The sequence below is a fragment of the Urocampus carinirostris genome, chromosome 1 (genome assembly GCF_059441175.1).
Source record: "Urocampus carinirostris isolate Australia breed hairy pipefish chromosome 1, RoL_Ucar_1.0, whole genome shotgun sequence".
In the NCBI taxonomy this organism is placed as follows: Eukaryota; Metazoa; Chordata; class Actinopteri; order Syngnathiformes; family Syngnathidae; genus Urocampus; species Urocampus carinirostris.
The window spans coordinates 58,818,068-59,061,860 of NC_142349.1; the positions used below are offsets into that span (position 1 = coordinate 58,818,068).

Genomic DNA, 243,793 nt, shown 5'->3' on the forward strand with positions numbered 1-243,793 from the left:
GAACTTTTACCAAAACGGAAATCTAATGTGATCCTTGGGGCACAAAGACTTTCTTGCTTCAAAATAAAGCAGTCGAGGACAAAAATACAAGTCTCAAGTCAGGATTTTTTACTTTCTTTAAATTTAAGGAAAGCATGGGCACCCCTCTAGAAACATGTGTTTTCTCACCCATGTACACCCCATTGGCTGCTGCTTTCAGCCGACTGAGAGGGAGGGAAAGAACCATGGATCATCCAAGCCCTGTGGTGGGAGTGCGCCAGGCTTCCTTGCCGAGGGGCCAAGGCCCTAGACTTTGGCCTTCTGTGTCCCCATTGTCCAAGGGGGCAAAAGCCAGGCAGGGTCCTCTTCCGTTGACCTGAAAGCAAGAACAAAGAAAGGCGTACTTGCCTGCTCTTTTAAATGCCGATGAGGTCACTGCCCGAAGAAAGCTGGGATGGGCTCCAGCACCCCCGCAACCCTACTGAGGATAAGCGGTGCAGATAATGGATCATGGATGCTTGAGTTCATGTTTTCCTCAATTAAATGCAACTCCCCCACTCCAATTGCACTCATGCAGCCCCAAACCATGACATTCCCAACACCATGCTTGACTTTAGGCAAGACACGAACATGGTTGTACTCCTCACCTGGTTGCATCCACACATGCTTCAAACCATTGAGCCAAATCAATTAATATTTGTCTCATCAGACCAATGGATATGTGTAATACACTACAGGATAAAGGAAGTGTTGCATATCTTACACCTTACACGTTTTGCTGTATTTTATGTTATTTGATCATTTCAAATAGTGTAAGGGAAGAAAATATATACTGCCACATATAATAAGCAACACTGATTTTACCTCTAAATGTGGAAACACCTAAGAAAGATTCTGAAGGATTTGTTGTGTTGTTTACTAGGTAAACAAAACAATGTGTTTGCACAAATGGTTTTTGTTTTTATTCGACATAGTCCTTTTTGCTGTGAGTCAATAGGTACTGTTTTGTGATTGAAAGGTTTATTTTCGCTTTTGTCATGTATAGCCAGATTTCCCTAAATACAGTGATTGCCAAATCCAACCTTTAAGCATCAGGTGAACAAATTGAAGCACTTTGTTTACCAACTCTGTGGATGAATGCATGCATGTAACTCGGCTTTGCGTCTAACTGCAGCAGTTATGGAATGTTTGTTTGAGTGAAACAGTAGTGAGCAATGACTGCACTTGAATGCCGTGGTAGCTGCTTGTACCCTGGTCAAGTACAGAAGAGCTTCTATTTTCATACCACCCACTTGTCTAAAACAAACTGGTTGCACTCATTTCACTTTCCAATGGTTGATTTTCACAACATATGCAATACACAACTATGCAGACCATATGTTGTACTTATAATCAGTGGCGTACGCTTGGGCCTTCACTCCAGTCTGAATTAGTTATCTGTTGTTCGCAAACACAATTTTTCAGGGAATCTGCGTTGTTGAATTAAAATGTGTTGAGTAAAAAATGCCATTACACGTGCAAAGCCAATGGTGCGCTCTCCTTGACTTTAGCATTCATCCCATTCAATCAACACATGACAGCTGCACCGTCATAACACTGTGCCACAACTGTCCCTAGGAGGATAAGACCTGCGATGTCATGGGATTACTTCTTATTGGTCACATTTTCAAATCCGATGAAGCACTCCTTGACTGACACCTGTGTCTGTGACGTAGCGCACAACTAATGCGAATTGCACGGCATTATTTGCGTCTGTCGTCTTATACACTATATTATAGTGATTATAACAAAGAAGAACGGCGCTTTGTTACCTTCCGTTCTGATCTCTTCCTCCATAACTTCAGCAGTAGCAATGAGCACGTTGTTTTGTATTTTGCCCGACGTCCCACTAAACTGATGGTCACGTTACTCCGTGTCTCAACAATGAGAAGAAAAAGTACTACATAATTCCTTTTGAATGACACAGTCCATAAGTCTTTTTAATATTTCACTTCTTTTTTTTAACCTTTTTGTTGTGGAGCTCCGTTTCCCTGTATACTTGCTCATACAACTGTAAATCCGGGATAACGCTAGTAGTTCGTTGGGTGGAAGTGGTGGACAAAACCTTTTCCTCGTTGCGATTTCTTAGCGATGTCAAGGTTTCCTTGAAAGGTCTGTATTGAAATAAGCTTTTACAGTATACCTGCGACCAAATCTATTTTTTTCTTCCAGCCATTGCGGGCTGACAATAAAGCTATTATAGCGACACAATATATAGTGTTTGCTTGTTAATGGCAGGTGTTTCTGGTAAATTACAGCCCTGTAGTTTGTGAAAGCGGTAACATGTCTCCAGGCCTTCCAAAAGGACCATTTGAACCCATTTGACATTTGATTTTCTAAACCAACGGCGATATTAGAGCTATGTTATTCTGCAGGATGCGTTCACAGAAAACATGTAATGGATCTGGGCGGATTTCTAAGCCTGGCAACAAGTAACGGCTGAAATGTTAATGGTTAGATGCTTGAATATGAAAGCACACGTCTGGAAGCGGCACAAACAGGGGAGAAGCAATGAAGAGAAGGCACAGGAATAAAAACAAAAAAAACAATATCAATCATTGATTAAGAAATATTGATTGACAAATTTTTTTTAACATCACATGATTCAGATCATTCTTAGGTCTGGAGAGAAGGCCTTGCAGGCCCTCACGACTCACCGCTGCTTATATATATATATATATATATATATATATATATATATATATATATATATATATATATATATATATATATATATATATATATATATATATATATATATATATATATATATATTTATACATATGTTTTGTAATTTAGTATTTTTTCAAAATAAAGTTTTGGAAATGAAATGTGGGGCATGGAACTGTTATGTGACACAGAGAACGCACACTTGGCACACACAGACTCCCAATTTTCTATTATCTGATTCAATTCCACTAATAAGCCTCCTCCCTTCCCTTCTTTACAGATTTTCCTCACAGTAATTAAATTAAAACATGAACAAGTGCCCCTCCCTATTCTTTGCGCTTGTCATTTTTAATCTACTACAACCCCAAGGTGGCATTTTGACAGTTTTCATTTGCAACACGATTAACATTCCTTCAAAACTAAGAAACCAACTCAAAGTCAAGTCATGAGTTGTATAGCCATTAATCACAGGTCTCAAACGGCTGTACGGACTGCTATTACACCATCTCCTGATGTAAAACCTACATGAGGGCAAGGAAAAACTTAAAAACTTCAGCATGAAGAAACCTTGACAAGGGTTTTTTACCGGCTTCAGATTTTTGATATACTCTGGGAGAGCAGAGAGTACTACATTACAGTAATCAAGACAAGAGGTAACAAACACATGAATAATAATCTCAGCATCGACTGGGACAGCATGGGGAACATTTCTGTAATGTTAAGAAGATGCAAAAAATGCTATTAATCGACAACATCACATTAATACTTATACGGAATAGTCGTGAGCAAACTATAGACATTTTGACAAAGATTTGCTATAAGGTCAGGGAAACATAGACAAAATTGTTGGTAATTATGCTAAGAAAAGGAAACTTTCAATTATGCTCCAACTACAGAACCAACAGTCTCATCAGCCATGCAACTAAAGTTATGCTAAAGGTCCTACTGAAAGGACTGAAACCACATGCTAAAAACATCCTAGCCGGTTATAAGGCAGGTTTCAGGGAGGGAAGGAGTACCACAGAACACAGTTTTAGTCCGCGCTTTGTATGTGAGAAGTTTCAACAACACCAGAGAAACCTCTACCACGTTTTTGTTAATTTCAAGAAGGCGTTTGACAGAGTATGGCAAGCCGCTTTATGGGCCACCATGCAGAAGAACATAGGCCAGAAACTAGGTCAGAACATTGAACAACTGTATGCCATTGCCAACAGGGCAGTACTGATCAATGGTACTATTGGAGTATGGTTTCGAATCACAGTCGGCGTGAGTCAAGGCTACATCCTCTTTACAACTTTATTCAACATCTTCCTTTAGAGCATCATGTCTAAAGCAACATAAAGGTACAGTCAGTTTTGGGGGACACAACATCACTAACTTCCGTTTTGCTGATTATATTGCCAGAATAGTAGGAGATGAACAGGAACTTAGAGATCTGGTCAATTGCCTGGACAAAGTATCAGTATGGGATGGAAATCAGCACAGAAAAAAACAAAAGTAATGACCAACAATCCACAAGGCAGCAGCACAAACATACCCATCAACCACAGAGAGCTAAAACCTGTCACCAAAGTAAAAATCTTGTAACTGTCATATCAGAAGAGGGGTCAGTACCAGAAATTATGACCAGGATAGCTCAAAGCACAGGCACACTTGCCAGACTTAAACCCTTCTGGAGGGACAGCGCTGGTTACTTCCATCTTCCTTTACTCTTACGAGACATGAACTCTCACACCAAAACTATAAAAGAAAATCCAACCAATGGAGATGTGATGCTACAGGAAACTTCTAGGCATCAGCTACTTAGCCCATGTGACAAACAAAACGCTGCGCAACACCATCAGAGGGCACATCGGACCCTACGAAGAACTGTTGTCAACTGTGCGCAGACAGATTTTTACTAAATATCTGGGCAAGAAGTAAAAAAACTAAATAGGTCGTATCGTATAAAGACCAAATTCTTTGAAATTGCATAATCCAACAACAGTTACTTATTTCAGCGATGTTAGTGGCCGTACAGACAAGCTACACATAGTCCAATGTGAGTATTTTTTTCATACAGTTTCAATGGCTGTATTTAAAAGGCTTTGCTTTTTTGTTACATACAATAGAAAAATACTACTTCCCTTCTGGTGTGTTATGTATGTTGATGTGTTGAATCGTAGTCCCGAGGACAAATAACCTTCTATCATGCTACAGAAAAAAATAAACAAGTAAAAGTGAAGAATGACAGATAAAGAAAAAAACAGGTCAGACGTTTTCCAATTTGTTTTTCTAAATTGTGACCATCATCCATAATGATGCAATCTGAAGTCCAATAGTAACAGCATTGACAGCATGAATGTGGAAGTGATTGTCCCTGTTGTGTATTTTTGACAGAATGGCTGTTTGCTTTCTTAACTGAAAATCTCTAAATACATTTGGCAGAACCTGGCAGTAGGTGACCTCTTGTCGTTGTTTCCATTGCTGTAGGGTTGGGTAAACTGTCTTATTCCTTCTGACCTAGACATACGGTGTTTATAACATATATTTTTGGAATTGACAATAATTCAGGTTTGATGGACAAGATATGCTCTAAAAACCCATTCTACGTTTTAGGCTGTTTTGTTTGACACACTTCTTTCAAGGTGTGGTGTGTCCTTTGAGGTGTATATGTATTGGTAACTAAGCGCATTATGACGTTGAGGGATGGGTATTACGAAGATTAGTGTATAAAATATGTGATTATTGTAATTATTATAATTGTTGATATCTGACCTATGTAATGAGTATATCCATGAGATTTTGTTTTATTAGACACAAGAGGAAAGGGGAATTTGTAAAATGTATTTAATAGGGATGATAAAGGGGTAGGGAAAATAAGCATCTGCTTCTGATTACCCCTTTTCGAACATGTTATGTGACATTATTTTTGTCCTGTTTTTATTTTAATGTTCGAAATAAAAGTTTTCATTCATTCATTCATTCATTCCTTAAAAAGTTGAAATTTGAATGATTTTTCTATTAAGTATGCCAAACTGTGTTCAAAACCCCAAATGCTCATGCTATTTTCCTCTGAGCTTCTTTTTATCTTACTTTTATCTGAGCTGTTCGGGGCTCAACACATTAGGTTGGAGGAATTGGGGCTGGGGTAAATGCTAGAGAGTGACGTAATGCTCATCCCAGCGTGTTTTTATTTTGTTTATATTTATTGAAAACAAAAATGGTGAAAATAAGAAAAAGGCCTGCTTCTAAAGATGAAAAACGAAGAGTTTTTTGGAGTGCATTATTGTAATGCACGCACTTGCACAACTGAGAGAGACGGCAATGATGACACAAGACAGGAGGTGGTGGCAGAGAGGAACACATTTTCAAATTCTGTACAGCTCCTTAAACTTGTGCTTTAAAATTGAGGGTGGTAAGGAATGGGGCTGGAGAGAAATCTGTAACCTCGGATCCAGGAGTTGGTGCCAGTGCATGAGGTAGGCAATGATAGCAGGATATCTCAATCATTTTCCTGTTAGGTTTTGCCTTTGTCACCAATTGTGTTGATTAATCTCCATCCCTCCATCTCTTTAACTGTTCTAGGGTCTGGTCAGAGTGGCGGCAGCCTCAGGAGGAAAGCCCAGACTTCCCGAATAGCCGGTTATTTCTTCCAGCTCATCTGATGGTATCCTGAGGTGTACCCGAACCAGCCAAGAGGCAAATTCTCACTTGCATGTCCAGGGTCATCCCGGTGCCTTCTTCCGGTGGTTGCGGCTGTAACACCTCACCAAGGATGCATCCAGGAGACAAACTGACCAGATGCCCGAGCCACCTCATCGCGCTCCACTCAACATAGTGGAGCAGGGGCTTAACTGTGAGTCTTTCCTGAATCAGTGAGCTTTTTAGAACTATCTTTAAGAGAAAGCTGGTCACCTTGTGGAGTAAACTTATTTCAGCCGTTGTGTTATCAAACCCAACAGTCATAAAATTAAGCTTTTGAACTCTTCCTGATCTGGTTTTGTTTGTCATCGAACCGAAACATCGAGTTATCCATGGGCCGCTTCAAAAGTAAAAATAAGCTCACAGGATCCCTCCTGTACGACTCCCTTTTAGCTGGTTGTCTCAGGATAGCCCGAGGCACACCGAAGACGTTATGCCCCTCTTCGGGCAGGATTTATCCTTGAGGGATGGACAAAGAGACTGGGGGGAGCAAAAACCGGGCTTTTCTGGTAAGGCTTCTGCCCCTGCACCCTGACGCCAGAAAAATACCCCAAGAGTTTATCATTATATGGATCAGAACGTACTCTGCGACATTTTCTTTTTGTGGCACACACCACACGCAACCAGATCAACAACAAAGCACAAAACAAGCCAAAATGGCTGCACCCTTATATTGATGAAAATGGATGGAATAATTTAATTTATTCTTCCGGGAACACAATATGAATCAGATTATGTCATTTAGAATTTAGGTGGGTAAAAAGAATGTAATATAGCAAGGCAATTTTTGCCCTGAGTTTCCCTTTAACAATGCTGATAGAGAATAATTCATTTAGATTGTCTTGATTTAATGAGACGTAGTAATGAATCTTGTGAGAGAAAATCGTAGCCACCTCCTTAAAAGTTCATCTGAAGATACTTGCAGAATTAAAAGGAAGTGGTTTGTGGGTAAATCCGCCTCTAGTAGTTTATAATTATATACATCCCAGCTCCTTTATTAAATTTATTAGGAATTCATATAAATCATACCAAATTTATAGGAAATTAAGAAATCATATCAACATAGTTCAGATTCATTAGCGTCCATCACTCTTTAGGAAGCAAATGTGAAAAGAAAGCAAAGTAACTGTTAATTACTGTTATTTACAACAATGAGATGGATGACAAAATTTAGATAGGTGAGAATATGACCAACAAAATTAATGTGAGGAAACCTCACACCTTTCATCCTTGACATTTGAAATGATGGAATGAGCTCACATTTTTCTCTTGTGGATCGGAAATGGGTTGGAAAGACAAGAAAAAAGAACGGTGCTTTCTTCCCCATTCACACAAAAAAGAAACTGTAAAGAGCACTTCATTTTGACCGAGTATATGTCCTAGTCCTCTATGACTTTTTGTCCAGAGGCAGTGTGAGTCCTGACTGTTGCTGGCGTCACACTGACACGGGTGTGTGAGTAATGCATGACAGAATAGCAATACTTAATGTCCTCCACCTGCTTGGCTTGGAGGGACATTGAAAGCCTGCATGCATGTTTAAAGGTAACTCTTTGGGGGTGTTTATATACTCATCTTATATCTAAATCTAAATTGCTTTTTGAATCCCGATTTGTGTGTGTGTGTATGTGGATGTTTTTGTATGTGACATATAGGTTCTCAAACACCTAAACTGATTTTTAAGAAAATCTACACAGTTGTACTTTAGACCTCTGCGATTGCATTAAGCAAGGATCATATCAAGGCACCCCCAATAGATATCAATGAAATCGATAAGCATCTTCTTTTATGTGGTTTGCCTCCGTGGGGTCTCTAACGCCCTCTAGCACCCACCACTGACCACCCCAAGCATTTTGCTAGGGGGTGATATAAACTTTTGTAAGACAAAAGGAAAAAAATTTAGTTTGAGAAGTAGTTTTTACTAGAAAAGTCAGCCAAATAGCAACCAAATAGCCTTTCCCATTACAGACATTTTCTAACAATCTGGCAATACTTGGCTCATACAAACCAATTTTTAAGTTCTGTTGTTTCAAACTTCAACCTGTCGTGTCAAGACTTGAGGCAAGGCTGTGGGGATATTGAAGAAATAGCCACATTATCTTGCCAATGAGAGGTCCTAGCACACCAACTGCAGCCAGAGGTTGCCATGGAATTGCTGGCCTAATTGGGCGCAGCTAGTACTGTAGTATTTGAGGGCAACAGTGACAGACACTCATTGTCGGAACGTTAAATGTCAAGCCTACCTGCACTGCGTTCAATCAAGCCCTCAACGCCTCACTACTTATTAATAAGATTTTAATTATCCCAACCTTGCTGTTTTATGGACTGTGTTTTTGTTAAAAGTTTTTCGATTTTCATTCCCTCCAGAGTGTCATTTGGATCCTCTCCATGCAACATAGCAGTCGTATTAAGACATTAAAGGCATATACATATATATATATATATATATATATATATATATATATATATATATATATATATATATATATATATACTGGACTGTCTCAGAAAATTAGAATATTGTGATAAAGTTCTTTATTTTCTGTAATGCAATTAAAAAATCAAAAATGTCATACATTCTGGATTCATTACACATGAACTGAACTATTTCAAGCCTTTTATTATTTGAATATTGCTGATTTTGGCTTACAGCTGAAAAAAACTCAAAAATCCTATCTCAAAATATTAGAATACTTACTCAGACCAAGTAAAAAAAATAATTTTACAACAGCAAAACTAAATCAAACATTTAAAAATGTCCATTGATGCACTCAGTACTTGGTTGGGAATCCTTTTGCACGGATTACTGCATCAATCCGGCGTGGCATGGAGGCAATCAGCCTGTGGCATTGCTGAGGTGTTATTGATGCCCAGGATGCTTCGATAGCGGCCTTTAGCTCATTTGCATTTGAAGGTCTGGTGTCTTTCATCTTCTTCTTAACTATACCCCACAAATTCTCGATGGGGTTCAGGTCAGGGGAATTAGTAGGCCAATCAAGGACAGTGATGCCATGGTCAGTGCACCAGTTACTGGTGGTTTTGGCACTGTGGGCAGGTGCCAGATCATGCTGGAAAATGAAATACTCATCTCCATAGAGCTTTTCAGCAGATGGAAGCATGTAGTGCTCTAAAATCTCTTGGTACACAGTTGCATTTACTCTGGACTTTATGAAACACAGTGGACCAACACCAGCAGCTGACATGGCTCCCCAAACCATTGCTGACTGTGGGAACTTCACACTGGATTTCAAGCAACTTGGAATTTGCTCTTCTCCAGCCTTTCTCCAGACTCTGGCGCCTTGACTTCCAAATGAAATGCAAAACTTGCTTTCGTATGAAAAGAGGACTTTGGACCACTCTGCAACTGTCCAGTGCTTCTTCTCCATAGCCCAAGTCAGACGCTTCTTCCGTTGTCTTGAGTTCAGAAGTGGCTTGACCATGGGAATACGGCTATTGTAGCCCATTTCCCGGACACGTCTGTGCACTGTGGCTTTTGATACCTGGACTCCAGCTTCAGCCCACTGTCTTTGAAGCTCCCTCAAATTCTGGAAGCGGCTCTTCTTCACAATTTTGTTAAGGCTGCGGTCATCTCTCTTGGTTGTGCAGCGTTTCCGGCCACATTTTTCCCTTCCAACAGACTTTTTGTGGATATGCTTTGAAACTGCACTCTGTGAACAGCCCGCTCTTTGAGAAATTTCTTTTTGTGTCTTACCCTCCTGATGGAGGGTATCAATGATGGTCCTCTGGACAGCAGTCAGATCAGCAGTGATTTAGTTTACTGAACCAAGCTGAGTGTTTTTAAGGCTCAGGAAACCCTCGCAAGGTGTTTCGAGTTAATTAGATGATTCAGGTGATTAGTTGAATAGCCTACTTGTATACTTTTTCATGATATTCTAATATTTTGAGATATGATTTTTGAGTTTTCTTAAGCTGTAAGCCAAATTCAGCAATATTAAAATAATAAAAGGCTTGAAATAGTTCAGTTGATGTGTAATGAATCCAGAATGTATGACATTTTTGTTTTTTTAATTGCATTACAGAAAATAAAGAACTTTATCACAATATTCTAATTTTCTGAGACAGTCCAGTATATATATATATATACATCCATCCATTATCTTCCGCTTATCCGAGGTCGGGTCGCGGGGGCAGCAGCCTTAAAAGGGAAGCCCAGACGTACCTATCCCCAGCCACCTCCCCCAGCTCATCCGACGGGATCCCGAATCGTTCCCAAGCCAGCCGAGAGACATAGTCTCTCCAGCATGTCCTGGGTCGCCCCCGGGGCCTCCTGCCGGTGGGACATGTCCGGAAAACCGCCCGAGGGAGGCGTCCAGGAGGCATCTTTATCAGATGCCCGAGCCACCTCAACTGGCTCCTCTCAATGTGGAGGAGCAGTGGCTCTACACAGAGGCCCTCCCGGATGACTGAGCTGCTCACCTTATCTCTAAGGGATATATATATATATATATATATATATATATATATATATATATATACTTTTACAAAGGCAGTTTACATTTTCTTTGTGCAGTTCTAACACCCACCCTCTGATGGCTTTTTTATTAGGGTAATTTAGTTTTGAATAGGAATCTTTGGCCACCATAGTGGTTATGACTCCCATAACTCAGTCATACCAGCAAATATTTTTTCTATATATCGATCACAAACACATTATGTTTTTGCCTACTTCAGCATAACACACCACCGGGAACCATTGAGTGTGGTACTTACTTAATGCCCAAAGGAGCACATGACAATGATAAATGACAAGAAATAACACAGCCAAGTCTAAGTATTTTTTGCTGTTGTTGTGTACGAAACAAAATATTTTGCTTATTTTTTTCTCCATTTGAGCTTTATATATATATATTTCTATTCAGGCTAAAATCAGCTCTGGCCTATTACCATGACAACCGGAGACAGAGGCTTAGCTTTAAGGCCAGAGGGGCACCCTCATCCTGCCTTTTGTCCTGTTGTTGCAATGTAAGGTAGGATGCAGGCTCGTTCAGGTGAGCAATTTGAGCGGGTGAGTTTGGATTTTATTGGCTACTTGATTACACAGTCAGACAATGTTTCTTTAAAAGCCTAGAGAACACAGTAATACAAGAAAATTCACTTGTCCATTGATTGAATGACACACCAAAATTCAATTAGTGTGACATTCATATGGACTTTTTTCACATTTTGTCCTGAAAAAAAATCGTTGGTTTCCTTTATCTTAGAACATTGATTATTTGTGATTCTATTGCTAGGATTTCAAGCATTCTAAAAATAGCATATCGTATTTTCACGACATAAGTCTGACTTTTTTCAAACTGTAGGGCGCCTCCTATCGTGCAGAGCACCCTGTGTCTCATGTAAAGCGGCGGACGTAAGGTCGGGCACCCGCCCCGAGTCTGGGAGGTCACAGGTTTGAGCCTGGGCCTAGTCATACCTAAGACTTACAATGTTTTGGGTGAAATCTGATGTTTACGTTAACATCTTCAACTAAAGGCGACTTGCATGTGATCTCCTGAGACTCTTCTTTGGACGATATAAGCTTCCTGCTTGTGCAGAGGAAGACAGGTGACGTCACATGCAATGCATTGTTGGTGCTAACGGCATTGTGCTAGCGGAGGCTGAACAGAGTTGTCTTCCCAAATAAGACTTAAATCCAAAACTTCACTTGAACACTATTCTGTGGTTTCGGTGTTTTCATCTGAGTGTTGATTTCTACGTTACGCGGAACATCATGGAAACCAAGCAGCCATGAGAGATTTTGTGCCTTAATTTGACCAACCTGCAAAAGCTTGTTCCCCTTCACGTTAACGCACACTATGCTTCAGACAAAACGTGTGTCGCGATCACAGACCAGTACCAGAGAAGCAGAAACAGAGGCAGGGGGTGCTCAAAAATGGATGGTATTTAATAACAAATTCAGGAACAGAGTAACAAACAAGTGGTCACAAAAAATAAATGGAAAAGGAACACAATTCGGAAATGTCAATTGAAGTGAAAGACAATAACTCAGCCTCTGCTGTCAGCACAGTCCTTAATACCCATTTCTTGATTACAGTCAAGTGCGTGGGCTGGTCTGTATGCTTGCCTGGGTGTGTAATTTGAAGGACAGTGTTGAGCCACATCTTGACAGGTCATTTGGTACACAGAATGAAACATAAGTTCCATTATTTTTTTACTATTTTTTGTTGAATTGACAAGACTACTGTCACACCAAACATGAAGTGGTGTTTGAGGCAGTGCATTTACATTAAAGTCAGTGTGGTTCACATTGTTGGACCCAGTTGCTTGTCCGGCAGTCCGACTGTAACGTTGGAAATGAAGTTCCCCGACCGCGGAAGACGAATTGGGCAATGAAACAAACCAAAGTTCTGCACTTCAGCGTCAGCCATGGCCAATCATTTTATAAACAAACTAGTGGTCATGGTAAAACTTTTGACCATTGAGAAAAATCATGATGCAGTCAAACTTTAGGAAACAAAGCACAGCAAATATTCCACATCTTTTTTCACCCCACTCAAATTGGGTTTGCGAACAGTCTTAAAGTAAGGCTATTGTGGAAAAACGTCCAAAAGACCACTTATAGAAGACACCTGAATCAGTCTGAAACATAATTTGGTATAATAAGCTTCCAATCAATCGTCTTTAATATCAGCTCATCTTACACATCCTGAAAAAGTGATCGGAGAATGCCATTGTGTGTAATTACTTACAATTGATCCTGATACACAAAAGATCTCACACCCAAAACCAGACATTCAAATAATTGCCTTGAAATACATAACTCACAGAGAATTTCATTTTACTTTATGTTTCTTGATGATTTTGGCAGTGGATTTATTTTCCTTTTCCTCCCGCTGCAAGCAAAACAGGTGAATTCATTCATTTATGATGTTATCGTATGTACCCATACCCAACCCCTTGAAACTATGAGTAATGTTTGGAAAAATAGTAAATTGTGTTTCAGGATGGAGGTAAACTAATTGCTACTCAATAATTCTCTCTTAATTATCAGGGAACTGTCTAAAATATAAATGCTTAGTCCGATTTTTTTCGTCACAGTCCAGCCTGTATCGAAATGGTATTGTTAAAGCAAACAAAGTAATCCATTCTGATATTGATAAGTATTCACCCCCTACTGCGTGTGTTTCATTTGCATTTATTGTAATGCAACCATATGCATTAGAGTGAAAGCAGAATGTTCCTTCAGGGATTCAGATTAGCATGATAAATGTAATGATTGTTTGAATAGGTGGTTAATAAATGGAGTTCCAGTTCTATTGTGCCTACATAACTCAAATGGTTTATGTAAGTCAAAATGTGTTATAACTTCCCTAGCAAAATAGCCTGGCTTTGTTGGGCAAATAGAGGATTGGATTCAGCTGTTTGGAATGGTCTTTGGTATGGAGCAGCAGTACCCAATTTCACCACAACAGGGGTTTAAAGACCCCGCGAAATCAGGCTGCATGAAAGAGAATGTTTGACAAATTTGTCGGCATTTGACACTAAACCTTGCTAACTACATTCGCAAAGGCCTAAGGAACAACTGCATAAATTCTAAAAAGATCGGTTCAGAGCCTAAAAGTCACGAACAAATCCACACGCAAATCGTGATTTATTGAGTTTGGAGGATGAATAATACTGCATTGCGTCCAAAGAACACCACACCCACTGTAAAGCATAGGGTTGGAAACATCATGCTCTTGGGCTTTTTTTTTTTTTTTGCAAAGGGACACAAGACAACCGACCTGTGTAAATGAAAGAATGAATGAAGATGATGTATCAAGAGGTTCTGAGTGAAAAACTTCTATCAATGTCAAAGTCGAGTCCCGTGGGCCACATCCTGCTCCCAAGGTATCTTTTCGGCCCATGAGATTACCCTAGTAAATTTTTGTATCATAAACCAGTAGCCCGGCAGCTGAGTGCTTAGAGTGTCTGCGGCACAGTTCTGAGGTCATGGGTTCAAATCCAGCTACCATCCTTCCTGTGCAGAGTTTGCATGTTCTCCCTGTGTTTGCATGGGTTTACTCCAGGGACTCAGGTTTCTCCCCAAATTTCAAAAACATGCATGACAGGTTAATTGGCTGGTCTTTTGGATGAGACGTCTTCGTCGAAGTTATGCCACTTTTCTTTTTTTTTTTTTGCGAATAATGCCTCCGATAGTGTTTTGCTGGAGCTCTACAGTCTTGGAAATGGCTTTGTGTCTGGGCTCTCTGTGATTAAAGAAGGGGGGAAAATTACTTTTTTACATATGGCCAGATAGGCCTAGACTTTTGTGCGTCAATAAATAGAATCAACATTTAAAAATTGCATTTTGTATTTCCTTGGGTTGTCTCTGCGTGATATTAAAATTGGTTTGATGTATATGTATATATCATGTGAGTGATAAATATATGAAAAAACAAATACTTTTTCACGCCACTGTATGTTTACAACTCAGACTGCGACATCATGATGCACAGCTAGACACAGGCAGAAAAGGGGCGGGGGGAATTTGTCATGGTTCCCATGGCGCCAAATTGGTCCCTGCCGTGTGGCGCCAGGCTCTGTGATGGTTGCCACGGCGTCCAATTGGCCCCGCCCATGGGCACCAGCTGAAACGCGTTGACAGATTGCTCCATGGGAGTACTTAAACGCTGTCCTTTGAGTCGCCTGGGGTCGAAGCGTCTGCGAAACTCCTGCTAGACTCTGTTGTGATACGTTAAGCCCTGTGAATCTCCATTTTGCCTGTGTTTTGCTCCTGTTTTGTTCTTGCCCCGAGCTGTTTGATTTTGACCACTCGTACCAAGCAATCTTCTTCCATGACCATCGATCCCCGGATCGAGTGTGCGCTCATTACTCTTCTCCCCAACAAACTGTGAGTAACGTTACGCGATTGGGTTCTGCTTCCTGTTTCCTGTTCTGGACAGAATTTAGCCAACCAGAATGCAGAATACAGAGCACAATGAAGACTTGAAGAAGCAAAGAAAGATACGGCAAGACATTACATTTTACAGTATTGTTCAGAAAAATGACTTGACTACCAGGTTTAAAATATCTTCAGACCTTATAGATAACCTGGGCTTTGCATTAATTCCAATATCCACAATACTTGTACATGCCCCTAACAAACTGGAAAACGACTCCCTTCAACATTTCAGATTTCTGCGATTAGGTTGGTTGCCTCATTCTGAGAACTTTCAAAAAGGTTGAAATTTATCAATACTTCTCCAAACAAAAATATGGAAATTATGATTGCTGGGTCAGAGTAATCAAACCCATTAGTGCTCTGTCATGCTTTGTTTTGATCCTTTTTAGGAAGTTTTCCTTTCATTTAAATGATGGCACCATTTTGGAGCCCATTAGTTTTTTTTTCATGGCAATTTAGTGAATATGAACATTCATAACATAAATGATTATTTGTGGGACTGACAATTACAGCTACGTAAGTGACATACAATGGCTATCATTTTCAGATAATTGGTGCTATTTAGAAGGATTAAAGATGTGTGTGTTTGTGTTGTAGTAAGTAGGTGCAATAAATGGAGCGAAAATAATAAAAGGTGTTGCAGATATTGCTCATTTAAAAGCACATCAGTCAAAGAAAAGTAAAGTATACACGATTAAAAATCTATTTGGATTTGATCTTGGAGGGCCATTTTTGTGTTGTTCTTGCAAGAGAGAGAGAAAAATTAAAACAAGTGGCTTAAAGATTTAGTGGACGCATTTTTGTTTTTATGTAGAGCAATCCAGGTCTGCAAATCCAATCTTAACTAATCTTTTTATTTCCCTTTATCTCCCGGTGCTTCTTGTGTGAAAGACAATCAAAACTCATTTGAGAAAATGTCTCCTCTCTTCCAGCTGGGTTGTAATAGGACACTCGAGAATGAATCCGACAAAAACTATTACTGCCTGCCTCTTGAATTTCTCAATCCCTTTTTAATAAAGAGTGGGCGTACATAATTTCAAATCTAATATATATTTATATATGTCTACATCCATTTCCGAGGGCAGCATGGCGGCGCAGTGGTTAGCGCGTGTGCGGCACAGTTCTAAGGTCTTGGGAACCTCTTGTGTGGGTTCAAATCCAGCTACCGGACTTCCTGTGCGGAGTTTTTATGTTCTCCCCGTGCTCGTGTGGGTTTCCTTCGAGCACTCCACATTCCGAAGACATGCATTTCAGGTGCATTGGCTGGTCCAAATTGTCCCTAGGTGTGAATGAGCGAGCGAGTTGTCTGTCCCTGTGTGACCTGTGATTGGCTGGCAACCAGTTCAGGGTGTCCCCTGCCCACTGCCCGATGATTGCTGGGATGGGGTCCAGCACCCCTGCGACCCTACTGACGATAAGCGGTGCAGCTAATGAGATGAGATGAGACATCCATTTCCGTGCCGCTTATCCTTACAAGGGTCGCGTGGGTGCTGGACCCCATCCCAACGAACTTCGGGCAGTGGGCAGGGGACACCCTGAACTGGTTGCCAGCAAGTCGCAGGGCACAGAGACAGACATTTGAACTTAAAAGGGCATCTTTTGCTAGAAAACCCTCCAATACAGCAGGTTCGAAAAAATTGGCAAAGAAGAGTGGGCAAAAATTCCTCCACATCATTAAGAAATAGTAAATGTCAATTATCGTGAACGTTTGATATCTGTTATTGCTGTCAAAGGTGGTCCAACTATTAGGTTTGAGGGGTGATGCCTCATTCACATAGGGCCAGATAAGTTTTGAATTTTTTTGAGCCTTAATAAATGGAATCAACATTTAAAAACAGCATATTATATTTCCTTGGGTTGTCTCGGTGTGATATTAAAACTGGTTTGATGATCTGCAACCTTTGTGAGTAATGAATATGTAAAAAAACACTGGAATCAAGAAAGAGGCGATACTTTTTCTCGGCATTCTGTTTTGGTTTTGATTTGCCAGGGAAAAACAACACAGGCGAACCACACTCAATTTGTTTCAATCTGTGACATTTGAAGTTTGTTTAACCTCCTACTGTTCTATTATTTTTTGGGCTAGTCCGAACATATTCGAAGATAATTGGGAAAACACAAAAATGGTTGTGAACATGAAGTCAGATTCTTTTTAAGGGTTTTCTTGCAGATGCTGTCATGAGTACTGATGTGACTCACCTGTGCCCGCACATTCGGCGCCAACCGATTGACCGTTCTGATTGGCTCCCTGTCACTATTTGAACCCGGTCCTGTCAGTCCCCTGTGGTCAGTCCGTCTGCGAACCTCAGTGTATACTAAGCAAGCCTTTTTCGACCCTGACACCCACCTGTCCCGTTTTTGCTTCCGTCTGTCTCCAGCTACGACCAATTTTAATCCTGACCAAGTATGCTCTCCCGTCCCGGCTTACGACCTCTTTTTGTCCCCGACTACGTCTACTCTCCCGTTCTGGCTTGAGACTCGTTTCTGACCCAGACCATGCTTTGCTTTTCCAGTCCTGGCTACCAACCAGTTTTTCCGTCCCTGACACAGCCATCGCTCGCTACGGAAGATCCACTTCCGTGTTCAGATCACGGTCCGAATCCGAGAGCGACTTGCTTCCCGCGTCCAGCGAACACCAAATTGTAGGCGCAGCCCTTCCTCTTTCTTTCAATAAAACTTGTGGTAAACGTCACGCAATTGGGTCCTGTTTCCGTTCTGGTCCTGACAGACGCATGCACGGTCATATTTTTTCCTCGTTTTTTTTTTTTGTTAAATGTACTTTTTGTTTGTACTTAGGCCGGGTTAGCCAAACCACGCGATCACAACACATCAAATGTTCATAAAGCCCAGCGTAGGTTATCTCAAGAAAGCAGCTTTCATTTGAAATATGTACATTACATGCAATGTTCACCGAAAAGGGCACCCCTCATAGAATTTACTTTTAAACCTCAGACTGGTATTGGAGACCTAGTAATTTCTTTTGTACTATATCTGCCTAATTTTGATTGATCACTAATCAGTCCCTCCAACTGTCCCCTTTTACACATTATATATTTTAATTCAAGCCTTCCCAAACATTTATTTTCAAATTGCGCGTTTATATAAGTCAGTCGTTACTGTCATCTGGCGTTCGAGTTATCCAACTGCACTATTTTCAACCAGGATCTTAGTGACGCTCGTGTGAACTGTAAAATAGCTCAATACTGCCATCGTGTGTTATAGCTAGTCACGTCAAGTCAACTCATGTTTATTTGTACTGCATAGCCAGCCAGCCCTCTATCACAAGAAGTCTCAAAGGGCTGCACAGACCACAGATGAATGCAAACTACAGACTATGATCACACCATCCCCTGATCTAAAACCTACATGAGGACAAGGAAAAACTGAAAACCTCAACATGAAGTAAATAAATAATAATTATTCTTCCACAAGTTGCAACGCACAATTATGCATTATTAAATCTAAGAATAATAAATGAATTACAATTTAGACAAGTCACACAAGATCAGATTTCCTTTCTTGTGTTTGCATTAAGTAAATACATGGTGAACAACGCTCGGCTTCATTTAATTCTTTTGTTAGTGTTGCATATATATAGATAGACAGATAGACAGACAGACGGACGGACGGACGGACGGACGGACGGACGGACAGTGCAAACACAATAAAGGAAATCTGATCTCGTGTGACTTCATTTATTATTGTTCGATTTAATAATACATAATTGTGAGTTGCAACTTGTGGAAGAGTAATTATTATTTATTTACTTCATGTTGAGGTTTTGACAGACAGACAGACAGACATAAAATAAAATAGAATAAAAAAAAAACATAAATACCCGATATAATGTGTTGATATAGAGTATTTAAATAGTGCTACATAAAATACACACTGTAATAAAAATAGGGTAAAATGTCAATGTGGGGTTGGGGTTTAATGTGGCCTTTTACACAAAAGTCTCCGGCTTACGACCCGTTTCTGATCCCGACCACGTCTGCTCTCATGTCCCGGCTATCGACCTGTTTTTCTGTCCTTGACACTGCTATTTCTCACTAAGGAAGATCCTCTTCCGTATTCGGATCACGATACGATTGCGTGAGCGGCTTGCTGCCTGTCATGTCCAGCATGGTCACCGTGGCGACCGGCTGGCCCCGCCCCCTGGGCACCGGCTGGAGAAGATCGTCTAATTTGCGTGTGGGCTTCTTAAGGGTGGGTTGTGGGTATTGCAGGTTGCTGGTTCATTGCATTTTCTGTTCTGTTTTGCTCTGTCCTGTTTTGTTTGATTCGGAGGAAACCTGTGTTTGCACGTTTTGAGTAAAAGCCTGTTTTGTGAGTATCCCGAGGCTTAGTTCCTGTTTGCCTGTAAGCCTGTTTTTGTTTTGTTTTGTCCCTGAGTGTTGGACGACTTTTATTTTGCTAAATAAAAGTACTGATCGTTAACGCGAATGAGTTCATCCTTCCTGCCTCCTGCCTCCGATCTGGTCCGGTCTTGTGACAGAATGAACCAGCCAAGATTTGAACTCAGCGAACGATCCCAACACGATTTGGGGAGAGATGGAGGACGCCGTTTGGCAAGCGCCCAGTGAGGTAACCTTCCCTGCCCATTCGAACCACGGCCCTGCCCGTCGTGGCCATTGCTGTGCCTCGAATGAAGATTTGACGCCGACCTGTCCGACTCTCCTGCCTGCCTGTTCGACTCTCCTGCCTGCCAGTCCGACTCTCCTGCCTGCCAGTCACTCTCCCCTGCCTGCCAGTCCGTCTCCCTTGCTTGCCAGTCCGACTCCCCTGCTGTTCGCCTGTCTGATTTCTCCTGCTGTTCGCCTGTCTGATTTCTCCTGCTGTTCGCCTGTCTGATTTCTCCTGCTGTTCACCTGTCTGATTTCCCCTGCTTTTCGCCTGTCTGATTTCTCCTGCAGTTCGCCTGTCTGATTTCTCCTACTGTTCGCCTGTCTGATTTCCCCTGCTGTTCGCCTGTCTGATTTCTCCTGCTGTTCGCCTGTCTGATTTCCCCTGCTGTTCACCTGTCTGATTTCCCCTGCTGTTCGCCTGTCTAATACTCCTGCTTACCTGTCTGATTCTCCTGCTGTTCGCCTGTCTGATTTCCCCTGCTGCTTGCCTGTTTGACTATCCTGCTTGTCGGTCTGATTCCCTTGCTTCCTGTCTGACTTTCCTGCTTCCTGCCTGACTCTCCTGCTTGCTGTCTGACTCTCCTGCTTTCCTGTCCGACTCCTGCTTACCTATCTGACTCCTGCTTACCTGTCTGACTCCCCTGCTGATTGCCCGCCGGACTCCCCTGATGATCGCCCGTCGGACCCCCCTGATGATCTCCTGTCTGACTCCCCTGATGATCACCTGTCCGACTCCCCTGATGATCGCCTGTCCGACTCCGCTGCCGATCGCGTGTGGGCTTCTTATGGGTGGGTTGTGGGTATTGCGGGTTGCTGGTTCATTGCATTTTCTGTTCTGTTTTGCTCTGTCCTGTTTTGTTTGATTCGGAGGAAACCTGTGTGTGCACGTTTTGAGTAAAAGCCTGTTTTGTGAGTATCCCTAGGCTTAGTTCCTGTTTGCCTGTAAGCCTGTTTTTGTTTTGTTTAGTCCCTGAGTGTTGGACGACCTTTATTTTGCTAATTAAAAGTACTGATCGTTAACGCGAATGAGTTCATCCTTCCTGCCTCCTGCCTCCGATCTGGTCCGGTCTTGTGACACTGCCTGCGTCCAGCGAGCACCGGATTGCGGGCGCTGCCCTTCCTCTTTCTATTCAATAAACTTGTGGTTAACGCTACGCATTTGGGTCCTGATTAAGTTCTGACCGTGACAAAAAATCTTGACTCGGAATTAGTATTTTAGACAATGGCTGCTCTATTTTGAAGCAAGACAAACGATCGCATTCAATTTCAGTTTTGGTGACAATTTGCCACTTTTGCTTTTCAACAAGCACGATTTTTCTATTCAAATATCAATTGTATCCATACTGAGCTAGTACATGGATTGCATTAAAAATATCTGGGATTGACACGGTTCCCATTACAACTCTCAACTTTGATAATGTTGTTAGTCGGAAGCAAACATTTTAACTTTCAGATTTGATTTTATTTCATTTACACTTTGTTTGCACTGCTTTATTTTCTAAATATTGTGCATTAGGAGGTATTCCAATTGTTTTGTTAACTTTTTTTATGTAGTATTTGAATTTTTGTCGCATTACTGACTGTTTTTTCTGTTTGTCTCTCTTGATTTTTGTTCTGAAACAGTTGCAGAAGAAGTATTATTGACACTATTTGCACTTCGATTTCATTTTTTAAATGTTGTGCAGTTGAAGATACAATAGCTGTCATGTTGATTTTGTCATTTTTGTATTTTTGTTACAGTGCTGCTTTATTTTGGTTTCTCTTGACGTTTGTTTTGAAACTGTTGCAATAAAAGTGTGTGTATGTATATTTATATACTGTTAAAGTTTTTAATGATGTTATTTAATTAAAAAAAAACTGAATATTTGAGTTTTTAACATTTTTATTGTAATTCTAAACCACAGATGTCAAACTCACGGCCCGCGGGCCACATCCGGCCCGGCGTACAATTATATCTGGCCCGTGAAATCCTTTTATCAAACCCTGATAACTTTCAAATTATACTCGGATACTAAAAACCACAATGGCCGAGAAAATTATGTTAACTGACATTGCCGGTAAACCTGTGTGTCTTATTTGTGGAGCTTTTGTGGCCGTAATTAAGGAATTTCATGTAAAACGGCACTACAAGACAAAACTTCAGAGTAAGCTGAAAAACCTTGAATCCAGAGAAAAGATACAGAAAGTTGAAGGGTTAAAGAAAAATATGAAGATGTTTGTCACTAAAGCAAATTCCCAAAGTGAAAAGCACGAACTTTATTTATATTTTCCGTTTTTTCATATTTTCATTTTTATAGTTTTGACAGGAGATATTTCTAAGAAGAGCAACGATTTTTATTTCATTTAATGTTTAAGTTTGTTTATTCTGGAATAATATTCGTGACTGTTTTGGATTCATATTTATTTATGTATTTATTTTTAAAAGGAAAGTGTATTCAATACATATTTATCATGTTCGGCCCGCGACCAAAAGTGTGGTTTGAGTTCTGGCCCTCTGTATAATTGAGTTTGACACCCCTGTTCTAAACTAATTCAAGAAGAGAAGGTTTCAGTAATTTAACGATCGTAACATTTTCGAGCAAAATTATTGGTATTGATCAATACTACCCTCTATCTACTTGGATTGGATATACAAGAAAAAATTATAAATACCCTCAAAAAGTATTATTACTATTAAACTGTATAGTTACTTTTTAAAATATTTGCAATGTTTTTTATTGTGATTATGAACTAATTCAAGAAGGGAAGGTTTTAGTTATTTCATGATCGTAACATTTTTGTCATGATTGCTGATTCAGGGCACCTGCGAATGCCCCTTTGGCGCCAACAGCCCTGAGCGCTGATTGGCTCATTGACTCTTTTTAAATCCCCGGCTTTCAAGAGGAAGCCGTCAGACCATCCTGCGAACCTACGCTTTTGCTAGGCAAGCACCGTATCCTCCGACAATTTCCTGCTCTGTTTTCTCCTGCCTGTTACCTGTTGCCGACCTGTTTCTGGACCCGTTTCTGCCCTGCTCTTCCGTCCCGTCCTGTTTTGCCCTGTTTCCTGCCTCATATTTGGACTCGAATACCACCTTTTCTCCCCTGTCCTGGCTATCAACCAGCTTTCCTGCCACCCTCGACTAACCCCGCTCGACACGGAAGTGTCCCTTCCGCGTTCCTGCCATCAGCTACCCGTGTCTGACTATCATCGGATCGTGGAAGCAAGCACTGCTCTCTTTTTCAATAAAACTGAGTTAAATGAACGCTATTGGGTCCTGTCTCCATTTCTGGCTTGTGACAATTTTCGAGCAAAACTATTAGTATCGATCAATATTACCTTGTATTTATTTGGATAAGATATATAAGAAACAATTAAATACCCTCGAAAATTATCATTACATATACTAAACATTTGAGTTTACTAAATAATTGCGCTGTTTTTATTGTAATTATAAATAAATTCGAGAGGAGAAGTTTTCAGTAATTTAATGATCATAACATTTTCAAGCAAATGTGTTGGTATCGATTATTACAAACCAAGATTTACTTGGATCGGATATGTAAGAAAAATAAATGAATGCCCTCGAAAATTATTAGTACTATTAAACTCAATATTTTTTGAAATATTTGCTCACTTTCAACCTAACTCTAAATACCCTCGAGAATTATTATTGATATCAAATTGAATATTTTACTTTTTAAAATGTTTGAGCTTGTTTTAACGTAACTCTTGAGTAATTCAAGAGGGTCATGGTTCAGTTATTTAATGATCATAACATTTTCGAGCAAAAGTATTGGCATCGATTAATACTACCCTGTATTTACTTGGATAGGATGTATAAGCAAAAATCAGGGTTGGGCAGGGTTACTTTAACTGGATTACTTTCAATTACTTATGGATTACTCCACTACCAAATATGCTAATAAAAGACAAAAGAAACTAAATATGAATACAATTATGACTCACAACACGTGGTAAGCTTTCTCTCCTGGCTTTGATCTCTTTGATCTCCGGCAAAACTAACATAAAATGAGACAGAAACAAAATAAAAATAAATCCAAACAGCTTGCCAAAATCATTTTTGCCGTTCCATGTATTCCGTTACTCCCCAAGCCTGCACAAAATTTAGTAACTTTATTCATATTTAGTTACTTTTGTCTTTTATTAGTATATTTGGTATTGTAGTAATCCAAAAGTATTTGAAAGTAATCCAGTTAAAGTAACTCTACCCATCCCTGAGCAAAATATATAAATACCCTCGAGAATTATTATTATTTTTCAAAAGTATTTTGTTGTAAAAGATCACTAGCCTCCAAAGCTTTACTTGTTAATGACCTTATTAATGAACACAATCTTAACCTTATTGGCCTTTGTGAGACCTGGTTGAAACCAAATGAGTTTGTAGTGTTAAATGAGGCTTCTCCCCCTAACTTTGTGAGTGCGCACTTGGCACGACCATGCAAAAAAGGTGGAGGTGTTGCTCTTATATCGGAAAATAGGTTGAAATTTACTTCTAATACCCCTACTAGTTTTAAAACGTTTGAAGCACTTGTTATGAGGTCCTTAATGTCAACACCAATTTATGTAGTTGTTGTGTATCGCCCACCTGGACCATACTCAAATTTTTTGGAAGAATTTTCTGATTTGTTAACAGACTTAGTTACGTATGCAGATAATGTTGTAATTATTGGTGATTTTAATGTTCACATAAACTCCCCATCAAATTCACTTGCAATTGCATTTAAGTCACTGATGGATACATTTGGTTTCAATCAAATAGTTGATGTGCCAACTCATAAAGATGGGAACACTCTAGATCTTGTCCTGACCCGTGGCGTAGTAGCCTCAAATGTTACAGTGTTACCGTATCCTAATGTCATCTCTGATCACTATTTTGTTAAATGTGAGGTGTTGTTTAATGTTTACTGTGATAAGGAAAATATAGGCTTTAGCAGTCGCAATATCCGCCCTAAAACGGTGTTAGCCTTAAAAGAATTATTACCTACGGTAACTGCAGCCTTCCCTTCGTACACTGGGTCTGTTGACTCACTTACAAACAACTTCAATACTGCTTTGGTAAATGTTCTTGATTCTGTGGCGCCCCTAAAGTATAAATTCCGACCCAAGAAGAATACACCTTGGTTTACTGAAGAAACTAGGTTACTCAAACAAAGTTGCAGAAAAATTGAACGAAAATGGCGCACTACTAAGCTGGAGGTTTTTCGACTGGCCTGGTGTGACAGTTTGCTGAAATATAAAGTAGCTCTTGCCTCAGCTAAAGCTTCGTATTTCTCTAAGATTATTGTTGAACATAAGAATAATCCAAAATTTTTATTTGACACAGTGGCGAAACTTACCAGACAACAACTTAACCCAAATGGTTGCACTCATTCTGCTAATGACATTATGGAATTTTTTAATAAAAAGATTCAACTAATCAGGAATGAAATTTTAAAAGAACGCTCTGTTTCCTCCTCCTATATCAAAGATGTGGAGGTGCTAGGTATGGACTGTGTCAGCGGTTGTTTAGAAACATTCTCCAGTTTCAATGAATTGTCCCTTGATAATCTAACACAGATGGTCAGTAGGGCCAAACAAACTACGTGCCTGCTTGATCCGTTTCCAGCTTCACTGGTGAAGGATCTGTTTGAGATCTTAGGACCATCAGTTTTAAATATTATTAATATATCGCTATCCTCGGGTATTGTTCCTGTAGCCTTCAAGTCTGCCGTCATTAAACCCACGCTTAAGCGACCTAACCTTGACCCAGAAAGCCTAGGTAATTATAGGCCAGTGTCAAATCTGCCATTTCTTGCGAAATTACTTGAAAAGGTCGTTGCACAGCAGCTAAATGACTTCATGTCAGAAAATAACCTTTTTGAACCTGTCCAGTCAGCATTTAGAGCAAATCATTCTACTGAGACAGCCCTTGCAAAAGTAACCAATGATCTCCTTTTAACAATAGATTCTGGTGCCTCATCAATGTTACTGCTGCTGGATCTCAGCGCTGCTTTTGATACGGTCGACCACAACATATTATTGATTCGTCTAGAACGCATTGGTATCTCAGGAACTGTACTCTCGTGGTTTAGGTCCTACCTGTCAGACAGGATGCAATGTGTTAACTATGGCAATATGACCTCTAAACAATCTAATGTCCCTTGTGGTGTTCCTCAAGGCTCTGTACTTGGCCCCCTTCTTTTTAGTATTTATATGATCCCGCTTGGTGACATTATCCGCAAGTATAATATTAGTTTCCATTGCTATGCAGATGACACTCAACTGTATGTGCCACTGGAAAAAACTGGACATTTAAGTTTTAGAAATCTGGAGGATTGCCTTACTGAGATTCAAAGATGGATGTCAAATAATTTTTTACGCCTTAACCCAGAAAAAACTGAAATGTTGATTATTGGTCCAGCTCACTGTCGTTATTTGTTTTCAAACATTACCCTGAACCTAGACAAATGTAATATCACCCATAGTGACTCGGTCAAAAATCTAGGTGTTATATTTGATCCTAATCTGTCGTTTCAGTTACATGTGAAAAATATTACTAGAATAGCTTTCTACCACCTCCGTAATATTGCGAAGATTCGTTCAATGCTGTCCCAATCAGATGCAGAGATTTTAATTCATGCGTTTATTACTTCTCGGCTTGATTACTGTAATGTATTGCTTTCTGGTCTCCCGATGTCTAGCATTAAAAGTTTGCAGCTGGTTCAGAATGCGGCAGCTAGACTTTTGACTAAGACTAAAAAGTTTGAGCATATTACACTTGTATTGGCCAACTTGCACTGGCTCCCAGTCCACTTAAGATGTGACTTTAAGGTTCTCTTATTAACATATAAATGTTTGCATGGGCTTGCACCCTCTTATCTCTCTGATTTGATTTCCCCCTATGTTCCTGCACGGAGTCTGCGCTCGGAAAATGCCGGTCTACTTGTGATTCCGAGAGCCAAGAAGTCTGCGGGCTAGAGAGCGTTCTCCATCCGGGCCCCGGTGTTGTGGAATGCCCTGCCTCTGGAGATAAGATCTGCAACCTCAACGGAAGTTTTTAAATTGAGGCTTAAGACACACTTCTATTCCAAAGCATATGATTGATGCCCACCTCGTATTCTGTTTTGTCCTGTCTTTTTCTGAGGCCTGCCTGGCTGATACGAAGGAGAAGGATGATTTGGGATGGGTCAGCGGACCGGGGTCTGACCTGCAGCATGTCAACCCCTGCATTTACCAGCTGGCGTCGTCGTTGATGTCATGCTCTTTCTGGACATTTTCAACATCTTACCTAGTGTTTACTATTCTGTGTACAGTAATGCTAATTGTAATTCACCCTGTTCAATCCTGGAAGGGGGATTACCACATGTGAGGTCCTTTCTCAAGGTTTCTCTTTTCTCCTCACACTGAGGTTTTTGAGTTTTTCCTTGCCCGCATGCTGGTTTGCTGGTTTGCTAGTTTAAGATCAGGTAATTGTGTAATTTTGTAACTGTAATCCTGTGCAGTCCTTTGAGACATTTTTGTGATTAAGGGCTATATAAATAAATTTGACTTGACTTGACTTGACTGGGGAAAAACAAGTAACCGTACATCCGGGTGGTGTGATTTTATTTTGAAAATCTCTAAAGGAAGCAACACGTCGCAATATTGCGCTTGGTCACTGGGGTACGCTCCAAGTGGCGGCTTCACAGCCGTGGAGTGACTGTGCCGCCTGTCGTCCTCCACGTCCCGTCACTGCCGATGCTCCCAGCCGCCCCCCCGGACCCGTACCCCCTGTCCCCGCTGAGACTTCACATTCTCGCCGGGTCTCACCAGTCTTCAGTACCGCGCTTCTTAAAGTCCCCCCCCCCCCCCCAGTCTCTCGTGGAAGTCCCACAGACTAACTTCTTTCCGCTTTCCTGAATGACGGGCGGTCGTTTCGACTTTGACGATGGTGGCACCTACTGCGGAGGCTGGGGGGACGGCAAAGCTCACGGCCACGGCGTGTGCACCGGCCCCAAAGGCCAGGGCGAATATTCGGGCTCCTGGTCCAACGGCTTCGAGGTGGTCGGAGTGTACACCTGGCCCAGCGGGAACGTGTACCAAGGCTACTGGGCGCAGGGGAAACGCCACGGACTGGGCGTAGAAAACAAGGGCAAGTGGATCTATCGGGGGGAGTGGACCCACGGCTTCAAGGGGCGCTACGGAGTACGGCAGAGCCTCAACACGCCGGCCAGGTATGAGGGCACCTGGAGTAACGGGCTGCAGGACGGCTATGGCGTCGAGACGTACTCGGATGGGGGTAAGTTCTCTCGAAGGGAGGTTCATCCAACAGGTGACTTTCTTTCGCAATCGCAGAAAGTATCACTCAAGGGACAGTGTGTAAATTTAGTCCTAATGGTACAAAAAAACTTTCATTTAGTTAAAAAACATTGTGTAATCATAAGTGGAGGAATTAGCATACCTGTCATCCTGTACGGTTTTGCCGTACAAAGTACGTTTATTATGCATTTTAAGACGTGTACGAAGTACAAGAAAATCTGAACGGAAAAAACGCAAATATGGGTACCATCCGGTATACACCGACTATCACGAAACGGCAAATCAATCAAGTCAAACGAGTTCTCCGCGGAAGCCTCTATCTCGGTATTGTTTTCCTAGTTGCAAACAAAGCAAGGGGTTTGATGTAGTGAAAGGAAGTCCGTCTCTTTTCAGAGAACCGGCATTTCGGCTCAATTCATTAAAGAGAGCCGGCTCTCAAACAGCTCACTTGCTTGATGCATTATATTACGAATTATTGTATAAAGAAGTTAAGAAACAAAGGAAGTAGAAAATAAAAAAAGACTGGTTTATCCCTTTAATCAGTATATTACCAAAAATAATTTAATGCAGAAAGTGAATTCATAATTTGAATAAGAAAATGTATTATTCTACTTAATCATATTTGCATGTATTTTTTTTCCTTCTACAGTGAACGTCCAAACTACTTAATTTTTGAACTTTCTTTATAATAAACCTCATTCATGTCAAGCAACTCAGGATCCCACAACAAAATGTTAATTAACAATATATATGATATAACGAAACACATGTACAATATAACATGTTAAACTACATAAATAAACATGTTTGGAAAAAAAAATATGGTGTAAGATTATTTTGTATTTTGTAAGGGAAAATATGACAATTTGTAAGTGCATGGAGCCGTGGAGGTTGACCGGTATGGCATTAGTATTTCTTTTACATAGTGGAATCACTACCTAGAAGTTGCCGACTTCTTTGTCAGGCATCTTGCTGCTACGCTGTGCACTATGGCACTGGTTTTCCATCGCTTTTGACCAGGGGTCGGGAACCTATGCTCTTTTATGTGTACATCTGACACTGAAATACAATTAGACCTTTTATATTTTTCGCAATCTTTCTAAATGTGAACTGAGGAATGATGACTGTAAACCATGCAAAGTCTTATCAATATATCCTAAAGGGTCCGGTCCAGTATCTATAGGGCACAGTCTCACGGGGTTCCCACGGATCCTTGAATAGTCCAAAAAGGCATATAATTCATTATTCTAAAAAGAACCCCTAATTGGCATTAAAATGTCTTAAATCTAATTTTTGAATAGTCTTAGAAATTTAAAAATATTTATATTTTTTGACCTCAAAAGATTGAGTGACATTTATCAATTGTATTTTTGAATAATTAAAATATTTACTTTTGTGGCAACATCATGTCATTACAATAATGGAACTGTGATGTGGTTTCCGACAAGCTTTTCAGAGCAGACGCATGTCCTAGATCTACCCACAATACAAAAAAAACTTTGTAAATAGATGTTTACCTCGAACCATAGGAAAGTGTAAACATAAAAGCCATGTCAGGTAATGTGTACGAGGCACAATGTATTGTGTGAAAGAAATATTTGTGTGTTTTTTTGTGTGTGTTGTACGTTTTCTTTTCGTTGTTGACTTGGTCTTACATTTAAAAAGTCTTAAAAAGTCTCAAATTTAACATACCTTAAGCCGTAGGAAACCTGGTTTCAAGTACAGTTTACAATCATAGTCTCACACCAACTTACCCTGTTTTGGCTGTACATCTCTAATTAATATTATATATGTAAGCTAATTAAACAATATATATATATATATATATATATATATATATATATTGCTTGGTGAGACACTTTATGATTAAAACCCACAGAACAAACTGTAAACACCCATAAACGACAGCAAAGCCCCCATTGCGATTTGATTGGGTGAGAGGTAGAGATGGGCGGAGCTATGTACACATAGCACAAACACTTGCTTAACTAAATATGTTGGTATTCTTAGTGTTTGCAGTATTTTGTGACATTTTTAGAAAATAACTTGATTTGTAACCATTATTTAGGACAAGACAAAAAACACTTTTAAGCAACTGCGATACCAATTTTCAGGGTATATTTAAATTGATATGGGACAAATGTTCTGACATTATTGTAGTTTCATAAATGTTATCAAATCATTAAACCTCACACAGTGAAATAAAATGTGCTGAAGAATTTGCTTTTGTCTGGAGACCAGGCATCGCCATTTTTAAAAAAATTGTCATAAAATTATGATGTGGCTCTCTCGCGAAGAAGTAAAAAACGGGTCAAAAAGGTTCCCGGCCCCTGTATTAGATGATTCAGTGCCATCAAATTGTCAATTATTACACACTGGATTCCTAAAATGATTTAAAAGCATCCTTAAAATCTATTTTGTTCAATTTAATCATTATTTTTATTATTTTTCTAGAAAAAAAATAAACCGGATCAAAATGTAGTAACATTTGAAAACAAGGTTGAAATTATAATAAAACCCAAATTGCACCAAAGCTTTACCTTTAAAGATAAAAAAAACTTTATTGTCAATTAAGGCAACATGAAATTTAAGCTCAAAGCCCCAGTGTGTAATATTTGCCCACCAGGTGGCACTGTATTGTCTTATGCGAACGAAAACCAGTGCCAAGAGCTGAGCATTGCAGCAAGATGCCAGACGTAAATGGCTGCGACATCTAGATAGGGATTTCACTATGCAAAACTGATTCAAAACTTTTTAACTTATGATTTTTTTAAAGAAATTAACATTGGTATGATAGTTTATGTATTTTTGCTAAGTATTCAAAACAATATCCCAATCAATAACTTTTTACTTCTTTTTTCTCTTTTCTTTTAAATTTTCTTCTTGAGTTTATTTTTTTCTTTATTTCCAACCGATTTCAAGTAATTTTATAAATAATGTGACATCGCAATTGGTAATATATGGATTAAAGCAAGAATAACAACTTCAAGAGATGTTTAGGATGTTTAGTGAGCCGAGTCGAAAGAACCGCTTCTCCAAAAAGAGCCTGAATTTCCATTACTATTCAGAATCAACCCATCACTAAATATCAACACAATATACTGTATTTACTTGTGCAGAGGGTTAATGGCGGGCAACTGTGAAAGTCGTAACGTTTATCCAGGCCTTCATGCAGGGCCAAAGAACCAATTCACAATTTGGTTTACTGACCCGAGACCGATATCACAGCTATGCTTTCTTGTAGACACAAAGTCCTATAGGCAGATTTATGACTAACAAGGAATCCTGAAATGCGATTGGTGAAATAAATGGATATGAACGCAAACGTCTAGAAGCAGCGCGAGAGAAACACAATGAAAGGAATCTGAAAGACATTTTGGAATGAATGTATTCATCATTTGTGGCTTTATTTAGGAACAGCACAAAAAACAGTGTAAATCATTGATTAACAAGTATTGATGGGCACATGATCTACAATTTTTTAGGCCAGAGGAGAAGGTCTTGCAGGCCCTCACACTCCACCACCGTTTCCCTGTGCTTTATCTAATTGAGTTTAGTGAATGATAGAAACTTACTACTATTTTTTTCTCTGAAGTGAAGAAGCAAGTCAGTGAAAAGTAAACTGTGTTATAGTCTTGTAACTCTCTCCTTTCACTAGATGTAACACAAATGTTCCTTGCTCCTCAAGGCCTCTCTACATTCCTGGCTATTCTACACCCTCCATTAAAACTGCTCTTTAGATGAACAGGATTGTTATGAGATGCTGGATGCTGGGGGGAGAAGACGCTGATGGCGGATTAGAAGTTAAACTGATTTTAAAACTTACTTGAAAGTATTGTCATGCCCTTAGAAACGACAGTCCCGATCGTCGACTGGTAAATGCCATGCAACATAGCAAAGCTAGAGATTAGTGTGCCTTCTACGTATTTCCTGACGATCGGTAGCTTCTTTTTTAAGGTTGGCATGTTTTAAATTCTCCCTTTAGCATCACTGCCAACATTAAAACCCATAGCGAATTAATACAGTACATTAAATACATGATTGTATCGAAATCTCAAATAATCTTTGTGAAGCTCATAATATTGTCAACCGAATGATTAGAAAGAAAAAAGGAGTTCTGGGAGAAGTTTCAGCAGATAAAATATCAGCATTTTTATGATGCCATGGCTCAACCAATTATTCGATCCGACAAACATGGCATGCGAGCGGCTTCACGATCAAATCAACGTGCATAGGATCGATGGTAACCGAAACAAAGTTATTTGTTATATGGTATGGTTTATTTTCATTACGCTGCTGTTGGGACGGTTGGTTGTCAGTGAGAGAAGTTAGTAAGTTACTGCTGCCGCTTTACTTGCACTTTCTTTGAATGCTGTCAGTGCGACCTTGTTAGCATATAAAGAAAACATGCAAGCAAAGGTGGCGTTTCGTAATTAAAGTAAAACTTATAAATTATTATATTCTGTATATCATTATCCCTCACAAATCTGAATCTATTTGTATGTGTAGTCGGTACGGGGCTTCTGACTTCCCTATAGATGTCATGTCCTGCACGGTTGTCATGGCGCCCAGCTGGCCCCGCCCCTTGACACCGGCTGACCTGCATTTTCCCGATTACTCCTATGGGTACTTAAACCCGCCTTTTGGAACTGCCCGCTGCCAGATCATTGTTTAACCTTGTTGAAAACCTGTTCATGCCTGTTTGATCTGAGTAATGCCTAGATTGTAATTTTGCCTGCCTTTGAGCCTGCTTTTATTTGTTTTTGGTCCATTTGTGTGTTGTACAACTTTTCTTTCTCAATTAAAGTGACAGATCGTCTATGCAAATGAGTTCCAACTTCCTGCTTCCCGGTCCGTTTCGTGACAATAGATGGCCCACATTTTGCATCTCTTACAAGGTTATTAGCATCTTTGGACACCTTGATGTCATGAACATAACTGTGTAAATAATAATTGATACATTTTTCTACTGTGTTTTGAGATTTGAGGTTTGCATAATAAGGAAGAAATGATACAGCTATGCTATCAAGAAGAGCGACTAAAGAGTCGCTTGCTTTTGTTTCGGCCGCCCTATTTGCTCCGTGTGTGATACATGGTTACGTAACTATGGTGGGCGTGGCTTACAACTCTGTTGGATCTATTAATTGCAGAGCACCATCTTTTATGACATCAACCAATAGCAAACAAGTGTACTGTATGAGGCATGTGAAAATAGTCGGGAAAATGTTAAATAAAGACAGGCAAAAAAAAACCATCTTTTTCCACATCGCAAAGTGAAAACATCTTAAGGCGGGGATGTCGTATCCCGGCTGTGTTGGCTACCGGCACGAGTACCAACACCTTATAAAAAGGTATCAGTACGTGGTATCGGTATTGACCCATGCCTACTGATGACCTTAAGTTGTGTTGGAGCAAGGAAACATGCAAGACAGGATCGGGGTCAGCTATCAATGTTAAACAAAACAATTCGCACTGAAATCTCATTAGAATGAGGGCTAGACAAATGGCTATAGAATAAAATCTTAATTTTTATCAGTCAGTCGAGGTGATTTCATTTGTAATTGTTTTTAGCAATACTGTAGACTTCACTCCACTCCTTTTTCAAAAAGTTTAATCGATTGAAAAAAAAGCACATCGTTTGCGCAGTATTCAGACAAGAGTATATCATTCTATGTATTATTATTGGTCTGTTACCTGTGGTAACACAGTTATGAACGTTTTCTTCTGTTACAAAAACTATTGTTTGCTCTATATGAGTTGCCTGTGAGCTGTAAAAACTTGTTTTGCATCTGCTTGGAATAACAGTTCAACAAAAGTGGCTGAAAATTTAATTTAAATTGCTTTCAGTTTTGTATATGAGAGAAAAGGGCTGGAATTTAATACGTTTTCCTTGTCCCACTCCCACTTTTTTGTCCCACTTTTTTCAGGCAATCTTTTATGATTTTGGTGATATTTAGATGTGTACTCAAAGAATATAACTCCATGCAATAAAGGAATAAATTAAATGAAATGAAGAGTACCTGATTCAAAATATGTTTTAACACAAAGTTAACAATCATACTGTAGGTTGTGACTTACTGCCTTGAATGCCCTAGTTCGTAACTATCATTTGATAATCAAAACCATATTTCAATATTTGAAATTTTACTATTAAAATCCTGCCAATAATTTCACAATCAAGCTTTTTTTCTCTTTATTGACAAAAGTCACCATGTAAACACTGAATTCTTTAGACAACAATTGTAGGGATGTCAAATTTGGCTGAAATATTTTGCCAAGAAGTCAAGTCACACTGTACTGCTGCCATTGTCGGACCATTTTGTTTTATATTGTATTAGGATTTACGTTACCTTGCTGTTATCTACATAAAGTTGATCTCTAAGGTATTTAAAAATCAAGGCTCTTAATGAAGTTCCCTTGTTAATTATTTAAAACATTGTTAGATTTGGGAACTAAGCCTGTTTTTGTGGGCCACATATGTGCCAGATATGGCTCCTGGGGGTGAGTTTCACACCTTCTGTTGACAATATAAGCAACGTGCTTAAAAGGAGAACTGTTATAGATTATGAAATACAACACAAGACCTTTTGCTTTTCAGGGTTTTTTTCCTGCCTATACCTAAGTCCAAGACGCCATTTTTCAGGAATTTCTCAACATTCTCATGTTGATGAGGTAGAATGACAGACCTTGCTCAAAGTAGAGGTACGATTAAGCCGAACAAATCCAGCCTGACCTGATCCGGCCCATGGGTATAAAAGCCTGAACCAGCCTGAGCCCGACCAATTTACCTGATTTGAGGGACCGAGCCCGAAGCAAACCCAAATTTTCAAATTATACCTGTGAGGACTCAGGAGGAAACAAATTTTGAAGGTGATTTTGGCCGTCCGCCAATTCCCTCTCTGCACGCCCGACAAACGCACGCACCTAGGTGCCTGTAAGCTGCACTGTGTGGATCTTCCACAAAGAAAAAGAAACAGGAAAAATGACTAATCATTTTTTTCATAAAGTCAGCGAGAGAGAAGCCTGGCCCGGTCCGGCCTGAAACCGAACATTACAATTGACAGTTTAGGCCCAACACGAATTTTGGTCCCGCTTCAGGCCTAAAATCTGACTTCTAGCTCAAACACAGCCTTGCAGAGTCAAGTCATGTTTATTTGTATAGCCCTTAATTACAAGGAGTCTCAAAGGCCTGCACAAACCCCAGATTATTGCGAATCACAGACTAGTATCACACCATCCCCTGATCTAAAACCTACATGAGGGCAAGGAAAAACTCAAAAACTTCAACATGAGGAAAATAATGAAACTTTGAGAAGGGACCACACATGAGGTAATCCCACTTTTAGGATGACCAGGCTGCAATGGATGTTGCATTAATAAATAATACAGATATTGTGAAATATAGGTCATTAAAAAGCTATAGAATATAAGTGTGTTTTACAGGCTGAGCTTTGAATCTACAAGCTTTACCCATGGCTTTTTTTTTCTTTCAAAAAGCTCGCAGTGAAAGTAATTGTACTGTTAGGAAGCCCATGGAAAGTGTGTCTGTCCTGTGGAGTGAGCTGATGTTGGCAGCAATTGCCGTGAGCTGCCCTTCTGCCAAAGCTGCGGTGTAGCGGCTCATGCCACAACACACAGCCTGCGCATGATGACTTGTGCTCAGGTGCCCCTTTGTCTGTGCTGGACACGCTAGAGGTGCCATGTTTCTGTTTCTATTTCTGTTTCTACTTCTTTTGTTTAAATGGAAAAGTCGCTGTGATTTGTAAACTGATTCTTAGAATAACCTTCAAAAAGCTCATCCAATGATAATTGTTTTGACATTCTTGCCATTTAAACTTTTAAAAGATGAACTTTTTAAAATACTTTCTTGACTAAAAGGCGCACCTTTAAACGCAGAATTAGACAGGAATGTGAAGACTTATAGTCCGGTGCGCCTTTATATTCTGGAAAATACGGTGGATACGACTAGAAATGCTTACAGTATTTCTATATGTGCAATGACTGATCAATCAGAAAACATTGCTGATCAATATTTTTTTTATGCAACAGGAATCAAACTCGGGTCGCAGCGGTTGGAGCAACACGTAACCACTAATCCACCTTGATACAGAAGACATACTAAAAAGCATTCGATTTTATCTCATTATCACACTATTTTACTCATGGTACCAGAAAGTAATGCAAGAGATTGAAGGAAAAGGAAAGTCACCCTGAAAGATTTAAATGAACACAAAATCCGATTCATTATCAGATACAACAAAGAGTTGTTTCCCTCGTCGTGCTTTTGTTTGCGTATATTTACATCTTTCAGGATAACTTTTGTTTTTTTTCCATTCTCTAACATTCCTTTCTGCGACAGTAAAAATTGTGTGATAAGATATACCTAATGTAATTCCTTTTCACAGGCCATCTTTATCACTAGTGGCCTAGTGGTTAGGATAGGGCGCTCTCACAGCACCAATCCGAGTTTGATTTCTCTTGCAAACAATGTTTTTTTTCAAATTTAATAAGTGGCATTTTTGACTGATCAAATTCTGTAAGTGTAAACATGTGCAACGGTTCTACATGAATAAATACAGTAGTTTTAATTCCATGCGCCTCATAGTCCGATGTGCCTTATACATGAACAATATATCACTAAAAAATGTTTTTTCGGGGTGAGCCTTACAATCCGGTGCGCCTTATAGTGCGGAAAATTTAAAAAAAAAAAAAAATTAAAAAAAAATCCAAACACCCTGAAGCAAACTGAAGTTTATTTATGCGACTAGGAATACAGGGAGTTGAATTGGTCATCTCCATTTGTTTTTTTTTTTGTTTTTTTCTTCCCATAAATGCATCTTACGGTTCACGGGTCCCTTAACCACCAGGGTTGGGTAGGGTCACTTTAACTGGATTACTTTCAATTACTTTTGGATTACTCCAATACCAAATATGCTAATAAAAGACAAAAGAAACTGAATATGAATAAAATTATGACTCACAACACGTGGTAAGCTTTCTCTCTTGGCTTTGATCTCTTTGATCTCCGGCAAAACTAACATAAAATGCGACAGAAACAAAATGAAAATAAATCCAAACAGCTTGCCAACATCATTTTTGCCATTCCATGTATTCCGTTACTCCCCAAGCCTGCAGAAAATTCATTAATTTTATTCATATTTAGTATCTTTTGTCTTTTATCAGCATATTTGGTATTGGAGTAATCCAAAAGTAATTGAAAGTAATCCAGTTAAAGTAACCCTACCCAACCCTGTTAACCACATGGGTCGTCGGGGCATCAATGAGTAAGCAACTCTGGACAGTCTTCTCCACTCTTGACGGTCCCTGGCCTGTTCTTGTGTCGTGGCAAAGTTGGCACGAGTCCATTCCTTTTTCGGTCTTCCTCTCCTCCTGCCCCTTGGATTGTGTCCTGAGGAATGATCTTGGTCGGTCTTGATAATCATGTGCATCGCATCTTCTACAAATAATTGTAGAGACATAACAAGTGTTTGTATGCTTTTTCACAAACATGGCGGCCATTTGCCATGTAGCTAATTGAAAAACATTGGACACTTTTCTTAACGTGACGCAAATCTCAGAAACTAACACAGGATAGTTTTGTTTGCATACTTTGACAATGTTATTTTTCTCCTGCCAAAAAGGACTAAGGCTCAATCTTATTACTTCCCCTTTCACCTACCCACTTTGTCTTGTTTGTTTTTTTTCCTCCTCTTTCCTCTTTTTGGTGAGGACAAGGGAACAATTCCTCTAGGAATTAGCAACGTACTTCCTGCTTACCACGTCATCTCTTCAAGCTGCATTTGTTGTTAATTGCTTCTTTTTCTTTTTTTTCCTTAACTTTTTTTTAATTTCACTCAACTTTAAAATGATAACATTGGAACTGGTTACATAATAAACCTTCGTGTTTAATTTGCAAAAGAAAAATATATGCTGCCAGATCAGTGATGCGCTTCACTCTTATTTGTTTGTGCTTTTATTCATCTCAAACCTCTCTCCTGTGCTTTTCCTTGTTTTGCAGCTCCCTCTCGAGGAATTTACGTCTCATAACATAACACAACATAAAAACATATAATTAGTTCATTCTTTGCCAAGATTGCTTCCAGTTGGTTCGTAATGACGAGGGGGCATGGCAAGCTAGTGCACTCCCTAGATGACTAGGTAAAAAAGGGATAATGTCCTTCATTTTTCCACATTACTCTAAATTTTGCAGAAGATTCTGACTTTACCTTTATCATGAATGCGCTTTGCTTGAGTCAGGGGTGAAATTGAGGGGAAGGGTAAGTAACTGGATTGACCCTCACTGTACTTGTAAATAGTTTATTTTTACCCATATCTTAAACTAAATTAAAGGTGGTGTCCGCAATGTCAAATTTTGCTACTCCTGGCTTAAAGTCATGATCGCAGCCTTAGTCAGCTCATTCCTTTAGTACTAAAAAGCTTTTTTTTTTTTTTTATCTTTTTGGCGTTTGGACTAAATTTGAAACAGGCCTTTTCTTACTTTTACTTTTTTTTGGGTTACACTAACCAAAAAAAAAACAAAAGCCTGGGAATGAGCATGCAATCACTTTCCACTCCACCTTCCTCCTTTCCTATTTCCTGCTTCATAATATGTTGCGAGTCCCGGAACAATGGTAAAGGATAAAAAGCAGATAGGCGCAATGGAACAAATTATAAAGGCTCTTTAAACTCAGTTGGGCATTGTCAAACCATACTTAATATTAAAAATATTCTAAATTCAACTTTTAAGAACACCTTAAATGTTGCACCCCTCCTTAAAGGATCATATCAATATTGTAGTTCCATTGGCCAGAGTTCAAATGATAGTCGTGTGAATAGTTTGATATGATACAGTCATTTTAATATTATTGAGACGTTGTCAACATGAATAGTCTTGATAGATGACGTAAAATTTCAAATTTATATTGCTAATTGGGCTGTAGTGAGGCAAGACCCATTGCCAAACAAGCAAAGTTGTTGCCTAGCTATGTCTTTCATCACAGAAAACTTATGCATCAATAAAAAGTTGGTGAATACTATCCCAATTCGGATGAGGAGATAAAGACTGACACACTTACTTAACCTCAAAGTGCAAAATAAGTAAAATTAGATTTTTGAGAGACATCAGCTAGACTGTAATATTAATTTCCAAGTTGATATCATTCGTGTTGGACACGTAACTTGTCACTCTACTGTATTGTTGACTGAACATAGAGTGTGGAAAACAGCAGATAGTTGTCACCATATTATTTGAACTCCTTTTTTGGCTGCAGGAAATGAACATTCAGTATATGAGTTAAGTAAGGCCATATGTTGTGCTATGTTCCAAGCACACTCTTTTGGATGAAAAACACTGCAGCATTTTATTCTTGCTACGTTTTCCTGAGGTCTGTTACAAAGTTCGAGACAAGCGGTAGCATGCAGCGCTGCTGAAGACCCAAAGACACATTACATAGTATGCCAGTGCTTTTAGCAAAAGGGATTTAGGTGTGACACTCTGAAAAATTCTCCCACTCTGAATATATGGTATGTTACAACCCCCCTCCCAATCCATGTAAGCGAGAATTAAAATAATATTTAATGGAAAAATCCAAGATGCTATGCAACACCATTGGTAAGGATTAGTTTTGGTAAAAACACTGGCTAAACATTCTAGCCGAGTATTTTAGGCCATACTTGAGCTACAGAATAAAATCTATGTAGGCATGATCCACCCAAAGACCTAGCATTTTGTCAACAACAAAAAAATCCACTACATAGTTGGCCATTTCCATGGCTACGTAGGGAAGAACATTAAAGGCAACGAAATGGAGGGGCTGGACAGCTGAGACTTAGGAAAAAAACAACCTCAAATTACATGAAAACACAGATCTTTTTCATGTGCTACAGCAAATATAATTAAGGATGACAGAGTGGCTAAAGCTACCACAAGTGGGGCACTCCTGTAGTTTAAAGCCAACAGCTATTGTCCGTCTGCCTGTATATACGGAGAAAGCTCAATCATCTGAGCAGTCTCTCATAACTGAGTGACAACATGGGGATCAAAAGAATTGATGGTAGCTAAAGGGCTGAACAGATTAAAGTTTTATCCCAGGTTTTGTCAAACATAAACAAGTGCATTGTTCTAAAGTAGTAGGGTTTTGGGGTGTTTGAGTCTATTCAAAAGACTAAAAAACTATTAGATTCCTTTATTTCTTTATACGGAGTGGGAGACATCTGAGTTGGGCAAATATGACTGGATAATGCGTGCAGTGTTCAGTAATTGAGCTAAGGTTATGGCCAAAGGGGAGACTTCTCTAAGTGTCTCATCATCAGCTGTGACTGTATATCAAGAATGACTGAAAAGAGGGAAAGAAAGTGTTGAGAACCAGCGATTTAACCTGAGATTCTTACTAGGTAAGCCACTTTGAAGTGTGCCATTCACAGCTGCTTACACTATGAGGAAACATCTAGTATTCCCTCACCATTTTAAGTTTGACTTTCGAGTTCTCTGTGCTTTGCAGATTTCCTTCAATGAATTGGTTCTTTGCAGAATTATGGCGTCACTTAACAAGTGCCTATACAAGCAAACCAATCGGAGAACTGCCTTACGTTTCCTTGCCTCTGTTCGAAGCGATACAAATCAGTTGTTAACATGTCCAGTGACAAATTAATATGCATGCTGTTTTCAAGCAATTTGATCAGGAGGGGCAAGCATGAGTCACAACATTAAGTAAAGAAACGTCGCTTCTACATTTTATTGTCAACATTAAATAATAAGAATCTTCAAAAATCCTGCAGGACATGCGACCCTTCACATACCTGTCAACCTCCACGGCTCCAGCCCGTACAAACTGTTGTATTTTCCCATACTAAATAATTGTACACCATATTTTTTTTTTTTTCAGAATGATGCATGATGGGAAATCCCCAGGCGGCAGACGCATGCCCACAGTACCATCAAATCGCTCGCTTCGTTTGCAACGAAAAAAACGATACCGAGATAGAGACTTCCGCGGCGAACTCCTTTGACTTGATTGATTTGCCGTTCCGTGATAATCGGTGTATACCGGATGGTACCCATAATTGACAAATTTGCGTTTTTACGTACAGATTTCCTTGTACGCCGTACTCGTCTTAAAATGCATAAAAACGTACTTTGTACGGTAAAACCGTACAGGTTGACAGGTATGCCTTCAGGACTGGAGTGTCCAGAGCTGTTCAAATGAGTACAACTGTGAGAGCAAATATTAAATTGGAAAGGTTCTGGAGAAATTTAACCAAGACACAAGAGGCAGGAGTTTGAGTGTATCATTTTTCTCTGTAGTACAAGTTCAAATTGCTTTGTGGAATAACAATATCCCACTGTATAAGGTAAAGAGGAAGGCATCAAAACACAAGGTCTTTTTTTGTAAGACCGTAACCTACTTTTGATATTTCTGGTCATTCAAAAGTTTAATAGAATAAAAGTTTAGTTCCGTTACCAAACCATAAATTAATGTAGCGTATAAAATCAATTTGAGTCTTGGTTACATTTGCCGTTTGTCTCATTCAATTAAAAAGTTTACATTTCCTGTTTGTAAGTTGCTCTGAGCCCGATAAAGAAATTGAGCATCTACATCCTCACTGCTCTTTGTGCTGTTCCAGAACTCAAATGGGAATGCTGGGTGGCAGGCTGTCTTGAATTTACTCCAAGTAGTTACTAACATTGCCTTGTTTTGCAATACCTTTAAGTACTGAACAGTATTCACCATTGACTCCAACTGTGACATTGAATGGTTTATTGAAATTTCATCATTTCCCTTTTTTTTTTTTCTTGGGATGAAATGTGTTTTTGCATTTCTTCGGTCAAGTCAGTCGGCGAGGCTTCTTCCATACAGCAAGATAGCTGCTCCGAGATATCTTTGGCAAGCCAACAGACTTCCAAGTGTCTCAAGTTACTTCCATCTTTTAAAATAGCTCGTTCGCACATTCTCCAGCTAACGCATCGGGGCCAGAGCCCAAGCTGGAGGCCAAGGCTCTCATAACCAGAGCATGGAGCTAAATATTTTACCACCATATTGTTGAGATGGTTAAAATCTCATGTTTGTCAGTTCAACTCCTCTTCTCCTCAAACCATTGCCTGGGAGAAAGTTTATTTCTTTTTTGGCATAACCTGATCTTGTGTCTTGGGGGGTAAAAGTTATTTGAGTGTTTTTAAGTTTAGCTATTTACGGTACTTTTAATAAAAAGTTGCACTTTATATTTCATTCCGTCTTCGACTGTTTTACTGAGAAGCAATTGGAAGCCGCCATGTTATGGGTGACAAATCCAGTTCTTGTGTCAGCATCTTTGTCAACGAAGCTTAGTGGTGTATTTAGTCGTAGCAGGAAACCGGAGCACTTTGAGAAAACTCTACACCTGTTCTATTCTGTGAGCCAGTAGTGCTAAGCACACTAACTGTGGCTGCCCAATTGGAAAACAAAATCGAACTATCAGAATTGTATTTGATTAAATAGATTTCTTTTTAAATAACATCATAATTTACTAATAAGTAAAATGGCCAGAATAAAAAAATACAAATTTTTCTGTTTCTGCACATTTTCCTTGTTAGTCTGAAGATATTGTTGGAATTGACTTTCTATTTGTAAACTTATTTAGGTGTTTCACATTGTTTGGTTTTGGGAAACACAACCCACCTTTCATTACTTCCTCATCAAATCTGGCCCTGACCTGCTTTTGTCATCGTGGTGCATCGTGAGTGTTGTGTGTAAAACAATTGTACTGTCCATATATACAACACACAAAAAATTATTACATTAGCACATGTCCCTGAGTCACAGTTTTAAGGTGCTGGATTCAAATCCTGCCACCTGGTTTCCAGTGGGAAGTTGATGTAGGACTTCATGCTTGAATGATCTCCTCCTTTAAAAACCCCAGATTTAGCCAAAAACACCACTTCTTCTAACTTCTCCTGACGAATAAAATATGAAAATTGGGGTTTGCTTCTGGGTCGCCTTCAAATCAAGTTAATTTGTCAGGCTCGGGCTGCACCGGGCTTTAATACTGCAGGCCGGGTCGGGCTGGATGTTTTTAGGCCCAATTTGACCTCTAATTCTCTTGGCTCGTAGCTTAATTTTTTTATATGCCCCTTCCATTGGTTTGATTTTGACACCCATAATTTAGATGCATTTTACTTTTTTTGACAGTAGTGAAATCTTCCACAAGGATTTTGTGTTTTCACGAATAACATTCTGTCTTATTGTCTCTCTTGTTTCTACAGGGACATACCAGGGCCAGTGGACTGGGGGGATGCGTCACGGGTATGGTGTTCGTCAGAGTGTCCCGTACGGGATGGCATCAGTCATCCGCTCACCGCTTCGAACCTCACTGGCTTCTCTTCGTAGCGAGCAAAGTAACGGCACGGTTTTAAGAGACAGTCTTTCTGATAGCCCAGCTGGCACGCGTGGCGGCTTTGTGCTTAACTTTCACTGTGATGGGGAAGGTAACGATAAAAAGAAGGGTCTCTTTCGCCGCGGGTCTCTTTTTGGCAGCCTGCAGCGATTGCGCAAGTCAGATTCGCGCTCATCCATCTCCAGTAAACGCAGCTCGGCGCGTAGTGAAACCAATATGAGTCGTATAAGCTCAAGTGATGCCAATTCTACCATCAGTTTTGGAGATGGAGACCCAGGTGACGATTTCTTGACTCTCGAGGACAATGTAGATGCCACCACCACGGAGTCCTACATGGGAGAGTGGAAGAATGACAAACGCAACGGATTTGGTGTCTCTGAGAGGTCCAATGGCATGAAGTATGAAGGAGAATGGTTAAATAACAAGCGTCATGGCTATGGCTGTACTGTCTTTCCCAATGGTACCAAAGAGGAAGGAAAGTATAAAAACAACGTATTGGCCCGAGGTATCAAAAAGCAGTTAATCCCTCTAAAGAACACCAAGACCAAACAGAAGGTGGACCGTGCCATTGAAGGAGCAATCAGAGCCGCTGCCATTGCCAGAACCAAAGTAGAGATTGCTACTTCCAGGTAATATCACAACCTCTTTTCCTATACACCACAAATAGTGCCATTTAAAAAGTACCCATATAAAGGAGTTGCAGCCAAATCCCGGATCCACATGTTGGATGCTCAATTCTTGAGCTCTGACCACAAAGAAGCTTTTCTTCATTGAAACTCCTAGTTGCAAGAAAAAATATTATTTTATTTCTTTCCTCTTCCTACAATAAAGTTAATGCCAGGTCTGATACATACTTTTATTTAAGTACTGCAGTCTTTAAGAATAATACCAAGTTACCAAATTCTTCATTATTATGCTGTTATGACAATCAGTTGCTGATCACAATCCATTACCAATACGCACAACCCTCTAAGTATATATAATTCACATTCCTGCTCCTCACATCCATTATTCAGTCCACTCATTGTCACTTTTTTTAAATCACTTAATTTTATTGATATTCATCCCCTTTGAGATGCAGAACACTGGTGGATCTTTTTTTAACATACTCTAAAGCTGAAACATGAATGGAATTTTGAAACATGATGATTCAATATTTTCAATTTCCTGCACTTCTGAGACTGCTTCAAGTTCACACATTTGATGAAATACAGGTTATATGTGATGACGCTGTCAATAACTGCCATTTTTACAATTGAAGAATATATGAGTACAATACTATGAGTACAGTTGCAGTAGGTTACTCATGAAATAAAAAAAGACAAACTAAGAACCAGGGCAGCATGGCGGCGCAGTGGTTAGCGCGTGTGCGGTACAGTTTAAGGTCTTGGGAACCTCCTGTGTGGGTTCAAATCCAGCTACCGGACTTACTGTGCGGAGTTTGTATGTTCTCCCCGTGCTTGCGTGGTTTTCCTCCTCCCACATTCCAAAGACATGCATTTCAGGTGGATTGGCCGGTCCAAATTGTCCCTAGGTGTGAATGAGTGAGCGAGTTGTCTGTCCCTGTGTGCCCTGCGATTGGCTGGCAACCAGTTCAGGGTGTCCACTGCCCGATGATTTCCGGGATGGGCTCCAGCACCCCTGCGACCCTACTGAGGATAAGCGGTGCAGCTGATGAGATGAGAAACTAAGAACCAGAAAAAAAAGGTTATCAATCTACATTTTTGAAGGACCGCAGAAATATAATTATTGCGGAAAGGCCATTCACATCTGTGAACTTAAACATAGATATTTAAATTAATCAATCATCAAAATATAGAATTGTTTTTGTTTATGTTCTTTGTATGCCATGATGTTTATTGTTGTAAATCATATCATCATATCAGTTCCTTTTAGCACCAGTTTGAAGAAAGATTCCTCTTTCCAGTAGACAATTCCACTCACTTAGTTTTGTTTTCCGTAGGTTCCAGTCGCTGGGACTGCCCTCCCAGTATAAAAGTAATTGTCAGCCATTCTGACTGTGTGAATCTTCCCAGCCATTGTCCTTATAGCTCATTTGTGCCCAAAATACTCTGTAAAAACAAAACCTTTTGAATAAACTGCTCAATTCGTCTACAGCGCCTGTTTTACCCGTCTCACAACACGGAAGTAAAGTAACACGGGGAAGAAAAAGGGTTACCCATTTCAATTGCTAGCAAGCAGAAAATCTATTAAGTCCAGTTTACTTGAGTCTTTCATCAGTTTCTTAACAATACTTTAACAAAACATTGCCATTACCAAACCATTGATTTTTGTAGGACATCTCACACTCGGGCTAAAGCAGAGGCAGCAGATCAGGCAGCGCATTCGGCTAGCCAGGATTCGGATATCGCAAGAGCCGTGGCCCGAGAACTGTCGCCAAGTTTCCATCAGCCAGGTAACCATGACGTTGTCACAACAATTTTAACAGTAGGTTATAAACACCTAGAGCAATGCGTTTATGCAATACTAACACAACAACTGTTGCGGTTTGTGTGTTTAACCTACGCATAACAGAAGACATGTTTTTTTTTTTGTATCATTCTATTTCTGTTTGGACATCTCATCAATAAGAAATGTAAAAGTGAAAGGTATTACCAAAATAGTACATGTTTTTTGCATAACATATACATATATGAATTTTATCAGTATCTGACAATTTTTCTCCTAGATAATGCATTTGAAGACAGCATATCTTTGTCATTCTTAGCTGTTATATCATCAGGGGAACACCAGCACCCTAGCAAGCAATCACCATCTAGTCTTTTTTGTTAATTAGTAGAAGAGGTTCCAAGTGTTTTAAGCAAACTTTTGGTAGTTTTTGTGGAGAATTCCTAGGTGTTGTGTCGCAGGTGGATGACGTAATGGTACAACTAAGGACAAGCGGCCAAAATGGGGCTAGCTAGCAAAAAAAAACAAAGAGTGGCCAACAGGGGCTAACCGGGACTGAGCGGCAAAGGGTGGCTGCATCCTCGGCGGAAAAACGCGAGGCTGGCCCACCAAAACACGTGAGTGAGCAGCCAGTTTAACCGGGAACCAAGAACAAAAAGCGGCAACACTATGGCCACAACCAAATCGCCGGCCGAGAATAAACAAACAATGGAACTAGGCAAAACCGGCGCTAACGCCAAGCTAGTCTGATAAAAAAAAAAAACAGGCAGTGAGCAGTCAGCCTAACCAAGAACCAACAATGAAAAGTGGCAACAGCTAAGGCCACAAACACAGTGGGAAGCCACCGAGCGCCAACCAAGAGCAAACGAAACAGGAAAGCCCTCAGCATCTCCAACGCTAAGGGTGAGCTAGTCGGACAAAAATTATACCAACAGCAGCACACAAGGCCAAGAAACACGAAAAAATTTACACAGTCACCTACCTCTAAGCCGAAATGAGCTGTATGCAATCAGTGTTCACTTTAATCGCTGTCTGTTTTGGAGCAGGCCTCACATCTTGTGTTAACGGTCTTCGCTGTTTTGAAAGAGTTGTGTTCCTTCAATGTTGTCACAGCTCTAGAGTAAACATGCAAGATGGGTCCCTTGGCGCGTGGAAATTTTTGCAACATATTTGGCAATTGTGAGGAGGAACACTACACGTTCTGTGCCTTATTAAATTAAAAAATCTGTTTAGGAATACCTTTAAATGATTTGAATATTTTAAAATGGGTAAGCTAGTTAAACCCAATAACTCGCAACGGTACCATAAGCCATCATAGTGTCTCAATATGAATAATAGTCTTTTAACCCCTACATAACAACAAAATTGAATCATGTTGAATACCGTCCATGTGTATAATTTGTTTTGGTAACTGTATCACAGGCCCAGACTATGTGCGGCAAAAATACAATGAACCAGTGGAGGTAAAGGAAGTCCCGGAGGAAAGTAAAATGGAGAAAACACCATCAAGTAGCCCTCATTTCTACCGGAAAGGCACCACACCAACACAGTCTCCATCCCAGAGCCCAGGCCACAGCCCCACTCCCTCACCAACTCCCATGAAGAAGACTTTCTTCAATGAGAAGCCATCTGCCACTGTCAGTCCCCCAAAGCCTCCTGGGAAAGTAAACAAAACCCCAACAGCTGAAACTTTATCTCAAGGTAAGTTTTTTACATTTTCTTTTTTCTAATAGATGCTATTTGTCTACAGTCTGTCACAAGGTGTTGCAAGACCCTTGGGGAAGTCAATATAAAAGTATAATTTCTTATTTATATTTTAAAATATGTTTTTGTCTGGATGTTGTAGCAGGTTGGCAAAACTCTTTTTACTATCTAACGTGACACAATTCGGACTTATGCCATTTTGGCTAGGGAAAATGTCTGTATACAGTAGACCTCGGGATATGAAATTAATCTGTTCTGGAGCGGAGGTCTTAAAGTGAAATTGCCGTATGGCGGGTAATGGAAGCCTGCAGTCATAAGCCAATGCGTTCCAAACCCCTATGTTAACCCAGTTAAAAACATTCAAAAAACAAAATGCACCATAACTGGGGTCAAGAACCTATAGCTCATGAGCTAGATATGGCTCTTTATGACTTTCTCATTTTAGTGTATGCAAAGTTAAAGCAACTTAGAAAGAAATCAGTTTGGTCCATATTGTACAGAATAAAGTTTAAACTACTGTTTCCACTCACAGTGTTACACCAGCTGACCCCGTTTTGGCAATACGTCTTAAAGAAATCCTTTGAACAGAAGCTCATTAAACAATCAATGTTTACTGTTGAGACACTAAATAATGAAAAGCCACCGAACTATCTGTAAACTTCTTAAAATCCCAGCCAAGCACCCAGAGCAATTTGATTGGGTTAGTGGTAGAGGGGGATCTCTGCACACATAGCGCACTTCCCTAAAAACATCTGTTTCCTTCTTGTTTGCAGTGTTTTGGAACGTTTTTACAAAATAATTCTGCTCGCACCTTCTTTTGAAACCATTATGTACGACAAAAGCAATGGTCAAAATGAGCCTCAACTATCTTAAGTTACTGCGAGAGGGAGACACACTTTAGATTGTTCACATGGGGCAGGTTGTGGCTTTACTATTATTTCACAGAGGTTCTAAAATCATCAAATGTCACACAGTGTTGTGCTGAAGAACTAACTTTTTCAGGAGAGCGGGTTTAATGCTTTGTGGAATTTGGTCTTGAAATATATAATGTGGCTCTCAAAAACACCCCCAAAAAAATCAACATATTTTGCTTTCATAGAATTTGAGTCAAAAAGGTTCCTGACCCCTGCTATATAGTACGAAATAGTTATTTTTTTATATATGTGTATATGACTAAATAACAATTTAACTAAAAATACTTGCAAAGGAAAAATGAAAAGGTTTCTTTCCTTTGGGGTGTCGTGACTTGAGCTGGTAACAGTGGAGTTAGTGGGTGGATACAGAAGGGGGGGCAGCGAATTAAAATTAGAACTGACCTTAACTTTTTTCTGGATTTTTATGCACAAAGACGTCTTTTTTTTGCCTTATTGACATCCTCATTCCTAAAAATAATTTCCCTGATTGTCGACTGGTTAGGGCCATATTCCTTAGAGAGGGTAAGGTTGCCTACTTCATATTTCTTTATTATCTTAAGCTTAATTTCCATTGTTATCATATTATTGCTTTATCATTTGACATCACTGGATAGCTAAACAAACTGAAGTGTGTTATGTGAGATTCTAAACAAAAAGAAAAAGGAAGGCACCATTGTGAATCCAGCTAATAGCATATTAACATATTCATTAAGCTGTTACCCAAACCAATAGCAAACCAGCATCTTATTCAACGTCGACCAATTGAATACAGACAACTTGGAGACATATGAAGCACTTGACTTGTTGTCATACACACAAACACCCCAAAGTTTGTAATGTGTACGTTTTTGTGCCCGCAAAATAATTTGTTGTTGGTGTTGTAGGGTGGAAATAATGCTGTATTAAGGGGGTCAGAAAAAAACATTTTGTTCCACATCATAAAGTAAAAACATCATAAGGTGGGGGCCCCATATCCTGGGGTCTACTGTAACGCTAACGTCCAAAATACAAATGCTCCGACAGCATAATTATTCCCAATGGAATTGTCCCCCAATAGTATAGTGTTATGATATTGTTATAGGTGTTATTATGTCCATGATCTGTACATTCAACTCAACAAACAACTAACCATGTGGCCCTTTCTTTAAATAATAGTGACTGCTAAAAAATTGCCTCAGTCACATAGTTTTAAATTTTCAAGAAGTATGTTTATTGTTTGACGTATTCTTTTTGAACCAGGTATTACAAAAGCAGCATCCAAAGTCTCTCTAAGACAGGAAGTAAGGCAACAAGCAGAATCCTCATCAGTGAAACCGACCTTGCCAAATAGTGGTTACCCTAACAATGGACAAATCCACTCCCAATATCACGGCTACTATGTCAAGGATGTCAAGATGCCGCCACCCGAAGAACCACTTGAATTTGATTTTCACCCATCAAGCCTCGCGCGTTTGCCGCCCCCCACAAAGCAAATTATGGCACCAGCACCGAGGGCCTCGCCCCCACCGAGGGCCTCACCCGCACCAAATCCTTCCCCGGCCCCACCAAAGGAGAGCACCAAAGCTGTAGAGTCTTTCAAGACAAAGGCAAAGGAATTAAACAAACCAAAAAGTTTTGCAGAAACCAAAAAAGCAAGCATGGAAAGTACCCCAGAAATTGTTGAGGAGGAGTCTGTAAGTATGTTATATGTCAGAAGCTGTATCTTGTAATTAGTCATACAAAAATACCATATAGTTTTGGCATAAAGTTTGATGAAATTATATCTAAGGTGTTCCAAAAGTATTGCGTACATTTTGACATTGAATATCTTGGAAACTATTAAACCAGCTCGGTGACCTTACTGGGCGCCCAACCCAAAAATGAGGGGGCATGGGTTCAAGCCTTGACGAAATCCTACCTAATAGTTACAACATTGGTACTTATTACCTTCCTGCTTGGTGCTCAGCATCGGGGGTTGTAAATGGGGGCTTTGGTCACCTAATGACTGGTAACATTGTGGGGAAATACCCCAGAAAACAGGGGGAAACAGTCTTGGAAACTATTAAGGATATAAAACTACATCTGGTAAAATCAGAATTTCAATTCTTTTTCACATGGAATGTTCGAAAATGTTCAATGTGATCACCAGTGGTCACATGACACACATAAAGCCGAAAATCAAATTCTTACCAAACACATCCCAGCATTTCATTGTCAATGAATGCAACAGCTTCTGTAATTCATGCCTTCAGCTCATCCATGTCTTTTGAAATAGGGGGCACGTAGACCAATCCTTTAACAAATCCCCACAAAAACAAATGGCATGGTGTGAGATTCAGGTGGCCAGGACATGAGATCATGATCATTCTGCCCAGACCAATAAACCGATATCCATATGTCTGGCAGTGTTGTGTTCAGAAACCATCAAACTCTTTTGGAAGATGAAGACACCAGACTTTTTCTCACTTATTGTATCCATTAACCACTATCTAACATGTCATGGTACACCTCACCATTGACTGTTGCTCTTTCAAAGAACATTAGTCTGTTGACAGCTTTCTTCAACGGACCTCAAGACACAGTCCCCTTTGGGAAATCTCGCTGATGTTCAAGAAGTTCATGTGGGTTGTCAGTACCCTTATGAGAGTGTGTGCTTGTTAACTTTGCACTTTACGTGGAAAGTCGCTTCATCGCTAAAAACAATAGACTTTTGGAACACCCTTTTTAGTACCAAAACAAATCGTTTGCTCTGATAACTTGGGAAAATCCAGCATACAGTATGCATAAATGTCGATGTTGGTTTGATTTCGCTGTCCAGAAGTACATGGGAACTGGATGTAAAATATCCACCCTTATCTTCTTTTAAACTTTAAAACAGTCGTTGTTGGACTTTTAGCTCTGTCCCTTTCAGTCAGAGGTCACGGTGCACAAGTGGGAAAAAATGCAGTGGGACAGTCTTGCACTGACTTTTGTGTAAGACAGAACAGAAATCTGAGACTAAAACTAAGTGGGGGGATCATTTTTGTCTAAAAAGACAAAATATCTGAAAATGAATTATTATGTTTATATATTAACTTTTGCATAAATAAGATATAATCACCAAAATACGCAATGGTATGAACATTGACTACAGATAAATTGGCGTTGAATAAAATGTCTTTTTTCTTCCCCACAGGGTCCCAACTCTATTTTGGTGGTTTTGGTGATGCTATTAAATGTGGGTCTAGCCATTATTTTTGTTCATTTCCTGACTTGACCAAATTGGACCTCTGGTAAGTTATAACACAATCTTTTTTTATTTATTTTCCCTTAATTTTCTGAAACTACATATCGGTAGGTATATTCAGGACTTGTAATACTATAACATTTCAATAGAACATTCAAAGTTAAAACCAATTTGAGATTCTGTTCAACCAGTGATTTTTTTTCTTTTAATTTAATTGTATCTTTTGTGTACACACATCATGTTGTATGGTTATAAACACCAGGTACGTTTACATGCAGGAAATACAGTAGGGCTAATAAGTATTTTGTCAACCACCAATTGAGAATGTTCTCCAAATCTAAAAGGATAAGAGAGGCTTGAAATTTTCAACTTTGATAAACCTCAACCATGAGAGATGGAATGTGAAAAAAAAAACAGAAAATAACATTGTTTCATTTTTGAAGAATTTATTTACAAATTAGCGGGGAAAATAAGTATTTGGTCACCTACAAACAAGCAATATTTCTGGCTGTCAAAGAGGTCTTCTGACTTCTAATGAGGTCTAATGAGGCTCCACTTGTTACCTATATTAATGGCACCCTGTTTTAACTCATTATCGATATAAAAGACACCTGTCAACAACCTCAGTCAGTCACACTCCAAACTCGACTAGGCCAAGACCCTAGAGTTCTCGAAGGACAGCAGAGACAAAATTGTAGACCTGCACCAGGCTGGGAAGACTGCAAGAGGTAAGACACTTGGTGTAAAGAAATCAGATTTGGGAGCAATTATTAGAAATGGAATACATACAAGATCACTGATACTCTCCCTTGATTTGGGGCTCCATGCAAGATCTCACCCCTGTGGTGTCAAACTGATAAAAAGAACGGTGAGGAAAAATCCCAGAACCACACGGAGGACCTAGTGAATGACCTACAGAAAGCTGGGACCACAATGCGCCGAGGGGGACTCAAATCTCACACTGCCAGACTTGCTGAAGCCAGTACATGGCCCCTGAAGGCAGTTCAGGCCCGTATGCTGTTGTTAAAGACCATTTGGATGATCCAAAAGAGGACTGGGAAGAATGTGTTATGCTCAGATGAAATAAAAATTGAACTTTTTGGTAGAAATACGGGTTCCGTGGAGGAGAAAGAATACTGGAATGCATGTGAAGCATGAGGGTGAAAACATCATACTTTAGGGCTGTGTTTCCGCAAAGTGACTAGAACGACTGATCTGATCTTTGTAAACTCACAGCCAAGGGCAACAAATGAGTGGTTTCGTACGAAGCATTTCAAGGTCCTGGAGTGGCCTAGCCAGTCTCCATATCTCAACCCCAAAGAAAATCTATAGAGGGAGTTGAAAGTCCGTGTTGCCCATCGACAGCCCCAAAACATCACAACTCTTCTGCATGGAATAATGGGCCAAATGTAACAGCAACAGTGTGTGAAAAGATTATAAAAAGTTACAGAAAACATTATTGCCAACAAAGGCTACATAACAAAGTATTGGGATGAACTTTTGGTGTTGACCAAATACTCATTTTCCACTATGATTTCCAAATAAATATTTCAAAATCAAACGATGTCCGACCACGAATATTGTGATTGCAATGGTTGGGAGAGTCTTTCCTTCTAATTACTCGTGCTTGTATACACAGTTGAGTAATGCGGTTGCTAGAGCAAACGTGAGTTTTCCCTTATCTGGAATAATGTTGTTACCTAAACACTGGGGTACTTGTAGCACAAAGACAAATGATACACGCTAATTCCAGCTTTCTTGCTAATAAAAGACTAATTTGTATTAATAAGACATTTCAATTTTATTTTCTGACCCTACGGTGAAAATAATATAGTCCAAAACAGTGGATTACACCGTTGTATCCATTCATATATAGTGTAAGTCTATGCTTTTGGCTTGCCACGTATGAGCTCATCTTGTAAAGACACAGGGTTTGTACACCTTATCATGGCCAATTTCAAGCACTTTCTAAGAACTTGGAAAATGAATTTCCCAATTTCTCCAGTACCATTAAATGAAGAATTATATATTTTGCCTATCCACAAATATATCTAAGATTCACATATGCATTTTTAACCTTGCTTGTGCATTTTTAAGACATATGATTTTTAGTTGTTTAATAAATTGTGAATATATCTGTTTTTAAGACAGATTTCTCCCCATAAAGGTGTTTGGTAAAAATGACCATAGTATACAGCCTACATTTTCAGTTGCAATACGTTTTTCCCATTACTACCTTAAATATTTGCATGGCCCATAATAAATCTGCATTATTGATAAGTAATCCTTGCAACCAGAACACATTTTATAGTTAACTGTTTAGGTGTAGCATGCACCTGTCAAATCAATTCAAAATGTATTCGTGAGCCTGACAGGTAGGGGGCGATGATGTTTCAAAGGACAATGCCATACAAACTAATGTGCGCTGCTGTTAAAACACGAGGCAAGAAGAAATGCTATCGCAAAGCGGAGACACCAGAGAGTAGTGTTGGCGTCCTTTTTAAGCAGACTTGTTGAGTAAAAGGGCAACATTTCAAGCATTTACAATCACTTCACCTAAAATATAAGCACATTCCAATCCTTAAAAACCATAAAAATGGAATTCAAGCACTTTCAAGGACTTATAGCATGTATAAGGGGTTACCTGTCTGTTTGTAGCCATGTAAATTATTGAATCTGAATGCTCCAGTAATTATTTTTTTAATCAGATTATTGCCTGCATATAAACATCGTCACAGTTATAGTCATTTTTTTTCATGATCCCGGCTTGCTTCATTTTGTCCATTTATTTGGTGGTTACACAGGAAGGTGTCTGTCAAAACCTTTCCTGAATGGAATGGTGTCGCTTGTAGTAGAACTCTATACTGATGTGATGACTATTTTAAAGTCTCACAAAATTTCATCACAGTTTTGATGCTAACGTTGATTCATGATGATGGCTTGTAGAACAATTTTCATGTATGACCTTTTGACTATAGGGAACACTTAAGGGTTTTCTTCTTTTGACACTAATATTTATACAGTGTTAAGATTGACTAGCCAGTGATAGTTAAATCAGGTAACTGATACCCCAAGCCAGATATACACTCACAGGCAGCCAGTCAGTCCGTGTTGAGGCTTTTTTCATGATGTGTAAACCAGCAACGGTCGTGTTTCAAGGACAAAGTTAGTCAGATGCTTAAGACGCCTACTCCTTGCTGAACATGCAGCGTCTTAAAAATGTTTGCGAGAAATACAGTACGGGTGTTGTGCAGCCTTTGTTGTAAAAACAGAAAAACAAGAGAATATGTTTGGAGTAGAAAATGTGTTTTGCTTCTGAATATGTGATGTTTTTAGCGTGAATGTCGACCAACTAATTACACATTTGATCATGGCATACCTTTGTTTCCACTTTGGAAAGATATTTTGAACTTTTAGTCATCCGTCTGAACCTGTACTTTCGCAGTTCTTATATCATATTACAACGTATCACAATGATATGCAAAACATGCTAGGAGCTTTGACCATAATTCCTCACAGGACATTAAGGTATCACCAACAGAGCTGCAAGTTAAACCTGCGCTGGGCAAAAAGCTAAAGTGTTACTTTACGGACTGTGGGTCAGAGATTGATGATCTTGGTTTGACTTTTACTGCCCTCTGCAAAAGATTTGCATATGAAATTAGTGGAAGTTTTAGTCTTGTCTAGTTTTAATTTAAAGTTTAGTTTAGTCCTAGTTTTAGTTAAGTTTAGTTTAAGATCTGGTTGAAGGTTTACTTTGAATTAAAAGTTCAGTTTTACCTTTTGTGTGGAAACAAGTTGAATAGGTGAAATTTATGGCGGCAAATGTTTTCTAACCATTTGTTTAACATGTATATTTACTATGTACTCACTATCATGCGGTTCACTTTTTACAGTCTTGCTACTTCACTGAATTGCATTTTTGTTCTGCATTCTGATTAGCTAAACAGTCTCTCTGTTTCTTCCTACTCTTCAATAACGTTGCAGTTTAATATGTACAAGCACGTACAGCAGCTTGCTAAATTTACCTTATGTTCATGCAATTTCAAGTTTCTCTAAAACCCATAATTTTGTAAAATGTTCTCCACTGACATAAGTATCTCGGTGATTAGTAAAAAAAAGGGTTTCCACTTCATGGTTTTGCCAAACACTGGTTCTTTTTGTCACGTAACTCACACGATAAGCGGGGTTCACTGTCCTGTAATGCCTCGTTTAAACGCAGTTAATAAGGACCAAAAACCCCTGTGAAGTAACCACATTTTTAACATGCGCTCTGCCGGCTCCTGCTTTCAGCAATAGCCAACTGAGATAATGGATAGCAGCCACACAGATACTGTTTATTTTAGGCGGAAAAAATGGGAAAAAAAGACCCGCCAAGCATGACATAAATTTCCTCTCTCTGCCCCAACTCTCAGCAGTAGTCAAATGAGGATAATGGATAACGCTCAAGACAGTGCAGTTCATTATAGGCAGGCAACATGCTTCTGTGGCCCGGAATGAAAAAAAGAGTGCTGTGTCAGCCCCTGCTCTTAACAATATTTGACATTAAGTAATGGACCGCGACAACAAACTTGCATTTCATTTTAGGCAGGCCAGAACGGCTCACCTCCTGACAAAAGTGTCTTCTGCTGGTCCCCGCTCGCAGCAGTATGGAATTAAGGACAACAAATCGCGGCCACACAAGTGCAGTTATGCAGAAATACTGTAACGGAAAAAAAGGAGCGGCCAAGTACGATCTGCTGGTCGTCGCTCGCAATTTGCGTTCGAAGATAACTGATCGCGGCCGCACAAGTGCAGTTCACTTTTGGTGAACAAAAAAGGGAAAAAAAGCCGCCGAGGATTGCAAAATATATTTCAACCTACGATTCACTGAAGCTCATAGTACAAAGCGTAAAGTAGTGAGGGATTGCTGTATATCAATTACATTTAACACAAGGGCTTAGGAATAGTCTTGGTATTGGTGGGGACATAGTACTTTTCATGATATTATGATCACATAATATTGTTAGGGGCAAAACAATGATAGCTTGATATTGGTTGGGACACGTCCCCTCCGTCAATGCCAAAACTACGCCATTGATTTAACACGTGTAATAAAGTACAAAATGTATTCATTATACCAGGGGTCGGGAACGTTTGGCTGGCTAGCCAGACATAGTTCTTTTAATGAGAACATCAAAAACAATGGCCTTAGTAATTTATGCGACTTTCCAAATTTAGTGAAAGTGAAGCCAAAGCAACTCAATCAATTATTAAGTCCAAAATATATACAGTATGTTATAGTTTACACTCAGACCCAGTTTGAGCCGTACGGCCCTAAGAAATCAATTTTATGTAAACTCATTAAACAATCCTATGTTTCCAATACCATTAAGTCTTTGGTGGGCGGTCAGGGTTGAATTGGTCACCGCCAGTCTCAAACGTGTTATTAAAAAAATATAATAATATTCTAAATATCTCTTAATGTTATGTTAATCAAAATAACCTTAAGAAATGTCATTATATGAAGGTTCACAAACGACATGCAAGCTTTTTTGTCCTCTCACTCGCTTTTGGGTTTATTGGTTGATTGGTTAATCAGGGTGTGTTTGTTCGCTATGTTGAAGAGGGAGGTGTTGGGGGTGGATGCCAAAGGAAAGAACATTTTGAAAAATGATCCAAAGCAGGAAACTGAACCTTATTTAAACTCATTTTAATTCTTTTGATTTCCCCAAAACATTGTGCATTATCTATCACAGACATAAAAATCTGAATCAGTCCCTAAAAGTTTAGGACTCTGTGTTCCTAAATGCCAATATTAAGTATAGACTAATGATATTTTTGTTTATGTTCTACATATTTCATTTTTATATTTGCGCATGTTTTTTAGAAGTCCTGTGTTTTTTCAGTCTACATTGGTTAGAAGTTAAATTGTAAATAGTTTTAATAAGTTTTATAGCACTGAAGATTTAGTATTTCTCATTTTTATTTTGTTGTTTATTTTTCAGGGATTCTATGGTGCTTAACTAAAAGTAAAACAATTTTTAAATTAGTTAAAAGTTTAATTTTATAGTGAAGAAAGAAAGGCTAGTACAATACAGTAGTATAATACGTTTTTTTTATTTGTTAATTTCATGCACAATGTTACATTATTATTGGTAGTACTGTACTGTATATCAGGTACAGCACTAAAAGAGCTGAAGAGCCGTTTGGCAGCTGTGCTGAAAGAGCCGGTTTTCCAAGAAGAAGCGAAATTCCCATCACTAATAGGTTTCGCGTCACAATGACATACCTGTCAACATATACTTTTTTTATCATTTTAAATTGTGTATGCCGTTAACAACATTTGATTGTGGATTTATTTTTAACAAAATTATTAAGTGCTGGATTGTCCAGACCTAGACTTTCCATTTACCGGGATCTCACAAAATCCTTTGGGAAACACCTAAATCTATGCTTACTGTTGAGACATTTTACGATGAAAAGCGACAGAACACCCAAAAATGCCAGCCAGGCACCCAGAGCAATTTGATTGGATGGGCAGATCTCGCACACACCTAAATACGTCCACGACCTTCTTATTTGCAGTGTTTTGTGACATTTTTACAAAGGAACTTTGCTAGCACCTTGTTTTGAAACCCTTAAGTGCAGCTAAAATGTCAGTCAAAAAGAGCTTCAACAACCTTAAGTGACTGCAAGAGAAAGTTTTAAGTGGTATATTTGTTATGAGACACTAGCTCTAGCTTTATTTTTTCATAGATTTGATCAGTGAAATAAGACACGCTCTGAAGAATGAGCTATTGTCTGGAGAGTGGGTATAGCGGTTTTGTTGAATTTTGTCTTAAAATGAATCAATAAAACCCTTAAAATATTTTGCTTCCATGGGTCCTTGAGTCTAAAAGGTTCCCGACCCCTGCATTATTAAAATACTAGATTGAGGAGTTCGTCCGTTGATCTGCAGCTTTTTCGATCTTACAGATTTATGCAAATTTGTCACCCAAGCCGATAAGACTCCAGCAGCCAGGAGCTTTTAAAATGGCCTTTCAATCAGAACGGCAGATATGGGCAAAAACGGAGGACCTAAAATAGACGCGCCATGAAGGAAGAAGAAAGTGGCGCAAGACGAAGGCCAGTGGCAGGGGAGAGAAAGATGAAACCGACTCCGCCACCACCACCACAACCGCCTTCTCCGGATGGACTGGACGTCCGCCTTCGGTGCGACCCGATTGGGCTCGGGTTTGATTTGCGATTCCACAGTGAAAGTTGAAGACACGGTCGGAAATAGGAAGGAAGAAAATAACAACACCTGAGACTCAACGTTGGCTTCTCGATCGGGTTTCAAAACTACAGCACACATGGACAAGTTGACCGTGAGCGTGAATGAGCGTGCAGACTTTGCGTTCTTTTTTTAAAAAATGGCTTGTGTCTGATCTCTGTTTTCACCGAGCAACTCATGAAATTTTGGAAGTGCTTCAACGCTGCAATAAAGTTTGTGCCTTGTCCATCTTATTCGAAGTGTGTCTTTCTTTTTGTTGTTTTGGTGTCACATTTCCAATGCAATAATTATTCCGATAGACTTTTGTTAGTGTTCTTCCTCCTTTTTGAGCCAAAGCATTAAAGGGACACACTTTTTTTTTTTAATACTCTTAGCTTGAGAAATTTGAATTTACTTTACACACATGAGCCTCACCTAAAGGGAGTGGACATAATATTGCCACTCCAGGTATCCCCCCCAAAATTTGTGAAAGCCTGGGGGGGAAAATGAGAAAACAAATGGTGCTTTTTGGTCACTTTGAGGCTCCGTAGTTTGTATTCTTCCTTTTGCTTTATATCACCTGCGAGCAAAGCGGGAGCGAAGGAGGTGACTATGTTTTTGTTTGGGATCTAAGTAACTCTCGTTCTCTCTCTCTGCATATATGCATATAAAATATATTTGAATTTGTTTGTGTCTTTGCACCCAGAAAGGGGGAAGGAATTTAAATATGTCTATCTTTTACAGGCAGGTAGGTTACCCTAGATGTGAAAAATGCCAAAAGAAAGCTGAATCAGCACTTGTGGTTTCGTAGACTTAGCATTTTTTTTCCCAGAAATGGATTTCACTCTCCTAGGCCAGAATGACATTGACTTACTGACTGAATGACTGACATTTTTATTTTTTTCCACTGGTTATCATATATAAGGTTAGAATATTTTTAAAATCAACAGCTTTGATAGACATAAAACATAACAGAAGGAAACAAAGGGCAGGCTCACATTTCACATTTATTTGTAAAGCCCTTAATAACAAAGGACTGCAAAGGTTAAGATTACAGCATCCCCTGATCATAAGCCAAGATGCGGGCAAGGAAAAACTCAAAACCTCAATACAGGAAAACAGGAAAAGGTCGGAGCTTATCTTGGTCCTGTCCCCTTGAAAACCAAAACGCTTGTCACATTATTCTAGTCATGTAATCAGATTTTTGTAAAAAGGCAATTTGAGTGACATAAATCACACAAGAGAATTAATCATATATATAAGATCTAGATCAGCATAATCTGTCGATTTGATGTTCGGCTTGACATCCCCCCTTCATTTTTTATTTTATTTGAATTTGGTATTTAATTTCTGCGAGAAGAGCCAAGACTCATTTTTAATCCAATGCAACCAGTCTAGCTGGTCTGTCAGTCAATAGTTCCCTTTTTGATGTTGAGGACCTCAAACTTGTCGCTGAGATCAACTTTCAGCATTTTCGAGCACGGTGGTCTTTTCGACAAAATTGTTGACCAGAATGGGATCAGGGCATTGAAGTAAGACCTCAGTTGCACCAGGTCTGATCTCCGATCAGTTGGCCAGACATTAACCTAAGCCGTGTCCACAAACTCTACATAAAAACGCCACCTCAAATTCCTCCAATGAGAATAAAGAATAACAGTTTCACGTTCTCAAAGTCTTCCATGTCCAGTTGTGTTCAACACAGTGATTTTCAATTATTCCAGGAATCTTAAATTTACCTGTTGGGTATATATCCTTTGGGCAAGGGATTTTATTACTTTCAGCTCCCCTAGTAGATCAATTCCACTAAATCCCCAACTATGTAACTTAAAGGCAGTCAAGTTAGCGCTTGTGCGGCACAGTTCATGTCATGGGAGCCGGTCGTGGGTTCAAATCCAGCTCCAGACTTCCTGTGCGGAGTTTGTATGTTCTCCCCGTGCTTGCGTGGGTTTCCTCCGGGCCCTCCGGTTTCCTCCCACGTTCCAAAAACATGCATTTCAGGTGAATTGGCCGGTCCAAATTGTCCCTAGGTGTGAATGAGCGAATGAGTTGTCTGTCCCTGTGTGCCCTGCGATTGGCCGGCAACCAGTTCAGGGTGTCCCCTGCCCACTGCCCGGAGATGGCTGGGATGGGCTCCAGCCCCCCGCGACCCTAATGAGGATAAGCGGTACGGCTGATGATGATGATGATGAAGTATGTTACCTCACATGTTAAAATTGCCCCTCAAAAGGTTGACTTGGCATTTTCGTTTAATGCAGCTTCCCGAAAAAGAAAAATGCCGCCCCAAAATGTTTGTGTTTCAATGCAGGTGATGCTCAAATGGTGCACAGATATTGTCGTGAGTACTTGATTTTGGTTGTTGAATATGATACAGCAACTCGTGTTCAAATAATACACACGGTCCCTTTGAAAAATCTCGAGGTTCACCGTCCATCAAAAATATGTAGAAACATTTTGTTTTGGTTTTAAACTTCAATATTCATTGTGCCTTAATTGACAATACATAGTTTGTTTTTTATAATTTGTGGTTAGCTTTACTCAGGAGGTTTGATATTCATTTTCTTTAATATTTTTGCTGTAATTTTGTATTTTACCATATTTTTAACCTGATTTTCAAGTTTTACTTTATTTTAGCTTGTTTTTCTAGAAAAAAAATAACATTTAAAACAAGCAGATATCCTCATCCGATGGAGTGATTCTTTTTTTTACAAGGTTCTAACAATAATTGTTTTTAGTCATGATGCCATAAATTGACAGTATAAAGTTTTTATTATTGTTTGTGTTTACCGTGGCAAGGGAGGTAAGCGCAGTTCATTTTGTTGAATAATTTTGCTGTAATTTTATATTTTACTGTATCTTAAATGTCTAGAAAATTAATAAAAAGATTTAAAATAAACCAAAATTATTGTCCAGTGAAGAACTTTTCACTAGGTGATAACTAGGGTGTTTCTTTTCATCATATTGCCTAAATTGACAGTATAAAGTTTTTATTATCATTTGTGGTCACTCTGGCTCTGAGAGTAACGTCGTTATTCATTTTGTTTGATAATGTAGCAGTCATTTTGGATTTTATTGTATTTTTAACCTGTATTACTATATTTCTTCTTCCCCCCCCAAAAAAAAACACAACATACTACTTAAGATAACCAAAGCCTATCCAGTGCAACAAATATGCTTTACTGCGTTTTTTTTTTTGCTTTTTGTGGGTGCCTAAAAGAAGAAAAATTTGCTGATTTTAGTGATTATTGTGTGCAAGATTGTACTGTATTTGATATTACTTTTTGCAGTGCAATAATTAACAGCTTTACACAAAATAAGTTATTAAATATATTGTCCAATCTCATAAGATTCTTAGTATATCCATCCATCCATCTTCTCCGTTTATCCTCAGTAGGGTCGCGGGGGTGCTTGAGCCCATCCCAGCTATCTTCAGGCAGTGGGCACGGGACACCCTGAACCGGTTTCCAGCCAATGGCAGGGCACACAGGGACAGACAATTCGCTCATTCACACCTAGGTACAATTTGGTTAGGCCAATTAACCTGACATGCATGTTTTTCGAATGTGGAAGAAAACCGGAGTGCCTGGAGGAAACCCACGCAAGCACGGGGAGAACATGCAAACTCCACACAGGATGTTCGATCTCATGACCTCAGAACTGAGCCTCACACTCGCTAACCACTGCGCCGCCGTGCTGCTGTCATTATTCATTTTGTTTGATAATGTAGCAGCCATTTTAGATATTATTCTATTTTTAACCTGTATTACTATATTTCTTATCTCTTTTTTCTCTAAAAAAACGACAAATATAGTAATTAAGATAACCAAGAACCTATCCAGTGTAACAAATATCCTTTGCTGGTTTTTTTTTTTATTTCATTTTTGTGGGTGCCTAAGATAACAAAATATTCACTAAAATCAGCAAAATTATATGATAAATTTTACTGTATTTGATATTACTTTTTGCAGTGCAATATTCAACAGCATCACACAAAATAAATTATTAAATATACTGTCCAATCTCATAAGATTATTAGTATATAAAAACAAAAATAGTCCTTTCGCCACCTACTGATTAGGGTGAATGTTAGTTACCTGCCTGATCACTGGAAATAAGCAATGGCATAGATACAATTGGGCACCATAGACGAGGCACACTGGTTATAAAACACTGTTGTAGATTAGAGGGATGTCCTCCCATTCATTACAAGCAATAGTGCACTTCACGATGGGATTACACCTTCATATGAAGCCACTCCGTGCATGTTGCTGTGAAACATAAGCATGGATGTAACTCTCCACAATTCCTATCCACGAAAAGTACGTTTTTTTTTTGTTTTGTTTTTTTCATTTTAGCAGCGATATGAGAAGAAACATACTCTGGAAGCAAGTTGGTGTCCGATTTGTGTCTGTGTGTGGGCGCGTTGTGCACTGGATATGTTCGTAGACGCACTTTGAGCTGACGGATGCGGACAGCTGCCCTACCGTTTTACAGAGTGACGTGTTGGTGGGTGAAAAGGGCCCGAGCAGGAATGCCAAGCGCTTGGCGGATTCTCTCCCCGCTGGGTCCTCGGAGAGCAGCTCTATTTCTATCAACCTGCCTTCTATTGATCTGCTCGGATCTGCTTCATCTGTATCTGGGTTAGTTGAAGCCTGCCACAAAGCTGCCACTTAGTAACGGACAACAGGCAAAGGAAACGGCAAGATAGAAAACCCTCGCTACAACGCGGTTCACTTCGCACGGTTTGGCTATTTCGACGATTTGCAATGCATTGACTTAAGTCAAGTCATGTTTATTTGTACAGCCCTTATTCACAAAGAGTCTCAAAGGGCTGCACAGATCAAAGACGATTGCAAACTACACACTATTATGACACCATTCCGTCATCTAAAACCTACATGAGGGCAAATAATAATAAATATTGTTATTCATATGCTATAGGGTAGAAGTGTGTTTTAGGCTTAGATTTAAACATTTCCACTGAGGTTGCAGATCTAATCCCAGGGGGAAGAGCATTCCACAGCACCGGGGCCCAAAGACTCTCGAACCTGCGGATCTCTTCCTGGCTCTTCGGATCACCAGTAGACCAGCGTTTTCAGAGAGAAGGCTCCGGACCGGAACATAGGGGGGAATTAAATCTGAAAGATATGAGGGAGCAAGTCCATGCATGATTTTGTATACTACCAACAGAACCTTAAAAGCACATCTTAAGCTAACGGGGAGCCAATGCAGGTTAGCTAAAATCGGGGTAATGTAATCAAACTTTCTTGTCTTAGTTAAAAGCCTCGCTGCAGCATTTTGTAGTAGCTGAAGGCTCTTGAATTTTGACTTCGGAGACCGGAGAGTAGTGCATTACAGTAATCGAGACGGGAGGTAACAAACGCGTGAATTATAATCTCGAATCAAATTCTAGCTATGTTGCGAAGGTGGAAGAAAGCTTTTCTAGTAATATTCTTCATGTGTGTTTGAAGGGCCAGATCGGGGTCAAATATGACGCCTATATTTTTGACTGATTTACTCTGGGTGATATTACATTTGTCAATGTTCAGAGCAGTTTTTGAGAGCAAGTCACGGCATTTAGATGGACCAATAACTAACATTTTTGTCTTTGCAGAGTGAGGCAGGCCTCCAAATTTCCACAGTTTAGTGTGGCAGATTCCTCCATCGGAAGATATAGTTGAGTGTCATCTGCGTAGCAATGGAAACTGATATTATACAGCGAGGTTCAGGTCTGGTGAAGCACAGTCAACCGACATTGTATTCAGCATTTGATTGGTAGAGCAAGAAAGCAATATATAAACTGAAACTTCAAGTCAAATGAAAAAGAACAGTGCTGAATACTTTTTAATATAGTTTTTATAATATTTCTATGACGTGTAAAGGAGGGGCAGGGATGGGCAATGCCCACCCACAGACAAGCTCTGCCCACCCAAAGAAAATTGGATATAGTGGTGAGCGCAGTCTGAGAAAAAATGTATCGGACAAACAAAATAAGAAAAAAAGGAAGAGAGAAAAATGATAATAAAGCCAAAAAAAAGAAAAAAAAGTAAAAGGCTGGGGAAAAAAAGAAAAAAACAATAAAAGGAAAAAGATGAGTAAAAGGCAAAGGAAGAAAAGGAAAGCTAGGGAAAGAAACAAAGGAAGAAAACAATAAAGCAAGAAGCTAGGAAAAAGTAATAAAATAATAAAAGAAAAGAGGATAAGGAGAGAAAAAGAAAAAAGCAAGCAGGAAAAAATTAAATAAAAATAGGAAACGGCAAGAAAATTGAAGTAAAAAGCTAGGGGAAAAAGGAAAATATGAAGAAATAATGTAATATTCAGCTGTAAATTAATACATTTTTGAAAAATCTTCTAAATTATATTTATTTTTTACTGTGCCTTGAACCTTTAACTCATATAAAGTTTTTTTAACCTACGGAACTGGAATCCCTGCATGAATCAACAAAATGTCTATTAAAAATATTGACTTTTCAGTGTAATAACAAACTACAAAATAAATAAAGAATAGACTGTACAAGGATAAATACTCTAATTGTGAAACACATCCCTAAAAAACACTGGAAACTGCTGTGCAAACAAATTTTGAGTATATTTATAGTTCAAAATTATTTAATGATGGAAAATATAAGCGTACCATTTGTAAACGTAATAAATGGCCTAGTACGCTAATACAGTTCTCTCTCTAATACCGTGTGCTTATGATTTTTGTACAGTGCTTTTTAGGTGACAATTGGCATAAAACATTTCAGAACCGCTTCTATAGACAGTCAAAATCATTAGATTATTAAAAACATGAGAGATGGAGAGAAAAAAATGGATCAGAGAATGATGAACTGTATTTGTTTTATCAAGGAAACGAATACATTTGATTTATTCGTATAGGCTGCCCCCTAGAGGTGAATTTTAGTGCAATGTAGAGCACAGGTGAGCTGTTTTTATTTACTTATCAGTAAAGTTAACTTGGTAGATAAGGTTTACAGTATGGACCTTAAAATCAACTTGGATTGGAAATTCAACACATCTAATGCAGAGTACGTTTTGGTTCTTTAGAATTACGTATTTCGAATTTGGATTATATTTACACTATTTTTTGTGTGTTTTCTTTCAATTAAATCAGATGGGGTTTTTTTTGTCCTAGTCGAGATCCCAAAGTTTGCCTTTGTCGTCCTGTGGCGCCATTTTAACATCAGAGTTTCTTTTTGTTTAGCAAGGAATTAAAAGTGAACGTCTCATCCACATTTCGACCCTGCGCTGGTTTCCCTCCAAGGCATTAGCACCCAGAAACACAAGTGTCACTAGGGGGCGCGCTTCGACTGTTTATTGTTTTAGTATTCTTTATTAATGGAAGCAGGTGATTTTACTTACGTCTTCCTGTGGCGCCATTTTTTCTGTCAGTGTTTCTTTTGGATTGATACGGTGAGGACGTCTTCACTTGTTGCACAGGTGGGTAGAGTAGCCAAAAAAATGTACTAAGGTAAAAGTACTGTTACTTCAGTATTAATATTACTCAAGTAAAAGTAAAGGTAGTCCAAATATTTGAGTAAAAGTAAAAAAGTACTTGGTGAAAAAACGACTCTGAGTTACTGAGTAACTGTAGCAACGTCGTATTTATTTATTTTTTAAAACAGCCAATCAACAAAAATACATTAATTTAAAAATAGGTTAAAATTTTAAAGTAAATTCAAGTGCTTTAATACACGGTAAAATAAAAATAGTATTAATTAAGCATATGTAGCAGCAAGAAGCACATTCTTATTTTACTTATTTTAACAGGCTCTGCAAGGAGAACAAGCTAGCCCATAAACTCAAAAAAGGAGACATTGCATATTGTAACTGGTGTTTTGCTCCCTTTTTAAGGGGAACATGCGTTTGATGTGAGGCCAGAGGTGCTCCTCCTCTTCTGTTTTTATAGTCTGTTTTGCTAAGCGACATTTTCCATCCGTTTCATCCGTAACCAACTTTCCCCCCGGCTGAAATTGAATATAGTCACGTGACGATGCTGCTATGTTGGATTGGTTAAACATGGTAGAACCTGGCAGAGTTCCGCACCAAAATAAATGTCCCTTAGCAGAGACAGACAGACACGTACTTACGTAGAGGGAATTCATTACGTAATGAGGTAATGACTTCAATGTTGCCTAATGTAGCGGAGAAAAAGTACAGTTATTTTCTTCACAAATTTATTCAAGTAAAAGTATAGGGATTTAAAAAAGTACAAAATTTCCCAAAACTTATTCAAGTAAATGTAACAGAGTAAACGTACTCGTCTGATTTGTTATCTATGTAAAATATTATTTCAACATGCTGTGTATGAGATTTATGTTCATAGTTCAGTGCTGTTAAGATCCTGTATAATCACAAGTTTTGTTGTGTAAGTTTAGTTTAGAACGTTAAGTGTTTTAATAATATTATTTGTGAAAACTGTAAGCATTGTTTCTTTTGAATTGATAAGGAATTAAAAGTCAACGTCTCAGCCGAATGTCGACTTCTGTGCTGGTTCCCTCCACATCGACATCGACAACCAAAAACACCACGCAGACTTTTCAAGTGTGCAGGTAGGTGGCAGGTGTAACGAAGAAGGGTTACAAATCTTAAAAAATGAGAGGGAAAGCCAGAAACACTTAATGATGTCACGACATGAAATGTATTTGACTCCGCAAATTTTATGTATTGAACCAGTGTTTTTCAACCAGTGTGCCGGGACACTAGTGTGCCGTGAGACATTGTCTAGTGTGCCGCTAAAATTTACCCAATTTTATCTTTCCAAAAAAATCAGGCCATTATTCAGTGTTTTTGCTATCTTCAGATGATGAACTGTAATAGTCATCTATATCTGTAGGTGGCAGTAGATTTTTATATACTTTTTATATGCTCATGAGGTAGCACAGTCCATTTAATAACTTAATCTGTTTAACAAAGCTGTTTAAAATTGTACTGAAAAAAATAAAAACAAAATAAGAACAATATTCTTTTTTTATTTTAAGTATTATTTTCTTCTTTTTAAACACTATTTGCTTATGAGGCAGTACAGTGAAATATTTGACATAACTTCATTTTCAAACATTTGACAGACGGTGTGCCTCTGAACTTTTTTACAAATAAAAGTGTACCTTGGTTCAAAAAGGGTTGAAAAACACTGTGTTAGACTGTGATTGCAGAAGTCATGCACTAAGAATGTTTTTTTTTTTATTGACTTACTTAAAGCACGAGTTAGCACATTCGCCTATTACGCGAAAGGTCCTCTGTTCAAAATATACGTTGGCCTAGAGAGGGATGGGAGCCACCAGGCTGTACTTGCCCAAGATACACCACAGGAAATCGTGCCCCTTTCAACCCTAGTGGTTTAAAGATCCAACCATTTCTTGAATCTTGATATAGTGCAAACTATATTACTTCATGGAAGAATTTAACCCCCCATATTAGACCATTGAGAAACCCTACAACATTCTTAAAGGGACGTTGTGTATTTTTTATTAAGCGCCTCCTTCTGGTAAAAAAAAAATTCACTCATTAAAAAAGACAGTTTTGATTTGAATAATAAAAATGCATGATAATATAAACATTTATTTTTACTTTTGGGTCAAAAGAATATATGGATTTTTTTTTAAGTATTTGTTATTGCAACATATGTTGCAGCCTGGTAATCCTCATTTTGAGGTTTTTGAGCTTTTCCTTGCTCTCATGTAGGTTTTAAATCAGGGGATGGTGTAATAATAATCTGTAGTTTGCAAGTCTGTGCAGCCCTTTGAGACTCCTTGTGATTAAGGGCTATACAAATAAACATGACTTGACAAAATAGAAGGCTCACCGATTTAAAAGGGAGGAATAAATAAATGTGTTTAATACACGAATATATTCATTCTATTATTTCATTAATTGCTTAAAAAGTAATTGTCAATAGTTGAATAGATTGTTTTGTCCATGAAGCCCATGAACTGGAATTTATATATTTGAATTTCTAAAATAACAACTTATCATGTTATTACTATGTTGCTACTGTGTTATTAGCAGGCCAATTGAGGGGATTGGGGTTAAATAGACTCAGTCAAAAAATAACAATAATATAATCAGAAAATCAGAATAACCCAGCACTGATGACAGGTCCGCAGGCATCCCAACTGTCCCTAGGGGGCACCACGTTGGAGACCACTGCACTAAACACTATAGGGGCGGCAGTAGCTCAGGAGGTAGAGCGCTCGTCTTGGGATCAAGGGATCCCAGTTCATATCCCGGCTCGTCCGTGTTACATGTCGAAGTGTCCTTGGGTAAGACCCTGAACCCCTAATAAGCAGGTTAGCGTCTTTCATGGCTGCAATACAAGGCCGCTATTGGGAAATGTGGAGCACATTGTAAAGCGCTTCGGGAAGTCATTGACTTGAAAAGCGCTATATAAATGCAGATCATTTCATTTCATATAGGGACATCTATCCATCCATCCATCCATTATCTGCACCGCTTATCCTCAACATCAGGGCCCGACAGCTTTCACTGGTTTACCCCTGCCGCATCATACGGGAGCCCCTCCCATCCCTTAAAACACGTCTAAACATCCCAATATCCTTTTACAACACCCCTCCACTCATTCCTGTGACCAACAAATTCCTAAAATTTCTTAAAATAATGTGCTCATTTAGAAAATAACGAAACACCTTGGAACTGATTTGCCAAAAACAAGTTTATTGTCCAGTCCTTTTGCTCACGGCTTCTCAATGTAATCGGTTTTAAAAGTAAACGGCTTGTCATATCCCATCAGATGGTTGTAATCCTGAGGAAGGGGGAACATTTCAGGGTTGACCAGCATCCCCGTATTGTTGGCATAAAAAGTAGTGAACATCTTGCTGACAGCTGGTACGCTGACCTGCTTCTGGTGAAAAACAGTCTTCTGATTGGTGAGGAAGAGGCTACAGGTTATCGCCGTGTAAGTGTCCTGTTCTGGATTGTGGTACAGACGGATCACGTAGCCTTTAGTGAGAAGGTGGAGGAGCACCGGAGTGAGGAAGGTGAAGAAGCCGATAATGCCGCAGAAAGCCACTTTCAGGGCAAAGCTCTCAACTCCTATACCGGTTTTCAAGAAGATCTGCGGTAAGAGGACGAGACTGGCTCCACTTGAGCTGTATGAAAACAACTTCACCCCTAAGACCAGACAAAAGAGAAAAATGGTGGTCAAAATGAGCATATAACACAATTTAAGGGCAGCACGGCGGGGCAGTGGTTAGCGCGTGTGCGGCACAGTTCTGAGGTCGTGAGATCAAACCTCCTGTGTGGAGTTTGCATGTTCTCCCTGTGCTTGCGTGGGTTTCCTCCGGGCATGCTGGTTTCCTCCCACTTTCCCAAAATATGCATGCTAGGTTAATTGGCTGGTCCGAATTGTCCATAGGTGTGAATGAGCGAGCAAATTGTCTGTCCCCTGTGTGCCTTGCAATTGGCTGTCAACCAGTTCAGGGTGTCCCCTGCCCACTGCCCGACGTTAGCTGGGATGGGCTTCAGCACCCCCGCGACCCTACTGAGGATAAGCGGTGCAGATAATGGATGGATAACACAATTTGGGGATATGCACAAAAAGTATCATTTTGAACTCAAAGCAATAACTGTTAATGGGGGTTTCCTAGTGCAATATTGACATGTGTTATTGTCAGTGATGGGAGTAACGCAGTTGCTCATGTGTTATTTTTTAAGTAACGGGGTAATCTGATTTACGACTTTTTCCGGTGTTACAACGCTGATATTGTTATTTACGGTCAAAAGCGGTGCGTTATTTTGTCTGCTGAGCACCTGACGATGTATTTTTACTTATTATTTCAATAAACATTGTTTTTAGGGAGTCAAGTCAAGTCATTTTTATTTGTATAGCCCTAAATCACGAAGAGTCTCAAAGGGCTTCACAGATTATTACACTATGAATCAAGTTTTTCCCCAGTAAGAGGCGCTAAATAATACACAATGTCATTTTAAATGAATAGCAAGCCAACTGACGTCTGTTCTTAGCAGGTTGACAAGAAAGTGAAAAATACTCACCACGAATTGCAGTTCCCAAACTTCCCTTATAAATAAGATTTCCATCTTGAGATTGAGCCCCAGTAGAGAGACGACAATACGAGGGTGTGCAAGATGGTGGCTGCAAAATAAAGTGGATACACATACAGTATAAAACGGGGAAAGCAATGCACAAGACGGGTTCACTAGAAATTACCGAGTGTACCCTCACATTTTATTAATAATGCAGTTTTTATAAACCACCTTCATATTTGCATAAAAAGTGATATAATAGTGGGGCAAAGCCCCATTAAACACTGTTAAATCATGCTCCTAATGAAATGACCGTCCACTTATCCCTCCAGACAGACATTTAATTCGTTTTTCTGTTATCTTGCATGTTATGTGAGAATCAGTACCTTAAAATTCAGATTAATAGATGACCTTCTGAGGGCATGGAGATAGTTTGCTATCGGTCGTCCGAAACCAGGCACGCTGCAACGCATCCCAAGTCTCGTCGCAGCATTGCATGTTGGAGCGATCGAATTCGAAAAAACACAAATTCGCGTTCTTAAAATGCTATTGAGAGAAAGCATACTTGCCAAGCGATTGATCCTTTAATACAATTTTAAAATCAAAAGCCGAGCACACTAAGCACTTCCGCTTAGTTTCTTCTTCGACGCTTGTGTTCCCGTCGTATGTTGTGACGTCATACCGACCCGCCTGAGTTAGATAGAAGCCCGGTGGCCTTAAGGGTGCGTGCCCGCCCCGGGACATGACGGTCATAGTTCGAGCCTTGGTCAAGTCATACCTTTTGGTACCCAGGACCGGTGTTATGCCGAGAAATGCATCCCTGCCGAGATTAGCATCCCCTGGCTACTATAACCACTTTTACCTCGTTTTATTTCACTTTTACATCACTTTTCGGGAATGTAATGGCGAACATATAACCAAAACCACTTCGTCTTGCATTTGTTGGGAATGTAATACAATTCAAACCATTCTGTCTTTGTATTTGTTGTGAATGTAATCGAATGGTAATGCACACCGTATATAAATAACTTTTGAGCAGGTAACATGTTTATTTTGCCCTTTTCTACTCAAATCGCTCGTATTAAAATTTATTTATGCTGAAATAAGCTTTATGGTAGAGTGCATAACAGTTCTCAAAAGTGATATATATACATACAGTGTGCATTACCGTTCGATTACATTCACAACAAATACAAAGACGTAATGGTTTAAGTTGTATTACATTCCCAACAAATGCAAGACGAAGTGCATTTGGTTATATGTTCGCGATTACATTCCCGAAAAGTGATATAAAAGTGAGATAAAACAAGGTAAAAGTGGTAATAGTAGTATGCATTTCTCGGCATAACACCAGCCCAAGCCTTCAAGCGAAATTAGATTTGGGGCCTCCTATTACTTTATAATTTCTATACCCTTAGAACTCATTCCATGTTCTACTCCAGCGGTGGGCAACTATTTGGAGTCAGGGGCCGCATGTGACATGTTGTACTTATTTTTAAATAGATTAGTTTAATTCGTTTTGAAACGACCATAATTAGAGCAAAATAGTATATTAGGTCCCAGTTTTAAGCACTTCATATGTTATTTAGTTTTGAAGTATTACTGTAGGTTTTTCTTAGTTTGTTTTCGTATTTCTGAAGTCGGATTTTTATTGAAGTTCTGTAGTTTTTTTGCAGTGTTACTGGAGTTTTATTTTTGCACAAATTTTTAGTATTTCGGAAGTAATTGTTGTGTAGTATTTCCATAGTAGTAGTATTTTTTAGCACTTCTGTAGTACTTTTGTTGTATTTTGAAAGTAAATTTTTGTTGTAGTTTTTTCCGTTGTATTTTTTTGTTATTACAGTAGGTTTCTAATTATAGAATTTTTGTAATATTACTGTAGTATTATTTTTTTGTATTTTGTACTATCTCTGTTGTATTTTGTAGTATTTCTATATTAGAATGTTTGTTGTATATCTGTAGTATTTCTGTAGTATTTTTGTAATACTGTGTTTGTTTTTGTAGTATTTTTGTGATTTTTCAATTGGAGAATTTTTGTAGTATCGCTAGGTGTAATTTGCAGTATTTTTGTTGTAATCATCTGGTAGTATTTTTGTAGTAATATTTTTGTAGTAGTTTTTCTTTCGTTATAGTATTATGTATTGGTATCTTTTTTAGTATTCGGTAGAAGTATAATTGATGTATTTCCTAAGCAGTATTTGAGAAGTATTTTTGTAAATTGTTTGTAGTATTTCCACAGTACTATTTTTTTCATATTTCTTTAGTAGTTTTGTAACAATAATGTAATGGTCTTTTTGTAGTGTTTTTGGAGTAAATCATTCTGCAGTAGCATTTTGTAATATAGTATTACTGTAATAGTATTTACGTAGTAATTCTATACTATATATATATATATATATATATATATTTTTTTTTTTTTTTTTTTTTTAAATTAAGGCAAAATAACATATGAGGTCCATGTTTTAAGCATTATATTTGAGATTGAATTGTTTTAGTTATTTTGTAGTATTTTTGTTGTATTTCTGTCGAAGTATTTTTGAGTGAACACAAAGTGACAATGGGGACCATTAAAGGTAACCACTCTTGGGGGCTCCCTAGCGGTTGCGGGGGCCTAAGCAGTCGCTTGGCTCGCTTATGCCTTGGGCGGGCTCTGTTAGGACCCGTTGCCTACCTACTTGGCCGTCGGCATTAGGGTTTGAAATTGGGAGGTTGATCACCAAATGGTTTGTAAAAAAACAATTGAGGGAGAAAGCGCAAATTCAATGTCGTGTGAGTGACTTACATATGTGACGTCTTTCATAGAATTGCCTGGAAAACAAGTGTGGTTGTTACCCAACTACTATTTGTTAACATATTATGTGTGAGAAATTCCCTTTAAAATAATGAACAGGAGCTACCCTTAGAGATTGGACATTTCAAAAAGGTTTAATAAAGATTTTGAAGTTGCATGTACATTTTGTTCTACTGGCCTTCAAACTGTAACTCACTATTTTGGCACTGGTATGAAATATAGTGACAAGATTGGATAGATTGAGAAATTAAATTGTGAGAGACAGAACTGGAGTAGTAGTGGAACTGAGCAAGCGTGTGGATAAGAGAGTACTCGGTTGGTTTGGACACATGGAGAGGATGGATGAGGAGCGAATGTTGAAGAGGATCTACAGAGCTGAAGTCAATGGAAGGAGACCAAGAGGAAGGCCGCGATTTACGTGGATGGATAGTGTTATGAGTGCATTGCAGGAAAGGGGTCTAAATATAATGGCAGCTAGAGCTCTTGTTGGTGATAGGAAGGAGTGGAGAGGTGTTGTGAAAGGATAGTGGGATTGCGCACGCGTTTTAAAGGATGGGCTGGGCACCCGTATGATGCGGCAGGGGTAAACCAGTGAAAGCTGTCGGGCCCTGCTGTTGAACAGAAGAGTGTGTTGTGTCACCCTGACCCGAGTGACACGGCCGCTTTCTTGTGTCCCGTTTCATCTGGAGGGTCGAAAGCATGACCGTCTTAGGTGCTGAGGTGCCTAACTTGTTTGAGTGTTTGGGCATTTGGGTTGGCCATGGTCCAAAAATGTTTGGGTGTGTTTTTTTTGCTATTTTTTTCCCCTTTATTTTCTTGGTTTTTATATGTTTGTCTTGCTGTCGGTCACCCCTCTTGAGGGATATTACCAAGCTAGATAAAAATAGATGAAATATTAAAATTATTGCAGATAAAAAAAATTGTACCACTAGGAGGCACTAAAAATGACACACTGTCCCTTTGATGTAAAGCAACTCAGAATATTTGAAAAATACAAACAAAAACAAAAATGTTAGTTAAAAATATTGACATTTCAGTACAACAATAATTTAACAATGAAATACAAGAATCCATTATACATATGTTATGTAAATCACATTATTTCTGAAAAAAAAGCAGGAGTCATAGATTAAAATGAATTACTGACGACAAAAAAAAAGATAATGTACAAAACAATTTGAATCCTTTCTATACCCAACATATTTCACATCTAAAAAAAAACATGCGTATTAATCAGTCACAATAGAAAAACGGCATCCTGAAGGTAACCTGCTTTTGATTGGTGGGGTACGGTGGCCGAGAGGTGCAAAACACTTTTACATTTTTGGAAACAATCTTAAAACTTTGGAAACACTTTTACACATCATAAAACGAAATTAAAAGTTTTGAAACAAATGTACATTTCAGAGAACAACTTGACAAGACACAAATTACTTTTACAAATCCCCAAAAGCCTTTACATCTCAATTGTTACCGAAAAGGGAATCTCCCAACTCTAGGACTCAACTTGAAGTGACGGCGAGAAGCGACTGAAACGAGGAGCTCATGTTGATGGTAAAACACGAGCAGCGAGGACATGGACAGCAGACGCGTTATGTTTTGCCCGTTTTTTGGCGAACACATGAGCCGCTTTACGCTGTTTGGCTTTTCGTGCAGTCGGTTCTTAGAGTTTTTAAAAACTGTGACTTCCAGTTGAGCCCTAGAGTTGGGACATTCCCTTTCAGGTAAAATTTGAGCTGTAAAGGTGTTTTGTGTCTTGTCAGGTTGTTCTCTGAAATGTACATTTGTTTCAAAACTTGTAATTTTGTTTTATGGTATGTAATAGTGTCTCCTAAAATATGAAATTGTCTTCTCAAAATGTAAAAGCGTTTTGTACCTCTCGGCCACCGTAGTGGGGAGCCGGCTCCCGCCTTCACTGCCAAGAGCCGGCTCATAGCGCCGGTTTGTTTGCGAATGTCACACCTTCATTGAAGGCCTAGCTGTGAAATATATGATCCATCACTGCTATTTGGTATCATTCAGAAAAATTGTTGTCATGGAAGTAATATAGACGTGATCAGGAATTAGTGAAAGGCACGACCGTAAAGCTTTTGTAGAAATTGATAAGCCAACCGCTAAAGTCGTGAGCAAACATTAGCTAAACTGATGTCAACATAGAATTGTGCACATGTGCTTTTGGGGGCATTTAAGTTCATCCAGTCATGTCCCGTGTTTAGCGAAGAGGTTACTACAGGCAAAAGCAGCTGTTTCAGATAAAAGATGTATGAATTTGCACACAAAAATAACAATACGGTTGGAAAAAAAAACAACAGTCCATTATTTCTCATGTTACAACTTCAAAACAAAAATATTTCATCAGGATGTCCTGTCATGAAAGTGGCACATTTATGTGACTCTCAAGAAAATGAGCTTTTATTTATTTTCTTTTTTCAAAATAAAATTCTGAAAACATGTTTTGACCGTGAATGCAACTATCACGTCTCAAGATATTAGGATATTTAAAATCCACAATATATCGTCACTACCGTGTTGAGATTTTAAAGACGGCACGATAGTTAAAATGATACATGTTTATTCTATTTGATGAGTTCTTGCATCCTCTAGTTTCGTGCAGTTCATTTGTAGTTTTGTTTATCTAAGCCAGGGGTGTCAAAGTCAAACAGACGGAAATTAATAATTCAAAGTTACAACCTGAGGGGCACATTCATAATAGATTGAATATTTTTAAAAATATTCCAGTCTGACTAGATAAATAAATCAATATTTTTTAGGCCTCTGTCATTAATCCCAAAAGACAAATGTTCTTGATATCAAAATCCCCACAAATTAAATACAGGATACAACTATCACACAGGCAGCATGGGTAGCCAACAGTTTGCTACTCAGTAGCTGAGGAGGTGTAGCGCTCGTCACGGGATCAAGAGGTTGCAGGATCGATTCCCGGCTCCTCTGTGTTATATGTCGAAGTGTCTTTGGGCAACACACTGAATCCCTCATGTCCCCAATAAGCATGTAGTTGCCTTGCATGGCTGGCGCTGCTATCAGTGTGTGAGTATGTGTGAATTGGTAAGTGTGAAGCACATTGTAAAGCGTATTAGGAAGTCTTCAGTGACTTGAAAAACGCTATATAAATGCAGACCATTTACTTACAGGATACTGCTATTATTCAGGCACCACGAGTAGCCAACAGTTTCTATATCAGTAAAATAGAATTGGGTTAAAATACAATAAAAAAAAAAGTGCAAACATCAAATTACCCCAAAACAATTTTCTCAATTTAGTCAAGTCATGTTTATTTGTATAGCCCTTAATCACAAAATCTCAAATGGCTGCACAGACCACAGATTATTGCAAACCACAGACTATTATGACACCATCCCCTGATCTAAAACCTACATGAGGGCAAATAATACACAGATATTGTGAACATAAAATATAGGTTATTCATATGCTATAGAATAGAAGTGTGTTTTAAGCTTAGATTTAAACATTTCCACTGAGGTTGCAGATCGAAGCTCAGGGGGAAGAGCATTCCACAGCACCGGGGCCTAAATGGAGAATCCAATCCATAGAATCCAACCGTGTAAAATATTTATTCCTAAACACCCGATAATGCTGACTGATAAATAGAAATCCACTGCAAACGTTTCTGCTACGTTGGATGTTGCTTCTTGTATTCTGTTTGTTTCGCCACATAATTTCCGTTTAATAAAGAGACTCGTAAAATGATTCCCAATATGTTAGCTAGCCCCCCCCCCCTTCTGAATGACATCTGTCATGATTACTGATGTGACTCACCTGTGCCCGCTCATTTGGCGCCAACCGCTACAGGTTCCGATTGGCTCCCTGTCACTATTTGAACCCTGTCCTGTCAGTCCCCTGTTGTCAGTCTGTCTGCGAACCTCAGTGTATACTCGGCAAGCCTTTTTCGACCCTGACTCCCACCCTGGCTCCTGTCTGTCTCCAGCTATGACCACGTGTGCTCTCCTGTCCCGATCTACGACCCGTTTTTGATCCCGACCACGTCTGCTCTCCCGTCCCAGCTTACGACCCGTTTCTGAGCCTGACCACGCTTTTGCTCTCCCGTCCCAGCTATTGACCTGTTTTTCCGTCCCTGACACCGCCATCGCTCGCTACGAAAGATCCACTTCTGTGTTCGGATCACAATCCGAGTACGAGAGCGACTTGCTTCCCGCGTCCAGCTAACACTGAAACGTGGGCGCAGCCCTTCCTCTTTCCTTCAATAAAACTTGTGAGAAACGTAACGCAATTGGGTCCTGTTTCCGTTCTGGTCCTGACAGACACATTTTCCATGATAATGGTCTGTTCATGCTAATTTTATTCATGCACAAAGTTACAATAAACTTGCGTCTTCCTCGACACATACATTCCACATGTTTCTCTCGCTTACTGCTCGGGCACCCCTGGCGGTCGTTTGAGAAAATGCATAAATTAGCTGCATATTTGCATAAGCTGCTGGGTTAAAATCTTAGGGAAAAAAATTCAGCTTATAGTCCAAATTTTACGGTATTCAAGCAAAGAATATGAAACTGGTAGCCTTTTGCGATAATCAGTAACAAAAAAGTAGCTCTCAGCTTCAAAAAGGTTGGTGACACCTGCTATAAACATGCGGAATTCTGCCCATTTGAGATCCAAGGTGACAAGCACAAGCCCGTGAACTTGTTTTTGTGGAACATTTTCAGATATTACACCGCCCAGCAACGTCCAAACAACTCAATCGGAAGTTAACCCTGATCTGACAGGGTGCTATTGAAGCGTGAGTCATCCAATTGACAGCAACATTTCTTACGCTTTTTTTATAAATTTGTTGTGCTTGCCTCACAACTGTTGGATGCTAACAGGTTTTGAAAGAAAATACAGAAGGCCCAAACAATTCAATCATGGAGCCAAGGTCGCATATTTTCAGTGCAAAAGTCAACCAGGAGATGTTGTGACACACTTAGCAACGTGTTTAGCATTGTTGGAATCATTAGCTAATCTTCGGTGCAATTATGTGTACACGTTTGTGTTAGTACTTTCCTAACCTGTTGGTTTTCATTGAGTTGCATTGTGGTTTTGTTGCACTGTAAGCAGAGATTGTAGTCGGCGTAATGACACCTTGCTTATTTTTAATCAGGATATGTTAAGTCTCGTGTTGTGTGTCATTAAGAAGCCAGTCACCTGAAGCAATAATAGAAGTCTTAAAAAACATTTATCATGTTTTTAAACCTATTCTATGAACAGCACTGGACAGCACTGGACTTGGCTGTTCCGCCAACAACAAAGCTGTGGTAGGTAAGACCTAGCAGCAGCTCCATATCCTGAGACCACTCAGAAAAACAGAGATTTGATGAGGTTCTCTTAGAACAGGGAAGTCAAATTCAGTTTGGCTCCGGGGCCAGATCCAGACTTGCTGTTCTCAGGTGGGCTGGTTCTGTAAAGCTGCAAATATTTAGCTTGTTTTTGAATATTATGCTTATCATTCAGCCTACAATAGTAACCTACCCTACATATTATACAGTAATCACAGATGACAATGGATCTTTTTCAAACGCAACATCTTAATCGCAAACACGGGAAAAAAGATATTCATGTTTGGCATTGAATTGTCTTAATTGGTTTACGTAGTTTGACAGTTGAGTGAATGCAGTTTTACACCTGAACCAACTCACCACCCTATACCTACTCAAAACAGCCCTCTATTGGCTGGAAAGAGCATGTGGTTTGCATTTGGATAACAAAAATCCTAACTTTTAAAAGAAAAAACCTAGAGACTCGCTTCTTTTTATTGACATACTCGAAATGTTATGGCGGGCTGGATTACATCTTCAAACAGGCTGGATCTGACCTGCGGGCCATGTTTGACATGCCTCTGAACAACAGTGTAGTGCATTTTGGCATACTGTATAGCATCTTGGTGTAGTATACTGAGTGAATGGCAGCAGACTGGAGAACCTTATATGGGATTATTAACACAGTCCAGAAAATCATCATGGGTTTTTTTAATAATAATAATATTTATACATGAAATGAGTAAAAATGATTTGCCAATGGAACCAAAAAATGTCAAATAACAAAATAATCAAAGCCAGCAAAACTATGTTCAATATTATTACTTTATTTTATTTTTGAAATGCTATCTTAAACCGCTTAATCAAATAAAACAGGGTATTTGATATATTTTCCTGTACAGATGATGAGTAAATAGGGAGAAAAAACATAGTTTGTTGCCACCTTTGTCATTGCACTATTTTCATTACACTACCGATGCTCCCCTACTTCCGACGTCTTGCACGGTTGCCATGGCGCCCAGCTGGCCCCTCCTGATGGCACCGGCTGACTCGCATTGACTGATTACTCCTGTGGGTACCCAAACGTTCTTTTTTGAAATGTGCTTTGCCAGATCGTTTGTTAAACCTTGTTATACTTGTGGAACTTTGTTGCACTTCGGTGTGGCATTCTGTGAGATTCCTGCAAGTTCTGTTTGATTCTGAGAAAGGCCTAGATTGTAATTTTGCCTGCATTTGAGCCTGCTTTGTTTTGTTTTTGATCTGATCCGTTTCAGACAACTTTTCTTTTGTTTGTGTTTTTCATTTTTAATCCACTCCGCGACCATCGATCCCCGGATCGAGTGTGCGCATCCCCCTCATCTTTCCCCAATAAATTGTGTGAGTAAGTCTACGCAAATGAGTTCTTTTTTCCCGTTCCCTGATCCGCTTCGTGACAAACTTCAACTTACGAACGATCGTCCAGAACCTTGTTCATAAGTAGGGCAGCATCTGTATTTTTATAATACACTTACAATCTAGACCAGTCTACAAGCACTACCTTGTATATATAGATTATCTATTCTAATACTATTTTTTTAAATAAAATGTTACTTTAAAGCCTTTTTTACATGATTATTCTGAACTGCCACGTCTGTAATCAATGACAATAAAGACAATTCTAACATAGGTTGTGTTGACTTTAGTTAATGGTGTTGTTAATTTGGTAATGTTGTGAACCGTAGGTCTTGTTTTCAAGTCAGTTTGTGTAGTTTACAGTTCCCCCACATACACAAGTACCATTAAAAATAATTGTTTGGGTTTTCATCTGAATGGGCGATATATTTTTGCATGTTACTTTTCGATGGTTTCGGTTTTTATCACTCAATACTGGAGTGACAATTAATCAGGGTACAATAAATATGAGGCAAGTTTTTCTGGAATGGGCTGTTGTAGTTAGTTGCCAACTTGTTACATAAGATATATTTTAATGAACGTATTGCACTAAGTATGAATATCCTGTCTCCCTCTCTCTCAATACAAATAAACTTGTTTATCAATTCCCATTTTTATCTGGTTTTGTGACGCTTTTGAATATGCCAAATTCTAAATTCTAATGTCATTATACCAAATGCAACAAAATCCAGACTGAATTTTTAGTGCAGAATGCCGTCTGCAACTACAACTGTTGTCTGGATGGCAGAAAATCGCTCTGCTTTCGCAGATGTGCAAACTACGACCATAGCGACAAATGAACACTTTTAATATACAGCAGTGAAAACAACTATTTACATATATAGCAAGACAATTACAATTGCATTTAAATAACTCTATGTACAATTTCACATAACATGCAATGACGTTAACATCTCAAAGAACAACAAACTTAAAAGCTGGATTTCAATTTGTATCTAAAATCGACGTCATATGTTGGTTGAAGGATTCCTAAACCAGCGCGTGATTGGTCCAGAGGTGGAACTTTGATGGCAGGGTCAAGAAGTTCCATTTCGAAGTAAGACAACACCAAAGACAAGAACTGCTTAATTTCGTATACTGCAAAAAATCTTCCTGGACATTTGGTGACCCCAGACCCAAAGGGCATGCAGAAGTATCGTAATTTTCTGCCGTTGCGGTAGAACGTGGTTTTCTCATGACCGTTTTCATCCAGGAATCGGTCAAATTTATATTCCTGCGAGTTCAAGAACAGAGAAAAGGATTGTCAACAAACAAGCTGTGCTTGACACTCTTGTGGTTTTATATATAGGTTTGAAAGCTCCTCACATAAGGGTCTTCGTAGATTTCTGGATCGTAGTGCAGCATAGGGGGGTACAATGCTATGACATCATCTTTTCTTATATGGTAGGCTTCCTGGTTGTCAAGATGAAGTAAAAAGTTTTCTTTGGCGACACGGACGTTCATAGAAGCGCTGGACAGACGCATGGCCTCATTGATAATGCTGTCTGAAATTGAAGAGATTACAATAGGATACAAACATGAAAACATGAAATTGACTCAAAACTGTTTTCTCTTGAATTAAAGTATGTCGTTTTAGGATCATCTATTGAAAAATCCTTTTGTATTGTAAAAAACTCACCTAAAACAGGCATATTGTCCAATTGGTCTCTTTTCAAGTTCAAGGTGGGGTCACCAGGGTTAACCGTCTGACCTGATGCCTGCAGCACTCTTCGTACCTCTTCATTGGCTGCTTTCATTGCATCTGGACTCCTGAGGAAATGGAAGAACTCAGGTCACTATTAAACCCCAAGCAGTGCTCCCTCTAAGCTGCATGCGTGCGCAATTGCGCACTGCTCGCACATTCTCAGAGCACAAGAAAATCTAGCCAGCGCACAAAAATGAGGGCTCAAAATGACTAATTAAGAAGCGACTTAAGTCAAAGTTACAGTGCATGAAGGTAAAAATACACAGGTTCCCCTGACGTTGTGTCCTAAATGCGATATTTTGAAGTCGAGTCGAAGTAGAACGAAGTTGAGTGAAGTTAGTAGAGTTTGTCGAGAACGGGCTTCTTCGGCTCGGCTCACTAAAAGGAACCGGCTCTTTCGGGTCCTAAACAGCTCTTCAGGTTGTTTTTGCTTCTTTATTCCCAAAATGACCAAATATTATGTAAAATTATGCACAAAATGAATTAAAGGAATGGGGGATAGAACAAAAAAGAAAAAAATACCAAAATGAAAAAAAGTGAAAAGCTGAGAAAAAAAGAAACAAAAGGAAGAGAAAAAAAGAAGGAAAAAATTAGAAAAAAGCCAGAAAAAAAGAAAATAAAGAAATGTAGGAAAAAAGTAAATAGAGAACAAAAAGAAAAAAGTAACAGCTCGGAAAAAATAATCACAGTGAGATGTTTTTAAATGAATTAAAAAAAAGAAGAAAAAGTTTGTGTTGCATTTAAATAATTTCCAATTATATCAAGTGAATCTTGTAGCCAACATTGTACTTCCACTGAAAAATGTGATTAAGTACAGTTCTGTATCTTACAACCGACTAAACAAACCCCCAAAAATGTTAATATTATGCGACAAAATATATCAGGAAATAAAAAGAAATGGATATCTTGTGAAAGAATTGTAAGAACAAATGACGTTTGTAGCCCGTACAATCTTTGCAATAGTACATGAGTCAATTCATTCAAAAGAGAAAAATAATTTTGCATTGCCGGAAACTCAGCAAAATGTAACTTGATGTCAAGTTTTGAACATGTTCGATAATTAATTATCTTGCCACACTTGGGATTGTGGTTGCTCACTGTTGTTTCAAGTGTTGCTCACCGACTTTGTGTGAACGCTCAGACCCGTGGAAAATTAGAGGGAACATTGACCCCAAGCATTGACAATACTTGAAAAATAGCGTGTTCAAAATCATCTTCACCAAGTTTACATACGGGCAATGTTCAGTTTGATTGCCAATATCCAGGTTTTGTAAGTCCTTGTAAATGGGCACAGAAAACCTACTCTGCTTTTTGTTCAGGGTGCCAACTAGACCAATTAAGAGAGTCCTTTCATACGCTCATTCTTGTGAACCCGTTCAGTTTATCTGACGCCTTAACGCCTGTTCAAATGATTCTTTGGCTAGTTTGAGCCTAAATCTTTTAATACAGAAACAGATTACACACACTAACTCTGGGTAATTTCTGTCAGTAGCACACAGTCACATATTTATAAAGATGTGTGTAAATCCGGGCTTCTAATGAGCACTGTACGAACCCAACTGGTAAACGCACGATACGCAGCAACACAACATCTTTTAGTGCAAAGGACAAATGACGAAGGTACTTCAATGATTGTGGGGAGTGACATAGTAATAATCATCCTCTATTCATGTGTAAAGTTGAATGTGGATCAACTTGTTTAATGATGGCACTCATCCATCGCTTCTTTGCCCAATGGAGTTCTTGGTCGTTTAAACTCTTGTCGTTATCGGCAATTTAATCTGATCAATTATGAAAATCCATATTTTAAACTAGATATTGTCTGCACGTAAACATAGGCCAGGTTCACACTGCAGGTAAATCGGATTTTTTTGCACGGACGTAACCTGTATCCGAACTGTTAAAGTTCGTCTAAACGAGGCGTATCCGTTTCTTTGACACCAGACCCAGTCTACTTCTTCCATATGTGGTCCCAAATCCGATATATATCCGATCTTTTGGAATGCGACTTGTTTGAAGGTTCAAGACGCATTAATGCGACCTGCACGTTGTCGATGGGCAGTAAACATCATTATTCTGCCTTCAACCAGGCGGTAATAAGCAGAGAAATCAACAACCACGGCGGACTAAAACACACTTGGGCGCTAAACTGTTGATTTAGGCACTGCACTTGCAAGTGTACACTTAATTTGCGGGACTAGACCACAAATAAACCCCAAACTGCGTAGTTCAGGCGAAACGCAAAGTTCTGCGCTGAAGTACGCGCAGCTGAAGTACGTGCAGCTGAAGTAAGGTTTCGTGTTTACTTTGGGTGCAACTTAAAGATTCGGGTTTATTTCGGGCTTGTTTATCTAATCAAATTATTCCATCGGGTTTGGGTCTATTTACCTGGTACTCGGGTAAGGTCGGGCTGAATTGTTCAGGGCTGATCTTCCGACTAAGTCACATTAAACGGGTAAGCGCACAATGCTTTCATAAGCACTTTTTTAATTAACTAAGTAGCTTTGTAGGTGATTTTTGATTTTTTTCAGTAAATATTTTTTTATGAAACTTGGGGATATTATTTATGTTTTGTTGCTTAAGCCCGAACATGGCTGCTTTCAGTATCAAAAGAGAAGGAGAAAGGATCCTGCTGTTGTGTTTTACCCATGCACTGACTTGTTTGACATTTGCGCAGAAATCAAACTGCATTAATGTGTTTTCATTTACTTTACCTTGTCAAAAGGATGCCGTTTTATTTTTATAATTAATGCTGCCCTTTTATTTTTATAAATACATGCTATTTTTATTGCACTCTTTTTGTTGCCCACATAAGGGACAAATTTATGCACCTGCAATTTTGTTGTTTTTTCGAATCCTCAAAATGAAAATAACATCAAAAACTGGATTTCTTTATAGCATTTCTTTAACGTTATTTAATGAAAATCATTAATATTGTAATGACAGTAAACTTGAGGAAGTATCCTTCAATAGTGTTGACATGTGATGCATCATTCTCCACAGTATATGCTACATTAAAATTAGTTATTTTGATAGCAGACTTCTATAGCTAATATAGATACACACAGCGTGTGTTGGATTCATTATAGGGCTTATATAAAGCTTTTCATTTTTTGTGGCTCCAGACAAATTTGTTGTCTGTTTTTTGGGGGTTGAAAATGGCTCTTTCAACATTTTGGATTGCCAACCCCTGTTCTGGGGGCTTCAGGTACATATACCTGAAAAGACACTACCCATTTTCCAAACATGGTAAATACACAGAAAATCTATACCTGTGATTTAAAGCCCAACCATGGGCCCAATGTGTTAATCACCAGGCGGTCTCACTGCCCCATTCACAATCAGTTATCTGAACTTGATAAACTTTAGATAATATGATGTAACTACAGCACACAAAGTGACTGGCAGATTAGACAAAGTTTACCAGTGCAGTACAATGTTTCTTTGATCTTTGTCAATCAATCAATTGCTGCCTAATAGATTACTAAGCTGGCAAAAGAACATTATAAACAGCAGCGACTTTATTACGATAATGGACAATTAAAACACAGAAAATAGTAATAAATGAAAGGAAAGATCATACCTTATCATGTAAAAAAGACTCCAAAAGGTTGCAGGCAATGTATTTGCCTGTGATGCCCAAAGCAGCGCAACATGAGTTCTGGCCTTGCTTACATCGTTAAAGGTGGACAGGGAATCGTTTAAGATTATTCTCATGGAGATCAGATCTGAGACATTCTCCCTCTTGGACAAGTTGTCAGCATGCATTGTTTTGGCTAGGTTCTACAATATAAAGAGAAAGTAGTTAGTCATCGAAACTTAAAATGAAATGTCATAACTTCCACCAACCTCTCTGGCACTGTAAGCACTCTTGAAGACGTGTATTGGGAGGCCGGCCACCAAAGCTGGGAAGATCTTGTCAAATTCTTTGAAATTTTCCAATGCGTTCAACACTAAAGCTTTCTGAGCTGCCTGGCGAGCCTGACACTTATCTTCACCAAGGTCTTTGCCGAATAACGTCAGATACCCTGATTCAAACATCACCTGAAGAACACAATAGGAATAAAGTCAGCCTTTATTACGTACAAACAAGATGTTGTTTGGTTACCTTGTAGCAAAAAGCAAAAATCCCGTCCACTTCCCAGCTATCTTTGCTTGGACTGAGCGTGTTGGACTTCAACATGACATCTTGGAGATGCTCCATCATGGTGTCAATCAAGGAGGGCAACGCCTCGCCTTGCAAGGTTTTCAGAAAAGTCTGGTGCAGATTTTCTGTGGTGTGCCCGTGACGAGGGTCGAAGCTGTCATGGCCGAATGCCTAACGAAACAAAAAATCAACAGTAAATACATTACAATGTGGCAAAAACTCAAATGACACGACCTGAAGGCATTAAATCCACAAAACGTACCTTAACCGATGTAGCGAAATGGAATTTCCTCCAGTCCAGGTGTCGACCTTGTCTGATAACCGAGTGGTAGGAGAAAGGGTCGCACAAGAAGTGGATGTACTTGCCAGCGATCTTACAGGTGAAAATGTGGCCGTACTTCTTCTGACGGCTACGTAGGAACTGAAGAGGATTGGCCCCAAATTGCAGGGCACAACCAAGGAAGGGGATCAACCCGTTTTCAACTGCAGGCTCCCCCGGCTGCCTGCGGGACATTTGAGGGAACGTGACATGAGCTACCTTCATCAACAGGATCTTTGACATCTTTAGCCGTAAATCTTAGAGTACAAGTTGCATGTTTCTGGGTTATATGGCATCACTGTGGTTAATATTACATACAAATATAGATTCAATCCTTTAATCAAGAGCAGAGATTTGAAATTGAGCTAACGCATAAACTCAAATTACAATAGCTTCAGACATCATTTATTGAGAAGACAGATATCATGTATTCTTACCTTCTTCGTATCCCTAAAGCCAGCCAAAGGATGCAACAGAACCCTACCAGCACTGCCCAAATCAAAGAGATGCTTATTATCATCTTGGCAAACAGAAGCGATGAAGGGAAGATCCAAGACAGGAAACAACAAATTGTGAAATCAATCAGTGCGCTTGTGTTAGTGTGGTTTTGTGTGTCAATGGACGGAATGAGCTCAAGTGAGAATGACGACACAATGCCATGTGGGAGGTTTTTATAACTGGTTTGTGTCTTGGGGTGGGTCGGAAGGCGGACCAAAAAAATCTTGCATTATGTCATCATCACTACACGCGAGCCTGGTGATGATTTGTCAGTCTTACTTTTTGCAACTTCCCACTAAAAAAAAGCATGTTTTCTCTCTTTTTATGAGACTACCCTGTGCCGAACTTCATTAGATTACCAGATTGATTCGAATCTTTTTATTCACTTTCCCTATTGGGTCAAAAATGACTGCTTGCTCTAGGAAGCACAGTTCCGAGCATGGGGTGAACAGAGTGTGCGTGTGTGTATGATGACCTTGACCAGAGTCCATGGACAGTGGTACCTGAAAGACATAAGAGTTGGCAAATAGATTCAAGGTCTCAGCTCTGTGGCCCGCAAACCCAACACCTCCCGCCCCAATGGAACTGAATGTGTATTGGGGAACATGAAGGACTAGCAGCATTTGAGAAACTTTTATATTGGTCCATTAGCGTCAAATTACCTTTGCCTGGTAACTATTTCTGTAAAGCTTGAGTTTCAATCTCATTTTAGCTCAGGGGCCAAATGAGCTAAAAACACTCTCATGGAGGCCAGACTAGTAATTTTGGCTTTTGGCGACATCCAGCAGACATATTTGAAACGGCAGTGTTTGACTTACTGCAGCTCATTTTTCTCTTCTACTTCTCCCTCCATTTTCTCACAGGCCAGAATTAATCCACTGATTTAAAATAACTCATTGGATGAGCCAGCCAGTCCGTAAGGCAAGTTAGATTAATGCTAAAGGGCTTGTAGACTCCTGTTGTTGCTCTATGAATTAATATTATGTTTTCATTGATTATTACTGGGGCAGCACGGCGGCGCGGTGGTTAGCGCGGTGGTTAGCGCGTGTGCGGGACAGTTCTGAGGTCATGGGTTCAAATCCAACTTTCCTGTGCAGAGTTTGCATGTTCTCCCCGTCTTGTGTGGGTTTCCTTCGGGCACTCCGGTTTCCTCCCACATTCCAAAAACGCGCATGTCAGGTTAATTGTCCCTAGGTGTGAATGAGCGAGTGAGCTGTTGGTCCCTGTGTGCCCTGCGACTGGCTGGCAACCAGTTCAGGATGTCCCCTGCCCACTGCCCGAAGATGGCTGGGGATATACTGAGGATAAGCGGTGCAGATAATGGATGGATGGATGATTATTACTGACAATGCATGTTACTGGGTTGCAAAGGAATGCATAGTAAATTGGAGTAAATTGAAATTAATACAAACAATTATGGGGAAAGGAGCAAAAAAATTGAAATCAGCATTTTGAGTGTGTGCCAAGTTGTTTTCAATGGCCCTGGCTACGAAGCCTTTGACTTTTCACAGTCTCGCTACTTTAAGGCTTTGCATAGTACATTGTATACTGCATTCTGATTGGCTGTTCACTTTCAGTTCACATCGATTATTGGAATTATTATTTGACAGTAATTTACAGTATTATTATCAGTAATTTATTTGTTAGGGAAATGTTTGAGTGTATAAAATGGGGCTGCTCTTTATTTTTAGCGTTTAACAGTGTATTGAAAATTAATTGTCAAAAATAAATAAATAAAGGATTCGCCTGTCACAATTTTTTTTTTTGTCAACGTAACTCACAGGATGAAAAAAGGTTCACTTAAATCTAAATTGATTACAATAGTTATTATTTCAGGTCAAGGTGTCGGGATGATATCCACGTTTTTTATTAGCATTGGGCTAAACATTGCATGATTAGTAGGCACCTGATGGAAAGTGGAAGCATATAGTTCTTGATCGGAAACACAAGTTGAATTTTTTCTCTTTTGCGAAAGTGTTCATGGAAGTGTACCCTCTAAACTCTTAGGTCAAAATAGGGACCAACCCAATTCGACCCAATTTAATGGTTTGTTTTACAAAAAAAACTAAATAATATGCCCCAGACTGCTAAGTCTAAAATTAACCAATTAGGGGGGCTACTATTTTAAAGAAAAAAAATCCACCTCTTTTTTTTTTGTACAAAAAAAACTCAAACTTTACACCAGACATTGGGTCAAATAGACCCATATAGTCCATTTCGACCCAAACTTCGGTTATTTTTAACCCAACTGTTTTACAGTGGAGCAAGAGACACCAAACATTTATCTGATTCATCAGACAAAAATCAATCAGTTTTGTTTTATTTTTGTTTTTAAGTATTATTTTTTTTACAAAAAAGCAAGCCAATGAAAAAAATAAAGGCATTAACACAACTAGAATGGCTGTGCTCCATGAGACCATCACCCGCAAAACCATTTTTACCTGACCTAACCTGACCCAAATTACCTGTCTGCCTGTAAACTACCGTCGATTTTCAATAATGTTCTTGCCTGAGAGGGTGGAATGTTATTTCTGAAAAAGAAATGCTGAGTTAGCAAAACCAAAAGTGTTGAGTTGAGTATTTTTCAACATACAGGAAAACCCTTCTAACTGTCTGTAAGACATTGTGTTGTGATTTAATGTTGTTCTGGCCTGGAAGAAGGGAATGTCTTTCTGGAAAAACTGCTGAGTCATCAAAACCAAAAATGCTAAGTCAGAATTTTCTGGCAGTTTTCACATCCGGGGTAACCGACCTTACTACCTGTAATCGATGGTGTTGATACATAATGTCGTTTTGGCCTGGGAGAGTGGAATGTCTTTCTGAGAAAAAATACCAGAAAACAAAAAGTGCCAGGTCTGCTTTTTTTGAAATTTTTCATGTGTGGGTAACTTACCTGTATGTCTGTGAAAGATGGTGGTCATATATAAACTCCTCCCTCTTGTGTTGGGTGGACAGACACACAAATAGACAAACAAACAAGCAAACAGATATTGAAATATATATGAACTAAGATCACATACAAACACATTACAACCCTCACTTTACCCGCGGGTGATACTAATAAAGCTAATATTGCCTCCCACAAACAATCTATACAGCTGAGTGAGCTGAGCAGAGAGCAAAGGAACATAGCAATACATTGTTGAACCCGTGTCAAAGTTTGAATTGTTGACCTTGGCATCCGCGGAGTTAATTTACTATTATCTCCGGGAAAACCTCTTGGCTTTTGTCCTTTGGGCTCAAGCCAAGTTCTTGCAACACCAACTTTTGAAAAAAGGCAGAGAAATAAAAAAGTTTAATCTGTGAAAAGATGTAGATAGAATTGAATTTTGTATTAAGTGACGTTATATTACATCAAATAAAGACTTCTGTTGAGTTTTATCATTGTACGGTCATTTAGTCTTGATGTGTTTCTAATGAAGAAACAAAATACTTGATATTAGAAATATTTCCAGAAATACCATGCATTCTTCTGAAAGCTCCTAGGAAATATAGGTCTTTTCTAAGTACTAAAGACCTGATTAGAGACGGCATTGCAGCGCTGTAAATGCTGATAAAGAGTGATATGCATTATCCTTAGCATTTCAGCTAGTTGATTCGTCAAGGTCAAGGCTGCGGGAGGGGAATTATGTTATTGTCTTTCGCTGCCGTGTGACCTTTGCACTCGCGTCATCAAAGTTGTTGCGGCATTGAGAGATCAATGGCTTTTCCCAGTGACGTGCTGTCAGGGGGGCAGTTGAGGCCGAGTCTCACCTGTCATCATGGGAATCTAAGATTCTTAATGTATTAAATTGTGATATTCATTCTGTATTATTTTTTTTTATCATTTTCCATATTTGTTCAGGAAAAAGTGCTTTTTTTAACTTAAAAAATAATTCAAAATTTGAGTGCGGATTAATTCATGGTTTTACGGTATTATTTTACTGTATTTGTGCAAGATTTGAAAAACATCACTGACCTCAATCGCAAATCGTTGGATGCAACGGGAATTGAACCTTCATAACCACTAGACCACCTGTGACATGTGAAAAGCATCATATTCCATTTGATTTACGGTAACAGAGATTAATGTTCGATCATGAAGAACACTGAAAGTGGTTCTGAAATAAATAAACGGGGGAAAGGAAACAACTCTTCGGTGTATCTGGTGAGGACTAGGACTTAAAGGACATTCGATAAATATATGCATAGTTTAGGTTGTCAATAAATGATTTTAATCATGGCCGCACTTATGATAATTTGTTACTTAAAATGTTTAATTTGAGCTGAGAAAAAGAAAGGAAGACAACATTTTGTACCGATTTTTAATCACAAAATCAAGGTTATATCCTAGAGCACCTCATAAATAAATAGACACGGTAACTTAACCGTTTTTTGGATTTTCTATTTGAGAATGTCTCAATTTCTTGTTTATATTATGTATATCATTAATACAGTTAGTTTGTAATTGATTACTGTGCCAAGGGTTTGAAGATGCAGAGTGAGGCTGGCAATTCTCTTGCCTCATGGCAGGGGGCGATAGTAAGACCGAGAATGCTGATTTGGCACTCATCTTAGGAAAATGTTTAAAAATAATAATAAGATAGTATTAGCAAGCTAACAACAAGTGAAGCCATCCAGTCCTTTTTTTTCTCATTGCATGGACAAACCACTATTTACTATATTCTAAAAGAGTAATCCATAGACTTCATGTATAAATTAAGGTGAGAAAATCAAATTTTCTTTTCTAAGCTACAATTTTTTATATTTCTCTACTGCGCTGACAATTAAATGATGACTAACATGTTTATTTATGTGTAAATCTGACTGGACATCACTGGATTTTCCATGATACATGCTGGAATTTGAAAAAAATGAATGCTGACTCCCTAGTTATTATCAATCCATCCATTATCTGCACCGCTTATCCTCAGTAGGGTCACGGGGGTGCTGGAGCCCATCCCAGCTATCTTCGGGCAGTAGGCCGGGGACACCCTGAACTGGTTGCCAGCCAGTTGCAGGGCACACAGGGATAGACAATTCGCCCGCTCGTTCACACCTAGGGACAATTTGGACCAGCCAATTAACCTTACATGCATGTTTTTGGAATGTGAGAGGAAACCCGAGTGTCCGGTGGAAAGCCACGCAAGCACGGGGAGAATATGCAAACTCCGCACAGGAGGTTCGATCTCATGACCTCAGAATTGTGCCGCACACGCGCTAACCACTGTCGTGCCGTTCCTTTAAACAAATAATGGAAATTTGAATCTGAATTGTAATTTTGATCCTCGATAACAACAACTGAAACATCGTATGCAATGAGATTAGACATGGCACTCCAAGGCAAACATAAAATAAAGACTTTACAGAGAAAAATAAGATAGAAGACTGTCTGGGGTCTCCAAGGTCGTGACCACAGGCACCATGGTGCCCCCTAAGGACAGCTGAAGTACTCACAGTCCTGTTCTGAAAATAACTCACCAGTGCTGGATCATTGTGTTTTTCTAGTGATAAGATATTTTTAGTGGTTGGCTGAGTCTGTTAAACCCTACTAAAAGTAATTAAACCGATGATTACATGTTAATAACAGTGCAGGGGGCTCCAACGTGGTAACCGCAGCACCAGGGTGCCCCTAAGGACAGCTGAAGAGCTGACAGTCCTCTTCTTAAAACAACTCACCAGTGCTGAGTCATTGTAATTTTTTAGTAATAGGATATTTTTAGTGGTTGACTGAGTCTGTTAAACTTAAGTTACAATAATTATACTGGTGATAACATAGTAATAACATAGTGCAGGGGACTCCAAGATGGTGCCAACTGGCACCAGTGTCCTCCATTAGGACCTAAGTTTCCCGTGCACCTGTTCTGTAAGTAGCTCACCAGTGCTGAGTCATTTTCTAGTATAATGGTAGTGGTTGACTAAAGCTATTAAACCATACTTTATCAATGAACCTAGTAGTAGCAGAGTAATAACACAGTCACAACATAGTATTAACATAATAGCTTGTTATTTCAGAAATGCATTGGTAATTAGGTCCCCTTTGCAATAATTTGTAACACAAAGTATCTCTTGCCTTGGAAAGGTTTGGAGACCCATGCTCCAAGGTTACTAGAAATGCTTCCATCTTTAATTTAGCCTGTCTGACCTCCCTCCAATCATCTCTTCTAGTTAAGAGTTGACACTCCAGTAACCTGAAGCACACCTCCTTTTTTAGGTCACTATCGGCTAAATGAAAATCTGGCTTTCATGGATCTCTGCCTTGTTGACACACCACACCTACACGCCTCTATCAAGTTGTTTGTGTGTATCTTTTTAAGGGAGTGGGTTATTGTAGTTCACGGCATCTGTGAGACATACCGATTGTGAAGCCAGTCGTTAATAATTTAAGCGTGTAGGATCGTGGTATTTGAATTCCTTAAGTAAGTTGTTTTCAGTTCAGCCTGTTTTACATCAAGGAAGGTGGTCACTAACTTAGGTCACAGAGCACAGGATACTTTTCAATAACATGTTATCACAGATGTCATTTTGCACCTCTGACAGGGTAAGGGGTTGGGTTTAATCAGTGTCACACTTTCTAAGTCTGAAATGTGTTTTTTTCCCCTGTTTTGATGCATGTGACCAATTTGGACCTCTGCTCTGTTTAATGGCATGTCTCTACTGAAATGCAATATGCAGACTTTGTACTGTTTTCATTTCCCCCTATGTTTTGATCCAGAGCCTTAGCTCTGAAAGTGCTGGTCTACTAGTGATCCCAAGAGCCAAGAAGAGATCGGCAGCCTCAGTGAAACTGTTTAAATCTGGGCTTAAAACACACTTCTATTCTATAGCTCAGTGATTTTCAACCACTGTGCCGCTACACACTGTGCCGTGAAAGATCATCAGGTGTGCCGTGAGAAATTGTCCAATGTCACTTTTTAAAATTGTAAATTTTATAAAACAATTAGGAATCATTTTCTGCAAATATTATGTAATTGTCAAGTGTCTGTGTCATAGAAACTGGGGGTATTAAAAATTATATTGTGGTTAAACATACTGTTCAATGTTTTTTATAACATTTCTGGATAGGTGGTGTGTCGCAAACATTTTCCAATGTAAAAAAATGCCCTAGTTATTTTTCATTGCAACATCTGTTGCAGCCTGGTCATCCTAGATGGGGGATTACCTCATGTGCAGTCCCTTCTCAAGGTATCTTTATTTTCCTCATGTTGAGGTTTTTGAGTTTTTCCTTGCCCTCATGTAGGTTTTGGATCAGGGGATGGTGTAATAATAGTCTATTGCAATAGTCTGTGGTTTGTGCAGCCCTTTGAGGCTCCTTTTGATTAAGGGCGTCATAAAAAACATGACTATAACTCGACTTGAACAGGAAAATCACTTGTCATTGTCTAGTACCTTTTATTAGACTTTTATTAGGTGGAAGGCTATTTTCGGGACATGCATATTGGTTGCGGTGTTCCAACAAAAGATTTAGATATTTTGGTGAATATTAGGTCAACGATGAGGTGATCAGTACGGTATTTATTGACAATAGTTGTAGTATTCTTAGATTGTCTGTAATTAGTCAGTTCCTACGTAGTTTTTTTTGTTTTACAATTTATCTACAAAATACTAGATACAGCTTGAAAGAACAATTTATTCCCAAAAATTTTCTAATAACAATTTTCACTTTACTTCCTTTACCTGATGCTGGAGTTTTGATAGACAAAATGAGATGTGGTCAGTGTTATGTAGTTTCCATAAACTATTCATATAATTTTAGAATTGAAGTGGAACAAAATGCAGCCATTATAAATAGCAGTATATAAAAACAGCACCAGCCAGATAATACAGTACCTCCCAATAATGTAGCCCATCTCTTATGGTCTTGCTGATTCACGGATTTTCATCATGCATCGTGTTCTGCATTCTGATTGGCTAAATACTTCCTGAGGCAGTAGGTATTGGTTACGGTATACCGTACTCTTTCAATTGTTGAACAAATGTTTGAGCCTGTAAAAATGGTTTGTTCATTGAGTTTAATGTATAATGGAGTAGTAATTGTATAATAATTGTAAAAAGTAAAGGTTATTACTTCTTGGATTTTGGCTATCACAGGTTAATCTTGGAACGTGACCCTTGCGATAAACGAGGGATTACGGTATGCCTACAAATGTTATTTTAACTAACCTTAAATTTTTTGACGGATAAACATTCATCCGTCAATATATTTGATTACCGCATTTAAAGGGGCATTGTGTAATATTTAGTGCTTCTTAGTGGTAAATAAATTTTCATTCAGAAAACAAAAACCTTTCATTTGAATACCAGGCAAAAATACATGAACTGTCTATCATACCAATGTTATTTTTCATAAAATTGATTATAGGTCGCGAAATTTGTGTTTCTTTTACACAGTGGAAACCCTACCTAGATGTCGTCGCTATGTTTGTCTGGTCTCTTCCTGATACACTACGGCACTAGTTTCCGTTCGCAGTAGACAATTTAGTGCCATGTATTAGTTTAATGTTAACACACATTTTTTGCTGTTCTACAAATATTTCAGATTTTTTCCCCTACTATTATTAAATTTGCATCTGAAAGGGAGTTGGAGGGTTACGAGCAAGTCACTGTGATTGGGTTATTGGCTAGGGGGGGCGGTAATCTACCAAAGTGAGGAATTGATACGATTGTGTTGATTTAATAGTGAAATGTCTGACAACTCAGAAGTGAGCATGCACTTTCAGCTTAGAAGTAAGATTTGATGCCAAATGTCAGGACCAGAACAGAGACAGGACCCACTTGCGTACGTTTCTCTCAGTTTTATTGGGAAGAAGGGAATGGATTGCCCACACGGTCCGGTGATCGCTGGTTGCGGGTAGCAGGTTGCTCTGAACGCGGAAGTGGTACTTCTGTGGCGAGCGATTGCGGTGTCAAGAGCGGGAAAAAACAGGTCAGTAGCCGGGACAGGAGAGCAAAAACGTGGTCGAGACCAGAAAATGGGTCGAAGCCAGGAAACAGACGGGAGCCAAAACAGGAGTGAGTCAGGGTCGTAAAAACGTGCCTAGCGTAAACTGAGGTTTGCAGACGGACTGACAAGAGGTGACAGAAAGACTGGGTTTACATAGTGACAGGGAGCCAATCAGAGTCTGAGGCAGTTGGCGCCAAAGGACCAGGCACAGATGCCTCGCATCAATAATCATGACACCAAAACCTATTCCCGACCCTATCCAAATTTCGGCCAGTCGCGACTAACATCTTAATCATGTTTAGGTCTGGCTGAGCAACTGTCCCCCTGCCTTTTATCCTCTTATTATAGCTCTTGCGTTTACAGTCTTTTTTAACCTTGATTTTGTTACAAAAGAAGGGGCCCTTAGATTAAAAAAAAAAACCCTCCCGCTCTCGCTCAGTCTGAGCTCCCCGAGGGGACCGCAATTGAGGCGCGGCTCATAAGAGCCGGTTCATTCACATCAATTATTCCGTATGGGGCTGAAGGCGTAGTTGTAAAATCTACGCCACGCCAGTGGGTTCAACGAAACAAAGATTTGAGTGTTCGCTTCGCTAACAATTTGTCTCAAAGAGAACCTAAACTCCATTCTTTGTGCTAATTAATCAAGATTTGTGGAAACAAAACAGTGATTCACCTGTAGTATCACATTGGGACTCATGCCATGACCTTCACATGAAATTAACTGCAGCGATGCACAGTGGGATAAATGATAGTCTCCAAGCGGCAATAAGCAAAAACAAATCATTACAATCAGCTATTCATATAGCGTGGCCTTGAAACACCTGATAAACTGTAATAACTGTTGTACAGACAACAAATGACACGCATATCAGTTCAGAGGTGATAATTGCAAAAATCTTCTGGAAGTGTGATACCGGGCCACCTATCTTCTATACTTAATTGAAGTAGAGTATCAATTATGTAAGGCTACGGTATTTACTAGTCATTAAAGAGACAGTGTATATTATTTACCACTCTGTAGTGGTCAAACCCTTCATTTAATAAAGGAAAAAAATATTGCTTTAAATAATAAGCAGAAATACATAAGAGAATGCAATTTTCAAAGACTCGTACTTTCCTGTATCTATCCCCGATCCAAGCTTCATTCTCCTGTCCCGGCTACCCGTATCCTGATTCTGTGTCCTGTATCGATCCCCGATCCAAGCTTCGTTCTCCTGCCCGGGCTACCCGTATCCTGATACTCTTTCCTGTATCGATCCCCGATCCAAGCTACGTTCTCCTATCCTGGCTACCTGTATCCGGATTCTCTTTCTTGTAACGATCCCCGATCCAAGCTACGTTCTCATATCCCGGCTACCCGTATCTGTCACAAACCAGGACAGGAAACAGGAATGGGAACCCAATAGCGTAACGTTACTCACAGTTTATTGGGGAGAAGAGGAATGAGTGCACAATCGATCCAAAGATCATGGGTCGCGGCAGTAGCTTGAGCGGAACGAGGAAGTGATCAAAATCAAACAGATCGGGCCGAAAATAAGTGTGAAGTACATCGTAAAGCGCTTCGGGAGGTCTTCATTGACTTGAAAAGCGCTATATAAATGCAGACCATTTACCAATTACATTTACATGTAACAGACCCAGGGAATTTTGCGTATGCAGGCTTCTACATATGTTTTCTTTGTAAAGTTGGAAAACTGCACTCTTTATCGAATTTCGCAACAGGAAACTACAGTAACTACATTATTCTGGGGAAAGTGAAACAACAAAGAGGAAACATTTTTCAGAAATGTGCTCATCAAGAAGAAAAAGAGGCCTAGGCAGTGTATAAAAAGGAGAAATGAAAAAATGTAGGAAAAGGGGTTAATTTAGGGAAAGTACCACATTTATTACAACATCACCCATTTGAGGGAATGAATAATCCAGTTCTGCATGACCACCTAGATCAAAGGTGTCAAAGAGGCAGCCTGCAGGCCAGATTAGTCCCGCCCCAGTGTTTGATTTCAGCCCGCAAGACAACACTGGGATAAGTGGAAGAGAAAAATGAGTTGCAGTTTTAAACATGTCCACTTGATGTCACCCAAGCCAGGCACCACTCGCAAAGACATTGTAGCTGTAGCTCTCTTTCTCTCTCTCTCTTTTTCTCTCTGGATCTATTTTTCTGTTTTTCTTGCTCTCTTTCTTTTTCGCTCTCTCTTTCTAACACTTTTTCTTCCTCTCTTTTCTTTCTTTCTCACTCTTTCTCTACATTTTTTCTCTTTCTTTCTCTCTCTTTCTGCTCTTTCCTTCCCTTTTCCCTCTCTGTGTTTTCCTCACTACCTTTCTTTCTCCTTCTCTTTCTAATACTCACTCTTTTACTCTCTCTTTCTTTCTCTGTCTTTTTCTCTTCATTTATTCGTTTGATTCCTCACGTCTCTTTCTTACTTTCTTTCCCTCTTAAATACGTTCTCTTTCTTTTTCCACATATTTTTTGTCCCTTTTTTTTCTCTTTATTTTTCTTTCTTTCACCTTTTTGTCTCTCTCTTTTTTACTCTCTATATGAAATGAAATGATCTATGAGCTATATTTCTCTCAGTCTTTATTTTTCTGGCTTTCTTAGCTTCTCTCTCTTACTCTGTGTCAATTGTTCTCTCTTACTTTGTATCTATCTCTCTATCTCTTACTAACTTTGTGTCCCTTGTTCTCTCTCTCTTTTGTTTCTTCTTTCTCTTTTTCCCCCTCTCTCTTTCTTCCTCTCTTTCTCTTAAACTTACTAGTCCAGCCGCCGTGAAATATATTTTCTAGCCTGTGGCCCCGAGCTAAAATGAGTTTAAAACACCTGACCTAGATTAATCTGTGTCCATCCAGGAAAGACAGAAAACAAAGCAGTGGTAAGCCTAATGTTGGCGCATTGTTCAAAAATTAATGTCAACAGATAAAGACAGATGCAGGAATCATCTTTAAATGTAAACTAAATAAAAAATGTAAAAGAAAAAGAAAGTATCGACACATTGAAAGGACCGGACTTAGGTTACGTCTATTTTAATTGGCAGGTGACAAAGATCTAAAACTTCTCATCTTGGTTGTTTGATGGAAAAAGGTTAGCCAAAACATTTAGACAAGCTAGCAAAAATTGGGTTGGAAAGCATTTTCGAAAGAGGGAACGTGCCAAATAATAAATCAAAATAAAAAAGCTGAATTGGCCATCATAAAGTCGAACTAGTTTTGCGCAGTCCAATTGAATACCCAGATGATCTCGTTCTGAACCAGGGGTGTCAAACTCATTTTCATCGAGGGCCACATTAGTCTTTTAGCTATCCTTAAAAGGCCTGATGTCTCTTATTACTCAATTTAATTGGTATGTAAAATAAATGTAACTACTTCTTCATGTAAAGTAACTCTAAATTTTATTGATGATTCAAGTCAAACACATTCCAGTTGCATTGAAAAAAATGTCACTACACAAGCAGTGTGATATAAATCAAACACAGTATAAAAAAATAACAACTGAGTGGTTAACGTGTCCATTGAACAGTTCTGAGGTTCTGGGTTCAAGCTACCAGCCTTCCTGTGCAGAGTTTGCATGTTATCCCCATGCTTGTGTGGGTTTCCTTCAGGCACTCCAATTACCCCCCACATTCCAAAAACATGTCAGGATGATTGGTCGGTCCAAATTGTCCCTGGGTGTGAATGAGTGAGTGAGTGGTCTGTCTCTGTGTACTGTGCAACCAGTTCAGGGGGTCCCCTACCCACTGCCTGAAGATAGCCGGGAATGGGCTCCAGCTCCCCCGCAAACCAACTGTGGATAAGCGGTGCAGATAATGGATGGAGGAATCACAAAAGAACAAAATAATTCTTAGACGTTCAGGATAATTTATTCCTCAATTTCACTGATCGGCATTGATATGGAAACAGCGACACGTAGTGGTGCTCCGTCGTCACTTTGCGGACATCGTAGTCTGCAAGCATTGTGAGAAATGTAGTTTTTGGTCGAAGCACTCTTCTGAATTGTTTGATTTTTAACACTCAGACATTTTAAGCACTCGCTTGCCATGAGTTTAACACATGTTCTAAACCATCCAACTCAGCTTTCCTCAGACACAGTCGGGGCTTGCCTTCCAAAGATGCCAACTAACGATTTGAAGGACTGTCCCCACTCTCCAAGGGAGCTCAGATCTCCTAAATCGTCCATCACCCAGGAATCTGCGATAGAACAGAGTGAGCCCGCCGCAGAGTGATGCTCTTCCGATGTAAACGTGGCGAGCGAACCGTATCCCGATGCAACGTAACTCTTCCGACTCTCCTCCACGCGCTCTTCAATGAACTCTTGGATTATTTCGGAGCTACTCTGAGTCACTCTGTAGTAAGGAACAAGCAAGCGGCTGTGAACGGGGGAGATAACGTCAGCCGTCTGCCGATGGATGTCTGGCGTCTTGAGTTCATTGCGAGTCTCCAGATGCAACAGAACTCCGTGACCGTACATGTTTTTGTCCTTCTTGGGGATGCTACGGTTACTGAACACGTTTTGGGAGTGTGTTTTGCACAGGGTGCCAAAGTCGAAGGCACGAGTGTCTTCCTCACCACCGCCTTCATCATCGTAATGGATGACAGTATCGCGGATATCGTCTTTGGATGAGGGGAGAGCTCGTTTGGCTTGATGGCGTCTTCGAACGATATAGAGTACAGGAATGACTGCAAAACAGAGGAAAACATAGAAAGGTCACAATAATCGTTTATTCTGCTTTAACAGAGGAATTTTGAACATGCTGTCCAAACATATAAAACCAGGACTATTTGCCCATTGTCTATTTTTTGAACAGCCACTGCATCCAATAAGAATTATATCTGATATCAACACTTTTTTTTTTTGCATAATGCGATTTTTCCCAACCACTTTCGATGGCACACCAGTGAGAATTTGTCTCGTATGCTTTAGTGAATTGCCCAATTAAATCTATTTGGTGACAACAAATTGATAATCACTCTCAAATTCCTTTCTATGGTCAAACAGCTGTGCCATCCTCCAGTGAACAGGAGAATAACTTTAGTATTCTTTCTTGCCAGAAGGTGGCAGCAAATTTCTATTTTAAATAACTATCCATCTATCTATTCATGTATCTGACTGACTGACTGACTGACTGACTGACTGACTGACTGACTGACTGACTGACAGATAGAATAGATTATAGTTCGTTTCTATAAAGATAAAATATATTGTAGTTAGAAAAAAACAGGCTAAGAATAGTAAAGTAATTCAAAATAATAACAAACAAAATTGCAGGAAATATGTGACCTAATTCATTTACAGTAATTTTTGGCCTGGAGAGGGATGGGCGCCACCAGACTGTACTTGCCCAAGACACACCACAGGAAATGGTGCCCCTGCGAACCTAGTGCTTAAGGGACTCAACTAAACTATAAACACTATACCATAATGACATTTACAATGTAATTAAACCAATAAATGATTTTAATCATGACCCAACATATTCAACACCACGGTACCTTTATTCCCGGCTCCTCCGTGTTATATGTCCAAGTGTCCTTGGGCAAGACACTGAATCCCTAATGCCCCCAATTAGCAGGTAGGCGCCTTGCATGGTTGAGTCCCTATTGGTGTGTGAGTGTGTGTGTGAATGGGTAAGTGTAAAACACATTATAAAGCGCTTTGGGAGGTCTTCATTGACTTGAAAAGCGCTATATAAATGCAGACCATTTACCGTGAGTAAAGAATTATGTGATGATGAGATAAAATCTAATACCTTTACTATGATATCTACACCCCTAGTGGTCTGGTGATTACTCAGTGAATTCAGGCTTATTATTAATATTTTTATTGTCGCTGATGTTATTTTTGGGCCAGGCCGCGAGAATAATGTCAGACATTTAACCAGTCCGTGGCACAGAGAAGGTTGGGGACCACTGCTCTATAGCAAAAGAACATCTTACCAATTAAAAGAATTACACACAGCAGGATAGCCATCACAGCTTCAGTGTTAAGACCCATGGGCAATTTAATCACTTCGGGAGAACAAGCGAGCGACAAGCCCTGTGCCTCACATAGGCACACTCGGATAGTGAGGGTGGATGTGCTGCTCCGAACCGGGTAACCGTTATCTTCAACCACAACCGGGAGCAAATATATGTCGTTTAAGTCATGCTGGATGGCAGAGCGTCGCGTCACTATGCCAGCTGTGTTGTCTAAGAAGCAAAGTAACATCAAATTAGAACAAATGTAGACTACTTATTTGCACTTTTCAATGAAAATATGATGATTATATAAGTATCTGTCAATTAAACTTCAATTAAGCATTTAAGATCCACTATGGATCTTTAATATTTGATTCATTGGGTAAAACATGACTTACTTCCATAATCTCGAATAGTGAATTTTCTGTTGTGAATATCCTTTGGGACCTTGAAGAAAAACCTTTGCGTGATGGATGGAAGGTCCACATCCACAGCACTGATCATCTGAATGACCTGCAGAACAGAGATGGTGAAAAATGCGGCCCAAGGCATACTACACTGTCGGGTACAGATATAAATGTTCAGTTGGATTGTTTACATATTTTAATCTTTACTACTGTCAGAACCGGAACAAATGGTAGACCCAAACATGTAACGTTGCACTCAAAAGTTTATTGTGATATCGAGGACACAAACGCCAGCGATCTGGTGCTCACTCGACACAGGGAGCAAGCAGCTCACGGGATCAGAGCGTGATCGGAATGCGGAAGTGGATTTGCCGTGGTCAAATGGGCAAAACGAGTCGATAGCCAGAGCGGGAGATCAGAGCGTGGTCGGTGGTCAAGAACGGATCAATAGACAAACAGGAAATCAGGAACAGACGAGCAGGATACGAATTAAGCCAGAGTCAAAGTGCTTGCCTTGGGTATGCAGAGATTCGCTGACGGACTGACAAGGAGTGACTGCATTACTGGGTATAAAGAGGAGGGGAATCAATCAGGCAACTAGCAGCAGCTGGCGCCAAACGGGCGGGCACAGGTAAGTGCAATGAGTAATCATGACAATTATATGTCATCTTTTATTTGGTCTCAAATGTTATACAAGATTATAGCGTATTAGACACTCAAAATATGAAGAGAAGCTCATCGCATCTCATTAGCTGCACCGCTTATCCTCAGTGGGGTCGCGGGGTGCTGGAGCCCATCCCAGCAATCATCGGGCAGTGGGCAGGGGACACCCTGAACTGGTTGCCAGCCAATCGCAGGGCACACGGGGACAGACAACTCGCTCGCTCAGTCAAACCTAGGGACAATTTGGACCGGCCAATTCACCTGAAATGCATGTCTTTGGAATGTGGGAGAAAACCGGAGTGCCCGGAGGAAACCCACGCAAGCACAGGGAGAACATACAAACTCCGCACAGTAAGGCCGGGAGCTGGATTTGAACCCACGCAGGAGGTTCCCACAACCTCAGAACTGTGCCGCACACGCGCTAACCACTGCGCTGCCGTGCTGCTGAAGACAAGCTATCAATGGATTTTGAATTTGCAGGGATAAAAGGAGAGGACCAGACCTAGGGTAAAAAACTTACAAAAAGTTGTACCTTGTTGGCGCAAAATAAGTATTTAATATATTTTTCCTTTTTTTCAGAGTTTTATTTCTCGGTTTTTCAGCCAAGCATTTCACATTTTCAGTTTTGGCCCCAAATCATCATTTTGGTGCATCCCTAATATTTATTAGCTTTTTTTTTTTCAGTTGAGTACATACAGACGCTGCCCTACTTACGAACGACATAGGTTCCAGACGATCGTTTGTAAGTTGAATTTGTTCGTAAGTTGCATCAGTGCTATATTTTGTATGTTTAAGGTTTGTATAAGTAACCTGTATAGTTTCGTACTAAAAAAATGAACATTTCATGAAAAAATACGCTTGATCAAGATAAACTAAGTCAAGTTGAACTTACTTTTGGAAGATGAGCTTCAAGAGGTCCGTCGCTGTGGTAAAAAGTGGCCAAAAAAAAGCGTTCCGACCATTTTCTCAACCGCATCAAGCTTTCTTATTTCAGTTTCATTTCAAAAGAAACGGCCTTTCTCTTCTTTACACTTTACCAACCGTACGCAAAAGATATTAAACAATAAAAACATCAAAGTTCTTAGTGCGCTGAAGATTCAGTACACGTAGCATGTTTACACATGAACTAGGAAGTAGAAGCCGGATTTCTTTTTCGGGGTGGATGCTGGGTGACCTCTCACAGCACCATGTGGCGGAAAGAAGCGCTACAGCACTGTCCTTTACTCCGAAAAAGCTGCGCACAGCAATGTCCGGATATTTTCAACATCCCGAAAAAAATGTTTGTATCTACCGTTTTGCGTAAGTCGAATGGTCCTAAGTAGAGGAGTGTCTGTATTAAGAGTAACACCGAGCTATTTTGACAGTTTCTAATCTCCAGCAAAAATATTGTCAGTTGTTCATCAAAACTCCCTTTTCTTGCAGTTTCAACCTACATTAAGTAATTTACTCACAAAATGACAATTTACCTGTCGGACTTTGGAGGTTTTGCAGACAAATATATGTGCCGGATACAGCAATTTAGGGGGGAACTCGTTCACATCCAGGACGTTGACCGTCACAAGCACTTTGGCGAAGAGTAGAGGGTTGACTGAAAAAGGTCATCGAAATACAGGAGGTTAGAGATGATTATGATGCAACAATGTCGTGAAATCTGCAGTACAAGAAGTTTTACCCTTAATACAATTCAAAAACAGGCTAAGCATTCGTAACATTGACTATAAATTTCTTTTTGAACACTAATAAACTGGAAAAGCTTCACCTGATTAAAAACATGATTTATTTTCTTCTTTTCATATTTTTATTATAATTGACCATTTTTTTGCATGCCCTGTTTTACACCTTCTGAGATGTTCACAGTTGATAAAGATATGAAATACTAACATGGAAAAATGACACCTTATTTATGGTACTCACTGTTTTCAAGCCTTCTTTGAAAACTGTTTTAAAAACAAAACTAATAAGCACCAACAGGTTGCTTTGTTTTTGCCCGTCAAATTATTATAGTGATTACGTTTCAATGGCCAAGAAAGCCATTCAGCGCGGAAACTGAAGAAAGCCAGAGCACGGGTCCACATCATGCACACCTTCTACAGAGGCACCATCGAGAGCATCCTGAACTTCGGCCTGCTCGAGCTCTTGTAAGAAGACCCTCCAGCGCACAGTCAGAGCTGCAGAAAAGATCATCGGTGCCTCTCTGCCCTTCCTCCAAGACCTGTACACCTCTCGCCTCACCAGCAAAGCTCATGCAGAAACCCCACCATCCCAGCCCGCAGCTTCTCCAGGCTGCTGCCATCAGGCAGGAGACTGCGGAGACTGTGGAGACTGCGGAGACTGTGAAGACTGCGGAGACTGCGGACCAGGACCAGCAGACTGCGGGACAGCTTTATCCACTAGACTGTCAGGAGGCTGAACTTACTCCCTGCTTTGCCATCCTTCCTCACAGCCACTCTATCCCCGTTCCCAGCTCCACCTAAAGCCTGACTCTCCCCTTTTTTCCTCTTTTTTTTCTCCAACGAACACACACACACTGCCTTCAGGGCACTACGTCACTTTAACACTTCAGTACCAAAATAAGCTAACCTTGATCATTGCACAATCATGTACATTTGCACAACTCAACTCTTTTGATTTCCAAGGTACCATATGCACTTTATGACTTATGTGTCTGCACTGTCTATTAATGTGTTGTACTGTTTACATGTGTGTCTTAGTCTTGTGTGTCCTAGCATAGTGTTTTTTTTATCTTCCAGACACCGAGGGCTGAGAGAAACACAATTTTAATTCTCTGTTTATGCTGCAGAATTGACAATAAAGCTGACTTAGACTTTTAATGATGACTTACGGACTTTGGTTGCCACCACAGTGATGTTGTGTTGAAATATATCCTCTCTGTCCAAATATTCACTTAAGAAAATGGTGCCATCAATGCTGTCAATTTCAAAGTAGCTTTCATCCTCCTGATCCCATTCGAGTGAATACCTGAAGAAATCAGAACCAAATGGCAAGGAAAACTAAGGTGAAGGGAGATATTGGAGAAAATGACATTCAACATTTTGTTAACTTTCCTTTGTTGCTTTTACCTGACTGCACTGCTGCTGGCATCGAGATCATGAGCTGTGACGGAGCCGATAATGGATCCTGATGGAGTGTCTTCATACACGTCCACAAAGTAGGTTGGCTCAGTAAAGACTGGAGGCTCGTCCACGTCTAAAACATTCACTTGAATAGTCGCCCAATCACTGAAAGGTCCCAAGTGCAGAAAACGGGGATCCACCTGAGCGTTTGATGCTTCAACCGTGAAAGTGTAGGAGATCTTTGTTTCAAAGTCTAGAGCCTGAGACAAGGGATAAGAGAAGGTAAACACATTCAAAGATGTGTATTATTGCAGAGTCAAATTCAAATTAAAAACAAAATTTCATATGGCTGCTGAAAAAAATGAAAGCAAATTAGTCATGAATAAACGTCACCTTTCTTAAAAGAACAACTCCCTCTTGACTTTCCTCAATGGAGATAATATCAAACGCCATGCCTTCGCCCCCTGATACAATAGAATAGTCCACCTTGGCGTTTTTGTCAAGGTCTCGATCATTGGCCACTATCCGGCCCACAACCGCATCAGGTAATGCTGTTTCAGGAACAGAGAGTTGAAAGATACCTACAGAACCCAAGAAGACACGTAGATGATCGAAAATGAGGTGAATTCGGATAATAAAGCCATGATTTGACTATGAAAATGTTTCAATCACTCTGGTCAAATCGCGGTGGGTTGTCGTTAACGTCTCCAAGCGTGATGTTGATTGTCGTGGTAGAGGCGAGTCCCCCCAAATGGCCTCCCATATCCGTCGCTCGGATTTCAACCTGATATTTTTCCTTCACTTCTCGATCCATGTTGGCCAAGGCTGTCCTGATTACTCCTGAAGCATAAAAAAAGCATAAAAATGTTTAAATATGAAACCTTCCAATGTATTTTTAGGACAAAATTAATCTGTGAAAAGGATAAATGTAAAATTCCTTTCACATTGCAGAGGTTACTCTGGGTCAGGGGTGGGCAAACCACAGCCCATGAGCCAGGATTTTAATCTGCCCTGCTGGACAAAATATCATAAAAAGTACAGCATATTTTTTTTGTCTTTGTGCCAATCTTGTCCCCAATGTCCCTTTGTAACCCTCACCCGTCATAAAAATATATTTACCGTTAATTGGAACAATGCCCATTTTAAAATGATGTTAATGTCATTTTTACGATCCTTTTTGATGGTGGATTTTCTGTACTTGGATTTTGTTTACACATATTTTATTCATTAGGACATTTACCAAATGACATGTAAAAATGTGTGAAGACATTAAACACCCGCCCACCAACGTATGACAGTTGCGCACAGAGTCACGCCCACCTAACACACACAAGTATTGCAGAACACAATGCACTTTACATTGATATCAATTAATTATAAACCAGTGAAGCAGTGAACTAGCGATAACTGAAATGCGAAGTAGAAGTTTTACAGTTTATGATAGTTAATATTTTTTTATTTTCCTTTTAAATTCATATTGTTTTAAAAATGTTTTTACGGGTAGGAAGTGTTAAATAATACACACGGTCATTTTAAAGTACAGCTCATCTGATACTATAATTGCAAAATGAAAAGTACTTGACCTGACTTGGGGTCCACAAAAAAGAAAGGCTGGCCATTAATACTGTAGGCAATATTTGCACTGTTCCCATATGTTGCATCATCTGCATCTGTAGCGGTGACTTGTGTCACAAATGTTCCTGTGCGAAACAAACAGACAATGTGCAAGCAATGTCACAAATATCTCAGAAAAATATGATCTCCAGTCAGTTCTATGGACATCTTTCGATGCAACCAAAGTAATAAAACCATTGCAGACCCTCCACAACAACAGAATACTGTACAATCATTCAAGATTAAAGAATGTATTATAAAAGTTCCTTGTTTTTGGTTCACTCTAAATAGGGCATATTTGAGTTGGTTTCAGTTAAACCTTAGTTACGTTAAAGACAAATGGGTTACAGTATTAATCCGAAATCACTTTGCTATACGCTAAATGACAAAACTTTGTACAAGTCCCAAAGAATTAACAGCTTAAGATCTAAAGACTGTGATTGTTAAAATACCTCATTGTAATAGCATTTAGCAGACAGATGGGCCACTAAGAAGTCAGGATTTGCACGCATGCTTGTGTGCTAATGTCTTTGTCAAGTACAATTTCATCCCAGCTCAAGCATAACAAGTGAGTCTGACACTGCATTGTGTTGTATAAAACACAAATTTGGTATATGATTTGGATACCGTCATGATCGTCCCCGCACTATTAGCAAATTATAAGAAAAGCATTTGCAACACCTGCTGGGGACATCTCAGGGACAACTGCAACATATTGCTCTTCTTGAAATCGAGGCTCATTGTCATTGATGTCCTGAACCCTGATGATGAAATCGGACTCGGGTTCCACAGGAAGGCCCGTGCTGGCGTCCAATGCTTGGGCTCTCAGTATGTAGTGTGACTTTTCTTCTCTGTCACAGAAAAAGAACAATCATAATATTCTGTAAAAAGGCCATGCTAGTTGCGATTTAATTATTATTTCACCGAATACAGTGGCCCCTCTACATTGGAGCTCCTCGAGATACGAGGTATTCGAGACAGGAATGTATTTCAAGCAAAAGTCTTGCCAGACATATGAGAGAAAAGTTACGAGAACTTCAAGACACTACCTCTAGTGGGCCGAGTGATCGAGAATCACTCAACATGTTACCTAGTGTTCTCTTTTATTGATGTTTACTATGTTTGTGTACTGTAACTCAATGCTTTATCTATTCCACCCTGGTCATCCTGGAAGGGGGATTACCACTTGTGAGGCCCCTTCTCAAGGTTTCTTTTTTCCTCACGCTGAGGTTTTGAGTTTTTCCTTGCCCGCATGTTGGTTTAAGATCAGGCGATGTGTAATTGTAATCCTGTGCAGTCCTTTGAGACATTTTTGTGATTAAGGGCTATACAAATAAATATGACTTGACTTGACTCACCGACAGCATCAGATCATCTCCGTAAGCATGTGTTTTGCAGCAAACATACATTTTGCTGTGCGCTTGTGTTATTTTTTTGTTATTGTGCTCTCTCATGCTTCCTCAGTCCTCCACCTCCATGCATACAGCTCCATTAGCAACCGCGGCCAGCGCTCATAATAAGCGCAAATATTATTTCGTTGACACCCTGTTATTTATCTTATTCTGCATTTTGATGTTCAATTACTTACTATGTGTTTTAGTGATCAGGAAGATGTTTTAAATAGCTATTTAGGGTTAACTGGGATGATTTTTCTATTGCGAAAATTTGTTAGAGATAAGAGAATTCTAGATAAGAGCTCAATGAGGAAACTGATAACTCTCGTATGTAGAATAGCCACTGTATGCATTTTACATAGATCAGGCATGTTTTAGCTATGATAAAATTGTTCCATAAACCAAAAATACGTTTGGGTCGAAATAGACCAAGACAATACTTGTGTTATTTGACCCAACATCATTTGTTGTTTTGCATTAAAAAACACAAAAAAATGTGTAGTGTTTAAGTTTTTTTGGACAAGACAAATCTGCAATTTTTTAAAATTTTTGCTTAAGATACCACCCCCATAATTGATTCATTTTATCACAAAAAGATTAGATTATTTTGTTGAGAACAATCCTCGTTTCGTGTAAAAAGCCCCAGAAAAAGGGGTCGAATTGAACTAATTATTGGATTGGTCCCATTTTTGACCTAAGTGTTAGAATTGACTACCGGCTTTAATCAACGCATTGACAAATCATTTATTTTTCCCCCATGCTGAGTTTTTCCTTATTTAAAAAAAAAAGCAGGATAGGAGACATAAGCTACAATATTTGCAACAGTATTTCACAAATAATTCTATTATGCGTCAAGTGAAATTAGTCAGGAAACAAATGTAAACATTTTTCCTTGCCGTTACAAAAAAAAGCACCGTTTCCAGACTATGATTTACTCCTGTGTAAAAGTTAGAGTAGGCCCAAAATACATAATGCATAATACATAGTCCGTCGCAACAATATTGCAATTAAAAGATAGTGTAATAACCTTTAGCAGCAACGAAATAAGATACAAATACCCATTTTTCTATACAATACCTATTTTTCAATGTCAAGATATAAGATTACTACTGCATATGTCAAAAACAGGGCTTTTCATAGATTCAGATAATACGTTTAAAAAGTTTAAATAGTTGCTGACCTGTCTAGCATCATCAAAGCATGAATATCTCCTGTAGTTTCATCAATTGTGAAAATGGATCCAGCTCCTTCTCCGGAGAGTGTGTACTTAACTTTATTGTCTCCTTGGTCCAGATCGGAATGGAGCTGAAACGCAGGCAATGAAGAAGTGTTAGTTTACAATTAGTTCAGTAATACTAATTTAAGTGTGTCCACAGAGTTTATCTTAAACTGTTTCCAAATATCTTTGCCATAATCAAGCTTTTCAAAAAAATGCTTTCACACAGAAATGTCCTTTTGTTGAACTCACAAAATTTTTCAACATCAACAAAACAAACTAAAAATTCAATACCATTACAAAAAGGAAGCACTATTCATTGCAAGTTAAACGAACTGATCACCATTTATAAAGCACGTGAATGAATGCAGCATTGTGATTGAGGTTAGATTTGGGTTATTTTATCCCAAGAACAATAATGAGAAGTACTGGTGTGGTGAGAGAGCTTGCTGAGAGGGTTAATGAAAATGTTCTGAGATGGTTTGGAAATATGGAAAGAATGGATGAAGGCCATTTGACAAAAAGAGTATGTAGTGCTGGAGTGGTGAGAAATAGAATGAGACGAAGGCCTGAATATGGTTGGACGGATGGGGTGAAAGGTGCTCTGGATGTGAGGTCAGTCAATAGAATGCAAGCAAGGATGTGTGCTAGGGATAGATATAAGTGGTGAAGGATAGTTAAGAGTGACCGATATTGATGCATATGATGCAGAGGGGGTAAACCAGTGTATGCTGTCGGGCCTCTCTGCTGATGAAGGGTTGCATGGCACAGCATCTTACCCCTTGTTGTGGCTTATTGTTGGGTGTCAGGTTGGGATGAGCGAAAAGGAATGAATATTTGGCCAATGTGAGTGTGTTTTTGACTCTAACCAACTCCCACTAGGGGGATATGGCTTTGGTATATAGATTGATTGATTGATTAATAACAATAATGTTCAGTTATGCAGTTCTAACTAATCAATACACCAATGACAAATCAAAATCGAAACAAGCTTTATAAATGATGAAACCAGCATTTAATTGAGCGTATCTAGGGCACAACTGTATACTTATTAATATTCACATACCTTCCCAACATATTGTGGTTCAGAGCCCCTGTATTCTTCCAGAACAAAGAATTGGTTCCAGACCCAGCCTCTTTTAATGCGCTGCGCATGAGACCTTCCATATCTCAGTTTTGTCTTGCATGCTAAGGATATGGTGGCAGGCATCAGCCCACTTTTTTTCCTAAGATGCAGCTGTGGGCAGCGAGGATTGGGGGAACTGTAGTCCAGCAAGAAACACGAGCACACCAAAAATATTGTGGCATGTTCCCATGTAATCATCAGGGAGAAGAGGGTGGTAACACTTGCAGGTTATGTTGAAGTTGAAGGAGAAAAGCAGGCGTCAAAAACTGGATTTGGATTTGATGCACGACACCTGAAGATGTCTGTGATGGTTAACTTGATGTATCCTCATTTCAGGTAATATTGAGCAGGTGTCTGTTGTTCTTTTTGATAAAAGCCCTGGGGGGAAAGACATGGATCACAATGATCTTTTTAGGAAGTCTCAAAGAAATTTTATAAACAGAAAGCCACTGAAGGCCAACAATTTAAAGTGGAACTTCCATAGTTTGATGCCCAAATTATCATTATGATCATATGAGGAAGAGTACATACCAAAACAGTCCCTACTAAAATGTTTTTAAAACAAGCACAGACGCAAAATTATACTGCATGTCACAAACAACCATTAGCCAATGGTCCTGTTCAAATGTGAACATTTTTATTAGCCAATTGGAGGGCACAAAAGAAACAAACCTTTTGCAAGAACACCTACAAAATGGAAAAAGTCCAGGTAGAAAACCAGGGGCATTATAGTGATTATTGTAACTATTATAATTATTGATATCTGACCTATTTAATAAGTATATCCATGAGATTTTGTTGTATTGGACATAAGAGGAGCTATATATAAAATGTGTTTTATAGGGAAGATAAAGGGGTAGGAAAAATAAGCATCCGCTTCTGACTACCCCTTTTCGAACATGTGTGACATTATTTCGTTGTTGATTCATTGTTTTTGTCCTGTTTTTATTTTTATGTTCGAAATAAAGTTTTCATTCATTCATTCATTATAGTAAAACCAATAAAATACCCCTCAATATACATTATCTTCTTACACTTATATAATTATTCTTATTTTAAAATGTATTTTAAATATGCATTTATATTTACAACTTTCTAATTATTTTGTTTTATTGAATGTAGAATTTATTTTGATAATTATTGTTAGCAAATTGTGAAGTACAGGTAGAAAAACACGGGCGAAAATATCGTAAAACTAATTAAAGAATTATCTTTCAAAGTCAAATTATCTTGTTACCCTGGCAGATAATTTTCTCATTTATTATCTCTTTTCATTTGGTTGAAAATGTATTTTCAATATGTATTCATACTTAAAAACTTCCATGTTTTTTTTTTATTCAAGATATACTGTATTTTTATAATTATGTTTCGCGAATTTGAGTTCCAAGTAGCAAATTGAGGGGGAATCATAGTAAAACTAATAAACCTTTTCAAGTTGAATTATCCTGTTAAACCGGGAGATAATATTCTCATATTTTATGTTATTTTTCTAATTTAAACATTTATTTTTAAGATGCGTTGATATTGAAAACTTCAAAATTACATTTTGTTTTAATTAATTTGGCATTCATTTCCATTCATTTTTTTCTTACTTTTATTTTGTACTTTTAGTACTTTTGTATCCTACTACAAAAATTAAAAATACTATTTAGAAAAAAAATGGGAATAAGGCCTAACAATAAATGTCAATCATTTTATGAGAAATACATGTTTAAAATGTAATAAAATTCGAAATAGATATGTTAAATTAGCAAAATTATTCGCAGTATAATATACTCGTATAATATAGTAATATTATTACACAACCTTGCATTATTTTTCATCTAAATGGAATTTAGCTTCATGTGATGAAAACATTCTCCCCCATTTCTAAATAATGTAAAATTAAGGTTTTTGTGCAAGTTAAGACTGCTGTAACAAGTGAGAAAAATGTTTCCTTTTACTTAGAAGAACAGAGATACCACCTGGGGAAAGGATGCTTGGATGGCAATGTTAGTAAAATCCATTCGTCCAGCAGCTTTTTAGATTGATGGAGTTTTTACAGATGTGCAAATTAGTCCTGTCATGCACTAACACGCACCCATATCATCAGAGATACAGTGCTGTAAAAAAGTAGTTGCCCCCTTCCTGATTTCTTGTTTTTTTTGCATATTTATCCCTCACCAAGGTTTCAGAACATTACACCAATTTTAATATCACACAGAGACCCAAATAAAAGCAAAATGTTGATTATTTTTATTAAGGAAAAAAATGATGCGCCTATCTGGCCCTATGTGAAAAAGTAATCAAAGACCACTGCTGTCACAAAACAGCACAAGAGTCATCTCAGATTTACCAAAAAGCATCTTGATTATCCTCAAGACTTTTGAAGAAATATTTTGCTGACTAATGAGTCAAAAATGTAACTTTTTGAAAGGTGTGCAGCCCGATACATCCGGTGTAAAAATGGCACAGTATTTGACAAAAAGAACATGATGCCTACAGTAAAGCGTGATGGTGGCAGTGTGATGGCCTAGGGCAGCTTTGCTGCCTCAGGACCAGGACAAATTGCAGTAGTTGAATAATAAATTCTGGTGTTTACCAGAAAATCCTAAAGTAGAACACCCAGTGATCAGTTTGTGCCCTTAAATTCAAGAGCTCTTGGGTGGGTCATATAGCAGAAAGATGATCTGAAGCACACCAGCAAGTCCGCTTCTGAATGGCTTGAAAAAATTTAAAAACCAAAGGTTCTGGGGTGGCCAAATCCGGATTTTAATCCAATTGAGATGCTTTGGTGTGACCTTAAACAGGCAGTTAATGCTAGAAAATCCCCCAATGTAGTGGATTTGAAACAATTTTGCAAAGAAGAGTGGGCCAAAATTCCTCCGAAGCATTGTGAAAGACACATTACCAATTATCGTAAACGTTTGATTAATGTTATCGCTGCCGAAGGTGGCCCAACTTACTATTAGATTCAGGTGGCATTTACTTTTTCACATAGTGCCGGATAGGTTTTCAAAACAGCATTTAGTATTTCTTTGGGTTGTCTATGTGTGATGTCAAAATTGGTTTGATGATATGAAACCTTTGTGAGTGATAAATATGCATACAAATCAGAAATCCAAAAGGGGGCAAAATCTTTTTATATAAACTAATCAAAGAATTTGTCCTGGCAAAGTGAAATAAGACTAACCACAGAAGCAGGGAACCTATTTAAAAACACCTTGGTAAGATATGACAAATACACAGCTCAATTCCTGGTAATTGAATTTGTACTGCGGAAAATGACTCAACAGAAGATGGACTACTCACAATGCTGATAAGAAACAAGTTGTTAAATCAAACATACCTCCCGTGACCCTTGCAGCTGCTGTTGCTTTGTTTTCTCTGTCCAGGCCAAATTCCTTTTGTTTTAGAGGTCACTGTCAAACTATATTCTTTTTTCCTCCTCCTCATCGTCTATCAGTACTACCATAACTTGCTCATTCTGTTAGCAACCCCCCTCTGGTCACTTCTTAAGGTGCCACCTATTCCTTGATCCCGTGCCCCACCCCTCAAGCCTCTGTTGTGACATCAATGCCTAATTCTTGTAATTGTATTTTATTATTTAGATAAATGTATTCTTCTTTTGTTCCTCAATTTTAAAAGTCAATTCATAGATCTATATTCTTCTCTGTGCATTACTTTGCTTATCTGTGTTTGAAATACACTGAAGTTAAACACTTCTCTTTCCCAATAATAAGAAAATTGTTAAATTGTCATCTACTATGGACTGATAATTTTGCTCATTTTAAGTCTATTTTTTGTTTTTTGATGTATTTTAAAATTATTTTTAGTCATTGCTATCTTACTATAATATCCCAAAATTCTTGCAGTTCAACACTTCAAAAAGTCTGGTTAAAATGATGGAAAAATGTAAAGCAATATAAGAAAATTAAATATCTATAAATCGTTTTTAATAAGAAATAATGACTGATAACATCCCGCCACCCTACTGAGGATTATCTGTGGATGGATGGACTGATAACATGTGTATTTTTGGGGTAAAATAGGGGAATATATATACATATATATATATATATATATATATATATATATATATATATATATATGTATATATATATATATATATATATATGTATATATGTATATATATATATATATATATATGTATATATATGTATATATTGCTGAAACTGTTTGGGTCTTTGGGGATTTGTGTGTGTTTTTTGGTACTTTTGCCCTTTATTTATTTTATTTGTTTTTGTATGTGTTTGTCTTGCTGTTGGTCACCCATCTCGAGGGATATGACCAGTGTAGATGGATGGATGGATAGATAAATGACTTCTTTTTCCATTCCCGACACCGCCATCGCTCGCCACGGAAAATCAACTTCTCATTCAGAGCGACCAGCTTCCTGCGTCCAGCAATCACCGGATCGTGGGCGCAACCCTTTCTGTTTCTTCCAATAAAACTTGTGAGAAACGCAACGCAAGTGGGTCCTGTTTCCGTTCTAGTCTTGACAGATCATACACTGCCCTTGATCACAATGATTAAAAAAATGAGTTGAAACTGCTGTTCACACTGATGCATGGAGCCAAAAATGTCTCATGTATTTATTAGAATGTCATATAAACTCCCACTTGCAATAGAATGTAATCAAAATTAATTACCACGAGTGAACATAGATAAGACCTCTTTTTTTCAGACCTTTTCACTACATTCCTCCCCACAGAGTTAATTACAGTGGATTACAATTAAATAACTTCATTGATTGCACAGGATCATCTAATGCATTTGTTCTTTTCTCCTTGCACAGATGGTATGCCCCCCTCCCTCCTTCAGTGGTGCACAACCTAAGCTCTTTTGGACACATAGTAGGCTTAATCAAAGCAACATTAGGTTGTGAGGTTGGGAATTTAATGTATTAAAGGGGGAATCAAGCCCAACATTCCCCCTTTTAAATGTCTTTACAGTAAAATGCATCATCATTTCTTGAGTGAAATTTGAATTCAATTGCATTTATCTTTTATCCACAATTATTTATACCCACAGAAAAAAACGGATCAGTCTCCCAGTGCCACAAGCCCTTAGTGTGGGGACCCTGGCTCTATATAGCCCTTAGTGACGGCTGTGATGGTATCAAGTGAGGTTTTGGAATTCTTATATGTGGTATGATTGTCTGTAAATAGTTTTAATATACGGTGTGTACTATGTTCCAATATAAAATAGTGTCTGAAACTCATTACAAAAAGTTACCGGACACCAGGGCAGACAACTGTGAAAAGTTGCCTGCCCAGCCATAAAGTTGCCTGCCCCATTTTTCACAACTTGAAACGCAATAAGACAACTAATCGCAAAAAAAAAACATTGTTGCAAAGTATTAAGGATTTATTATCAGAATATATAACAGAGCAACACTTTAAATTCAAGTTTATTATAAATCTAATTATAACATTCATTGCATGTATATGACATCGCTATTTTCCATCTGGCATCAGTATGTACCGGTACCTGTATTTACTCTTAATCAATGCAATGTCTGCGTTTCGTCGGCTGCTACAAGCCACGTGAACTTGTATTTCCACGATGCTTTTAATTTGTGATTACATTTTGTTGCGTCATAAATTTTGTTAGCTTCTTTTGAATCTTTCTCCTGGGGCTGAGGTTTTGGCTTGATTCCTAACCACTTCTCAATTTTTCTTGTGTTCTCTGTGCGTCTACTTTGGAAAATGATATGCAAATGCACGACCTTATAACGCTCGGGAAAGTCCGGAAGCACGAAGTTATTCAATGCAGGCTTCTGATTGGCTGCCGAGTATGCAAATTGCCAAACCAAGCGAAATTCCGAAATTTCCAAACTAAATGAAGATTTCGAAATCGGAATTGATTTGGAAAAAAATAAAAATGAAAGATTTTGTTTTTTCCTTGATAAAGTTGTTGTGTAAGTTGTAAGCCCGACGTAAAAGATGCACGCCCAGGACGTCCAGGCAGACGTTATTTCAAACACTGGTCAACACAGTTGAGGGGACGGGTGATCAGCTTTTTCCAGTCGGACCTTTTTTTCTTTCTCTTTTGGATAAAAATGCAAAAAATAAAATGTTAACAATAACAACACGTAATTACCGTGATTAATGATCAAATTAATCAACATTTATTGTTGATAAACAGTTCATGATTGAGTAACCATGTAAAAACCCCAAAAAAGGGGCAAAGCATTGAGTTTTTCTTAAGTAAATGCAAAATAATGTAAATTTCTAGAGTCCTCTATGAAAGCAGATTACTAATTTATTTTGTTAATTTGGACAGAGGAAGGGATAAAATGTTGCCTATTTTCCAACTTTTTCAGACTTACTACTAGTAACTGACTTGATAGTTTTTGTCTATTTTCTTTACTGTTAGATTGAAATAATGTCACATTTTCTGTCTTTCAAAAATATATATAAATATATATATTCATCCTGACATTCTTGTTATCTTATGTTTCACCTTTGAGTGTTTGTTATGTGTTTATCCTAGAGTGCCACGATCGATCTTGTTGTAAACTATGCTCACCACGTTGTTTTCAATGACATTAAAGACAATTTCATTTTTAATTCTAATCATAAATGTATATTTTTCATCATGACCAAGTGTATTAAGAATGCAAATTTTAATTAGCTTACACACACATGGAAAAAAATGCATGTTCAGGGCGCGACATCGTCTGGACTTTCATTCGTTTTAATGCAGGAAGCAGACCCCCTTGGGAAGCTCTGTGTTCAAATGGCCTTGAAAGTGGATGTAGCATGCCAGTCAACGGAGGAAGCAAAGAGACAGAATCTCGTATTCCGGTCAGGAAGTGGTGAAACGTGGGCAAGGCCATCTTTTAGGTCAACTGGGGAATTATCCCTTTAAATCCTTCATCATCACGAGCCAATGAGTTGAAAAACACAACTGCGGCATCCTGTTTGTCAGCCAGGCAGGTGAGGTTTTATTTTCGAGTTGGTGTTCAACACAGCTCTTATAGGTATAGTAAATACGACCTGATCATTATAAAGTAACATTTCTTCTAAATGTAAAGCTTTTATCAGGGTATTCTAGCATCCTCAATAAAAGGACAAGTAATTCCATGCTGGACTTTTTTCTACGGAGGTCAGGAAACAGACAGGTTTAGCAGACTCTCTTTGTTCAAAGTGTCCTTGAAACAGACGCCATGACAGCCAAACAGGAAGGGGCAAAAATGAACAATTCTGTACAGTGACTCACAAAATGATACAAAAGCCACCTTTTTATTTATTGGTTCAACTTGTTCACAATGTCTCCATTTAAAAGTAATAGATCTTTGAAACTACTCAATTTGCTTCTGGTGCTTTTGAGTTTGCAAAAAAAGCTATGGAATATTTTGTCTTTATGCGTTTGTTCTTTTAGACCAGAGATTTTAAACTCGATTTAGCTTTAGGTTGGATCGAGGCTTTATTTTTGGAGGCGGGCCAGATCACTAAAAGAATGTCTATTCTATAATTTTAGCTTTGTTTTTCAGTATTATGCGTTATCATTCAGACTACCATACATATTAATATCACGGATGTCAAGGTATGTTTTCTAAACACAATACTTTAATTCACAAACAATTGGGGAGAGGGGGGAATTAAATGTTTGGCATTAAATGGGTTAAAAAGTTTGATTTAACAGTTGAGTTTTTACACCTAAACCCACTCACAATGCCATACAGACGCTCCCCCACTTACAACCATTCTACTTACTTAAAATGGTAGATTCGAACATTTTTTTCGGTATGTTGAAGAATATCCGGACATTGCTGTAGGTTAGATTTTGTATTGCGTCCACCTTTTTCCGAGTACGGGACAGCACTGTTGTGCTTCTTTCTACTGCTACCAGTGTGTGGTGGCGCTGTTAGAGGTCACCCAGCATCCACCCCGAAGAAGAAATCCGGCTTCTACTTCCTAGTCCGTGCATAAACATACAGTACTGTACTGTATCTCAAACACTCCAAGAACTTTGGCGTTTTTGTTGTTTAATATCTCGTGCATCAATTAATTATGGTTGGTGTAAAGTGTAAAGAAGAGGCAAGCCATTTCTTTTGAAATGAAAGTGGAATAAGAAAGCTTGATGCGGTTGAGAAAATGGTCAGAAAGCTTTTTTTCGGCCACTTTTTACCACAGAGAAGGACCTCTTGAAGCGCATTTTCCAAAATTAAGATAAACTCAACTTTATTTATCTTTATACAGCATATTTATATTTATATACATATAGAGCTCTCTCCACCCCCTGTTCCATCCCAAACACCTTTGCTAAAGATGTATGAAAGCATCTATCCATCATCTGCATCGCTTATCCTCAGTAGGGTCGTAGGGGTGCTTGAGCCCATCTCAGCTGTCCTCGGGCAGTGGGCAGGGGACACCCTTAACTGGTGGCCAGCCAGTCGCACACAGAGGCAGACAACCCACTTGCAAATATAGGGACAATTTGAAACAGCCGGTTAACCTGATATCCATGTTTTTGGATTCTTTTCAAATCAACCGAAATATTTTTTTACAAACTCAATTATCCTATTCCGACATTTCAGAGTATCACGAAAAAGTGCACGAGTAGGCGGTAGGCCATTTTCATCAATATTAAAATGATAAAAGGCTTTCGATACTTCAGAGACAAACAACTCGCTCGCTCATTCACACCTAGGGACAATTTGGACCGGGCAATCAACCTGAAATGCATGTTTTTGGAATGGGAGGAAACTGGAGTGCCTGGAGGAAACCCACGCAAGCATGCGGAGAACATGCAAACTCCACACAGGAAGGTTAATTTTGTTTGAAATAGAATGCACTGGATTTTAATTTTATTTTTTAAATTTGACTTCTCTGATATTTATTTAGTTAAGCATGCCCTAGTCCAACTACACTATAGTCACCCAAACCAACTCTTGTTATGGTATTGTTTGGTTAATCTTGTCTATTATTAAAAAAATACAACTTTGAACTGCCGAAAAACTGCTGAGTACAAAACAATTAAATAATAAACGTTTTACCTTTTTATTTGTGTCTATTCATCACCTAATGTACATTACGTGGGGCTATGGATGGGTGTGTCTGCATAATCAGGGTGGGGGCTGAGTTTGGGAAATCCACATAACATGAGTGAGAGTGTGAATTTGAGAGTTAACCGCTGAAAGTGCTGCACATGTTTTGGAGGCCCAATCTGTGCAGTTTGGTTTCAGGATTATCTGGCAGCATTGGTAAGTGGTTTTGGTTAAATATTACGTCTCTCCTATATTTGATATCCGGTTTCCTACAGGTGACGATTTTTATTGTTGGAAATAGAAAATAGCAATACGTTAACCTTGTGCAAAAATGGCTTTGCTGATTTATTTATTTATTTATTTATTTATGCATGGGAGGTAGGAAGAACGAATGAGTAATTCACAATTTTATTAACCTTTATTATAATTTGCTTTATAATTTATTGTTGGCATGCGATAACAGAATTAACTACATGCATACCCAGTATGCGATAATGGCTGTACTGACGCGCTGTCGGGCCATTTTCACATACGATATTATTTCAAAATCCAATATTTTTTCATTAAACTACTACTTAAACTAGTTAATTTCCCATTTGTTATTTCCATAAATATATGGATGTACAGGTAAAAACCAGGTTGAATATTGTTTATAGAAACAACTGTAACATATGCTAATAATCTTAAAAGCGATCCATTTCTGTGTCTGTGTATCTTCTTTCAGTGACAACTTTACTTTTCCTGTCCATGCTGCAATCCAAAGTGATGCCGCTCAGAAAATAATCAAAAATTACAAAATGAGAACTATCCTGATTGCCTTCTACTGGTTAAGTCTTGGCCCACTCGGGGACGCTTTATCCTTTAATGGAGCGAAGGCAAAATCATCCAAGGAAGACATTTCTATGGACATCCCAAAAAAGGAGAAACACCTTCGAGTTAAACGAGGCTGGTTGTGGAATCAGTTCGTCCTGCAAGAAGAGTACACAGGCAGTGACTATCAGTACATTGGAAAGGTAAAAAAATGTTCTGATTTTATTGCTATGTACTAAAACTTCTTTGAACCTCATAGCTATGTTGTGTTATTTAAAAAATGGCATGGATAGTATAGAGGTGAGATCTTGGGCCCGGGCCTAAACCGGACCAGAACCCGGCCCACGAACCCGGGCTTAAAATGTCAATCATTAAGTCGGACAGGTCTGGCTTTTCTATCGCCCTTTTATTTTAATTTTTTTCCTCCTTCGAGGAGGATCTACACAGCATGCTCTTACTTTCACTCAAGTTAGCTAAATCAAATGCTTACCAAACTATCAGTTTAACTCAAAACCACTAAATCCAAATATATTATTATCCTCGGTTATGGTGAAAAAGACGCGCAGCTTCCTCCTTCAACCTCCCTCACGTCAGACGTCGTTTCTGCTTTTTGGCCAAACCTTTCACCATTCGCAGCTTGTAATCTGCATGAATTTGTTTTCTTTTTGGAGTCGTGTTCAGTTTTACTTTCTTTCGCTGCACGTCACCGAGATGGCCACTTGGGCGCCAAACTTCATTTGGGTGCTGTACTCGCAGTGCACACTTGATTTGAGGGATTCGACCCTAAATAAACCTTAAGCTGCGTATTTCAACCAAAATGCACAGTTTGGTGGCAAAGTACGCACGGCCGAAGTAAAGTTTCGTGTTTACTTTGACGCTGAATTAAATCTCCAGGTTTCTTTCGGGCTTGTTTATCAAATCAAGTTAATCTGTTGGGTTTGGTCGGGCTCAGGTATATATACCCGCGACTCGGGTCGGGTCAGGCTGAATTTTTTTAGACCCAATCTTACCTCTAACATATAGGCATTGTAATGTAATAAAAGTGAACAACTGAAAGGATTTTCTCATTATGTTTTTGTTCCCTCTTTAGCTTCAGTCAGATCGAGACAGTGGAGACGGGCTTGTCAGATACGTTCTCTCTGGTGAGGGCGCGGGCACCATCTTTATCATCGACGAGACTAGTGGCGACCTGCATGCCACGCGTCGCCTGGACCGGGAAAAAAAAGCCTTTTATATACTCAAAGCGACAGTCGTCAACAAAATTACTGGCAAAATCTTAGAACCAGAGACCAAATTCACCGTCAAACTCCACGATATCAATGATAACGAACCTCACTTCAGCAAGGAATTTTATACTGGAAGTGTACCTGAGTGGTCTGATATTGGTAAGGACCAATGCATCAATTGGTATTTTATCCCTCAGTCTTATACTAATGTGTAACTTCTGAATGTGTTTTAGGGACATCAGTCATCCGTGTAACAGCTACAGATGCGGATGATGACATGTATGGCAATAGTGCAAAACTGGTGTATAGTATCAGACAAGGACACCCGTATTTCTCTGTTGACCCCAATTCAGGTTTGTATTTCCATTTATGGAGGCTGCCCTGCCACCTATCAAAAATTGGCACTACACCAATTGTTTGGGTTTGGTCCTGGCCCACCAGTTGAGAATAGGAAACAGCAGAGAAAGCACAAAGCCATTATGGTCGCGTACCTTAGTGTATTCTAGTTCAACTTTTGCGTCCTCGGTGCATCACTGAATTTTGGCGATTCATTAGTTCTTCTGATTTCCACATACAGTATATCGTGAAATTTTGGCATCACCAATATACTTACGTCAATCTGAGAACTGCCCTCTGTTTCTTGGTCACTGATTGGAGTAATCCAAATGAATCATATACATGAATAGTAACAGACAAATAGCCTCTAATACAGTATTATTTAAGTCAAGTCATTTTTATTTGTACAGCCCTTAATCACAAGGAGTCGTAAAGGGCTGCAGAGACCACAGATTATTGCAAACTCCAGACTATTATTACACCATCCCCTGATCTAAAACCTACATGAGGACAATGAAAAAACCCTCAACATTTAAGTAGTATTTAACACATACACAGGCCGCACTACGATTTAAAAATAAAATGGGAGCAAATGGGAGTCTGGTTGTAGTTTGTTTAAGTATTGATTGCAAAATAAAACACAGGGATAAAACAGATTTTTTTTGGGGGCGATATGCAAAACAGGCTCTGAAAAGTCTTCTTCACTGTTGTGCTTTGCTTGATGATCCACTGATTGAGTCTTTTCTCCAACTTGGGACACAACGCCTTACTTCCACGGAAGCTCAGCTGCATTTTCTTAATGGTCTGAGTTCATTTTTTAGCTTTCTCTATGAAATGAAATGATCTGCATTTATATAGCGCTTTTCAAGTCAAGACTTCCCAAAGCGCTTTACAGTGTGCTTTACATTTCCCAATAGCGGCCGTGCGGCCATGCAAGGCGCTAACCTGCTTATTGGGGGCATTAGGGGTTCAGTGTCTTACCCAAGGACACTTCGACATGTAACTGCGATCTCTTGATCCCAAGACGAGCGCTCTACCTCCTGAGCTACTGCATCAATTCATTCATCTTAAATTCTCTTGTGGCTGCTCGATTTCCATGGTCTTCTGCGTAGCGTAGAAATCAACACAGCATGGCGGACGAAAAATCAGAAAGCATTCAATGAAGGGAAAATGAGGTTTTGGATTTAATTAATATTTTGGGAGGGGGGGCAGTCTGTTTAGCCTCTGATATCACAATAACTTTCAATTTGCAAGATAAGCTACGACGTTAGCATCCATGAGTACTTCCACAAAGCGTGTGATGTCACGTGACCTCTTCTGTACTTCTTTAAACAGGAGATGCTTAAAAGTAACAGGAGATCGCATACAAATCGTTTTTAGTTGGTAATATGATCTCACAAAAACATCGTATATTACCCAAAAATCGTAAAAGAGCACAAAGCTCTGCAGTGTGAACCTAGCCTTTTATACAAGCCCACACTTCACCCATTAGCGGTGACACCCAAACCGCCTTATGGAGTCCTCAGCTACGTCTGCCGCTTCACATCAAATACAGGGTGTACTGCACGATAGGGGGCGCCGCACGATTTTCAGAAAACCAGAGACTTTTATGGTCATGAAAATACAGCAATACAGGTGTTTATTGAACAGATTGACTGCAAAAATTGGGGGACTACGATACAATTAACCATTAAAACCCAGGTGGATTGCAGGATTTTGAATATGTACTAATTTGACCAAGAGCAGAACAAGATGTTCCCAGGATGGAGAGAAAAAAAAAGATTTTTTACTTTTGTAATAAGGAAAGACAAAGCTATTATAGAAAAAATAATTGCTGGATTTAAAATTGTCTAGGTGTGATCAGGACTGCTTTGGGTCCGGGTGACATGGACCGTGAGCAGAGAGAACACTATCAAGTGGTGATAGAAGCTAAAGACATGGCTGGACATCGAGGAGGACTCACCGGGACCACGGTCGTTAACATCACTCTCACTGATGTCAACGACAACCCACCACACTTCACTCAGAGTGAGACCATTATTTTGTGTTCGTTTGTATCGTTTTAAGAGTTACTGAAGTTTGAAGAATCCATTACGTTTTCTAATTTGTCGTCGAACTTGCTCGATTTGTTTCCCTTTCAATCAAAGGTCTATACCGGTTAAGAATTCCTGAATTGTCCAGACTCGGCACTGAAGTTGGGAGGATTAAAGCCACGGACAGAGACATCGGATCAAATGCAGCAATGCATTTCACCATCATTAGTGGAGATGCCATGGACATGTTTGATGTATTCACAGATAAAGAAACCCAGGAGGGCGTGATTACTGTCAGCAAGGTAGAGAACAACTTTGTACACAACTTTGGACTTTTATTTATTTATTTAAAAATTAATAGTGAATGATAGTCATAGTTAAATGTACCTGCATCTGAAAATATGTTGATTTCTATTGTGGGAATGTTTGAAAATTATTATTTTTTTCCATCCAGATCGATAACAGTATTAACTTGAGGTGTTGCTAATAGATACTGTACATAGTACCAATGAACTAGTTCCATTCATACTCTTACTAACCACATGGTAAAAGGTTAACAAATGTAAAGAATGAATGGATAAACAAAATACAGAGTAGTAGAGTATTAGAGCTTGTTATCAGAGCCAATATCAGCATATTATTTTAAGTATCTGTACTCGTGACTGTTACGACCAGTTTTGCATTAGGAAGTAGAAGATATACATTTTGAGGAAAGATATACAGTCTTTAATTTGATGCAATTTTTTCAAAATATTCTATGATGTTTGTCAGTATTTTTTCAGCCCCGTTTTTCACTCAGGAGGATTTAGTGGTATCGGTGTCTGCTACGGGTATTGTTAATGACTTAAAAGTTGTGTGGTACTGAACAGCTCTTATATAAACATTTCTATCCTTTGCATTTTTTGTTTGTGGGCGTAAAACTACCCATAACAATGCCAATGGACGGGAAATAATATTTTTAAACAAGGACAGGGATCACCAGCCTAATACCAATACCTGGTTACGGTTCTTAGTATAATTTGTCCCTCTGCAATACTCAAGTATAAAACACAATGAAATATTAATAATAATAATAATAATAAGAAGAAGAGCAGTCCATTACTATCTTAAACCCCTGGCAGAAATTATGGAATCACGCATGCCTGGATGCTTATAATTTTTATGGGTTTTTTTAAACGAAAGGCCGATCACAGATGTTTTATAACATTTTTCTCAAAATTGCCAACCTTAGAGGAACAATACCACATGTGATTTTTGTGAACAAAATATAAACATCCAGCATTTACCTTCTGTGTTATTTCAAGCCTTTAGACTATGAGAAGAAGCAGTCCTACACGGCAGAGGTCCAGGTCCAGAACACTCATGAAGACCCTCGCTTCATATACTCAAAATCCAGAGACATGGCCACCATTCGGATTGCTGTGGAGGACATGGACGAGCCACCGGTGTTTGACAAACAGCAATATCTAATAGAACTTCAGGAAGACGCTCCAGTGGGAACAGTCTTAGGTTTTGTCAGTGCTATGGACCCTGATTCAGCTCACAATCCAGTCAAGTAAGATAAAACGGTCTTTGAGAAACGCGACATACAGCATTTTTACTTGATACAAGCTTCAGTCTTCTGCCATTGACTATCTAGGTATTCAGTTGATCGCCGTACAGACATGGATCATCTGTTCGATGTTTATCCGGCAAACGGAACTTTATTCCTTCTGAAACATTTGGATAGAGAGAAGATTGCTTGGCATAATATTTCGGTCATTGCCACAGAGATCTGTAAGTATTTCATTGCTCACCATATGGCATATAAAATGCTACCTGTCATTTACTTTTGATGTGTCCTTAGAGAACAAACAGCTACCTGCCATTGCTTTCATATATTTGTCCATTTAAAATTAGCGATTGTCTTTATGGTCATTGATAACAACATAGTAAACATAGTACTACAAGTTTAGAGGAGGTACTCCAGGATAAACATGTAATAAAGACTTGAACAAAATAAAAAAGCATGATATGTATGCCTGGTGAAGCAGTCTTTCACTATAGTACGATAATTTTAATAAAGGCCTCACTAAATAAAGGTGTACAAACAAATAGTATTTACCCTTCACCCTGTTTGAAGCTTCTCTATTTTAATTTCAGATAACCCTAAACCGAGTAGCCCAGTTTCAGTCTACATAAAGGTACTGGATGTGAACGACAACGCTCCGACTTTTGCCTCAATGTATGAGAGCTTTGTCTGTGAGAAGACCAGGAAGGGTCAGGTACTTTAATGTTCTCAAGTCAAAAAAATAATGGGCGGGTAGAGGGATGGATTTATGGGACTCATTTATTAATCGGATTTATTTTCTTTTTTTTTTTTTAAATAATTTATTTATATTTTGCATTTAAGAACAAACAGACAGACCCAGACATGTAAAGAAAAAAAACACAAAAGAAAAAAAAACAGCTTTTGGGTGAAGTGCTTGTAAATGCTTGAAATTGTTACCATGTTTTTAGCAGTCTGACTCGATAGACAACAAATTAAATGAGGAAAAAAAAAAAACAAGTCTACTTAAAATTGACGCTGACATGCTTGCTCTGGTGGCTTCGCTTTGCCATTGCATTTCTTCTTTCCATGTGATTAACGGCAGCTGGCATTAATATTTAAGGGGAGGGTGCTTTTCTTGTTTCGTGGTGGATTTAATTATTGTGAGGAAACCACAAAATGAAAATGATTCACCAAGGTCACGCCCAGGGGGATTTCACTTTAAACAATTTGATATCCAAAGGAGAAAAGTGTCAGGATGACAAACGTGTTACACTGCAAAAAATAAATGATTTTACCATTGGTAGATAATATGGCCCACATGAAGTGAATTTCTGATTTTATTAAATATAACTCGTCTATATATGTTATCAAAGATAACTTGGGTGTATAAATACCAGTGGAACAACAATTTCATTTGAAACATGTTGTTTTGTCTTATTTTACTGCTTGTTTAATGTGTGATCTTTGTTTTATTTATTTCTCGTTGTCTCTAATAGCACATTCAAATAATAAGCGCTGTTGATGCAGATGAACCATCAAATGGGCATAAATTCTTCTTCAGTCTTGCACCAGAGGAAAGCAACTACTGTAATTTCACTGTTCAAGACAATGGAGGTAATCTTTTTTTTTATTAGCGTGTTAATAATGTCTGGCAAAACATGTTTTAGTTTGTACAGGTACTTGAAATCCTTGGAAATGCTTGAATTTTGGGTAAAGTGCTTGTAAATGCTTGAAATTGTTGTCGTGTTTCTCAGCAGTCTGACTCGATGGACTACCCATTAAATGATGACAAATAAAATAGGTCTGCTTAAAAATGGCACTGACATGCCTGCTTTGGTGGCTTTGCTTTGCCATTGCATTTCTTCTTTCCATGTGATTAACGGCAGCTGCCTTAAGTTTGTCCGATAAAGTGTCCAGGTGCCGTCCGAGAAAACAGTATGCTACACCTAAACAGGGCACTAAGAAATGTGTGTTAGTGCAAGGATTATGTATCAACTATGGACATTTATTATAAGCCAGGGAAAAAATGAAGGCAGAGTATCCGAATAGTAAAATGTAATGCGAAGAACTTACCGCAATTAAAATGTAAGCTACATAATACTGTTTTTTTACCTAATTCCTATATGGGGAGAGATTTGTCTCAGAAATATTTACACATGTACTGTTCAGATCCATAGATTTGTGATTTACCCAAGAATTATATTATGGGTAAGAAACAAATGAACAGGGTTGGGTAGGGTTACTTTAACTGGATTACTTTCAATTACTTTTGGATTACTCCAATACCAAATATGCTGATAAAAGACAAAAGAAACTAAATATGAATTAAATTACGACTCACAACAAGTGGTAAGCTTTCTCTCCTGGCTTTGATCTCTTTGATATCCGGCAAAACGAACATAAAATGCGACAGAAACAAAATGAAAATAAATCCAAACAGCTTGCCAACATCATTTTTGCCCTTCCATGTATTCCGTTACTGCAAATGAAATAATACAATAACGAAAAGAAAAAGAGAGATAAAAGAGTAAATGTTACATTTTTATATAGACACATTGACACTGAAAAACACAGAAAATATAATTAAAATCATTCTGCAAAAAAAAAAGATAAAATACAAAACAAGACAGTCAACTCACTTGCTCATTCACACTTAGGGACTATTTTTGGGAGAAACCAGGGGTGCAAACACAGGGGAGAACATGCAAACTCCACCTAGGAACGCTGGTAGCTGGATTCAAACCCATGACCTCAAAACTGTGCCACGGATATCCTAACCACTTATCCGCCGTGCCGCCCAACGTAACATATTAAGAGTTATTTTGATAACTCTCGCATAAAGAACATACTAAACTATCAGTTTCACTCCAAATCACTAAATCCAATGCCATCTTCATCCCTAGTGGTAGACGATGCACCGCTTCCACATTCCGCCTCTACGTCACTTACCACATACTGTACTGTTTTCGGATGCATATTTCACTACTTGTAATCTGCCGAATACGATTTTCTTGTCGCTGCCATTTTGTTCAGCTTTCTCAGTTTTTTGGATAAATTACCAGTGTTGTGCGGAAAGATGCCCCCCCCCCATACAACAAGGCAAGGTAGAAGATATCAACACAGGCCACAAACGCTCTCTTGCAGTTTAGTGTGTAAATAACATGTGAAATGATATATAGACGTTGCCCGACTCACAAACGATCGTTCGTAAGTTTAATTTGTTCGTAAGGTTCTTAAGTGCTACATTTTGTATGTTTAAAGTTCATATAAGTATGTTTAAGGCTTGTATAAGTAACCTGTATAGTTTTGTACTAAAAAAAGAAACATTTCATAAAGTAATATTCTCTATAAAGATAAATAAAGTTGAGTTTAACTTACTTTTGGAAGATGTGCTTCAAGAGGTCCTCCTACGTGGTAAAAAGTGGCAAAAAAAAAAAGCATTCCAACAATTTTCTCAACCGCATCAAGCTTTCTTATTCCACCTTAAGAAAGTGCTCGGCTCTTCTTTACACTTTACACAAACCATGTTAAATGGATGCACAATATATTAAATTAAAAAAATGTCAATGTTTTTAACGCGCTGGAGATAGTGAAAGCGTAGAATGTGAGGTGCGCTTGAATTATGTCAGTAGATCGACGAATGTCGCGAGAGTTACTTCCGGGTGGATGCTGGGTGACCTCTCACAGCGCCACACACTGGTAGTGGCAGAAAAAAGCACTACAATAGTGTCCTGAAAAATACATAATTTAACATACAGCAATGTCCAGATATTTTTCGAAATCCCAATTTTTTTTTCGTATCTACCGTTTTAAGTAAGTCAAATGGTCATAAGTAGGGGAGCGTCTGTACAGGTAATAAAAATTCAAAACTCAATTATGTAATAATGTGTTAATTTCACATACAAATTGCATCTAGGGTATAAATCGCACTCTCTGGCCAAACTATGAAAAAAAAAATTGTGAATTACAATCCATAAAATTCAGTACATGTAAACATTTGTGAGCTGTGTAAAGTGACTTCATTTTCCCGACCCAGACAACACGGGCAGCATCGTTACACGAAGGTCCAGCTACGATCGCCTTCTGCAGGACGTCCATTTGGTTCCTGTGGTGATAACGGACGGCGATTACCCACAGCAAAGCAGCACAGGAACTTTAACAGTGCGGGTCTGCACCTGCGACTATGAAGGCAACATTCAGATGTGTAACACAGGCGCTCAGATAGGCTCCCCGGGGATAAGTGCCGGAGCACTCATCGCAATCTTGCTTTGTGTCTTCGCACTTTTATGTAAGTGAAGTGATATTCAAATCTGTGTGCGCGCATAAGTAACTGTTATCCTAACCGGTGTTGGGCATGTTTCCGAAGAAAAAATTAGTTACAGTAACTAGTTACTTCATTTAAAATGTACCTGCCTGTTTACTGACTGAAAAAATAGCGTCTCACTCTGAAAGTAACTATCCAGTTGCAAATTACCCTAAATACTCGCATAGAAGCAGACCCCCTAAAACTACTTTAAGATAGCCACATCATAAATAAGAACATAATTTGTACACCACTTTGTGGCAGCAGTGAACCCTTCATATTTTTCTGGTAGTGCAATCTTGAGAGTAGGGCTGCAACAACGAATCGATAAAAGGTATTGGTAAAAGTGTTGCCAACCAATTTCATATTTTTCTGGTAGTGCAATCTTGAGAGTAGGGCTGCAACAACGAATCGATAAAAGGTATCGGTAAAAGTGTTGCCAACAAATGTCATCATCGATTCATCATGTTGAGCGATTTATGCTCACTCACTTGTGATGTAGTGAGGACATGCCAATTTGATCCAGCAGAGGGTGACTTGAGACCACACTGTCTTTTACTTTGTGCTTGAGACTGTGCCACTATAACCGTGTTCAGTTGTATTCAGAAAATTGTTCCCAATGGCTTTTGTGTGACAAGGATCAGAAGACATGATTCCGTGTTAACGCACCAGTAGTAACGACAGTAGAATTAAACCTTTCTATTGATAACGTGTTACAGTACTCGTAACGGAGAAAAGTCAAGTCACACTTATTTGTATAGCCCTTAATCACAAAAAGTCTCAAGAACTGCACAAAAGGAACAACTAAAAAAAATAAGAAAACTTGAGAATGGGCTGCAAAAAAGGTAGTTCCCCTCATAGGATGACCAGGCCACAATGGATATTTCTTGGGTAACAATGCACTAAACATAGACAACAACAACAATAAACATAGGTAATAAGTTAAATTGTTCAAGAAGTCCTAAGACAGCGACGACGCAAATTCCTATCTCCCTATAACCCTATTTTTGGGGGGTGCGCCCTATAACCCGGTGCGCCTTATAGTGCGGAAAATACGGTACTGGTAATGAAAATCATTCATACCGTTAGATTTCAAACAATAGTTGACTCTCCAATTTGTCTTTCAGTGATTATAGTTCTGATTTTGAAATTGACACGGCAAGGAAAGAAGGAGCCTTTGATCATCTCCAAGGAAGACATCCGAGACAATTTGGTGCACTACGATGAAGAAGGCGGAGGTGAAGAGGACACTGAGGCCTTCGACATTACGGCGCTGTATTACCGAGAAACGACAGCTATGACGGAGAAATCTGCTCAACGGAGGCGTGACATCGTCCCCGCGGACCCTCCACGTGCTTTCTATCCAATATGTCCGCCTGTTAGTACAGTATCCTGTGATGACAGGAGCCTAAGGGAGTTCATCAATGAGAAAATTCAAGACAAATACTATGACTCGAATACACCGCCGTACGACTCTCTCGCCACTTACGCCTATGAGGGATCCGGCTCGGTTGCGGAGTCTTTGAGCTCTCTGGGCTCCGTGTCGAGTGAAGCGGATCAAGACTATTATTACTTGAGTGATTGGGGGCCCAAGTTCAAGAAATTAGCAGAATTGTATACGACGGAGGAAACAACATCATCCAAACCGTATTTCCACGATAGCATGATTTAATACTAGCATATTATGCATCTTTCTTTCGTTTCTTTCAAGCCATGTATAGCATTTTAAAGGGACAGTGTGTATTAGAGGTCTTGAGCTAGCGGGTTTTAAAGCATGACCCATTTACCGAATTTGAGGAACCGAACTTGAAGCAAACCTGAAATTTCAGTTTTTATTTGTGATGAAAAGGGAGGAGGAGGATAAGCCGGGCTCGGACTCCAGCTTAAGATCTAGTGTGTATTATTTAGTGCCTCCTTGTGGTAAAAAAATGCATTTATTTATTGAATAATAAGCAAAGATACATGAACGCTCTCATAAACGTGCAGTTTAATAAATACTCGTAGGTGGAGAAATTTGTATTTCTTTGATGTAAAATGAGGCTCATTTAGAGGGAGCTAACATAATTGCTGGTCATCTTGCTGTTAAGAGTAACCCCAAAAACAAAAACCTGTGGGTATTTTTTCTTTTTTTTTTCTTTCATTTTTTTTATTTTTGTATATTTTATTCCTTTTTCCTTGTTTTCCTTTTCCCTTTTTATTTCTATCCCCTTTCTGTTTTTCTTCTCTTCTTTATTCTTTTTTTCTTTTTTCATTTGTTTCCCTTCGTGCTTTCATTATTTTCCTTCTTGCTTTTTTCTTTTTCTTTTCTTTTTTTCTTTATTCTTAACATTTTTTATTACTTTTTTTCTCATTTTCCACATCCTTTTTCTTTATTTTTTTCATTTTTTTTAAATTTTCTTTTATTTCTTCAACAAAATCTTGGCATAAAAATGAAGGGAAGAATGGTCAATTTTGGTTAGTTCTCAGTGTTCCTTGTGCTTTGTATCACTTGTTTTTAGTTGCCTTACGCAATACTGCGACATCAAGTGGTCAAATATAACACACTGTCCCTTTAAGCAACTCAACATGTTTGACTTTTTTATTTATTTGATGCTTATTGAACTAAATCCACTAGGTTCAGTTTGTGTGGATTAGCCGGGATGACTGCAAAAGTATCAGATGTCATTTTTGTTCACTTTACATTTGAAGTCTTTTAGCACAATAACAAAAAGCCTATGTAAATAAAATGTAAATGTCTTAAATTTGCTTGATGCTTTTGATTCTCGGAATTCATTTTGGGAATTTTAGAAGTAGAAATAAACTCAATTTGAGGCAGAGAGTGTTCTGTACTTACAGTATCGGCTATTTAGTTTAAAGCAGGGGACTTGTACTCGCGGCCTAGGGGCCATTTTTGGCCCTCAAGATCATATTTTGAGGCCCCTGTCTAAGAAAGTTAAAGGAACAGTGTGTGTTCTTTGACCACTAGATGTTGTAGTGGTCTGTGGTGAAACTAAACAAATTCTAAATATCACAAGTAAGTGTGATAATTATGGAGACTCAGAGTGACCATAAAACACGGTTTTTCTTCCAGTTTTTTTTTTTGCACAGCCTTTTTGGGTAGCCTTAGAAGCAAGATGGAGGACAATTGTGTCATTTCCATCTAGGTGAGGCTCATGTTATGTAAAATGAATACAAATTTCTCAACCCTCGAGTATATTAAAAAAAACACATATATGTCAAAGTGTCCTTGGGCAAGACACCGAATCTGTCACGGTTGCCATGGCGCCCAATTGGCCTTGCCCGTGTGGCGCCAGCTGCGGCCCGTAGACAGATTGGCTTTCCGTCCATTTATGCTCAGTGCTCTAACTCTTCCTTTGTCAGTCCGTCAACGAATCTCTGCCCCGCAAGACGTGGAGTTTGACTCGGTCCTGTTACCGATTGGTAACCTGTCCGTTATTGTTGCTGTCTAGTTTGTCCTGTTTAATTTTGATACCCCGTTTTGATATCAATCCTGTCTGTCCCGTTGTTTAATATCGGTTTCCAGTTTGATTCCTGTCTAGTTTGTCCTGTTTTGATATCAATCCTGTCTGTCCCGTCCTGTCCGGTATCAACCCCATCTGTCCGATATCTGCTCGGACAACTGGTATAGATCTCGTCGGCCTCTGGCTTCCTATCATTTCACACCAAACTGCTGCCTAACGTGCATGACTCCCCATTTCCCGTAAAATAAAAGGCTTGTGTGAGAAACGTCACGCACTTGGGTCCTGATCGTGTTCTGGTTCTTGACAGAATCCCTAATGCCCTCGATAAGCAGGTAGTTGCCTTGCATGGCTGACGCTGCTATTAGTGTGTGTGTGTGTGTGTGTGTGTGTGTGTGTGTGTGTGTGTGTGTGTGTGTGTGTGTGTGTGTGTGTGTGTGTGTGTGTGTGTGTGTGTGAATGGGTTAGTGTGAAACACACTGTAAAGCGCTTTGGGAGGCCTTTAGTGACTTGAAAAGCGCTATATAAATGCAGACCATTTACCTTTACATGTACTTGTATGTGATAGCTCATGTATTTTTGCTAGTTATTTAATTCAATATTATTTTATTATTATTTTTTTTTTTATGAAATACACCCTGTCCCTTTAAGTGCAGCTCTAGTTGAGTATGGATTCGTTTATTACTGATTGATTTATTTGCGTATGAATTCTCAAAAATAAAATACTTTAATATATTTTTCATGTAGGGAATTTTAAAAATTATATTTGAAAACAGTGGAATGTTTCTTTTCAAACTTTTTTTGTTTTTTTTGGTAAACCCGAACTGACCCAACCTCACCCAGACCCTAACTATGGCGGCCCCTAGGTAAATTGGGTTTTAGACGCTTGGTGTAAAGTACATTACTTGGTTAGTGGCGCAATCTAGTGGCAAAATTATTTATACAGCCTTGTGACTCAATCTATTGTTATTATTATTAGTCGCAGTAATGGTAGTAGTAGTAGTAGTAGTAGTTGTAGTTGTAGTTGTTGTAGTAGTAGTTTTAGTATTATAATTGTTGTTGTCACTAGGGGGGAAATTAACAATAGTTCTTTTCACAAAAATAAAAAGAGTAAAATCTCAAGTTTACCTCGTTTTCCACGGTTGAACTCCAAAATCAAATAACGTGACTTCCGGTTAATGGCTTTTTATGGGATTTTAGTCATTCGACTGGCAATTGAGCACAATCTCACAGGGTGAACAATTACTACTGGGACATGAAGAATTTGCATAAAATAGCAAGTAAAAATATAAATCCACAACATTCAACTGCATAATTAAATTGCGGTCACTGTGGCGTATCGAATTATAAAATAAAGGAATAACTCTATGGCCTACCTACACTTCTTTAGGAAGTTGATTACAATGCTCTGCAGAGACAATAATATTAAGCACGTGTCACCAAACAAAGTACCAAATAATGTTTTAGTGCATTTTATTTAGGGTTAAATGATTCCAAACACTTAAAGTAAATAATGAATATACTTTTTAAAAAACATTTGAGAGGGAAAATCAGGGTAAGAGAAACGTGCAGACATGAAACGTTGCTCCAAACAGAGAATCACACATATATTCAAATAGACAGGAGATATAATTATTAAGAAAGTCGAAGGAGTATAATTAAATAAGCATATACTTCTTCATATACCTTTAATGACATGTTTGAACTACTTTTTCATTCATACACGAGTATAATTCCACGACTGTAGGTGGCGAAAGTGCGCCATAAACGTTAGATGCCATCCATGTCAAAAAACTAAAGAAGTAGCAGGGAAATACCACCGAGGAAAAATAATATAATTGTAATTCTAAACTCACGTAGGCACTTTAAACTCTTAAAGTCTGTTTTTTGTGCTCCTTGTGAATAACGAGTTAAATGACCGTTTTTTGCAGGGTTTAGAGTAAGAATAAGATATTTATGATGAGTTTTGCTCAGCCAGCGCGGGTCTATAAACACCTGCCGGTGTGGATTGTTGAGGACCACCACGATGTAAGTTTTTTTATTATTATATTTAATATATTTTACGCCACTTCAAGACCATGCAAAGTCTTGCAGCTTCGCAATAATATTGTTCACTAAAGACGACAATACTTCTTTGTGTACATCAGTTTTTGTGTATGTGTCACTGCGCTGGTAATTGCACTAAACTGGAATAGACGTGCAATGTTATTAAAACACTGTAGCCATTTTTACAAAAAGATAGGATATTAATTCATTCTCCTCAAAAGCTTATATTGCTAATTAAATCCATGTCTGTGACAAATTTCAAAACATATCTGTTCACAGAACTGTCTCGTTAATTAGAATATTATTTCTAAGGATTTTATTTTCTGTAATGCAATTAAAAACAGGCTAATTTCATCCGTTCTGGATTCTCATCCATCCATTATCTGCACCGCTTATCCTCAGTAGGGTTGCGGGGACATCCCAGCAATTATCGGGCAGTGGGCAGGGGACACCCTAAACCGGTTGCCAGCCAGTCACAGGTCACACAGAGACAGTCAACCCACTCTCTCATTCACACCTAGGGACAATTTGGACCGGCCAATTAACCTGTGATGCATTTTTATGGAATGTCGAAGGAAACTCACACAAACACAGGAAGTACATACAAACTCTGCACAGGAAGGCTGGGAGCTGAATCTAACTTACGACCTCAGAACTGTGCCACTGATGCGGTAACTACTCGGCTGCCGTGCCACCCTCAGTTTGAACAATCCGTTCATTTTCTGCAATGCTTATCGTCAGTAGGGTCTCAGGAGTGCTTAAATCCATCACAGCTATCTTTGGGCAGTGGGCAGGGGACACCTTGAACTGGTTGCCAGCCAGTCGCAGGACACTCAGAGACAGACAACTCATTTGCAAATATAGGGACAATTTGGACCGGCCATTAACATGATATGCATGTTTTGGGATTCTTGAAATATATATGCAAAATATTTGACAAACTCCTATATCCCGTATCAAAATATTAGAATATCATGAAAAAGTGTACGAGTAAGCTGTAAGCCGTTTTCATCAATATTAATATGATAAAAGGCTTTCAATACTTCAGTTAATTTGCAAGCAATTCAAAATGTATAACAACTTTTTTTTTTTAATTGCATTACAGAAAATAGTCAAGCCCTGTTTATTTGGAAAACCCCTAATCACTGCAGACTTCTGAACTAAAACCTACTCGAGTGCAAGGAGAAACCCAAAAACCTCACCATGAGAAAAATGAATAACTTTATCACAGTATTCTAATTCTCTTAGAAAATCCCGGTGGTGTATCTGTGTGCTAGAAAATAATCTCAGTGGGACCATTCAAATTATTTTCTGCTGATAATTAGTTATTTTTCCAATCCATTTGTTAGATGTTTGTTTTCCTCTAGGTGGTCTCCCATATATATCGTGCTATTGCATCGAGACATCTCCCCATGAAGAACATTAAACTTGTCCATCTTGACTCCCATCCTGATCTGCTGATTCCTGTCAATATGTGTGCTGATGCAGTTTTTGAAAAGGATACGTTGTTGAGGTAAGATTCTATCTTTTTTTCACCATTTTAGATTCCTGTTTTTAAGTCCTGAATGACATTCAATTTGAGCGGCCCCAATAAATTGCATTTGGATTTTATTGAGGCAATTTTAATTTGCAGAAATGCATAAAACGTAGGCTGATTCAGTTGCCAGTTTAGTGCGTGAAATGCAGTGTTAAGAAAAGGGTGACATGCTGCTACACTGTTCACAGGCTGGTTTGTTTTTACCCTAATATGTTTATAGTTTACTAGACACACAGATTAATGTTTGAAGACATCACTAAATGTTGGGCTTGCTAGAAGAACAGGAGCGTACCGTACAAAAACCTTCAAGAAGCAGAAATTCTAACCTGTTCTGAAGTTCCTCCCATGAGCACTTTCTTTTTATTAAAATCTCCTAGTGTACAAAAACAGATCCGGCCTAAAGAGTATGGAAATCAAAGCGCAGCAACATACTTGGCCAATAGTGACAATGATGTAAACATTCCATAAGCTCTCATTAATTAACAAACAAAACTGAGCCAAAATAACAACAATAATCATTAAAATTACAAGCAACCTTGGTATCCTACGCAATCAACATTGCAGGTATCTAATAGTAAAGACAAAACAATGTTCTTCATTGCGAGCAAGCAGAATAAAATCAAATCCGAACAAACATTGAGTGATATACTTACAGGTCATCACTTATAATGTTTGGAAAAGAGATGCATCGACTGATATACATGTCCATCCCTAACTAAATTGCGAGAATTATGTATTTATGTAATTGATAAACAATCATGTTAATCTTTTGACAGTGAGCTAAGTATAGAAAACTGGATCATGCCTATGGTTTATGCTGGCCACATCTCTTGTGTGGCATGGCTTCATCCCTACTGGTCGCAACAAATCGTGGAAGGGGAACACAAGATGATTGTTGGCAAAGACTCATCCACCACCACCATCAGGTAATATTTTACACCATAAGTAATTTAGGGCTCATTTTGTGTCCCTCTAACTATTTTGTCTTGATTTATTATTAAAGTTAATTTGTTGTTTCCAATTCCGCTTTCTGGCAGGTTGACAAGTAAAGATAATTACTTCCTCAGTGACGGCTTATATGTCCCAGAGGAACAGCTTGAAAACCCGAAAGCTCTCACATTAAATGTGATCAAAGTTAACCCCGACAATCAGCTGCAGACTTTAACAGGTAGGCATTCAGCAAAGATTGGTTGCGACACACCAAATGAGGTCGATAGGAGAGCATGCCCCAGTCTTTGCACTCAAAGTACCCAGCAGCACCTCATTGGCCTTTTAGTTTCACTTTGTATCGACTTTTGAGACGACATGAACCCTGAACTGCAGGAGCAAACTCAGGTGTGAACAGCAAATGATTGTAAGCTGATAAGTGGGAGCAAGGGTGAAGGAGTGTAAATCACTGGTGAATGCACATCGCTAGTCCAATGTGTTATCGACCCTTTTTGGGCAGTAGGCATACTGGTGGGTGGTGCATTGCCCTAACCTTAGTGAATACAATGTTAAATGATGAAAATAATATTCGAGTCTATCTATCTATCTTAACATAATTGCCATATTGATAAGTTTTTCTACACTCTAAAACGGATGTCAAACTTAGTGTGGCTCTGTGCCGGATCCAGACTTTCTGTTCTGAGCTTTGTCAGATCAGTAAAAGAATGTCAACTCAAAATTTTTAGCTTTGGTTTTCAGTATTTTGCTTCATCATTCATCTTACTTTAGTAACCTACGCTAAATATTATAATCACCGATGACAAGGGATCTATTTTAAACGCAACACATTTATTCATAAACAAAGAAGGTAAAATATTTTCATGTTTGGCATTATATGTAAACTGGTTCATTTTAACATTTGAGTGAATGCAGTTTTACACCCGAGCCAACTCATCATTCTATACAAACTCAAAACTGCCTTCTAGCTGGCAGAGAGCATTTGTTTTGCAATGCATATATGAAAAAAAATTTTTTTGATAGAAATGACGTGAAGACGAGCTTGTTTTTTTGACATGCTCAGAAATTTATGGCAGACCGGATTAAATCATCCAACAGGCCAAGTCTGGAGCACGGGCCATACGGCAACTCAGATTATTTTTTTTCTAATGAAATATTATCAACAATAAAAAATCATTATTCACTATATTGTTTAGTAATTAGTAATTTTATATGTTTAGCAGGGGATCCCTGAAAAACACATGAAATATAACTAATAATACCCACAGATCTACATAAGAATTGTAAAATATTAAGCGGTTTTAGCTTTTCAAACACTGAACATATGTCAAGTCGTACAACTACACCAATCTCTGAAAATACAAAACAATCAAATAAAGATTTAAAATATTAACTCTACAGTACTACAAATAAATTATAAAATACAAAATAATTAACTATTTACAATTCTATTTTAAACAGTTTTGACACAGACCCTCTGAAAAAGCATGCAAAAATATCAATTAAAATAAGTAAAACAAAAAGCAAAAGACCAGCAGTATCGAAGATGGAAAGATTGAATGCAATCAATATCATTAGAATGTGTCCAAATTTGGCTTATTTTTCTGCTTTTTATACATACGGTACTTACTCTTTTTGTCCTCTGTATCATACTCAATTGTTACCCATCACCCACATAGCTCTTTCCGTGTTGCTCAAGAAGTGTGACGTAGCCAAGCTGTGCGTGCATTGTTGAAGCAGAATGGCAGAATTAATGTCAGTTTACAGCAGCCCATTGACCAAAGATCATAGGTCGTAGATGGGAACGGCTCAAAATAATATTTGCTAGCAGCTAGTTTGCGACTTAATTTTAGTCAGCAAAATAAACAACTACAACAACCAAAAAAATTTCTTTTAATCTGCGCTGGATTTCTTCTGTTGAAGGTAGTTGAAAAAACGAAAACTTTGCCTTAATAGTACTTGAAAAGTGTTTGAATTGTGCCATGAAAAAGGTGTAAGGACTCTGTACTAGGTGTATGACAGTGAGGTGTTGGGATGTTAGCTGGCTGCCAAATTTGTCGTATGCGTTTCTGGGCTACTATGCACCGTGCTGTCTGAAACATAATTTTTTAAAATGAGTTTCTGCTGGAGAATGAGCATCTGCTGGCTGTTTTCGTAAGTAAGGGTGAGCCTAAGTTGAGCAGGTCATAAGTCGGATGTCACTTGTACACACTCATAGTCTCAGAGCAAATGATAAACATTACATATAAACAGTCAGGCACACACATTGTAACAGTTTGTGCATACACTCATTTCAAAAAAAGGTTTTTATTTGCATTTTGCTCCAATATGTATACTACAGAAATGAAAAGTGGGGAGGACACATGGCTTGCCAAGAAACCCAGGAGAGAATGTTCACAAGGTGGGGAGGCTGGTTGCTCTCAAGCCCTTACAAGAACCAAACCCGATGTGCCACAAGATGCAGTAGTCAGCTCAAATAAGAAAGATGCCAGAAAAGAAGACCTGAGCTGTGTTATTGAACAAGATTTTAGTAGTGATGATGAAGAAGGATCCACAAATTATGTTGTTAAGAGGATCTCAACTTTTCTGAAACAGCCAGAACCATACATCCTGGATATTGATTTGGATTTCTTTTCCTGTAAAAATCCTTTCAAGGAGCTGTACACTGAGGTACCAATGATTTCTTATTTTGAAGTTGTGGATGTATGTTAGAGGCAGATTTCATTATGCATGATTGTTTTGTGTGCTTTTGTTGACAATTTTGTTCAGTTAAAGGTGGGGTGCGTGGTTTGAGGTGTACGTAAAAGTTTAATATTTTCTCTATTATTTACTAGTAATGCCCAACTGAGTTCAAATAGCCTTTATATGTTTTTTTCCACCGCGCCTATCTACTTTTATCTTACTTTTACCATTGGTGTTACGGCCCTGGAGCACATTATGCCGGAGGAAAGGAGGCGGGGTAATGGTGGAGAATAATTTAATGCGCGTCCGCCGGTTTTCTTTTATTCTCCAATAAAAATGGTGAGAGTGAGAAAAGGACTCTTTCAAATACAGTTCAAATGCGAAACCAAACCCCCGATAAGCTGAAAAAGGAAGTTTATTTGACCGCAATTAAGAATTTCACATACTTGCATGCGCAACCAAAGGAGCTGCAACAATTTTTTCAGCCAAAGATGGCATCAGCCATTACAATATTTTAAAGTTCCAGACACCATATTTAAGAATATGAAGAATAAATTGTGGGGCTTGTAATTTTTCAATTGAAAAGATTTTCACAAAGGAGTAACGGCATGATTGGTTGTTGAGGTTATGCTTAAGGCATATTTGAAGAAAACAATACCAAAAACATTTGCATTTCACATTAAGTTGTTGTCAGTTTTAGGCCCAATACCATTATGTCCTTTTTAGATGAGTAAATAAGTATGCTGCCAGACGAGTTCTGTGCTTCACTCTTCTTTATTCGTGTTTGTCTTTCAAGCCAACATCTCGCATGTGCCTCTGTGCTTTTCCTTGTCTTTCAGCGCCCTCTGTGGGAATTTCTGTTACATATCGCAACACAACATAAACACATAATTGGTTAATTCCCTCCACAATTCCTTCTAGTTGGTAGGGAAATGCCAAGGGGCTTAGGAGAAGTTAGGGCGCTCCCAGGCTGACTAGGTGAAAAGGGGCTTACTCAAGGCTTTGTGGAGGACTCAGATGCTCTCTACCTCATTGTGAATGTTCTCACTAAAGTAAGGAGTAAAATTTAGGGGAAGGTGGAGGAATCGGATCGATGATTTGTTTTTGTTTTTTTTGTGGGGGGTGTACTAATATAATTTTGTTGTGTATTTTGTGTACATTTTCTTGTTGATGTACTGTTACGAATTAACGTCTGTCTCATTTTAAAGGAGGAGTATGCCATCCTTGGAGAACTTTACACCTTCAGAGGGCCTGTACCTAATGCTAACAATGTAAGACTATGTCCCTATGTATATTTTTTGAATTTTCCGGAATGAGTACCCAAGCAAAAATGATGGCAAACCCCTAAGTACATTCTTGGTTCAAAGTTGTAATATTTGCTTGTTGCATGCAGCTGTAATGGCAAACCTCACCATAATCTATTAATTTTGAACACACCAGGCCTGAAAAAGAATACATACTTTAGAAGATTATTGTGGAATTTCCTAAAAAGTGCACTGAAAACAATGGTTGGATTTATCCATGTATATGTTGTCAAGTAAAAATTTAAATAACTTTGATCCAGATAGATTATCAAGTAGACCAGGGGTCGGGAACGTACGGCTTCCGAGCCAGGTATGGCTCTTCATAAGTACATTTGGCTCAGAGATAAAATTCTCTTGTTTAATGAATTTAGATCAGGTGTGGTCCAATATGTTTCTACCACTTTTGGCAGGAACGATGTAGCACTTTCCTACCTCTAAAGGCTGGTAAGAAGAAATTCAATAAGGATGTTTTTCCCCTGTCTCTTGTCCAATTAATGCATCAGAATACACATGCAAGTCTGACGTCCGCTTTCTCCCGCTTCCTGGAGATTTTTTCAAGCGTAATTTGCAAAAGTTATTAAAAAAATGAGAAATGATCAACAATGTGCCTTGGGACTTTTAAGTTCAAATATTTTAGAGATTTGCATTTTTCAGTTTCAGATTCAGATCTACTTTATTGTCATTCTAGTACACGTGTATACAGAACGAAATGTCGATACATCTGACCCGCACAGTTTCCTTGAATGTACAGATATAAGTAAAAGTTGTATTGTATTATGGCTACGTATAGTATTTTACCATAGTGCGGATAGTGCAAGAGGAGTAGCTAACCAGATGTGCAAAATGGGCAGTCAGGTTAACAAGTCAGGTAAACAGTAACATTAACACTGTAACAATAACGCTGTAAGTACAATAGTGCAGAGAGCAAATGTGCAAGGAGTGGCAAGCTATAAAGAACTGCCAGTAGTGCAAAAAGTCATATTAGCAGCCGTTTAGATTTAGGTTAACTATATGTTAGATTGACCATTTAACAGTCTAATGGCCAGGGGGACTAGACTACTACCTGGTGGTCCTGCACCGCACACTGCAGTACCTCTTCCCAGAGGCTAGCAGAGTGAACAGTCCGTGATGGGGGACTTTTAAAACAGAATAGAGAAAAAATAATGACCACAATGTTAGACCTGTGGCCAAATAACATTTCAGAAGGCAATTACATCCATAGCCTTCTCGTTTGCAGTTTTTTATGTCATTATTATGAAAGAACTCTGCTTACACCGTGTTAGGCATTTTTCGTGAATTATTTCCTATCAAAATGGACCTCGACGATCTTCAGTAATTGCAGGCGGGAGACAAATTTTAAATGGGATATTTGTTGAAATTTGCAAATGTTCTGGAATTATTATTATTTCATTTACTTTATAAAATCATCACACAGGGAAATAAAATGTACGGAAGAATTTGCTTTTGTCTGGCAATCATGATAGAAGGCTCGTTTAATTTTCTTCGTAAAATATGTGTTGTGGCGAACACTGAAAAAAAAATCAAATTATTCTGCCTCCACGGCTCTTTGAGTCGGAAAAGGTTCCTGACCCCCAAAGTTGACTCTACATCTCTTTAAAGCAGGAGTCGGAAACCCATGACTTTTGGGCCATACAGTACTGTATTTGGCTTGATGCCGATTTTGGCGCATGCGAAGCCAAAGCAACACTGAAATGATACTTGGTTCAATTTAGTATATATAGGGCACAGTCTCAACTACAGTCAGTTTGTCACACCAGCATACCCCGTTTTGGCAGTAAGTAGCTAAGAAATATTTTAGATAGAAGCTCATTAAACTAAATTCACTGTTGACATACTTTATGATGAAAACCCACAGAATAAACTATAATCACTCAAACACACCAGCAAACCACTCAGAGCAATTTGATTGTGTGAGGTCGCTCAGTTCAGTGTAACGAAGGGAAATACAATTTTATTCTCGTTTTCTGTTTTTTTGTAACATTTTTACAAAAGAACTTTGCTCGTTCCTTGTTCTGAAGCCAATACTGTGGACAAAAATGACTGTCAAAATGGGCCTCAATACTCTTAAGTAACCGGGAAGAGAGACACATTTTAAGTGTTTGATAGGATTATTGTGAATTTAGAATGCATTTGCTGCCAATGTTGAGCATTACAGAGACCCTTACAGTTAAGTAGTATTTTCTATTTTTCTTATTTCAAAGATTCTTATCATCTTGCGAACTAGCTAATCATTTATTTCCTTGAGGAGAAGAGCTGCATTGCCATGTTCGTGTTACTCTTATCTGTTTGATGTTCCTTAGTTTTCGAAGGGGTCTTCTTATTTTGTATACAATGATGCATCCTTGTTATGTATAAACATCCTTTCCCCAACAACTCTGTGACTGAACTGTAATAAATAAGGGGATCTGCTGAAATTATACTCAGATGAGTATCTGGACTCGAACTGGTTGCATCTCCTCATGAGCTGAAATTATATCTCTTGTCTCTCCTTGCGTGTTTTATTCAGAGATGCACGTTATATTATGTACGTTATACGGTATATTTATTGTTACGGGACACATACTCTGGCATTATTATTATTTAATACATTTTAACAACTCATCATACATCACACAGTGAAATTAATCCGCTGAAGCTTTTATCTGAAGAGTGGGTTGGGCGGTTTGATTGAGTTTTGTCTTAAAATATAGGGTTAGGCTTTCTCTAAAAAAGTTATATTGTTTTGATTTCATGGCGTTTTGGGTCAAAAAGGTTCTCGACCCGTGCTTTAAAGTATCTCTTCGGATCAAAAGGATTTTATACAGTGCCTCGTTTCCAATGCATCATTTCAAAGTAGTGTTTTTTTTCACTTTGGTTTTATTGCCCCCTTGAAATACAAAACTCATGTAACTGTGCATATGTCGTTTTATATTTTTATTGTGCAGTGACCCCAACATGACTATCGTGTTGCATAGTTACATCCACTCTGTATTTTTCTGACATCTCGTCAATGCACAAACAAGCTAACAAGGAGAAGGATTGAGTTAGGCTTCTTGGTTAAAAAGGAAATGTTTTTTTCAAATTTGTAGTGGAAGATAGAGCTCTTGTTGGTGATAGTAATGAGTGGAGAGGTGTTGTAAAAGGATAATGGGATGTTTAGGCGTCAGACATGGGGACTTGAGACTTAGTGACTTGGACTCGAGTCGACTCGAGTCGCTGTTTTTATGACTTGTGACTTGACTTGGACTTGGCAATCTAAGACTCGGGACTTGACTTGTGACTTGACTTGCCCAAGAAAAAAATACTTGGGACTTACTTGGGACTTGAAGGTGAAGACTTGAGACTTACTTGAGACTTGCACATGTGTGACTTGGTCCCATGTCTGTTAGGCGTGCTCTAAAGGATGGACAGGGCACCTGTATGATGCGGCAGGGGTAAACCAGTGAAAGCTGTCGGGCCCTGCTGTTGAACAGAAGAGTGTGTTGTGTCACCCTGACCCGAGTGACATGGCCACTTTCTTGTGTCCCGTTTCATCTGGAGGGACGAAAGCATGACCAACTTGGGTGCCGAGGTGCTTAACTTGTTTGGGCATTTGGGTTGGCCATGGTTTAAAAAATGTTGTGTTTTTTTGCTACTTTTTCCCTTTTTTTTTTCTTTGTTTTTGTATGTGTTTGTCAGGGGATATGACCAGGGTAGATAGATTTATAGATCTTCCGGTCTTAGCTGTTAACATGTCATCTGTGTCCACTTGTTCAGGAGGAGATAGATGAGTGCGTGGATCGTCGGATACGACAGTTGGAAGACTTGGAAGCAGCATTCGCGGACCTGCTCGAGGATGATCGAGAAGAGATTGTTTCACAATGGGCCAGCAAACTTGGGTGAGGAGCCCAAAGAAGATTACTTTCTTGAGTTTAGTGTCAAGGGTTCGTATGTTTGCTTAAAATTACAGCTGCACGAATAATATTGCGACGGGACACAGTGTGATTGTGAAATCGCAAAACACTGTGTTTTATTCAATGATTTATAGTTCCCTTTCATTTGAGCGATGGAGCATTTGGCCTACCACAATTGTCGCAGTTCAGGTTTTACGCGCCCCGGGCGATCAGAGGCACGTTTTAATGGCACTTGCCAATAAAGGCGGGGCAAAGTTTTCAAGTTGCATGCCACACACTCACGTGTGAGCCTCATGTAATCAGACAGCAACCCTGAAAAAGCTGCCCAGAGGAGGGGGCGCTGTTGACTTAAGTTTTAAGCATGTCACCAATATTAACCCTTGAATGCATACGTGGGGTCAAAAATGACCCCATGGGTTGTTATTCTTCAAATTTTTTATAAAAAAATACAAATAATGTTATATTATTGTCATATTCCAGCTATTCCTCACAAAACAGGTTTATGACATCCATCCAACCATTATCTGCACCGCTTATCCTCTGTAGTGTCGCAGAGGTGCTAAAGCCCATCTTTGGGCAGTGGGTAGGGGACACCCTGAACTGGTTGCCAGCCAGTTGCAGGGCACACAGAGACAGAACCATTCACTCACTCATTCACACCTCGGGACAATTTGGACTGGACAATTAATCTGACATGCTTGTTTTTGGAATGTGGGAGGAAACCGGAGTGCCCTGAGGAAAACCAACAGAACATACAAACTCCACATGGTTAGGTTGGGATAGCTGGACTTGCATCCTAAACCTCTGCACCGTGGGGCTGCGTGCTAAACACCCATCCGCTGTGCCGCCTGGTTTATGACATGAAACTATTTACATTTTTTCCCCCACTCATTTTCAACCCCATTCATAGATAAGTGTATGCATTATGTGTAAATATTATTCAGACAATAAACTTAATAGTACTTAAGTTTATGTCGAAATTACGAAAGAACTCTGCTCACACCATGTTAGGAAATCATTCACGAAAAATGCAATAGACAATAGTACTTAACCCTCACAAACTTGAGGGTTAAGTACTCAAAAAAAAAATGGCAAATGTAAAATCAAATCAAAATTACAATACTAGTCTAAAAAATCGCAATTAGGTTTTTTCCCAAAATCGTGCTGCCCTTCTTGAAATCCTTGCAAATGCCTGAATTTTATTGTTACATTTTCAAAGTTTGAAAAGTGCTTGAATTTGGGATGAAGTGCTTGTGATGGCTTGAAATTGTTTCCATGTTTCATAGCAGTCTGACTCGATAGACCACGCATTAAAGGAAGAAAAATAAATGACTCAGACACGCCTTAATTCACACATTAGAAAAATATACCTTCCCCTTTTCTACAGTTTGATGTCAACGATTGCGGTCAGTACGAAAAAGAACAAAAACATTTGATTGAACATAGAGCAAACAGAGCAGAAACACAAATGAAATGGGGCACAGTAACTCAGTTTTATTTTCTATGCCTCATTTAGTAAATGACAAATGCTGTTTTATTATTTGGCTCAGCATTTATAATTTTTTTCTGGTTCTTTTTCCTACGTTTGGCATTAAGTGACCTCAAGCAAGAAGGCTATGGATTGGCAATCCCCTTTAGTAGTTTTTACAGAAAGTTTTTTATTTTCCTCAGTTTTGCCTGCAAGCAGATTTCAGATCAGAGGATGTTGAAATTGTGGCCTGCAGTCCTTTGAGACTTTCTGTGATTTAGGACTATACAACGAATTTGACATGATGTAACTTCAAGTTATGGAAAAATGTTGTCATAAGTTTGGTCCCTGTATTATTAAAGAATGTTATCTAAAGGTTCTTTACAAGAAGCATAATTCTTTTTTTTTCTATCTTTAGAAAGGTGTGTTTTCTCCACCTGATCTCCAGTTTGAAGTCAAAAAATCCCCACCCTGATTATGAAATGGTATGATTATATAGACAAGAATTGCATAAAAACTGTTTTTATATTTTCAATAAAATGTCGTGCTCAGCAATTATATCTTCCCTCTGTGCTCGACTGGATTTTGTTCTTTGAATAACACGACATTTTATTTTCCTCATTTGACAGATCGATGTCGGATAGATTGATTTCATGTGATAACACTATTTCCCTAAAGGAAAGCCTCAATATTATAAATACATGACTGCACGGACATCTTTACTAGGCTTCATTGTAACCTTTTTTTCTTTGTTTATTTTGTGTTAATGTCTTCTCATGCTTTATATTCTGTGGTTATTCCTTAATTAACATTTGCATTTGTTCTCCCAAGGTACACCAGGCAGGTTTAACCTGTGATGCGATCGAGTTACCTCATCATATTAGCTCTGATGAAGAAATTGACAGACTTGTTTCAGCTGTGCAACATGTTCTAAAGAAGCTGCCTTTGCCAACTCTGGTGACAATTTCCAGGTAAACAGGCTGTGTAGTTTCCCAACAATGATGAGTCTTTAATTACGAGGAACCTTCTACATAGTTAGACAACATTCTAAAATGGTTATGAGTATCTATTTCACATGGTTTGCACGGGTGCTTGAAATCCTTTAAAATTTTAGAATATTTATGTTGTGTTTTTAAGGATTGAAAAGTGCTTGAACTCTGGGTGAAGTCCTTGTAAATGCTTAAAATTGTTGCCATGTCTCTCAACAAATCTGCTTAGAAATGACGGTGACACTTCTCCCTGTTCGCTTTGCCATTGCATTTCTTCCATCGCGATTAACGGCAGCACGCATTAGTTTGTATGGCATTGTGTGCTATGAAGCGTCACCACCCCCTGAGGTGAATGCTACACTCAAACAAGGCACTATGGAATGTGTTTTAAGGCAAAGAACTACGTATGAATTATGGACATTTATCATGGGCAGAGCAAAAAAATTAAGGTTGCATTTCCCAGTGTTAAATTGTAATTAGAAGAACTTCTTGCAACTGAAAATGTAAGGTACATATCACTGTCATTTTACCCAACAACTATAAGGGGAGTTTATTGTCTGAATAATATTTACACACATATTCTTCAGATCCACATCTACCATATATTTGTGATTTACTTTTAATGTGAAAATTGCATGTCTCGATAAATGCACATGTAAGAATAAAAATTAAATTTGTAAATCACAGATATAATTGTGGATATGCAAAATACACAATGCACACAGGATTTCTTCTTTTAATGGTACTGGAAAAATTGAGACATTTGCTTTGAAAGTGCACAAACCCCGAATTTACCTTCTTATTTACTTGGAAACTACCTTATTTGCTGTATTGTCCGTCCATCCATCCATTATCTGCACCGCTTGTCCTGAATAAGAGGAGCCCATCCCAGCTGTCTTTGGGCAGTGGACACCTTGAACTGGTTGCCAGCCAGTCGCAGGGCACACAGAGACAGACAACTCGCTCATTGACACTTAGGGACAATTTAGACTGGCCAATTAACCTAACATGCATGTTTTTGTAATGTGGGAGGAAACCGGAGTGCCCGGAGGAAACCCACCTAAGCACGGGGAGTAAATGCAAACTCCCCTCAGGAAAGTTTGATCCCATGACTCCATAACTGTGCTGCGGACGCGCTAACCACTCAGCTGCCATGATGATCTGAATTTAGACATAATGTGTGCTTTGCAGCTATCTTGTAGCAAGTTGGCAATTTAAATTCTTGTGGAGGTACTTGTGTAATTACCAATAAAATAGGAGATGATCGCTCTACCCCAAAAAAGATGACTGTAAACTTTGTATGTTTCTTATTGTACTTTTTGCATCTTCACATGTGCTTAAGGTCCAGTCTAGATGAATACTGCCCAGTGGAACAAGTGGATTCAGTCCAGAGCAGAGTTATCACTGTGCTACAAAATCAATACGGACCATTGGATATCCATAAAGACTATGAAAATAAAAACCCAGAGGTTCAGGACCCTCAACCTCAGACCACATGACTCAGGTTCAGGACTCCCTAAAAGCATCACTTAAATACTGTACGTTCAGTTTTTGCTCGTTATTGCAGCACCACATGGACAAAAGTGGTCGTGTTTTGCTGTGTTTCTGACCAGATTTCCAACTTGGAACATCCTTTTGATTTCGGAATAAGGAAAGTAGGAAATATTTGTTGGCCTGGAGAGGGATGGGCGCCGCCGGGCTGTACTTGCCGGGAAACGGTGGCCCCTTGTGGTTAAAAGATCTTATTAAACCCAACCCAATGTTTTGTAAAGCTGTGCACGTTTCTTTTTTTTTTGGGGGGGATGAGTGTGTGTGGATGAGTGCCACTTTTTTCGAAGTGGTATTTAATGATACTGACACACCCCATGCACTGTTGAAAGGAAACTATTAAACAATTTGTTAAATTATCGTCTGATTCTCATCAGTGCCATTATGAAAACATGGAAAAAATGTAGAAAATTTGTCTTTAAACCGTGCAGTTTTTCAAGTTCGCAATAATTGTAACTTTTCATCTGGTGTTTGTTTCCGTCTGCGTTGTCTGTTTATGTCCACTCAGAAGCTTTAAAACCAAACTTTTAAAAGCAATTTAGTATTTGAAAAAAAGAACCTAATCTGCCAATCATTGTTTTTTTAGGTTAGGAGGGGTGTCAAAGTAATTTGTCACGGGGGCCACATGTACCAAAAATATATTCTTACATTGGCTTGACTAACATAAAAAGTGTGCCATAGCTCGAGGGATTGGGGGTCTTTTCGGAGGCTCACAATTAAATTGTGATTCAGGGATGTAAGGTTTGCTTATAAAACAATTATTGGGGTTCTTTTTATTCTACATTTTTTCCTTCAGGCAGCAAGACAAACATACAAAAACAAAGAAAATTTGAAAAAGGGAAAAGTAGCAAAAAACGCACACAAACAATTTTGGACCATGGCCAACCCAAACAAGGTAAGCACCTCAGCACCCAACTTTGTCATGCTTTCGTCCCTCCAGATGAAAGGGGACACATGAGAGCAGCCGTGTCACTCGGGTCAGGGTGACACAACACACTCTTCTGCTCAACAGCAGAGCCCGACAGCTTTCACTGGTTTACCCTGGCCGCATCATACGGGTGACCTGCCCATCCCTTAGAACACGTCCAAACATCCCATTATCATTTTACAACACCTCTCCACTGATTCCTATCACCAACAAGAGCTCTATCTTCCACTATATTTAGACCTCTTTGCTGCAGTGCACTCATAACACCATCCATTCATGTCAATCGCGGCCTTCCTCTTGATCTCCTTCCCTTTACTTCTGCTCTGTAGAACATTCGCTCCTCATCCATCCTCTCCATGTGTCCAAACTAACCGAGTACTCTCTTATCCACACGCTTGCTCAGTTCCACTACTACTCCAGTTCTGTCTCTCACAATTTAATTCCTCAATCTATCCAATCTTGTCACTCCTAACATACTCCTTAAACACTTCATCTCAAAAACATGTAATTTCCTTCTCATATCTGCGTTCAGCCCCCCCCAAACACTTGGGGCGGCAGTAGCTCAGGAGGTAGAGCGCTTGTCTTGGAATCAAGGGATCCCTGTTCGAATCACGCCGCGTCCGTGTTACATGTCGAAGTGTCCTTGGGTAAGACATTGAACCCCTAATAACCCCAATAAGCAGGTTAGCGCCTTACATGGCTGCAAGGCCGCTATTGGGAAATGTGGAGCACATTGTACAGCGCTTTGGGAAGTCATTGACTTGAAAAGCGCTATATAAAATGCAGATCATTTCATTTTAAAATACATTTTGGGGGGTTCGGGTTGGCATTTGGACTCTATTTTAAACAGTCCTCTTACTTTCACCATTTTCATCCTTAAATAAATGAAAACAACTAGCACAAACATGCAATCACACCATAATAAAACTGCAAGTCAATGTCCCTTATTTTTCTATTGAGCTTCTCAGCATTGGCTCGCTGGTCACATAAAATCATTTGGAGCAGGGGTGATATTTGGGCTAGGGCTTTGGAGGTGCTGAGCAACCAGAATTTCTGGCTCGATGAAAACATTTTAATTTCTTTTAAAGTGATATAACTTGTTAAATTCAAGTATAATAACATTTTAATCAATGAGTTTTACTAAATGCTTTTTATTTTAAAAGGCCATTTTTATCTATTGAATGTTCGTTTTGAGGCTGTTTTTATTAATTGAATGTTCATTTTTTTGCCATAATTTTAATTCAATTATGGCACTCTTGGTCTTCCATAATAACATACTCTCACTATAATCCACCGGAGCCTCCACAGACTATGCCGCTATGCTGCAAGTGACACTAGCCGAGCGAAAGGAGAAGGGAGGAGACCGGTGTTAGGAATCAAATAGACTGAACTGTATCAAGGTGGGGGAGTATTTCAGATGCTGCGTTGTTGACATTTTGGTTTTGTTTTACTTTATAATATTTTAGCTAGCGTTTTTCATTATGGTTCAGCCTATCCTGGCTTTTGTCAAGAAAAAAAAGAGTTTGTAAAATGCTATTATTTGTGGGGATTCTCCGGTTGAATTTGGCGGTGCTTGAGCACCCCCAGAAACAGGCTGGTTACGGCCATGATTTGGGGGCAACATTTGGCACGCTGGCCATGAGTTTTACAAATACATTGTAACCAGGGTTGGGTTGGGTTACTTTAACTTGATTACTTTCAATTACTTTTGGATTACTCCAATACCAAATATGCTAATAAAAGACAAAAGAAACTAAATATGAATAAAATTATGACTCACAACACGTGGCAAGCTTTCTCTCCTGGCTTTGATCCCCGCCAAAACTAACATAAAATGCGACAGAAACATAATAAAAATAAATCCAAACAGCTTGCCAACATCATTTTTGCCGTTCCATGTATTCCGTTACTCCCCAAGCCTGCACAAAATTTAGTAATTTTATTCCTATTTAGTTTCTTTTGTCTTTTATTTGCATATTTGGTATTGGAGTAATCCAAAAGTAATTGAAAATAATCAAGTTAAAGTAACCCTACCCAACCCTGATTGTAACTTAAGTGATACGTCAAATTCGGATAAATCGTTCTCTCGTCGAGAAATGAATAAGTTATGAGTTACAATGTTGAAAAGAAATGCACTCCATAGAAGATGGGTCGGTGCTTGATGAAGAACACATGCGATTGGGGCATAAATATGTGTTTATTGCGAACTAAAGACGTTAAATGCAATTGGATTCAGTTTAGTACATTTGATTTGAAATGCATCTGTGCCACATCCGATTCGTAAATACTCAGAGGGAGTAACGGGCAAACCCGCTCAAGGCGTTGTTTGGTATGCCACATCATAAAAATCAGCAAAACACGTAAGAACTCTCGTAAAATGAGTGTCTGAAACATTGCTAAGCTAGTAAGGACAATTCATCTGCGCTTTCCACGTCCATAGAGGGCAAATATTGTGATCAGGAACAAGATGCTGATTTATTATTCAAACTTTGATTGTGTACCACTGCGAATAACGTCTTCAGGGAAAAAATACGTCATACGTTTACACTTTGTTATTTTATTACTATTATGTCTGCTTTCTTATCGACACATTTTTTGATCGCGACGCCTTCAGAAATGTAAACCTCATATTAAATAATAGAGTTGTAAAGAGTAAGCTATATATACTTTCGCAGTTTTTGCATCAGCCTTAATCAAAGATTTGCCCCTGCCAAGATGGCCGCCAAGTAGGAACGTTAGTTAGTTAGTTAGCTTGTAGCTCGTGTAGGCGTAGGCGCGGCTTCACGTCTGCTGATAAAACCACACAAGGCCGACCGTTCTTCAATCGGAAAGTTCTCAAGATGAGTGAGGTTATTATTCCCCGAATAGCGGTCATCATTTTGAGCACCTTAATTTTTATAGCAGTTCTCGTCGTTAACGCGTTAGCTGGGGTGGGCAGAGGTAAGTTGTATTTTTTTTTTTTTTACCTCGCTACAAGCCGCTCGTTTGGTATGTTATGACACCAGCAGTACACGTGAGTGCGTGTATGCGTACTTTAAGGAATACCCACACGTGTTTTTGAATATTATTTCATGTTCTGAAAACTTAATCTTCACTTGACAAAAAGTGAAGTGTAAGTGCCAAACTAGGGGCATTCGGAATTTCACGAGTCTCACAAATTTCTATATATTGGATTATTGAACTAGCTTAGCTAGGTAATAATGTGGACTTTAAAATCAATCAGGTTATTTATAAAAAATTGTAATTTTTTTTTAAAGTGTATTGTATCCTGAACATCACGATTCGCAGATCCATTATCTGCCAAGGTCCTAGGGGCACAACTTCTTGGGGTGTGTTTTGGGCAGGTACAGCCTGGCAGCGCATCACATCCTGTGGTGTTTTGGGGCAGGTAAAGCCTTGCAGCGTTCATTCGTCTCCATGCTTTTTTGGGGTAGGCGTTTGCTCCCCGACACGAAGAAATAGTACTGGTTTCCATGGTCACCAGCAGCAGGAGAAGCCTCCTGCTCTGACTTAGACAAAACACCTTCATCATCTGTTCGTCGTTGTTTTTCAGTGTTAACATACTTCCTGTTGTTAAAACGTCATATTGTCAGTTATAACGAAATTGTGAATATGCTTAATTGCTGTTAAAATTGTCGAGAAAAATTGTTCAAACCTCACATTGTTTATTTGCTGTTAATAACGTCAATAAAATTGTTCAAACCAAAAATAAAAGAAAAAAATGCTGTTAAAAGTGTCGATAAAAATTGTTCAAACCTCATATTGTTAGAATATGATATAATGAAATTGTGAATGTTTAGATGCTGTTAAGTGTCATTAAAATTGTTCAAACCCCCCAAAAAAGTCTTGCATTTGTTAACTGCAAATGAAGGCTTGAAAAGGTCTTAAAATATTTCCAAGTCTTAAACTTAATGCTCAAATGTCTTAATTTTTCACTGTCTTATCTGCGTGAAATAACTTGCAACAGTATAATGAGTAAACAAAAAAAGTATGAAACGTTGTGTCGCCAGATTACTTTTCATTTGCTCCCACTTTTAAATCTCGCACCTATAAATGCAATGGGTCGGTTGGAAAATCCAGATTTCTGCAGAATTATGTTTGAACTTTACATACAGTAAGTCTCTTACCCGCTACTGTCGTCGGGGTAACTTTGGGATGGGGAGGTGTAAGTTTAACCCGTTGTGGTTTGAGTGATTTGAAATATGACTGGGTTCAGGTTAGTGCTGCTCTATCAACTGCTATCTAATCAACATTACGATGTGACGTAGTGCGCTTTTGTAAGTGCGCTTTTATAATCGCAAAACACAACGTTTATTTTTCAAGGACAGTAACCATAACAAAGCTCTCCAGAAGAGAGCGCTGTTTGTTTAGATTTAACCCCTTAACGATCCTGCAAACCACAACTAAAATCTCAATCCAAGCCTTACCCAAAGTAAATTGAATGCGGTTGGTGAACCATTTCGAGAATCTGGAGGGTTTTGGTCTCTTTTGAAAGGATACAGTCTCATGTTTTGTCTCACACTGAAATAACACTGGAAGTGTAACTAACATTGAGTAATTTAAGTTGCAACACGCAGAAATCTATCTATCTACCTTGGTCATATCCCTCAAGAGGGGTGACCGACAGCAAGACAAACACATACAATAACAAAGAAAATAGAAGGGAAATAAATAGCAAAAAAACACACCCCAAAATTTTTGGACCATGGCCAACCCAATTGCCCAAACACCCAAACAAGTTAGGCACCTCGGCATCTAAGTTGGTCATGCTTTCGTCCCTCCAGATGAAATGGGACACCAGAAAATGGCCATGTCACTCGGGTCAGGGTGACACAACACACTCTTTTGTTCAACAGCAGGGCCCGACAGCTTTCACTGGTTTACTCCTGCCGCATCATACGGGTGCCCAGCCCATCCTTAAGAACGCGTCCACAGTTCCACTATACTTTCACAACACTGGTTCGAGAGCGTTCTCCATCCGGGCACCGGTGCTGTGGAATGCTCTTCCCCCTGAGATTCGATCTGCAACCTCAGTGGAAATGTTTAAATCTAAACTTAAAACTCACTTCTACTCCATTGCATACGAATAACCTACTCCTCTTGTCGGTTGAAAATAGTTTGTGTAATATAGTGTAACAATCTGTGAAGCCCTTTGAGACTCTTCGTGATTTAGGGCTATACAAATAAAAATGACTTGACTTGACTTGACCAACAACAACAGCTCTAGCTTCCACTAGATTTAGACCTCTTTCCTGCAGTGCACTCATGACACGATCCATCCACGTCAATCGCGGCCTTCCTCTTGGTCTCCTTCCATTGACTTCTGCTGATGGTAGTGACCCTCCAGAGACCTTAAGTGTTCCTGAATATTTTTTCATGAACGTGGAACAATCCATTACCCACACAAAACACACGCTACATTGGTGGCAGCAGTGGAATTACGAACAGGTGAAACAGACATGTAGCCTAGATGGTAGTGTGCCCGCTTTGAGACTGGGAAGTCGCTGGTTCGCGCCTCGGCCGAGACATACCTAATTGGTATAATGGCGGCGCCCTCTGTTGGCTGCGGCTGCATCGACTCGCTACAACGGGTCAGGTGTATCGACATTTCGTTCTGTGTACATTGTTACAAAGAATGACAATACAAAGGAAATTATTATTATTATTATTATTATACACAAACTAGGAAGAGGAAGCACAAATAGTAGGTTTTTATTCTGGCCTGATTTTGTTTTTTGTTTTTTTGGAATCACATGCAAGATGAGTGTAGCATGGGCATCTTAGCTGGAAAACAGCTGGGACAATACCATGAAGCCCTACCTGGTCCCAGGTCATATTCGATCACCGTCTGATAAACGAAACATTCATATTTTATACATTTTCCTAGGTGTGACTGGTGACATCATACAGACACCTCTCTACTTCTCAACAGTCTGACACCTTGCAGGCGGGTTAAAGCATGTAACTAGAATTAACCCTTGAATGCCCCATTCTTAGTCCCGTCCTCTCGAAAGCAGCGATTTGCGAGTCAGCTCGGCGTTTGGGTCCGTACCCATCCCTGACCCCTGCGTGGTCTCACTCACGGCCACTTCAGTCCCACCCTTAGTCCAGGCTTGGTCGCATCCTGGTTGGCGGCCAGTTCCCCCATGGTGCCAGCGCAATAGGGCCACCCTTGGGAAAACAGACCTCAGCCGCTGGGTTTGCAATACCTTCCTTACTCCTTTGGTGCAGGGCTGTTAAGTCCCCGCCATCGCTGGCTTGCGGTGCCGGAGTCCGTAACGACTTTGCGCCTGAAGTTTCATTAGATGTGCTCTTGAAAATGTCTTAAAAAGTCTTAAATTTGAATGGGAAAATCCTGAACATCCATTCTGTATATCAACTTTAGGATGGTTACAAAGGTTGGAAAAAAATGTGACTCTGATACACAAACGGACATAAATAATAAATGAATGACTGTGCTTTGCAGGTTTGTTCAATTCCTCTACAGGTAACGTTTCAGCCCGTTATGAAACAGGCATCACTCCTGCTGGTTGGACCTTCTCCATTTGGGGTGTCATCTACACCTGGCTCTCCTTGATGGTTATATACATCACCCTCTTTATTTTCAGAGGGTAAGCCAATTGTGTACTGACCGAAGTTTAAAGTTTAGATTTTTTTCTCACATACATTTTAATTTTTTTGAACAGATCCTGGGCTCAGTGTCTGCTGCCGTATGCTTTCTTTTTCTTCTGGTTGCTCAGCATTGTACTGAATATGACATGGCTGTTTTTGTGGGACGGAGAGTAAGTAATTTGTCTAAAGGGTTATCTTCCCTGCTTCTATTTTCTAAAACTGACTTTAATTCTTATCTTTACTTCATTTAATCAGATTGTACTGTATTACTTATACAGAACTTTGTACGCAATGATGTCTGTAAAAGAAGGTTGATATCAGTGCGTCAGGGGCCATTTATATGTAGCCACTCTCGCTTCACATTTATTTCATTCATCCTGACACCTTCAAACAGGGTTGGGACTCGGAATGGTTACTTTAAAAATGTAATCCGATAGTTACTTATTAACCTGTTGAAAAATGCCATCAGTATCGTAATCAGAATAGCATAATAATGCCGTATTGAACTTTGCATTTGATTACTTTTGAATTTCTCCAATACCAAATATATTATCCATCCATTATCTGCACCGCTTATCCTCAGTAGGATCGTGGGGGTGCTGGAGCCCATCCCAGCCATCTTCGGGCAGTGGGCAGGGGACACCCTGAACCGGTTGCCAGCCGGTCGCAGGGCACACAGAGACGGACAACTCACTCGCTCATTCACACCTAGGGACAATTTTCATGTTTTTGGAATGTGGGAGGAAACCGGAGAACCCGGAGGAAACCCACGCAAGCACGGGGAGAACATGCAAACTCCACACAGGAGGTTCGATCTCATGACCTCAGAACTGTGCCGCACAAGCGCTAACCACTGCGCCGCCGTGTTGCCCGCCAAATATAATAACAAAAGACAAAATACACTGAATATAAATCATACTACTACATTTTGTTTAACATAAATGAGCAATGTAATCTCGAAAAAGAAACTGAGGAAACCAAGATCAGGTAGTTGCTTGTAGTACTTAAAAAAGGGCTCACATTTTAACCACATGTTATAATGTAATGCGCAGAAAACTTTGAGTTGTCTGTCTCTGTGTGCCCTGTGATTGGCTGGCAACCAGTTCAGGGTGTCCCCTGCCCACTGCCCGAAGACAGCTGGGATGGGCTCCTTCTACTACTACTGGTGCAGATAATGGATGGATGGATGAAAGTTAAAGTTATGCATACCAGACTGCTACACACACTTTTAAATAAGAAAAGTAATCCCTATTTTTTTTAAAATATACCTGTAATTTTATGACTTCTTTCTTTTCTGTAGCTAACTGATTTTTTTTGGTATCTTGATTATGAAATGCTGTTACATATATTCCGTTACTCCCCAAATATGCCCCAAATAAGAATATGTCTGTGATAACTTTGTCTCCTTTTTGCTTATTTCAGGTTGATGCTTGCAGGATTGGTTGTGTTGATCCTGATCGTGATTGCCAATTACAGCGCTTTGGGTATTGTTTGCTATATCACGGATTACCACGGACTCTGGCTGAAAACATATTATCCCAAAGATTTGACCTGTATTTACATTCTGGTGAGTATACTGCTGAGTGTGCTAAAATCGCCTATAAAAAGCTCCAGAATTTTTTTTCTTAAAGGGGCAATGTGTGTTATTTGGCACCTCTTAATGGTAAAGAAACAAATTCATTAAAAATATTTATTGATTTGAATGATAAGCAAAGTACATTATATAAATGTGAATTTTATTTTAAATGGTAAATGGTCTGCATTTATATAGCGCTTTTCAAGTCAATGAAGACCTCTCAAAGCGCTTTACAATATGCTTCACTCACCCATTTACACACACACACTCACAACCCAATAGCGGCCATGGAGGCATGCAAGGCACCAACCTGCTTATTCAGGGACGTAATAGGGCAAGAAATTTGTCTTTAGGGGCGGCAGTAGCTCAGGAGGTAGAGCGCCCGTCAAGAGATCGCAGCTCGAATCCCGGCTCCTCCGTGTTACATGTCGAAGTGTCCTTGGGTAAGACACTGAACCCCTAATGCCCCCAATAAGCAGGCTTGCGCCTTACATGGCTGCACGGCCGCTATTGGGAAATGTGAAGCACATTGTAAAGCGCTTTGGGAAGTCATTGACTTGAAAAGCGCTATATAAATGCAGATCATTTCATTTCATTTATTTTACATAGTACAAGGCCAACATGATTGTTTGCCATCTTGCTGCTTCAGGTACCCCTTAAAAAAAACAAAAAATACTAACAAAAATGGTGCAGTTTGATTACTTTGTTTCTCCGTAGTTTGTATGCTTCCCTGTGCTTTTTAGCTCTATGTCATGAACCGGAAAAGGACCCAAATGCGTGACATTTCTCACACATGCCTTTTATTATATGGGAAATGGGGAGTCATGCACGTTAGGCAGCAGTCTAGCGTGGAATGACAGGAAGCCAGAGGCCGACGAGATCGATACCAACTGCCCGAGCAGATATCGGACAGATGGGGTCGATACAGGACAGGACAGACAGGATTGATATCAAAACAGGATATCAAAATTAAACAGGACAAGCTAGACGGGATCGAAAATTGGAGATAATAATAAACAGGATAAACATAGACGGGAACGATACCGGACAGGAAACGCAGGCAGAACACCGGACAGAGTCACAACTCACATCTTGCGGGGCAGAGTTTCGCTGACGGACTGACAAATCATGAGTGAGAGCACTGAGTTTAAATAGACGGGAAGCCAATCTGTCAACGAACCACAGCTGGCGCCACACGGGCGGGGCCAATTGGGCGCCATGGCAACCGCCACACTCAAGTTTTCGGTTGCACTACACACTACATCGACATCTAAATCAAATAACCTTTATTTATAATGCACTTTTCAAGCAAACGAAATGCTACTCAAATTGCTCTTTAAAAACATTCTGTGTACAGCAAGAAAGCAAAAAAGTGGCTGATTGCTGCTTCACCATCGGTTTTGGTTCTAAACCTGGGGGAGCAGTCAAGAAGTCGCTATCAGAGGACCAGAGGGGTGATATGATACAAGCAGATCAGACAGATAGGATGGCCCAAGACCATTAAGACATTTAAAAAACAGTAAAAGCACCTTAAAATTGATCCTGAAACGCACAGGGAGCAATTGCAATGATTTTAAAACTGGTGTGATGTGATCCCCTCCCGTGCTGCTGAGTTTTGCAATAGCTGCAAGCTAGCAATACTCTTTTCGGGAAGACCTGAGAGCAGGGCACGACGATAATCTAAACAAGAAATGTATAAAAGCATGCATCAGTATTCCCTTGTAAAAATCATACTTCAGAATTACTAAAAAAAAGAAAAAATCTAAATCCCTACAGTAATACATAAAAACTAAATAACAAACGAAGTGCTTAAAACGGGAACCTAATGTACTATTTTCTCTAGTTGTGGTAGTTTCAGAGCAAATTTAATGAAACTAAAAATAAGTATCGTTTTCTCCAATAATACTGTTATACAAGCAAACTGCCAGCTTGTTCCACCTCAATGGAATTGTTTAAATCTAGGCTTAAAACACACTTCTATTCTATAGCTTATGAATGACCTATACGTCACGTTGACAATATCTGTGTCTTATTTGTTGTTGTAAGATCCATTGCAGCCTGGTCATCCTGGAAGGGGGATTACCTCATGTGGGGTCCCTTCTCGAGGTTTATCCATTGTCCTCATGTTGAGGTTTTTGAGTTTTTCCTTGCCCTCATGTAGGTTTTAGATCAGGGAATGTTGTAATAATAGTCTGTAGTTTGCAATAGTCTGTGGGTTGTGCAGCCCGTTGAGACTCCTTGTGATAAAGGGCTATTCAAATAAACATGACTTGACTTCTGTGCCACCTGACCTGCCACCATGCAGTGCTCCTATTTTAGGTTAAAATTCATAGCAAAGCAATCAGAAGTTTGATGGGACCTTTAATGAAAAAAATACTTCTCAAGTCACAAGTCTCGAAGGCACAACTTTACAAATTCTCTCACACGCTTACATATCCCAAGGGTATATTACCATTTGCACCCAACATTTTTATACATTCTATCAAATGTATCTATTGGCTTCATGTCATTTCATTTTGTCTCTACATGTAAACCTGGAAGATCCAAAACGGTTTGGCTCTCTATACCACGTGGACCACCATTGCATCTTTGATTAACTTTGCGGTTGTCCTTCAATTGTGGGATGTGGTGAAGAGCACAGCGGCAACCATCTCCCTTTGCTTCTTGTTTGCCGAGTTGGTGGGCTGGTAAGATGACTGAAAGCCTTTTCAAATACAGTTATATTTTGTCCAACCAGAAGAAAAAACCCTCAAATTCGATCACAATATCTGTGGCCCTACTTTATAATGATTGGCTTTTGTCACTATGTACCCCTTGTAATCTATGTCTTTCACTAATAATGAATACATGGAAAATGCTGATTCCTTATTTAAATACTCAAAAGCATGTCCGCTTTTACTTTCTCACATATATCCAGTGTTAAAAAAACAGAAGAACAAATAAACCACAGTTAGCATTTCATTTATAAGATATGCAGTGGCATGGGAAGAAGAAATATATTATTTTTACTTAGATGACAACACAAATCACTTTGGCTCTATACTACTTTAACAAAGATATTCTGTTTATTTGGAAATATAAATGTTATGTCACACTACGCTATTGGTTTAACATTGATCTTATGTACAGACACTCCCCTACTTATGACCATTCGAGTTACGAAAAACGGTAGATACGAAAAATGTTTTCGGGATATCGAAAAATATCCGGACATTTCTGTAAGTTAGATTTTGTATCGTACACCTTTTACCGAGTACAGTAGAGTACTGTAGTGTTTCTTTCCGCTGCTATCGGTGTGTGGCGCTGTGAGAGCTCACCCAGCATCCACCGGCTTCTTTTTCCTGTCAAAGCTCCAGTTCGTGTGTAAACATACTGTACTGTATCTCCAGCACACTAAGAACTTTGACATTTTTATAGTTTAATATCTCGTGCATCCATTCAATATGGTTAGTGTAAAGTGTAAAAAAAGAGGCGAGCTGTTTCATTTTAAATGAAAGTGGAATAAGAAAGCTTGATGCGGTTGAGAAAATGGTTGTATTGCTTTTTTTCGGGCACTTTCCTCCACGGAGTCGGAAGTAGCCTAACTCTTGAAGCTTATCTTCCAAAAGTAAGTTGAACTTCACTTTATAGAGCATATTATTTTATGAAATATTTGTTTTTTTAGTACAAAACGATACAGGTTACTCATACAAGCCTTAAATATACTTATATAAACCTTAAACATACAAAATATAGCACTGAAGCAACTTACGAACAAATTCAGTTTACGAATGATCGTCCAGAATCTGACAATTTCAGCAGCGTCTGTATGTCAATCTTTTGAGTTTGTAATTTATGACGTAAGCAAAACTAATTCTCTGCGCAGGTTCATTCTTGAAAACTGGGTACTGGATCGCTGGGTCCGCAACATTCTGACAGTGTACCCGGTTGTGATCGTGGCATTGGTTGGAAATGTATTGAAACATTTTGACCGATTGGACCCCAGCCCAAATGCCATCTTTATGGGTGAGTTTGACATCATTTCTTCTTAAAATTTAGTTTTTTTTATGTTTGCAATGGGGGTGAGATAACCTACCGTATCTATTTGTGTAAATGCAAATTTCTTTTTATATAGCTAAAAAGTTTTAGTTTGGATCCGTGTTATATATACACAAGATTTTGCTGTATTTGCGCAATGCTGCTGCTGGAAATGTGAATTCCCTTAGGGGATGAATAAAGTATCTATCTATCTATCTATCTATCTATCAATGATTGATCACTCGACTACCAATGCTATTTATGACATAAGAAAAGGCGGTGGATTTTATCCCATTTTCATGTACAATGCTTACGATACGGAGAAATTGGTTTTCATTGTAACATGCGAAATGCACATCGTAATTAACATTCGTCTCTTTTTCATGAGGTGCAGAAGAAAATGGATGAATGTATCATTGTTTTCAATTCTGTTTTTTTTTGTGTCCACTTGGTCTTAAATTTGATATCAAATGGCATTAAAAAGTCGTAGAACGTCTTAAATTTAACTTGCCTTAAGCTGTAGGAACCTTGATAATTATACACGCAGACATTTATATGTTATGCACCGTTTTTAAGCACTGATTCAACTTTGAATGCTTTACATTTGATAACTCTAAATGCAAGTGTTTTCTTTTGCATGACATTTGATAAAAATTTTTGATAAATGAGATAAAATTGGGGGCGGCAGTAGCTCAGGAGGTAGAGCGCTCGTCTTGGGATCAAGGGATCCCAGTTCGAATCCCGGCTCGTCCGTGTTACATGTCGAAGTGTCCTTGGGTAAGACACTGAACCCCTAATACCCCCAATAAGCAGGTTAGCGTCTTACATGGCTGCAATACAAGGCCACTATTGGGAAATGTGGAGCACATTGTAAAGCGCTTTGGGAAGTCATTGACTTGAAAAGCGCTATATAAATGCAGATCATTTCATTTCATTTCAAAAACTATAGTATGGAAAATATTGCGAATACAGTGAAATGCACTTTTACTGCTGTATTCCTACGGGGATGAATAAAGTATCTATCTATCTATCTATCTATCTATCTATCTATCTATCTATCTATCTATCTATCTATCTATCAAAATATGGCCTATAAAAATAACAATTTCCTTATTTAAATGTGCACAAAGCCGTACAAAAATATATTTTTGTGGAGGAGGGGTCCACAAAGTGGACACTGAACCAACTGCAATTGTTTATTTGTAGCACTTTTCTAAAAACTTTCTCATCAGCAGGCCATAAGAAACCCGCAGGCCCTAGTTTGCTCACCACTGTTCTAAAGTAATTGAATGCATATTGTGTTGTGTATTTAAATGACTATTGGGGAAAACATGATCGCATTGCATGTGACGTCACATGTCGTTAGTCGTGGCGTTCACACTGGAGATCAAATCGCATACAAGTCGCATTTAGTTGGAAATGTGAACGATCTCATAAAAACATCGAATTTCACCCCAAAAATCGGAATTGAGCATTAAGCTTTGCAGTGTGAGCCCAGCCGTAGATTGCTTGATCTTGATGGTAACACGTCACCTCCATTCCTGCTAAATATTTGCCTTTTGGCACATTTTCGCTACAAACTATGATGTCTTTAAGGTCAGGCTTCATTTTTTTTCTTCATGCTGTACGCTGCCAACATTTTTAACAGTTTTCCTGTCTCGCTCCGAGGTCGCAATTAAGTACTGCGGGGGGAGACTTTTTTTTTGTCTCTTTATCCCGTCTCTCTTCGCTTGTCTTGGCATCCGTGTTGAATATTTTTTTCATGGGGTCACTTAAAGACCTGCTCTACTTTGTGCCTACAGATAACACTCAATGCTCTCAATCTTTGCTATATGCTATATGGAGGCTAAATGTAAACAAAACACTCTGCCACTGAGAACGCCACTGCCTCATTGTGTAGTGGAGGTGCAATTGTACTTTATTCTGGGAAAGTTAGGAAAAAAAAGTTCCCCAAAGTCAAACGCGCCTCTGCCCCACATCATGGAGCCTCGCGCTCCCCCTTTATTTAAGAACTATTGGTGTAATGGTCTGCTGTATGAGAGACATTGCTGTATGATGATTCGTGTCATTATTTGTCTGTCAACAAATACAGTAATCTACATGTACATTTTGTGTGTTTTGTTAGTTACTCTGCTGGTGGTGGCGTGCGTCCTGCTGGTGTTTCGAATCTGTAACGTCATCTGGAGAAACAAATGGAAGCCTCTCTTCTCTCTCGGGTCGGCACGGCAGTTGATTTCACCCCTCGATGGAAACAAATTTAGGCTCTTAGCCTAAATAGAAGGATTGTTGACATTTGCCGCATTTTCCAGAGTATAGGGCGCACCTGATTATAAGGCACACCCTTAAAAGTATTAATTTGTTAAAAAATGTCATATACAGTGGAACCTCGGTTCTCGACCATAATCCGTTCCAGAACCCTGTTCGAAAACCGATTTGGTCGATCACCGAAAATCGTTTTTGCCATTAAAAGTAATGTAAAATCATTTTAATCCGTTCCAACACCGCTTACAATGAACGTAAACATGAAGCTAACCCAGGCTAATCGTACGTTCGCGTTAGCGTAATCTTCCGTACGAAAGATTACGCTAACATGAACGTGTACAACAAAAAAAATCAGGTCGTTTACACGTCATTTAGCACCCGGGTCTCCCCAAAAAGTGGTGAGTGGTTAAAAGATAAAGAAAATAATTATGAATAGGATTTCTTACCTTTGTGGTGCTCAGCAGAAGCCATGCTGTATGTATAGCAAGATCGGAAACTCGCACACCTTCTTCATATTTTGCTATTATTTCTTTCTTAAATGCAATAGTTGTAAGCACTACCCTTTTTTTTTCACCTGTAGCAACTTTGCTGCTTGCACCGACCTTCTTGAGAGACATAATTAGGGGCTAAAACACTCCGTTCACCGATATCTAAAGCGAAAGCAAAAAGAAGTGCGCGCGCACACGTCATAACAGTTCTTCACGAGGGGTGGGGGCAATCTACACCCGTACGCCGCTCAGCATCGCCCCTAGCGCACCGGCGTTCGAACTCGGATTTTTTGAACGAAAAGCGAAGCAAGAATTTCTCGAAATTTTTGGTCGAGAACCGATTTGTTCGAACTGAGAGGCGTTCGAAAAACAAAGTTCCACTGTATAGGGCGCACCTGACTACAAGACGCATGAAATAGAACTACAGTCAAGGTCTGCATTAAAAAAGACGACAGAAAATAAGTAAATTAATAGAACATAAACGTTAGGTCATCTGATTTCAAAAATGAATAGAATTATTCATAAGCGGTTAACATATGAAGAACCACTTATGAATAATTCCATTCATTTCCATTCATTTTTGAAACCAGATGACCTAACGTTTATGTAAATTATTAGAACATAAACGTTAGGTCATCTGGTTTCAAAAATGAATGGAATTATTCATAAGCGGTTAACATATGAAGAAGTATTTCATTGTAATTATGTATTTCCTATTTTATTTATAGTATTTACAGTCTAGTGACCAGCTCGGTGGCCTTGGGGGTAAGGCGCCCGCCCCGAGACTGGGAGGTTGTGGTTCAAGCCTCGGCCGAGTCATACCTAAGACTTAAACATTGGTACCCGTTGCCTCCCTGCTTGGCGTTCAGCATTAGGGTTTGGAATTGGGGGGTTTGGTCTCCTAATGACTCCCAACACCTCAGTTGGGTTGAGCGAGGGGGCTGGGAATCAGCTCCTCTGAATCAATCTCCCAAAAAGAGTCAGAAATGAATCTAGCCACCTCACACTAGGGGGATATGGCTGTGGTATACTGGACTGTCTCAGAAAATTAGAATATTGTGATAAAGTTCTTTATCTTCTGTAATGCAATTAAAAAAACAAAATGTCATACATTCTGGATTCATTACACATCAACTGAACTATTTCAAGCCTTTTATTATTTGAATATTGCTGATTTTGGCTTACAGCTGAAAAAAACTCAAAAATCCTATCTCAAAATATTAGAATACTTCCTCTGACCAAGTAAAAAAATAATTTTATAACAGCAAAACTAAATCAAACATTTGAAAATGTCCATTGATGCACTCAGTACTTGGTTGGGAATCCTTTTGCACGGATTACTGCATCAATCCGGCGTGGCATGGAGGCAATCAGCCTGTGGCATTGCTGAGGTGTTATTGATGCCCAGGATGCTTCGATAGCGGCCTTCAGCTCATTTGCATTTGTAGGTCTGGTGTCTTTCATCTTCTTCTTAACTATACCCCACAAATTCTCGATGGGGTTCAGGTCAGGGGAATTAGCAGGCCAATCAAGGACAGTGATGCCATGGTCAGTGCACCAGTTACTGGTGGTTTTGGCACTGTGGGCAGGTGCCAGATCATGCTGGAAAATGAAATCCTCATCTCCATAGAGCTTTTCAGCAGATGGAAGCATGTAGTGCTCTAAAATCTCTTGGTACACAGTTGCATTTACTCTGGACTTGATGAAACACAGTGGACCAACACCAGCAGCTGACATGGCTCCCCAAACCATTGCTGACTGTGGGAACCTCACACTGGATTTCAAGCAACTTGGATTTTGCTCCTCTCCAGCCTTTCTCCAGACTCTGGCGCCTTGACTTCCAAATGAAATGCTTTTCGTCTGAAAAGAGGACTTTGGACCACTCTGCAACTGTCCAGTGCTTCTTCTCCATAGCCCAAGTCAGACGCTTCTTCCGTTGTCTTGAGTTCAGAAGTGGCTTGACCATGGGAATACGGCTATTGTAGCCCATTTCCCGGACACGTCTGTGAACTGTGGCTTTTGATACCTGGACTCCAGCTTCAGCCCACTGTCTTTAAAGCTCCCCCAAATTCTGGAAGCGGCTCTTCTTCACAATTTTGTTAAGGCTGCGGTCATCTCTCTTGGTTGTGCAGCGTTTCCGGCCACATTTTTCCCTTCCAACAGACTTTTTGTGGATATGCTTTGAAACTGCACTCTGTGAACAGCCTGCTCTTTGAGAAATGTCTTTTTGTGTCTTACCCTCCTGATGGAGGGTATCAATGATGGTCCTCTGGACAGCAGTCAGATCAGCAGTCTTCCCCATACTTGTGATTTAGTTTACTGAACCAAGCTGAGTGTTTTTAAGGCTCAGGAAACCTCGCAAGGTGTTTTGAGTTAATTAGATGATTCAGGTGATTAGTTGAATAGCCTACTTGTATACTTTTTCATGATATTCTAATATTTTGAGATAGGATTTTTGAGTTTTCTTAAGCTGTAAGCCAAATTCAGCAATATTCAAATAATAAAAGGCTTGAAATAGTTCAGTTGATGTGTAATGAATCCAGAATGTATGACATTTTTGTTTTTTTAATTGCATTACAGAAAATAAAGAACTTTATCACAATATTCTAATTTTCTGAGACAGTCCAGTATATATATAATTTACAGTCTATAAGGTGCACCGGATATTAAGGCACGCCTTCGCATTTCTGGCAAATATCTGCGCTTTAGATGCGCCTAATAGTCCTGAAAATAACCTATTTCAGACCACTAGACATTAACGCATTTGGTGTCACAAATTTTACTTGAAACTTCAAACCTGTACTTCAAAAACTAACCACTAAAACGGTCCAGTAACTGTAAATGGGAACTTGTCAATAGAGGAGGGCTTTATTTATGTTTACATGAATGCTGTACTGAATGCAAGCTAGTGTAGTGTAGGAAGTGTCTAGGTAAGTGAAATTACACTTAATAAAGGGTTTTTCTTTTTTCACTTGGAGATATTAGAGAGGAAGGACGGAGGCTTTGCTGAATATCACCACTATTTGCACTGAAAAATACAATCAATTTTAAACGCTAAATTTTGCTGTACAGTGTTCCCTTGTCATATCGTGGATCGTCTGTGTTTTTTTCTATCAGTTTTGCGTATTTTAGTGTGTACAGTAAGACCTCGGTTATCGCGGTACATCGGGACCAAAACCACCCGCGATAAGTAAAAAACCGCGAAGTAGCGGCGCACCTTCAAAAATTATTAATTTTTTTTAACGATTATTTTTTAGACCCGGTTAATGGGGAACAAAACCACCCGCAAAAAGTGAAAATCTGCGAAGTAGCGACGACCCTTCAAAAAGGAAAAAAAATCTCATCTCATTATCTGCACCGCTTATCCTTATTAGGGTCGCGGGGGGGCTGGAGCCCATCCCAGCCATCTCCGGGCAGTGGGCAGGGGACACCCTGAACTGGTTGCCAGCCAATCGCATCTGCAAATCACATTAGTTAGCGCAGCTAGCTGCGTTCTTCATCGACGCACGAGCCGAGTGATGCACCGCTAAGAGTCGTACAGCTGGGCGATTTTACGTCCGCCCGGGACGTTCGGAGACAAATTCACGACAGGGTTTTTATTTGCGCCGCACCGCGGGTGCCGTTCGGTCGCTCTGGCGAGCGATCCCCTAACCCGCGGCGTGGGTACTTTCGGGCGCGATACGCACGACACCGACACAGTTACGGGGATCCCGCGCACGCCCGCCGCCTGTCGTCGTGCCGCGCTACTGGGGCCGTTGGACGAGCGGGCTCCCCCCAGTTACGGGGGTAGCCCGATCACGCCCACCGCCTTTTCTCGCGTCGCGCTGTGTGACGCCGCGTCCGCCGAACTCGTTCTGTCGCGCGGCCCGGGAGTGACTTCCGCCGACTCCCCCCCTCCCCCGTCCCATCCAGCCGGCCGCCTTATCCCGCGTCCGCTGACGTCGCCGAAAAAATCCGCAAAAAGTGAAAATCTGCAAAGCAGCGATGCCCTTTAACAAAAAAAAATAAACTTTTTTTTTTTTTTAACCATTACAGACTGCGAAGCTCTGAAGCCGCGAACGTCGAACCGCGAAGTAGCAAGGTCCCACTGTATTGCATAATTTCATCATGACTTAAAAAAAACATTCGAGACATTCAGAGAACTGCCTTCTGTTTCCTTGGCCGGTTGCGAGCCAAGAACGAGTGACATTGTTATGCAATAGATGTGGTTTCTGCGTTTAACTTTTGACATTAATTAAAGGATGATTTACTTCATGTCACTTGCCAAAACCTAACAAAGTACTAAGTACTGATTGCTCTTGCCCCCAAAGTGGGCTCCACAAGGTCTGCTCATATGTGGCTTGCCAGTAGCATGGACTTACACTACATATGGATGAATACAACTGTGGCATCGACTATGTATGGACCATAGCATTTTCTTAATGAGGTCAGAAAAGAAATCAGAAATGTTCTGGAAATATGGACCAATACACCTGAGGCTATTTTTAGGGAATAAGGCAGACATTCGTCCCTGTACTACAAGTCTCACAATGCTTTGCGGCATAAAATATCCCGGATGAGGGAATCTGCACAAGTAAGCAGATTCTTTGTCTTAAGATTTAGTACATATACCGTAGAACAGATGAACCGCGGAAATCGAGGGAATGCAGAATTATTTTTTGTCTAAAAGTTTTTCACTCGTGCGTTGATGCCTGTACAAAATTTCAAAGGTACCTTAATGCAGTGTTTTTCAACCTTTTTTGAGCCTGGGCATGTTTTTTACATGGGAAAAATTTTGCGGCACACCAGTAACCAAAAATCTTATAAAATGACACTGAACAGTATGTTTAATTACAATATGATTTATAATACCCCCAGTTTTTACAGCACAGACACTTGACAATGACATAATATTTGCAGAAAATGATTCATAAATATTTTATACAATTTTAAAAATTTCTCACGGCACACCTGACGATCTCTCATGGCACACTAGTGTGTCGCGGCACAGTGGTTGAAAATCACTGCCTTAATGCATATACTGTATTACACAGTTTATGGTGCAAACATTAGCCAGACGATGTGTCTACTTTTTACTTTTCAATTGAATTTATTTCAGTATCTCTTCCATTGTCCAAATGTACAGGGTGATTCAAAACAATCGGTATCCTTTGAGAGGTAGATATCGCAGAAAGTACGTTATTAAGGGAAATTAGATTAAATAAAAAAGGATATAATAGAAGGTCATAATATTTAGTCTTTCAAATCTGAACGAAAAATGAAACTGCATGTTCTGTATGCGCTCTGCCTGAGACATAATCCAGCGTCTGTCATGAGGCATATGTTGGGTCTCCAGCAGATTTCCGTACTGTTTATTTTTCTTTTTATACACAAATTATTTGCTAATAAGTTAGTACAGGGAAATACATATCTTCATGATAATAATTTACTGTTAATATCCAAAGAATATACTACTTTTTGAAACACCCTGTGTTTTTCACTGCAAAATTGAAGTGTTTTGTATTATCTTTCCAATATGCATGCCTGTATTCATTTTATTTAAACTTGAAGTTAAGTTAAATATGTTACTTTATGTAATTACTTATATCTAAACTTATTAATGCTTAGCCTGAAGTTATGTTTTTTTCCGCGGCTATCTGAAAACATGCCTACACTGAAAAAAATGGTGTGTTTGATTCATTGAGTTTAGAACCAGGTTGATTTTCTTAAGTAGACTACATGTTTACCAGATCCTAAAGATTTTATTGTGAGCAACAACAAAATGAAAATAACTTGTTAAAGAGACAGTGTGTAATATTTAGTGCCTCCTAGTGGTAGATAAACTTCTATTTTGGGAAAAAAACATTGATTTTAATCTCATCTCATTAGCTGCACCGCTTATCCTCAGTAGGGTCGCGGGGGTGCTGGAGCCCATCCCAGCTATCTTTGGGCAGTGGGCAGGGGACACCCTGAACTGGTTGCCAGCCAGTCGCAAGGCACACAGGGACAGACAACTCACTCGCTCATTCACACCTAGGGACAATGTGGACCGGACAATTAACCTGAAACGCACATTTTTGGAATGTGGGAGGAAACCGGAGTGCCCGGAGGAAACTCACGCAAGCACGGGGAGAACATGCAAACTCCTCACTAGATGGTTCGATCTCATGACCTCAAAACTGTGCCGCACACGCGCTAACCACTTCGCTGCCTGAACTGTCATACCAATGTTAATTTTTATTTAGAATAATGTCGAGAAATGTCTATTTCTTTTACACAATGAAATTCCTACTTATGTTTGTCCGGCATCCAGCCGCCATGCTGTGTGCTCTGTGGCACTGGCCCTTGCTCGTGCCAGACAACACAGTGCCATCTAGTGGTCAAATATTACACACTGGGGCTTTAAGTTTAATTCGTGATCTTTTCAGTGTATGAAACGCATGCTTCATCGAGCACTATGTCATGTTCTTGTTATCGGTGATGTCACAGCTGATATCTAATGCCAAGCAAACTATACTTTAGCACTTCTAATTGTTTCGTTTGGAATATTTGATTCTGTATTCACAATTATACTGAAAATTTGTGTTTAAATGAGTGTATCGTGTTTTTTTTAGTTGCATGAAATAAAAATTTCATATCTTGATAGTTTTTGATCAAGAGGATTTTATTGTCCTTTGCAAAAATACAACATGACTATTTGTTGCAGCTTGGTCATCCTGGAAGGGGGATTACCTCATGTACGGTCCCTTTCTAAAGGTTTTTTCATTTTCCTCATGTTGAGGTTTTTGAGTTTTTCCTTGCCCTTATGTAGGTTTTAGATCAGGGGATGGTGTAATAATAGTCTGTAGTAAGCAATAGTCTGTGATCTGTGCAGCCCTTTGAGACTCCTTGTGATTAAAGGCATCACAAATAAACTTGACTTGACTATTTTAGTGTAATCTGACACTTAAAACATCTAAGAATATTTTTCAAGTCAAGTCATTTTTATTTGTATAGCCCTTAATCACAATAAGTCTCTAAGGGCTTCACAGATTAGTACACTATGTTACAGAGACTATTTTTCAGCCGACAAGAAGAGTAGGTTATTATTCATATGCAATGGAGTAGAAGTGAGTTTTAAGTTTAGATTTAAACATTTCCACTGAGGTTGCAGATCGGATCTCAGGGGGAAGAGCATTCCACAGCACCGGTGCCCGGATGGAGAACGCTCTCGATCCAGCAGAACACTTCTTTGCTCTCGGGATCACCAGAAGACCGGCACTCTCAGATCGTAGGCTTCGGACCGGGACATAGGGGCAGATCAGATCTGAAAGATAAGAGGGAGCAAGTCCATGTATGATTTTGTACAATACTAAGAGAACCTTGAAGTCACATCTTTGGCTCACTGGGAGCCAGTGCAAGTTAGCCAAAATCGGTGTTATGTGATCGTACTTTTTTGTCCTAGTTAAAAGCCTCGCTGCGGCATTTTGTACTAGCTGAAGAGACTTGATTCTGGACTTCGGGAGACCGGAGAGTAGTGCATTACAGTAATCGAGACGGGAGGTAACAAATGCATGAATTATAGTTTCCGCATCAGACTGAGACTGTATTGAACGGATTTTGGCAATGTTACGAAGATGGAAGAAAGCGGTTCTAGTAATTTTCTTTACATGCATCTCAAAGGTTAGATCAGGGTCAAATATGACACCTAAATTTTTAACTGAGTCACTTTGTGTGATGTGACATTTGTCAATGTTCACAGCAGTTTTTGAGAATAAGTCACGGCATTTAGATGGACCAATGACTAACATTTCGGTCTTTTCAGAGTTAAGACGCAAGAAATTGAGTGACATCCACTCTTTTATCTCAGTGAGGCAGGCCTCCAAATTTCCACAGTTTAGTGTGGAAGATTCCTCCAACGGAAGATAGAATTGAGTGTCGTCTGCGTAGCAGTGGAAGCTGATATTGTACTTGCAAATAATGTAACCTAATGGAAGCATGTAAATGTTGAAAAGAAGGGGGCCAAGCACTGAACCCTGCGGAACACCGCAGGTAACATTAAAGGGCTCAGATGTCATTTCACCATATTTAACACAGTGCCTCCGTGTTCTAATTTTCATTTGTATATAAAGTAAAGAAATAAAAACATTGATGTCATAGGTATATTATCCGGGTGTTGATATGATGCCACTTCAGGACTTCACCTGAACCTCCTACCAACTCCCGACGTCTCAAGCTGGTTCTCAAGATGGGTCGCCATAGTCGAGTCATTGTGGGATTTTTCTGTGTTTTTTTCTATCTTTTTAAAAACATAGCATTATTTTTAAAATTAGCCTCAAATTTATTCATGTAAATGACTCGGTGCTCTAACACAAGGCGGACGTTTTGGTCTCAACGCCTGTCTCCTCATCCGTATTAAACATTTTTTTTTAATAGGGTCGGTTGAGGGTCTGCTACACTTTGTGTCTAAACTTCATACTCAAGGCTTATACTATGAGTCTAATGCACTGCGATGAGGCTAAATCTAATCATGAATGAGCGAGTGAGTTGTCTGTCTCTGTGTGCCCTGTGACTGGACGGCAACCAGTTCAAGGCAACCAGAAGATAGCTGGGATGGGCTCCTGAACCCATGAGACCCTACTGAGGATAATCAGTGTAGAAAATGGATGGATGGTTCAAACTGAAGGTGGCACAGTTCTGAATTAATAGGTTTAAATCCAACTACCACCCTTCCTGTGCGGAGTTTGCATGTTCTCCCTGCGTTTATGCATGGGTTTCCTCCCACATTCCAAAAACATGCATATTAGGTTGATAGGCCGGTTCAAATTGTCCCTAAGTGTGGATGTGCGAGTGAGTTGTCTGCCACTGTGTGCCCTGCGACTGGCTGGCAATCAGTTCAGGGTGGCCACTGCCCGAAGATAGCTGGGATGGGCTCCAACACCCCCGCGACCCTACTGAGGATAAGAGGTGCAGATAATGGATGTATGCATGGATGATGTGGGGCGGCAGTGGCTGAGGAGGTAGAGAGCTCGTCTTGGAATCTCCGCTGTTGTGAGTACTGTGGTTCTAGGATTGTGTTGCTACTGAAAAGAATGATTTTAGACATTGCTTTCTGAACTGTAATCTTATGTTCAGTTGATTTTTGCAATTGGGAGATGGAATAAGAGCTTGCTCTGTCCACTCCACGCATCGGCTCGGTATTGCAGTACCTCCGGGAACGGTGCATTCACACTGATCGCTGCTTGGCCCTGTGGCTAGGACCTTGACTCAGCCTCTTGGTTGGGAACAAGTGTCTCGGCTTTGTAGTGTATTATGATTTGACCGATAACAGATAATGGATAATTGATTATAGAATATAGAACAATCAACCACTACAAAATCCCCCTCCCCCTCAAGAGATCGCAGGTTCGATTCCCGGCTCCTCCGTGTTACATGTCGAAGTGTCCTTGGGTAAGACACTGAACCCCTAATACCCCCAATAAGCAGGTTAGCGCCTTACATGGCTGCACGGCCGCTATTGGGAAATGTGAAGCACACTGTAAAGCGCTTTGGGAAGTCTTGACTTGAAAAGCGCTATATAAATGCAGATCATTTCATTTAATTTCATGATTCATAGCGCACCATCTTTTCATTCTATAAATTTAAGAAGTAGATTTGTGTCCTAAATTTGCCTTGCAATTAGGGTAGTATGTTGGATCCTGGAGTCCAACCAGTTGATAAGCACTGTTTTAAATCAACCCCGCTCATTAAAAAATGAAAACCAAACCATGAGAAATGTTGTTGCGTTCTCTTTGGTTATTACGGTAACTTCTACTGCCTGGTTTTCTGTGCCACGCCCCCTGTGTCAAATGTCCCAGTAAAGCAGTCGACGCACAGCAAACCGATTGCCACTTCTCGGGACGGAGAATCCTCACGGCCACGGCACGAAACGGGGTCAGTCGTTTAAAATCACTAACATCGTCATAATATTATGTATTGTAGTCCCGCTTTGTCGCAATTGACGACGCGGGTGTCCGTTGCAAACTGTGATCACCCCTGCAGGATTCTAAACATCTATGTTCGAAAGGCAATGTTTTGGATGTCGACATCAACATAGTGTTTTGCACTTTACCCCGAAGACGCTCCATCTCTGCTTTTGAAAGAGCTTCCCGTGTTGTCATTCGTGCACATGATTTCCATTTGTGATGCTAATGCGGTTTTATCGCAGAAACATGTACACACGCAGCCGTCTTCAATGATTTTTAAACATCCAGTCAGGCCTATTTTGAAGCTACATTTGCACTTGTTCTTGTGCTGTGTTTGCTTTTGCACTGCAACAGTGTCCTTCTTTTTGCCGTAAGGGTTGAAATGAGCTGAGGCTGTCTAGCAAGCTCAACTCTGACAAGAGTTTTATAAATACACGTTGACATTAACAGAGAGATTCTTGACCTTGGCAGGGGAAAAGTGCGACGCAGAATCTAGTCGGAGGTTTTTGGTGGGGGGCCCCCATTGACCCCTGACATGCTCGATGTCATTTTTTGAGTCGTCCTAGCTTCTAGTTTACAGGCGGATTGAATCTGGCCTGCGAGACAACACTCAGAGAAGCGCAAGAGAAAAAGAAGCTGCAGGTTGAAATATGTCCACTTGATGTTGCCAAAGCCAAGTGTCTCTCACAAAGACACTGTACTTGTATTTATTTATCTCTGTCTTTGTCTGTATCTCTGTATCTCTCTCTTCTCTCTCTCTCTCTCTCTCTCTCTCTCTCTCTCTCTCTCTCTCTCTCTCTCTCTCTCTCTCTCTCTCTCTCTCTCTCTCTCTCTCTCTCTCTCTCTCTCTCTCTCTCTCTCTCTCTCTCTCTCTCTCTCTCTCTCTCTCTCTCTCTCTTCCACCCATTTTCTCCCACTCTCTGTCTCTTTCACTGTCTGTGTCTCTCTTTTTATTTTCCTTTGTTGCTCTTTTTCTCTTTCACTGTCTGTGTCTTATTTTGCTCTAACTACAGTGTTATTGTTACTGTACAGTGACTGACTGCCCATTTTGCACATCTGGTTAGCTGCTACTCTTGCACTCTTTGCACTACTGTATAATACTATACATAGCCATAATTATTTAGTATATTATTAGTACTTCAATACTCCAACTCAATACAACATTTTGTTTATATCTGTACATTCAAGGAAACTGTGCGGATCAGATGTATCAACATTTGGTTCTGTATACATGTGTACTAGAATGACAATAAAGTATATCTGAATCTGAATCTAACTTCATTTTCTCCTTTTCTCTTTCTCTCTTCCTACCCTTCGCGCTTTCTTTTCTCTTTTCTCTCCTTCTGTCTTTCTATTTCTCTTTGGATTTCTTTCTTCCTCTCCCTTTCTTTCCCCCTCTCTCACAACTTCTCATTTTATCTCTTTTGTTTCTCACGCTCTCTCCCTCTCTCTTTCTTTGTCCCGCCCTCTCTCTTCTTTTCCCTTCCTCTTTCTCTTTTTCCTTTATCTCTCTTTTTCTTTATCTTTAATCGACAGAATGTTTGTTCTATCGTGTGGCCCCCGAGTTAAAATGAGTTTGACACCCACTAGAATCTAGTTAGTAAAGCTTAATCCAGTGCCGTGAAGATGCATTTCCCTCCTTGATTTCTATGCTTTTTGCATATGTGTCACTCACAAAATTTTCAGATCATCAAACCAATTTCAATACCACACAGAGACAACCCAAGGAAATGCGAAAGGCAGTTTTGAAATGTTGATTCCACAAGTAAATTTATTTGTATAGCCCTTAATCACAAAGAGTCAAAGGGCTGCAAAGACTACAGATTATTGCAAACCACAGACTATTATGACACCATCCCCTGATCTAAAACCTACATGAGGGCAAGGAAAAACTCAAAAACCTCAACATGAGGAAAATGAAGAAACCTTGAGAAGGGACTTCACATGAGGTAATCCCCCTTCTAGGATGACCAGGCTGCAAAGGATGTTGCAATAACAAATAATACACGTATATTGTCAACATAAAATATAGGTTATTCGTATGCTATAGAATAGAATTGTGTTTTAAGCCTAGATTTAAACAGTTCTTCTGAGGTTGCAGATCGCATCTCGGGGAAGAGCATTACACAACACCGGGGCCCAAATGGAGAACGCTCATGAACCTGCGGATCTCTTCTTGGCTCTTGGGCTCTCTAGTAGACCATCATTTTTAGAGCGAAGGCTCTGGACCAGAACATAGGGTGAAATCAAATCTGAAAGATATGAGGGAGCAAGTCCATGAATGATTTTGTATACTACCAACAGTACCTTAAAATCACATCTTAAGCTAACAGGGAGACAATGCAGGTTAGCTAAAATTGGGGTAATGTAATCAAACTTTCTAGTCTTAGTTAAAATACCCGGAGGTAGGATTACCACAGGGAGGTCCCTTCTCAAGGTTTCTTATTTTCGTCGTGCTGAGAATTTGAGTTTTTCCTTGCCCGTGTGTTGGTTTAAGATCAGGGGATGGCGTAATTGAAACCTTTGTAGTCTTTTAAGTATTTTGTGATTACGGGCTTTCCAAATATATGTGGCTTGACGACCATCTACCTTTGTGAAATAATAATTGTCTTCTGAACCTAATACTGAGTTGGGCACGTTGGCAGCGACAACAGAAATCAAACGTTAACGATAATTGGTATTGAGTCTTTTACAATGCTCGGAGTTTTTGGAGGGAACTTTGGCCCACTCTTTATTGCAAAATTGTTTTAAAGCTGCCATATTGGAGGGTTTTCTGTCATGAACTGCCTGTTTAAGGTCATTCCACAGTATCTCAATCTCAAGCTCTTGTCTTTCGGATCGTTGTCCTGCTGCATGATCCAGGAGCACTTGAGTTTGAGGGCACGAACTGATGACCGAACGTTCTCCCCCAGGACCTTCTTGTAAACAACCACAGCAAGTTGTTCTGATCCTGGGGCAGCAAAGCAGCCCTAGACCATCACACTGCCACCCCAATACTTTATTGTTCGCATCATGTTCTTTTTGTCAAATACTGTGCCATTTTTACACCAGATCTAATGGTCTGCTCATCTTCCAAAAAGTTCAGTTTTTGACTCATCAGTCCACATAATGTTTCTCCAAAAGTCTTGAGGATAATCAAGTTGTGAGACGATTCTTTGTGTTCTTTTGTGTCAGCAGTGGTTTTGCCTGGGAACACCCCCATGGATGCCATTTTTGGCCAGTGTCTTTCTTATAGTGGAATCATGAACACCGAACTTAACTGAGATCAGCGAGGCCTGCAGTTACTTGGATGTTTTTCAAGGTTCTTTTGTAACCCCCTGGATGAGCCGTCGTCTCACTGTTCCAAGTTTTCTCCTTTTGTGGATAAAGGCTCTGACAGTGGTTCGCTGGGGCCCTACAACTTCAGAAATGGCTTTGTGACCTTTTCCAAACTGATAGTTTTAAATCACTTATTTTCTAACTTGTTCTGAAATTTCTATGGACCTTGTTCTCAAGATTTTGCAGCCTACTTCACTAGATGGAACTTAAGGGATTTCTTGATTCAACACAGGTAGTGGAAATCAATTTTTAGTGTGACATGTGAAATTGATTTCAGCTTTCCCTAAATTGTGGTTAGTCACAGTTACTTTGTGATTTAACAAGGGTAACAATTACATTTTCATTTAGGGCCAGATAGGTTTTAAGTTACAAATTTTTATTAATAACGCGTTTAAGTACTCATTACCGAAAAAGTAATTGCGTTCCAGGAACACTCTCCTCTGTGACTGGTTGCTCCCAACACTGCTCATTAGTACAGTATAACACTATTACCTTGTTATGGAGATTGACAATTTGCAGAAGTCAAGGTGCGTAGTAATCGTTGTGAAATACTGTATTGCAAGAAAAAGAAAGAACCTTTTGTAATGCTTCTGTTGACCTGATTTCAGATTGAAGTTTTTAACATGACTTGAAAGTGAGATTGCTTGTAAAATGTTTTTTTTTTTTTACTATTACAATTCTCTGTCAGCTGTTAAACCAGCCGATTTGAAGTGTGATGTATTTGTTTGGCAAAAGTTATTACAGATATTTGAACTAAATTGGGAAATAACAATTACTTAACCAGTTTTAAACATTTTACCTTGACCTCTAAACATGCTTAGCCCCAGAGTGGTCTTTGCCCCTTAAAAAAAAACATTAAACAGCTACACACCTTAGGCTAAATGTACTCCAAACTCAGTACTGACAGTAAAGAGTAGTCTTCATTCTGCCACGCTGTAGATATTCAAAATTTAAGAGTGCAGGGTTATAGAAATATCTACAAGCCAGTCACAAACCCTTACGATACCAAACTGTATGTAACATCCTACATGCCGACATTTCTTGTGTAAATTTTGTGTAAATTATAACTATAACCTTATCCTCCTTATTTTATAACCCTATCTTCTCTGTTCCTTTATCTTCTCGTTTTTTTTACCTCACTGTGAATCTGTGATACTGGAGTGTCATGCCCAATTTGTCACGGGGCGTGGTGATGTCGAAGGAGTGATCGGACCAGAACGGAGGCAAGAAGGGAGAACTCAATTGCGTGACGATCCATACGTTTTATTTAACAAAATAAAAGTTGTCCAAAAGTCAGGGACAAGACAAACAAAAACATTCTTACAATCAGAACAGAACGGTACAGAGTTCCTCCGGCACGAACTCAACAGGACAGGGCTTAACAGACGGAAAATGTTTAAACCTAAAACAGGACAAGGCATAGCAGACCTGGGATTGTGTAATGAGCCAGCGCCCGCCAAACCCAAAATCCAGCCTTAAATAGCAGACCAGCAATCAGCTGATCTGCTGCAGCTGAGTTCGGGGGCGCGGCAGACTGGTAGCCATGGCGACCGTGACACAATTTCGTTGTCACAATATGTTAACCCGTTTTGTAACAATGACAATAAAGGTATATTCTATTCTATTCTAATCACCTGTACCAGAAGTGATACTAAAACACATTTTTATTCTATAGCATATGAATAACCTATATTTTATGTTGACAATATCTGTGTATTAGTTGTTATTGCAACATCCATTGCAGCCTGGTCATCCTGGTAGGGGGATTACCTCGTATGCGGTCCTTTCTCAAGGTTTCTTCAGTTTTTCTTTGCCCTCATGTAGGTTTTAGATCAGGGGAAGGTGCCATAATAGTCTGTGGTTTGCAATAATCTGTGGTCTGTGCAGCCCTTTGACTCTTTGTGATTAAGCGTTATACAAACAAACATGACTTGACTTGACTTAACAGGTGAAGCCAAATGCAACCGCCTTATGTTATATGTGATGTTCACACATCTCCAAAATGTAAAATTTTGGTCAAGCAACAGGATTTGTTGATACCTCACATATCCGCTTCCCGAAGTTTACTCCGTTAATAAAAAATGTGGAATTCAGCTTATTGTTTTTCAGCAATATTTTCAGCACCTCTTATTGAAATCGTATTAAGAAGAAATTAAGTTTAAAAAACTGGGATGAATGAATTCTAAAGAGTACGTGTCTTTACAGGTGACCTGGACCCAACATACTCAAAGAAGTCAAAATGTTGCCTCAAGATTTGAAGCAGGTCCGGGTCCTGATACTCAATGACAAAGAAAATTTAGAGCGGACCCTCTTCAGACTCGATCAAGGTCTATTTTATTTTGCTGTTCGAATTCTTATGATCTTTCATAATTATTGCTATTAGTATTGTTATAACAGTCTCTCTGAAAACAGCTCAAGGCAAAACGATATTTCCCCTCTCTGTGTTGTGCTTAGCAATCGGGCAAATTTTACACCCCCAAAAAATCAAATATATTCATTTTCTTCAGGTTTTGAGCTCCAGTTCCGCCTGGGTCCAAGTCTTCAGGGGAGGAGAGTTACAGTGCACACAAACTACCCCTCTGACGGACAGCGGTTTGAAAGGAACACATTTCGTGTATTGACCTGGAAAAACCCGACGGGACGAGAGGATGACTCTGATAAGTTTTGCCATCTGGATATCAAGGTGGCGGGTTCTTTTCAGTACTACTTTGGGTTTGGGTAAGTCATAATACATTTTCATTTGCATTAAGAAAGCTAGCTTAGTAGCAATTAAAAGGATGTCTGCCCGCTTTTCTCTTGACCTGGGTATATCTTTGAAAGTTCTGCTTCATTTAGTACTTCGTTTGATGGGTCGTTTTCAAACCCTGTAACTACTGTATTCAATATTCGTGTTATACTAAAATAACAATTCATTTTTGCACAGGGAGACTGAGAAGTCTGGAGGAGGCTACATTGTGGTCAACCCAGTTCTTCGTGTTGGCCCAGAGAACCGTGTCCTCCCATTGGACTGCATCACCATTCAGACCTATTTATCCAAGTGTTTGGGGCACTTAAATGACTGGCCAGCAAGACTGCAGGTTGCCAAGGAGTCCGGTATGTGTGAGGACTGTAAATGTTGCTTGTTGTTTAAAACACAAATCGATTCTTTTTTAGTATTTTTGTTTGTAGCTGTTTTCTTCTGGTTCTAATCTAATTGTGCCATGTGAGATACAAATAATGGGTATGTTTATTTCCTAGGATACAACATGATCCATTTCACGCCTCTGCAGACACTAGGAGAGTCCAGGTCATGTTACTCCTTGGCAGACCAGCTAACCTTCAACCCTGAGTTCAGCCCGGAGGGCAAAAACTATAGCTGGAAAGATGTGGGCACCCTGGTGGAGATGATGAAGAAAGAATGGAACATGCTGTGTATTACTGATGTGGTCTATAACCATACTGGTATGTGAGAACGTGAAGTATCCAGTGTTTTTCTGAACTATTTAGATTTAATTATTCTGTAATTTTTCTTCAATACATAATACGTGTTTTTGGGCACATGTGGCAAATTGTCCTGACAGTGATCATTTAATTATACACAGGGTTCCTGCGGATCCTTAAAGTCTGAAAAGGCATTAAATTCATTATTCTAAAAATAAGGCCTTCATTGGCATCAAAATGTCTTAAATCCGATTTTAGAAAATATTAAATTTAACCACAAAGATTTAGTAACTGGATTATCCATTGATGCAATTGATTTATAAATTGTTCACACCCAGAGAGTATGCAGTACTTTTTTTACTTGCATGTGTTTTTATAATGCTACACTGAAAATTGCTCACGAATATAGCAGTGTTGTGTTTTTCCAAAAGTTTTACACCAGACCAGAAAGTCATTTTTTAAGCATCATGAGGAAATTGCTTCATGAATGTAGCAGAACAATTCTTTAGAATTAGTAGTTAGCTGCCATTTTTGACTGAGGATCTGTGAAGTACTGTAAACATCCTTTTTATTTATTGTTGTCAAAACTTTGGAGAGTGCTCCATTTTTCAGATGGAAAGTTTTTAATTCGACCAAATTGTGATATTTAAAAAAAAAAAAGAAATGGAATATGTTTAAAAAGGCTTCTGATTCATGTGGTGTTTTTTTTTGTTTGTTTTGTTTGTTTCAATTGTGTTTTATTGTCGACTTGGTCTTGAATTTGATCTCAAAAGGCATTTAAAAAAAGTCTTACAAAGTTCTGAATTTAGCTTCCCTTAAGGTGTAGGAAACCTGTACACAAGAACATTTCAAATACGTTACTTGTGTATTTCTTATCCTTTTTGTGTTTTTTTTTCTGTTTTCAGCCGCTAACAGCAAGTGGATCCAAGAGCATCCAGAATGTGGCTACAACCTGGTAAACTCGCCCCATTTACGGCCAGCCTGGGTCTTGGACCGAGCTATCTGGCACCTAACCACCAGAATAGCAGACGGACGCTACAAGGACATTGGCCTTCCAGCTGATATCACCAATGAAAATCATCTGAATGTAAGTACATTTATTATTTTATTTTTTTATTCTTTGAATTTTCGAAGCCTTAATCCTCTGTAATTGGACCTCGTAAGCACATAGACTCCCCCCTTAAAGCTGACTACCATTGAATTCAAGTGTTGTGATCAACCTGGTGATATTGAGCTTTTTCCACTTTTGTTTAATATCAGCGATATTTCAGAGTCACATCTTGTATGATCCATGCACTCGCCCTGGCCCCTTCAAAAGGAGATCATTTAATTCATATACTGCATTTGTGATAGGGTTTAAATATTCTCAAATGAAAGCTGAAAGTTGATGAACAGCATGCAATTTTCTCAAATACATCTAAATATCTGTGGTCTGCGAACACTGGTATCGGGTAATGGATCATTTTGTCCTTATTTTTTATTACATCGTATTTATTTGTGTATACCGAAATGTTTTCACCTTAAAAGAAATACTTAAATTTTGGGGGCGCGTTTAACCGAGGTTTTTTTATTTTTTTTTATTTTTTGGTTTGAACAAATTTATTGACACTAAAAACAGAAAACAATCATGACAATCTCAACAGCAATTAAGCACATTCACAATATTATATTCCAATATTATGTTTTTAACAGCATACACAAAGTGAGGTTTGAACAAACCTTCTCGAAAATCAAACATATTCACAATTTCATTATATAACATCTTTGTTAGTGTCAATAGATCCGTCCAGGCCAAAGTCGATTGTCCTCGGTCTGAACAAATCCACTGACACCAACAGCAGCAAAACACAGCCATCAAGCATATTCACAATTTTTTTATATTTGACAATATGACGTGACGATATGACGTTTTAACATTTTTTCCTGACATTTTCAACATCAATTAAACAATTTCAGAGTTATTTTCTTTTAACAGTAGTTAACCAGCGTGTAAAAGGCAATACTATTGTGCAAGGGCATAGCTCTGCCATCCCACCCTCCCAAGCAGCATTCTTCCAGTCCTCTGTGTGGGTCCTTTCCCTTCTGCGTGGGTCCTCTCCCTTCTGGGTTCCACAACCCAGGCCGTTGCTGCCGGGACTCCCACAGTGTAGCTCCGGCTCCCCCCTCCGGGTGGGTGCAGACGAGTCTTCTTTATGGCTGCGTCCTAGGCCCGCCGCTCGCAGATTGTATGGTATCTGCAGCCATTTGGAGCACAGCCACGGGGGGAATCTGCCTGCACCTCTATACCAGCAGGTTTCTGGAGGTCCAGATGGCGTCCTTGATGGCGGCGAGAGTGAGCCAGTCCCTGGCAAAGTCGTTCCGAGGCCTCCTCGACCGACTCACCCCGTAAAGCACGTACTGTGCATCAGGGACCTCTCCTGCTGGCAAGTCCGGGAACTTTCCTAGTTGTTCGGCCATTGTCCACAAGACCTGGGCAGCGCTGCACTCACAAAAAAGGTGCCTCACCGACTCCTGGGCGCCACAGCCAGGATCCCCGTAATTGACAATTAATGATCCGTCGACATTTATTGCTGATCTCATTTGCTCAGCTTTAGATGAAACAGGTATCGAACTTGGATTGTGGCGGTGAGGGCGACGGATCCTTACCACTGGGCCAATAGTATTGTTGATGACAAAGGAAAAGCCTATTCTTTTTTTTTTTTTATCATCACACTTTTTTTACTCACCGTGCTACATTTTACTCTGTTGTAATGGGGCATTATGGGAAAGGGTTCAGCTAAAACAATGTTGTACAACGTGAGTTAAAATAGTGTAATGATGAGATAAAATTGAATGCCTTTTCCTATGTAATCTAGAACCCTAGTGGTCAAGTGGTTACACAGTGGAGTTGGGCTTTATTATTATTGTTAATATTTTTGATTTTATTTTGGGGTTGGGCCACGATAGTATATTCGGACATTAAACATGTCCGGGGTCCAGAAAAATTGCAACCACTGTTTAAAGGTATATATAATGGATAATTTTGGCTGTTTCACTCTATATAATTGATGTACCTAACATACTAGTGTCCTAATGACAGAGTCACTGACTACACAAACACGACATAAATATTAAAATATATTGAAATAAACAGAAGTAAAATTGGGGGCAGGTTGTGGGAACCCAACAACCATTATAATTTTATTGGGAATAGGCTATTGGAGATTCCAAATAGTTCAGATTCAGATTCAGATTCAGATTCAGATCTACTTTATTGTCATTCTAGTACACGTGTATACAGAACGAAATGTCGATGCATCTGACCCCCACAGTTTCCTTGAATGTACAGATATAAATAATGTTGTATTGTATTTTGGCTACGTATAGTATTTTACCATAGTGCCGATAGTGCAAGAAGAGTAGCTAACCAGATGTGCAAAATGGGCAGTCAGGTTAACAAGTCAGGTACACAGTAACATTAACACTGTAACAATAACGCTGTAATTACAATAGTGCAGAGAGCAATGTGCAAGGAGTGGCAAGCTATAAAAAAAAACTGCCAGTAGTGCAAAAAGTCAGATTAGCAGCCGTTTAGATTTAAGTTAACTATATGTTAGATTGACCATTTAACAGTCTAATGGCCAGGGGGACTAGACTATTGCGGAGCCTGGTGGTCCTGCACCGCACACTGCAGTACCTCTTCCCAGAGGCTAGCAGAGTGAACAGTCCATGATGGGGGTGAGAGGGGTCCCCGGTAATGTTTTTAGCATGGGATAGGCAGTGCTTTTGGCCAATGTCCTGAATGGAGGGAAGTGTAGTCCCGATTATTTTCTCTGCTGTCCTCGTTACCCTCCTCACACTACCCCAGTCGGTAGCGCTGCAGCCTCCACACCACACTGAGATACAGCTGGTCAGGATACTCTCTATGGTGCCCCTGTAGAATGTAATGAGGGAGGGTGGGGGCAGGTGGGCTCTCCTCATCCTCCGCAGGAAGTACAGGCGCTGCTGTGCCCTCTTAACCAGTGATGCAGTGTTCACAGACCAGGTGAGTTTGTTTGTAATGTGCACCCCTAGGAACTTGATACTGCTGACAACCTCCACAGCCTTGTTGTTGATGCAAAGTGGGGCATGGTTGGGCTGGTTTTTCCTAAAGTCGACAATGATCTCTTTAGTTTTGTCGACATTCAGGACCAGGCTGTTGTCCCTGCACCAGCCCACCAACTGCTCCACCTCCTCTCTGTAGGCCAGGTCGTTGTCATCCCTGATGAGGCCCACCACTGTTGTGTCGTCAGCATACTTCACGATGTGGTTTGTGGCGGACCTAGGGACGCAGTCGTGTGTCATCAAGGTGAACAGCAAGGGGCTTAGGACGCAGCCTTGGGGGGAGCCCGTGCTGAGGTAGATGACATCTGAACTGTTCTGACCTATCCGCACTGATTGGGGTCTGTCACAGAGGAAGTCCAGCAGCCAGTTCCGCAGGGGGGTGTTGAAACCCAGGAGTCTCATTTTGTCTACCAGATGTTGTGGGATGATGGTGTTGAATGCTGAACTGAAGTCCAGGAACAGCATCCGCACATGGGTGTTCTTCTCCTCTAGATGTGTCAGGCTCAGGTGAAGCGCAGAGGAGATGGCATCCCTGGTGGAGCGGTTTGTCCTGTAGGCAAACTGAAAGGGGTCGAATGAGGAGGGGAGACTGGAGGTGATGTGCTCTTTAACCAGTCTCTCAAAGCACTTCATTATGATAGGAGTCAGTGCAACGGGCCGGTAATCGTTGAGTGATAAGATCTGGGGTTTCTTTGGCACTGGGATGATGTTGGCAAATTTGAAGCATGATGGTACTTTGGCTTGGTCTAGCGAGGTGTTGAAAATGTCTGTTAGTACACAAGCCAGCTGATCGGCGCACTCCCTAAGTACCCGCCCCGGAATGTTGTCCGGGCCTGGAGCCTTCCTTGTGTTGACCCTTCTCAGGGTCTTCCTCACGTCAGATGAGTCCAGGTGGAGTGCTCTTTCGTCCTGATTTGGAACCGCTTTCGCTGCAGGGGTGCCGTTTTGTGCCTCGAACCTTCCAAAGAATTTGTTGAGGTCATTCAGAAAGTCCATGCTAGTGTTCTGCACTGGGGCGGTGGTTGGCTTGTAACTGGTGATGGCCTGAATGCCTTTCCACATATCCCTGGTGTTGGTTGTGCTGAGGAAACGTTCCTGGATTTTTTGACTGTGCGTTCGCTTTGCTAGTCTGATAGCCCGGTTCAGGTTAGCCCTCGCTGATAACAGCGCCTCCTTGTCACCAGATCTAAAGGCAAGGTTCCGTACTTTTAGTTGTTTTCGTATTTCAGCAGTCATCCAGGGCTTCTGATTGGCACGGGTGCATATAGTTTTGTTATTGCTGACGTCTTCTGCGCATTTACTGATGTAGGCTGACACAGAAATGGCGTACTCATCTATATTTATTTTGTTGTTGTAAGTGGCAGCCGATTTAAACATGTCCCAATCAGTGCAATCAAAGCAGTCCTGTAGTGCCTCCATTGCCCCCTCAGACCACACCCTCACCTGCTTCACTGTAGGTTTTTCTCTGGTCAGCAGGGGCTTGTATGCTGGAATTAGCATAATAGAAAGGTGATCTGATGAGCCAAGGTGGGGGCGGGGGGCTGCTTTATATGCACCTTTGATGTTTGTGTAGGCCAGGTCTAATGTGTTCCTACCTCTTGTAGCAAAGTTTACATGCTGATGGAAATGCGGGAGAACTGTTTTCATATTGGCCTGGTTAAAGTCCCCCGCCGCAATAAAAATGCACTCGGAGTAAGCATGCTGCAGTTCACTCACAGTTCGGTAGAGAACGTCCATTGCCTCCTTCGTATTAGCGCTGGGGGGCACGTACACGGCAGTAATGATGGTCGCGCTAAACTCCCTCGGTAGGTAGAAGGGTCTGCAGATCACCGTCAAAAGTTCAATGTCTCGTGAGCAGTGTTTCGAGATTATCTTCGCATTTTTACACCAGTTGTTGTTGGTATAAATGCATAGACCGCCCCCCTTGCTTTTGCCGGTGAGCTCGCCGCTTCTATCAGCGCGGAAAGCAGTTAGCCCCACAATGCTAACAGCGTCATTCGGGATAGATGAGTTTAGCCATGTCTCCGTCAGAATTAAAGCACAACAGTTCGTCAATTCGCGGTTCGATGTAAATTCCACTTGTAAATGGTCCAGTTTGTTGTCCAGGGAGCGGACGTTGGATAGGAAAATGGATGGTAGAGGCGTTTTGAAGGGTTTAGCCTTCATCCGAGCCGTTAGCCCGGCCCGACAACCTCGTTTCCTTCCCCGGTCACAGCGCTTCCGCTTGCCACTTTTACTCGCTGCTTTGTAGGCCGCTGCGTTCTGTTGACGTAGCACTCCGAGGCTAAGTAAACACTCCAGAGTGATCGTCGAAATTTGCGCTGGATTTCTGGATGTTCGCATATCCAGCAAAAAACTGCGATCGTATATTAATCTACAGTTAGAGTTGTCTTTGTTCGCCCTCATAAACTGAGTCGAAGATTGGGGTTTTTGACTAGAATGTGAGAAACTGTCGGGAGCAGATCCAGCCGCCGCCATAGAGGGCGCCGCCATTTTGTGAGTTAACTCTCGTGATAATTGTCCTAAGGGAAAAATAACTTAATGATCTCATCTCATTAGCTACACCGCTTATCCTCAGTAGGGTCGCGGGGGTGCCGGAGCCCATCCCAGCATCATCGGGCAGTGGGCAGGGGACACCCTGAACTGGTTGCCAGCCAATCGCAGGGCACACGGGGACAGACAACTCACTCGCTCATTCACACCTAGGGACAGTGCCCGGAGGAAACCCACGCAAGCACGGGGAGAACATACAAACTCCGCACAGGAAGTCTGGAGCTGGATTTGAACCCACGCAGGAGCTGTGCCGCACATGCGCTAACCACTGCGCCGCCGTGCTGCCTAACTTAATGATATGGGCACCAAATTTTAAAAAACAAATAATTCAGAAATTATGTAACACTATATTGTATACATAATGTGTGTCTGTGTCTATTTTTCTGAGGAAAAATTGAGAAGGTTGGTAATGGAGTTTGGAAGAATGTGTAATGGGCGTAAGTTATGTGTGAATGTTGGGAAGAGTAAGATGATGAAGTGTTCTCAAGATGGAGTGGGCATGGCATTAGAAATAAGTTTGAATGGACAGGTGTTGGAAGAAGTTGAAAGCTTTAGGTACCGTATTTTCCGCACTATAGGGCCCACCGGGTTATCGGGCGCACCCCCAAAAAAATAGTTTTGGGTCCTATATCTTCCATAGATAAGGCGCACCGGATTATAAGGCGCTACAATGGGAACGTCGACAAAACAGTCAGATGATTCAGTCAAACTTATTACCCCCTTAACATTCCCAAAGCTTGCAAAGAAGCAAATACGTGTCGTAGACACGTGCGGATGCGGTGTCCGTACGATGTCACTGAAATGCATCGTTTCAAATATCTTTCGGAAGGTTAAAGTCTTGGGATTCAAGAAATGCCAACCATTCCTTAGTTTCTATTTTCTTTTTCGCTCGCAACTTTACTGTGCATATGACAATAAACACTTGGAATTGAGTTTAATTCACTCAACTCATCACAGCAACATCAAGATCGTTCTAAAACAAGATACCGGGAAAATATAAAGCCGCATAGCTCACCTAAGTTTTCACGTTCAATAATGATACGCAACAATGGTCTTCTTACAACCGTGAGTGTAGTAAATCCAGGAGAGTAAAATATTTACAAATACAAACTAATGAAACATGTTTCTTTATGGCGTAGTTTAGCAAGCTTGCTATTTAGCCATCTTTTTCGGCCAATTGCAGGGTTTGTTTTGGCCCTCTAGCCAATCCGAGGCTCCGAATAACTTCAGCTAATAGCGATCGATTTAACGGATGAATGACACATCTTTTTCGGCCAATTGCAGGGTTTGTTTCGGCCCTCTAGCCTATCCGAGGCTCCGAATAACTTTAGCCAATAGCGATCGATTAAAATGATGATTGACACATTGGCTAGCCAATGAAACGCCGGTATATAAATTCCAGCATACACCGCGGACTACTCCACGTTTGGGGGAAAATCGAGTCGGCGGCTGTTGCGTAAGTTGCGAGACCTTGCGATTTAATATTGAGCCATATATAAGGCGCACTGTATTATAAGGCGCATGGTCAGCTTTTGAAAAAAATTAAGACTTTTAGGTGCGCCTTATAGTGCGGAAAATACGGTACTTGGCTTGTGATGTGGCTGCAGTAGGTGGAATGGAGTGCGAGGTATTGCACACAGTGAATCAAGAAGGCAAGGTTTTAAGTGCTCTGAGGAGAGTGATGAGTAACAAGAGTATGAGGATGTCAGTCAAGTCAAGTCAAGTCATTTTTATTTGTATAGCCCTTAATCACAATTAGTCTCTAAGGGCTTCACAAGTTATTACATATAAGAAGATTAGGTTACTCGTATGCTATAGAGTTGGATGGATGTTAAGAGAGGACTGTATGAAATAATCAAGCTACTGTTAGAAGGAATGATTTCTGTTTTGGACATTTTCGGAAGCATTTTTTTGATCTCCAAACCATTTGGATTGGCTGAGTTTTCTTGATTAAATGCATTCAATGTTTTTCATTTTTAACTACAAGATCGTGTGTAACACTTTAGTTATAGAGTGACCCCAAAGATAAAAGATTTTTAAAAAAAATCTTTTGTTTTTATTTACGTGTGTTTGTCAGGAGATTCGCAGTGTGCTGTGGAAGGATGTGTACCCTCAAATCAAACTGTGGGAGTTCTTCCAGGTCAAAGTGGACAGCGCTGTGGAAAAGTTCAGAACACTCTTACAAAATGGTCAGTACACAAATCAGCTGAGATGCTGAATACCGTTTTCACCTATCCTGTCCACTGGGGGCTTAGTGTCTCCAGAGGTTTGTGTTATCATCGGGGGCAAAATGGCTTAAGGGAATAACCTCATATGCTGTTTTTTAGGTGCTAAACCAGACCGTAGTAAGACTGGAGGGAAAAAAGGTCTTGTCATCATCCAGGACCCAAATTGGGGACGTTATGGCAGCACAGTGGACATGAACTCTGCTCTTGAAACCTATCTACCTCACAGGTAAGCAACATTGTAACAAAGTCCATTCAAATTTGCTAAATGTCTTCGCTCTTTTGTTATTGCTTTATTTTGTGATGCACATACAACATAGGTCAGTCTACAAGCGCTACTTTTTAAATATTACCAATCCATCCTAATATTCTTTTTGATTCTTATTTCTTTATGTGCTTTATCACATGTTTAGTCTGAAGTGCCACATCTATTTTATTTGTGAACAATGGTCATTATATTGTCATCACTGACAATAAAGACTATGATATTCTGTAGATATTCACTCACCGGCCAATTTTTTAGGTACACCATTTCAGTAACGGGTTGGACCCCCTTTTGCCTTCAGAACTGCCTCAATTCTTTGTGGCATAGATTCAGCAAGGTGTTGGAAGCATTCCTCAGAGAGATTGGTCCATATAAACATGATGGCATCACACAGTTGACACAGATTTGTCGGCTGCACATCCATGATGCAAATCTCCCGTTCGACCTTGTCCCAAAGATGCTCTATTGGATTGAGATCTGGTGACTGGGGAGGCTATTTGAATAAAGTGAACTCATTGTCACGTTCAAGAAACCAGTCTGAGATGATTTCAGCTTTATGACATGGCACATGATGCTGCTGAAAGTAGACATGAGAAGTTGGGTACATTGTGGTTGTAAAGGGACATGGTCGGCAACAATACTCGGGTAGGCTGTGGCGTTGCAACCCAAAGAGCCCAAAGAGTGACAATAAAGTTATCCCCAACATCATTACACCACCATCACCTGCATGAACAGTTAATACAAGGCAGGGTAAATCCATTCGTTCATGCTGTTAAAGCCATATTCTGACCCTAATTATAATAATAATTTTCCCCTTCTCATTTAAAGCAATCTGTTCTTTCTAGCCAAACCTTGCAAAACCAAAGCGACATTAAGTACCATATATACTCACATAGACATCGCCTATAAGCGACCCCCTAAAACTGCTTTGAAATAGCCACATACTAAAAAGAGATTCATATCACAAATATGAATCAAACATGTACCTAAACATGGACAATGATTTATTTATGGAGATACTATAAAAATTATATACTAGAAAAAAAGCTAAAAACATAACACTTTTAAACCATTTATTATACATTCTAGTGTCACTGTTTTGACTTTTCCCTACCCTTTTCGCAAACTTTCTTTGGACCCATTATTAAAGGCAAAAAAAGGAAATAAAACCACAATATCACAATAAAATGAAATGTGGTCCCTTGCAAACACAGTTGCGACCGCAACAATTGACTGAACAGAAAGAAGAGGTCTGCAGATTATTATTGCAATTATTGCTTCTGTTTTTTTCTTTTTAGCATTATTTTGCCCAGGCAAAGGCCTGCGACCCACTAAAAACAGGTTTGTGAGACCTGCTTTTGGGTCCCAACCCACTAGTTGAGAAAAACTGGCCTAATGTTATGGTGGTATGTGCAGCCCTTGAGGCAATTTCTGATGGAGGGCTATACAAATAAATGTGACTTGACATGAATGTATTTTTCTAAAATTATTTTTGTACCAAATAAAAGTTGTGTGTTAGGATTAATAATAAACTCCATATATCCGTGAGTTTTGCAAAGTGTGTGGCAGAATGTTACAGATTAAAATACAATATAGTAACGATACATTCAACAATGTATTGGAGAAAAGACAAGGTATTTGTCTGATACTTCACTGTATCCCTTTGTGTTTATTACTATACAGTATACAAAAGTCAATTCCATTGAAGTTGGGAAAAAGTTTAAAATGTCAGTAAAATTAGAATAGAATGACTTGCAAACCTTTTCTAACCCATATTTAAATGAATACACCACAAAGACAAGATTATCCATGTTCAAACTCATAAACTTTATTTCCATAAGCAAATAATGATAAACTTAGAATTTTATAATTGCAACAAGTGCCAAAGTAGTTGGGAAAGGGGCTTCTTCACCATTGTGTTACATCACCTTTCCTTTTAATAACACTCAATAAACGTTTAGGAAGTGAGGAGACTAGTTGTTGAATCGTTGATAGTGGAATCCTTTCCCATTCTTGCTTTATGTACAGCTTCAGCTGTTCAACAGTCCGGGGTCTCCTTTGTCTTATTCTGCGCTTTATAATGCGCCACACATTTTCAATGGGAGACAGGTCAGGACTGCAGGCAGGCCAGTCAAGCACCCGCACCCTCTTACTACGAAGCCACGCTGTCGTGAGACGTGCAGTGTGTGGCTTGGCATTATCCTGCTGGAAGAAGCAAGGGCGCCCATGGTAAAGATTCTGTTTGGATGGCAACATACTTTGTTCCAAAACCTGAATGTACTTTTCTGCATTAATGGTGCCTTCACAGATGTGCAGGTTACCCATTCCTTGGCCACTCATGCACCCCCATACCATCACAGATGCTGGCTTTTGCACTTTGCGTGCATAACAGTCTGGGTGGTTCTGTTCTTCTTTGGACCGGAGGACACGACGTCCACAATTTCCAAACACAATTTGGAAAACTGACTCATCAGACCACAGAACACTTTTCCACTTTGTATCAGTCCATTTTAGATGGGCTCGGGCCCAGAGAACCCTGCGGCGTTTCTGGATGTTGTTGATGAATGGCTTACGCTTTGCAACATAAAGTTTTAACCCACACTTACGGATATAGCGTCGAACTGTATTGACTGACAGTGGTTTTCCAAAGTGTTCCTGAGCCCATGTGGTGATGTCCTTTACACATTGATGTCGGTTCTTAATGCAGTACCGCTTGAGGGCTCGGAGGTCACGGGCATTCAATAATGGTTTACGGCCATGCCGTTTACGCACAGTGATTTCTCCAGATTCCCTGAACCTTTTCACAATATTATGGACTGTAGATGATGATATCCCTAAATTCCTTGCAATTGTACTTTGAGGAATGTTGTTTTTAAACTGTTCAACAATTTGCTCACGCAGTTGTTCACAAAGAGGTGAACCTCGCCCCATCCTTGCATGTGAATGACTTAGCTTGTTCGGGTCTCCCTTTTTTATACCCAGTAACAACTCTCACCTGTTGCTAATTCATCTGTTCACCTGCAAATAGTTGGTTGATTTCCATTCATCCACTTTCTGAGTAGTTATTGACACCTGTCCCAACTATTTTGGCACGTGTTGCTGTCATCAAATTACAGAGTTGATGATTTTCTCCCAAAACAATAAAGTTTATGAGTGAAGACAATAAATATGTTGTCTTTGCTGTGCATTCATTTAAATATGGGTTGAAAAGAATTTGCAATTTACTTGGATCAATTTTTATTTGCAATTAACACACTTTCCCAACTTCATTGGAATTGAGTTTTGTATTACAGTATGTCTAAACGCAGTGTGCCTTTATTTTTTTGATTCTGTCATAATTTCATGGAGCAGTCTGTCCTTCACATTTAAATAACATTCTTTATTTTTCTTTTCTACAGCTTTTCCCCCCAGCACATTGAAGAATCCTGTTATTTATTGCGACAGAAGCTCAATCAGCTCAATGAGGAACAACTCCACATTGTCAATCAGCATCAAGAGCAGGTAGAGCAGGGGTGTCCAACTCATTTGAGCTGGGGGGGCATATAGTAGGAAAAAATCTCACGTGGGCCAGACTGGTAGATTAAATAGAGAGAAAGAAAGAGAAGGAAAGAGATAGAGATAACAAGTCATGTTTATTTGTATAGCCCTTAATCACAAGTAGTCTCAAAGGGCAAGGAAGACAGAAAGAAAGAGAAGTAAAGAGAGAAAAAGAGAAAGACAGAGAAATAGAGCAAGCACAATAGAGAGAGAGGGGGATGGAAAGGAAAGTGATAAAGGGAGAGCGATAGAGACAAAGGAAGAACGATAAAGAAAGAAAAACAATGAGAGAAGAGAAACAGAGAAAGGAAGGGACAAAGAGAAAAAGAGTGAGTGTGAGAAAGAAATAGATAGAAAGAGTGAGAGTGAGGAAGAGAAATAGAGAGAGATGGAAAAAGGCAGAGAAAGAGCTATAGGGTGAGGAAAACATAAAGGTAAGAAGATATGGTGAGAAAAAAAAACAGAGAAAGAGCATGAGAAAGCTGAAAGGGGAGAGGAACAAAGAGAGAGCAAAAAAGAAAAGATACTGAGAGAGAGCAAGAGACCAAAATACAGCTCCAGTTGCTTTGTGAGTGGTTTGGTGACGTCAAGTTGCAATATTTAAACCTTCAGCTCATTTTTCTCTTGTGCTTCTTTCGCCATTGTCTCGCAGGCTGCTTGTTTGACATCGTTTAGGCAGGGTCACATAATTTCTATGAGTAGGGTTTCAAAATGTCTACATGACTACAATGCAGCACAGTTGAATTTTTTTGCAAGATTCTCACCTTGATCGTTCTCAGTACCGGTACATAAACATTTGCTAACTACTGCTTAGTTTGAGGAAGATATTCACTAAAACAAATATTCCTTGCTGAAATCCACACACATCCAGCCCTGTTCCAGGAAATGCTTTTCATTTCCTGAAAAAAAAATTAAAAAGGTAAAAAGTACCAACTAGTCTGCCCAATAATAAAAAGCTTCTACATTTAGAGAACCGGTTGAAGGCTCACTTGACCTTCAGCAATGTCATTTTGTCTGGTGTCATTTTTTTAATTGCAACTCTACTTCAGTCTTTTAGTTTTATTTCAAGTAAGTAAATAAAACCAGCACAGAAATGACTTCCACCTTCTTTGTTTAAAATAACTCACTTTGGAATGAAGTGAACGGCTGCATCTTCTTTTTTACGATTCTCGGACATACCAATTCACCATGTACCATAATGAAATCTGATAACATGAAGTTTTGAATGTTATCAAAACATCCAAGGCTATGTATTGATAAAATAATGTGCGTAATAATGTCAATTGGAGGGACATTCTCAAGTACAGAACATTGCACAAATTTCTCACTTCTTTGGCTTTCCAAGTTCAGCAATTTTAAACACCGGCACCCGATACTGAGAGTATCGTATATCTAAGACCAGGCCCATAGAGGTATGATCTAATCGAGCGTCACAGGTCCATATACAGTAAAAAAAAAATTGGCTGAGCGATAGCCTATCCCTTTTTCTCCTGCCTACCTGCCTGCTTGGCTTAGTTGGTCATCTTGCACGACGGCTGCTTTTTGTGCTAGTAACTATCAGCGGTCGACAACTCCCAGAATCTCTGGCTCCCACCCGCTTTTTTTTTCAATATCATTGATTCTCTGTGTTAATAAATTGTGTGTTTTATTTCAAACTTCCCGGTTCATTGATTCAATTTTCTTGCAATTAGTAATTCATATCCGAACTCCAAGAACTCAAAGTAATAACGTATTTTTTTTCATGAGTGTAGGAAATTCTAGAATCCTTCAGAAAAAAAAATATTTATGGTGGACCACAAGCAACACCTAGAGGCAAATCCGTTTACTGATTGCAGTAAATAATAATTACTTTCAATCCTAACAATTTTCAAAATTAAAGCTAGAAAAATCCCTTCACAAGTCACATATTAAATATGAAATTCATGTCTTTTATTTTCTGTGTGCTTATTCAGTCCATTAGCCATATGGTCATCGGGGGATCCTAAAAATCCTGTTTACGATTTACTTTACTTTATTTTTACTTTACTGTTTCCTTGCAGGCAGCCAATTGCATCGTGGGAAATGTAACGTATGAGCGTCTGGCGGGACACGGACCTAAATTAGGCCCTGTTAGCAGGAAGAATCCTCTTGTTACCAGGTATTTATTTCAATGTAATACTTGTCTGTCTAGTCTTCATTTCCGAGAAGGGGCAGTTTTTGAATAATCCGTGGAGTACATACAGAATAGAGGATGCATCCGGAAAAATGTCCGTTTTAAATTTTCAAAGAAGGTAAGTTATAGAAAACCATCGGAATTGGAGGACCACAAAAGCAGTGGTCCACAACCTTTTCTGTATCACGGACCGGTTTAATCAAGGTTCCTGTGGATCCTTGAAAAGTCTTGAAAGGCATTGAATTCTTGATTCTATAAATAAGGCCCTTATTGGCAATAATATATCTTGAATCCAGTTTTCGAAAGTCTTAAAAATGTGAAGACATTTATATTTGTTTGAACTAAAATGATTTTGTAACATTTATCAATTGTCTTTTCTTTTAATAATTCACCAATTTACTTTCATGGCAACATGGCATGACCGCAATAACCGAACTATCAAAACGGTGATGCGGTTTCAGTCGGGACATTAAGACCAGACACATGTCCTAGATCTAGCCACAATACACATAGAAATTTCGAACAGAAACGTTTACTTTGGACCGCGCCCGCAAAGTGTAAATTTACTGAGATGTAGCTGTCCCACAAATGTTTATCATCATGATAAAATGAGTAACATTAATAATAAGAATGATAAACCAAAATCCACAGTGTAATCACTAAACGACTAGGGATGTAAATAACACAGGAAAGGCATTCCATTTTATCTCTCCATCACACTATTTTTACTCATGGTACCAGAGACTAACTCTTAACAGTTTGAGAAAACAAAGTCGTCCTGAGAGATAAATAAACGGGAAAAAAAACATGACAAGGGAAATAACCATTTGGTGTATGTGATAATGAATTGGACATTCAAGAACATGAAATAAATAAATTTTAAACTTTATTTTGGTATTGTGTTTATAGTTTACACTGTCAATTAATTATTTGAATAATGGCCCCATGTATTTATCAACAGAACTGTCAAAACGGTGATGCGGTTTCAGTCGGGCCTTTAAGAGTAGAAGCATGTCTTAGGTCTACCCACAATACAAGAATAAGAATGAGAATAAAGAAATATATACAGTGTGGCCAAGTATTTATCATTGTTTATATAATGGTTCACGGATCCCGGAACTGCCTGGGTTTATGGGGCACTGCTTCCAGTTATGTGTTCTGGGCATGTACAGCCATGTGGCGCCCATCCCTCACCAGGCCGCTTTCTTGAGGTTGGGGTTTGCCCCCGACATAAAAACAGATGATACTAGTAACCAGTAGCAGGAGAAGCCTCCTGATCTTAATCAGATACAGCACCCTTATCATCTGGTTGCCGTTGTTTTTTGGTGTTAAGTGACATGCTGCTCTTCAGAGATGAGCCAGACCTTGGCGTTTAAGGGCAGCGGGCCCAGCGACATCGCAGCGCGCTTTACCCCCCAAAGACTTCTGGTCTGCGTATGATAATACTGATACCAAATCTTAAATCACTGGGGGGAAGTCTTTCGTTACTAAAAGTGTTTACGGATCCCTTAACTTCATGGGTCGTCGGGGGCACCAATGAGCAACTCTGGACTGCCTTCTCCACTGTTGACAGTCCCTGGCCTATTCTTGTGTCATGGAAAAGCTGGCACCAGTCCATTCCTTAATGTTGTTGGCTCAGTTCTTTTTCAGCCTTCCTCTCCTCCTGCCCACTTGAACTGTGCTCTAGAGAGTCATCTTGGTCAGTCCTGATGATCTTGTGACATGACCATACCACTGAAGTTCTCGTCTGCGAACATTTGACAACAGTTCTTCGTAGGGTCCATTATGCCCTCTGATGGTGTTGTGTACCGTTTTGTTTGTCACACAGGCTAAGTAGCTGGTGCCTAGAGGTTTCCTCTAGTATCGCATCTCCAGGGCCTGGATATTCTCTTCCAGTTTTGCTGGGAGAGTCCATGTCCCGCAAGAGTATGAAATGATCTGCATTTATATAGCGCTTTTCAAGTCAATGACTTCCCAAAACGCTTTACAATGTGCTCCACATTTCCCAATAGCGGCCTTGCAGCCATGTAAGGCTTTAACCTGCTTATTGGGGGTATTAGGGGATTCAGTGTCTTACCCAAGGACACTTCGACATGTAACACGGACGAGCCAGGATTCGAACTGGGATCCCTTGATCCCAAGACGAGCACTCTACCTCCTGAGCTACTGCCGCCCTAGTAGTAGAGGAAGATGGAAGTAACCAGCGCTTGCATGGGTCTGATCTTTGATTTCAGCACTATATTCTTGTCCCACTTGTCCACTCTGGCAAGTCCGGCTGTGGTTTGAGCTATCCTGGCCATGATTTCTGGTTTTGAACCCTCTTCTGACACGACGGCTCCAAGATATTTAAATTTGGTGAAAGGTTAAAGCTTTTTTTTTTTTGTCGTGATACCCTGGGGATTGTTGGTCATCACTCTTTTCTGTACACAAAGTCTAGCCCTTCAAAAAAAGCCAAGAAGCCAAGCCAAAATAAACACAGGAAGTCAGTCATTTTGGTTTAAAGCTATCATGTTCTGTACTTTCTATAATATCATTTTACCAAATGATTAACAATATACCAAATTTGACTGAGACCTATCCATGTTCCGGCGTTTTCAGTTTAAGTAGGTGCAATGCTTATAAAGTTGTACTTGTTCAGTTTTGTCTTTTTTTGTCTTTCCCAGATATTTCACTTTCCCATACAAAGACATGACTCTAGAACAAGAGATGCAGATGCTGAATGAACCCAAAAAGTTGTGTAACTTCTTGGCTCATAATGGTTGGGTGATGGGAGATGATCCACTCCGGAACTTCGCTGAACCAGGTAAAAATAAACTTGCCAGAGCCCATTGACAATTTTTATTAAATTTATTCGCAAAGCTATTTTCAGGAAATAAATTGCCACTCACAGTGAATAAATGCATTCAGTGTATAACAAGACAATAAAATCCAATCTACCCTCCCCGCCCAACAACCCAAAGCACCTTATACACACAATGGTTAAAATACAATAAAAACAAAAGAAATAGTGATATAAATAAAATATGATTATGACAAAGCACAGGCTAACCAGGTAAAGAAGAGGACCTTAGGGAGGCCTATCCACACAGATAGGGAAGGCCTCAGGATTTTCAGCCATTGAACCAGTCCCTAACAGTGTAGACACCCCAAATATGATATATGAGACTATAAAAGAAAGAAAACATTGTAATGATAATAAGATGAAATAGTAATCTGAAGGTGCTTACAAAGAGACGGGCACTGGAAAAAGCTGCAGTCAATCATGGACAATTCATCACATCCACTACACAGCATTATCTCCAGACAGAAGAGCAGCTTCAGTGACAGACTGCTGTCACAGTAGTGTACCACGGACAGACTGAGGAGATCTTTTCTTCCTCATGCCATGAGGCTCTTTAACTCCACCCGGCGGAGTAAAGCCCCACATTAAACTACACCCCCCACATTGCATATTACCATATTTTTATTGCAGTGTGTATTCTGTGTAGCACTATCTAGATACTCTATATAACACGCTACATTGGGTATTAACACGTCACATTGGGTATTTGTGTATTGTATTCTTTTTGCTTTATTATTTTTTTGTTCTCCAGCGCAGGGATTCTGCTGGAAGTGTGAATTTCCCTGCGGGGATGAATAAAACATTTGCGGGGATGAATAAAGTATCTATCTATCGATCTATCTATCTATGACAAGGTCAAACCTTGCACGTTTCCCTTTAATAAGCACAAGGGCAACTGCGGACCTCGAATGAATCTTCTTATTTCTCTTGAAAGAAGAGCTGAAAATATCGTATATAAATGTACAGTGTAGTTCTACAAAAATATGTGGTCTCATTTACGTGACTGGGAAAGGTTGATTAGAAAATAAGTTCAAACTGTGTCAATTGATAACAATAATCATCGAAATTATTTGTCGATTGGGAATTTTTTTCAAACATATTTTTGAAGTTAGCATCACTTTTCTCCTTACATAATTTGCATGTAACCAGTGTTTGTAAGCTTAGGCTTATTGTGATTCTATACATCTCTTTTAGTTTTAATGTGTTTTCTTTAGGGTCCAACGTCTACATTCGGCGGGAATTGATCTGCTGGGGCGACAGTGTCAAACTTCGCTACGGCAAAGGACCTGAAGACTGCCCTTTCTTGTGGGATCATATGAAAAAATACACTGAGATAACCGCCAAACATTTTCACGGAGTCCGACTGGATAACTGCCACTCGACACCGTTACATGTCGCGGAGGTAAGTCCGTTTTATCCGTAGCATTTTCGATGAGCGACTACTTTTTCCTTTTATGAGTTATTCGATTTTATGCCACTGCATGCCGTTTACAAATAGTTTCCCTCCTTTACAAATCTCTTTTTTTCTCCCTGTTTGTAATGTAATGTTTTGTCCAGGCTATGCTTGACGCAGCCAGACTGGTCAGACCCAATTTGTACTTGATAGCAGAACTTTTTACAGGCAGCGAAATCATTGACAATGTATTCGTGAATCGGCTGGGAATTAGCAGCCTTGTAAGAGGTACTTCAAACCGACTAATATTGTGTTGTTGTTTTTTTTCTCTTTTCCTTGCATTTGTCATCCCTCACTTGCCTTCCTACTTTCCTGGTCTGCATGGTTTAATGTGATGTTTTCCCATCCGTTTTCTCTCACTAACCGGCTCCATCTTTTTGATATCTATTTTTTTCATATATTCATTCCTTCTCCTTCACTCTGCCTACTTTATATTGACTTCTTGGCTGTGCTGCTTTGTGGTGGTGGTTGACCAGTTCATGCTAGGTGTGGCTAGAACAGTGTGTCCTAATCTGTATGTGGTGGCTGAACTCTTCACTGGCAGTGAAGAACTGGATAACGTCTTCGTTACACATCTAGGAATTACGTCTCTTATTCGAGGTACAGTACACATATTGTATGTATTTTGAACAGTACACACTATGATCAAAGTTTTAGGAATACACATAAACATGTACATCAAATGTGTACAGGATTTAAGATTTTGGACATGAATTATGGTCAAAACTTGAACGGGAGATGCTTTTGTAAGGTTCAACAACTCTTCAGGTCGCCTTTTAAGATATGATGTGACCGCTGATAGAAATCACATTTTGAATAGATACATTTATATGCCCATAGCCTGTTTACCACAATTTGTGACCTAAAAATTACGACGGTACATTACAATTGCCATTGATACGTTTATAAACAGTGTAGTGGCTAGGATCCGGCTCAAAGGACCAGATGACAAGTTTATAGTTTAGTAGATGGTAGGAGATGATTGTACAATAGTTCTCAAAAATTCCAACCCTTTCTAAAGTTCCTCCCCCAACTCCTTATTATTTACTCTCCTATGTTACAAAAAGCAGATCAGCTCTAAAGGGTGTGGAAATCGAAGAAGAGCAATAGTTAGACCAATAGTGACACAATGGTCAAAACAACAAACAACGGTGAGACAAAATAACAAACACTGGCATGCGATCGCCTTTGCAGGTGTCCTATAACAGAACCACAATCTTCATCTTGAGCAGAATAAAAACAAATGACAAACAATATATGATTTTCTTATAGGATATTGCTTCTTAAATAGTTATTACAAACTGCATTTAGTATTAATATTTATACAGTATACTTAAATAATAAAAATTATATATACTTGGATATTGTGCTAGGCATCACCGCATTTGAGTGGTTAGGGCATCCAAAGTACAGTTCTGAGGTCATAGGTCTAAATCCAGCTACAAGCCTTCCTGTGTGGAGTTTGCATGTGCTCCCCGTGCTTGCTGGGGTTTCCTCCGGGCACTCGGGTTACCTCCCACATTTCAAAAACATGCATGGCAGGTTAATTGGCCGGTCCAAACTGTCCCAAGGTGTGAATGAGCAAGGGGATTATAATTCCCCATGTGCCCTGCTACTGGCAGTTCAGGGTTTCCCCTGCCCACTGCCCGGAGATAGCTCCAGCAACCCTACTGAGGATAAGGGGTGCAGAAAATGGATGGATGGATACACTCTTGGAAACGGTTTAGCCAATCAGAATGTAAAACACGACACATAATGCAAATCCATAAAACTGCAATACCACAAAAGCCAAACCCCTATATAGAGAGAAAGTATTGTATACTCGTATCAATACATTTTTTTTGTGATGAAAGTCATCTGATACAAATTTGCATTTTGCCCAGCAATGTGGTGTTGCTCAATGTGCAGCAGTCTTAAGCTATCACGATTGTGATTTAATTGAATTTTCCTTTCACATTTCCTTCTATGTCCTGTGCTTTGTACGCTGACTAAATGTTTTTAGAGGCCTTGTCAGCTGGCGACAGCCACGAAGAGGGTCGATTGGTCTATCGTTATGGTGGTGAACCAGTCGGAGCCTTTGTGCAACCGAGTCTACGCCCACTCATGCCCTGCATTGCCCATGCCATGTTCCTTGATGTAACACATGACAACGAATGTCCTATACAGGTAGTTAATTTAGAGTGTATATTGACACAACTGATCATACTTCAAGTATTTAATTACCTGTTATGTAAGATATGTTGTTGTATTCCCTGTAAATTACCACTAGCACACCAAATCCTAAATGAAGCTTTTTGTTTTTGTTGTGCAGCTGCGTTCAGCACTAGATTCCCTTCCAAGCTCTGCTATGGTCTCAATGGCCTGCTGTGCTACTGGCTCTACCCGAGGATATGATGAATTAGTACCACATCAGGTTAGGCACGCACACCATGCATACACGTGGTACAATAATTTGGATGCTCTGCTTTTTAGGTAAACCATGAATAGCCATCAAAATCCAGAAAATGACGGTCATGATGACAAATTTAGGCTCAATCTAACTTTTCCACCTCCCCCTCAATTTTACTCTTAGTGTAACAAAGAGCGTTCAAGATGAGATAAAAAAAAATATCCCAACCCAAGTGTGGAGTAAGGCGGAAGAATAAGGGAGAAGCCCTTTTCACCAAGTCAGGTTGGGAGCGCCCAAGCTTCTCCCTAGCAATGTCCCCTTGGCAATGCCGGCCAGCTGACAGCAACTGTTGGAGGGAATGGACCCTTTAAAACTGTTTATGGTCTGTCGTGTTATGAAAAGTAAATTTTTACTTTACTTTGTATTTTTCAAAAGCAAGTTTCATCAGGCAAGCTTGTTGGTATATATGCTTTGCTGTGCAAAATGTACTTTTCAGGCTTTGTCGTGTTTTCTGTAAAGGTGTATGTGGAGACAAAGCACAGATGCATGAGAGATGTTTGTGGAAGCGAACAGGAAGAATAAACAAGAGTGGAGCGCAGTACTTGTCTAGCTTCATACTTATTTGTTCTGCTAGCTAAATATTTCAGTTTATTGTGTTGCAATGTTACTGATTTGCCGTAAGTGAAATTTAAGAAGTTGTTGTATGTGTTACATCACAACAACCATAGCTTCAAGTAATGCCATGGTAAGCTGGAAACTATGTTCCTAATTCCAAGAGGAATTGTTCTGTCGTCCTCAAAGAAGTGAAAGTGGGAAAAGATGAAAAAGATGGTAGGGGAAGGAGGAAGGAATTGGATTGGACCTAAATGTTTTTTGTTTTTTATTCTATACATATCAAATGTGAGATCTTATGCATCTCCAGATATCTTCTAACGGAGCTAAAATGAGGGTACTTTTTCTAAAGATGAGTCACAAACTGTTATTATGCTGACAAAAAAAATACAAGAAGGCTTTGTGACATTTTTTTCACAACTGTATTTTATAATCTGATAGGGTTACAATCAGTGTTCCTTCTAAGCTGCGTGCATGCGCAATTGCACACTGCTCGCACATTCTCAGCGCACAAGAAAATCTAGCCAGGGCACAAAAATGAGGGCTCAAAATTACTAATTAAGAAGCGACTTAAGTCAAAGTTACAGTGCATGAAGGTAAAAATAAACGGGTTCCCCTGACGTTGTGTCCTAAATGCGGTATTTTGAAGTAGAGTCAGAGTAGAACGAAGTTGAGTAAAGTTAGTAGAGTTGGTCGAGAACCGGCTTCTTCGGCTCGGCTCACTAAAAGGAACCGGCTCTTTCGGGTCCTAAACGGCTCTTCAGGTTGTTTTTGCTTCTTTAATCCCAACATGACCAAATATTATGTAAAACTATGCACAAAATGACTTAAAAGAAGGGGGGAATAGAACAAAAAAAATACCAAAATGAAAAAGTAGTGAAAAGCTGAGAAAACAGAAACAAAAGGAAAAGGAAAAAAAGAAGGAAAAATTTAGAAAAAAAGCCAGAAAAAAAGAAAGAAATGTAGGAAAAAAGTAACAGCTCGGAAAAAATAAACACAATGAGTGGAAAAAAAACACGGAAAAAATAAGAAAAAGTTTGTGTTGCATTCAAATAATTTCCAATTATATCAAGTGAATCTTGTTGCCAACATCGTACTTCCACTAAAAATGTGATTAAGGGGCGGCAGTAGCTCAGGAGGTAGAGCGATCGTTTTAGGATTAAGGGATCCCAGTTCGAATCCTGGCTTGTCCGTGTTACATGCCGAAGTGTCCTTGGGTAATTTTGCATTGCCGGACACTCAGCAAAATGTCAAGTTTTGGACATGTTTGATAATTAATTATCTTGCCACACTTGGGATTATAGTTGCTCACAGTTGTTTCAAGCGTTGCTCACCGACTTTGTGTGAACGCTCAGACCCGTGGAAAATTACAGGGAACATTGGTTACAATCGTAATTTAAGGTTGTGTTTGTGTGTGTGCGCATGTAGATCTCTGTTGTTAAAGAGGAGCGTTTGTACCCCAAGTGGAACCCTTCTACCTCCCCGACCAACACCACCGAGGTTGGACCACAGACTGGAATCATTGCTGGGAAACTGGCTCTCAATAAACTGCATCAAGAACTGGCGGCTCATGGGTTCATACAGGTAGTAATTTTTGCATCTATTTCAAATGGTAATTGATTGCATATGTAACTTCTGTCTATTTAAAAAAAACATTGGGCAAGCTAGTAAGGGTTTTGCTTTGTTGTCCTAAATGCAGTTTTTTAGATTTTGACCTCTCTCTTTTACAGGTGTATGTAGATCAGGTTGATGAGGATATTGTGGCCATTACTCGACACTGTCCTAGCACCCACCAGTCAGTGGTGGCAGTTTGTCGGACAGCGTTCAAGGACCCGAAAACGCATCATTACAGATCTGATGTACCACCAATGTTCATACCTGGTAAGAGAATCACTGTCTGTCTTTCCTGCTGGTTAGAAATGCAGATTTTCATTTCATTTTTGCTCATGGAAGTCAAAATATTTGTCATCTACCCACTTCTTTTTTTAATTGCTCTATTGGTTTTTGTTAATTCAAATAAGGCAAGTATAAGTACCAAAAAAATGAGGTCAAATGTTTTTCGACAAAATAATATTTATGTTGACAAACCTGTAAAAGAATGTCAGCTGTACTGGCATTTATTTGAGGACGCCACAGCGCTACCCCATTTCCCAAGGTTGCATATTAGTAGATGTGAATCATTACAATCTTCTTTATGTTGTTTCCTTGATCCTTTATTGAAACTTTTCCCTTTAGGAAAAATAGAGGAGGTGGTTTTGGAGGCAAGGACTGTGGAAAGACATGCTGGGAGTTATAAAAAGGATGAGAACTACATCAACGGCATGCCTGAGTACACCGTAGAGATAAAAGAGCATATTACAGTATGTACCAGTAATACATATTTTCCACAGCATGATGCCAAAGTCCTCTTTATTGTTAACATTGTTTTGCTGAATTTGGTTGGATAATAATTGAGCATGTCTATCCCAATCATCACCAGATTATGTGCTTTAATACGTATTTTTATCGGATCACATTAACAGTTGCAGGAGAGTACAGTGGTGAAACAATCTGGCGTTACATCTAAAGGTCCGTCGGAGTTTGTGCAGGAAATCAGCTTTAAGCAACTGACACCGGGAAGTGTCATAGCCTTCAGGTAAGACACACCTGAGCAAAACTGCATCCTGTTGCTCAATATTTAAGCAGGATTAACTATTTTGGAGTAGTCACTCATTTAAAGATATCATGTATTACTGCATAGCATTTCCCATGTTTTTACTTTATCCGTAGGTTTAGTATAATCATTTAAGTCTTAATAGATTCCACGTTTATCATATTCCTTCACCAGAGTATTTTCTGCACTATAATGCGCACTGGATTATAAGGCTCACCCCCCTCAAATACTCCTTTGTTATATATTTTTCATTCATAAGGCGCACTGGACTATAGGGCGCTAATTTCGTGACACATCTTTATCACATTTTTTTAACAGAAGCAAGGTATATAATATTTCGCTTTTCCTCCACGCGGTAAACACTTCAAAACAGTCTGATACTGTTACGTTAAATTAAATGGTAGTGGAATCACAATGTAGTGACACTCATAATAGTGCAAAGGCTGCTTACCGTAGTTGCAACTCAAAATGTATCCGTATATAAGGCGCGCCGTGTTATAAGGCGCCTGGTCAGCTTTTGAAAAGAATGGAAGGCTTTTAGGTGTAATTTAAGTAATCATAAGGGCCTTTTTTTGTTGTAATCGTAGTTTGATGTTCAATAAGTGAGGCGATTCATTATGTGGGTAAAAAGTGATTAAAATTACCTTATCTAAGGATTAAGCCTTACAATATGTTGGGTGCCGTTTCTGTCTGATTGTTGTCATATTTGAAACATTTAAGTGCTGTGTTCCCAAATCAGTGGATCAATTTTATCTTTACTAGTGTTTCTCAAGCAAACATGTTAAACAATTAATTGTCACAACATCCTAAACCTTGTTACTTTTTCTTTTAGGGTTAGTTTGGACCCCAAAGCCCAGAAATTGGTTGGCGCAATCCGTTATTTCCTGTCCCAATTTAGCCTCAAATACAGAAAAGGCAGCGTAGCAGATGAAAACCCGCCTGAAGCCCTCAAGATGCCTTTGGCACAGTGAGTCCACATCTTTAGTTGTACTAGAAATCGTGTTGTTGGGCAAACTTATTAGAAAGAATTTCATTTGTACCATCTTTCATAGCATCCATAAAATGTCGAATATTGATTAACCTAAGTGAAACTCTGATCTAGGCTGATGTCAAAGCTAACGTTAGCAGACATGAACATCCTGCTATTTCGATGCGACTCAGAAGAGCAAGAAGACGGCGGCGGATGCTACAATATTCCAGGATGGGGGTCCTTCAAATATGCTGGCTTGCAAGGTATTCATTATGGGGCTTTGTCTTCAACACCTGTATCTAGGCTAGGTTCACGCTTCATAAAAATCAGATATCTTTTGCACGAACGCGACCTGAATCTGATCTGTTAAAGTCCGTCTTAACGGCACATATCTGATTTTTTTCTACACCGGTCCCAGGCCACTTTTATATGTGGTCCTAAATCTGATACATATGTGATCTTTTGGAATGTGACCACTGGGTAAACAGTCGAGACGCACTCATGCGACTTGCATGTCAACAATAGGCGACAGAAGTGACTATTCTGCGTTCAGCAAGACAGAAGGAGCTGTAGAAATCAACTACCACGGCGGATGAGAACACGAAGACTGTTAAGTTGAGGGAAAGGGAGGTTTTGGTTTTGATTAAAATATACAGTTGGGATGCACTCATTGGACCTGCATGTCATCGGTAAGCGACAAACGTCACTATTGTGTATTCAGCGAGGCTGGAGGAACCGTAGAAATCAACAACCATGGCGGATGAAAACATGGAGACCATTCAATTGAGGGAAAGTGAGGTTTTGGTTTTGATTAAGATATAGGGTGTACAACTCTGTTCAGCCCCCGGTATCACAAAATTTTTGAAAGTGTTAGATACGTTCCGCTGTTAGCATCCATGAGTACTTTTGCAAACACTGAGTGCATTGCATGTGACGCAACGTGTCCTCTTCTGCGTATCCTTGGCATGCAAGTCGTGGCATTCACATAGGATATCTAATACTGGTCGCGTTTCGTTGGAAATGTGAACGATCCCACAAAAACATTGAATTTAACCAAAAAATACGAATATAGCTTAAGCTCGGCTGTGTGAACCTAGCCTTAGTTGTATGTCCATTAAAAGTGTTTCAAAAGCCTTGTTTGTGACAAAGCAACATGTGTGCTCCAAACTATCCAATAATGTTTTTGATATATTTGTTTAAATATCCATAGTAGAACAGGATGGGGTTTCATAGAATCGCAACTTTTTTCATTGGAGTAGTAGGAACAAGATTTATTCTTATTAGTATAGTCTTTATTGTCATTGATGACAAAGTAGTAAAACATGTTATTTGTTCCTTTATCTCTTTGTTTCCTTATCCTCACTGTAAAATGTGGAACTGGAGTCGTCCAATTTTCGTTGTTACAATATATCCCATGTTGTAACAATGGCAATAAAGGCATATTCTATTCTGTTGTTTACAAAGAGATTACACATGGCACTCCAGGATAAACACGTAATAAAACCTAAAGAGATATATCGAATGCCAGGATAAATAGGAAAAATGTTTTACAAGATAGTGCTTGTAGACTGGCCTAAGTTGTAAGTGCATCGTGCCAATAGCGTCATGAAAGATTATACATGATAGTTATTGAACTAGAAAAACACTGGAAATACACTCCTATTTCATTGGTCAAATTTGTGTATGGGACAACACCACATATTAAAAAAAAAAGAAAAAAAACAACAGCACGTCTTTGAGTTATCTCTGTCCATCCACTCTTCCATCATCTTTATAATCAATGGAGACAAACGTTTCATTCCTGATTCTGATTATTGTAGTTATGTCTGTGCAGGTCTCATGTCAGTTTTGGCTGATATTCGTGCCAACAATGACCTGGGCCACCCCGTTTGTTCCAACCTCAGACAAGGCGACTGGCTAATCGAATACGTCTACAATAGACTCAAACATAGAGAAGGACCTCTTGCACAGGTACATTTTTGACAATCTGCATGGATTTTCGAAAATACATGAACTTAAGCAACTGTGGATAATAACAAATCGTACAAAAATCCTTGTAAAACCTGTTTTGTATTTTGTATCTTAATTTTGTAATTTTGTGTCAACAGGTCGGACTATGGTTGGAGGCCATGTTTACTTATCTGAAGCACATCCCACGCTATCTTATCCCTGCCTACTTTGACGCGATTCTTGTTGCAACTTATACCACAACTCTGGATGCAACCTACAAGCTCATGTCAAGGTACTTGTTTTCTAATCATGCCTTCTATTTAAAGGAGCTGTTTTGAATTTAAAACTGTTTTACTTATTATTATTATTATTATTATTATTACTTGCTGACGCCTTCTCCTGGCTTATGTGATCAATACAGCCTCTGTCAGCTCTTTCATGATGCGTGTGCAAGTACATGCATTTGTTAGACGTGCTCGAATATTTTTTTTTATTCACCATTCTTGGTCTTTGGGTTGGCATTTGGATTTTACTGGAAAAAGGCCTTTCCTTACTTTCACCATTTTCATGCTGCAAAAACATAGTGACAAGCATGACGTAACTTTCCAGCACTATTCCTTCTACCTAATGTACAACTGAACCAACTTTTCTAATACTAAGATACAAGAAGGTGGGCGCAGTGGAAGATAAGTCAAGTCAAGTCATTTTTATTTATATAGCCCTTAATCACAAAGAGTCCCAAAGGGCTGCACAGGTTATTTCACAGACCATTATTTCAGACTATTATTACACCATCCCCTGATCTGGAAACAACATGAGGGCAAGGAAAAACCCAAAACCTCAATATGAGGAAAACGAAGAAACCCTGAGAAGGGACCACACATGTGGCATCCCCCTTTCAGGATTACCAGGCACAAGATGTTGCAATTACAAATAATACAGAGATATTGTCCACAAAAAGTATAGGTTATTCATATGCTACAGAGTATAGAAATCCAATAGAATATACCTTTATTGTCATTGATACAAAATGGGTTAACATATTGTGACAACGAAATTGGGCATGTCACTCCAGGTTCACACATTCACAGTGAGTAGTAGTAGTGAGTAGAAGTGTGTTTTAAGCTTAGATAAACTAAGGGCTCTTTTGACTCAGTTGGTCATTGGTTACCACATACTTAAAAAATAATATAATCAAAGATGTATAACTTTCAACTTTTTAAAGGACACCTCAAATGAAATACCCAGACTTTTTAAGTGAAGGTGAGTCGAATGACACAAAAACCTGATTGCTGAGTTCATTTCCTTCTTTTTCCCTACAGTTTTATTCAGAGTGGCTCAAGCTTTGTGCGACATTTGGCGCTGGGCTCCTTGCAGATGTGCGGTGTCGGACGCTTGCCTGCCCTTCCCCCGCTTTCGATGAAACTCGAGGATGTTCCATACCGCATCAGCCCAATAACCGGCCAGAAGGAACAGTACTGTGTGACATTAGCTGCAGGTCTTTAAAACACTGAAGTTCTATTAATGAACATAGTTCCATGGCTACTTTCGATTTGCACTCATTTCAATACCTATCACAGGCCTCCCTCATTTCTCCACTGGAATTTTCCGTTGCTGGGGAAGAGACACCTTTATCGCTCTCCGAGGACTGATGCTGCTCACCGGGAGACACATCGAAGCCCGGTATCTATCTGAGCTTCAGTATAATTCAATTGTCATCGGACATTAAACGAGAGCTTCTGCTGTGCCCTTAGAAACATCCTCTTGGCCTTCGCAGGGACATTACGTCATGGTTTGATCCCAAACCTGCTGGGAGAGGGTCGTTTTGCCAGATACAATTGCCGTGATGCCGTGTGGTGGTGGTTGCAGTGCCTCCAGGTACTGCTCATGGGGCTTTCAGGGGTAGAAAATACATACAGTTCCAATTTTTCATTTAGATTTAGGTTTAGTATAACTGAATTAAATATCATTTCTTTGTTATAGTACTTAGTAAATAGTTTAGTAAACACTCAAAATAAGGAGAGAAGACAGCGATGAAATTGGAATTTTCCAGTAAAAAAAACTGCACAAAACCCATCAAGATGCAAAAAAATCCAGGCAGTTCTAAAGGTCCTCTCCTGAGCCCTTTCTTCTAATTCAATTTAATAGGTTACAATAAGCAGATTTGCGCTCTAGGGTATGGAAATCAAAGAAAAGCAACATTATTGGCCATGAGTGACAATGATGTAAACAGTGCATAATAGTCAAAATAACCAACAACAGTGACGAATAAAAGTCTAAATAACAAACAACCCTGGCATCCTTTGCAATCTCCTTTTCAAGTGTCCATTATTAAAAACAGAAACAAGCAAAATACATTTATCAAGTCTCTTTTTTTTCCTTTTTCAGGATTATGTTGACCATGTTCCCCAAGGACACAATATCCTCAAATCTCCAGTACCACGCATGTATCCAACTGATGATAGTGAGCCTAGCGCACCAGGAGAAGTGGTTTGTACCTTCATGTGTCAATTGACACCTCCCAAAATTATTGTAATTCAAATACTTGGATCTTACAACTTCCAATCAATTCATCATATAGATCATTTTGAATTATGTATTGAGGTTTGGAGTGTTTGTGTACAGGAGCAGCCGCTATATGATGTGATCCAAGAGGTTCTGCAGCGCCACCTGGATGGAATTTCCTTCAGAGAGCGCAACGCTGGGCCCAAGATAGACATGAACATGAGAGACGAAGGTGTGTGCACTATTTCTCATAACTCCGGCAGCATATTTTAGGAACCCCGTCCGGTTTATTTTGTGAACAAATTTAAAAACGTCACCATAACTGGGTTGATTGCAGGAACAGAAAAGTAAATGATGAAAAACAATCATGCCAGCATAAAGATTACCCAAAAGAATCCTGGGTTTGTGGTAAAAAAGTTAGATGTTAGATAAATTAGTGTTAAGGGCAATGTGAAAATTAAAGATTTTGGAAACGGTGATGTAATTAACCCATCTCCAAAGAAATTCATAATTTCCTTCAGTGATCAACGCATAGCATCATAAAAATTCAGCTAGCAACAGCACATTTCTGTCTCCCGTGGCTGTGTTAGGATTATTAGTGATCAGTTAATGTATCTATTTTCTTTTTTAAATTCTGTTTTACTCAACTTTGATGATTTGCATTCATTTTCCCTTCCTGTGATGCATTCACAAGCACTGCCAAAAAAAACTTTAAAAAAAAACTTTTTACAGTACTTTATCAGTTTTGTGTCAAGCACGGGGTATCAGTGTAAAATTGTAAACGAGCAAGCCAATGATTTATTGCTACCATGTAAATTTCCTATAGATCCCATTAGTATTTAGATTTAGATTTAGACATCAGTTGCACTAACTAATGTCCATGAAGGCAGAACCCCCTCCTCATCCTTTATCTAAAGCCAGTGGGTAAAAGCAGGGCCATGATTTGGCCTGGTAGGCTCTTTGTTCCTTTGTTTTAATCTGGCTTCAACACAAAACTTTTTTGAGTTATTTTTTTATTTTTATTTTTGCAACAAGGTCAGAGAAATAGTAATTGTTTTTCTCTTCAAAGTTTTCATGACATGTTTGACCCTGGAGTGCCATGTCTAATTTTTAGCATACAATGGTTCAAAACGTTGATATCAATGACAATGAAGACAATTATAATAGTAATTGATTAAAATCGCTCAAATCAAAGTTTCCTTGGTTAAAAAAAGAAAAAGGAGTCTGGACTTAACCTAAACTCTTGCTTCCAATGTAAATTATAATATATAGAAATATTGTTATAGAAAATAGATTGCTGTCTGCTTCTTAATTTTTAACTATTCTTACACTGATTGATAGTCAACTGTAAAAACCCAATAAAAGATCTAGTGTGTGGGCATTTAAGGCGTCATCTCAACATGATATTCTTCCTTTTAGGGTTCAATGTGGTTATTAATGTCGATACCACCACTGGATTTGTCCAAGGAGGAAACCGGTTTAACTGTGGGACCTGGATGGATAAAATGGGGGAGAGTGAGAGAGCAAGAAACAAAGGAATACCCGCTACGCCCAGGTAACACCGAAATGTTGGTTACGCGTACATTTGCTCGAATATGACCATATATAAATACGGTGCCGTGAAAAAGTAATTGCCTGCTTCCTAAACTCTGTGTGTTTCGCATTTTTATCACTCACAAAGGTTTCAGATCATCAAACCAAGTTAAATATAACACAGAGATAACCCAAGGAAATACAAAATGCAGTTTTGAAATGTTGATTCAATTTATTAAGGCACCAAATAAAATGTGAAAAACTAATTGCCCACTTTTAAAATCAATGTAAATGTGAATGGTCTGCATTTTATATTGCGCTTTTCAGGTCAATGACGACCTCCCAAAGCGCTTTACAATGTGCTTTACACTAACTAATCGATAGTAGTGTCGGGGGCATTAGAGATTCAGTGTCTTGCCCAAGGAGATTTCGACATATAACACAGCAGAGCCCGGAATCGAACCTGCGACCTCTTGTTCCCAAGACGAGCGCTTTACCTCCTGAGGGACTGCCGCCCTAAAGTAACTGTGACCAACCACAATTTTGGGAAACCTAAGTTCAATTCTACAGGCCACGCCCAAAATCTATTGTTACTATCTGTGTTGTATCAAGAAATCAGTTAAGTTGAATCTGTTAGACAAAGTGAAGTAGGCTTCTAAATCTTAAGAAGAAATAGACATGCCATGCTCCAAAGAAATTCAAAAATTAGTTTCCCCCAAAAAAATTTAAAATCTTTTCGGATAAGGTCGCTAAGCCATTTCCAAGGCTTTAGAGCTGCAGCAAACCACTGTCAGAGCCATTATCCACAAATGGACGAAACTGGGAACAGTGGCAAACCTTCCCAGGAGTGATTACTCTGAGAGTGTGACGACAGCTCATCCTGGAGGTTAGAAAAGAACCTCGAAAAACACCTAGGGAACTGGTTCATGGCTCCGCTTTAAGAAAGACACTGGCCAAAAATGGCATCCATGGGAGAGTTCCAAGGCGAAAACCACTGCTGTCACAAAAGAACACACGTCGTCTCACATTTGTCAAAAGCATCTTGATTATCCTCAATACTTTTGTAGAAACGTTCTGTGGACTCATGAGTGAAAAATTAAAATTATGGTACGTGTGCAGCCGGTTACATCTGGCCTAACAGTGATACAGCATTTGACAAAAAGAACATGATGCAGCAAAATATGATTGTGGCAGTGTGATGCTCTTCAGCCGTTTTGCCGTCTCAGGACCCAGACAGCTTGCTGTGGTTGACGGAATAATGAATTCTAGCGTTTACCAGGGGATCCTAAAGAAGAACGTGCGGCCATCAGTTTGTGCCCTCAAACTCAAGCGCTTTTGGATCATGTAGCACGACAATGATCCAAAACAGACCAGCAAGTCCACCTCTGAATGCCTCAAAAAAACAAAATAAAGGTTCTGGAGTGGCCAAGTCAAAGTCCGGATTTAAATCCAATTGTGATGCTGTGGTGTGACCTTTAATGGGAAGTACATGCTAAAAAACCCTCTAATATGTCCCCACTTCCCTGCTTCCTAATATGATGCGTGTCCCAGAACAGTGTTGCTAAAAGTAATGTAAAAGCGTATAGGCGTAGTTGAAAAACAAATATAAAGGCTCTTTGAACTCAACTGGGCACTGTTAACACACACTTAATGGAGAAAATATTCTACTTTCAACTTTTTATGGACATCTCAAATGACGCACCCCACTTTTATATCACCTTTTGGAGTCTTCTAGTCATATTACTGATCTAAACCTGATTGATGTAGTATGACATAATGGTCAGGGCTCAATCAAATTCTCCTACTGGACATTCTAAGAATAGTGACTAATTTGATTTTGGTCTTACCAGTAGAAAATGAGGGCTTATACTCGACTATTCACGGGTCAGGGTTCCCTTAACCGCAAAGGTCGTCTGGGAGCCATTGAGGACGCAACTCTGGAGAGCCTTCTCCACTGTTGACGGTCCCTGGTCTGTTCCTGTGTTGTGGCAAAGTTGGCACCAGTCCATTCCTTAATGTTGTCAGCCCAGTTCTTTTTGGATCTTCCTCTCTACTTGCCCCCTCGGACTGTGCCCTGGAGAATTATCTTGGTCTGTCCTGACGATCTTGTGATGTGACCATACCACTGAAGTTTCCGTCTGCGCACAGTTGACCACATTTAGAGTAGCTTTAAGATCAAACGGGACACAAGAAAACGACCATGTCACTTGGGTCAGGGTGTCACATCACACTCTTATGTTCAACTGCAGGGCCCGACAGCTTTCACTGGTTTACCCCTGCCGCATCATACAGGTGTCCTGCCCATCCCTTAGAACGCGTCCAAACACCCCACTATCCTTTTACAACAGCTTAAAGCTTTAACTTAATAGGACTAAAAGAAATACATTTTAGATGCATACATTTTTTAGCACTCATAGATCACAGAAAAAAAAGATAAAGCTATAACCAAACTGATACTTACAATAAACACCTGAATTTTATTATTGTACTATACTGTACTTGAAAATGGGTCAATGCAAAAACTTGAATGAATATGAAATTTTCCTTGCAGAGATGGAGCAGATGTAGAGATAGTTGGCCTCAGTAAGTCAACCATCCGCTGGATTGTGGAGCTCCATGCCAAAGGACTCTTTCCTTATGATGGAGCTAAAGTACACAGAAATGGTAAATTATATTAAACACATTTTAAAAATACCCATTTTACTTTGTGTTCTTTATATGTATTGGTTGCGTTGTTTTTGGATTGTCCTGATGACTTTTATGACCCTGTGATGGATGGTCTACAGTAGTGCACAATGAGGTCCCCCTGTGTAAAATCCTTCTATTATCATTTTGATATATTGTCAATTCCCTCATCAAAATGTAAATTATTTCAAATTCAACCAATTAATTCATCGGTTTTATCGGCATTTTGTGTACAATAAATGGAAATATGTTCCATCCTATCCACACGTTATCAAGTACCTAAAATATTGTTACAACTGTGAGACAGAAAGAAGGAAAATTATGCCAAATCTAATAAGGCCCGTGCAAAAGTGTCCAGTAAACTTTATGATGATAAAATCATCTAACCATTTATTTTCAGAATGCCTTATTTCATTTACATGTGGGGAATTTAATGTAAAAACAAATGGGTTTTTCACCAAGTTACCTTAAACAACAGGGAGAGCTCACAAGCTCCACACGTGAGCGAGCACCTGGAATATTCTAGTTAGAAAACTAGAATCAAATCCATATGGCGGACAAAACCGGACAAAACAAACTGTACTGTTACTTTAAGACCCACGCATATTTTGTAAACTAAGCCCTAGTGTTGATTGCATGTTGTTGCAGGTAAAGAGGTGTTTGTTCCGTATGCCAAATGGAACGAACAGATCCAGCAGTCCTTTGAGGCGTGTTTCTGGGTTTCTGGCGATCCAATGGACCCCAACGAGAAGCATTCTGATCTCGTCCACAAAAAAGGCATCTATAAGGACAGCTGCGGAGCATCAAGCCCCTGGTGTGACTACCAATTAAGACCAAACTTTGCAATTGCCATGGTTGTGGTAAGTTGCTACCTCAACTATTACAATAATGCACTACAAGTATTGAGTAAATGCTGATGTGGCTTTTTTTTAATAACAGGCCCCAGAACTGTTTACGGTGGAAAGAGCATGGAAAGCTCTTGAAATAGCTGAAGAGAAATTACTGGGACCACTCGGAATGAAAACCCTTGACCCTGAGTAATACTAATTTATCATTCCTTCATACAAATATAAAATGTGAAAGAAATCTGTACTGATAATTATTGACGCAATTTGAATATTATCCTCCTTAACTGAGGATGCACATTTAATGCTCTTATTTTCTCATCTAAGAACTCAAAAACCGAAATCCAGATGAATACAACCCGATGAAAAAGTAAATGCATATGGCATGTCAAGCTACTGATATTTATTTTCTTAAAATTTTTCAAGGCGAGTAAACAAATCTCTAAATTAAAGTGTGCACACCCTCTTATTACTACGATGTTGCGCTCTTATAAATTCCTTCATATTCTTGTTCGGTGAGAATCCGCTAGTACCTGCCATTGTTCAAATGGCCCAAAATAAAGTTCAGATGTTATTTCTGTAGGCCTTTATTCCCTCATGCAAAAGCCCGATTATGATTCTAAAGCTTCAGACGCTACCCTACTTACGAACAAGATAGATTCAAAACGATCGTTAGTAAGTTGAATTTGTTCTTAAGTTGCTTCAGTGCTACATTTTGTATGGCATGTATGTTTAAGGTTTATATAAGTATGTTTAGGGCTTGTATAAGTAACCTGTATTGTTTTGTACTAAAAAATAAACATTTCACAATATAATTTGCTCTATAAAGATAAATAAAGTTGAGTTTGACTTCCCTTTGGAAGATGGGCTTCAAGAAGTCCTCCTCCGTGTTAAAGAGTGGACGAAAAAAAAGCGATCCAACCATTTTCTCAACCGCATCAATTTTTTTTATTCCATTTTTGTTTCAAAAGAAACTGCTCTCCTCTTCTTTACACTGTACACCAACCACATTGAATGGATGCACGATATATTAAAAAATAAAAACGTCAAAGTTCTTATTGCGCTCGAGATAAAGTACACGTAGTATGTTTACATACAAACGGATTTCTTCTTCGGGGTGGATGCTGGGTGACCTCTCACAGCGCCACGCGGCGGATAGAAGCCCTAGAGTACTGTCCTCTACTCGGATTAAGTCTAATTTACAGCAATGTCCGGATATTTTTCGACATCCCGAATTTTTTTTCGGAGCTACCGTTTTTTGTAAGTCAAATGCTCGTAAGTAGGGGTGTGTCTGTATCTTCTGTTTAAAAAAAAAAAAAAAGTTTTTACTTGTCACAATTTGTTAACTTTTAATGATCATTTGTCAATGTATAAAATTTGAATTCAAATTGTCTTTTTTATCTTTGATAACAAGGTAGTATAAATTGTTTACAACAAGATTAGACGAGGCACTGCAGGACAAAATTGGAATAAAAGACTTAAAAGAGGAAAAATAAGGCATAAAAAAAACATTAGGATATATCGCCAACTATTTACAAGGTAGTGCTTAAAGACTATCCTAAGTTGTAAGTGCATTAGAACAATAGTGAAATGAAAAATACTGCAAAGATATTAGCATAGTTTAAAAAACGAGTCTGGAAATAAAATATGAACACATTTCCTATACATACATTTCCTATACATAACCAAGATATTTGATATATAATCACATTTTGGATAAAGGATAAGCATTCAAACAATTTAAAAGCAAATACAAATTCCCACATCTTTTATGTCTACGATGATTGTTCGTAAAATGTGATTTTGATGACGCATTTTGTGTCATTGCAGTGATATGGTATACTGCGGTATCTATGACAACGCATTGGACAACGACAACTACAATGTGGCTAGGGGCTTCAATTACCATCAAGGACCGGTGAGAACAAAAATTGGAGTTGAATATTCAGTGTCAACAGAGGAAAACGACAGCCAACATTTAATATTAGCAAAACTAAAGATTCCATCATTATTTTCAAGTCAAGTCAAGTCATTTTTATTTGCATAGCCCTAAATCACGAAGACTCTCAAAGGGCTTCACAGATCATTACACTATATTACACAGACTATTTTTCAGAATATTATCATACATTCCCCTGCTCTGGAGCCGACGAAAAGAGTACGTTATCCATATGCTATAGAGTAGAAGTGATTTACTAATTAATCTAGGATCTCTTGAGAAGATTTGTGGTTTTAAAAACTGTCCGGTAGATCTTGTGTTGGACAGTACTGACTACTCTAACAAGCAGGGTTGGGTAGGGTTACTTTAACTTGATTGCTTTCAATTACTTTTGGATTACTCCAATACCAAATATGCTAATAAAAGACAAAATAAACTAAATATGAATACAATTATGACTCACAACACGTGGTAAGCTTTCTCTCCTGGCTTTGATCTCTTTGATCTCCGGCAAAACTAACATAAAATGCGACAGAAACGAAATGAAAATAAATCCAAACAGCTTGCCAACATCATTTTTGCTGTTCCATGTATTTCGTTACTCCCCAAGCCTGCACAAAGTTTAATAATTGTATTCATATTTAGTTTATTTTGTCTTTTATTAGCATATTTGGTATTGGAGAAATCCAAAAGTAATTGAAAGTAATCAAGTTAAAGTAACCCTACCCAACCCTGCTAATAAGTCATTTAAGTCCTCTCACTAACTCGTTTATTTCTTTCCAGGAGTGGCTTTGGCCTGTTGGATACTTCTTGCGTGCTAAACTGTACTTTGCCAAAAAGCTTGGCGAAGAAACCTACGCCAAGACAGTGACCTTGGTCAAAAATGTTCTGTCACGACATTATACTCATCTGGAGAGGTAGGCATTGTTTCGTACTTTGAAATTTTTCCCTTTCTTCTTTACCTAAGCTTTGTTTTTGTTTTGTTTTTTTACATTCTAGGTCTCCATGGAAAGGTCTCCCGGAGCTAACGAATGAGAATGGCCAGTACTGCCCATTTAGCTGTGAGACTCAAGCTTGGTCCTTGGCTACTCTGCTGGAAGTACTTTATGACTTCTAGAAAACCTTAGCAAAACCCTTCCCCTTATCTTTTTTTTTCTTTACAACCATTAGGATGAAAAGTATTAAATTGTCAAGCCACTGAAATGTATTGCATGTTTTTAAAAGTGTCATAAATGCCATTGCATTGAGTCATAAGGCACTTTAAATTGATACTAAGCTTGAACTTGAAGCAATACATTAACTCATTCACTGCCATTGACTGCAAAGGTCCTAGAAGATTCATTTTAAATAGGTTAGCGGTAAATTAGTTACAATAATAGTAGGATGATTGCACCTTTGTATTTAATGGAGGAAAACAAAACAACATTTTGAGAAAACAAATAATCTTCACAGTGAAATTACTGTGATTTTGGTAGCTCCACACATAGTATCTATTTTAAGGCTTTTGTGTTGGGAATTTGACCAGAGAGTGAAGTTCAGCACTGGAGATTCACTGCCTTTTACTATTTGAACTGAAATCAGTTGCTGCTGTCCCAGAGCACAGCAAAGAGGATGCCGTGCATCTATATTTCTAACTGTAAAGGCGCAATGGCTGTGTAAAAGGGATGGGTGACCCATGATATGTTGCTGATACGGCATCATTGGGTTCAAATGGTAATTTTGTTTACATACCAAAATGTGATTCTAATAAAGTACAACTTTCTATAACAAGGTTAAGCAAAACTAAATTAGGCTTTGCAAAAAACAATCAGATACAGTTGGATAATGCTATGGAGAAGAAATGTTAATAACCTTAAAGAAAAAATAACAGCAATAAAGCTTAAGTGTGTTACAGTATTAGAAATATGCTCATGCTGAGAAGCTGAAGTAAAATTTGATGCCCTGGTGGACCTGCAGCAGGTCTAAGGTAGGTGTGCTGAAGAACCAGGGCATTTCTATCTTAAGAAATGGTCAAGAAATAGGTTAGAAAACCTCAGAGGGGGGCTTGTGACAAGGTTGAGGAAGAGTCACAAAAGGGCATCTATACATCTAGTCATGTTTTCCACAGGAAGCTGAACAAACTTGCAAGTAATTGGATAATCTGGGTGCACCATAGCAGAAATGAAGTATTCTATGATGATTGACAAACACAAAATATCTTAAAATGGTGCAAAGGTATCGAGTATTCCAAATACTGCAAGCAACTGACCTATCAAATTGGATCAGATGTTCTCCTCAGTTGTGTTCCTTACCGCTTTTGTCTCACTATGATAAGAGATAACTGGTAAAAAGCCCGCCTGCTACTGACTATTTTAAACACCCTTTTTTGTCTTCACACTGTTCACCTCATGAAAAAGTAAGCCAAGTGTACCTGTTCTACTGTAATGAATGATGCATTAAAAAACGTAATACCTTGCGAGCCTTATGGCCATTTTTATTTTAATAATCTGACTGTGGGGTGCTACCAGTCAGGAAGCACCCCACAGTACAGGAGACCTCTCCGCATCTGCCGGACCTCTCGACCACAGAGTCGACTGTCACGCAACCCTGGTGGGGTAAGCCGGCTCTGGATTAGGAGGAAGAAGTTTAGCTGGGGAACAGGAGAAGATGGGCAGTGACTGGCCATCACTGCCGGCCCGCCAACTTGAGGGCATTGTGGTTCAGGGTTGAAACGCCAGGTGACAGTTGGAAACCATCTGATGACATCTTTTCCTGGTTGAAAGCTACAGTCACTTTTTGAGTGACTAGGAAGAGTAGCACTAATTTGTGTGTGTTATAACTTGGTTAGCTAAGCTAACTTGGAACAACCGTGTTTTAGATCAGGGGTCTCAAACCTGGGGCCAATTGCGACCCTCTGAATGGTTTGAGGCACCCTTCTTAATATGAATGAAAGTTTAAAGAGCAGTAAGTATAATTAGGTGCCTCCTAAGAGTAGAAGCAAAACATTTGTTCATAAAAAACAATATTTATTTGAGAAATAGGCAAAAAACACAAACTAAGATGTAATCATGCATTGTTAAAAATACGCATAGGTTTAGAGATCTGCATTTTTTTACATGAGCTAATTGTCACCGTCTTGCTGCAACAGGTAGCAAAAGAGAAAACTAAAATCTTGATCGGCTGGGTGGATTAAAAAGGGAAAAACTGCGGTTTGGTAACTGAGTGGTTCGTACTCTTGTTTTTTTATAACACTCGTTTTTGTTGCTCTACACAATACAGCGACATCTAGTGGTCAAATAATACACACTGTCGCTATAATGTAAAAGACACCCATGCAAATTATCGATATATTTTATAATTATTCAATTTTTAATGAAGCTTTTTTTGTTGAAACCCCGGTTTGGCCCAGCCTCACCCAGATTCCCGCACGTTCGGCCCCCAAGTAAATTGAGTATGAGACCCTTTTTCATTTTCTTCACTTTTCAGTCATGTCATGAGTTCTTGTGCTACTGCCTTTGACACAGTAAATAACCACATTTCATTAGACCAGTGTTTTTCAACCTTTTTTGAGCCAGGGCATGTTCTTTACTTTGGAAAAATTTTGCGGCACACCACTAACCAAGAATGTTATAAAATGACACTGAACAGTATGTTTAATTACAATATAAATTATAATATTCCCAGTTTTTACAGCAAATACGCTTGACAATGACATAGTATTTGCAGAAAATGATTCATAGATGTTTTATAAATTTTTAAAAAGTGACACTTGATAATTTCTCAGGGCACACGAGCGTGCCACGGCACAGTGGTTGAAAATCACTGCATTAGACTGACTTAAAAACCCAGTGGGCATCTCTGGTACTGTTTTAAACTGGTTTTGTTCCTATCTGACATTTCTTTGTAGGTTTGGATGCATATTATCCAATTTAGAATTTTACACAGGGACATGATTTATTTTATATATATATATATATATATATATATACCGGCGCCACATCCCCCTAGTGGGAGGTGGCTAGATTCAAGAACACATTCCTGACTCTTTCTTGGAGATTGATACAGAGGAGGGGATTCCCAGCCCCTTCGCTCAACCCAACTGATGTGTTGGGAGTCATTAGGTGACCAACTCTCCATGTTTATATGTAACCGCGGTGTACGTGTCCCACCAAAGATCCACATTCACGCTGGACTGGATGATGAGGTTTTTATTATTACAGTTTCTGCAAATGGATGAGTCACAACATTAGCTTTTTCTGCTGGGTCTGATCTCTTTGATCTCTTTGTAGTTCTCTCTGGTAAGACTAACAACAAAGCATATCAAAGAGCTTTCTTTTCACTTTACAGAAAATACATTTTAGAATATCACAATACATTTTTACACCTTTACATTTTAACAAGATACTTTTAACAAGAGATCGTATAGTGGATTTTTAACGTTTACAATGAATTCAACATGTTTTTCTTTAGTCTGAATTTTAACCAACATCATCCTTTTTTAATGTATATGAGAAAATAGGAATAAAAACAATAATGAGTATAAAAATGGGTACAATTTACCTGCAAATAGATGAGTCACAACATTAGCTTTTTCTGCTGGGTCTGATCTCTTTGATCTCTACAAGGGGAATTAATATTTAGTAAAACAGAAACAAAACGAAAATAAACCTAAACAGCTTGACAATATCAATCACATTACTATGCATGGTGAGAGATTTGTCAGCTGGGGTTATAATGTTTAAAATTAACTTCTTTTGTGGAGCACCAAAAGATATGTCTTACCTTTGTAGTTCTCCCTGGTAAGACACAACAACAAACCCCGCCTCCTGGTCACATGTTAGAAGCCAAAACCAGACCCCACCCCATACCAGCAGATAGCACTGTTGGACTCAGCATTGCAGGACATTTATCAAAAACTATTCACATATTTCAGCAGGAATTTCAATAAAACAAAAGTTATTATTAGACCCGTTACATATATAATTTCAATTTCTTGCCAACTGGAATGCGAAATAAATGCATTTAAAGAAAGCCTAAAAATAGAGGGCGGCGTTATATTTTCACTCATGACTTGGATTGGATTCATGACTGTATTGGTATACAAAAAAAATAAAATCATATTTTTCCCCTGCAGCCTGCGACTCAAAAAGTTTTCCCATTTTTGCTGTAAGCCATAATTAGCAATATTAAGATAATAAAAAGCTTGTAATGTTTCAGTTTATTTATAATAAATTCAGAATCTAGTATTTTCTATTACTGAAGGTTTCTTCATTTTTCTCATGTTGAGGTTTTTTTGAGTTTCCCTTGCCCTCACGTAGGGTTTAGACCAGGGGATGGTGTAATAATAGTCTGTGGTTTGCAATAACCTGTGCAGCCCTTTGAGACTGTTTGTGATTAAGGGCTATACAAATAAAAAATGACAAGATAAACAACTTGATCGGAATATTTAAATGTAATAAAACAGTCCTGCATTCTGCTGAGAGGTTAGCGTGTCAACCCCACAGTGCAGGGTTTAATTCCAGTTACCGGCCTCCCCTTTGTGGAGTTTGCATGTTCTCCCCGTACCGGGTTTCCTCAGGGCACTCCGTTTTCCCCCCACACTCCAAAAACATGCATGTCAAGTGGATTGGCGGATCCAAATTGTTCCAAAGTATGAATGAGCGTGTGATTAATTGTATGTCTCCATGTAACCTGCCCACTACCTGAAGATGACCGGGATGGGCTCCAGTATCCCCTCGACCCTACTGAGGATAAGCAGAAAATGAATGCTGTCCTGTACCTCAGCAACCAGGAAAAGACTCCGCTCCATTCCAAAGGGGGGCAGTAACGCGCACCGGAGTTCACCAAACAGCAGTCGAGACAAAAGGAAGAGAAGAAAAAGAAAGCTTCCTTGTACGCCAACTCTGCCATATTGAATTCACCAAGACGTACGCTGTTTTATCGACCTATACCTTCAAGTAAGTACCAAAACCTTGTAATTTCACACAAACGACGATTATCCTCCGCCTGTTTTCTTTTCTTTATTTTTTATAGGTATTCACACCCCGTCAAACCTTGAAATTAATGTTCTAAACCCACGCTTGTGTTTCGTGTTGGAATTCTGTCGGACGCTGTTGTTTATTTTCTGTCACCAGGACTAGCTTAATGTTTCTGCACATTTGCGACTCGGACATTTTATATGTATGTGAAATGCAAGATGATCTTGAAAATGTAACCTAGTGACAGGATCTTAAATAAAACAACTCGTCCTCAACCACAACAACGAAGAGATTTGGCCTAATGGCTATGAAGGTTAGCATTAGCTTTCCTTAGCATTTTAGAATTTCTGAGTGATGAAAGGTTCGTGTATAGTAATTGTGTTATTCTTTAAAATTATGCCCCCTGCCCCCCGATATAGTGTACAACGTGCATGTTATCCGATATATTATTCATCGATATTAGTGTCTGTCAAATTAGGACATCAATTTTGTCATTTGACTAGCGCAGTATAACAAAGTGGTTTTATTTTTGATCTACCACTCTGGTGTTTCCTAAACATGTTTTTTTTGGTCTATTTTTAATTGCATTATTAGGGTTCTAAAGTTCTCTTATGAATTACCTATATTTCATGTTGACAATATCTGTGTATTATTTGGTATTGCAACATCTGTTGCAGCCTAGTCATCCTGGAAGGGGGATTACCTCTCAAGGTTTCTCAAGGTTCTTGAGTTTTTCCTTGCTCTCATGTAGGTTTTAGATCAGGGCATGCTGTTTACAATAGTCTGTAGTTTGCAACAATCTGGTCTGTGCAGCCATTTGAGACTCCCTGTGATAAAGAGCTATTCAAATAAACATGACTTGACTTGACTCCATCCATTATCTGCACCGCTTATCCTCAGTAGGGTGCCATCCTAGCTATCTTCAGGCAGGGGACACCCTGAACTGATTGCCAGCCAGTCGCAGGGCACACAGAGACAGACAATTCAGTTGCTCATTCATACCCAGGAACAATTTGGACCAGCCAATCAACCTAAGATGCATGTTTTTGGAATGTGGGAGGAAACCGGAGTGCCCGGAGGAAACCCACAAAAGCACAGCGCGAACATCCATACTCCACACAGGAGGTTCGATTTCATGACCTCAGAACTTCACTGCACACACGCTAACCCTTGCACCACCGTGCTGCCCTTGACACTTGTTTTCTAAACTAGCTGTGGAAATAAAATATATTCCACACCTTGCCAACGTATACATTTTCCCCGTATTTTATACGTGATTCGATAATTTCAAATTGTGTGCTCTGTATTTTAAAAAAATGCAGGGGGGAAAAAAATCTTTGCTAAAATACATTTACCGATCTTTTCGTGCCCATTTGACGAATTTGGATCGTCTCGGTCACTATTATCAGACGGCAATGCTGTTGTAGATTGCTAATAATTTTGTGGTTTTCTAGTCATTCTTGCTGTGATTAAATAGGTGCTGCATTGTTTTTGTAAGGTTTATTATCACGTAATAAGGGCACTTGCCATCATTAATAAGGGAAGCAAGGTATTATATTGTGCTATATTGTTTGTAAGAAAAAAAATACCAGGGTGACTGGTGAAGGTATAGTACAGGGGTCATCGTACGTGGTGCACCTTAAGCATAGCTGAGGTGCCCGCAAACCTGTTCTGAAAATAGCTCACCAGTGCTGTGTCATTTTGATTTTTCTAGTAAAATTATTTTTTTTAGTTGTTGACTGATTATATTTAACCCGACTTACGACAACGTGGTAATAACATACCATACCATTAAAACAACAAATGATGAATTATTATTTTCAGGGATTGTACAACATTTTCATGATTGAATTCAATCACTTTTTGAAGATTTTCAAAATAACTTTTTACATTTTTCCTGTACCATTAAAATCAGATATCCGTTAACGACATCAAATCGTAAAGCTATGGCTTGATGGATGCCTCCCTTCTCTCTAAAAGTTGCAATGAGAGCAGTGTTAGTATCCTTTTTAAGCACACTTTGATTTTTCTTTAATCGAGTCAGAAAGAAAAAGCAACAACTTCAAGCATTTACAAGCACGTCACCCAAAATTCAAGCACTCTAATACCTTGAAAACACAACATTAAAATGAGTATTTATTAGTATTTAAGGATTTCAGGCACCCTTACAAACTGTGTTTTAAAATGCATTACAAACATGGTGCCCTTTTTGCTCAATAGTAACAAAAAGTAACTCTCGACTTGAAAAAGGTTGGAGACCCATGCTATAGTGTGACACCTTACTAACCTTGAACTTTATGGCTATATTGATAGCAATACCTTATATATTTTATTACAATAGGATTATTAGGGTCGTAAGTCACAAAGATTTTGTATGTTCGGTTTTATTGATTTATTGCTTTACTGTGAGTCAATTGTCACTGACTGGCTTCTGATCTCAAGTCATGTTTATTTGTTTAGTCTTTGATCACAAGGAGTCGCAAACGGTTGCACAGACCAAAGATGCTTGCAAACTACAGACTATTATTACACCATCCCCTGATCTAAAACCTACATGAGGGCAAGGAAAAACTTAAAAACCTCAGCATGAGGAACATGAAGGGACCGCACATGTGGTAATCCGCCTTCCAGGATGACCAGGCTACAACGGATGTTGCAATAACAAATAATACACGGATATTGTCAACATAAAATATGGGTCATTTATAAGTTAGATTTAAACAGTTCCACTGAGGTTGCAGATCGGATCTCAGGGGGGCGAGCATTCCACAACACCGGGGCCCGAATGGAGAATGCTCTCGAACCTGCGGTTCTCTTTATTGCCTCTTGGGATCACTAGTAGACCAGCATTTTCAGAGTGAAGGCTCCGGATTGGAACATTGGGAGAAATTAAATCTGAAAGATATGAGGGAGCAACTCCTTGATGATTTTGTATAATACCAACAGAACCCTAAAATCACATCTTAAACTAACAGGGAACCAATGCAGGTTACCTAAAATCGGTGTAATGTGATCAAACTTGTCTTAGTTAAAAGCCTCGCTGCTGCATTTTGTACGAGCTGTAGGCTCTTGGTTTTGGACTTTGGGAGACCGAAGAGTATTGTATTACAGTAATCGAGACATGGGGTAACAAAAACCTTAATTATAATCTACGCATCAGACTGGGGCATCAGGGCAAAGTTTAGCAATGTTGCAAAGATGGTAAAAAGCTGTTCTAGTAATATGCGTGTGTTTGGAAGGACAGATTGGGATCAAATGTGACACATACATTTTTGACTGAGTCACTGATGTCATTCTTTGGCAACCATGAAATGGGGCTGGTGATTGGCTGTCCTAAGGTTGGCACTTAAATGTAAAATAAATATTTTCAAACACCTCGAATTGTTGTAAAAAGTCCCGAATTATCCTTATTATTAATCGTCAACATAGATTAACACAACATTGTTCATCCCCATATCTTCCTGTAGGGGAAGACATTATTTAAGATACTTATTTTTAACTGTTTAAACTAATGCGTAGTAAAAAAAAATGTATTAGCATGATACACCATAACAACATCTTTTAATCCATATCAACCATAGTTTCCTCTTGCAGACAATTCAACAAGTACTTTTTCACGATCTCAACATCTATTAAATGTCGTTTCAGCATTACAGTAATGACTCAAACTGTTCAAACCAATGGGGTTCAACCCTTGAGTAAGACCTGGGAGTTGAGCCTTTATGAACTACAGAGAACGCCACAGGTAAAATGTTTCTATTGTATTATCTTTCTTTTTTTTAATTGTTAAACCTCCAATCAAATCAGATTGGTCAGCATTGATCCTGTTGTTTCCTTTTATGTGTGTAGGAAGCTATCACAGATGGGTTGGAGATTGCAGTTTCACCCAGATCGTTACACAGTGAGCTAATGTGTCCAATCTGTCTGGATATGCTGAAAAACACAATGACAACAAAAGAATGCCTGCACCGTTTCTGTGCTGATTGCATTATTACAGCTTTGCGATCTGGGTAAGTAACGATCCAACCACCCCTCTTCCCACTCCTCTCCATTGTTTGTTGTGTATTTTTAAACCAGAGTTCTTGTAATTTAGTGTACAAGTCACTCCTGCTGTTTCCTTGGGACCTGCCACAAATTGTGTTTAATATACACACAGAGTTTATAACAAGGATTCTCCCTAAGGCATTGTGTTGGTTAATGCTGAAAACTAAAAAAGGTTAAAAATAATAATGATAATAATAAATGGGTGGGATGTACACGAATAAAGATGCAACTAAATCTATGCCATGGAGATCGGAGAGGAAAAAAAAGGGGGGGACATTTTCGACTCTTTGCAAAAATTGTTCATGTCTATTCAATTTTACAACTCCCCCATTTCTAATGTGCAAACTATTATTTCAACTTGGCACAAAGCTAAACAGACATCAGATTTCCTCTTTTTAAAAAAACCTAAGACCTGGCATCCACATGCGTGGACATAAATGCACATTAAGCACGAAGCTCAGGTCAAAGATGCTCGTTATTGGACTGATAACGGGACCACATGATGCCCCATTATTGCCCCAATGGTAAAATTTACCTGACCCGATGAATGCTTACTTGGGGCCACACTGTAATATCGGTTCCAATTTTGTATTGTCATATTTTTACTGTCGCAAATTTATTTTCTTTTTGTTTTGTGATTTCAGCAACAAAGAATGTCCTACATGTCGCAAAAAGTTGGTTTCCAAAAGGTCGCTGCGTCCAGACCCTAATTTCGATGCCTTGATAAGTAAGTCTCCTATATTTGTTTTAAAACTTTAGAAAAATGAAGCACTAGTTGCGTGGAATTGAAAGTCCCACTTTGTTTAAATAGTGTGTTGCAAAACAACACTCGCTACTTGGGCACAAGCCTGTGCCAATCGGTAAAATTTGGGGCTCTATCAGGTTAATGACTACTCTTTAATTCTTCACAACACCACCTGCTTTGTTAACAAAGATTGTCAAAAACTGTTTTTAGCATCTCAGACTCCCTTTTTTTGACAAACAATCTTGACTTAAATTAATCCTTGTCTGAAATCCTTGTTTTGTGGCATAGCCTTAACGTGTTTCTCACTCAAAAGTGTCAACACGAAAAAGTCGCAATAACTAAAAAAAGTACTGTTCTCTGGTGCTCAGGAAGCAAATTTTAGGAGGGACGTAAACTTGTGTTTTGCTGTCATTCACTCCATCAGGTAAAATATATCCTAGCCGGGATGAATATGAAGCGCACCAGGAAAGAGTGTTGGCCCGTATTAGCAAACATAACAACCAGCAAGCACTTTCCCACAGCATAGAGGAAGGTCTGAAGATACAGGCTATGAACAGGTAAATGAACATGTCGCATGCATTTATGCAAAGTAATGCAATATTCACACTAATCCAGCAAGTCTTATTGTGTGTGTTTTCTGTGAATACGCTTTATCAATAATTTCTTGACAAAACGTTGAGTATAAATTGTGTAGCTTTTCATTATTGTTTTCAGTAGAACATTAAACCGCCTCAAACTTTTTCAACTATAAGCAGCTTGAGAAATTAGACTGGTTCCCGAGTAAATACTCACCAAAAGTTGTGTTGCTTTATGTCTACTGAAATCAACTGGCCTATTTGGTACTATTGATGAAAGATAAAGTTTTGATATAAATTGTACCAATTCCGTTTTTGGTCAGACTGCAGCGTGGTAAAAGACAAACAGTTGAGAACGGTAGCGGGGCCGAAGATAACGGCGACTCTTCACACTGCAGTAATGCGTCCGTCCACAGCAATCAGGTAATAGTATATCAATAGTTCATCATCCTAAAGCAGTGTTTCTCAACTGGAGGGTCAGGACCCAATCGTGTGTAACAGACCCGTTTGAGGGGTCACGTGCCTCTGCCTTGGCAAGATAATGCTAATAAATCAGGGTAATTTAAACTCCTTAACTTTAGATGGTAATAATACTCAAATAATAATGTGAGTTGACGCCCACCATTTAACACCACTAAAAAAGGAAGATGGATTGTTTACACACATTGAGCATGTCCAAATGCAGATACAGTGGATTATATATGGATTTTATTATCTTGAAGACAAAGCCACAAAAGTAAAGTGTTATGGATCTAATTGAAAATGCAGCCAATTTAGCATTAATTTGAGCATTATAAGTCATTGTGTTGGTCATTTTTCTATTTTTAAGTGAATATGAGGTTTAAAATGCACAATCCTTTTATTTAATACATTCAATAAGTGGATTTCTTTTTTCTTAATTTCGGTCATGGCTTGTAATGGGGGTAGGACGGACGGTGTGTCCTGAAGTCAGACCAATTGAGAACAGTACCCTAAAGGAATGAGTGATACGCATTGAGCTCACAATTTCTCTGTGTGCTTGTTCCTCTTTTTTTTTCTTTTGAAACAATCTAACAGGAGGCCGGTCCAAGCATAAAACGTACCAAGACAAGTGATGACAGTGGACTTGACATGGACAATGCTGCTGAGAATGGAGGTGGAGACTCTGTAATTGACAGCGGTGCCAGCGAAATTGAGTTGGTTTTTAGGCCGCACCCCACACTCATGGAAAAGGATGACGGTCATAACAGGTAAATTGAACTTAAGTAGATTGCTTTTACGATATTTTTTATGGATTGATTTTATCCAAGAAACTTCCCCTGTTAGATTAGGCCTGTCAGATGTGGGATAGAAGACTTGAGCTGATCCACTAGGTTGCTGTGACTTGTCCTTGCTTGGCGTTTTACAATCTAAAATCACTCTTAAACACATTATCCAGTTTGAAACATTTAAGACCATTGAGTCTAATTGGCACATTGAAGAGGCTGAGTGTAGGTGGGTGGCTATACAGTATAAGACTAGGCACTATCTTAGATAAGACAGACCTCTTCCACGTCATTCTGAAAAAGTCATATATTCAATCTTTCTGACATCCAGTTGTTAAAAGAGAATATGCTGTCTCCTCATTCCTGTTTCTAATATAGAGAACATTTGAGATAAAAGAACTGGGCTGAGGTTCAGAAGAGCCTTACAGCCGCTATGTCCCAATATTTGTCATTTATTATTTAATGCTTACATTACAAGGTAGGAAAAATAAATGTCAGTATCTTATTTACTTCTGTCATTAATATTCTGAAGCATCCCGAATCTTTTTTTTTTCTGCCAGGCAAGCAATCCTTTTGCAAATGATAGTCACTGTTTTTTAATCGATGCAGTGTTGAGTTTGTGCCTCGCTACATCAAGACATCTGGAAACGCTACAGTGGACCACCTGTCGAAATACTTGGCAGTCCGCCTGGCTTTGGAGGAGCTCCGAAAAAACACTGAGGCCAGTCCCGTAAACGTGGAGGCAGCTTCAGAGAAACAGTACACCATCTACATCCTTACTGCTGGAAACCAGTTTACTGTGAGTATATATACGTAGAACCTGCACCAACAGGGCTTTCTGTTATGTTCTTAAAAGTATATGTCCTTTTTTTCCACCAGCTTTTGAACGGATCTTTCTCATTGGAGCTGGTTAGTGAAAAATACTGGAAGGTGAACAAGCCCATGGAACTTTACTTTGCCCCGACTAAAGAGCACAAGTGAAGCAAGTCAAATCCACTTCGGTCATGAAGTCACGACGTGTACTGGGACATGCGTACACATAAAAGAAGGTGAAATGTGTCTGAAGGAAACGGGGAAGATTTTTGGAATCCTCCAAAATGACTTGTAAAAAGTTTGCAAAGCGTTTGTTATATCTTCTCGATATGTGTATTATGTTCTCTCCCCGTAGAAGCTATTCGACTGCATCATCCTTACGGTGCAACCAAGTGATAATGCATTGCTAGCTATCGTAGATTTCAGTCATTCAGTTTGAAATGGCAACATGTCTTTTTTAACACTGAACCTCTTTCGTGTATATTTTTACTCAGTCTTGCGTTTGGTTTTGAAAAAAAATATTGTTCATATTGTAAATTGGAGCATGATCATACCATTTTAGGAAATTTGGATTGTTATGTCAAAATGTGTCATTCGCCCACTCAAATTTACCCCAAAGCCCCTTTCTCGACCGCACTGTACACAAAATGATCACTCTTTACAGGCTTTTGTAGGCTGGCATCCCAAAAATACTGGGACTTTCAAAGCAGTGGACCACACACACACACACACATATTTGCGCCTTTATACACATGAGGTTAACTGATCTTACTCGTATATATTTCCGTGTTTTTTTTTTTTTTTGGGTGTTTCTTACATAAAACGAAAACTATGCTTATTATATTTTTTGAGCGGGACCAGCTAGGACCCTAGCTCTCCAGACTGATCATTGGCATCCATCTCTCTCAAAGCTCCTCTTGAAATAATAAGTGTAGAATTTGATCGAAAAAGGGCAGACCGACTGAGCTAAGATGATCTCACATCCCGGCCACGCAAAGTCTGGCGAACTCATTAAATGTGCTGTTTTTGTTGTGTTGTTGTGTCACTGTTGAACTCGTTAAGCTCAATTCTATTGTATTTCCCAAAAACATTTTCATGTGATAATAAAAGTGCCATTTTGTAAGATTGGAACAGACTTCCAAATTGTTGTATTTTGTCATGGGCAGTTACCAGGTCTCCTGAGGAAGTAATCATCGAATAAACACTGTCCCGGACATGTACCGTATTTTCCGCACTATAAGGCGCACCTGAAAGCCTTTATTTTTTTCAAAAGCTGACCATGCGCCTTACAATACAGTGCACCTTATATATGGATCAATATTAAGTCGCAAAGTCTTGCAACTAAAGCAAGCAGCCGCCGACTAGGTTTTCCCCCGAAAACAAAGTCGTCCGCGGTGTATGCTGGGATTTATATACCGGCGTTTCATTTCCTAACCAATGTATCAATCATCATTTGAATCAGTCACTATTGGCTAAAGTTATTCGGAGGTAAAAGGGGCGGATCCTTTTTATCATTTACAGGCTCGCATAGGCTAAAGGGGTGAAACAAAGCTTGCAATTGGCCGAAAATGATGAATGTGGATCACACGTTGGGTTGCACTACGGCATAGAGAAAGCATTTTTTACTATTCTGTATTTGTAAATATTTTACTCTCCTGGATTTACTACACTCACGGTTGTAAGACCATGGTTACGTATCATTATTGAACGTGATGGCTGCAAGTGAACTCAGGTGAGCTATGCGGCTTTATATTTTCCCGGTATCTTGTTTTAGAACGATCTTGATGTTTCTGTGATGAGTCTATTTTTAAACTAAATTCAATTCGAAGTGTTTGTCAGTAAAGAACCCCGTTTCCCTGCACAATAAAATTCTTACTTTGCTGTCCACACAGTTTCCAGCAAAAAAAAAAAAAAATGGAAACTAAGAAATGTTTGTTTGTTTGACATCGTACGGACAGCGCATCCGCACGTGTCTACAACACGTATTTGCTTCTTTGCAAGCTTTGGGAATGTTAAGGGGGTAATCAGTTTGACTGAATCATCGGACTGTTTTGTCGACATTCCCATTGTTGCGCCTTATAATCCGGTGCGCCTTATGTATGGAAAATATTGGACCAAAACTATTTTTTGGGGGTGTGCCCTATAACCCGGTGCGCCTTATAGTGCGGAAAATACGGTAATTGACTCGTGAAAGGATTTGAACTCTAAGGCAGCTTCAGAGTAAAAAGTAAACCAAGTACTAGTATTTGATCTTTTGAGATATTGTAAGGTTCATCACCAATGCATTATACTTATGATGTGCAAAAGAGATTCTAACAAAAATTCATACATTTCAGGTGCCATCCTTTTCTCCAGTTAACACATTTTATCTACCTCACCTCCTGCATGTGCACTTAGTGTGTAACACTTCACGGACTTATTACTGTGTTGCAACAACAACCCACTGTGTGATACTGTTTTTTTTAAATACAGGCACCTGAGGAAAAAAATCAACATATTTGGATGCAAACAAATAAGACTTATTAAACTAATTGGTCAAATGTAAACCAATGTTAGCTGGTAGTTACGTACTTCTGGACTGAGCAAAGATTTAACTAAAAACAAGAATCTAATTTTCACGCAAAACTAAGCAATGTTGGTACCTATCATAAGCAGTTTTTGGGTGAAATGCCTGAAATGATTGAAATTGTTGCCATGTTTCTCAGGTCAGCTTAAAAGTGACGATGACACTGTTCTCTGGAGGCTTTGCTTTACCATTGCAACTTTTTTTCTTTCATGTTTAACTGCAGCTGGCATTAGTTTGTAGCCAATTCTAAAGATGAAGGTAGTTTCTAATTGCTAAATTGCTATGGGAAATACTTCCCGCAATTAAAAATGTAGACAATATATTACTATTTTTATCCAACACCTATATGGAAAGAATTGTCGCTAAAACATTTATTTGCAATCAACTCAAGCTCTAAAAATCATGCTTTAAAAAAAATGCACACGCAAGATTAAAAATTGCATATTTAAGTTGCAGATACTGTACACGATTCACACCAGATCTCTTAATTGGATTATTAGCTTCGAAACTCTTTAGAAAATGCTTGAAATTGGCTACAAATATGGTGTAGGAACCCTTCAATTGTTCTGTCCAACTCAATATTTCTCTTGTAGTGCCATATACCCTTGTATTTCTTATTGAATAGTATATCACTTCATTTCCTCTGTTCTTTCAGCTCATGTCCAGATGTAGCAGAATAATCCACAAACCTTATTGCTTTGGTTATTCTTGTGAAAACAAATTCGTACCCCCTCAAAATATAGTGGTGTGAATGTCATTTTTGATGAAGGATGTAATTTTGCAAGACCCCTGCTACTCACGGATAAGGCCTTACTTGTTGACATCACAATGACACAAGCAGGTCTATTATAAAAACACATTTATTCAACCAAAGATGGTAAATAGTCTGCATTTTATAGCGCTTTTCAAGTCAATGAAGACCTCCCAAAGCACTTTACCCATTCACACACACCAATCGCGGTCATGCAGCCACGCAAGGCGCCTACCTACTTACTGGGGGCGTTAGGGATTCAGTGTCTTGCCCAAGGACACCTCGACATAACACGGAGGAATCGAACCTGTGATCTCTTGATCCCAAAACAAGCGCTCTACCTCCTGAGCTAATGCCGTCCAATATAAAACATCTTTGTTAAACTTTGGGTCAAGTTTGATGTCCAGGCACGCGTGTTTAAAATATAAATATTTGCTTAATGGCCAGAAGAAATATTTTACAAGATAATTCCATGACTTCACATTTCAATATATATACAGTATAGTAATGTCCATTGGCAAATGTCTGCAAAATCTCCATTAAAACGAGTGACTGTATTTTAAAAGGTAAAGCTCCAGTCTCATCTTTTGATGTCGCATACATCATGAAATTGGTCTTAAAGAACACTATTAAAACAGTGATCCAAATTCAGCTCTTCATCCGTGTCTGTGATGCTACTGCTTTCCTTGCAGTCATCGTTCCGAAGTCCTAGTTTTAGTCTCTGATCACACTCATTTTTATTCTTCTTTTTTGTCACAACCTCTTCTTTGTCTTTCTTCAAAGTTGTCTGAATGTTCTGGTAAAACCTAGAAATGAGTTAATGGTTAGGTGATTGTATTATTACAGTTAAGTGACTGTAAAACTCTTCAGCCAGAAAGAACATTCTTACCTTTCAATTCGTCTTGAATTCTCTTCCATCTTTTGATTGGCTATTCCAATCAAGTAATCGATATACTCGTTTGAAACCAAGAGCTTGCCTTGGTAACTGAGCGGAACCTCCAGGCTATGGGTACAGCGGACAGCCTTTAGATAGAAAATGCAAGAGGTGAATTATGATGCAAATCAACCAACTGTAAAAGTAGTCTCCAAGTCATTAGCAAAATGAAATGCTGGTTGCTCGAATGTATGTAGCATGGTGGCAAGAGCACCCATCCCCGCTTCTGCCAACAAGTTTTTGTATTCCAATTACCGTAAATTCCAGACTATAGAGCGCACCTGATTGTAAGCCGCACCCACCACATTTTCAGAAGAAAACCGATTTCGTACATACACAAGCCGCACCTGTATATAAGCCGCATGCGCCCACGTTAAAAAATTGTGACACAAGCATTGAATTTATCCGGACACGACTTCAAGTCGCGCAGTTGAAACTAAATGTCCTTTATTGCAGTACACGGTCCAAAAATCACAGCCGCCAAAATGAACGGAAAATGATACTGGTACTTAACGTTTGATGCAGACCTGCAGAGTCCGGGTACTCGTTGAAAATAATCCAAGGAAAAAAAGTCTATATTTCCAAGGGTAAGGGTGGGAAAAATATATATCCACTATTGTCCGCCGCCACAACAGGTCTCACTCACCTTTACCCCACTTCCCGTCAGCCCGCGTTTGCTCCACCCCTCTTTTTTATTTGCAAAACATATCAGAATAAGTGTCTCAAATAAATACATTACAAAAATATACAGGTGCAAATACATATTATACATGGGTTACACATATTTACGAAGAAAGACGGTACACCGAGAGTTTTCAAAGCTTTAATAATAATATTATAACTTTCATCTTAAACCGTGCCTGTGAAGGGTAGCAAAACGCTACTACCAACACGCTCGCAACACATTAAACGACTGTTAAAAAAACATACCGTACTTGTAGTAACCACCGCACTCGCCTTCCTCCTAATAACTGACGTCACCAAAGTCGTCTTCCCCAGTATGGGAAAGAGACTATGTCATATAGACGTCGTCCCACGCTCCCTTATTAAAAAACACGCTAGCACCATGCTCGCAAAGTAAAGTTCACGTGCAGTAGCTCTGTTTCCTTCTTTATCGGACTGCTCGATTGCATTTAGCTTGAAAGCTGCGTCATGTGCCTTTATTTTTGCAATTTGCATGGTTAGAATATTTCTACGCTAATTTAATTTGTGCACAAGCTAAGAAGATGCAGTCTTCCTCGGCGCATATATTCCACCGGTCTAAATCTTACCTTTTGTACTCGAGCGCCGCTGGCGGCTGTTAGAAAAGTTACATAAATTGGCCGCATCACTGAATAAGCCGCAGGGTTGAACGTTTGGGGAAAAAAGTAGCAGGTTATAGTCCGGAATTTTCGTTACTATGTAATAACGTATACTGCATAGGGTGATGCATCTAATCTTAAAATTAGAATGTCGTACCGTGATGATCTTCCCGGTCTTGCTCAAAGTAAGACCTGAGTTTCTGAAGCCGGACTGTACAGCTGAAGAAAGCTAAACATAAAAAAGGAGAACATAGCAATAAAAAATAATTAAAACATTTTTCCTCCATTCATTTACTATACATAGTTTATTTTCCAAAGGAAATATAATTGGACAGTAACCACCATCAAAGTTCAACATGAAACAACGCTTTCTTTGTAACGTCAGAATAGTTGAATGCGCATCCATTTCACTAAAAATAAATGACTAAATTACTTACTCGCCTCTTGTATCTTTAAACATCTAAAGATCAAAACCCCCAAAATAATGTGTCCATTCATTATCTGTATATAAAAAATAAGATTAGGTCAGGTCCAATAAATGAGAGCACAGTTAAGAACTACCTGCATGGCGTTTCTGCCTGACGCATCTCCCCCGGTGTCAAATGGTAGGGGTAACTGCAGGGTCATCAGCCAGGAGCCACCATTCATTGATGTTTCCCTTCATTTATCCTGGAACATCTCATGGTGGTGGAGCAACGGCTCGGATGTACCCCTACAGCTACCCCTAGGACCCATCTTTCCCCTACGACCTGTCCCTCCTTCTCGTCCACCGCCAGTATCTGGCTCTTTCCGCTTCTTCTGCCAGGTCCCTGATTTGTATTTGTATTTATTATTATTCAGCCAGTATTAACCATCAACATGATATATACCGGAAATCATTTTGTCACGCGAAGCTATCGACGTGACTCGTCGCCTTCGATCGGCGCCGGGTTTTTAGACCCAACTGCTGTGTTGGGAGTCATTAGGTGACCAAACCCCCCAATTCCAACCCTTAATGCCGAGCGCCAAGCAGGGAGGCAATGGGTACCAATGTTGTAAGTCTTAGGTATGACTCGGCCGAGGCTTGAACCAGCGACCTCCCAGTCTCGGAGCGGGCGCCCTACCATCTAGGCTACTGAGATTGCCCTCTTTAGTTTCACTCCACTCAATCCAATCTTCCTGAGGAGGTGTTGGATGAATGTTCCAACAAACCCACTGCAGCAAACCTCCAAAGGGTAGATAGATGTTGCCCAACTCAGTTCTGGACACTCTGCTACAACCTCTGTGTATTTGTCGCTCTTTCTTCCATATGCAGCATCTACTCCTTCCTCCCAATGGACAGCTCACTCTGCTAGGATCGCTGTCTTGCTTGCAGAGGACCACAGGATGACGTCCGACCTCAGAGAAGTGATGGTGGAAATTTGAGCTGCATATCAGGTTCCACCCTTATGTTCTAGTCACATTCTGGTGTTAAAAGTAGTGGTCTATCCTTTTGGCTGGTGTTTTAAACTTCGGCCCCTTGTCCATTGAAGCAGATCAGTGTTTGCGTCCTGGGAAGGAGGGTCTTTGGAAGCTTTCATTCTCCTCTCTTCAAGGACTTTTTGCAAGCTTCAGCCAGACCAGAAAATGACGTTACCCATTCCTATCCTGCAAAAGTGCTGTCTTGCAATTGGACTTGATATGTTGTAGGCTTGGGTTTGGGGCGTTACAGAGCTGGCAATTCTCCTCAGAGCCATACCTCTGCCACCGATGACTTGGACTAGGTCGGGTGTCATATCTGACCCGAAAGAGGAAACACAGCCTAGTTTGAGACATCTTCTAGTTAATATATTGACTTATTGCTTGGAAAATTAGTCTATAGTGAATTCATAATGTCATTTACATACAGGTTATTTTAGCAGTCCTTTGGTGTGTCTTGGGCAAGGACAGCCTGGTGGCGCCCATCCCTCCCCAGGCCAACATATGGAAACATATGTCAACAAAATTCACTCCCTCTTCTGTCATTCTGCTTTTACTTCCTTTGTATTTTTGATTACAAAAAAATAGGTAAGATGACCAGCTAACATCTGCTATGATATTTTGGTACATTGGCTGGAATATTAGTGTTGGTAGGTTTATAAACTGGGTGTTTTTTTTTTTTCATCAATTTGATATACCCTATTTTGATGGTGGTACCTTGAGCATTGTCAAAAATAACAGCATGTAAGTTTCAAAACACCCTTTTTGACAAAAACATTATTCTCACCAATAATCGTGCATCTTCTAGTGTCCTGCACTGAACATGGAGAACAAATGGCTCAAACTTGAGCACAGCACTGCCATTAGAGCTGGACAGAGCAGACATCTGACACAAGAAAATACAGAGATGAGGTGAAACCGGCAAAATATTCAAGCAGTCACACTCAAGTGATGAAAATGACCCTTACCACGTCATCACATTTACTTTTTGTATGTGAGACATAGAGCCAGACGAGGTTCTTTTTCTGCACAACACAGCTTTCAGGGGCCTGAAAGAGAAGGAATCATTCGCAAAAAGACGAGAAATGATTGTTAAATACAACTTACAGCATTTTTTTTGCTTCAGTCAACTGTTAACTATAGTTGCAGGTCTGATTAGGATCATTTGATACACGCATTTTTCTAATGGAAGAGACACGATTCAGTGTTTTGCTAAAAATGTTTCATCTAGTCATAGGGCAGCACGGCGGCGCAGTGGTTAGCGCATGTGCGGCACAGTTCATGTCTTGGGAACCTCCTGCGTGGGTTCAAATCCAGCTCCAGACTTCCTGTGCGGAGTTTGTATGTTCTCCCCGTGCTTGCGTGGGTTTTCCTCCGGGCACTCCGGTTTCCTCCAACATTTTTGAAGCTGAGAGCTACTTTATAGTACTGATTAGCAAGAAATGCTACCTGTTTGATATGTATTTCTAAAATAACTTATTTTATAGCTATGTTATGTGAAAGCCAGGTTGTTATTATTAGAAGTAGGGTAAACATAGTCTGGGTCAACCACTAAAACATTTGCCATGTAAAAGGGCACTGAGTGGTTTAAATATATCAATTATGGGCACATTTCTAAAATAATTTGGGAATAAATTATTTAAGTTTTGAATTTTTCCTTGCCTGCATGTTGGTTTAAGATCAGGCGATGGTGTGATTGTAATCCTGTGCAGTCCTTTGAGACATCTTGTGATAAAGGGGTATACAAATAAATGTGACTTGACAATCGATAATGTATTTAAATACACATAAAATATCAACAATTTCTCGAGTTAGTTAGAAAGCAAATCACAATGACCCATCTTTGGTGAGCTCTTCGGTCCTCGGTCTATTCAGCTGTTCTTGAGAGACACATGGTGCCCGCGGGCACTACGTTGGTGACCCCTGTTTCCATCACCATTAAGTTTATGTATTATATCCAGGGTTGGGTAGGGTTACTTTAACTTGATTACTTTCAATTAGTTTTGGATTACTCCAATACCAAATATGCTAATAAAATACAAAATAAACTAAAGATGAATAAAATGATGACTCATAACACGCGGTAAGCTTTCTCTCCTGGCTTTGATCTCCGGCAAAACTAACAAAAAATGCGACAGAGACAAAATGAAAATAAATCAAAACAGCTTGCCAACATCATTTTTTCCGTTCCATGTATTCCGTTACTCCCCAAGCCTGCACACAATTTAGTAATTTGATTCATATTTAGTTTATTTTGTCTTTTATTAGCATATTTGGTAATCCAAAAGTAATTGAAAGTAATCCAGTTAAAGTAACCATGCCCAACCCTGATTATATCATTATCCTAAATTCCTCCCAAATTTATAAGAGTTTCTGAAGAGTGTCATTTTTACATTAGGAAAAAAAATAAACCAGATAAATATGTATGTTCGCATACCGTTTCGATGACTGTAATGCGTCCGGAGCACGAACTGGTGGTGAAATACTCCTGGTAGTTATTAAGCAAAGATACTAAATGCACAATTCCCTCATCAACATTTCCTTTTTTACTAAGGTCCCCTTTACTCAGACACCGCTGCTTCCAATCGCCAAAGTTTTTCTCCATTTGTAAAATTGAAAATAACCCGAAAACATCATTTATGAATGGTGGCGTCGACTCTTGTTCGCACGGAATGGCAATAGATTTCGGATTCACGGACGCTCTCTACAGGACTGGAGTGTTATCGACTCAAAGACCAGACCAATTTGAATACCTGTGATCCTCCACGGCCCTTACAAACTGTCTTATTTTCCCCTCACAAAATACAAAATAATCTTACACCATATTTTTATTTCAAACGTGCTTATGTATGTAGTTTAACATGTTATATTGTACACGTGTTTTGTTATATCATATATATTGTTAATTAACATTTTCTTGTGAGATCCTGAGTTTCTCGACATGAATGAGGTTTACTATAAAACATTTTTTTTAAATTAAGTAGCTTGGACGTTCACTGTTGAAGGAAAAAATACATGA

The 243,793-nt window shown here is 39.3% G+C and overlaps 10 protein-coding genes and 1 pseudogene across 12 annotated transcripts; 7 read left to right on the forward strand and 4 right to left on the reverse strand.

Annotated features, from left to right (window-relative positions):
• The first annotated feature begins 27,535 nt into the window (after nt 1-27,535).
• On the forward strand, nt 27,536-59,271 carry jph1b (junctophilin 1b). Its single transcript, XM_088346851.1, has 7 exons — nt 27,536-28,162; nt 43,421-44,180; nt 45,849-45,967; nt 47,383-47,661; nt 49,818-50,251; nt 51,733-51,829; nt 58,741-59,271. Exons 1-6 carry the CDS (start codon nt 27,784-27,786, stop codon nt 51,811-51,813), a joined length of 2,052 nt encoding a protein of 683 aa, XP_088202977.1. The 5' UTR covers nt 27,536-27,783; the 3' UTR covers nt 51,814-51,829; nt 58,741-59,271.
• Nucleotides 59,272-67,470: 8,199 nt separating this feature from the next.
• Nucleotides 67,471-132,944, forward strand: LOC148376405 (cadherin-6-like). Its single transcript, XM_088346838.1, has 13 exons — nt 67,471-67,569; nt 121,288-121,576; nt 122,464-122,758; nt 122,833-122,952; nt 124,790-124,963; nt 125,083-125,270; nt 126,273-126,523; nt 126,608-126,744; nt 127,111-127,232; nt 127,996-128,113; nt 130,536-130,787; nt 131,930-132,154; nt 132,191-132,944. The coding sequence occupies exons 1-13, from the start codon at nt 67,493-67,495 to the stop codon at nt 132,472-132,474; spliced, it is 2,532 nt and encodes an 843-aa protein (XP_088202964.1). The 5' UTR covers nt 67,471-67,492; the 3' UTR covers nt 132,475-132,944.
• tmem70 (transmembrane protein 70) lies at nt 69,672-71,678 on the reverse strand. The gene is made up of 3 exons (XM_088319762.1): nt 71,407-71,678; nt 71,030-71,129; nt 69,672-70,147 (listed from the first exon to the last, which is right to left on the reverse strand). The coding sequence occupies exons 1-3, from the start codon at nt 71,581-71,583 to the stop codon at nt 69,711-69,713; spliced, it is 714 nt and encodes a 237-aa protein (XP_088175888.1). The 5' UTR covers nt 71,584-71,678; the 3' UTR covers nt 69,672-69,710.
• cyp7a1 (cytochrome P450, family 7, subfamily A, polypeptide 1) lies at nt 81,321-87,337 on the reverse strand. The gene is made up of 8 exons (XM_088346817.1): nt 87,142-87,337; nt 86,648-86,888; nt 86,347-86,556; nt 86,088-86,282; nt 85,822-86,021; nt 82,173-82,303; nt 81,860-82,038; nt 81,321-81,767 (listed from the first exon to the last, which is right to left on the reverse strand). Exons 1-8 carry the CDS (start codon nt 87,222-87,224, stop codon nt 81,465-81,467), a joined length of 1,542 nt encoding a protein of 513 aa, XP_088202943.1. The 5' UTR covers nt 87,225-87,337; the 3' UTR covers nt 81,321-81,464.
• LOC148376408 (cadherin-12-like) lies at nt 99,591-111,763 on the reverse strand. The gene is made up of 12 exons (XM_088346828.1): nt 111,506-111,763; nt 110,404-110,528; nt 108,511-108,680; nt 107,799-107,915; nt 106,888-107,055; nt 106,609-106,796; nt 106,222-106,475; nt 105,984-106,120; nt 104,608-104,729; nt 102,470-102,584; nt 102,051-102,302; nt 99,591-100,793 (listed from the first exon to the last, which is right to left on the reverse strand). The coding sequence occupies exons 1-12, from the start codon at nt 111,761-111,763 to the stop codon at nt 100,186-100,188; spliced, it is 2,514 nt and encodes an 837-aa protein (XP_088202954.1). The 3' UTR covers nt 99,591-100,185.
• Nucleotides 132,945-136,063: 3,119 nt separating the features above from the next.
• On the forward strand, nt 136,064-150,895 carry c1h5orf22 (chromosome 1 C5orf22 homolog). The gene is made up of 10 exons (XM_088346863.1): nt 136,064-136,288; nt 137,674-137,819; nt 138,620-138,769; nt 138,881-139,011; nt 141,130-141,458; nt 142,679-142,741; nt 146,531-146,652; nt 148,554-148,620; nt 148,967-149,106; nt 150,467-150,895. Exons 1-10 carry the CDS (start codon nt 136,217-136,219, stop codon nt 150,621-150,623), a joined length of 1,377 nt encoding a protein of 458 aa, XP_088202989.1. The 5' UTR covers nt 136,064-136,216; the 3' UTR covers nt 150,624-150,895.
• A 2,740-nt stretch (nt 150,896-153,635) lies between these two features.
• LOC148376410 (uncharacterized) lies at nt 153,636-167,579 on the forward strand. Of its 2 annotated transcripts, XR_015851968.1 has the most exons (8): nt 153,636-154,540; nt 158,067-158,211; nt 158,287-158,382; nt 159,635-159,779; nt 162,330-162,475; nt 163,654-163,793; nt 165,931-167,043; nt 167,188-167,579. XR_015851968.1 is itself a non-coding variant. In XM_088346875.1 (7 exons), the coding sequence occupies exons 1-7, from the start codon at nt 154,441-154,443 to the stop codon at nt 166,077-166,079; spliced, it is 921 nt and encodes a 306-aa protein (XP_088203001.1). In that variant the 5' UTR covers nt 153,636-154,440; the 3' UTR covers nt 166,080-167,088. The 2 variants fall into 2 exon arrangements, 1 of the variants encoding a protein (XP_088203001.1); XM_088346875.1 differs by lacking the exon at nt 167,188-167,579 and having other exon boundaries at nt 165,931-167,088.
• Nucleotides 167,580-175,617: 8,038 nt separating this feature from the next.
• Nucleotides 175,618-175,744, forward strand: LOC148376411 (U2 spliceosomal RNA; annotated as a pseudogene).
• A 576-nt stretch (nt 175,745-176,320) lies between these two features.
• agla (amylo-alpha-1,6-glucosidase and 4-alpha-glucanotransferase a) lies at nt 176,321-222,865 on the forward strand. Of its 2 annotated transcripts, none has more exons than XM_088346890.1 (35): nt 176,321-176,446; nt 182,002-182,123; nt 182,304-182,514; nt 182,720-182,889; nt 183,034-183,237; nt 184,122-184,303; nt 191,930-192,041; nt 192,180-192,306; nt 195,741-195,843; nt 197,919-198,016; nt 200,695-200,834; nt 202,088-202,275; nt 202,803-202,926; nt 204,329-204,492; nt 204,638-204,739; nt 206,756-206,911; nt 207,058-207,208; nt 207,563-207,687; nt 207,850-207,962; nt 208,813-208,947; nt 209,083-209,213; nt 210,785-210,921; nt 211,059-211,192; nt 212,223-212,398; nt 212,481-212,583; nt 212,655-212,778; nt 213,289-213,432; nt 213,526-213,637; nt 214,825-214,960; nt 217,490-217,602; nt 218,272-218,483; nt 218,563-218,660; nt 220,299-220,386; nt 221,191-221,324; nt 221,407-222,865. In XM_088346890.1, exons 2-35 carry the CDS (start codon nt 182,036-182,038, stop codon nt 221,522-221,524), a joined length of 4,653 nt encoding a protein of 1,550 aa, XP_088203016.1. In that variant the 5' UTR covers nt 176,321-176,446; nt 182,002-182,035; the 3' UTR covers nt 221,525-222,865. The 2 variants fall into 2 exon arrangements, with proteins under 2 accessions (XP_088203016.1, XP_088203025.1); XM_088346899.1 differs by having other exon boundaries at nt 213,289-213,390.
• Nucleotides 222,866-226,187: 3,322 nt separating this feature from the next.
• Nucleotides 226,188-234,916, forward strand: rnf2 (ring finger protein 2). Its single transcript, XM_088346910.1, has 9 exons — nt 226,188-226,343; nt 230,013-230,109; nt 230,214-230,374; nt 231,053-231,135; nt 231,578-231,710; nt 232,052-232,151; nt 232,785-232,957; nt 233,582-233,771; nt 233,852-234,916. The coding sequence occupies exons 2-9, from the start codon at nt 230,023-230,025 to the stop codon at nt 233,951-233,953; spliced, it is 1,029 nt and encodes a 342-aa protein (XP_088203036.1). The 5' UTR covers nt 226,188-226,343; nt 230,013-230,022; the 3' UTR covers nt 233,954-234,916.
• A 2,279-nt stretch (nt 234,917-237,195) lies between these two features.
• Nucleotides 237,196-243,472, reverse strand: tyw3 (tRNA-yW synthesizing protein 3 homolog (S. cerevisiae)). The gene is made up of 6 exons (XM_088319771.1): nt 243,212-243,472; nt 241,743-241,823; nt 241,562-241,660; nt 239,495-239,566; nt 237,992-238,125; nt 237,196-237,908 (listed from the first exon to the last, which is right to left on the reverse strand). The coding sequence occupies exons 1-6, from the start codon at nt 243,377-243,379 to the stop codon at nt 237,719-237,721; spliced, it is 744 nt and encodes a 247-aa protein (XP_088175897.1). The 5' UTR covers nt 243,380-243,472; the 3' UTR covers nt 237,196-237,718.
• Between the last annotated feature and the right edge of the window lie 321 nt (nt 243,473-243,793).

What these genes read in the sequence shown, in the direction of transcription:
- agla (XM_088346890.1), top strand. Translation starts at nt 182,036, where the DNA reads ATGTTGCCTCAAGATTTGAAGCAGGTCCGGGTCCTGATACTCAATGAC. An exon ending in AAGAATCCTCTTGTTACCAG is followed by an intron (nt 198,017 to 200,694) that starts GTATTTATTTCA and finishes TGTCTTTCCCAG; the next exon opens with ATATTTCACTTTCCCATACA. An exon ending in ACCACCAATGTTCATACCTG is followed by an intron (nt 207,209 to 207,562) that starts GTAAGAGAATCA and finishes TTTTCCCTTTAG; the next exon opens with GAAAAATAGAGGAGGTGGTT.
- LOC148376405 (XM_088346838.1), top strand. Translation starts at nt 67,493, where the DNA reads ATGTCGACTTCTGTGCTGGTTCCCTCCACATCGACATCGACAACCAAA. An exon ending in ACCTGAGTGGTCTGATATTG is followed by an intron (nt 122,759 to 122,832) that starts GTAAGGACCAAT and finishes AATGTGTTTTAG; the next exon opens with GGACATCAGTCATCCGTGTA. An exon ending in TCAGCTCACAATCCAGTCAA is followed by an intron (nt 126,524 to 126,607) that starts GTAAGATAAAAC and finishes TTGACTATCTAG; the next exon opens with GTATTCAGTTGATCGCCGTA.
- cyp7a1 (XM_088346817.1), bottom strand. Translation starts at nt 87,224, where the DNA reads ATGATAATAAGCATCTCTTTGATTTGGGCAGTGCTGGTAGGGTTCTGT. An exon ending in GCTTTAGGGATACGAAGAAG is followed by an intron (nt 86,889 to 87,141) that starts GTAAGAATACAT and finishes AATGTCCCGCAG; the next exon opens with GCAGCCGGGGGAGCCTGCAG. An exon ending in AAATCTACGAAGACCCTTAT is followed by an intron (nt 81,768 to 81,859) that starts GTGAGGAGCTTT and finishes TTGAACTCGCAG; the next exon opens with GAATATAAATTTGACCGATT.
- LOC148376410 (XM_088346875.1), top strand. Translation starts at nt 154,441, where the DNA reads ATGAGTGAGGTTATTATTCCCCGAATAGCGGTCATCATTTTGAGCACC. An exon ending in GTTAGCTGGGGTGGGCAGAG is followed by an intron (nt 154,541 to 158,066) that starts GTAAGTTGTATT and finishes TGTGCTTTGCAG; the next exon opens with GTTTGTTCAATTCCTCTACA. An exon ending in TTTGCCGAGTTGGTGGGCTG is followed by an intron (nt 162,476 to 163,653) that starts GTAAGATGACTG and finishes TTCTCTGCGCAG; the next exon opens with GTTCATTCTTGAAAACTGGG.
- tmem70 (XM_088319762.1), bottom strand. Translation starts at nt 71,583, where the DNA reads ATGCTTTCTCTCAATAGCATTTTAAGAACGCGAATTTGTGTTTTTTCG. An exon ending in CTATTAATCTGAATTTTAAG is followed by an intron (nt 71,130 to 71,406) that starts GTACTGATTCTC and finishes TTTATTTTGCAG; the next exon opens with CCACCATCTTGCACACCCTC. An exon ending in TTTGGGAACTGCAATTCGTG is followed by an intron (nt 70,148 to 71,029) that starts GTGAGTATTTTT and finishes GTCTGGTCTTAG; the next exon opens with GGGTGAAGTTGTTTTCATAC.
- tyw3 (XM_088319771.1), bottom strand. Translation starts at nt 243,379, where the DNA reads ATGGAGAAAAACTTTGGCGATTGGAAGCAGCGGTGTCTGAGTAAAGGG. An exon ending in AAAGTAAATGTGATGACGTG is followed by an intron (nt 241,661 to 241,742) that starts GTAAGGGTCATT and finishes TTCTTGTGTCAG; the next exon opens with ATGTCTGCTCTGTCCAGCTC. An exon ending in TAGAAGATGCACGATTATTG is followed by an intron (nt 239,567 to 241,561) that starts GTGAGAATAATG and finishes TTTTATGTTTAG; the next exon opens with CTTTCTTCAGCTGTACAGTC.
- c1h5orf22 (XM_088346863.1), top strand. Translation starts at nt 136,217, where the DNA reads ATGATGAGTTTTGCTCAGCCAGCGCGGGTCTATAAACACCTGCCGGTG. An exon ending in TCATCCACCACCACCATCAG is followed by an intron (nt 138,770 to 138,880) that starts GTAATATTTTAC and finishes GCTTTCTGGCAG; the next exon opens with GTTGACAAGTAAAGATAATT. An exon ending in CCCACCCTGATTATGAAATG is followed by an intron (nt 148,621 to 148,966) that starts GTATGATTATAT and finishes TGTTCTCCCAAG; the next exon opens with GTACACCAGGCAGGTTTAAC.
- jph1b (XM_088346851.1), top strand. Translation starts at nt 27,784, where the DNA reads ATGACGGGCGGTCGTTTCGACTTTGACGATGGTGGCACCTACTGCGGA. An exon ending in GTAGAGATTGCTACTTCCAG is followed by an intron (nt 44,181 to 45,848) that starts GTAATATCACAA and finishes TGATTTTTGTAG; the next exon opens with GACATCTCACACTCGGGCTA. An exon ending in AGCTGAAACTTTATCTCAAG is followed by an intron (nt 47,662 to 49,817) that starts GTAAGTTTTTTA and finishes TTTTTGAACCAG; the next exon opens with GTATTACAAAAGCAGCATCC.
- rnf2 (XM_088346910.1), top strand. Translation starts at nt 230,023, where the DNA reads ATGACTCAAACTGTTCAAACCAATGGGGTTCAACCCTTGAGTAAGACC. An exon ending in AAGATACAGGCTATGAACAG is followed by an intron (nt 231,711 to 232,051) that starts GTAAATGAACAT and finishes GTTTTTGGTCAG; the next exon opens with ACTGCAGCGTGGTAAAAGAC. An exon ending in CTGCTGGAAACCAGTTTACT is followed by an intron (nt 233,772 to 233,851) that starts GTGAGTATATAT and finishes TTTTTCCACCAG; the next exon opens with CTTTTGAACGGATCTTTCTC.
- LOC148376408 (XM_088346828.1), bottom strand. Translation starts at nt 111,763, where the DNA reads ATGATTACATGGGAACATGCCACAATATTTTTGGTGTGCTCGTGTTTC. An exon ending in TTTTGTGGACCCCAAGTCAG is followed by an intron (nt 107,056 to 107,798) that starts GTCAAGTACTTT and finishes TTTATGCTTCAG; the next exon opens with GAGTAATCAGGACAGCCTTG. An exon ending in TGTGGTGGCAACCAAAGTCC is followed by an intron (nt 104,730 to 105,983) that starts GTAAGTCATCAT and finishes GACCTTTTTCAG; the next exon opens with TCAACCCTCTACTCTTCGCC.